Source organism: Desmodus rotundus, chromosome 7 (genome assembly GCF_022682495.2).
Source record: "Desmodus rotundus isolate HL8 chromosome 7, HLdesRot8A.1, whole genome shotgun sequence".
In the NCBI taxonomy this organism is placed as follows: Eukaryota; Metazoa; Chordata; class Mammalia; order Chiroptera; family Phyllostomidae; genus Desmodus; species Desmodus rotundus.
In genome coordinates this window covers 39,579,862-39,857,725 of record NC_071393.1, presented here as the reverse complement: position 1 = coordinate 39,857,725, position 277,864 = coordinate 39,579,862, and the positions used below count along the sequence as shown (strand labels likewise).

At 41.7% G+C, this 277,864-nt stretch overlaps 9 protein-coding genes, 1 long non-coding RNA gene and 1 pseudogene across 20 annotated transcripts; 5 read left to right on the top strand and 6 right to left on the bottom strand.

Moving 5' to 3' along the window:
* Positions 1-41,145: 41,145 nt before the first annotated feature.
* On the bottom strand, positions 41,146-42,958 carry RPS29 (ribosomal protein S29). Its single transcript, XM_024557332.3, has 3 exons — positions 42,799-42,958; positions 42,464-42,563; positions 41,146-41,243 (listed from the first exon to the last, which is right to left on the bottom strand). Exons 1-3 carry the CDS (start codon positions 42,858-42,860, stop codon positions 41,235-41,237), a joined length of 171 nt encoding a protein of 56 aa, XP_024413100.1. The 5' UTR covers positions 42,861-42,958; the 3' UTR covers positions 41,146-41,234.
* Positions 42,959-48,112: 5,154 nt separating this feature from the next.
* Positions 48,113-48,568, top strand: LOC112301885 (small ribosomal subunit protein uS8-like; annotated as a pseudogene).
* Positions 48,569-49,747: 1,179 nt separating this feature from the next.
* Positions 49,748-62,053, top strand: LRR1 (leucine rich repeat protein 1). Of its 5 annotated transcripts, none has more exons than XM_053927509.1 (5): positions 50,584-50,664; positions 53,091-53,293; positions 54,006-54,104; positions 56,363-57,084; positions 61,621-62,053. In XM_053927509.1, exons 2-5 carry the CDS (start codon positions 53,186-53,188, stop codon positions 61,859-61,861), a joined length of 1,170 nt encoding a protein of 389 aa, XP_053783484.1. In that variant the 5' UTR covers positions 50,584-50,664; positions 53,091-53,185; the 3' UTR covers positions 61,862-62,053. The 5 variants fall into 5 exon arrangements, with proteins under 5 accessions (XP_053783482.1, XP_053783481.1, XP_053783485.1 ...); XM_053927508.1 differs by having other exon boundaries at positions 54,003-54,104; XM_053927507.1 differs by lacking the exon at positions 53,091-53,293 and having other exon boundaries at positions 49,748-50,664.
* LOC123479415 (uncharacterized) lies at positions 57,075-60,859 on the bottom strand. 2 transcript variants are annotated; one of them, XR_006655030.2, is made up of 3 exons: positions 60,621-60,859; positions 60,195-60,246; positions 57,075-58,128 (listed from the first exon to the last, which is right to left on the bottom strand). It is a non-coding gene; the product is annotated as an uncharacterized lncRNA (long non-coding RNA). The 2 variants fall into 2 exon arrangements; XR_006655031.2 differs by having other exon boundaries at positions 57,075-57,290.
* A 2,233-nt stretch (positions 62,054-64,286) lies between the features above and the next one.
* On the bottom strand, positions 64,287-65,491 carry RPL36AL (ribosomal protein L36a like). 2 transcript variants are annotated; one of them, XM_024557300.3, is made up of 2 exons: positions 65,388-65,491; positions 64,287-64,729 (listed from the first exon to the last, which is right to left on the bottom strand). In XM_024557300.3, the coding sequence occupies exon 2, from the start codon at positions 64,696-64,698 to the stop codon at positions 64,378-64,380; it is 321 nt and encodes a 106-aa protein (XP_024413068.1). In that variant the 5' UTR covers positions 64,699-64,729; positions 65,388-65,491; the 3' UTR covers positions 64,287-64,377. The 2 variants fall into 2 exon arrangements, with proteins under 2 accessions (XP_024413068.1, XP_024413067.1); XM_024557299.4 differs by having other exon boundaries at positions 64,287-64,715; positions 65,388-65,486.
* Positions 65,492-65,598: 107 nt separating this feature from the next.
* Positions 65,599-67,521, top strand: MGAT2 (alpha-1,6-mannosyl-glycoprotein 2-beta-N-acetylglucosaminyltransferase). The gene has a single exon (XM_053927505.2). The coding sequence runs from the start codon at positions 66,085-66,087 to the stop codon at positions 67,423-67,425; it is 1,341 nt and encodes a 446-aa protein (XP_053783480.1). The 5' UTR covers positions 65,599-66,084; the 3' UTR covers positions 67,426-67,521.
* Positions 67,522-68,446: 925 nt separating this feature from the next.
* On the bottom strand, positions 68,447-76,874 carry DNAAF2 (dynein axonemal assembly factor 2). Its single transcript, XM_024557298.3, has 3 exons — positions 74,916-76,874; positions 71,338-71,481; positions 68,447-70,439 (listed from the first exon to the last, which is right to left on the bottom strand). Exons 1-3 carry the CDS (start codon positions 76,752-76,754, stop codon positions 69,972-69,974), a joined length of 2,451 nt encoding a protein of 816 aa, XP_024413066.3. The 5' UTR covers positions 76,755-76,874; the 3' UTR covers positions 68,447-69,971.
* A 3,816-nt stretch (positions 76,875-80,690) lies between these two features.
* Positions 80,691-109,380, bottom strand: POLE2 (DNA polymerase epsilon 2, accessory subunit). Of its 4 annotated transcripts, none has more exons than XM_024557476.3 (19): positions 109,231-109,380; positions 106,239-106,339; positions 104,671-104,746; positions 102,601-102,678; positions 102,371-102,464; positions 99,077-99,151; positions 96,586-96,669; positions 95,918-95,974; positions 95,420-95,468; positions 94,717-94,789; positions 91,995-92,167; positions 89,268-89,357; positions 89,046-89,100; positions 88,398-88,457; positions 88,233-88,310; positions 86,401-86,509; positions 85,401-85,577; positions 83,599-83,666; positions 80,691-80,816 (listed from the first exon to the last, which is right to left on the bottom strand). In XM_024557476.3, exons 1-19 carry the CDS (start codon positions 109,296-109,298, stop codon positions 80,798-80,800), a joined length of 1,584 nt encoding a protein of 527 aa, XP_024413244.1. In that variant the 5' UTR covers positions 109,299-109,380; the 3' UTR covers positions 80,691-80,797. The 4 variants fall into 4 exon arrangements, with proteins under 4 accessions (XP_024413244.1, XP_045048611.1, XP_045048610.1 ...); XM_045192676.3 differs by lacking the exon at positions 109,231-109,380 and adding an exon at positions 108,739-109,153 and having other exon boundaries at positions 80,709-80,816; XM_045192675.2 differs by lacking the exon at positions 89,268-89,357 and having other exon boundaries at positions 80,709-80,816; positions 109,231-109,331.
* A 7,088-nt stretch (positions 109,381-116,468) lies between these two features.
* Positions 116,469-188,357, top strand: KLHDC1 (kelch domain containing 1). 2 transcript variants are annotated; one of them, XM_053929188.2, is made up of 14 exons: positions 116,469-116,772; positions 120,110-120,250; positions 130,640-130,710; positions 131,172-131,289; positions 131,716-131,834; positions 143,289-143,367; positions 144,304-144,387; positions 152,284-152,367; positions 152,831-152,889; positions 155,941-156,053; positions 165,452-165,524; positions 171,513-171,597; positions 179,100-179,152; positions 187,144-188,357. In XM_053929188.2, the coding sequence occupies exons 1-14, from the start codon at positions 116,677-116,679 to the stop codon at positions 187,328-187,330; spliced, it is 1,362 nt and encodes a 453-aa protein (XP_053785163.1). In that variant the 5' UTR covers positions 116,469-116,676; the 3' UTR covers positions 187,331-188,357. The 2 variants fall into 2 exon arrangements, with proteins under 2 accessions (XP_053785163.1, XP_053785164.1); XM_053929189.2 differs by lacking the exon at positions 120,110-120,250.
* Positions 188,358-190,147: 1,790 nt separating this feature from the next.
* Positions 190,148-200,672, top strand: KLHDC2 (kelch domain containing 2). The gene is made up of 13 exons (XM_053929190.2): positions 190,148-190,617; positions 192,991-193,070; positions 194,379-194,496; positions 196,301-196,416; positions 196,720-196,801; positions 196,979-197,062; positions 197,757-197,837; positions 197,912-197,970; positions 198,368-198,477; positions 198,874-198,946; positions 199,965-200,052; positions 200,149-200,201; positions 200,373-200,672. Exons 1-13 carry the CDS (start codon positions 190,465-190,467, stop codon positions 200,494-200,496), a joined length of 1,221 nt encoding a protein of 406 aa, XP_053785165.1. The 5' UTR covers positions 190,148-190,464; the 3' UTR covers positions 200,497-200,672.
* A 1,214-nt stretch (positions 200,673-201,886) lies between these two features.
* NEMF (nuclear export mediator factor) lies at positions 201,887-244,805 on the bottom strand. The gene is made up of 33 exons (XM_024557146.4): positions 244,680-244,805; positions 243,877-243,945; positions 243,643-243,745; positions 239,838-239,963; positions 236,870-237,018; positions 235,639-235,706; positions 234,608-234,694; positions 233,292-233,365; positions 232,378-232,448; positions 232,222-232,297; positions 231,789-231,851; positions 229,955-230,032; positions 229,661-229,869; positions 229,221-229,412; positions 228,766-228,829; positions 226,638-226,726; positions 224,147-224,250; positions 220,904-220,966; positions 216,117-216,229; positions 214,775-214,832; positions 214,257-214,315; positions 214,041-214,173; positions 212,647-212,926; positions 211,863-211,905; positions 211,689-211,738; positions 209,579-209,732; positions 205,766-205,843; positions 205,413-205,610; positions 203,732-203,764; positions 202,670-202,770; positions 202,530-202,573; positions 202,365-202,444; positions 201,887-202,073 (listed from the first exon to the last, which is right to left on the bottom strand). Exons 1-33 carry the CDS (start codon positions 244,736-244,738, stop codon positions 201,996-201,998), a joined length of 3,246 nt encoding a protein of 1,081 aa, XP_024412914.2. The 5' UTR covers positions 244,739-244,805; the 3' UTR covers positions 201,887-201,995.
* Between the last annotated feature and the right edge of the window lie 33,059 nt (positions 244,806-277,864).

The following is a 277,864-nucleotide window of genomic DNA, read 5'->3' as shown; positions in this document are numbered from 1 at the left end:
CCTGCCCAGAGTCAAGGGGAGGGGACACGGACTCTATCTGAGGGGGAGAAATGTCAAAGGATTTGCAGAGATACTTGTAAACCAGTGATTTCAATTGATGTGTCACACGTATTTTTAAAACCTGCTGTACCTCACTATTTAGTCTGGGGCACTGACCTCTTTTCCCTTAGACTGTCAAGTAAAAAATGACAACAGCCAACACAACAAAAGCCATCTGGTGGGAATGACCTGACTTGAACCATGAATGACCTACAGGTCATATACTAGAGATGCATCTTCCTGGTGATGTCATATAATAAGGTTGTGTCTGACTTCTTAACTCTTGGTACCAGAAATCCTTGTATACAAGTATAGTACCTGATTTTTTTAAAAAGCCACTTTGAGGTCAAAAGAGTAGGTAATTACTAGTATTAGTTTGTTGGGGGGTTTTGTGGGTTTTTTTGTTTTTTTTTTTTTTTTGTAAATCAATGAAAACTATACCTATTTCTGTCAGATCAGCAAAAACAATTTTTTTGGGTTTGCCGCAGAACTTTAGTCATTAGTTTATGTGTGCCATGAGATGAAGCAGGTTAAAAATCACTACTCTAGGCCATTACAAGACATGAAACAAAACTATTAATGAATAAAATTGCAGAGTTGTGTCAAGTGCTATTGTGAGGTAGGTAGTCACGAATTAAAGAGAGACCAGCAGGCCGAGTTGAATGCTTTTGTCCACTGACTTTTGGCTACTTGGTTACAGATCTAGGAGGAAGATCGGCAGGGTTTAACGTGGATTTTGGCAATCCCTGTTATTTCTGTGAGAATGTAGGTCTGTGATGGCAGGGACCTGGCCTGTCCAAGTGACGGCGGGATCTCAGAGATTGGAACTGGGCCTGGTACGATAGGGTCCTTCAGCGTATCTGCATTGGACTTGGCCTGCTTTTTATTCACAGCTTTTGTTCAAGCTGTTCTTTCCAATCAGGATGCCTCCTGCCTCCACTGTCACCAACTTCACCCCACCACTGGGCAGATTCCTTAACGGCGTGAAGCTTCAGTATTCACCCCTATAAAATGAAGATTAGATGTTCTTTAGGTCTCTTTCAGGTATAAAAATCATATCTTGCAATCTTATCCCATTCACCTGATGACTTCTAACAATGATACCAAAATACATCAGCTCAGCTGCAGCACCAACACAGGCGTCCTCGGGTTTGTGCTTCACAACTGATCCGCTTAAGACGCAGCTTCTGGAAACACATTGAATCTAAAAGCAAAGCCTCCTACACTCAATAAAGCCTTGTTGAATTTCAGCATGAGACCACAGAGAGAGAAGTATGTATTGATGCTGGAGCTGTAAAGTACCTAAAATGAGACAGATCTAGCCCATTCTCTGCCCTCTTAGGTGTTCATACCCTTTCTTAGCTATCAGCCAACTCGGCCAGATGGATATCTCTGTTTATCTTTCCACATACGTCAATCCCTTTCTTCCCTGAATCATTTTGGTTGCTGTTCCCTGAACCTCCTCTCTCTCTCTCTCTCTCTCTCTGACTTTCCAATATTTAATGTCAGAGTCACCCACAGGGTAGGAAGTAGGGGCACCACAGAAGCAAGAAAGAGGGGAGCCGACAGAGACGGACAACACTTTGTTAGCAAGGCAACCATACTGACTGAGCATTCACTGGGCCCCCCCAGCAGCAGGACCCCGTGGAGTCAGATCTGCAGAGCTGGAAATTGCTTATGAGGGGGATTTGAGAGCCTGCTTGAAGGTGGCTTGCCTAGGTTCAAACCCCAGCTTCATCACAAATTAAATGTGTGTGTGACCTTGGACAAATTATTCATTAACCATTCCACTCCTCATTTTCCTCACCTAAAAAGGACAATCATACATCTGACTTCACAGAGTTGCTGTGAGGACTCAATGAAATAACACTCATGAAATGCTTTGAACAGCACCTAACACGTGGTAAGTGCTCAATAAATGAGAGCTGACAGCTATTACCTTCCACAGTGCTCCAAATTCCACATTTAAATATGTATGCCTTGGGATTAAGGCAGGGAATCTAGCCTTGCAGTTAGTCCTATTCTATTCCCGTTCCCAGTTTAAGAAGTCCAGCTGTACTCCTGCATTGTATTGTGAAGAGTGAAGTTCCTACCTTGGACCCCTGGAAATGTATCCCTGCCATCATAATCTGCCCAATATTCAATCCCTCTACCACTAACTCCACACCTTTAGTTCTCCTCTTGTGAATAAATTCTAGCTCCTAAAATCCAGACCCACTGAAGGAGTTCTGCCAGATATGAAGTTGCTGTTCGATGAGTATTAGGTGACTGACTGGCCAGCTACCTCCTGCCGGTCTCCTTGATGCTGACTCCAAATAGTGTTCCATGTGCCCTGTCGACCTACACATTCAGTGACTGCTTGCTCCCTGGGCCCTCCCATCACCCTCCATGAGAAAGTAGGTCCGAACTATCAGCCAGGCCACAACTCTTTTTCCACCTTCTTTGTTTGCTGTTGACGCCAGATCATGAAATCTCTGAGGACTCTCCTCCAAAACACACATTCCATGATCCCCTGATCTAAATAAAACTCCACTTCTCCAGGGCAGACAACAAGGATCCATTGGATACAATTGTAACCTGTGCCCAGCTTCCTCCACCTTCTGCACCACCCTCTGCAGTGCTCCATAGGGGTCCCAGAGACAGTCCCCTTCATGCCTGCTCAGTGCCCAGAGTCCCTGCCAAGTGCAAGAGTCAGGAGTATGACAGAGGAGAGCATCTGCCTACAGCAAAGGGCTCAGAACAAGAGGGAGTGTAAAATTAGGCTGGAACAGTAGGATGGAGCCAAATCCAGGAGGGCCACAAACAGAGTCAGGGAAGTCTGTCTGAGAACACAAGAGCCTATAAGACAACAGTGCTTCAGGAGAGGACCGTGGCCCAGGTACACTTAGGAAGAGCTTGGAGGTGAGAAGAGAACCAGTAAGGGGACTACAGATTCTTTGGAAGTCAGCAGAAAGATACACCTTTTGCCCAGGAAAACATACTTGCATATAAATATGTATACACACATATGCAAGTATACATATATATTGAACAATTTGCATAATACTTCAGAGGCTTTAAAGACCATCCATAGGACTCTCCATGGCATCCCTAAACTCTAATATTAAAAAGATCTGGAGTAGAATTTTACAACCGTTCAGCAGCTGGCAAAGTCGCTCAAGTAAGTAATGCTTTGTTCGTTCATTTGTTTGTTTGCTCTTTAGGAAGGAAGCGAGAGAGAGAGAGAAAAACATCAATTTGTTTTCCACTTACTCATGCATTCATTGGTTGCTCCTTGTATGTGCCCGAACCAGAGATCAAACCCTCAACCTTGGCGTATAGGAACGATGCTCTAACCCACTGAGCTACCTAGCCAGGGCCAAATGAGTAGTGTTTAAGAAAAAAAAAAAGTCTACTCAATTCCTGATGAGAGAAGACAGAAACGTGAGTGAGTGTAGTACTAATGGAACGGACAATAGGGAGTGAACTCCAGGTCATTTAAGAAGAAGGAGGGAAAAAAGATTTTTTTACTTCTTGAATTTGGAAAATGAAGAAAAGGGAGGTCTGGGATGGGGACAGGAATATGCGGAAGAGGAACTGTTGGGTCATCAGCAGATGTTCCTTTGTCGCCATAGTTTTCTAATGGGAAAGATTTAAAAGAGTTTTTATTTTGCAGGAAAGAAGCCAATGGAGAGGAAGAGAAAAAATATATAGGAAATAGAAGGGAAAGTCGATGGAGTAAGTTCACAGAGGAGACTGGAGTGGTAGAACTTCAGCTCACAGATGAGCCTCAGATGGGAGGGACTCATCAACAAAGGACAACGATGCAAGAGAAAGGCTGGTGCTGATGCAGACAAATGTGTACATGGGGGCAATCACTGCCTGTCTTTTTCCTGAGAAATATTAAATAGTATCATCCACAGAAAGTGAGGGAACTGGAGTGGAGATGTAAGCCTGGGAAGAGTGGGAAGGGGGTCAGAGGGGTTTACACTTCGTTGACATGGGATGATAAACCTACATCTACACCAGTACCCACGTGTGTTGTGTGATCGCATCCAGCATCTCTCAGAATCTCAAGTTTGGGGGAAGGAGCACCTCAGATACGAAGATAGAAGTTGGGGGTTGCAGAACAGGTGTAGTAGACAGACATGGGGACAAAGGAATTAAAGATGTCAGCAAGAGAGAGAATGAAGGATAAAACACACCATGAAATTTCACCTTAAATGATAAAGAAATGAAGCCAGGAAGGAGCTCGCAGACTTAAGAGGAGAATGAGAGAGGGAGAGACTGGAGATTCCCACAAAGAGAAAGCAGTGGGATTTCAAATCCATATTAAAGGAAATGTGAAAGTGTGGATCTTATGTTTTCATAATAGGGGATGTTACCAAAGTATACTGATTATAATCATTCTGCCTAGGGAAATGACAGATGAGGTAAAGGACAGGTATGTTTATGAACTGCAAATACTACTTTGAAAAAGGAAAAGCAAACTTCTATTTATCTAAAGCTGCTAACTTCAAAAGAAGTGCATAGTTATATAAAAAGCTGGAGCCAATGAGAAATAAGGTCCTGCTTCTGATGTGACAACCTGAGAAAGACATCGGTGAGAAGCAAACCCTCGCTTATGACAATAATTGTAACCCAGGTATTGTCTACAAAGACGGGTCAAGGACTGTGGCTGCAGAGTGCAGAGCTAGATTTTTGAATACCAGGCGGAAAAACATTACTCACTTCATAATTCCCTCAGTAATAGTCAAAGTCATGGTCTGGGAGGAGTGCTCATCACTGCCCAGGTTGGAGTGTGTTCTACTTTGAAACCTCATTCCCCTCCCTTCCTCCCATCTCTCACCTGTGACTCTTATTTGCTCAACCCAATGGGAAGCCAGATAGAAAGGCCATTGAAGCAGAACATACCAGTCAGCCTCCCAAGTCAGAAATGAGGAAGGAGAAGAATAAAGAATGGATCTGGAGGAGGAAACAACTGTCCAGCAAAGTTAACAAGGCTTAAGAAAAGCTGTGGTGATACCCCAGGGTGTGTCCTTAGCTCAAAGAAACTGGTTTAATGAAATGCATGAGACTCAGCCTGCAGCCTGGGACTAGATCAAAAGCCACAAACTGAACCCACAGGAAATTCAGCATGCAGGCAGCTTCTGTTTGGCCCATAGAACATATGTGTGTATATATTTTCAAATCAAAGATAGAGTGTTTCTAAGTGTTTTCAAATCAGGAGCTATCACATAAAAACATACATTTCTGGCTTTTCTTTAAAAATTGGAAGGTCTAGCCACACCAGATGCATTTACTACAGGGCAAGTCTGAGTAACAGCAGCCCGCTTACACAGGCCACACCTTCTCCGATTTTTCTCAGGCCCCACTACCTTCTCCTAACACTTAGGTCAAGGGGATGTTTTCACCTTGAAGTTGTCAATCAGCACTGGGCTTGCAGGGCCAGAAAAGTACTTTACTCTATTTATTTCTCTACCAAAATGGGAAAAGAAAAAATAGACAAAGAGGGCAGAGTTTTTTCCTGAAAAAATGGAAGAGAAGATTATTCTTCTGGAAGGGAAGAGTTCTTCTGCATGTTTTAATATGCACACACAGTGTTTCTGTATCAAAAGACCATTTTTGTTTTACCTAGCCCTCTGTCACCTGCCAGGGACTTTGTAGGGATTGCAGCTTGAGATCCTGGACTAGAGCCATGAAGGTGGAAAGCAAAAAAAAAAATCATCTAAATTACTTACTCCATGTCACCCACAGCAATCTCTGACACTAATGTTAAGTCTCCAACTGTCTCCAAGGAGTTCCCCACCAGCTTGACCCTCTAGGTAATTTTGGAGCATCTAGATCTCAAAGGTTCGCAGCACTACCAAGTGAAGACATCTTCTAGGTAGGCAGAAAAATGGTCATGGGGACAAGGACATTTGAGGCAGAGATGATGATTGAAGGCATGGGAGTAGATGAGTTCACTTAGTTAAAGGAGTGCGGACAGAGAAGTGCAGAGGGCAAGAACTGGTATAACAGACATGTGTATTTAAAAATTGAGGGAGAGCAACTCAATAGAGGGAATTTCATACAGGGAATTGGTTACTCAGGTTTTGAGAAACCAAATGGACAATGAAGCAACCCGGAGATTAACGACACAGCCGCCCCCCCCGTTATCTGGGGTTTCACTCTCTATAGTTCCAGTTACCTGCAGTAACCATGGTTCCAATATTAAGTGGAAAATTCCAGAAATAAACAACTTATAAGTTTTAAATCGCATGCCATTCGGAGTAGCTTCGTGACATTTCTTGCCACCCCCTCCCACTCAGATGAGAACCATCTCTTTGCCCAGCACAAGCTTCCAGCTCATTAGTCATGTAGTAGCCATCTTGGTTTTCAGATTGACTGTTGTGGCATCTCGGTGCTTTTGTTCAAGTTACCCTTATTTCACTGAGCAATGGTCCCAAAGTGTAAGAACAGTGACACTGGAAATTCAGATGTGCCGATGAGAAGCCATAACGTGCTTCCTTTAAGTAACAAGTTGAGGATAATACAATAAGATATTCTAAAAGAAAGACCACATTCACATAATTTTTATTCTAACATATTGTTATAATTGTCTTATTTTATTATTAGCTATCGTTGTTCATCTCTTCCTGTGCCTAATTTAAATTTTATCATAGGTATGTATATATAAGAAAAAACATAGTATAAATTCAGACAACTGTAATTGAACAGCAACTAAAAAAAAGAAAGAAAAGAGAAAACACAGTATATCTAGGGTTCAGCACTATCTGCAGCTTCAGACATCCGCTGGGGGCCTTGACACCTATTCCCCACAGACGAGGGGAAAGGATTGTAAGCCTTTGCCCGGCCTAGGGCTGATGGAACAGAAGAAGGAAGTGGTGATACCAGAGCCCAGAAGCCAGGACTGCAGGCGGGAACTAGAACAGGATGGAGACTGAGCACAACAAGCTAGAACTACAGGGAAAGGGCGTGGTGTCCAGACCCTGAGAGGACAGAGGAGACTGAGCCATTGCCAGAGAAACCAGCTGGAGCTTCTGCCAGCTCCTCCCTTTGGCCGAACCTACTCGGAAATACAGGTTTGATACAGACAGAACGGGGAAAGAGTAAAAAATGAATCTGAGAGCAACTACAAATAACTAGGTGGCAATAATGTTTTAGAGGATTTAAAAGGAATTGGGCGGTAAATGTAGACCACATAGCTCAGCCCTTTGTGCTGTTGCGGTGTTTCAACCCAAACTCTGTCCTGTTTGCATTCTTATCTTCCTGAGACTTTAGGAAAACTAGCTCCAAAAAGCTGACTATTAAAAACTCCACTTCAAGTTATTTTCCCCCCAGATTAAATAGTTTTGTTCCCAAGTTTCTTGTTCCTAATTTTCTGCTGAAATTTATAGCCTCTTCATTAACTTATAATTTATAATTCCTTTCCTTTTTTAACTCTTCAGTGATGAGGGATTCAGTGGCAGAATGTTGTTCTTGTTATTAGTTTGCAATTACAAAGCAGGACATTCATTCATTTGACAGATAGCCAGCCAGTGATGTAAAATAACATCTAGGTGAAAGCTAGGGCCACTCCCCTATTGACGAGATCGGGTTTTCCATTTCTACCATCTGAAGAGCTCCAAGTATAGATTCTCCAAATTCTTCAAGGTATACACTTCTAAATCAAATGATAACTGTTTTAATCAAATGGTCAATAAAACAAACTCTGGTTGATTTAACAAAGCAAGACATTATGGGGAGACAGAACAGGACCAGGACATGGATTTTGTTAACAACCTAGATCTTACTTTTAATTTCCTCATCTGACAAGTTAGAATAACTGGTGCCCCAACTAGCGTTTAGAAGATCAAATGAGATAAGTAGTCTAGTGTTCCTTATAAAATGCAATATAAAAATATATCTATAGAGCCAGAATGCCTGGGTTCCAAACCCAATCCCACCGCTTTCTAGCCATGTGAACTTGAGCAAATTATTCAACTTCTCTGTGCCTTGATGTCTTCATCTGTAAAACGGAAAGACTGGGAGGACCCTCACCCTAGCTTTCATCCAATGACTAGCTGGGCTGGGGAACCAAACCCCGGCTCCCTTCCTCAACAATGAGACAAGGTGCAATTTACATTCCAGAGCTCCCAGCAAATCATCTGAACCCCATCCTCATGCAGCACCTTTCTCTTTCCTGATTCTTCTCCCCTTTCTCCCTTACCAGCTTTTCCTACAAGCATTCTCTTACTAAATCCCATGCACAAAGATCGCTGATGCAAGCTTGCTTTTAATAAACGCCAACTAAGTCCCTACCACTCACACAAGGTTGTTAGTACACGCAGAGCACTTGGAATAGTGCCTGGCATATAGTAGTTGTGCAGTAAGTCTCAGCAGAAAACGGGCCAGAAAAAATATTTATATGGTGATTGCAATGATGATATTACAAATTCCCTGGCTTGCGGTTAGCACGTAAAGAGACTGGAAATCATCCCTCCATCCCAATGGTAAATAAAAAACCCGAACAAACTGAAAAATCAACTCTTCTTAGATCCATCAGAGAAGTGAAGTCACAGGGCACTGCCCTTGAAATTAGAGAGACAGCAGACAGGTACAGAGAATACAACTTTCCAGAGCAGACACCTACAAACAGAAACCTTATGGAAACCTATGCTGGGTAGGAAAATCTGAACTGTAACTGGTGAATCGCTGGAGACTCAGTGTGGACAAGTCTGAGAATTCCAGGTCCTCCCATGAGGGGTGGGATGGGTGAGAAATTTTATGAGTTTTCTCTCCCAGAACTCTACCAGGTCCTCACAGTGAACACTGGAGAAAAATCCCCTGGTGCTTCCCACAGAGGGAAGGGGGAGAAATCAGTTTGAAATACACCAGACACAGGGGTGTTCACCTGAAGCCTGCGGGCCGCAGGCAGCCCAGGATGGCTGTGAATGCAGCCCAACGCAAAATCGTAAATTTACTTAAAGCATTATAAGATTTGTGTGTGTGTGTGTGTGATTACATGTTGCAATGTACTTAATGTGTGGCCCAAGACTCTGTGGACACACTCTTCTTCTTCCAGGGTGGCCCAGAGACACCAAAATGTTGGACACCCCACCACCAGAGCATCCTGTTTTTTAACAAGGCCTGCTTTAGGGGAAACTAGCTAACCTGAGCCTAACCTGCTGGGTACCATCAGAACATAACTGATCCAGCAGAAGGGAAATCCCCAACTCCAGCTCCTTCTAGCCATCCTGTCCCACCTGAGGTGGGAGCGGGGAGGAAGAAAAGGGGAGACGTTGGGGAGCTGAGAAGCACTTGCGAAGTTCACAGCCCAGCAGCACAGGCTCACTAACACCCAGACCTAATCACAGAGCTACAGAATACCTCCTTCTCCCTCTCCCAGCACCTCACCACCACATCAGTTAAGGCCTATTTACCAGAGTCCCTTTTACCCAGTGCACAATGTCCAGCTTTCAACAAAAAAATTACAACATACTAAAAGGCAAAAAACAGTTTGAAGGGACAGTCCAATTTCAGCTATCTTGTGTAGCAATATTTTTGCCAACATATCTCCTAGGACTAGGGAAATAAAGGAAAAAGTAAACAAATGGGACTGTATCAAATTAAAAAGCTTCTGCACAGCTAAAGAAACCATCATCATTAAGATGCAAAGAGAACCAACTGTTTGGGAGAGCATATTGGCCAATGATATTACGGACAAGGGTTTGATCTCCAAAATATATAAAGAGCCCAAATAACTCAACATCAAGAAGACAAACTCTCCAATCAAAAAATGGGCATAGGACCTGAATACACACCCCTCCAAAGAGGACATACAGAGGGCCCAGAGACATATGAAAAGATGCTCTACATCACTAGCCATCAGAGAGATGCAAATGAAAACCACAATGAGATATCACTTCACACCTGTCAGAATGACCGTCATTAATAAATCAACAAACAAGTGCTGGAGAGGATGCAGAGAAAAGGGAACCCTAGTGCCCTGTTGGTGGGAATGCAGACTGGTGCAGCCACTGTGGAAAAAAGTATGGAATTTCCTCAGGAAACTAAAAATGGAACTGTCTTATGACCCAGCAATCCCACTGCTAGGAACACACCTTAAAAATCCCCAAACAACAATCCAAAAGAACCTATGCACTCTGGTGTTTATAGATTTCTAACTTTAGAAAACATTGTTCGGTTTCCCTCCAGCCCGTCTGCTCCAGATTGAATGAAAATATTCAGCTGCTGTGTCAGGCTACTAGCCACCATTATTAGAGAACGAGAGAAGAGCTGAGTTCTGAGATTGGGTCTCAGTGGTGTATTCTTGGGACGAAAGAGAATAGAAAGCACATAGAAAGAATAAAAGAGTTGGACTCCAGACTAAAATTGTCCTGAGATCACACACCCTGTCAGAGCCCTAAAGCCAAGCACACTGTCTAGCTCAGCTATAATACCATCAATAATTATTTCATGTGATAGTTTTAAATCTATGCCCATAAACTCTTTGATACTCCTCCCTCCCCCCTCATTTAAGAGGTAAAACTTAATTTCCCTCTGGTTGAGTGTGGACTTACCGAACCAATCAATTAAATAGAATAAGGCAGAAATGATAAAATGTCACTTCAGAGAATAAGTTATAAAGGCTAGAGTTTCCACCTGAGTGTTCTCACTCCCACCCTCTCCCTCCTAGATCGTTCCTACGGGGGAAGCCCTGTGAAACGGCTTACATGACAAGAACTGAGGCCTCCTACCAACAGCCCCTGAGAGATGTCAGAAGTGGAGCCTCCAGCCCTTCAGAGGGCGGCTGCCCTGGCCAACCACTTAACTGCAAACTCACGAGAGTCCCCGAGCCAGGGTCTGCCTTCCTGACCCACGGAAAGGGACATAACACACGTTTGCTGTTTTAAGCTGCCAAATCTCGGGTGATTGGTTACACAGCAGTAAATAACTAATGATGTGGAGAGACAATAAAATTCCAGACATCAGTGGTTTGATTGAAGAACACGGGAGAAACACCAGGACTACACAAGAAGGGACACACTAGCAGGGGAGTTAGAGACCTGTGTGTGTGAAGGGCGTCTGGAGAAGCACACTGGAGGACGCAAATGTCAGCAGGCCGAGATGGAAAACGCAGAAATCAATACCACAGAGTACAACACACTCTGGTGAAAGGGGATCCCTAAGCTCACGGAGGTGGCCCTGTGACTGCAGGGAGCACTACCATAGGTAGAAGCTCAGTCACTTTCAGCAAATGCGGAGTGCTCTTATTAAGGAGAGAGTCGAAAGAGCAAGTCTTTTCCTTGGGGAAGAGAGCAAGGGCCAATAATCAGGCTGTTTTAAAATCAAGAATGATGCTTAACTCTTCTACTGCTAGACCAAGGGGTATCAATTACTTCCAGTTCTTTGTATTCACAGTTGCTTTTTCTGGTCTCCTGAATTTAAATTAATAAGGTGTTTCTGTGAATTCAGCCTTAACTGGAAGGATTTCAAGAAACTTCCCAAATTCATTATATGAGCCCCCAGAAATTTTCTGTGGAGCTCAAATTCTCCAAGGCAGCCCTGTGGCTTCTTTCCCAAAGCTTTTATCACTTTGTGCTGCCCCTGCTGGTCCTCCAGGCAGTAGGATGAGACCAAAGGTTAGCAGGGCAAAGACTCAAGCTCTGGACTCAGCTCTAACAAGCCAGAGGACCTCTAATAAGAACGCCCCCTTCTGAAGCTCACTTCCTTACTTGTCACGCGGTGTTGATAATGCTACGCTTCACAGCGCTGATGTCAAGGCAGATTATGGATGAAAAAGTATTTGGCAGACTGACGTGCTGCACCAATAGAAGCGGGATGCTGTTAGCAGCCCATGCTTTCCAAAGAAGACGGCCTCTCAGCTACTGCCAACCCCTCCGTTATCTCAGACCTTTTATTAGTAAGAAATGCTTCCCACCAACACTTGCTCGCTCTTTGATTACAGAACAACACCCCCACCCCCACCCCCACCCCCGTTGGTGTCAATGCGCCTGCGCACCTCGACCTTGACTGGGGCTCACTGTGTTACTTCTGCCTTCTCTGAGGCTGCTCTGGGAGTTTCCTTGGACTCCCTCATACCTCCCTGTACCTGGGAGGTATTCCCCTCCAGTAAATGCTTCAGCCTTGTCCTTGAGGAAACCACAGTGGAGTCTTTCTGTTCTCATTCTCCAGGGAAGGGCGCTGCCGAGTGAGGCCTCCTTTTCCACTGTTCTGCAGCCTGAATGTTGGCTCTGAATCACCTGGGCCAGTGCAGACCAGGAGTACCTGTGGACCAAGGATGCTGAAATTCTGAACACCTTCTAGTTTTCCTAAGGCACTGAATTCCCTAGCGTTCTGAATTCCAGGATGTCCTGTCTCCTGCCAGCCTGGCCTACACATTTCTTTTCCACACAGAGATCGTTGGTGGCTCAGACCACGGGTTTCAGAACCAGCTGAGTCACCTGAGCAAGTGACCTAACCTCCTTGTGCCTCATCTCTCATGAGGATGATGTTAACGATCCCCCAAGGTCACAGCATTTTTTTTTCAAGAAGTAAGTTCTTTTTTAAAAACAAATTGTTGTTCAAGTACAGTTTTCTGGCTTTTCCCCCCACCCCGCCCCACCACCCCAGCCCTCCCAACCTCCCTCCCCTGTTTTCAGCCCCTACCCTTGTAATTGTCCACGTGTCCTTTATAATTGTTCCTGCAAACCCTTCACCCTTTTCCCCTGAAATTCCCTCCCCTCTCCCCTCTGGTCACTGTCAGCCTGTTCTCAATTTCAGTGACTTTGGTTCTATTTTGCTTGCTTGTTCATTCTGTTGATTAGGTTCCTGTTAAAGGTGAGATCATACAGTATTTGTCTTTCACTGCCTGGCTTATTTCACTTGGCATAATGCTCTCCAGTTCCATCCATGCTGTTGCAAAGGGTATAAGCTCCTTCCTTCTCTCTGCTGCATAGAATTCCATTGTGTAAATGTACCATAGATTTTGGATCCACTCATTTGCTGATGGGCACTTAGGTTGCTTCCAGTACTTGGCTATTGTAAATCGTGCTGCTATGAACATTGGGGTGCATAGGTTCTTTTGGATTGATGTTTCAGGGTTCTTAGGGTATAATCCCAGCAGCGGAATTGCTGGGTCAAAAGGCAGATCCCTTTTTAGTTTTCTGAGGAAATTCCATACTGTTTTCCATAGTGGATGCACCAGTCTGCATTCCCACCAACAGTGCACTAGGGTTCCCTTTTCTCCACATCCTCGCCAGCACTTGTTGTTTGTTGATTTGTTTGTGGTGGCCATTCTGACCAGTGTGAAGTGGTACCTCATTGTGGTTTTCATTTGCATCTCTCCGATGGCTAGTGATGCTGAGCATCCTTTCATATGTCTCTGGGCCCTCTGAATGTCCTCCGTGGAGAAGTGCCTGTTCAAGTCCTTTGACCATTTTTTAATTGGGTTGCTTGTCTTCTTAGAGTGGAGTCGTGTGAGTTCTTTATATATTTTGGAGATCAGGCCCTTGTCTGAGGTATCATTGGCAAAGATGTTTTCCCATACGGTTGGTTCTCTTTTCATTTTAATGCTGTTTTCTTTAGCCATGCAGAAGCCTTTTATTTTGATGTAGTCCCATTTGTTTATTCTTTCCTTTATGTCCCTTGCTCTAGGGGACAAATCAGTGAAAATATTGCTGCATGAAAGAAATATCTGAGATTTTCCTGCCTATGTTCTCCACTAGGAATTTAATGGTGTCACGACTTATATGTAAATCTTTTATCCACCTTGAATTTATTTTTGTGTATGGTGTAAGTTGGTGCTCAACTTCTTTTTTTTTTTTTTTTTGCATGTAGCTGTCCAGCTCTCCCAACACCATTTGTTGAAGAGGCTGTTTTTCCTCCATTTGATGCTGCTGCCCCCTTTGTCGAATACTAATTGACCATAGAGACTTGGGTTTATTTCTGGGCTCTCTGTTGGCCACAGCATTAAATAAGACTATTATAGAGTACTTTAAAATGTGCCAGGCACAGAGAAAGGCTCCATAAATGCAAACTAGTAAACTAGCACTACTTTTCACAAGGTTTCAATTCCTCTCTCAAGCTACCCTCGCCCCTGCCCCACATCCCCTTCTGCTCCTCATCCCCATTCCCTTCCTTCCTGCAGGTCCCAATAGGCCCCAGCAGGGCCCACCTCCTCCACAAAGCCATTCTTGCTACACCGCCCTGTGGTGTGTCTTCCTCATCAGAACTCTCGTAACCTTTGTCTGTATCACTCATGGAGAAGTCGTCCTATTCTTTCTTGTGCTGTTTGTTATCTCTCTCTCTGTGGTGTCATTTAGCCCAAGAAGGCTTTATTTGCTGAGATGTGATTTGTTGTAAGTATTTTACCAAATAGACCTATATCATGCCTAGCAATGTGGATGCTGCATTTTAAACCAATGTAAGTAGATACCAGTAAATAACACCGAAGAGAGAAATTTTGGCCACTTTTAGGGTCCAACAGCAAGCCTGGTTTTCCTTGCAGCTAACTCCCTTTGCACTTTCCAGAGATGCTCCTATCAGTAAAGAGGTACAGTTCCAACACTACATCAGTAAGTGCTCGGAAATGGAAAAAACAAGAGACATAGACTTCTAGTGTTCTAGAAGAGTAGGAAAATAATCCTAGAGTGAAAAGGTAATTAAAGTCATAGATTCTAATTAAAGTCAGGCCAACCTGCAGGAAATTGCAAAGCGTGTACCGGGGAGCCCTGATCTTTAAAGGGAGAGAAAGGTTGAGGTAAAGGTGGAAAGGGGGACTGGCTCTAGAAAGCAGCCAGGCCCCACCAGATCTGGGCCATGACGAGGCTCCCCGGGACGCAGGAAGGGACTTCCACCAGCCCTCACAAACTGGGGGTGCTCTCTAGAGGGGAGACATATCCCTTGGTCCCTCTTCCTGGTGGTGTGCAAAGAGACTAAAGAAGAGGTATTCTCCAGGCCAACACTAAAAGGAGGCTTAGGATGATTTCAAGGGTCCTACCCAAAGAAATCTCTCCCCACTAGTTTGCTGATTCCTGAAATCTTTTCTTCTGTAATTAAAGATTTGGGCTTTAGAGGCTACTGCCATTCCACACATGGACTGAACAAATGCAAATGTTACTAAGCCATCCTTTCTGGGTTTATTGGGTAGGATGAAATGAAAAAGACCAGCAAGGGATAAAACCCCAGAAATGAGTCAACTCACCTTGAAGTTCAAACAAAGCAAGAGAATTTGGGTTCCAGGAAAGCTTTCTCCAGCTACACCTGTGTGGTTGCAGGCGGCTCTGCTGGTTAGGATACTCTGTGACATTAGTAAAGCTGTGGAACCCGCGGGCCAGCCCTGGAACTGTGTCAAAGAAGTACATCATTTAATAGTAAAAATAATTTTGAAGAGACTTCCTCTACCTTCCTCCATTAGTATGTTATGAACGGAACTGTGTGCCCCCCAAAATATGTACATGTGAAACCCTAACCCCCAATGGAAGGAGATAGGGCCTTTAAGGAGGTAATTAAGGTTAATGAGGTTATAAGGGCGGGGCCCCAATCCCAATGACTGGTATCCTCTTGAGAAGCGAGATGCCAGGGGTGCATGTGCACAAAGCAGAGGCCGTGTGAGAGCAGCCAGACACCGGTCTACAAGCCGGGAAGAGAGGCCTCACCGGAAATCAGCCCTGCTGGCAACTGGTGCGGACTCCAGAACTGTGAAAAAATAAATTTCTGTTGCTTAAGCCACCCAGTCTGTGGTATTCTGTGATGGCAGCCCAAGCAGACTAATATAGGGTCTAACTTATAGCCAACTCACACACACACACACACTCACACACAAACATCTCCCAGGAGAGAGGAGGATAAAGAACCCAGGTTGGTCCCAGATTTCTTCTGACTGGCTCCAGGGTGGGCCACATATTCTCTTACATTAGTAATTTTTATCCCATTCTTACACATTCATTATAACAGAAAGATTTTTTTCCCCTAGGCTATTAATATATACAGGTCCACAAACACTTATTAGGCACCCACTGTACACACCAAGACAAGGATGGAGAAGATGTGTGCCTTCAAAGATCTCGCAGCACGGTGACCATGCCCCAGGATGAGGGCATTGGAGATGGCTGCTCCCTTCCTGGTCCCCCTCTATCTACGCCATCGGGGAGATGCGGACTGCACACCTGAACTCCGGGTGTACCTGAATCCTATTGGTCCCCAGCTCTCTGGATGGATTAGGGATAGGCAACTTTTCCATCTCATCGAGCCTTAAGATGTTTTTACCTCCAGGGGTGTTTAGATTTGCCTACATTTTAACAAGATCCCAAGGCTCCTCACTTGCAGCTGGGTTTGTTTTTAGACAGCAGAATGGCGACTGAAAAGAGCCCTGAGCACAGAGCTGGGACCGGATCAGTCCCAGACTCCACTTCAATGACTTCATCCTGTCCAGTCTCCATTGCAGGTACATGGAGACGACAATGCGTGCCTCACAATTTTAAAGAAATATGTGTACTTAGCTGCAAAGCTATATAAATAAAAGGCAGTAGTAATAATAACTATCATGTATGAACTGTTTGCTATGTACCAGGGACAATGGTCAATCCTCACAATAACAATGACCAATAGCAACTCTGCGATGCGGATACTATTATAATCTCTATCTTTACTAATAAGAGAAGCAAGGCTTAAAGGAGCTTCACAACTAGGCCAACTTTGAAATTTGGTGAGTCCAGAGTTCTACGTACCTATTATCCGGAGATATTCTCTCATGATGACATAAACTCTTAATTATCTCAGGAACTTTAAAGTCATTGGCATTTGTGATGCAGCACTATAATTTAAAAGAGTTAACACTCACTTTACAGATGAAACCATGAGAAACAGGAAGAAATACAGAGATTAGAAGCATAAGTAACGGGCTAATCATCATGGGGCTTAGACAACACTCCTCGTCCAGGCTTCTGTCAGGCCCATGTCTTCGACACACCCCACCACTCTGTAAATAACCCTAATGCGTGGAGTTGGTTACGATGATCAAATCTCTGGCATACAGGAAATTTTCCAGATTTTTTTAACCTTAAAAATTGTTCCTTGGCTTCTAATAAAGATGGTGATATAGGTAAACGCAGTACCTGCATCCTCCCACAACCACATCAAAATTACAACTAAACTGCAGAATAACCATCATTCTGTTTAGATGAAATCTAGCTAAACAGAAGTCCTACAACTAAGGACGTAAAGAAGAAGCCACATCGAGACTGGTAGGAGGGACAGAGACACAACAGGCTGGTCTCACACCCACATGTGGTGGAGAAAAATTGGAGAGATATCTCAGCAGCAGAGGTCGCCCCTGAGGAACCAGGGTCTCAGCCCCACACCAGGCCCCCCAGCCCAGGGTCCCAGTGCCAGGAAGAGAAGTTCCCACAACTTCTGGCTATGAAAACCAGTGGGCATGTTGAGGCACAGGGGGACTTCTGGGGTCCCAGGCATTCCTCTTAAAGGCCCAGCACACAGACTTATTTGGACTCACTTGCTATAAGCTCCAGCACTGGGGCAGCAGCTTGAAAGGCACCAGGGACATATGGAGAGGAACTGAGTTGTCTGCAATGAGGGTGAGGGCTATAGGGGCAGCTTTTTCCCAGACAGAAGGGCCAGCATAGGACACTGTTCCCTGCTGAGCCCTCCCCTCACAGAGCCAGCGGGCAGGTGCCTTAGCTTAGTCTCCATGAACCTGGATAACACCATTTGCCTCACTCTGGTGACTCCCTGAGACCCACCCCACCTACCTTCAGACCCACCCAAGCTGTCTCCAGTGACTTCTTCATATGAACATCCTGTCCTGGCTCATGCTTCAGACTTTCCTGAAATCTCTTAAACAAGCAGCATGTGGCCTCAGTGAGCCTCATACTGCCCACTACGGGCCCCAGACTCAGCACTGGCAGCAGCCAGCCTTGGCTGGCAGCTTGGCCTCCCCTGGGCACCTGCAAACCCAGCACAAATAGCAACCATCTGAAGATTGCTTTGTAGCTCATGCTGGGAGGCCCTGGGCAGAACACAGGCAGAGTGGCTGACCTTGGCCTCTACCTCCTGGGAGACCCCGGAGCCACAGCACCTGGTGGACAGCTTCAGACCATGCCAGAATACCACCCAACAACCTCCACAAGAAACATACTCAAGGGATGGATTAAGTGGGCACCAGAGCCCTGCTATCAGCCTGGTGGCAAATCCCTCCCATTCATGTGTCAGCAGTAATCAAGGCCCAACTATAACAGGAGGATGCACACAGCCCACTTGGGGGCGGGAACACCTGGAGTGCCCAACTCAGGTGAATGGGGAGGGTGAGCCACTGGGCCTCAAAGGACACCTACTACATTAGACCACCATACCAAGACATGGAGTCATAGCAGCTCTGCCTAATACACAGAAACAAACACAGGGAGGCTGCCAGAACCAAGAGACAAAGAAACATGGCCCAAATTAAAGAATAGAATAAAACTCCAGAAAAAAAAAACGGAGACAAGCAAGCTACCAGATGCAGAGTTCAAAACACTGGTTATAAGGATGCTCAGTGAGCTTAAGGAAAGAGTAGGTGAACTTAGTGAGAACTTCAACAAAGAGGGAACATAAAAATGAAATTAGAGAACATAAACAAGAACCAGTCAGAAATGAAGAATACATTAACTGTAATGAAGAATACATTATAGGAAATCAACAGTGGACTAGATGAAGCAGAGGATCAAATCAGAGATTTGGAAAATAAGAAAACAGAAAACCCCAAACAGATCAGCAAAAAGAGAAAAGAATCCCCCAAAAATGAAGACAGCATAAGAAGCCTCTAGGACAACTTCAAGCCTACCAACATTTGCACCATGGGGGTGCCAAAAGAGAGAGAGAGAGAGAGAGAGAGAGAGAGCAAGGAATGGAAAACCTATTTGAAAAAACAATGACAGAAAACTTCCCTAACCCTGGTGAAGGAAATAGACATATGAGTTCAGGAATTGCAGAAAGACCCAAACAGGCCCACACTAAGACACATCATAATTAAAATGCAAAAGGTTAAACACAAAGAGAGAACCTTAAAATCAACAAGAGAAAAGCAGTTAGTTACCCACAAGGGAGTTCCCATAGACTGTCAGCTGATTTCTCAACATAAACGTTGCAGACCAGAAGGGATTGGCAAGAAATATTCCAAGTGATGAGAAGCAAGGACCTACAACCAAGATTACTTTACCCAGCAAAGCAGACAAGAAAAATCTAAAGAAGCGCATTACCATCAAATCAATATTACATGAAATTTTAAAGGTCTTCTTTTAAAAAAAGAAAAAAATCAAAAATATGAACAATACAATGGTAATGAATTTGTATGTATCAACAATTGAGTCTACGAAACCAAAATAAATGAACAAGCAGAACAGAAACAGACTCACAGATACAGAGAAGAAATTGATGGTGGCCAGATGGGAGGGGGTGGGGGATGAGTGAAAAAGATGAAGTAGTTACAGAATGCTAATGGGGATGTAGAGTACAGCATAGAGAATAGAGTCGGTAGTATTCTAATAACTACATATGGTGTCAGATGGGCACGCCATGTATTAGTATGATTACTTGGTCATTTATATAATGTCTAGCTACTGGGTCGTACACCTGCAACTAACATTGTAATTGAAAAATAAAAAATATTTAAAGTCAAAAAAATTTTTAAAAGCCTCCCCTTAGAAACAGAGTAGAGTAGTGGTTGTCAGGAGGCAGGGGTAGGGGACACAGAGAGATATCAGACAAAGGATGCAAACTTTCAGTTATAAAATTAGCAAGTTCTGTAAAACTGACGTACAGCATGGTGATTCTAGCTAATAATACTGTAGCGTATACTTGAATGTTGCTAAAAGAGTGGATCATAAATGTTCTCACCATAAAAAAGCAGTGGTAACTACGTGACATAATGGCGGTGGTAATTCTTCTGCAATACATAACTACATCAAATCAACGCGTTGCAAACCTTAAAGTACACAATGTTATATGTCAATTATATGTCCAAAAAAAGCTGAAAAAAAATTGTAACTCTGAAACCATCCAATTAAATTAGCTCTCTTCACCCTGGCTGGTGTGGTTCAGTGGACTGAGCACCGACCTGCGAACCAAGGGGTTGCTGGTTCAATTTCTGGTGAGAGCACATGCCTGGGTTGCAGGCCAGGTCTGGATGTGGATGTGCAAGAGGCAACCACACATTGATGTTTCTCTCTCACATTAGTTTCTCTCCCTCTCTTTCTTCCTCCCTCCCCCTCTCTCTAAAAATAAATAAAATCTTTTTTTTAATTATCTCTTTTCTACCATTCAGACAGCTAAGCAGCAATTTCTTTTTTTTTTTAAATTTGAAAATGGCTCAGCTTCTCTCTAATTCGGTATAAAGCCTTTTAACTGTGTGATTACTCTGCCATCTAGCTTCCTAAGCCTATATAGCTGTTCATGAGACTCTCCTGGGTCATATTAGGGGTAAGCACTGCTTCGGTTTAAAATAAACTGTTTTATATCACTTAATTAATGTTCGATGATGCTACATACACACACACATTCATGATAATAACAGGAAGCAAGATGCCTTCTCCTTGACAGAAAGAAGTCCTTATTTGTAAGGTCAGTCTTCCAGGTTGTGAGAGAGCCCTGAGCTAGTTGAGATTTCTTCTTGTTAAAAGAGAAAAAAGAATAAAAAAGAAAAAGAAAGAAAGGAAAAAGTCAATAAAATAGCATTTTTTCTTTTCAAAAATCTGGAATGCAGGTTTTAGGCTTGTGCTTGTTTCAGCTGCACATATAGTAAACTTGGAAAGATTTTAGATTTCAAGTAAGTGAGCTTAACAAGAAAGACCAAGAGACAAAACACTTATATTACTAAATCTCTTGTTTGACTAATCTTGTTTATTTAGTTGAAAACGAAAGTTTCCTCTGATAGTCTGTTTATGCTCTATAACAGCAGTTTCTTAAACCTTGCTAGCCCTAGGTTACCAAGAATGTTATCTATTACAGAAATATTATTGTTCCTAGAAAATGGTAACATACACCTCGGGAAATGAGGGAAAATCTCTGTTTTGGCCTGTACCTGAGTTTGAGATCATTTTAAAATGGTGTTCTTTGGTAAAGTCACCAATCTCAGAAAATAAATGTGCTCGTTTCTTTCAGGCTAGACGACCCCGTTGCCAGCAGAGTGTGAGCACATGAGTAGAGACAGCGTATTCTCAGAACACGCAGGACCAGAATCTATTCCTATGAATGTGCTCCTTTGTATTAATGGATATGCACTCCGTTGCACCTGAGGCCCTCATGTTCTGCTGTGTTTGGCCCCACCACACACGCACACACACACACATACACACCCCACTTAAACATATTTCTTCCTATTGAGGCATCTAGTTCTAAAATGTTTCAAGTTTAGAATGAGTTGGAAAGAAAAGTACATGTCTCATTCCATAATCAGTGTTCAATGATCGATTATAATGGAAGAGATAAGTATAAAATGATCAGAAATGCAATGTGACCTGACAGGAAAAATTGGGGAAGACTTTGAAATGGACCAAAAATATTGTCGGGGGGGGAGATTGCTGGGTGATTTCAATGGAAAATACATGCTGTTTACAGCATTCCTTTCTGGGTTATCCGATACTGTGGGGTTTTAATGCCTTTGCTCTATTCCTAAGTCTGTAATAACTGATAGCAGTGCAAAGAATTCTTGTCTATAGACATGCAAATCGATTCTGCCTACTGCAGGCACAAAGATTTCCTCCCACCCGTGGAAAAAGCCAGTGAGTTTACATCCATTCGTGAACTTAGTGCATGGCCTGTTTGTGCCTCCGCATTTTGAACAGATTATATTATTTCACTTTTCCTCTCATTAATTAATTAGTTACACCTTATAAGAGAGTCACGACTTACCTTTTTTAAAGAAAAAATTATCCTATAAGAGAACTTAGTTTCCTTCCAGGAGTCTGGGAGAAGAATGGAAATCAGGTGGCATGGATGTCTCCAAACTTTGAGACTCAGTACAAGAGAGAGGCAGTAGAGCTTCCCAGCCAGGGTCTCAGCCTCAGGTCTGAGCTACATGCCCGAGAGTCGCCGAAGGGCGGGGCATGTAGGCCCAGGGACCCCTCTGATCTCCTAATTCTCTGATTGAAGCAGCTGGCATGCACCGAGCCTTTTTCTAGCATGGTCTGCAGCCTTAGAGACCATATTACAGACAAATTGCTAAGGACAATGATTACTTCTCTTTTCCTTAAATAAAAGTATGTCAAAAACATACTCTTTCATAATATAGACATGGGAATTTGTACAACCGGTTTTTGGAATTTCCCTAAAACAAAGACAACTCTGGGGGAAAAAACACCTCAATTTATTTAACACATTTTGTGCTTTGTCTGAGGGGCAGTTTAATTAAGAGGTTAAACCTGGAATCAAGACAGCCTGAATTCAAATCCCAACTCTACTACTAGGTGTTGACCTGACTTCTCTGAGTCTTAAATTTCCTTATGTGTAAAATGGAAAAATAAGCTATTTCCTCACAGAGCTTCTGTGAGGATTTAAAAGGTGTTGGCAGAGACAGATGGGTACTAACCCCTTAACGAATATTATTATTATTACTATTGTCAACATAAGAACCGTCCAAACCTGTAGAGAATTTTTATTTGAGCCAAACTGACAATTGCTGGGAAGCAAAATCTCAATGGGGTGAAAAAAAATGCTTCGGAGAACGGCATATTTGCAGCCTATTTTATACATTAGAATCAAAGTTGCAAGGGGGTTACGTGAAATCCACTGGTTATATTGGTTTGGCCAAAAAGCCCATTTAGTTTTTTCCATAAAACAAAAGACACATTTTTCGTTTCACAAATAACTTTATTGATTTGGATATTTTGAGAATGTCAGCAATCTCCCACATGGTATAACGTTGACCGTCCTCAATTAATGTCTCCATTTGGTTGCTATCAACTCCAACTGGTCTACCCGACCGTGGAGCATCGTCCAGCGAGAAATCTCCAGCATGAAACTTCGAAAACCACTTTTGACACATTCTATCAGTCACAGTGCTTTCTCCATACACTACACAAGTCATTTTTTGTGTGTTTCAGTTGAGCTTTTACCTTTTTTAAAATAACAAGGCATAATATACTGAAAATGTTGCATATTTTCATCCACCTTCAATATTAAAAGGGCGATACAAAAATTCACAAGTTTTTGTAAGTTTTTTTTAATGCACGCTTATATGACAGCTGTCTAACAAAATTGTTTCAAATGAAGTTGGAGACAATGACGTGCTATTAGAGCCTTTGTACGGGAAAAACTAAATGAATTCTTTGGTCAACCCATAGATTAGGGAGGTGGCAGAAAGCAAAGCAGGGAAATCTCTTGGATTCGATAAAAAGTAAAATGAAGAAACACATCCCTCTGCTACATTGGTGGGTACAGCAGAGTTAACAATGAGCACTTAGGGCACATAGAGATGGTATTGGGAGGGAAAAGATATCAATGAGGGCTCTGGGTCTCTGCTCTGGGGCCAGCAGTTATGCCATGGAGTCTGGAAAGGGAGATTACTCCGCCAGTTCAAAGGCAGGGTATGTTAGATGTGAAAAGACCAGAGACAGGTTCAGCGAGGGTAAAGATTGACCTTTGTCAGGAAGCTGCCAGCTAGGACAGTGCTACCCACCATGACCTACTTTTCGTTAGGAATTTTTATGGCTGGCTTTGGTAGGAATTTTTATGTTCAGACCATCTGACGTGGTTACTTTCAGTCTCTGGGTGTGTAGGGCCCACTGTGCTGGCCTCCCCTGAGCTTGCGATTTAGTATGTGGCCCCTTTTCCATTATTACTATCATTTTCTACATTTCTTTTAGGTAAACTATAATACTTTACAATAATAACTAGGGTAAGAACTGAGCCTGGAGACTATGATCAAAGATACAAAAAAAGTAAAAAAGCCCTGGCTGGTGTGGCTCAGTGGATTGAGTGCCGGCCTGCAAACCAAAGGGTCTCAGGTTCGATTCCCAGTCAGGGCACATGCCTGGGTTGCAGGCCAGGTCCTCAGGAGGAGGCACGTGAGAGGCAACCACACACCGATGTTTTTCTCCTTCTCTTTCTCCCTCCCTTCTCTCTAAAAATAAATAAATAAAATATTTTTTAAAAAAGAAAAAAAAAACTTTTATTATATTTGAGACCCACCCCTGTTCCTATTCCTGAGGTCTCCTCCAAGGTCTCAACACTACTGCCTATTGTTGGTATTCTCAAGAGTGTTGCGACCTTGTTCTCAAGAGCACTGAAAGAACAAATTAATACCAGAGTTCCTGCTCTGACCAGTGTGGCTTAGTTGGTTGGGCGTCATATTGCTACAGCAAAAGGTGGCTGGTTCAATCCCCAATCAGGGCACATGCCCAGGTTGTGGGTTCCTTCCCCGGTCGGGGAACATGCAAGAGGCAAAAACTGATGTTCTCTCTCACACTGATGTTTCTCTCACTCTTTTTCTCCCTCCCTTCCCCTCTCTCTAAAAATAAATAAATAAAACCTTTTTTTTAAAAAAAGAAAAGAATACCAAGATATTGAATTCACAAGGACTTCTGGCTCCCAAATCAACTCTGGAGGAACTATAAAGAGAAAACATCAAAATATAGATAATACTTTGAGAAACATTTGGGGAGTTTATTTAAATGGACGGGACTTTGAACTGAAAGCATGAAGGTGGAAGGAGATGTTTTATCTGGAGGAAGGAAGTAGTCCTATTCAGCTGCAGGGACAACAGAGAGAAAGAGCCCTTGGAACTGTAGGAGAAAAAAGAACTCTTCTACACTCCCAAGTTCGATGGCTGGAGGCTGCAAATCAAACAAAATAGCAGATTTAATTATGTCCATCCACACAGGAGTTCACAAAGAAATACGTGGCTCAAGGAAGTGGCCAACATTAGGGGTTTATACACCATCTTCAGCTAGACAACATAAAAGGCATTCTTCAGCTTTGGGTAGGGGGAGGTAAGAGGTTAAGTTATGGGAAAGTGACCAGGAAATGTATGTTAACCAAAGGGTTTTTTAAGTAAAATTTGTGTTAAGCAAAAACAAAACAAAACAAAACAAAAAACCAACTCTCATGACTGAAAGTTTCTCTTAAAGAAATGGTTTATTGAGCCATGTGCTAGCCAGAAAAAGGACCAGGTCCTAGGAAATACAGTCTAAACCACCGGCAACATTGGTAGATGGAGAAGACAAAAATGCTTGCCATCCCAGAATCGACACGCTCTTTTATACCTTCTGTTTTGGGGAAGAAAGATGGAAGGTGTTTTGAAAAGATGTACACTGGCTACAAATAAGGGGGTCGGGAAAAGGTGAAGCAGGGGCAGTTCTGGGGTGGGGGCCTAGTCCACAGGAAGAAACATCTACTACTTTTGATGGGTTGTAGGCAAATGTACAGAAAGTTCAGGCATAAGCAGGGTGCAAAGGCTTCTGACGGTGGGCTATTCTTTTCAGATAGCCACCTGGAAGTTGACTCAAAGCTCCAACGCGCATCCAGGAACATGAGCAGTCTTTAATTAATTGGTCCACAGCTATTAACTGGTTACTCTCGTCCCTTTCACTCTCTGACTGCTGTAATTTAATGTAGCATGTCTCTGAGTTTTTCCTCTTGTCATTCGTTATGAAGATTTAAGTCGGCGCCTCCTCCACCAATGAGCTGTTTGAGAGCACAGGCGGCAAACACAAGGCCCGTGGGCCGAATCCAGCCCTGCACCTTGCTTTATGCAGCCTGGGACCTTGTTTCTACCCGGCAGCAGCAATGAGCTCCTTGCCCCTAGTTAAGGAGTAGTTACACTTGTATGGTCCTAAAATTACATTCGGCCCTTTGAAGGCAACTGCGAGGCTGATGTGGCCCCAAGTGAAAATGAGTTTGACACCCCTGGTTTAGAATCTTCCGCCTCCATCTGTTACCAGACAGGGACCTGGCCCTGAGTGGGTCTGCCCAGGGCCCGCTGGTAGTGTGTGGGTTCTTGACTTCATTCAGGAAAGACATCACTACATGAGCCCAGGTGATTTTGAGGGTGCGTTTATTAAAGATGGGGTCGAGGAAACAAGGAAGGACTTAGCATAGAAGAAGCAACAAGAAAGCCTAGGAGGGGCTGCTTTGGTTCCCTAGAAACGTTACAGGAAAGAAATGACCCAGGGTGGGCCTGCTTTAGCTCACTGGGAATTCAGAGAACAAAGGACCTTGGGGAAAGGTTCAGGGGGTTAGCCTGGAATGTGTTGCGGCTGCCCATTGGCCCCCTGGTTGCAAGTCTCATGGGGTCCCTTAGAGTTTAGGAGATGCCTGTGGGAGGAAGAAGAGGGAGGAAGGAAAAGGCACAGGTGTGCTCCTAGGAGAGCAAGCACCTTGAGCTGGGTCTTTTGTTTTGAAGGATTCTCTCTCTCTCTCTCTCTCTCTCTCTGGCAGAAATCTTCAGGGAGGTTTGAGTGGGGCAGTCAGCAGAATATTCATCAGTTCTCCAGGCATGCCCTTTCAGGGTCCTGGTCTCCACTGATTGGTCAGTGCCGGGGGTCTTTAGTCATTGCAGCTGGTCCTGGCATCGCCCACCTGGTTTTGCTGCCTCTCTGGGCCTGGAGCTGAAATACAGCTGAAGCCTAGACGTCCTCTCTAGGGAGGTGACCTTCTTACCTGGGTGTAAACTACTCAGCCAGTTTGTACAGCTGTCTGTATCAGTTTCCCCATTCTACTTGCTAAGGAATTTTCCCAGCTTCTTAGTACCTGCCTCACTTCCTGATGTGGGAAAGGGAGACACCTTTACAAATAGAAATTTTCTTTATAAAAGTAAATGTCCCTCATGAAAGAGAAACGTGTGCTCTCTTCTTAGAGCTTGTAGGGTAAACAGAGGCAGTCTGGCTCTCTCACCCAGATGTCTGGGCAACCAAGGGAAGCAGTTTCCCATTACCTTGAGAATGGGCCTGATAAGTAGTGTTCCCATAGCCTTGAGCGGGCTTGCATGCGCGGAATCATGCTGTGTTATGCAATATCCTGGCTTTCTGCCAGCTGTGATTGAATGTAGCATAAAAGGGGGTAGGGGCTTCCGACTGGACACACGCAGCCTGCAGCATGCGTGGATCGCCCACCCTTGAATAAAGGCATGTCAGGCTCCACGCATTTTCTTCCGTCTGCCCAAATCCAGAGTGGACCTGCCAGGTCTTGACCGGCTGCAAGACAGGGCTTCTCCTGTGCCTGGCGTTTTCCAAGATAGTCAACTCAAAATAATCCTTATGCCAAAGATACATATTCTGGGGTGGCATATTCTGGTTCCTTCCGAGTCCTATTCTTGCTTTTCCCTCCTCATTGTCTTGGGACATGTCATAAATGCTCTGTGGAGTCAGGATTAGCTCGGACCAGGATGCAGATATCCCCAGAATTAGAATTAGGTGATACACAAGTCCTGCATAGCTAAGAAAAACGATTGTGGAGACTCACCAGCCTTAGTGATTTTGTATATATATGTATGTATATTACACATACTGTAATATGGTGGTATGTTAACCACATAACTCTAATGTAAAGGTTAACGGACAAGAGTATCAAAATAACCATAGCTGCAATGATTTGTTATGAGTATGAAGCCAGAAAAGTCGGCGTTTGTGCTACCTGTCACAGCCAGAACCAATAAGTAGAAACAAGGATTGAGTCTTTATGGGCACTTTATTGAGATGCCAGCAATCTGAGAAGATGGCAGCTTTTGCACCCTCAAAAAAACATCTTAACATCTTATCTCAAGCCCATCTTTTTATAAGAAGGGGTAGGTAAGGAGTTTAGAGAGAAGGTTCATTGGGTAAGAGTTGCACTCCAGGGCGATTTTCCTAGTACTTCTTTATCTGTCGGTCAAGGGCTCGGACACCATCTCAGACCCCTGGGGCACGAAGGTTGAATTGCTCTTGGACCTCCCCAGCTTTCCGTGTACATTAACCCCTGAAGCCTAGCAGCTGAGGCTAAAATCTTTACCTCTTGAGTTTCCCTAACAAACACACAATATAAAAAGAGGTACATTGTGACATCAAAAACATAAAAGGGAGAGTAAAAAAGCAGAAGATTTTGTATGGAACTGTGGTCGTTATCAGCTTAAAATAGACTGTGATATCTACACTATTGTTAGTGTAGGTAGCTGGATATTAATAAAGGAAGGGAGAAAAGGAAATCAGACATTATTAAGCATAACAAATCAGGGAGTAGAAGCCTGCTTGCTTCCCTAGGAAGTTACATCTTCACAGCCCAGGGAATCACAGGTCCATTCCCTGCACATCACTGCGAGAAGGGGTAGAAATGGGGGAGGTAAGTACATATGCAGTAGGAGCCAAAAAGGCAACCACAGAGGCCTGTCAGTCTAGCCTGGGAAGAAAATAGATTTATTAGGAGGTGAACCCATCAGAAGCCAATGAAAGACTGGGAATTTGATTGGTTATTTTGAAAAAGTTCCTGGTCTGTCCCCAGCCCAAGATAATATAATCAGCTTAACATAGAACAACTCCCTCTCTCTCTCTTCCTCTCTACCCACCTGCTCACCCCATTCACTCACTCACTCTCTCTGTAGCTGCCATGAAGTCTTAGCAGCTGCCTCGGGCCCATGGCAGACTGAAGGGGCTCCAAGTGTGGGCCTGGATGCAGCGCCAGCTGAAGCACAGCCAGAAATACAAACTAAGACAGCCAGATGGTGACAAAGGCTGGACTGGACGAAGCTTTAGAACCGATGGCACAAAATGCCTGGACACTGGCCCTATTTTGGGGCCTGAAGAAGGCAAGATTGAACTTTTTCCATGGTGAAATGGACAGAGATAAGACATTGAGAACCCAGGGCAACTCCTTTGAATTTGCACCTGGCACCACAAATAAGTCTCATCAGACCTCATCCTCCATGCAACAAGGCAAGAACCCCACTCTGCACCAGCGACAGCATGTCGTATGTAAGCTCATGGTAACTACAAAGCAAACCCTGCAGTACCGGCGCCAAACCCACTTTCGGCAGGGGCCACATCAGCCTCACGGTTGCCTTCAAAGGGCCGGATGTAATTTTAGGACTGTATAAATGTAACAACTCCTTAACTAGGGGCAAGGGGCTTGGCGCTGCCGCTGGGTAGAAACAAGGTGCCAGGCCGGATAAAACAAGGTGAAGGACTGGATTCGGCCTGCGGGCCTTATGTTTGCCACCTGTACACTACAGTAAATTCAAAAAGATAAAGAGAAGGAAATCAAAGCAGACCACATTATCAGTTCACATAGGAAGGTAGCAAGGGAGGCTGAGAGGAACAAGGGAACTGCAAAACAGGCAGAAACAACGAAGATGGCATTAGTAAGTCCTTACTTACCAAAAATTACTCTTAGTGTAAATGAGACAGGCCAGTAAGCCAGGACAAGGGGAATGGGGAAACTGAGACAGACAGCTGTACAAACTGGCCGAGTAATCTGCAGCCAGATAAAGGTCACCTCCCTAGAGATGACATCTAGGCATCAGTTGTATTTCAGCTCCAGGCCCAGAGAGGCAGCAAATCCAGGTGGGCAAAGCCAGGGCCAGCTGCAATGACTAATGAGTCCCTGCCCTGATGCTGACCAATCAGCAGGGACCAGAACCCTTAAAGGGCACACCTGGAGAACTAATGCCTATTCTGCTGAAACCACCCCCTGCCCCCAAACCTCCCCTAAGATTTCTGCCTTCAAGAGATAAAAACCTTCAAATCAAAAGACCCAGCTCAAGCTGCTCCCTCTCCTGGGAGCACACCTGTGCCTTTTCCTTTCCCCGCTTCCTCCCCCACAGGACACATCTCCTAAACTATCTAAGGGACCCCATGAGACTTGCAACCAGGAGAACAATGGGCAGTGGCATTTCATCCCAGGCTTACCCCTTGACCCTGTCTCCAAGGTCCCCATTTTTGTGACTTCTCAGTAAGCCAAAGCAGCTGCTGCCTGGCTCATTTGTTTCCTATAACATTCCTAAGGAACCACGGCAGCCCCCCCTAGGCATTCCTGTTGCTTCTTCTATGCTAAGTCCTTCCTCGTTTCATTGACCCCATCTTTAATAAACATACCACACCCTCAAAATCACCTGGGCTCATGTTGTGACGTCTCTCCTACACAGTGTCAAGAATCCACACACCACCGGCTGGCCCTGGGCAGACCCCTCAGGGCCAGGCCCACCTCTGGTAACATAAATGAACTGACTTCTATCAAAAGGCATAGAGTGGCTAAGTCATTTTAAAAAGACAGACCCAGCTATATGCTGCCTGCAAGAGGTTTAAAGTCACACTTAGGCTCAAAGTAAAGAAATGGAAAAAGATACTCCATGCAAGTGGAAATCAAAAGAGAGCAGGGATGTGTGTGTGTGTATATATGTGTGTATATACACACACACACACACAAAATCATATGTATTTATATATTATATATATCTTTATATATATAAAATCAGACAAAATTGACTTGAAGCCAAACACGGTAACAAGACCGAGAGGTTCGGACTGGGGAGAGCTCTGCCAGTCCCCAGGTTCCTGTGGGAACATTCCCTCAGGGCCACGAAGAGGAACTGGCTTTTTCTCTTCAGCTCTTGCCCTCCTAGGTAGCCTGCCACTATGACAACATGGATGGACCTTGAGGAAATTATGCTAAGTGAGGTACGTCAGACGGAGGAATACAAATACTGTATGGTTATCACTTATATGTGGAAACTGACACGAAGCAGAGTTCTGCTCCCACAAAATAGGCCTTTTGGAAGATATTGATTACTTTAAACTGGTTATTTACAAGAAAGGAACGACTTAGGAAAAGCCCTAGATCTTATCCCTAACTGCCTAAAAAAGTTTAGATAGAGTACCTGCTCCAGACAGGGAGATATCATCATAGATAACAACAGTTTAATGTAAACCAGTGTGTGATAGACCGGGAGGAACCGAGCAAAGTCCTTTCTGTCTTCCATTGTTAAAAATGGCTCATCGAACATTTACTTACCAAACACTCGCTTGCCACCTCCACAGGAACTGCCTCCCTCCCCTTTGAAGTCCCAAACAGAAACTCAGTGCCCTTCTCCTTACCTTCCTGGGCCCCAGATTCTTACGGAAGCCTCCTATGTATGTAACATAATAAATTTGGTCATTTCCTCCTGTTAATCTGTCTCATGTTAATTGGATTTTTGAATCAGCCAGATGAACTTAGAAGGGTAAAAGAAATTTATATATATTTTTCCATCCCCACAAAACTAAAAAAGCTAAACTTGTAGAAAGAGAAAACAGAATGATGTTTATCAGGGGCTGGGGGTAGAGGAATTGGGGAGATTTAGGTTGGAGGGTACAAACTTACAGTTAGAAGATGAGTTAGGTTCTGAGGAGCCAATGCACAGCACTGTGATTGCAGTTAAAAATACTGTAGTGCACGAGGCCTGTCCCCAAGGTAGCCAGCCATGTGGTATGAAACACAGAAACATTTACTGAGGAAGATACAAGATACAACAAACATTGTGCATAGGAAAACGACCCCTCAGTCCCCTTCAAAGCAGGCACCTTAGAACCTCACACAGTTCTCCCAATCGCCTTCCGCTGCTCCGTCATATTTTCCTGAATCTCATCAATGGTCTAAAACCTCTTCTCTTTCAAACACGATTTTAGTTTTGGAAAAAGCCAGAAGTCACAGGGCACAAAATCTGGGCTGTAGAGGGGCTGAGTCTCACCTGGGTGATTTGATGTTTCGCTAAAACACTCGGCACAAGATGTGATGCATGAGCGGGCACGTTGTCCTGATGAAGCTGCCCATCACCAGTTGCCTGTAGCTGTGGCCTTCTAAATCATCTGAATAGTTTTCACAGAGGAATGTTCAAGCCTAATGCAAAATTTGATGCAGATTCATTGCTCTACTGGCTTAGTCATTTTGAATGCAACAACCACACAGTACACATGCTCACTTAACAGCAACTACCATCCCCATTGACTAGTACAGTGAAGTCATCACTGTTCATGCATGCACATTCCAGTCCACTCTCCTTGGCTGCCAGGTTACATCAACGTTGTGCAAACCATTCTTGTTATATTAACAATGGCTGGACTTTTTCCTGACAAACCTCACATCAAAGTTGTTAAGAAACCAGATCGTGAAAGTTCTCATCACAAAATGAAATGAGGATTACGTGAAGTACTAGAGGTGGCAGCTAACGCTCTCAGGTGGTACTCATACTGCAATATAAAAATGTATCAGATCAACATGTTGTATACCTTGTATTTACATCATATGTTGAATATACCTCAATTTCTAAAAAAACTTAGAACGACTTGCAAGGATAAATGTTAATAAAAGGCAATACATGACAAATACACACACAAAAAATTCTTGTCAACAGTTCTCTCCATAAATAACGTTTTCAACTCTGACTCCTTGACCATTTCACTTTGTTCGCTTTTGTTTTTCCTCAGTCTGCTGTCCCAAGATTGAGGGGTCAGTCATCTCTGTTTATTAGTCTAAGAAACGCTATACCCCTCTATTCGTAGGCATAACACTCCTGGGTCAACAGCCTAGACGTTGCGAGGACCTTCATGCAGGAGTAAGTGCAATGAAAACTGGACATTGGTCTCCATAAAAAGCATGATTTCCTGGGACGCCCAAGGCAATTATTCCAAAGTGCATTAAGACCGTGCCCCTTGGGCCCGGGCCCACGTGGCTGGGCATCTTCCTGCAAAGCAGAAGTTCCCCGATTCACTTCCCAGTCAGGGCACGTGCCTACGGTGCAGGCTCATCCCCAGTCAGGCACTTACGACAGCAACCAATGGATGTTTTTCTCTCACATTAAAGTTTCTCTCCCTCTTTTTCTCCCTCCCTTCCCCTCTCTCTAAAAAAAAAAAAAAAGTAGAAAGAAAAGAAAACTGTGCTCCTTGGAACAGCAGTGCCCGGACAGCAAAGACTCTTCAGGTCCCTAAAGGTGTGGTCGTTCCCACTCTGAGTGACTACCTGTCACAACAGCACAGGTGAAATACGTGCGCCTGGCATGTCCAGCCTCCTCTTGGGTCTTCAGTCACCTGGAAGACGAGTCTTTTTTTTTTAATTTTAGAGACAGCAAGGGGGAGAGAGAGAATCAATTTGTTGTTCCACTTACGTATGCATTCATTGCTTGCTTCTTGTCTGTGCCCGGACTGGAGATCAAATCTACAACCTTAGCCTATGGAGACAAGGCTCTAACCGACTGAACTGCCCAGCTAGGATGAAGGATGAGTTGTTCATCAAGTCCCCAGCCTTCGAGTCCTTGCACCATCCAGAACCACCCACAGTCACCTATCTGTGCCCTTTTACACAGTAGCTCATTTGACACAACACTTCAATAAAGTACTATAATCATTAAATTTAATAGAGGAGGTTATTGTCTTCTAGAATGATCTTTTCATTGATATTTTATTATGAAAACAGCTATCCAATTCACGTGTTTAAATATAAGAGAATGAACTTTTCATGAGGACAGTAAGGGTTATTTCCGGCGATTAAATATCAGTGTAAACAAGCTATTCTCCACATATATATATAGATCAGAGAAAGAGAAGTTGAACCTCTAACACCAAGCAAGGAAAGATCCTGAGGAGTATTCTTGCCTGGAGGATGCCACAGCTGGATTAGATGCTGCTCTCAAGAAATGAATTGTACCTTCCGACTCCTTCATCTTCTGGGAGGGGTTAGCCCCAGTCCTGACCAGTAGGAAGAATTATATCACCTGCTAATTGCAGGCAAGTCTGAGGATTCTCTTCTTGGCTCGGGCATCAACATGGTGCCATTTGGCTTAGGTTAAGGCCTCAAAAGCTAGTGTCCCATGCAATTATAAAAAGGCAGAGGCTATGCACTTAAGGGCCTATTTCTCTCAAGAAACTTTATAGATGCTGGCACCTCTTCCCACGGAGCGCTGCCTTGACAGAGGGGAAAACTAGATGTCCTGCAGGTGGCCTGAGGACTCCCCAAGTGTGGCTAGTGTCCCAGCGAGGGCAGCCTCATTGTGGACCACGCCCTCTAGCTTGTGGGTCTGTGCTAACGCCAGCAGTTAGTGCCAGGACTGAACTTCAGCCCACCAGGTGGTGTCAGAAGACTGTCGAATTACAGGGCTGGCGTGAGTAAGGTTTGCATGAGTGTGGTTGGGAGGGAACGTGAAGGTCTCGTAGGAGACGGGCAGCAATCTGAACATCTCCCCTAAAATGTCGTATGGTGTGCTTGAGTGTGACATTGTTATGTTACAGAACGACAGGCTTATGATTTTCTAACAAAAGATTTTGTAATAAAAAGGGGGTGTTATGTGAGCCAGCCCCTGTATTATGAATTCTATAAGCTTTATTTTCCACTATTTAATTAGTATATTTTTCCATTCGTGAGAATTACTTGAGGATCTTGTGGGGCAATAATACACATTATAATTTTTTCCAAGCAAAATTCATGCAAGTTTTCCTTTCACTTAACAGCTTTTAACTTAGTGGCAGGGCTTTCAGGAAAAAAATTAAAGTCATTAAGAAGGGGTAGAATTACTCAGAAAACCTATAAAGAAGAACCCCAGTGAGCAGCCGTCATTGCTCTGACTTGCTCCCTTGCTAACAAAGAAGCTAGAACACTCAGAGAGCAGGTCACGAAGACTCCCAGCCACGTAGGGTACTTTAAAAGAAATTGTACTTAAGGAGATCACTGACCAAAAAACTCCCCCAGAAGTTCCAAATATGAATTCATTTTCATAAACCCTTTTCTGCTCCGACTGAATCCTATGCTGTATGTGTCCACGCTCAATCTTCATGAATGGTTAACAGGACTTAATGCGCATCAAAGGAAGAACAGATGCACAGGGGTCAAAATAAAGTGGGATTTATGTGCATGCGAAGAGAACGCCAAGGTAAGCCACACTCAGTCTATGAAATAAAACTAGCTAGATTGCCAAGAAACAGGCTCCATTTCTTACTTTGCAGGTTTATGGATTTGTCTATGCTTCCATACATGTTTATCACTCCATCAACTGGTCCTTTAATATATTTTTTTTATTATGTAGGGAATAAACCTGCTTTGGCATTAATGTAACACTATTCTTTATGGGCAATTGTTAGTTTTAGTAACCTACATATCTGGTTCCCTGGGTAAAGGCTTATTGATTTTTCTAGCCCCTGCTGTTAATGCTTGGTGTTTGGCAACAGCAGCTCAGAAAGTCTACACAGGGGAGTGTTTACGCGTTCAACGTAATTGTTATTAGGTTTATAATGTGCAGGAGGTGACTGGTGCTTACACTTTCACAGCTTTATTGAAGTTGTTCTGACTTCTGGTCAAGATGGAGGTGGTAGGTAAGTATGTTCTGCCTCTTCATATAACTATAGAAAAAATTACTAGACTACAAAACAAGTATCACCAAGAATCGTCATAAATTGAGCTGTGCAGAAGTCTGAAAATCAAGGATTTAAAGAAGCCACATTCATCCAGATGGGTAGAAGGGGTGGAGATGTGGATATGGGCTGAGAGGCACAGAAGTGTGGAGGGGCATGCAGGGGTGGCAGAACGGGCAGTCCCACATTCACACGTGGTGAATAAAATCAGGAGGGATAAAATCAGGACCTCAAGAGCAAGGGATCCCAGCCCCAGACCACAAAGCCCAGGGTTCCAGCACCAGGAAGGTAAGTCCCCATAACTTCTGGCTGTGAAAACCAGTGGCGGTTGGGGCAGCAAAACAAATTGCCAGATCCTCAGCAGACTCCTCCTAAAGAGCTCACATGGACTTAGGACTTCCTCTGACTCACCCCCACTGGGATTCAGCACCTAGGCAACAGCTGGATGGGCACAAGTAGCATACGGGAAGGAAGTGAAGCAACAGAAAACAGGGCAAATAGTGGGTAACAGCTTCCTCCCAGGCAAATCTCCAGAAGCCAGGTAGAGGCATTGCCCCTATCCAAGCCCTCCCTCCACACAGAGCCACAAACTAGTGAAACAGTTGCCCAGTCATGGCCAGCACCTAAGGCTCCACCACACAAAGTTTACAGGTGCCTTTCCTACACTAGGCCTGCCTACTGAGACAGAGAGTCAAAGCAGCTCTACCTAATACACAGAAACAAACAGAGGGAGGCTGCCAAATAGAACAAAGAAATATGGCCCAAATGAAAGAACAGATCAAAACTCCAGAAAAAGAACTAGCCAATGAGGAGATAGACAACCTACCTGATGCAGAGTTCAAAACACTGGTAATCAGGATGCTCACAGAATTGATTGAGCTCGGTCACAAAATGAAAGAAGAAATGAAAGATACACAAAGTAAAATAAAGGAAAATAGAACCAACAGTGAACGGAAGGAAACCAGGACTCAAATCAATGATTTGGAACAAAAGGAATAAGCAAGCATCCAACCAGAACAGAATGAAGAAACAAAAATCCAAAAAAATGAGGAGAGGCTTTGGAACCTCTGGGACAACTATTAATGTTCCTACATCCAAATCATGGAGGTGCTGGAAGACGAGGAAGAACAAGAAGTTGAAAACTTATTTGAACAAATAATGAAGGAGAACTTTCCCAATCTGGCAAAGGAAATAGACTTCCAGGAAGTCCAGGAAGCCCAGAGAATCCCAAGAAGTTGGACCCAAGGAGGAACACACCAAGACACATCATAATTAAGTTACCCAAGATTAAAGATAAGAATAGAATCTTAAAAGTAGCAAGACAAAAGGAGACAGTTCCCTACAAAGGAGTTCTCATAAGACTGTCAGCTGATTTCTCAAAAGAAACCTTTCAGGCAAGAAGGGGCTGGAAAGAAGAATTCCAAATCATGAAAGGAAAGGACCTACATCCAAGATGACTCTATCCAGCAAAGCTATCATTTAGAATAAAAAGGCAGATAAAGTGCTTCCCAGGTAAGGTCAAGTTAAAGGAGTTCATCATTACCAAGCCCTTATTATATGAAATGTTAAAGGGACTTATCTAAGAAAAAGATCAAAAATGTGAACAATAAAATGACAAACTCACAACTATCAACAACTGTTCCTAAAAAACAAAAACAAAAACTAAGCAAACAACTAGAAAAGGAACAGAATCACAGAAATGGAGATCACATGGAGGGTTATTAGTGGGGGGTGGGAGAATGGGGGAAAATGTACAGGGAATAAGAAGCATAAATGGTGGGTAGAAAATAGACAGGGGGAAGTTAAGAATAGTATAGGAAATGTAGAAGCCAAAGAACTTATATGTATGACCCATGGACATGAACTAAGTTGGGGGGAAGCTGGAGGGTCGGGTGGGTAGTGCGGGGAGGAGAAGAAAGGGAAGAAAAATATTGGGACAACTGTGATGGCACAATCAATAAAATACACTAAAAAAAAAGTTACAAAGGCAGCGCTTGGATCCGTATTGACCGGTTGTATAACGTGTTCAGAACCATCAGTGGGACCTGCGATACTGGTGCCAGAACCACTGCAATACACAAGCAGAATAAAGGCATGTTTTTTCTCCTAACAGTAGCCTCTTTCCTCCCTTCTCCAGACACTTCTTCACTCTCTTCCCTTCCCTTCCCTTCAGACCTCAGCAACTCTCATCAGTTTCTGTCAATGGGAACTCACTCGTCTCTTTGTTAATGCTGTTATGTTACTATTTAAGGTTATCAGAATTAACACAGGTTTTATAATAGAACAGCTGAGTGGCAGCCTCCTCGGCTAAGAGAGCTAAGGACCTCAAGAACACTAGTCAGGAGGAGTCACCCACGGAGAAATGGAGGGCCTGAGGAAAGGAGTCCAAAAAAGTAACCAGATGGTACACATGCTAAGGTGACCCAGCGCACAGCTTCCTGAAATGTGTGTCCTTTGGACTCTTGGGATGGGGTCCACTAGAGATCCACACCAGCCACTTCCAGAGCCAGAAACATTGCAGTCATTTCCCCCAAATCAGTGGTTCAGACTTTACAGGAGGGCAGAGATGCCTCTGTAAGCAGACGGGTGTCCGGGGGATAAAGGGGCTCAGAGGAACAACGGAGCAGGGAGGTGGTGATGAAGGGATGGCAAGGGCATTGTGGCTCTACAACCCTTCAGTACGTCTCTGAGGGAATCCAGCATTTCTCTCTTTACGTCACAAGGTCCCATCTCAAATCAGCTCGAGGAGGTGGTCACCACTGACAAACACGATAGGCTGAATTTAACAAAAAGATCTTTAATAAAAAGAGAAAGCCAGTCCTGACTTCTTTATTTCCTGGTTAACCAAACGTAAGTTGATTGCATCTAGATTAAGTTGTCACTTCCTGTCTCAGTTCTTTTAAAGTTCTGACGGGACAGATAATAATCTGGTCTAATTTTTGGCCCTATCTAGTTTTGATCCTACACACAAATATACTGTGACATCAACAAACTGAACCTTTTTTTTTTTTAAACTTTTTGTCCATGTGTCTGTTATAGTAGCTCCTAAAACTTTTTTAAGGATTTATTTTTAGACGGAGGTGAAGGGAGAGAAAGAGAGGAAGAGAAACATCGTGTTTGCCTCTCACATGCCCCCCACTGGGGACCTGGCCTGCGACCCAGGCATGTGCTCTGCCTGGGAATTGAACCAGCGACCCTTTGGTTTGCTGGACGGCGCTCAATCCACTAAGCCACGCCAGTCAGGGTTGAACCTCTAATTTTCTAGAGTAACCCTTGTAAAACACTAATAGCTCAGCCTTCTCTTCCTTTTCCCTTTCTGCAACTCTTGTGGATACTGAGGAAATACACTTTTTTACACCCTTCATCATACCGCTGGAAGAGTTTTGCTCTGCCCACCCAAAACCCCAAATCTCTAAGGCACCAACTATTAAACATAGTTTTCTACAAGAACCAGCTCCTAGGCCGAAGTCATGCAAAGCAGGCAGCTTTAAAACTCTCAAGCGCTTTGGCCATGCAGGTCGCTGTCCAAGGCCAGTCTCTGGTTTTTCTGTAAGGTTGAAAGGGGGCCCATAAAAAATGAAGAAGTAACGATACCCAACCAAATTAGGTCATTACCAAATCTGCTCATTTATTCACTCAACAAACCTTTACTGCATGCCTGCCCTGTGAAACATTCTGTCAGGCACTCTAAGGACCCAGGTGTAGTGGCACAAATTCAGAGGTCACTACAGATGGCTCTAAATCACATCCTGTGAGGAACAGTTGAAATAATCAAAAATGGTTAGCCTGAAATGGTTAGCTTGAAAAAATTAATACACATAGAGCACTTAGCATAATGTCTGGCATGTAAATTTTACAAGTCTCAATCAGCAAGTTACTCAACCCCTAGCAGAAAATCCAGACCACCTCTCCACACCAGCCCCCACCACCACGTACAAAGGACAAGTAAAGGACTTTGCCCATCCACGTTCCCTCAGGTGATGCAAAATTCCTTACAGCATTTACATGAGGCCATCCTAGGCCAACTGACCCAAGACTCTCATGCCCAATCAAAACAACTCACAACCTCCATTACCTAAATCACTACGAGTGTAAACCTCAAGAATATTTCACAGAACTTTTCCATTTGCCCAGCTAACCAGCTTCTCACCTCCCATCTGGAAGACCAGCTCCATTCCAACTTTACCCTCTCCTCCCAATATTCCTTCCACCTCCTTAACCTGACTGAACGCTGGCCCTTCCCTAAACACTCCCCAGGAGCAATGGCAGCTTACCACCATCTATTCCTGGGACGCAGGGCAAGGAGCAGAGACGGATTTACCATGACGCTCTTAAAACTTAAGCTTCAGCATCCCTAACTTTCATGAGCTCCTTCTAAGGACTCAGGAGGTACATTAGCAATGTGTTCAGACTTTTTTTTAATTTTGCAGATGTCAGTTAAGGTTGTTTTTCCACTCGTTTTCCCCTTTCAGATGACACTGCAGTGATGAATTGTATGAGATTCACTTACAGTTGACCACTTCCTGCTTGGCTTCCAGCATGCTATTTTCTTGGTCCTCCTTTGGTCTACTTTGCAGAATCCCACCTGTTCTTGGGGTAATCCAGGAACAATCCTCTTTTCCATGTTATTTACCCCCTAGATTTTAGGACTCGGATCTCCCTCAGTCACAGGATGAGATCCCAATACCTGAGACTAACTCATACTGAGAGCAAAGTTTTATCTCCAGTCCCAAGTTCCCATGGATTCCAGATGAGTTTACATGAAGGCCTAGCTGAGAGCTCCACATAGATGTCTAATCAAGACTTCTGAACTTAATGTGTCCCCAGCTTAACTATTACTCTTCCTCAAACCGCATTTTCAGTTTTAGCTCAATAGCAATTCTAGCCTTCCAGATGCTCAGGCACCCAAACCCTTGGAGCCACCCTTTTTACCTCCCACACCCAACCCTTCAACAAACCCTGCCTGTCTCCGTCTTCACCAGTCAGTCACAACCACAGCAACCGCTCCCTTTGTGCTAGTCCAAGATCACCCGCCTGGACTATTCCGGCAGCTGCTTCCCAGCTTCCTCCCTTGTCCCACTAAAATCTGTTTTGCCACAAGATCTAGTGAACCTTTATAAAAACGTTTATAGCACTCTATAATGTCCTCTGAATAAAGCTCAATCAGTTCCTAACTTTTAGCTTCTTGCTGTTCCTAGAAGGATCCAAGAATTCTCCCCGACAGGACACACTCACCTCTGTCTAATAAACTCCTAACCTAGATATAGGCATGGCTTCTCAGCAAATGGCTTTCTAGATTGCAATTTAATCTTACACAACCCCCACCTTCAGCCCTCCATATGCTAAGAAGTTACTGCTTTTCTCAGGAATTACAAATCTAACAAATGTGTATAGTTAATCACTGCTCCCTTCTGCATACAACTATTTGAGAAACTTACAAGCTTTCTTGTGTGAATTATCCCAAAAGCCAGGACTGCCACCTCTGGGCAAATGCCCAGGGCTGATTTTAGTGATAACCTGTCTCTCAAAATCATTTTTCAAGTTTTACTGCCCCTGCCCCAACCCATGAGACAGTCTGTCTTCGGTTATACGCTGGATGTTCTTAAATATAGCAGGCATTTTACAAAGCAAATGTGTTTTTAAGCATAAAAACAAAACTGGCATTTACCTGAGTGAAGGATGAATACTTTATATAACGAAAGGAAAATAAGCCACAGATTTCAAAGATGAATCCACTGAGAATAGTAATTTTTAAAAAGGAGAGTTCTATTATTGTGTGACTGTTCCATTCACATTGAAACACTCATAATTGAATTTTTAAATTTTATTTTATGTACAAAGAGCTAGCCATTCTGCAATAAGGTAGATGTCTTGAATGACCCATTCAAAGGTGTTCACTTAGTCCAACTGGAAAAAAAAAAAAAGAAATGAATTAATTCAAATGCTTTAAATACCCATTTTAAAAAACATATCCATTTTACTCACAAAAACAAGTTTATGAGAACAAGCTTTCAAACTGGAAATGTAACCTGCCCAAACTAGCTGTGAAGACCTAAGCAGTTTAAAGTATTTCCTGAACGACTACTACAAGCCGTCCCACAAACCTCAGCAATTATACTTTTGACTTAATTTTAGTATTGGGATTGTTACTTCTTCCCTCAAAGAAACTTCCCACTAGAGAACACGACATTGTAGGATGATCTTTACAAAAAGCTCAAGATGGTAATTACACAGCTAGTATTTGGTACTCGATGTGTGCCAGACACTATACTAAGAGCTCGTCACCTTAGCCTCTGAGAAAGTGAAGGCACAAAGCCAGGGAATGGGCCTGAGTTCATTACCTCATCTGTGATACCCTACCTCCCAGTGAGTCATTTGAACTTCACATTAACACCAAGAATATACTTAAGTATTTGGGCAACGGTAAAAGCCTAAGCATAAGACATTTTCTCTCTGCCACAGAGTTCTCACATTAACAATTCATATTTACCATTAATACATCAGCACAAAGACATCTATTTTTAACAAGTAGGTTCTACTCAATATTTAAACAGATTATGAATCAAGCCAGTGACTGCAACTCAAAGAGCCACTAAGGAATTAGTTTTCATCCAAAACAATAAAGTCAACTCCTAGGAACTATTAGGAATTCAGAAAGCTTCGCATATACGTTAACTATGTTTCGTAACACTCTTTCATTCCTCTTCCACAGGTGGAAACTGAGCTTTAAGTGAATTGACCTTTGCCTGAATCTTCACAAGGTCTATCTGGCCCCAAACCTCAAGCTCGTTCCAGTACATGACACTATCCAGTATTTCAGGGCAGGGGTCAGCACACACATATACTATGTCTAGGCACGATTAAAGGTACCTACAAGTCCACTGTAGTGGTTCTGAAAAGTGAATTTTATCCATCACAGTACACAGCACCTTGAACTGGCAGAGCTGGGCAACAAGGGGTTGGGGCCGCCACCCTCCCTTTTCTATTGACCTGACTGCCAGAACTCTCCAAGTGTCACCCGCTAGCCTGCTAACTGACGCAGGAAAAAGGTGCTAGCCGACCGCTCGCACTGAAGACCGATCCGCACTCACCGCCCACAGAGACGGAAGAGCAAGGCGCCCGCATACCTTAATGAAGCCTATATCCTTCGCGTACTGACGGAAACACTGGCGGCACATATTAAGGCCATACTTCCGGATCAGGCCGTGCCGGTTCGAGCAGACGCGGCTACAAGAAAGAGACGGCATTACTACAGATCGCAGAGAGAGGAAAAGATCCCGCACTCGGGAGGCCACCATCCGCACCGTGGCCTTCACGGACCCATCGGAGATCTCAAATGGCGCCACTCCCGACTTGGAGTCGGCCTCCCCCCATATGCCGCCTACGAGTTCCTCTACACTAGATTTCAAGCAACGTCCCGCCCCGGAGAAACCCTTCCCTAAAACCACATTCTCCTTCTCACCAAGAACGAGAACCCTGGCCGAATTTTCTCGGATGGCTCCAGTACAGCTGCTGGTGACCCATCTTGCTCTTTCGGCTGCAACGAGGCAAAAGGAAAGAACTGGCGCACGCATGCGTTCTTGAAATTTTGGGGACAGTTTACCCACAATGCAGTGCTGACAAACGACGCGTGCGCGAAGGGGCTACGAGTTTCACAGGAGTCCATAGAGAGCTTGGGAAATGTTCTAGGCCGGCGCAGATGATGACGTCACGAGGGCTAAGCCTCTAATGCAGTCTCGCGCCCCCGCCCGTCGCCGGGCGCGGTGGCGCGCGCCTGTAGTCCCAGCTACTCGGGAGGCTGAGGCAGGAGGATCGCTTGAGCCCAGGAGTTCTGGGCTGTAGTGCGCTATGCCGATCGGGTGTCCGCACTAAGTTCGGCATCAATATGGTGACTTCCCGGGAGCGGGGGGCCACCAGGTTGCCTAAGGAGGGGTGAACCGGCCCAGGTCGGAAACGGAGCAGGTCAAAACTCCCGTGCTGATCAGTAGTGGGATCGCGCCTGTGAATAGCCACTGCACTCCAGCCTGGGCAACATAGCGAGACCCCGTCTCTTTTGAACCCTGAACGAATACCCTTTAACCCTCAAGAAACAAATGATCTAGTGATACTAATTCCTTTACGTCGGCTCGAATCTTTCAATTAAAATTACATTTGCAAAAAAGGAGGACTTTGCCTTAACTCAACACTGACACCTACTGGGACAAGTTTATAAAATAACAAAATCAGCTGTAATGACTAGGACTCAACGGTAGGAGTTTCTAAACAGTACATTTTCAAAATTGTTTTTTCTAATTGACGCCCTCCTCTTAGAAATGCACCTACCCTATGCCAGAAAACTGATGCGAGACTTAGCTTGTTTGGTATTTAAATAGAGTGGATTGAGTTTAAACTGAGAAAAAAGTTAACATGCAATATTAACTGGCTTTGACCAGATGATTTGGAGGCAAAACAACTAGTGAAAAACAAATGTCGTCTGATAATCTGGTAAAAAATGTCTATATCCACATGATCACTTATAATGTGTCTAGATAAACAAAGCTGTATATGGCTCTGAAGTCAAAGCTTTAACTATAGCTAGATCTATAAAAGATACCACATTGTGTAATAATCTAGAACTGAAATACACACTTAAAGGTTGTATTTCTTTAGGGTTCTGGTGGGATGCCCTTCCCAATCATTAAATTGGGCACTTTATAACACAATAAAGAAGGAGACAAACCAGGGATTTAAAAACCTGATATGAGTTGATATGACTTCATGCCTGCTCTTAAAGCTTTCAAATGTGATGGAAACAGGATTGTCTCAAAGTCCTTCCATTTTCAACTTTTGTGACTCAGTGACAGCTAAGTAAACAACATTCTGTATTCACTAACGCCTGTGCTCACGGAGCGCAAGAGGAGCAATGGGGAGAGAAGTTAACCCTAGCTTGGCGCATTTAATGGGCCTCTGAGGTAAACCTTGAAGAGTGGGACTTCTACAGGCAGCACTTGAAGGAAATGCCTACCGAGATGAAGTGTGAGCTGAAGAATGGAGCTGGAAAATGACGCAGGATAGTAAGAAGCTAGACAAATTCCTTGACAAATAGAATAACGGGAACTGAGACGGAATAATTAAACAAGGCCAAACAATTTGAGCAATTTGCAGCCAGCTAATGAATCGTAACCTTCTGTACTCCCTAACCAAGGACACCTAGGAGAAAATGGTTTACACATTCCAGATTGTCCTGGGGCAGACTGGCTCAGTGGATTGGGCATGAGACTGTGAACCAAAAGGTTGCCAGTTTGATTTCCAGTCAGGGTACATGCCTGGGTTGCAGGCCACATCCTTGGTAGGGGGTGTGTGAGAGGCAACCACACAGTGATGTTTCCTTTTCTTTCTCCCTCCTTTTCCTTCTAAAAATAAAAAAAAATGTTTTAAAAATATGTAATTAACTAAATAGTATATAAGCCTCCCTTCCAGGAGACAGAGCTTTAGATGTGAAGCCCTTGTCTCCTTTACTTGCTACAAGTAAATAAAACTACCGAATGACAACCATGTCTCATTCTTGAATAGAATACCCCAAGTGGCGAACCCCTTGAGTTCAGTAACAAACACAATCACAGATTCTTATTCTCTTCATTCTTTTCTATTTTTTAAATAAAGGACACTATTGGCACAATTGCTTTTCATATGTGCTTTGACTGGAGGTTGAACCTACAACCTTGGTGTATTGGGATGATGCTCTAACCCAGGCAGGGCAGATTCTTCTTTGTTTCTGCTATATTCTTTCATATAAAACATTTAAATTTTATATATGAAAATCTATCAATTTGTTACGCCTTTTAGGTTTGTGTCAAAATTCTTTAAAATTTCTGTTTCTTATAGTACTTTTACATTTTCATTTTAAATCTTGAATCCATCTCAAATTTATTTCACTGTCCGCAGGAGTAGTGAAGAAATCAAGCCTTCTTCCCTTCTGAGTGGCTGGCTACTTACTCCAACACAAGCAATATTAATTGAATATGCACTCCTCTGTAAGCTTGCTGTATTCTAACACATAGCAGGCTCTCATGAGTATTTGTTAAATAAACAGCATATATTCATATTACTCATGCTTTCTACAAATATCCATGAAGTATCTAGTAAATGTGAACACTACACTATGCCTTGAATATAACAGTAGTTACTCAAAATCCGTCCCCAGGAAGTTTGCAGTGTAGAGGTGAAGACAGGTATTAAATAAGTAATCATAGAGCAATATTTGGATAATGTAAGTTTCTCCTTGCCATGAGCATCCAAAAGTGCTAGATGAAATATCATGTATTTTAAAATGTAGAGTGGAGCTCTAGGGAACCGTAAGGAGTAGGTGCTAAGCAGGAACTGAAAACCACAAAGGCTGCCCTGGGGAGATTTGTCCAGCTATGTAATGGAAGCTGGATTCCCAAGGAATAAGAGACAAATCTTAGGGCAACTGCATTTAATTAAATTGCAAAGAGTGGAAATCCATGAAAGTGTTTAGGAAGGATTAAGTACAGCATAGGAGACATGAGTTCTAGCACTATTTGTTTTAACACTATCTTTGAGGTTATGGGCAAATCCCTTTACTCTTTTCAGCCTCTATTCCCCTTGTGTAAATTGAGAGAATTGAATTAGAATATCTGTAAACTACCGTATTTTTTGGACTATAAGATGCACTTCCCCCCTCCAAATTTGGGAGGAAAACGGGTACATCTTATAGTCCAAATGCAGCGTGCCTGGCTAGCTTGGCAGGGAGGTGGGGGATGGGGGTCGCAGCAGTGGAGCAGGGCTTTTTTTCCCCCTATTTTCCTTCTCTAAAACCTAGGAGCGCCTTATGGTCCAGTGCGTCTTATAGTCCAAAAAATACGGTATCTTTCAGCTCCAAAAGTTTAGGGTTCTATCAGGGGACCTCTTTAAAAATTTATTTTGGCAGCAGTGTAGATGGTGGATTATTGCACTAGCTACCTGATAACTGCCTCTGGGCTCCCTCCACCTCCAAAGTAATCTCTTTACTGACCACAGTAACCTTTTGTAAACAGGTCTGAATTTTATCCCCTGCTTGAAAATTTTGCTATCGATGGTTTTCAGAGGCCTAGGTTTAACAAACAAATTATTTTCATCATCTGGCTACTTTATACTAATGTCCCCATCTAACATTGATCCACTTTTGTAAAATTTTTGGTTTGCTTGTCTCTCCTAAACACTGTCAACTCATCTTTGCCACCTAAACATTTATCATAAGTGCTGTCACATAGCAAGAATAGCATAAATATTGAATGACTAAATGCACTGAAATAAGAAGACCTGGCAAGTAGAACAGCTCTTAAGGTAAGTAATGCAGCTCTGAACTGACGTGACCGTACTAAGAACGGAAAGGTGGGTATTAATTAGGAAATCATAGTGGAGACACAACCTATAAAATAGGATCAAGGAGTGTCAACAGACCCGAGACAGCTCTATAGAAGTCTAATGCTTAGGTACATATTTGTTAACTATTTTAGCTTTATTTTAGATGAAGTTTACCATTTAAAAAAGTCAACTCCATGATCTAATCCAAATGTGGTAGGGCAGACAAGTTGACCATATAATATGTCCATAGATTGCGACCTTGCTTTTTTAAGAATATGACGTGACTATGATTTTACTAGCTTAAACCTGAATGAGCCACGAACCTAAGTGAGTAGAGTTTCTTATGGGCACAAATTAAAGGAAAAGTCAGTCAATTAATTATTTGTTGAATGCCTGGTATGCACCCCAAACCTAAGGAAATAAAAGGAATGAAAGGTCATTTTAAGTGCAATTGTATCTCCCCACTCCAAAAAGGAAGATCAAGATGTTAAAGAAAGCTTAGTGGAAAATGAATAATGAACTGGGTTTTGAAAGATTAATAGGGTTAATTAGTGTGAACAAAACAGAAAAAAGGAAACGAGGTTAGTATGTAGGCCAGGAAAAACAGGAACCGACTGGACATGAGGAAAACAGATCTAGATGGTCTTTGGTTCTTTTTGTCAAACCTGTAGCCCAATTTAACATTCCTTGTGTATTTCCTGTCCTAGCTGGTGTGGCTCAGTGGATTGAGCACCGGACTGGGAAGTAAAGGGTTGTCAATTCGATTCCCAGTCAGGGCACATACCTGGGTTGCAGGCCAGGTCCCTGGTAGGGGGCGTGTGAGAGGCAACCACACATTGACGTTTCTCTCCCTCTCTTTCTCCCTCCCTTCCCCTCTCTCTAAAAATAAGTAAAATCTTTCTTAAAAATTTCTTGAGTATTTCCATGTCCAGTCATTCCACAATGCCAGCTAGTGTCCTTGGTTTCAACACCATCAGGAATCCTCAATTTGAGGTGTAGTGAAAAAGGGAGCTTTACTCAGTGCAAACAGCTCAATTGTGATACTGCTGAAGTGTGAAATAGCACAGCTGTTAGAAATCCCCGGGGTGAGGCCCCAGGGTAAGGCAGCCCTGGGGCCAGGTCCCTCTTGGGGTAGACAGCTCTGTTCTTCTCTGCTTTGCTCTGGTGAGACATCTCGGGTGTTTCAGCTCCAGAAGGGGAGATGCAGTCTCCAGTGGAAAAGGGAGAGTGTGTGCTGCCCAGCCAGAGGGGAGCTGGCTTATATAGATGGAGGCCCCATCCCTGACCCTTGATTGGTCCAATCTTATGTAAAATGAGGACTCCAAATCCTAACAGATTCATTGGTCCAAAAGGCAATCTGTCCTGATTGGTCAAAGAGAAGCCACTTTGATTGGCTTATGAAGATACTGATGGGGCTCTTTCTGCCATCTTTCCGTGCCACCATAATGGTGCACATGAATGTCCTGGCTGATGCTCTCAAGAGTAACAACGCTGAAAAAGAGAGGCAAACGCCAGGTTCTTATCAGGCCGTGCTCCAAAGTCATCGTCTGGTTTCTGACTGTGATGATGAAGCATGGCTACATTGGCGAATTTGAAATTATCGATGACTACACAGCTGGGAAAATTGTTGTAAACCTCACGGGCAGGTTGAACAAGTGTGGAGTAATCAGCCCCAGATTTGACATGCAACTCAAAGATCTAGAGAAATGGCAGAACAACCTGCTTCCGTCCCATCAGTTTGGTTTCATTGTACTGACAACCTCAGCGGGCATCATGGACCATGAAGAAGCAAGACGAAAACACACAGGAGGGAAAATCCTGGGATTCTTTTTCTAGGGATGTAATACATAAGTGCAAATAAAATGCCTCAGTGGAAAAAAAAAAAAGATACTGATGGGGATGTAGCAGCTCTGATTGGATAGGGTAAGTCTCAGTCCTTTTGGTTGAAATAGGATTGCAGTAATTCCTTTGTAAGGGCTGGCTCAGACTGCAGAAACACAGTGCAGGCAGGCAGGTCAATGTAGGAGGAAGGCAGCTTAGTGCAGGCTTCTCCCTAAAGTGGGCTTTGTGTGAGAAGCCCCGTGTAGAAATGGCTGCTAGACAGCCAGCTAATAACAAGACCCTATCCTCCTTAACCAGAGACACTCAGGAGCAGATGGTTTGCATCTCTCCTCCCCAGCCAGGGAGGAGCTTAAATCACCCTGGTCAAGGAGGTAGATAACAGAGAGCCAGTTAGTGCCATCAGTGCCAGCCAAACCTAAAAGTGGATAAAGTGAGGGGAATAAATAACAAACAGACAAACAAAAAAGTAAAGCTAGACAAATCCAAAATAGAGACGAAGCTGACCAGAAAATGATCCCAAACCCCACTCTACGCTCATTTTGATGCATCACATTGAAAACACACCTGAAAAGCCGATGAATATTCTGGTTGAGATCTCCCCTAAAATTCCCCAGCTACAGAAAGCAGGAAAAGAACCCTCAAGGCAAAGGACGTGGCACAAGCTCTCCCTTGAGCATGCTCACACCCCCATTTCCTCAGGCATATAATTTACTTAACTTTCTCCTAAACTTCTGAGGGTTCTGCTGCTGCCTAACTTTTCAGTGGGCCTAAAGCAGCCTCATTCTGGCTCACTACTGTCACTGTGACTTTCACTTCTTAGTGACACTAGGCAGCCCAGCCTAAGTTTCCTCCTCCTCCTCCTTCAGAGACAGAGAGACAGACAGGCAGACGTGGACTTTTTGATGCATTGATTGATTGATTCTTGTATGTGCCCTGACCAGAGATGGAGCCCGAGACCTTGGCACATGGGTATGAGGTTCTAACCAACTGAGCTACCCGCCCAGTGCTAGGCTCGTTTTTGTTACTATGACCTTCCTTCTATCCTAAGTCCTTCCTTCGTTTCACTGTCCCAAGCTTAATAAACACACTTTCAAAATCACCTGGGCTTCCGTCTTGAATCCTTTCCTGCAGGAAGTAAAGAGCCCACGCATCCCAAGCCTTGCTGGGGGCGGATCCGCCTCCACTAGGTCCCTTTCCGGTGACAAAATAAAGACTCCGAAGAGCATCTGGGGTGGACTGTCGGCCTTTCCAAGTCGCACACGCATTTAAGCCAGTCAATCCATCCAAAGCCCTCACAGTTGCAAAGTGGGGATTTGTTCGACAGAACCTGCAAAGTCAAATACGCTCTGGCGTGAGAGGCGTTCCCTCCGGAACGAGGGGAGCCACGAGAAACAAAACTGACCAGCGGCCCAAAAGGGTCAGGAAATGCAGCGCCCTCGGCAGCGCGGGGCGACTGGTAATATCCCAAGCGCCGAAGCTACGTGAGAAAGGAGAGTCCCTCCAACAGAGGAATACGTGCCTTCCCCAGGGAAACTCAGGGCCCGAAGTGTGCATGTAACGGCTGAGGCGCAGCCAGCGGGCACGAGCTCCGCCCCGCGCAGGAACCAACCCCCCGGCCGGCGGCGCGCGGACCGCGGGAAGGACCTCGCGCCCGCGTCAGTCTCCGGTTGCGCGCGGCGTTCCGGGGCCCTGGGGCGGTCGGCGTCCGCGGTTCGCGGCTCGCAGTCCCAGGGGAGACTCGACCCCGCCCCGCAGGGGACCGCGCGCCGCCGCCGCAGGGCTCGCTGAACCAGTGCGCGGAGGAAGCCCGCGGGGTCGGCCGGCGGGGCGTGCAGGCAGATCCGCAGACGGCCCGCGGGCCGAGGACCCCGGGGCGGCGGCGCGGCAGCGCGGGACCCGGGCACTTTCAAAGCGCCGCTCCAGCGGGATGAAGCTGCACTGCGAGGCCGAGGTGGTGAGCCGGCGCTTGCCGGCCCTGGGGCTGAGGAGCCGGGGCAGGGGCGTCCGCGCCGTGGTGAGCCTGTGCCGGCCGGCTCCCCACGGTCAGCCGCGGCCTCGGGCCGCGGACCCGCGCGGCGGCCGGGGCCCCGCCTGCTTGCTCGTCTCCACGCTGAAGGACCGGCGCGGGACCCGCTACGAGGTGCGTGGAACCCGCGGGCGCCCGGTCCCCGGGTCCCACCGCGACACCGGCTTCCGGGGCTTCTCCCACGGGCCCGGAGGGGGAGCGCGTGTGACAGCGCGCGGCTGCCTGTTTTCCTTGGTCGCTTCTGCGCCCGCGGACGGATGGCAGCCGTCTGGTTGGGGGGGGGCAGTACAGTAACCGCGCGTTCGTTCTATAAATTCTGCCCCCCCACGGAGTTTCCGGTAGCTTTTCTTTCTTTCTATTTTTCTTTTTAAAGGCTTTTAGGGATGATGACTAGTATCTAAGGTCGCTAGACCGGATTAGTACCGTGAAGCGGGAACGCGTGGGTCTGCATCTTGATATTTTTATTCACGTTATTGGTTACTGCATCTCCTTTTCTGTTTGCCGAGATGGGTAATTTCCTAAGAGCTGGTTTCTTAAATCTAGGACTTTTTCTTACTTGTGTGGCAGCAGTAAGTAGTAAACTCTCTAGAAACACTTGGAAGTTGAAATAGGATTTTTATTTTTTAATTGTGCTTTTTTTCCCATTTGAAATCGAATTTTTAAAGCACGGGTTTTATAAGATCTTGCCCCCTTCATTACCAGACACTGTTACATTGTCAAAATGACTGGACTATATCTGTAAATACAGGTGAGTGGGCACCTTGCCCACCCTTGCGCGTGACTCGTGCCTGGATCTTACCCAATCTCTGGCATTGTTTCGCTCACAGTGTAGTATTCCTCAGTGAATACAGTACTTAGTTGGGAAAAGGGGGCATTACCATCTCTTTCAGAGACACTTAGTGTTTCATGCAACTACTTGGAAGTCTGAATAATTTTCTTCTGTTGATGGAATCAGTTCATATAGTTTTTCAAATGGAAATGACTCACCATCGCAAAGGTTACAAAAGTACTAGGCGACAAAAGCAAGCTCGTAACTAGAATTGGATTTCCCTTTTATCCCCTCTTGCCTTACCCGCAAACCTGTCTCTTTAATGCCCAGCTCAGGTCCTGCCTGTTTGAAAAGTCTCTAACGGTAGCCCTCCTAAAACTCCTGCTGCACTCGTAGCCAATCGCATGTGGTGATCCGCATCAAAATTTCATAGTAAACTGTTGGCTGAAGACGCACCTGTGCACGAGGTGCAGTGCTGGAAACTGGGAGGTGAAGTTGGCTTAGTCACTGTCCGTCTGAGGCCAGAAAAGGGGAAGCAGAAACCACTACTTAGAATACAGGACGGGCTATGACAAGTGCCATAATAAACGTGCAAGTGAAGGACAGTATCGACCGCGAGGAGAATTCTGATTCCAGGGCCTTGAGAAAGTTTGGTAGACGGGGTGGTGCCCCAGGGCTTGGAAAGTCGTAGAGGCTACGTGAACATTTGTTGCATGAATTAAGCTGGGCCTTGAAGAGTAGATGTTAGTGCCATGTGTGGGAAGTGCCTTGTGCCTCTCTCACGCCTACTTTTCTGTCACGTGACTTCAGCTCTCATCTGACCCATTTCCATTCTGTATCTTTAGCCAGTGTTCTCCCTTTTTTAATCTCTTGCTGTTCCTGACTGAGAATTTAAACTTTATCATAGGTATGTATGCACAGGAAAAAACACAGTGTATATGTAGAGTTTGCCATTCTCGGTGGTTCCAGGCTTCCACCGGGCGTCTGGGGCTGTGTCTGTCCTATGGATGAGGGAGAACAACTGTATCTTCGAGCTGGGTGTGTGATGTCTCATGTCACTGCCACACTTTTTTCATACCACTTCTTTCTTCACTTTAGAAAATGCTGAACCACAGTTCACTCTCCCCACCCCCGAAATAGTCATGACTCGCATCTGGCTTTCTAAATCTGCATGATGTATTGGTGGAGGGCAGCGAGTTGGTGGTCATCAGAGGGAACAGATCTTAGAAGAGCCGTGAGAAACACTTCTCATCTGATAAATGTGTAAATCCCTTCTCATTTGAATTTGCTATCTACTGGAAATCTCCACTTGGATGTGTCGCAGCATTTCAACCTAAAAATGCATTGTCTTTGTCACCCCTGAACCTGCTTTTCTGACAGTGCGCAACTCATTAAGTAGTGGTCTGCCCTGCCCGGAAGCCTTAAAGCCTTTGCCTCCACACATCTGATACGTTATTGGATCCTTTAAATTCTACATCCTAGGCATCTTTCAGATTTCCGTCCATCCCAGCGGTAGTCTAAACCATCATTGTTCCTTGCCTGGAGAGTTTCTTAAAGGACCCCTCTACTGTTGTCCTCCCCCATCCTATGCTCCCCTCCCCCAAAGTTCATTCTTACACTGTGGTTAAAGGGAACTTGTAAAAAAGTAGATCTAACTGTGTCCCCCGGCTTAAAGTCATTCAGTGGATGTCATTGTTCTTAGGATAAAATCCAAAATTCTTAACCCCGTTTGCAGACTGTTTCACCATCCCATCTTTGTTTACCTCTGCAGGCTCACTTACCTCTTTTCACGGGATCCTTCAGCCATACTGCACTTCTTTCAGCTCCTCGCAGCTGCCAAGCTCTGTTGCTTTCAAGGCTTTGCACATGGTGTTCCCTTTTATTAGTAGGCTGCCTTGTAATTTCTTCACTTGGCGAATATGTCCTAATCCTTTAGTTCTCACCTTTAAGGTCACCTTCATATCTCAAGACCAGGTAAGATTTCCTTGCTATATAAGGTTTTATAGCAGCCTGTACTTCTTGTCTTAATAGTTATGCTCATAAGTACTTTTATAACTGTCTCTAATCAGATTGGCAACCATGTACCATACTGGTCTTATTTACCACTATTGTCCCGAACCCCCTATCATAGTTGACCTGGTACATAATGGCTTCTCGATACATTGTTGAAGTCTAAAGCAGAAACAACATCAGTCATTAAAATTTTTTGAGCCCCTGTTACATGTCAGTCACTGTCTGGCCCTAGAGGCACAAGAATGACAAAGGAGACAAGATGACTGCTTTCGTGCAGTTTGTAGTCTTGCGGGAGGCATGCCCAACCCAGACTGATGGACTGAAATGGAAAAGGCAAGTAACTACTACTGACAGCTCACTACAGCCACATAGATGGAATGGGAGAAGAGGAAAATTCTCCCAAAACAGGAAATTCTGTTCTCAGAAGCAGAAAGTGTTAACTGGGCAGGTAGGAAAATAGTATCTGCCACAAGGTACATAAGAAATGTCGCTGCCCAACTGCTAAGAACAAACCCAACCAAACAGAAAACTTTAAAACTTAAAACCATGAAACACACAGCCTTAAGGACTAATAGACAAACCAACACCTGGCAAAGTGACTGGCACATTGTAGTTGTAATTAAGTACTAAATAATACTTGGTTTTGTTCTTTTTTCTCATTGGTTTTAAGCAGCTAAAGGAGAACATTGAGCAGCTCTTCACCAAATTTGTGGATGAGGGGAAAGCCACTGTTCAGTTAAAGGAGCCTCCTGTGGACATCTGTCTAAGTAAGGTATGACATTAAAAACATGAATGGGTAGGTTGGCTCTATTTTTTTAAATAGGCCATTTGAGTATCCTGATATCTCATGTAGTTGAATAAGGAGAGATGTGTTTGAGGAAGTGATGGCAACCACAAGACACATCATTATTAAAATGACAAAGGTTAAAGATAAAGAGAGAATCTTAAAACAGCAAGAGAAAAGCAGAGAGTCACCTACAAAAGATTCCCCATGAGACTATCAGCTGATTTCTCAGAAGAAACCTTGCAGGCTAGAAGGGACTGGCAAGAAGTATCCAAAGGGATGAAAAGCAGGGAGCTACAACCTAGATTACCCTAATTGGAAAGCAAAGTTATCATTTAGAATTGAAGGGCAGATAAAGTGCTTCCCAAAGTAACACTAAAGGGGTTTAAAAAAAAAAAAAAAAGACGACGACGTGATAGCAGCTTCTCAGGTGTGCTTGTATAGCTCCAAAAGGGCAGAGTCAGCCTCGGTGGAACTGCCCAGGATGGGGAGGGAAGCCGGGTTTGCTTCTGGGCCCGAAATGGAGCCTCAGGCTGTTCTTGCACTGGAACTCTAAGGCACGTGGCCCAAGTCTGCATTTTGCCAACTGAATTACATGTTACAAATTAAGTTTAGTGTAAAAAAAGGATAAAATGCAATTAGAACCTTGTTTAGGAGTATTTTATTTACTATAATTATTTAAAAACCATTATAATAAGAAAAAATTTTTTTGCCCTATCTCCCCTTACTTGTTTTCCCCCTTCCTAGAGGGTAGGAGTAATGTCTTCTTCAGCCTTGCATTACCCTTAACCCCAAGCAAGGTGTTTTGCAAAAATTAAAAGTTTAATAACTTGTTGAAGTATTTGTATTGAACGGAATCATTTAGTCACACTTCCTCCTGTTCTTGTGATTTTTCATTTCTCTTGATGTTTAGCCTATCCTTCCACTAACTCCTTCCTTCTACCTAAAAACAAGCTGAGGTCTTAACAATTAAAAAGGTAGGAAAAACAAATTTCTGGAAAGACAGGCTAAGTCCAGGGCCTCCACTTTATGACCTTTACTTTCACTGGTGTATTCAAAACACTGCCTGAAAGGCCAGTGATTTCCTTTATATTTGCCAATCACATTACCATTTTATTCTCATCTTTTTTTGAGCTCTGTGGAATTTGACACTGGTGACCACTCTCTTCTTAATAAAACTTTCCTTTCTTGGCATCTATGACAGGGCACTATCCTGACTTACCTTTGCTTTTTGCAGCCATTCCTTTGTCTCCTATCTCTGGCAACCTTTTTTCTGTCCCCCAAATAAAGGCTTTATTCCGGTTCTCTGCCATACCTACCTTCCATTCCCGTAGCTCAACCCTTACTGGGTGTAACTCCCAAGTTGGTACGCTCTTTTGGACCTACTTGATCCAGGGCTCCAGATTTCCCTTACTCCACTTCACTGTATATACTGCTGCCAAAATAATACTTAGCTCTTACGTAATTCTCATCCTCAGAATTCTTCAGTGATTTCCCTCAGCCTGATCATTCTGTCTTCCTTACCTTAACATGAAGCTTATATATAATCTATCCCCAACCTGTATTTCTAATCTTTTATTCTGCAAAGCTCCCACATTCCAACCAAATAGGATCACATACTTCATTTCCCACACTTGCTTAATGTTCACTATTTTTTCACATGTGAACTTTAGGAAACTCCTAAAGTATCCCGCCAAGTATTGGTAATTTTTATCGATGACTTAGTTCACATACCACTTGATTAGTGATTTCTCCGTTCAGCTGGAAGCAAAATCACTTTTGATGTTTTCTGGCACTGTTGACAGTGCCATTTAGCCCTGCTTTTGACAGACAGGCCATGGATTTCCCAATTCCTAATCTTCATGAATGGCACCCCTGGACATTTCACAATGCACAGGGCTGTCTCAGCCTCTCTCAGGGGCCTTGGAGGTTTGGGTGCGTTCATCTTAAACCCAAATCTCAAGTGGAATCTTTTCATGCCTTCCTATCTTATTTTATATTCTTATGGTCCCTCCTTTGAACAATTTTATTTAGACCGTATCAACATTTTTTTAAAAAACTTAATATTTTTTGTATCTATTATTTAGTCGTAATAGAATACAAAAAAATTTATTTTTTACAGCCATTTTCAACAAATGACGCATCATTTGCATATATAACTCCTTACAGAATTTGTTATAGGATGAATTAACATGCATACATTATCTAAAATAGAATTTGTAATTGTACAACTTTTATTTATTTAGGCCAATTCCAGCAGTTTAAAGAGTTTCCTTTCAGCCGTGAGACTGGCTCATAGAGGCTGTGATGTCGAGGCACCACTTTCACCCCTTGCACCAGTGAAGACTTCAGAATTTGAAAAATTCAAAACTAAAATGGTTATCACTTCCAAAAAGGACTATCCTTTAAGCAAGAACTTCCCGTATTACCTGGAACATCTTCAGGCTTCTTATTGTGGTCTTGTCCGAGTTGATATGCGTATGCTTTGCTTAAAAAACCTTAAGAAATTAGACTTGAGTCACAACCATATAAAAAAGCTTCCAGCTACAATTGGAGACCTCATGCACCTACAAGAACTTAACCTGAATGACAATCACTTGGAGTCATTTAGTGTAGCATTGTGTCAGTCTGCACTCCAGAAGTCACTGCGGAGTTTGGACCTCAGCAAGAACAAACTTAAGGCACTCCCTGTGCAGTTTTGTCAGCTTCGGGAACTTACAGATTTAAAACTTGATGATAATGAATTGATTCGATTGCCTTTCAAGATAGGACAATTGACAAACCTGCGATATTTGTCAGCAGCTCAAAATAAGCTTCCATTTTTGCCTTGTGAATTTAAAAATTTATCTCTTGAGTACTTGGATCTTTATGGAAATACTTTTGAACAACCAGAAGTTCTTCCAGTTATAATGCTGCAAACACCATTAACTTTATTGGAATCTTCTGCACGAACCGTATTATATAATAGGTAAGACTTAAATAGTCATAGAATGTGGTACTTTTGATAGCATCCTAGTGTTCTAATCATTCTCAGTATAAGTCTTTAACCATAGCTTACGATGCTGTGCACAATCTGACCCCTTGCCATCGTGGCCTTTTTGCTGGTCCTCACCGCTGCTCGGAATGCTTTTCCTCCAGAAAGTCTCAGCTCACTTTTCACTTCATTTGAGTTTCCTGCCCAAGAGACACCCACAAAGGTCTTTCCTGAATACCTATTTAAAGTTTTTAGACTCCCCCCGCCCTCTTACATTGCTTTTTTTTTTTTTTCTTTTGGTCATAGGATGTGTTACCTGGCATTACATTTTTTTTCAACATTTGTTTTTCTGTCAATTTTCCCACTAGACTGTAAGATCCATGAAGGCATGGACTTTGTCTTATTCTCCACTAGTGTCTAAAGTGTGGAGTCCCCGGCTCTTGCCATTTTTAGGCATTATTAAATACTGGAGTGAAAGAATGGCATTGTTTTTCAAACTATGGTCTCCTGACCAGAAGCATCAGGATCATTCAGGAACTTGCTCGAGATGCAAGTTCGTGAACTCCACCCCTGAGCTACTGAATCAGAAACTCTGAGGGTGGGGACAGTTATCCATGTGTTGATAAGTCCTCTGGGTAGTTCTGAGGCGCTTTAAATTTTGAGAACTCCTATCTGGCATAGTGTGGTTAAGAATAGTCTTTGGAGTCAGACTTGGGCTTGATTCCTGGCTTCACCCCTTAATATAGCTTTAGCAAGTTATTTAACCTCTTTGATTCAGTGTTTTCATCTGTGAAACAGAGTTGTGAAGATACGGAGCTAATGTAATACCAAAGCATTTGGCACATAGTAGGACTCAGTAGCTGTTGGTTCCCTTTCCTTTGTCTTTGTGCACTAACTGCAGCTGATTTCATGAGACACTGAACTCCAGGTATTCATCTTTGTTCATGCTTCTTTCATTATTGAGTGCACGTAAAATAGTAGCAAGGTCGTATTTCAAAGAAGAGATTCTTAACTCTTTTTTTTGATGGGACAGAAGCTCTTTAAAAATAAAAACAACTGATCAAAATTATGGTCCTAGAAAAATGCACACATGAGTACACACACAGAATTTCCCATACAACTTTATAATGTTCACAGACCACACTGAAATCCAATCCAGTCCTCCCTCGTCACTATCCATAGCTTAAGAATTCTTATTTTAAAGCAGTGGTTCTCAAACTTTACTTCACATTTGGAATTACCTGAAGAACTTTTAAAAATGTGATGATTAGTTCCCACCCTAGACTTATTAAATCAGAATGGCTGAGAGTAGGATCCAGTATTTAAACCCCAGGTGATTCTGTAGAGCTAGCTATGATTAAGAACCACTAATTCACACTAGTGCTTCTCAAATTTAATAAGCATTCAAATCACCTGGGAGTCTTGTTAGCAGATTGTGTCAGAGGTCTAGGGTGGGGATCCTGCATTTCAAACAAGCTTTCTGATGAGGCTGAGGCTACTAATCCTGAATCACGCTTTGATTAGTAAGGCTCTAAAAGTAACTAAGGACTCATACTATTCTTAAGACAGTGATTCTTGAAATTTGAGAGTGCATCAGAATCACGCTTATTGAAATAAGTGGTTATTAAAGCAGATTGCTGGATTCTTTTTCACTACATTTGGAGTGGGGCTGAAGAAACTGCATCTCTTAACTAGTAGTTCTAAAGCAGGGGTGTCAAACTCATTTTCACTGGGGGCCACATCAGCCTCTCCATTGCCTTCAAAGGGCCAAATAATGTTAGGACTGTATAAATGTAACTACTCCTGAACTGTTAAGGAGTTGAAATTACATTTGGCCCTTTGAAGGCAACTGCGAGGCTGATGTGGCCCCCTGGTGAAAATGAGTTTTGACACCCTTGTTCTAAGGAGATGCTGATATGGCTGTTCAGAGACCATACTTTGAGAACCACTGGTTTAAGGCATTGACTCTCTTAATTAAGAATTAAAAATCACCAGCTAAATGACAGTACATGTAAGTGCCTAGAACAGTGCCTGGCTCATAATAGTTCTCAGTAAATATTTAACATTTACATATATGTATTCTAATAAATACATGTAATTTACTCACCTGGCAGTTAAAAATCAGTGTTATCATTAGCTGTGGAAGGGCTTTTAAATAGTATAGATGAGAAATACAGATGCTTAGTTTCTACCTCAGACTAACTAGGTCAAAGTTGCCAGAGATGGGCCCCTATTGTATGTTACATACTTTTTAATTTCCAGAGGTGATACTGATGATTCAGGGTTAAGACCACTGATTTGAGGGAACTCTAAATGGTGTCTTTTGCTAATGAGTTGCTCCTGAGCTCGTTCTAGGCTGTCTCTGAAATATTCAAGTTTGAAAATGATGTTCAGGTCCTGGCTGGTGTAGCTCAGTGGATTGAGTGCTGGCCTGCGAACCAAAAGGTCCTAGTTTGATTCCCAGTCAGGGCACACGCCTGGGTTGTGGGCCAGGTCCCCAGTTGGGGGTGTGCAGGAGACAAGCAATTTATCTCTCACACATCCATGTTTCTCTACCTCTCTTTCTTCTCCCTCCCTTCCTCTCTCTAAAAATAAATAAATAAAATCTTTAAAAAAAAAGAAATTAATTTATGTCCAACTGAGAAATATTACATATGATTTCCAATTTTTTAAAAGACCATAACCAGCTGGCTAGATGTTTAAAAAATATATATATAGACTTAACATCCACCATGGAAAAGTGCACAGTTGGAAGGAAAAAAATAAATGATCAAAATGGAATGTAGACTTCTGGTCAGAGAGTTCATCATCACCAAACCAGTATTACATGAAATGTTCAAGGGTCTTCTTTAAAAAGAAGAACAAGATAAAAAATGTGAACAATAAAATGGCAATAAATACATATCTATCAATAATTGAATCTAAAAAACGAACAAGCAGAACACAATCATAGATACAGAGAACATTTTGGTGGTTGCTACATGGGATGGAGGTAGGGTAGATGGGTGAAAAAGGGGACAGTTTTAAGAGGTACATATTGGTAGTTACAGAACAGTCGTGGGGATGTACACTGCAGAATAGGAAACAGTGGCCAGAGAACTTACCTGCTAGACCTGTGGGCGTGGCCAGTGGTGTGGAGAGTGCCTGTGGGAGTTGCTGGGGGGCAGGGGGGGGACAAAGAAAAATTAGGACAGCTGTAATAGCATAAACAAAGTATAATTTAAAAAACAAAACATGATGTAATAGGCATAACAAAAATAATTTATTAGTGCTGAATGATTGAGCATTGTGGTATTTTTTTAACTTGATCTCTATTAATATCCTTACTAAAATATAATTTTGCATGTTTCACTAGCCTTTACTAAAGTACAATTTTTGCATGTTTTCAGCCCTCTTTTAAAAAGGATATAAACCAAAGCCATGAGAGTAATAACCTATTATCTGTCTGTTGGTAAATTGTTTTAACTACTGGTTACAAAGTTCTGGTCTATTAGAAAAATATGTGGAAATTTAAATTATGTCACAGTTACCTGTTTCCTTAGACTGTAACAGATAGCTGGAAGAGATTAATGTAAATATGGAGTGGACACTTGTGGCACAGTTTGCACAGGTAATGAATTAGTACCTGTGGAAAAAATGAAAAATTGTAAGCAAGGCCAATTGCAAATGCCTTACAAAAAGTAAACCACTATTTCTGATTTGATGTGTATCTTTTCAGACTTTTAAAAAAGGGTTTTAAACTCCGAGTTGGTTTTATTTGCTTGCTGGAAAAGATCTAAACACCTATTATGTGCCAGCCTGGGCGAGGAACGATGGAAACAGCTGTGTAAGGGGGAGACTAAGTGCCCGGAGCATGGTTGTGTCTAGGGGGAAGGAGTTGGGCAGTGGGCAGGCCATCTCAAGAGACTGTCCCTTAGTTTTGTGTAGATGAGGGCGAGCACTTAGACGTGGTTTTAATTGCATTGGACACCACTCAAGTTTTATGCAGGAGGGTGAATGATTAAAAGCAAGGTAGGCAGCCTTACTTGCTTTTACTAAGGAAAGTAAAACTAAGGCCCCAAACAACGTGTTTTAAATGCTTTACACAGTTTAAAATTCCCTTTTGAGTAATTGATGCCTAGGAGAGTATATGGATTTATTGAAATGTTTCTTCACAGGTAGAACTCCCTAGTGCTCCCATTACCATCATGAGAATTGTATGACAGCTGTAGATTTTACTCACCGTGTTACACTGGTCATGCAGTATAATTACATGAAGGACAGATAACTCATCCTATTCAATGGGTTATGCTATTAAGTGGCAGTGCTGAAAGATACTGTATGGAGTGGTATAGATCCTCTTCGGTTTACAATAAATCATAGTTTGGAATATCATGTTTTTTGGACTATTTTCCCCATTAACCAGTTTGTAAGATAAAACAATATACTGAGTCATTTAATTAATAATCTTTTTCATGGTTATAATTTAGTGCTCAATAATTCATATCCGAATACATTTTTAAAATATTTTTTAAACTTTTTCTCCAATAGGATTCCATATGGCTCTCATATCATTCCTTTCCACCTTTGCCAAGATTTGGATACTGCAAAAACCTGTGTGTGTGGACGATTTTGTCTCAGCTGTTTTATTCAGGGAACGACGACCATGAATCTACACTCAGTTGCTCACACTGTAGTCTTAGTAGATAATATGGGTGGCACTGAAGCACCCGTTCTCTCTTACTTCTGTTCTCTGTCCTGTTACGTAAATTCCTGCGATATGTTCAAATAATAGATGACACCGCAAAAAGGAACTCTGTTACAGATCAGTTTGGGATTCATTTATGGTTTAACAGAGTTGGAGAAAGTTGCAGAAAGGGAAGCTTTTTTGTATATATGCTTGACGGCAAGAATGTGTTGCACTTAAATGTTTTCAATAATGTAATTGTAAAGTCTTGATTTCATTAAAACCTAATTAATTTTATTGTGGGGTGAGCTCTATCAGTTTATTGCATTTTGTGTTGATTTTAGCTTAGTGTTTCCAGAATGGGTTGTGGGGTTATCTTTTAATGTTAAGCAGATAGTGATCCCAATCACTTCAGTCAATAGAATTTTCCTACCAACTTATTTTCCATTTTAAGTAAAGAAATTGAGATTATGAATGCAGAATATATTCCTTGGAGAACTCATGTGGTCTTAGTTATAGGGAAAACCTTTTGGTATGAAACTGCGTGTAAGTTTTTAAGCATAACTACCTTTTGTGCTTTTCAGCTGTATTAGTCTACAGATGGAATTTTATATCCACCCAGCATAAAGTAGGAGTTGCTTTGGGAAACACTTAGGCTTTTGTAAGTTTTATAATGTCAATCACACTATCTTTGTATTTCTAAGGTTTTTTTTGGGGGGTGGCAGTTGAACAAGGTTTTAGTTGGGTGGGAGGAGGAGAAAATGGTTACATTTTACTGACATTCTGTATTATGAGGATTCTTTTTCTATTAAATTTTTTAATTTAAAAAGTGGTGGCAATACACCAACGAAGGATGAAGAGAGTTTGAACTAGGGCAGAGGAAGTAGAAAAGTAACAAACTTGAAAGCCATGTAAGGTGGAATCAGTAACTGTTCCTTCCCACTGCCCTTCAAACCAGCCTCTCCCATAGCTCACTCACTGCAAGACTCACAACTGGTTCCTCAGATCAAAGGAGGGTAGAAAGTTCCTGGAGAAAACCTCCTCCAGCATTTATTTATTATTGCCGCTTTGGGCTTGTAATTAGAGGTGGATTCTGAGGGGAGAACCCCTAAAAAAACCCGGAATTATCTTCTGGGGGGCAGGCCCCTTGTAATCCAGGCTTCCCCCACTAGGTTAAGTTCTGGGAACCCATCTGTGCCAGTGTGCCAGCTGGTGTGGTTGTGATGGGCTGCATTCAGCTTCAGTGAATTTTTTTTTTGAAGACTCAACCTGTCTACCCATTTCATGATGTGTGACTTACGGGGACACCAAGATGAATATTCAGCAGTTTTTGACCAAAAATGGCATGACCCCCGTGCCCTACCCTTTCTATTCACCCCATCTCGCCCCAGGCAACTTGTTTCCCTGGATGAAAAAAGTCCTCCATAGGAAACATTTTGCCAGTGTGGAAGAGGTAAAACAAAAAATGGCAGAAGCACTAAAATACATCAAAATTGGTGAGTTCAGAGACTTTTGAGCAGTGGAAAAAACATCCTGATAGGTACATTGCATCAAATGGATAGTACTTTGAAGGTAGCTGAAGTTTAAACGTGAAAATACTGAATTTTTAATAAATTCTGGGTTTGGGGGGAATCCCCCTCATATGTAAGACTATTTCTTACAACTGAAATAACCCGTCTTCCTAAGGTATTTATTTGGGGCTTTTCTGAAAATACAAATATTCTTGAACAGATACTGTTTTAAATTTTTACTAAAACTTTATGTATATGAGCTCCAAAACAGTTTCTTCTCCAAGGTGATCGAGACAAGCCATTGGTCCAAAGGAATGATTCTTTGGATATTAAATTTATATTGCTAGTGATTAAATTCTTCCTGCAAAATCCTTCTATTATTTCTAGATTTTTATTTTAAGAAATTATATATAATGCAAACATGCCTTAAAAGAGCCGTGATTTATCTGGTACCTACTTTGTTCCAGGTGTTTATTCAGAGTATTTTACTCAATAGTTACAAATCACCCTGTGAGGGTTACCACGAACCGTATCAGAGGTTTTAGGTCTAGGGGTCACACTACCTTCTAGAGTTCATTCACTTTGGTCTCTAAAACCAAGAATTCTGTAATTAAGTATCTTAGGGTTTTCTAAACAAATTGGTGAGGGATTGCCTGTAAATATAAAATTACATTAAAATATGGTTCTTTAAATTGACATTTTATGGCATATTAAAAAAATTTGTACATATCTGATTTTTATGTTCTTTTTCTAAAATGCAATTACAATATAAACGTTGGGAATAAGTGCTAAACATCCGTTATTCCTACACCCTAGCCCTTTACCTGTCTTATTCATCTACAAGCCATCCCCATGTAAACACCATAGCTGACCTAAAATTCATATATAAAAGCAAAATTCTCTTGTGGAACTAAGTTTAATAATTCGAGGAGATTCACTTACAATTTACTCATTCCTTAATTTCAAACCACTTTAAGCACACAGTTCTACTTAAATTTCAAAAAAAAGCACAAAAGGTATGAGTAAGAATTGTCACTGCATTTATTTTCATACGGATAGTTTTTCTACTGCTTCAACGTTTTCCTTTCGAAAATAAAAGAATGCCAAAGCTTAGAACTGGATCACTTGGCCCTTTCTCTTCTTATCGCCTCCCAGTTCAAAATGCTTGCATCTTTTAATGGCCAGCATCCTCTTGGATCTGCAGTTGGGCTCAACACATTCAAGCCGCAGCACAATCTTCTTTGTGGTTTTGGCCTTCTTCCGGAAAATCGGCTTCGTCTGCCCGCCGTAGCCGCTCTGCTTCCGGTCGTAGCGCCGCTTCCCCTGGGCGTACAGGGAGTCCTTGCCCTTCTTATACTGGGTCACTTTGTGAGGCTGATGTTTTCCACACTTCTTACAGAAAGTCCTTCGGGTTTTAGGCACATTGACCATCTTTGCAGTAGAGCTGTCTACACAAGGAAAACTGTGGTAAGATATTTAAACTACAGTTACACATTTTGAAAAGCAGTAGTAGTTGGCAAGTACTCGTAGGAAAATAACACTGATCGGTAATGTACAAATCCACCAACAATTTTCCATGAGTAAACGCGCACACACGTACACACCTTTTTGGAATGCTTAAATCACTGCATTGCTACAATGAGACGAAAAACAGCAAGAGCAGCACAGAGGTCCCTGTACAAAGTGGGGGCTTTATTAACGGTGGCTCTTAAAAGCGTAGTGACGCTTAATTTCCTTTCGCAGAGAGGGCCAAGGGTCGAGTTCCATTTCAACTGTTCTCCGCACCCACGTCCTCGATGTTCTAGATCCTGGACTGCCACCGCCCGCCCCCATTCCTTCAGCGAGAACCGCAAGAGTCTGGTTTCACTCCCCCCCCCCCCACCCCCAAGCACCGTTCACCGTCACCGCTCCGCCGCCCAGAAGGCTGACGTGTCCTTAACAAGCCCCTCCCGGCCTAGCTGCGCCACGCGTTGAGTCCCTTTCCTGAGGCAGAAGCCCGTTCTTGAACTCCACCCAGCCAAAGCAGCGGGTCTCGCCTTCCCTTTCCCACCGGGGCCTGGTCCCTCCCCGGGTCTGAACACTGGAGGCTCCGCCGGGGTACCCTACAGCCCCAATCTTACCTCCCCAAGATATCCGACGTCTACACTCCCTGCCTCGCTCCGCTCGCGCCTAACAGGAAAAGGTGGCAGCGAGCGGAAGTCGGATCCGAGCTTTGAGCGACAGTGCCACGGGCCAATAGGCAGCGGGCAGCCGCGGACGGGCACCTCCGCACGTGCCGTGGAAGCGCCAACCAACGGCCCAAGGGGCGGGCCGGAGGGGTGTGGGCCGGAGGGCCGCGGCGCTCGGCGGGCCAGTAGCGGGTTGTCAGGGTGGCCGCCGCCGGAGTGGGGCGAGGCTGCGTCGCCCGGTCTTGGCCGTCTGGGGCCGGCGGAAGGATGAAAGCGCAGAGGACGCAGGGCCGCAGGAGGCGCAGGTAACCAAGCTGGGGTTCGGCGCGGCCGCGGCGGAGCGTCTTCCGAGACTCGTGCTGCATGGAGACAACCGCGGCGACTGCGAGCCCCGGCTCCTAGCGGCGGGGCTGCTGCCCGACCTGCAGCTGCCGGGAGAAGATGTGTGGAGCTCCGGCAGCACGGTGAAGCTGAGAGCCTTCGGGCCCCAGGACTTCTGGGGCCCGGGATGAGTTAGCGAGGGCAGCCGCCGGGGCCAGTTCCGACTGCTACAGGCCGAGGCGACAACAGCTGCCCGCCCGCCTCTTCCGTGCAGAAGCCGCTAGCTGCTTTCCGCACCCTCCTGCCAGCTTTCCCGGCTCAGGAGACCATGAGGTTCCGCATCTACAAGCGGAAGGTGCTGATCCTGACGATCGTGGTGGCCGCCTGCGGCTTCGTTCTCTGGAGCAGCAATGGGCGACAAAGGAAGAACGAGGCCCTCGCCCCGCCGCTGCTGGACGCCGAGCCCGCGCGTGCTGCCGGTGGCCGGGGTGGGGACCATCCCCCAGTGTCCATGGGCATCCGTCGGGTCTCCAACGAGTCGGCGGCCCCGCTGGTCGCGGCGGCCCCGCAGCCCGAGGCGGACAACTTGACGCTGCGGTACCGGTCCCTGGTGTACCAGCTGAACTTTGACCAGACCCTGAGGAATGTAGATAAGCCTGGCCCCTGGGCCCCCCAAGAGCTGGTGCTGGTGGTCCAGGTACATAACCGGCCCGATTACCTCAAACTGCTTCTGGACTCACTTCGGAAAGCCCAGGGCATTGACAACGTCCTCGTCATCTTTAGCCATGACTTCTGGTCCACTGAGATCAATCAGCTGATCGCTGCTGTGGATTTCTGTCCGGTTCTGCAGGTGTTCTTTCCTTTCAGCATTCAGTTGTACCCCAACGAGTTTCCGGGCAGTGACCCTAGAGATTGCCCGAGAGATCTGGAGAAGAATGCAGCTTTGAAGATGGGATGCATTAATGCTGAGTATCCTGACTCCTTTGGCCATTACAGAGAGGCCAAGTTCTCCCAAACCAAACACCATTGGTGGTGGAAGCTGCATTTTGTATGGGAAAGGGTCAAAGTTCTTCGAGACTATGCTGGCCTCATACTTTTCCTAGAGGAGGATCACTACCTAGCCCCAGACTTTTACCATGTTTTCAAAAAGATGTGGGAATTAAAGCAACAAGAGTGTCCGGAGTGTGACGTTCTTTCCCTGGGAACCTACAGTGCCAGTCGAAGTTTCTCTGGCATTGCTGACAAGGTGGATGTGAAAACTTGGAAATCCACAGAGCACAATATGGGTCTAGCCTTGACCCGGGATGCATATCAGAAACTGATCGACTGCACAGACACTTTCTGTACTTACGATGATTATAACTGGGACTGGACTCTTCAATATTTGACTGTATCTTGTCTTCCAAAATTCTGGAAAGTGCTAGTTCCTCAGGTACCTAGGATTTTTCACGCTGGAGACTGTGGTATGCACCACAAGAAAACCTGTAGACCTTCAACCCAGAGTGCCCAAATTGAGTCACTCTTAAATAGTAACAAACAGTACATGTTTCCAGAAACTCTAAGTATCAGTGAGAAGTTCATGGCAGCCATTTCCCCACCTAGGAAAAATGGAGGGTGGGGAGATATTAGAGACCATGAACTCTGTAAAAGTTATAGAAGACTGCAGTGAAAAAAAAAAACACAATTACAAAGGCAAAAGTGACAGTCTTCTATTTTTGATATTTGTCCCAACAGGACAGACAGTTGAATAAAAGAGTTTAAGGTTCGGGTTTCTGCTTTAATACAAAAAAATTCTTGTAAAAGGTGTCCAATTCTAGTAATCTTTTTCCTTTGATTAAGATTTAAAACACAAGTTTTAATTTTTGGAGTTGGATTTTAAAGCTTAGTCTGTGTATCTGCTAATCATTACTCTGAGAGAAGAGGAGGAATTTTATTTAAATTGCATCTATTAATCTTTTCACCTGGAACTTTGTATATGTTTCCATTTTCAAATTTATTTAAAGTTGTCATAGTAATAAAAAGTATTACCAAGAAATTGTTAAGTATTAATGGAACAAGACCAGTTGCACTCTCCACACAGTTACTAGAAAAGGATTGCTTCACTGGTTCTATAATTCAAAAGTTATGTTTGTTAAACACCCTGTCAGAACAGAGTCAATATAAGTATTACAGATTCCTGTATTATTGTGTTAAGATTTGCCTGTGCTTTGGAACCTTCATAGAACACACTTTCTTTTGGAATGTATTTGATAAGAAAATTTTAACACTTTTCACCTCAATGTAGAAATACAGTGGTTTTGTTTTTTTTTTTTCTTTTAGTGCTGCCAAAATAAAATAATCATTTTTGCATAAAGAGGTTCCTAATCGTTTCACAGAATAAATTTTGTGTACTCTTTACACCAAAATTCAGTAAAAGCATTTTAGAAGTTTTAAAGTTTGTATTACATCTTCCTATTTACTCTTTGTACATTATATAACTGAGTCTGAACTAAAGAAAACCCAGCTCTTGACAATGCATTCCCTTTGGAAGAAACTGGCTTTCAGATGAGCCAGACATAGATAGTGAACAATGAAAAGCTGCTGTGTAAGTGAAGTACAGCCAGGAATAATACAAAGTGCAGTCATGCCAAAGTGAAACATGTTCTAGTGCCAGCTTTAACTGAAATACTGCTTAAAAAGACACAGTAGGAAACAGGCTTAAAATTTATTCCACATTTAACGTAGACATTTCTCTTAACAGTGTACAATTCCATTCAACCAAAAATTACTCAGACTAATTTCTGTGTAGATGTTACAATCAGTCATTTCAATCTAAGAAAACTGTGTATTAAGTAGCTTCAAAATTACTGCAGCAAATTAAGCATCATATTATGGTTGAAAATGCATTTGGTCATCTAAGGTAGTTCCCTTGTTTTATGAGCTAGCTACATTTATACTGCCCTCAATCCAGTCTAGTTCCAGATTTTTCCAGGATTATACATGCAAATCAGGATGAGTAGCCAGGCTTTGTACCAGCTTTTGGTGCTCTGATAGGACCTCTCCAGTTTAAAGAATTAAAGATATTAGGTAATTTCCAGAGCTAAGGTAAGGCCAGATGTTTGAATTGGTAGCTGTTTTTGGAATAAATACCTCAGCTCATGGTCTTTAGGGTTAGAGATTGGGTCAACAGATACCTTTCTTTCTACATTTTATTTCATGCTGTTCTAAACATATCTGTGAAGAAAAAATCAAGTAGGATATTCTTCTGGCCTCAAATAAAAACACTATTCCATAAAATAACAGCCATAGATACATTATCTGCTGCTGCCTTCTTTTAGGTGTTATAAAGGAAATTGGTTAGAAAACACTGTCGTTTTCATTAATAATAATATGATAATTTTCCCATGGGAGCAAATTCTCAGATTTTTTAGTTTTCCTGTTCTAAAATTCAACTATGTACTCTAAAACCAAGGAATGTTTTAATATGTAACGGTAACTTCTAAAAAAACTCTTAAAAATATTAAATTTTCAAAGTCATTACTAAATAACCTGTATTATATGTGTGTGCACATATATAGTGTGTGTGTGTGTGTGTGTGTGTGTGTGTGTGAGACAGATAGAAAAGTAAAATACAGTGCGGAAGCAAAAATACTAAATTTCATTCAGTGCATTTGTATTATAATCGTTCAAATTATTATTACTGGTTAGTAAAGTTCTTTTACCTCTAATATTTCAAGCATAAAAACACATTCTATTTAGTGAAACTTTGAAACAGTTTTGAGATTCTACACCCCCCACACTTATATTTCTAGTTACGTTCTTCAGAATTATTTTTTGTGACAGCCACAACTTAGTGAATATTTTGAAACTAATGATAAACGAAGCCAAAAACAACACAGAAGTAAATATATACAGGTTGTAATAAAACTAAATGTTTCTCATTTAGGAAGAATATACGTCTATCAGAGGAATCACAAAACTTAAGGAAATTGTATATAAACTCTATGCGTGCAAAAAAATATCTCCAGTTTTCCCATTAGAATCAAAATTGCGAATTTTAATTTCTTGAATATCTTCAGCTGTAACCGAGTGAACAGGTAATGAATTTAAAACTGAAAATATACTTTCTTGAATTATCTTTGGTTTTAAATTAAGATAGTGGTTAACAGAAATAGAATTTATATTACGTCCAAAATTTTTTAACTCTTAACCTGTAAATTCTAAAATTACATAGAATTAATCCAGGTCATATAGCAAAGAATTCTGAAAACTGAATGCACAATGAGTCACATGATCCTTAATAATCTGCACGCTCCCATCCTGCGTATTGGTTTCTTTTATGTTGTCAAAACCAGGTACATTGTGAATTAATTCTTTCTCTTCAGTCATTACTGGTTCTTTTAAATGATCTTTCCCTCCATTTGAGGAAACAGCACTTTTTTCTTCTATAAATTCAGGTTCCATTTGTGACTCAGGCTGCTGAGTCTTTCCAAATAGCATTTGGGAAACACCGAGAGACTCCTGTTGCGAGTGTTCAGCGGAACCACAGCCGTCTATTTCTAGCACTTGCACTGCTACAGACGAATCTGAATCTGCTGTTGAGGCGGTAGGATGTTCTACTTTTTCGTTTTCAGTTAGATGACTTCCTTCATTGGCTCTTTCTTCCTTTTCCTGAAGCTGCTCAGAGTTACTACACTTTTGCAACTATGTCAAGAGAAACAAGACATTAATAATCCTTTGAAACAAACGGAAAATTAAATTTCAGTATCTGGAAAAAATGTAAGTTGTGAGGAAATACCCAATCCTTGTAGACCTGCAGACAGACTTCCCCCTCAAAGTCACCCTCCAAATGCTGCCATTTATTGACAATGCAAACAATGCAAACTGGCATTAATTCTCTGATTAAATTCTTTCAGTGACTTACCTACCTCAGGATAAAAAAATCCTGGCCTACAAACCCTCTGTTTGTTTGTTTATGTATATATTTATTTACTTGAGAGGAAGGGCAAGAGAGCGAGAGAAAGATCAATTTGCTGTTCCACTTATTTATCATTAATTGGCTGACTCTTGTACGTGCCCTGACAGGGGACTGAATCCACGACGTTGCTGAACCCAGACATGCTCTAACCAACTGAGTCACCCAGTCAGGCTTAGCAGTCATTCTTACAAGGGTATTCTTGAATTTCTTGAATCACTCTGATTCTTCAGAGCCACTCTCCATTTGTGTTACATTATTTCTGCATCCAATAATGAAGTCTGTAAAAATAACCAAACTTAAGATTCAACTAGAAAGAATGAACTAACTGTATGACATGGCCTGAGAGGCAAAAAGCCTTTTTTGTCCCTGGACTAACGTCCCAAATGTCAGTTTTTCTCTATTCCTCACTTGACAGCTATTTTGGAGTTAAATGAGATAATATATACGAAAATGAATTGCAGGGTCTTTAGCACATAGTACAATGCATGTAAAAAAGTCTTTATTCCTCTTTCCGGCCATTATGTACCATTTAGCTTAAAATTGTAACATCAAGAATTAAGTTATTCATTAGGCTTTAACTTTGTTCTAAGTCACTAATTCTATAAAGCCCACTGAAATTCTTACCTTTGCCTGAATATGAATCTTGCTATCAGTAACCTGAAGGACTTCAATTAAAGGTGGGGTTAGGGGCGTTGTCTGTTCGAATGGAGAGCTCAGAACCTCTTCAAGAAATTCATTAACGTTTTCTTCATTTACAAATAACCTTTCCTAAAATAAGAAAAAATTATTCTGCTTTACAGGTCATATTTCAGTTTATATAAAAACAGCTCATAAAATTTCTCACATAGTTCAGGATTACACTTTTAAAATGTTGCATGTTATTCCTATATCTTGGCAAAAGATGACAGTTTTGAACACAGCAATAAGAATAGTAAGAGTACATACACATACAGCAAAAGACCCTAAAAGAAAAAGTTTAGTTCCTCTTCCTGGTCTCTGTTAAATCTGAGGTGTTTTCTCGCCTAGATAATCTTACTTCCAAATGATATTTTCTTTTCCTTTTCTTCTCTTAGTATTTTATAAGAACACCACCACCTCTAGAGCTATAAATGCAGCCCCAGCTATGAAATGTACTTCAGTTTTAGAATACGTCCTAATGAGTCAGCTAAGAAATATACATGAGAGGGTCTATTCAAATTTTGTCTTTTGGTTCTTGGTCGGGTAAGAGCCAAGTGTAATGTCTTTATTTAAAAGAAGTTTAGTTTATTTTTAAGCAATGCGACAATCCAGTGTGACACCAGCATATAGCTATTTATAACAATGAGGCAGATTTCCAAACCACTAGGAGATGCAAAAACCACATTCACAAAAACCCCAAACGCAAAAGCAGTTTGTCCATATTCACATCGAGTGAATACAGGTGTACAGTTAGGGCATTGAAGGGGTAACCATATTCGTGAAATCAGTTCATTTTTGTGCAAAATGAAAGTATTTTCCTCTGTACTTTCATATAAATAGATTTTATAATTACAAATAAAAAGTTCATTACTTAGTCAAAATAGGGGAAGGAAATCAGAAAAAGACAAATTTTGAGTTTTCTTCTATTAAACAGTGTTTGAACTTGGGAACACCTAAGAAACAAGTTGAACCTTAGGAACAGAAAAATTTTACTTTTGGAGTAATTTGCCTTGCTATTATTTGAAGATCCAGAATAACACTATATTATAAAAACACAACCATCAAAAGCATTTCTAAGATTCCTTTCTCTTGAAAAGAGTTTTGTATTAATTATATAAGAAAAAAGAAGAAAATACACCAGCCCTGGCTGGTGTGGCTCAGTGGATTGAGAGCTGCCCTGGGAACCAAGGGGCGAACAGTTGGGATTCCCAGTCAGGACACAGGCCTGGGTTGTGGGCCAGGTCCCCAGTAGGGGGCACATGAGAGGCAACCACACATTGATGTTTCCCTCTCCTTCCCTTCCCCTCTCTCTAAAAATAAATACATAAAAATTAAAAAATAAATAAAACTATTTAAAAAAGAAAATACACCAAATAGTTTAGTTTTTAGCTAACCCAAGGAAAAATAATATGTATTTATAATGGAAATGGTTATGATTAAAATACAATTTGCATAAAATTGTCTTCACAATGTAATGACTGATTTTACTATAAAAGATACTGCCCTAGATTAGTTGGTGGGAGCATCCTCCCAAAGACCAAAAGGTTGCAGGTTCAATCCCGAGTCAGAGCACATAAGGGAAGCAATCAATCAATGTTTTTTATTCTCTCTCTCCCTCTTCCTCTCTCTCTAAAATTATTAAAAATATCCTCAGATGAGGATTAAAAAAAAAAGATGCTGTATTCAGTGGTTGTAAAGCATTAAGAAAATTCCCGGTGAATATTTAAGGCTTATGTAAATACATTTTACACTTATGCGTAAAGCAACAATTCTGAACTTGACCGCCACAGATCAGTCTCTTCACATTCTAATTGTTTTCATATAATGCATGTAATAATATAGTCATGATATCTAACTATGCACCCGCTACTCTTTTGTGATTTTTTTTTTTAATTTAATATTTAGAGCCTGGTCCAGTGACAGTGAAATGCAAAGCAAAAAACAACATTATGATTCATCAGCCTTAGCAAATGTGATGAGTAATAAGTACTAAATCTATTTCAAGCTTCAAAGAGGTAAAACTCAGTAGCCATAATCCCATTTTTGTCTGGTTTCTTTGCTAAAATAATGTTAGCATACTAGTAAATCAGATTAAAATGAATTCTCTAGTATTTTCTCTACTGCTTGTCCACAAAGCTTTCTTCCCACAGTGTGACTTACCTTCTCATTTATTAAGACAATTACAGGAAAACGACTGCCCGTTCCTAAATTTCCCCCTTCTGCCGACAGCAACAGTCAATTTCCTGTTATCACCAAGTATTTTACCCAGCCCTGGCTACTTATTTTACCATTTTGCAGTCTTTCAAATCAACCTCTGCTCACAGAAGACACCCCTCATAAAATAAATGTAACTTATTGGCAAATTTCTAGAAAAACAATGGGGAAGAAGTGAACATTTCTGGCAGGTGAAAGCCCAAGGCCCAACACTTAACTTTTAATATATAATCCGTGCCATTTGTGTTGTTTCTGGGAATTAAACCCAGTTTTAAAAATTTACATGTAACACTGATACAAAACTCAGCCAAAACCACTAATTAATTGTTCACTTATGAGTTTACAAAAGTTCTTTACAACTTCAAATTTTAAGGGTTTTTTTTTTCAATATTTGCCCATAGTATTGTAGTACTGAATCTGAGATTCAAGAACCTCAAAAAACCCAAAAGGTATAACAACAACTACAACAGGCATACTGAATTATCAAAATTATATCCTAAATAAACTAGGTAATGCCCAGCCCAGTTCTAGAGTATATGCCCAAAAGACGTGTAGCTAATGGTGCCGTACAGTTTAAAACAAGTTTACATCACCCTTTGTTAAATGCCAGCCATTGTGCCAAATACTAGTAGGGATGTAAAGATGATTAAAACAGACGCAAAAAGATGTAATTTCAATGCAACCAAATGCCCACTTAAGGACAACCCCACCAATATCAGCGACTAAAATGAAGCAGCACTATATGGTCAAAAGGGCAGGGGATTTATTTAGATTGACACCTGGTTCTGAGTTCGCTTCCCTACGTAAGAAATGTGGCTAAGTGACATTTGCTCTCTGGAAGTAAATTGATACTTTCTATAGTCGCACAATGTTATTTACCAACTTCAAATACGGCCCTGACAAGAGTGCCTCTCAAACCTATGTGGGCCGTCATCAACCTCTTTCAGAATATGACTAAAGTTTCTTCTCTGCAGAAGAAACCATCCTCAACTTTTTGCACAGTTTTAGAGGGTTATGGACCCTCGGAATCAATTCATGTCCTCCTCAGTCAACGGACTCCAGGGAAGCAAATGCACTCAGGACAATTTCGAAGATTTGAAACTCATCCATCAGAGGGAATGCATGCTGTTTCTTACTTTGGGGTATTTTGTTTTGTTTTTCAACATTCGTTTAACAAGCACTGACATCTCTCATCACGTGCATCAATTTCAAGACATTTCGAGGGAAGTCCCAATAGAAAATACTTTGGGAGAAACTCAAAAAGTAGAATGGAATATTTCAAATATTAAGACTCGAAAAAGAACTGTTACCTCTAAAGAATCGCTGTTTAAACCATAATACCACTCTCTCCAACATCCATAGCACCCTGCAGCTTTGGCCAGTTCTATTACTGCATTGTTTGAAGAAATGCTAACCACTGGTTCTTTGCTACTCAATTTATTTTCTGGAGCAAACTGCAAGAGGAAGGAATAATAAACTAAGTCTTGGGTGGAAAAGCACAATTTGTACCGGAGGGGGCTCACATCCCCTTGAAGACTTTGGGGCTGGATCCGAGGAACGTGAATTAGCAGAGTCAGGGATTCTTCATCCTGTTTACAATGCAAAGGAGGACACAGAGGTCCCCCGCTGTCTGTCCCGGGACCATCCATGGCTGGATCAAAAGACTCCCTGCCCGTGTCTTCCCGGGCCACGCGGGTCTCAACGTTGAGACCTCCACACGCACTCCCTCTTCCTGCAGAAGACCCTCCATCTAGGTGCCCGGCTGCAACACAAGGAGCGCCTCCGCCATCGTCCCCAGGTGAGCTCCCTGTTTCGGGAAGTGGCTTTTCCCCGAAGTCGGTAGCCGAGACCACTTGCTCGCCCAAGTCCCGTTCCTCCAGTTCGGAAACAAGCTCCTCCCCGGCGACGTCCGGAGTGGCGATGCCGGCGTCTGCAGCCCCAGCTTGGCTGGGACCCGCGTCCCGGTCCCCCGCTCGATCCCCCGCCGGACCCGTCCGGGCCTCGCCAGCGGAAGTGCAGGCCGCGCCATCAGTTCCGGGTGGGCCGGCGCTCTCTTCCGGCCCCGCAGCGGGCTCCCGGCGCGCCGCGCGCTGCGCCACGGGCAGCGTGACCACCAGCTGTCGCCGGGCCTTGTTGAACTGCGCCTTCCCGTGGCTGTCGTCCACCGGGTACGGCAGCGAGAGCCGCAGCTGGTAGTCGGGTTTCTTGGAGTCCAGACACAGCAGCTTTCCCGTCACCTCCAGCGCCGCCTGCTCGGCGGAGCGCAGCAGTGGCAGCTCGATGGTGACCACCAGCTCCTGGGGCACGGGGCTGGGGGCCGAGTCCCGGGAACAGCGGTAATCCTGGAGGTCCACGTGGTGGCGCTGCACCACACTGTAGCGCGGTTCGGTGGGGGCAGGCCGCGGGACCGCCTCCGGAGAGCCGGGAGCCGGGCGCTCGGGCCCCTCAAAGTTCCCGGTGGATGCCAGGCCCCGGTAAGGGTAGGGGAAATCGGGGAGAGGGCTCTCCAGCTCCCCCTCGGGCCGGGCCGGGACACCCCCGGGCAGGGGTGTGCGCAGCACGGCGGCTTCCGGGGTCCCCTTGTATTTGATCTTCAGCATCTTGGCATTTCTGTGGTCCAGCTTCACGCCGAACTGCTTCTCGACGGCCTCCAGGGCCGTGGCGTCCAGCATCTGGCGGAAGCGCTCGTGGCGCCGGGCCAGCGCCAGCGCGCCTGGGTGGAAGACCACGTCGTAGACCATGTAGCGGGTGCCGCGGCGCCCCGCGTACTCGCGGCCGGGCGCCAGGCTATAGGGCAGGGACCACTGGCTACCGGCCGCCGCGCTCCCGGAGCCTGGCCGGCTGGTGGGCGCGCGTACCAGCGCGTTGCTGCACACGTTCACGAAGCAGCGCCGCGCCCCATCCAGGCTGGTGCGCAGCACGTGGCCAGGCTCGGGGTGCACGAACCGCACCTCCACTCCGCGCTCGCGCTCCAGTGCGGTGATCTCCGCTTCGTAGCGCCGTCGGTTCTCGGGGTCGGTGAGCTCCTCGGCGTACTGGGAAAACATACGCCGGAACTCCGGGTCCTGAAAGGCGGAGGTCAGCCGCTGGACCTCCTCTCCGCTCAGGTCCAAGTCCTCTAGCGGCGAAGAGGCTGCCGCTTTGGCCATGCTGCCGCTCGGCCCCTAGCCCTAAGGCCAAGGGAGGTCTTCTCTGGCGCCGGGCGGAGTCCCTGGGCAGCGGAAAGTGAGGCGGCGGAGGTCCCCAACCGCCGCAGAACTTTGCCTAGGGCAGCGCGTGCTTGCTGCCATGGCGACGCCAACACCAGGGAGGAGGGGCAGGAATCGGAGTAGGATGGTGGAAGTGACAGAAATGGCATCTTAGTTTCTTCAACTAAACTGCCCTACAGTCTGTTTTTTAGATAACTGCCATGGCGCAGTTACTTTTACGCTAGGATAGCTATCATCATAATGTCATAATTCCCAGTATTTTGTACATCACTTCGTTGTTCACCACACTTCAAGGAAGAACTGATCCCCACTGCCCATACGAGAAGATGGAACCTGAGAAGTTACCTGACCAGGGACACACGGCCAGTGTATTCACAAGCCGTGATTCATCCCTATGTTTCTGCTTTTTGCGCTGCACTAAATCAGTATTTCAGTCTTCTGGGTATTTAACATACGAGTTTGCCTGTAACAACTCTCATTTGGGGTAAGAGATATAGTCACACTATTAACAAGTAACGATCAACAAACATATGACTTCATTAATAAAAGTGTAATTATAAGATACCACCTATCAAAATGGCAAAAACTTTTTTTTTAAACAATTATATTTCTGTGGGGTGGTGGTAGAATTTAATAAAGCCCTTTTAGAGAGTATTTTGGCAGCTGTATAAAAAGCTTTCAAGATGTGTATACTTTCTTAATCCAGCAATTTCAACTCTTAAGAGCATGCTCAAGGCAACTTTATGATTCTGATGGTTTGGGAAGAATCTAAGAATTCAACAGTGGGACTGATTGAGATTTTGGTACGCCATACAGTGGGACGTTTTGCAGCCAGCCAGAGTGATGTTACAGATGTGATTATAGATGCCATAATTATTAATTAGTAGTTAAGTCCAGTGATGATTTTTCTGTTCTCATTTTGTTGAAATTCATCAACATTTAACACAGTTGATGTTGTCGTTACTTGACGTTACAGGCGCTTCCCAGGCTCCTCTCCTACCTTACCGTACACTTAACCACACACGTGGTCTGCTTCGCAGGTGTTTACCTCTGTTCACCTTCTCAGTGGGACTGCCTCAAGGCTGGGTCCCCATCTGTTCTCCATGTACACTCTCTCTTTCACAAATAAATTTATACTCATAAATACCAGACTTACATATCAGGTTCTAAACTCCAGGCTTCCACATCCAGCTGTGCATTTGAGGTCTCCATCTGAATGATTCAAAGCTTAAGCCCTTCAGACTTGAAATCTTTAGACCAAAAACAGAACTCCTGACTCTTCCCCCACTCTGCCCTATTTTGCGATCTCTTGGCAGCATTCAAGTGGTTAACTGCACCCCCTTACAACACCCATTTCTTTTGGTTTGCAGAATCCCATGGGCTCCCATTTTCTTCTCTACTTGCTCCTCTTCTGCCAGTTCTCTACGTGTAGGGGTCACTGAAGGCTTAGTCATCAGCCCTCTTATCTAATCTTACTTCCTCCAAGATGATCTTCATTCAAGCCCACAGCTTGCAATGCCATCTATGTTCCGATTGGTTCCTTAAACAGAACTGATCGCACACTCGTCGCCCCTTCCGGGTGGGTACGTGCCGGCGGCACTGTTCTCGGCGCTGGAAGGAAACAAAATCACTGTGCTCCCAGGATGCCAAGCAGCTGGCCCTTGTATCCTGCAAATGTCTATTGGGTAATTTCTTTGGAAAATTGCTGTTGAGTAGAATGTACATCTTAGGACTAAGAAATTCTATTTCTATTAAAGACATAGACTATATTTTGTATAGTCATAACATCACTGTAATAGACAAATATTGGAAATTACCCATATTCCCCTCAATAGCAGAATGGATAAGTAAAATGTATATATTCACAATAAATATGAATAAACAATGGGTGAATATTGCTAACATAAGGTGTGAAAGAAATCATATGTAAAAGAATAAATACTGTATGATTCCATTACATACAGGCAAAACTTGGGAAAATGAATCTGTTAAGCCCTGACTGGTGATCAGTGGGTTGGGCCTTGTACCACAAACCGAGAGGTCGCCGGTTCCAGTCCCAGTCAGCAGGGCACTTGCCTGGGTTGCTGGCCAGGTCCCCAGTTGGGGGCATGTGAGAGGCAATCAACTGATGTTTCTTTCCCCCTCCCTTGCCCTCTCTCTAAAAAAAATAAAATCTTTAAAAAATAAATATTAAGTCAGGCTAGTGATTGTCTTTCCAAGGGGGAGTGCGGTGTTGTGACTGGGGGTGGGCAGCAGGAGTTAGCTTCTGGGTTGAAAGTAATGTTCCATTTCCTAAACTTGGTATTGGTACCAGGACTTGCAGTTTGAAAATTCATATAGCTGAATGTACCCAGACAACAGGGGGCTTTTATGTATCTCATACTTCAATTTAAATGTTTTCAAATGCTTTTTAAAAACATCTTTGCCCTCATGGATCTCATGTGGAATGAGACCAATGACTCCAAAATTTTATCTCCAGTCCCACCTGACCACTGAGCTCTACGTTCACGCCACTGCCTACCAGATACCTCCACCAGGATGTTCGATAGGCATCTCAAAATAGAATCCTGATTTCCCCTCAAACCTGTTCTTCCCATCTGCTCAACTGCTCAAGCTTAAAACCCAAGGGTAAGCCTTGATTCCTCTTTCCCCGACTCTGCACTGCTTTCATTTACCTAATCTTATTGTCTCCTCGTATACACCCGGAAAGTATCCACTTTGCATTTCTGGTCTGTGCCTCCCTCTTCTCCCTTGCAGACTTACACAATAGCTTTCTGATGTCTCCCCTCCACCTCTTCCTTTCTTAGGATCTCTTCTCCACAGAGAACCAAGCTCACAGAGCTCCTCAGCCTTTTGAAACTAGAAGTGGGGGTAGGCTCATGCCGATTTTTCTGAGTAGAGGGCCCTTAGTTTTCATTAGATTCCCTAAGAGTCATCCATGCTCTCCACCTCGCCAAATTTCTCACTAGTTGGCAGTCCCTTTCCCAACAGCTCCTTGGAGAAAAAATGTGTGGTTGAAAAGCTCCCATTTCCCAAACAAGTGATCTTTTGACTAACATTCATCCCTTGAGGAAAGGCTATTCTTATTAAAATATGAATGCCTTTTGAGGGAGCTGGACCCCTTAGTGCAAACTGCTTTATCTTACTCTTCCACAAATAGACACAGTAGAGGTCCAGAATAGAGGGTCTGAGAGCTACCGACAAGCTACTGGGTGCCCCGCTTTCTGTGGTCCCAGGAACGTCCTGTGGTTTCCCCACACGGGGATCAAGTGTTACTTTTCTCAGAGAAATCTTACCCATTCACATCTTGTGTGATCTACCTGACCCTGCTCTGAGCACACCGTCACCATTGGCACCCTTGCTGCCATTACTGCAACACTATAAACTGAAAGAATGGTGTTGAGTGATTACAGCCAAAATGTGCTGCTTCACAGTAAACACGTCTTCTAAATGCGTACACCACGGGGACTGTGTTTTTAAATTTCCAGTGCCAAATATAATTATGTAACAAGTATCAAAGTGATACCCTGTAACAAAGGTTTTCACTAGAATAAATGTTGTGACTTGAAATTTAAACAGGTTGAAACTGTCAGGTGTACTGTTAGAGGACTATTACAGTGATTAAAAACCTAAGTCAGACTAAAATAATGATTCAAAAATTGTAAATATCTGTTTTTCTTAAAATGAACTTTAGTGTATGACCAGTATAGAATAATGAAACTTCAGTTTTTAAGTACAAATGTATAATTAGATTACATCTTTATACACATTTCATATTTTTAAGAGATTAGAAAATATCTTCCCTATAAAACTGTACAAAGTATACCATCTTGCTTATTGTAACAGTATGTTTCATAAAATACAAAATTAAACACTCTAAAGTTTATCATAATTTTATTGTAACTTAATATCAAAATTACATAAAATATAAAATTAAGCAAAATATTGATGAATTCTGTTTCTTCAGATGGTCTTCAAGAATTTCAAAACCCTTGAAGTTTGCTGAAAATAGAAAATATTCACAAAATGAAACACTTTGGAAATCTAAATTATTATATATTTCTTAATATTTAGTTTTAGTTCACTGATTTTAAAAATGCATTCATATTGTTCCAAATTGAAAAGGTGATGGAAAAATATGCCAGTCTCACACTGTTTTTGCTCCTTAGAAACAAGTATATATCCTTATAAAGCACATCCTTATAAAGACCGTCTAATCATATATATTAATGTGTTTTTATAGCACATACCCCCCCCCACTCAAGTGGTAGAATACTATGAACACTATTCTATACCTTTTTTCAATCAGATAATGTTTATAATTTAATCACTTTCATGCTTTAAAATCTAAATAAGTGAGAACTTATTTACCCTGAGGGTAAAGCAAAAACACAGGTGAGGAAAGGAGATGATACTACGGCTGCACCCAACTTTCATGCTTGTAATTGCTCTGCGGCCTCAGGTGGGCTGCACGTTTGGCTGAGCTTCCTAGCAGCTGAAGGGAAGGGAGTCTGTCAGAAGATTTACGGGCTCCCTAAGATGAATCCAAGCAGTTGCTTGGGACAGACAGATGTCTCTTGTTCTGGGACCTGTTTAAAGATCTCAATACTGGTTTTCATAGAAGGACAAGTTTTATACTCAATCTCAGTTCAGTAAGTCAGTGACAAGGTGGGACAAATATGTTCCAGGTAGACCGCCCTCAGAGGTGACTTAATCCTGGGGTCACAAAATCAAATGCCCTCAGAGGCATCCACCTCTTGACAACAAGAACTGGTGAGATTGGAGTAGATGGCTTCCTTTACCTGAAGGCATTCCAAATCATTTTTTTAAATCATTGACTTGAGAGAGAGACCAATTTGTTGTTCCCCTCATTTATGCATTCATTGGTTGATTTCTTGTATGTGCCCTGACTGGGATTGAACCCACACCCTAGGAATGTCGGAACAACATATTAACCAGTTAAGCTACCCAACCAGGGCCCAAATCAATTCTTACTTTTTGGATTCAAAGTGGGCTAGGTAAAGCTAAACACATGTAAGGCTTATTATGGGTTAAAGACCTTTATAAGAGTATCTGGTTATATTCCAAAAAGTAAGCAATGCCTGGAATACATTAAGCAAATAGCCCACACCAAGTGACTTAGCTGGTTGGAGCATCATGTCACGCACCAAAAGGTTGCAATTTCGATCCCTGGTCAGGATACATACCTGGGTTGTGGGTTCTGTCCCTGATCGGGGTGCACACAGGAGGTAACCAATCAATGTATCACTCCCATATTGATGTTTCTTGCTCTCTCCCTTCTTCTCTAAAATTAATAAATGTATCTTTGGGTGCAGATTAAAAAAAATGAATCGCCCTGGCTGGTGTGGCTCAGTGCACTGAGTGCCAGCCTGTGAACCAAAGGGTCGCCGGTTCAATTCCCAGACAGGGCACATGCCTTGGTTGCAGGCCGGGTCCCAAGTAGGGGGTGCTCGAGAGGCAACCACAGAATGATGCTTCTCTCTGTCTCTCCCTCCCTTCCCCTCTCTAAAAATAAATCTTTAAAAAAAAAAAACAATCAAATATATGTCAAAAAAATGAATCAAGTAATAAAACAGACTATCTCATAAAGTGAATGGACTTCAATCCTCTGTAAGTATATTGAGCAGCAAGAATGCTGCATAACTGTTTTTTCAAGAAATATATACAAGCCCTGGCTGCTGGTGTTGCTCAGTGGTTTGAGCGCCGGACTTCGAAGCAAAGGGTTGCCAGTTCAATTCCCAGTCAGGGCACATGCCTGGGTTGCAAGCCAGGTCCCCAGTAGGGGGAGCATGACAGACAACCACACATTGATGTTTCTCTTCCTCTCTCACTCCCTTCCCCTGTCTCTAAATATAAAATCTTTAAAAAAAAAAAATACATACAAGAAACTGTTTATCATGGATTCAGGGTTAGGAAGCAGAGGTATTATTCTTTTGAATTGTACACTTTTAGGCATTGTTTGAATATTTTATCATGTGATTGTGTTGATTTTTATTTTAATTAATTTAATTATAAATAAAAGACAATTGGGCTGTGTTCGAGCTTATATTCTCTAACAAAAAAATTGAGGGCAGTTATCTGGTTATTCGTTCTTAACTGAAGCTTTTAAAAATATCTTTGATCAACTGACATTGCATGTGAGGATGTCTGAATCCAAGGAATATAGTGTCAAAATGCATATTTATGGGCTCTAGAACTACAGAGCGAGCCACTTGCTAAATCTGGGGTAGGATCCTGGAACTTAACATTTTCAACAAGGACCTCACAGGATTCTGATGCAGGTGGATCTATGGCTTTGAAACCCACGACCCACCAGGTGATTGTTCTCGTATTTCTTCCATGACCTTCCCCCAACCCCAGCACCTCCCTGTCACCACACTTGCACCCAGCTCTTTCCAACTTCTCTGCTGCCAATTTAAGGCAGATTACCTAGGCTTTGAGACTCAACCATGTGGAGGGCAGGGCTGACCTCTGACAATACAAAACCATTAGGAGTCAGCCTATGAGAGAACTAGCCCACCTCCAGAGCTGTTCTGAGATTTCCCTCAGAAAACAGTGCCTGATCTATTCCATCACAAACATGCCATCAAGTACATATGATTCTATGTCACACAGCATGGCCACAATAACGTCAGCCTAGAACACTGCCCATGGGTCACTGCAGACATTTTTAAAAACCTCAGCACACCTACGGAACATACGACCTTTAGCAATATAGTACCAAGAAACAGTTTCTTCTACCTGTTTCTGTGGACACACTTACCTATCTTCTACTGTCTTATTGGAAGGATAATAAACTTTGAATGAAAATCCACTTCTTGGAAAAGAGCCCTTTGGGGAGAAAAATGCCTGTAAATAAACACTCAACTTCTACAGAAGAATTCATATCTTTAAAATCAAATTTCTTGGTCATGACTTTAAAGTTACAAGATGTGACTATAAAGTGATGAGGCAGATTTTTGCTTGATCTTTTCAGAGGTGTTACTGTATCTCCATTTGATGCAGCAGTCTTTCAAGCTGGCCAGACCAGTGCTAGCAGACGTGATTAGAAATGTAAGTAGGAGTGGCTCTACTTAGAGTAAGAGCTAAGCAGGACTGTGCAATGCTAAAGATGCACATGAGACACAGCCATCTTTAAGAAACCTCTCCTGCCCCTCTCCGCAGTGAAAATCTGGGTTTGATGGCCCTCCTATGCGTCCTCAAAGCCACTGAACACACACACACAACTTGCGTCCACTACTAAGCTCTAGAGCAGAGACTCTGTCCCTTCAATCTGCATGTCCCCAGCACTAACACAATGCCTCGTTCACTGCAGGCAACCATTAATGTGAACGAGTATCAAGAAGGGCTGAAGCAATGTAAGAGGCAAGTTTGGGGCCCAAAAGGTATAAATAAGGTAAAAAGATGTAATGATGGTGTAGGAAGTGGTTTACTCACCTACAAGATGAAAAGGTGGAAAAATCAGAAATAAGATGTTTTCAAAAAAAGCATTCACTATGAGAATACCCAAACTGTTCGGTTTAAATACGGATATAGCCTCACTGTGAAAGAATATTGGAATGTGAATAGAGTCTACAAAAATGAGGCCACAAATTTCAAACAATAAAATGAAATCAGTTGACTATGCTCATCCTTAGAGTAGTTCTCAGCCAAGGACCATTCTGTCCCCCAGGCACATTTGTCAACTATCCTCAGACATCTTTGATTGTTCAAATTGGGGGCTGCCTCTCGCATCCAGTGGGGGAAGCCAGGGATTCTGCTAAATACCTTACAATGCACAGCACGGTGCTCCACAATAAGGATGGGGCCCAACATGCCGATAGTTCTGTGGTTGAGAAACCCCGTCTTAGAGGAAGCAGGACATAATACGTGTGTGTTTGAAGAAGCAGTAAGCAAGAGTTAGGATGTTTCTAGAAATGACCCAGATGAAACAAAAAAGTATTAAGGTCTAAAATTCACGAGAATCCAGGAAGCACAGAGTACAAAACCTCTGGTGAAGGCATCTTGACATCAGCGGCAATGTTCATGCCGTGTTCCTTCCCTAACTTTGAAAGTCGATCATACTTCTGTAGAAATTCTGAAGCCACTTCAAGATTCTGAAGCAATTTCAAAGTTCTGGATAAAAATGAACTTTAAAATGTATCCCAATAAGAATTTCCACATTTACCAGGTTTAGATTTTGGAGGACTTGGGCAATTTCTAAAAATCAAAAGCCTTCTCAAAGGACAAGTACCATTAATATGTTTAAAGAGAATGGACACAGCGTCTTCAAGTTATTCCCAGAAAGAATCCCAAGGCAAGTTACTTTGAAGGGCAAAAATATTCATTTGGATTTATAAACTTTGGTGTATTTTTTTTTTTTTTTTTAGAAAAAGTCACATTACTTTATAGTCACATGCCATACTAAAAGTTTAAGAACTTTCTGGATATATCAAATTACTTCAGTGTTCCATTAAGAGCATTTTTCCTCCAACAGTAATTTTATTAAATGCATATTTTAAATTTAAAGAAATAACACTCTAATCATGACAAACGCTGAGGGTACAGTGTTAACTACATCCTTACTGGGTTTACGCAGAGACATTCGGTGTTGGTCAGAGTGAAAGGATCGTATTTGTCCGCGATGACAAGCAGATCAGGCACAGGGTACACTCTCAAAGCAAAATCATAAGCCCAGTACACTGGGCAGACATAGAGGGGTAGAGGAGTCAGGTGTCCTTGGGATAAGATAGTCTTTACAAACTAAAAAGAATGATACAAAACAAGCTTTAGTTCATTTGGAAAAGTTAAAACAATTAACAATTTCAAGTTAAAAATTAATTACCAAAAAGGAACTAGAAAATATAAGAAACATTAGGAGAACTTTGAATCACAGAGCTTTGGGAAACATATGAAATGAGATTAACTATGCTGTAGTTTAGGAAAAATTGACAAGTTTTCATTTAATACCATATTCCGTAAAAGCTATTTCCCCAATATTCATATTGGGGCAACTATACTTACAGCTATATAATAAACTCATACGAATTCTGTTCATCTGAAAATAATTCCATAGCTTGAATAATGCCAAGAGTAGATATGTAACCTATGTAAGCTTTAAATATTATAAAATATAGAAAATGCTCTGTACGGTCTATGGTCACACTTCTGAAAAGGGCCGCATTGAACCAGGTACTGATAATTACACATCTTGGAACCTTGAAGCTCCCAGGTAAACACTACGCATCTTCCTGATGTGGACATATCACAGAAATATTTCATAAACATGAATATCTCTTTAAAACAAATATATTTTGAAATACAATATAAGATTTATGAGTTTAAAAGCTTAACAAGAAGCTTCAATGAAATTTCCTGCTTGTTCTGGGTCTTCTTCCACCCATTAGGGGATACTTCAGTGAGAGATGAGAAACACTAACTTAGTAACAAATATTAACTTACTGACAAAAGCATGTTCAAGTTATTTTGAACCATAATATACATAAGAGAGTAAATAATCAAGTGGCTTAAAATTTTATGTAATGCGACATGTAAGATAGTTTCATAAAGAAAACTCTGAACTTACATGACTAGGAATATCCAAATTACAACTGGGAAAACGGACACAGTTTCTGCACATTTTATTCACTAAGTCTTCCCGAAAGACAATAATTTCTTGTGTACAATACTGAATTCTGAAATGAAAACAGTAGTTGAATTTGACTTCATCAGAAAAAAATAAGGTAATTTAAAAGGCAAAATATTTTATAACACAAAACCATTCCCACTGTCCATTGTTTACCACAGCAAAAATTCAATAATAATTTTTCCATTCACTCATTAGACAGTAATTCACTGAGCTCTTCAGACGTGGCTGGCACTCTAGGAATGAGCGGTCAGAACAAAAAGATCCCAGTCCTCATGAAGTTTACATTCTAATGAGAGAAGGGTGGTCAGAGAAAATAAACAATAAACACGATAATTATAAAGTATGATTACGTGTATGGGAAAATAAAACGGTTAACTGGGAACATCTGTGGGAAGAGAAGGTCTAGAAGGCTGGAGGAGACAGAAGGACCGGAACAGGTAGGGCTCACAATGAAGTCTGATTTGAGGACAGACTTGGAGGAGGTGCAAGGCGGACAGAGGAAGAACACTGCAGGCAGAGGGAACAAGTAGAGCAGAGGCTCTAAGACAGAGCATGCCTGGCACGTCCAGGGGACAGAAAAAAAGCTGTGGTAGTGACTGGACTAAGTGAGGAGGCAAAGTAGGAGGAGAGATCAGAGAGGACACGAGAGGCGTACCACGCAGGGCTCTGACTTCCACTGCAAGGATACCGGATGTTATTGAATGACATGAGGGGGGTCCCATCTTTCAGGGTCAGTAAGGGGCCTTACATTTCAAAGGATCACTCTGGCACAGTGTTAAGAATAGACTACAGAAGGTGGTAGAAGCTAGAGACCAACCAAGAGGCCCTCACAGTAACCCAGGCTAGAAGATGACAGAGGGTCACAGACATAGAGGCAGCCAGATTCTACACATATTTTGAAGTCTTCCTTAAAATTCTTGAAGGACTTCCTGAAAAACTGCATGTGAGAGAAACCCAAAGTTTTGGGCCTGAGTGACTAAAAGGATAAAGATCCTATGAACTCTGATGAAGAAGGCTACAGAGCAGGTTGGGGGCTGACAGAGGAGGAGGAAGACCAGAGGTTCAGTCCGGAGTTGTCTACTGGACACCCAGTGGAAAATGATGAGTAGGCGACTGGATACGTGAGGCTGGAGTCTGGGAGAAGGTGCGAGCTGGATACGTAAATGTGGGAGTTGTCAAACACACATGGTATTTAAAGCCATGGGGCTGGAAAGGTCCCAGCAGGAATGGATGTGGGCACAGAAGAGAAGCAAGGACTGAGGGTGTATACCCTCGGGAGAGCCTCTGATCACAGTAAGCAGCACACACAGTAAATGTGTAATCCTTTCACATTCTGCCATTGTCACTTTTCTTAAAGGATGTGTAATAAGAATATTTTATTTCTAAAAATTTTTTTATTGATTGATTTTAGAAGAAGGGGGAGAGAGAGAGGTAGAGACAGACCTTGATTTGTTGTTCCACTTTGTTATGCATTCATTGGTCGATTCTTGCATGTGCCCTGACCAGAGATCGAACCCAGAACCTTGGTGCATGGGGATTATGCGCTAACCAACTGAGATACCTGGCCCCGCTCGAAAATATCTACTTTAAAATCTCTATTAGTCAAGCTTCTAAATTCATTATTAGTGAATTATTTAAGCATAGTTAAAGTATTTTGAGAAAGCTGAAATAAAGAGAAATTTTATATTTACCTCCTAACAGTAAAAACTCAGAGACAAATTTTAAGAACTAATTTTTAAATGAAAGAAACACAAAATTGTAACATTTACCTGCAAGGATTGGTAGTAAAAACCGAAAAGGGCACTCTTTTTTTGAATTCTTTAGTAATGCTTTCAGCTAGTGGAGGCCTAAAAAAACAATTCATGTGATACAGTATATATTTTTACATTCTATAAAATTTTCCTTATTGGTACAAAAATCTGAATAAAACTTACCTTGGTAAGATGGAACCAAATCCAGGATCCTCTGGACCAGGTACAAACACAAAACGACTACTGTAGCAAAATTCAACAGAATTCATTTTTTTAAAATCTTGTAACTCTATCCAATTTTCTAAAAACACCTTATTGCCTTTAGGTAATAAATTTTAGGACATTTAAAAAACTCCATGCATTTTAATAAACGAACTACTGACAGTGTCTAGACCGCCACTGTGCAGCAGACCTCCTGCAGGGACAGGAATGTTCTGTATCTGCACCGTTCACTCACTGCGTGCTTGGCCTGTGGCCAGTGCAGCTAAATCCTACATTTTACTCAACTTTAAATTTAAAAAGACGCGTGTGGCCAGTGTCTAACTATCCTATTGAAGAATGCAGCTCTAGACTTAGAGTAAAATTACCAAGAAATTCAAAATACGTCTGAAATTGTCACTCATCCTTTTCATAGTTCTCACTCTACGCATCTAGTGCAGTGTTACACATGTTATCATGGGGTGAGGGTAATTTTACCTCTTAGCTGTACTAATTTCTTCAACATGTTCTTCTATTCCTTTTTTAATAATCACTGACATCAAACTTGAGATTCATTTTTTGTTTTTTAAAACAAAATCGTTTAAATAAAAATATAGCAGTAGAAACCATTACCTTTGGTGAATATTGGGATATTCACATATTATGTCTGCCAAAGCTTTTAGGGAATCTAAAATTTTAAAGAGATACTAAATTTAATTTGCAAATAATGCACATAAAAATCAAATTATATTTCATTAGTTACAACCTTACATCTTTTGAATAAAATTAAAACATAGATTATTGCTTATTAGTTTATACAAATGTAGAAACACTTATTCAGTAGTCCCTTAATACCTTCCAAAGCTTGAACTTGATTTTTTCCATATGGTGCAGATGAAAAATTGCCACACAGAATAAAGCAGGTTGGAGGGGCTGGTGAATAACCTAAAAATATGTGAATAAATGTGATCATTACTGGACTTCCAGCCAAGATGGAGGCACAGGTAGACATGCACAACCACTAAAAGAATTACAACTAACCTCAAAACAAAAAACACCCAGAACTGCCAGAAAATCAAAATGTATACAAGTCCAACAACCAAGGATTTAAAGAAGTCACATTCACCCAGATGTGTAGGAAGGGCACAGATGGGCGCTGGGGTGATAAGGACGCGGTACTGCGTGGACAGGCACAAAGATGCCTGGAGAGTTGACAGCAGCAGACTGGGGTGGTCCCACATTTATGTGTGGTGGGTAAAAATCGAGAGGGATACCCTGGGGAGTAAGAGATCCAGGCCCCAGGCTACACAGCGCAGCCCAGAGTTCCAGCGCTGGGAAGATAAAGCCTCACAACTTCTGGCTGTAAAAATCAGTGGGGGTTGGGGTGTCAGAAGAAACTGCCAGTTTCTCTGGAGTGTCCATTCAAAGGGCCCACACGGTCCTAGCACAAACCCACCCACTCTGGGAGTCATCACCAGGGCAGCAGCTAGAAGGGCATCAGTTTCATGCGGGAACTGGGTGAAGTGACTGGAATCAGGGCAAGTGCCCAACAAACTTTCAGAGGCCAGGCAGCAGCATTGTCCCCTCTCGACCCCTCCCACTGACACAGCACCACAAAGCGGTGAAGCAGGTTGCCCCACCCTGGTGCACACCTAATGCTCTGCCCCTTACAACTGAACAGGTGCGCTAAGACAGGGAGTCAAAGCAGCTCTACCTAGTAGACAGAAGCAAACACAGGGAGGCTGCCAACTCTAGGAGACAAAGAAACATGGCCCAAGTGAAAGAACAGAATAAAACCCCAGAAAAAGAACTAAGTGAAACAGAGATAGCCAACTTATCAGATGCAGAGTTCAAAACACTGGTGGTGATCAGGATGCTCAGAGAACTCACTGAGTACAGCAAAAACAAGGGAAGAAAAGAAGGCTACACTAAGTGAAATAAAGAAAAATCTACAGGGAACCAACAGTGGAGGGAAGGAAGCCCGAATTCAAATCAATGATTTGGAACATAAGGAAGAAATAAACATTCAACCAGAACAGAAGGAAGAAACAAGAATTCAAGAAAACAAAAAACAAAAAAAATGAGGAGAGTATATTAAGACTCTGGGACATCTCCAAAAATGCCAATATCTGAATCATAGAGAAGAGAAAGAGCAAGAAACTGAAAATTTATTTGAAAAAATAATGAAAGAAAACTTCCCTAATTTGGTGAAGGAAATAGACATACAAGTCCAGGAAGCACAGACACTCCCAAACAAGCTGGACCCAAAGAGGCCCACACCAGGACTCATCACAGTTAAAATGCCAAAGGCTAAAGATAAGGAAAGAATCTTAAAAGCAGCAAGAGAAAAGGAGACAGTTCCCTACAAAGGAGTTCTCATAAGACTATCAGCTGATTTCTCAAAAGAAACTTTGCAGGCTAGAAGAAACTGGCAAGAAGTATTCAAAGTGATGAAAACCGAGGACCTACATCCAAGATGATTCTATCCAGTAAAGCCATCATTTAGAATGGAAGGGCAGATAAAGTGCTTCCCATTGTAAAGGTCAAGTTAAAGGAGTTCATCATCACCAAGCCCTTATTATATGAAATGTTAAAGGGACTTATTTAAGAAAACGAAGATCAAAAACTATGAACAATAAAATGACAACAAACTCACAATTATCAACAACTGGACCTAAAAAACAGAAAAAAAAAACTAAGCAAACATCTAGAACAGGAACAGAATCACAGAAAGGGAGATCACATGGAGGGTTATCAGCAAGGAGTGGGTTGGGGGGAGATCGGTGGAAAAGGTATAGGGAATAAGAAGCATAAATGGTAGATACAAAATAGACAGGGGGAGATTAAGAATAGTATAAGAAATGGAGAAGCCAAAGAACTTATATGTTAAGACCCATGGACATGAACTATGGAGGGGGGAATGCTGGTTGGAGGGGGGTGCAAGGCAGAGGGCAATAAAAGGGGAGAAAAAAATGGGAAAACTAATAACATAATTAATATACTTTTTAAAAAATTGCTTTTTTTAAAGTTGCCAATATAAAAGGTGAAAATAATGCACTGTTTAAATTTGCATTTTTATTTGAATTTATGATTAAGCATCTTCTCATATGCTTGATCATTTATAAATATATTTTCTTAAGTAAATTCCTTTTCCTTACCAGGGAAAAAAATTTTAAAAATACAAGTAATAATAATAATAGGTCCATTCAGTACTTATTATGTATGTGCCTGGCCCTGCAATGTGTTGATTAATCCTCAAAGCATCCCTAGAAGCTGGAGAGATTAAGCAATCTGCCCCAGGTATTAGGCTGCAACTTAAACCCAGCTCTGTCAAACTCCACAGCCCAAGCTCTTATCCACTTTTACACTAATTCTTATATACCGTGAACACACACACATACACAGTTATTTTTCAAATGTAAAAATGTAAGTCTTTAAGATGAACTCATTTAAAGTATCTCAGTGCTGAATCAACATTTAAAAAAACCAGATTACTGTTTAAAAAGAATTTTTTTTAAGAATTTAATTTTAAAACATGACCTCTCACAATAGTTCAAAAGGAATTTAAAAAATGAAACCTACCAGAAAACATGGTGTGAAATTTTTCCAGCACCTCTGCTTGGTCTAACCAAACATCAGATATAAACACAAACATGGCATCTTTATTCTCATCCTCTAGTTGTTTCAGTTTTGCAGAAGTCTTCACAGATGTATTAGAAGGCCCTCCAAAAAAATTAATATTTCCATAGTATGCCCTAAGTAATTATAACATAATTATTATCTTCTATATTCTGTTGGAAATATTTTTATAATTTTACAAATTAACCTTCTTTCTATCTAATGAGATTTTTTTCTCCATCAATGTATATAGTACCATGAAAATGTATTATTTGTAGCAAACAACTTTATTTAAATGTTCTAAAATGAGAAAAGGAGCAATAGAACAGTAAATAAAATTCTTAATAGGCTGTATCTGTGCCTTTTAAACCTGACAAAAGCAAATACTAAAATAAATCATAATGTCCCATGTAGTTGAAAGTAAGAGAAATGGGTACTCAGTTTGAACAATATCCAATTAAAGTGCTCGCTACCTTAAATCCTAGAATTGTGAAAATTTGGAGGTATGTTAGGTCTAGCTCTTAGGGTTCAGGGCTTAGTACCTTGTGAGCACTCCAACATGGCAGCTGTTATTGTAACTGTATCTGGCATTTTCCAAAGTATGCTATTACAGTACTAATCTTGCAGTTACAGAGGAATATAGTAAGTTGATACAATTGTATGGTGACTTCAAGTAAATATATCCCCAAGCACACACCAGAGTATCACAGACAGAAGTGCCCATTAAACTGACTTCCGAATTAAGCCCAGAAGAGCCCCGATAACCCCTGCTGTCATGGTTCATGGGACATCAGTGCAAACACAGACCTGACAGCACTCTTTCTCCTAAGTTGTCAAATCTGAAAAGAAATAAATATTCAAGAAATTCTGGAAATTCTACCACCACCTTGGACTCAGAAAACATGAGTCACATGCCCTGTACCAGTGAAAGTCTGATGAAGATAGCAGTGAAGTTCTGGCAAATCTGTATTCCAAAAAGTTACAGACAAACTGTCCATAGTGGGGAGGCATTAGGCTGGTGTAAATCCCTCTGGGATGGGACCATGCTGTAGACTTAAGTGTACTTATTTATATCCCTAAAACAGTATTTTACACATAAAAATTACTTAATAAAATGTCTGTTGTTGAATCCACTCACTACCAGCAGAAAACAGCCCTTTGAATTTTATTTGGAAGGTAGCTTAAGAGAAAAGTAATTTACAATTCTAACAGGAATAAAACGATTATTTTATTTTAATGTACTTTATGATACCTCATACCAGTCTTTGGTGTACTAAACACATGCAAAACAGTTCAATTTAGAGAAAATGGCATAATTTAAGTTGAACATTATTTGGGACATTATACTGACAATCTCTTTGGTAAATTGAAGCAAATGGTAACACTCTTTGCCAGCTTCCTCAACTATACCTCTCATTCCCAAGTAGTAATTGAATCTAAAGCACTAGGAGAACAATTTTGACTGAAAAGTAAAAAGCCACAAACTAGCATTGAAAACACTCACTTAAATTCGAGCTGGCTGGATGAGGGCTTGTGTTCTCCTTAGTGTGACCAGCACTGTCCCCAAATTACTTCAAAGGAGGGGGAGCTGCGCCATAAAGGTTGCCCTGCCCGTGACCCCCAGGCGGGAAACCTGGCCTCCGCACCTGAACTGATAAAGGTATGCAGAACTAACATCTTAATCCTTACACGTGTTGAAACCTGCACCTTCACAATAGAATCTCAAGTTAGAAAGCAACTTAACCTCCCAGAGGAGCAAACTCAAATGCGAACAGGCTTCAGGAAGGAAACACAGATATCAAAGCAGTTGCCAGCTGGGGCTGACTAGATATGAGCTGGGGTGCACACACATAACCTGCCCCAAATGGGTGGTCACTGCAGTAGGGTTGTAGCCAGGTGAGAATTCAGGCATCATGTCCCCAGATCAATGGCTCAAGAGAGCTCAGAAATACAGAGTTTATGAGAAATCTCCTATTTTTAAATGTTGGAACTAACTCAAAATGTGTCTTAACACCTCAAAGGTGAAGGAAGGAAGGAAGGAAGGAAGGGAGGGAGGAAGGGAGGGAGGGAGGGAGAAAGAAAGAAAAGGAAAGAAGGAAGGAAGGAGGGAAGTGAGTGAGTGAGTGAGGGTGGGAGGAAAGAAAGAATCTGTAGACTAAATTCAACCCTTAGCCTACCAGCTACCACTTTTATTCCACCATTCAGCCTCTGCTCAGTTAGCTCAAGAGACAGGAACTCACTCCTCTCAGAGAAGGCCCTCTTGGAAATGTCTAATATTATGATACTTTCATTTATATTAATGAGCTATAGAATCTGCTTCTTTTAACTTTCACTCATTAGTTGAATACAAAAATAAGAACTTTATATTAACATGGCAATTAATTTCTCCTAAGTCTTTTCTTCTCTCTTATCTCATCAACCCTACAGACAAGTAAGACAGGCCAACTGGAATTCTTTCCCAGTTAAAAAGTACAGAGATGCTTTTGCAACTAATTGGAGTCAATCCAGTAGTTTTCAGTTGCATACAATGCCCAGTGTTCGGACTCCAATTCTCCATTGCTCTTTGCATTCTACCACAAGTCTAAGGCCTTGTAATAACTGAGGTATGATATATATACACTACCGTACATTCCTTCCTGCCAGTATTACAAAATTCCTGCAGGGTTTAAGTCAAACATGTTTGTACCTGGTAGTGCTAGAGGGTTCAGTGGGTGGAAATCCAAAGGCATTGACATGAAACACTTGATCTTCAAACCAACCTGAAAAAACATATGTAAAAAAGTCACTTTCATCTGTTCAATTCTCCTTCTTGTGTGAAAGGACAAAAGCATAAAACACACAGCAGTGAGGCCAGGCTCTCACCTCATCCCCTGCCAACTAACTACAGAAGTTGCCGTTCCCGCTGAGCTGGAGAACAACTTTAGATCCAGAGACAATCTCAGTTCCATTTAAAGAAAAAAATTAAAAAACATGAACTAGAAATAGATTCAGAATTAAAACTTCTCATTTTATTCAAAATATATGTGTCAGTAAAGAGATAAGGTACACAGAGTAGGAAATGTTTCATTTTATGACCCTATGTAAAATCTGTTTTCAACTTTATTGAGATATAATTCACATACCGTATAATCCACCTTTAAAAGTATCTAATTCAGTGGTTTTTAAATATATAACAAGTTGTACAAACATCATCACTGATTTCAGAATATTTTCATCAACCCAAAATGAAACTTGTGCCAATTAGCAGCCTGAAGAGTTATTTAAAGCTGTCGAAAGTATGCTCTCATAATGCATGTTCTCCCAATTATACCCTATTAACGCATTTTAACCAATGCAGAAATGGTTTTGCTGGAGAATGACGAGGACAGGAGAAGAGCACACTGACTTACCTTCTGCTAAGACAAAGCATGACTCTGTGTATAAACCACTGTGAAACTGGTACACCTGGTTGAGGAAAATAGTTTTATTTCTATGCTTGAGGTGGTGATAAAGTCAACATACATTCTGGGTCCACCAGAACTTCTAAATGATAAATTCAAAGACTTCCCATTTGAAAATGTGAATAGATGACACCTTAAAAAATTTTAGGTTTAAATGTCCGTATATGTGGTTCTGGGATATAACCTGGTAACTAACAGTGTAAATCATGCTCAGCATGTTATAAACTCCCTCAGTGATTTGTCTGAGTTCTCCAAATAAGAGGGAATTAAAGTATTTTTGTCAGTATTTAGGATTATGTCTCTAAATTCCAACTCCACCACCATATGAAAGTTACACTGGGAAACCAAATAGCTAAATTTGAGAATGACATATAACCAATTTCCGTAATTCACAGATTGAAAAAAAAGTAAAGGATATAGATTTTAAAAAATAAAAGTGAAGGATATAGCTTTACTGAGATCCAGTTGTACTGTTCCCGTCGGATCTTCCAGAAAAAATTTTCCCTAAAAACAAATTAAAAGACATATGTTCACGATTACATAAAAATGAATACTATGTTTAAATAATTAAAGCACTGACAATTTTGACAAAACAATATAGTAATGAGTACAGTATACCTCAAAACTCAACAATTCCTCGTCCAGGCTTTTCCATTTACTAGCCTGGTAACTTCAGACTAATCACTTCATTGAGATTCAGACTCCCAGGTACCTAAAGAATGACCACTGAAGATCAAGAGACCGCTAGAGAGACGCTTCCTGGCTGCGGTAAGAATCTCACCAGGTGGCTTCACCTAAGAGAGTCAGCAGTGTCTCCAAGGGACCAGGATGTGGTCTGAAGCTTTGCTTTTTCAGAAACTCAGTACTCTCAGTTCAACCAGAGGTCAGTAGGGGACTAATTTCAGATTATTGCGATCTGGTGGCCGGTATAAGACACTCCTTCCTGATGTCTACCAGGAAAGCAAACACAGATGGGAAGGTTACTTGTGACTGAGGTAAGAGCTTTCAGTGAGGACCAGGCTCCTCTCCTCTCTGCAGAAATGCTATATGTAACCGACATTTCATCAGTCTGAAGGGTGCACATAAAAATTTGATGCTTATTAAGTTTAACTTACCTCTTTTAACTGTGTTATCATTCCAAGAACAATTACATCTCCAATTTTTGTTGTACTGCCCAATAGGGTTTCTATTGTTTTAAGCTAAAATAAAACAAAATAAATCCTTAAAGATTAAAAATATATATTCTGGCCCTGGCCGGGTAGCTCAGTTGGTTAGAGCATCATCCTGATACACTAAGGTTGTGGGTTCAATCCTTGCTCAGGGCAAATACAAGAATCCACCAACAAATGCAACAATAAGTAGAACAACAAATCTTTGTTTCTCTTTCTCAAGATATATACATTAAAAATACATATATATATTCTTTTAAGAAACTAATCTTTTTATAAATAATTTTGTGTACATTTCAATGTTTATACCTACTTTATAGTAGAAAATCAAATAAAACTTACAAAATATAATTTCAACCTACAAAAAGCTAAACAGAATTGCTGGATGAATGGGTACATAACTTCTTATTTTTATAGAAACTGCCAGGTAGAGCTTCCTTCATCTTTACCACATAATGATATATATTGCAAAGAATGGATGTGTACTAAAGGAGAGAAGTTTTAAATATTGAGAATAAAGGCATATGTACCGGTGATCCCATCATCCCAAAACAATAACTGTTAAATTTCATACTGAAGTTCCTCTTTAAAAGCAGGAACCTAGCCCTGGCTGGTGCGGATCAGTGGACTGACCGCCTGCCTGCAAACCAGAGGGTCACCAGTTTGATTCCCCACCAGGGCACATGCCTTGGTTGCGGGGGGGCCAGGTCCCCAGGGGGGGACATGCAAGACGCAACCGCATATTGACGCTTCTCTCCCTTTCTTTCTCCCTCCCTAAAAATAAATAAATAAAAATCTTCAAAAAAATAAAATAAATAAGAAATAAATAAAAACATGAACCTAAAGCAACACAGGAGTTTAATGTACATTTAAAATAGTTTTTTACAAAATGAAATACTTAAGGATAAATATGAAAAAAATATATACTAGACCTGTGTTCTAAAACTGGGTTAGGTAAAGATTTCTTAAAAACAATGCCAAAAATATTATCCAAAAAAATAATTGTTAGTTGGACTTCAACAAATTAAGAACTTAGGTTCTTCAAAAAGACAATTAAGAGAATAAAAATACAATTTAAAGACTGGGGAAAATATTGAAATTCACATAAAACCAATCAAGCAAGCAAGCAACACAGGAGTCTAAAACTACAAGTAAGGGTTTCCCAGGACACCATTTTTGCATTCCATACAGTGAGATCACCATAGAGGTATTATAAGGGGCAGTTCAGGTACGGAAGGTGTCATCAGGGATATATAGTTAAACAGCTTAGAAAGGTTGAAAAGAACAAAATACTTAGTTAAGCCTTAAAGTCACTTTCGCAAAGAGGAGAGGAGAAATATTGCTTCCATACTATGGGTATCTGAGTTGCCATAGGAAACCTTGTGTGAGTGTGAGTGTGTGTGTGTGTGTGTGTGTGTGTGTGTGTGTGAGAGAGAGAGAGAGAGAGAGAGAGAAATAAGTAATATCAATTTCCAAAACATACTATATTTTTTTCTTGGTAGAAGTTAAAAGCAGAAAGTGTCAAATACTATAAATGTCTTGTCCTTATGGAGTCATCAAACATTAATTTGAGCATTATCTGGTATCACTGTTTTAGAATCTATCAGTTTACTCATCATGATGATTTGATCTAACTTGGTGGAGAACTGAACCTTAGAAGAGACTGGGCCTCTTCAGAACCTACTTGGAACCTTGCCGAAATGGTGGGGCCCCAACACAAGCAGCTGAGGACTATCCCCCCGTGGGTTCTGAGTGCTGGAGAAGGAAACAGCTACAGATGGACCAACAGTGATTAGGTGTGTTTCTGGGACAAGAGCGACAGTGCTGGTTGGTAATCACTTTCCGAGGTATAAGAGTATGAAGTGGAAGGCCCACAGACAGAAGAAATTGTCCCTCTCACCTCTGTTCCTCGGGTCCCCACAGCCCTGTGGCCTGTCTCATTCATTTGATGAACGCTGTTTCTTTAGTGCCCATGTAAACTTATCACTCCGACTGATACAGTCCACTGTAGCTGAACAAGTGTGTGGTGGTCACTAGAGGGAAGGGCTGGACAAGGACCAGTATTTTGGAGTAAGAGTGAGGCTGAAGGGTAATGTTGAGGGTTGGACACAAAGCCAGTACAGTATCTAACAAATGGCTCAGGAGAACCATTCGCTAGATACTAAGGAGACAGAACTAGGGATCTGTCTTGTGGCCAGAGACCATCTGGGGGTTACCACAGCCTCAGGGCCTGCCCCCAAAGGAAACTGTTGCTTTTACTGGAGGTTTGTAGGACCTAGGACACAGGGCATGGACTTTATCAACAGGCACAGGTCAGTTAGCTAGTTAAACAGTTACTAGTGGTTCATTTTCATTTAAAATTCAATAAATTAGAACAAGCAATAAATATTAAACTTATACACTTACACCCCCTAAATAACTAGGACAAGGTTCTGACCTGGAACTTGCTTCCGCTTTCATCAGGGTGAGAACCTATCACTGGAGGAGTAAACAGTTCGTGTCTGTGGGTCCTCTGTAAGAAAGAAAGATTCACATGAATTACTGAAGCACACGTTTGAAACTCAGATTCATGAAAATAGTACCCTGACAAAACACAGTCCTTAAATTTAATGTTTCTATTATCTATTCTCAAACTTGAAAATCCACATAACTGAATGTAGAAATCTAGAAATATAATTTAAAAAATGAAAATAAAATCATTTAAAACACCTTAAGTCTCTCGCGTGCCCAGTAGCAGCACACTCTGGCCTGCGGACAGGAAGACAACAAACCACGCTGCCATCCTCAGAGCAGGGCAGCCAGTGAGAGCGAGCACCGGGAGGTCACAATACAAAATAAAAAGGGGCCTTGGCAGAAGGGGCCACTTAATGAGACTCTAAATGATAAAAGACTTTGCTAGTAGGAAAGAAAAGGAGCCCGAGACAAGACACTCCGGGCAGAGGAAGGGATGTGTCACATTAAAGAGTTGTAAGAATAGAGGAGTATTTAGGAACCGTTGCAACAGGAGGTATGTGAGGCAGAATGTCAGACAAGGCAAGAGGTAAGCTGGAGCCTCTGTTTGGAAAACCCTCCCCACCCTACTGTGGGTCCGTGCAGTTTAGGTAGAGTTGGTGCCCTTTCCCCCTTCCGTAGATAGGCCGTCAAGGCCTAATGAATCTAGGTACTCCTTTGATCAGTGATTGGTTCAGGACTGAGCAAGGGCCTCAAGCTGAGCCAATAAGAAACCATGGCTAAGGTTACTAGTGCCATCTCTGTCACCTCACAACTTGTTGAAAGTAAAATGTATCTTAGAGTTGCTGGGAGACAGAAAGAGGTAGATGCCTCATGATGTTGTGCAGGCACCCGGGTCAACCCATGCCTGAAACAGGGGACCTCCAGACTTCTTTCTGTTCCAGTCAATCTGAGTTTCTGTAACCTCCAATAAAGAGCCCTGGCAGCACAGACTTTGCATGCCAAGCAAAGGAGTTTGCCTTACAGACAATGGAAAACAAAGATTTTGAAGTAGAGTAACAATAAAATCAGATTTCTTTCAGGAAGACAATTGTGATGAAAATATGAATGGACTAAAATAAAATGTAACCCTTTCATTTATTTCACAGATGAGAAGAAATGAGGCTCAGGGGGTTAAATGACACACTCAAAATAATGGACTTTAAAACATAACTTTTAAAAAGAAAAGAAATGTGGCATTTACCGAGCATCCTCCCTGAAAAGCACTGCGCCAAATGGGGCAGAGGAAACGAACAAGGAGCCTGCAGTTGACAACAGGGATAAGCACCAATGCAAGGCAGGGCCAACTCCAGCAAGTCCCGCAGGGGAACTAATGAGTAGTCAGTGGTTTGAACAGGAAGAAATTGCAACAAACTGGAGATCAAGAAGGGCCTCAGAAAAGAAGAGGAATTCGAGAAGAGCCTCCCATGATGAGGAGGGTTTTAACAATAGAGGTAAGAGGGAAGAGCTGTCCAGAGAGTGAACAGTCTGAGCCGAGTCACAGAACAGTGAAAGAAACAAACAATAATTCCACACATCAGTTCTGGCTCCAGCACGGTATGATTAGAGGAAAGGTAGAGATTAGGCCAAAAATGTGTGACCTCTCAGATATTAAGTATAATTTCTATTTAATTCAATAGGCAGTAGACTTCCTGGCAAGAGTTCTGTGCAAAGCCATGCCATAATCAGAGCTCCATCTCTGGAAGGCCAACCTGGCAGCATTATGCAGGCGAAGGAAGGACAGAACAGGTACCCTGGTGCTCACTCTCTCCAGCCTTTTCACTGCTTTTGCCTGTTGTCAATCCTCTCCTCCTCGAACCTTTTTGTTTCTGCCATGTGACACCATTCTAGCCTGGCCCCCACATTCTACCCTCTCCCTTTTCTATTGTATCTTCCTCTCAGGCTCCCACCTCTGAATAGTTCCATCTATTACTGCAGGCAGATGCACCCTAAATTTCTCTACCCGGATGGGTTTCTTTGGTCCAGACAAACCTTTTACCTGATAGCCTACTATAAACTTAACTCAAATGTTTTGAATAGAACCTGTCGTCATCTTCCTCAAATGTTCTCTTGCTCCTATGCTAACATTTTACCACTATTCTATTGTTGTACTCTTTCAGATTCAAACCCTAACCATCTCTGAGTCTCCCCCTTCTCCTCCACTTCCAGCCGGTCACCGTGAACTACAGCTTCCACGGGCCCAGCGCTGTCCCCTTGTCTACATTTGCCATATCCTTCGTCCTGGCTATCATCTATGCCGGGACTAATACCACAGACTCTTGTGAGTCGCCTCTCACACTCTAACTCACCCTAAAAATCTTCTGGTAGAAAAACCCTAAAAAACCCAGCTTCAACTGAGTCTCTCGGGTATTCCAAGGCTCATTGTACCAAGAGAACAGAGGCACAGAGGCCCAACTCTCAAGAAGGCCCTCCAAGTTTGGCTTCATCCGAGCACACGCACAGTTTGGCTCCCACTTGCCTTTCCAAGGTATCCCATAGTGCCCCCCTTCATGAGCCTTCCTCTCCACAAAAAGTGGACTGATCATTCATTATGTCCTAAACAGAGCCCACTTTTCCCTTTTGCTGCATCTATGTTCACACCACACTCTCCCCACTGCCACGAGAGCACAGCGATCAATGCCCTCGTCAAGTGCCATTATTTCCTCGACGACTTCCCTGATTTTTCCATTGAATGAACGTTTGTATCTCTTATAGCGCATGTATAAAATTCTACCTTATATTTTATTTGTGCAAATGTCTTTAACTTCTTTGACGATAAGCTGCCTGAAGGTAGTCTAGAGTAGTAGGCAAAGGCTGGGCTCCAGAGTCAGACAGACTGGATTAAAACCCTGCCTCTACTTACTAGATATGATCTTTGGGCAAGTTACTAAACTTCTCTAGATCTCAGTTTCCTCATCTGTAAAATGGAAATAACGGCGTTTATACTTATATTGATATTATGATGATTAAATAAGGTAAATAATGTTCGTAAAGTGATAAACAATGCTTGGCATATCGAAAGCATGGAATAAATGTTAGCTACTATTTTTATCATCATCATGATTGCTAAGGGGAAAATAACTTTTTATTTCTGTACCCCTTACATTGGGCTCTCACACAGAGAGAGCCCAATAACAGTCTATTGAACGACAAACTTTAGATGACAAAATTCCATCCTTTAATTATCCTCAAGTCTTACCTAAGTGGAAATGGTCTCTTCCCCCCCTCCCCCACAACTTACCTGGTGCAAAATGGTGTATCGTTCACGAAACAGCTCTGCTTTATCTCTTGCTGTTCCAAATAAATTTGGTGCAGGGTGGTTGGTCATTAATAGACTAGAAAAAAAGGAATGCCTATTTATGACTATCAGAATACACAGAGGTAGGACAAAAATGAAATATGAGACTATGTACCTTCTGAAAAAAATGTGCACTTGGAAATTAGCTTAAAATCAACACATGGAATACTTACGGAAGAAATTTTTTTCTTTCTGAATTGTACACAAAGCGTGGAATATCAAATGCTCCTATGATATTAAAAACATGTTCTCTGAAAAACATCCCAAAAAACATAGATCTGATTTATTAAAACGTAAGTATACTAGATGAAAAACATGCATTATAATCTTATGTCATACGTGCATACTATTTTTTACAGGTCGCATACACAATTTCTTATACTGTCAAAAGTAATATGGCCCTGGCTGGTGTGGTTCAGTGGGTTGGGTGCCAACCTGTGAACCACAGGGTCGCTGGTTCAATTCCCAGTCAGGGCATGTGCCTGGGTTGCGGGCCAGGTCCCCAGTAAGGGACATGAGAGAGGCGGCCACACCGTTGATGTTTCTCCCTCTCTCTCTCCCTCCCTTCCCCTCTGTCTAAAAATAAAATAAATAAAATCTAAAAAATATATATATATACATGTGACTCAAAGGTTTATCTTGTGCATTTTCCTCCATAAGCACAAGAAAGCATTGCTGATATTCCAACCAAACAAAAATAGTCAAGTTAATTTCTAATGAGGAATGTCATGGGTTGAAAAAGAACATTTATATGTAAAAAGTCATATTTGAATAAAACTTCTCCCCATATGTAGTACTTTTTTGAACTACAATATTATTAAATGATGATCCATTTTCAACAATTTTTTATTCCAAAATATTATGCAAAAATGTCCCAGAAAAAGATGTAAAATAGAAAAATAACCCCCCAAATTTTGGTCACATCCTAGACACTTACAGTCAAAGCAGGAAAATCAACAAATAATTTTACTTTCAGATACTGTTAATAACATAACCTTGTTTGAAAGAGGTTTAAAAAAATTCACAGCACTAGCATAAATATTCCAACCAAAAAAAACTTCCGAAAAATTATATGTTTATCTCCGAAACTGGAAACAGTCAAAAACGTTCCTGCCACCGTGGTGGAAGCACTAAGTAGAGAAGAGAATCCCAGGCTTGAAGGAAACCTAGAATGCGTGCACAGCTCCACCGTTTCCTAGTGGATCAATCCTGGCAAGTTATTGAACTCATTATGGCATTTCTTCATCTATAAAAATGAGACTTTCTAACAACTGAAGTTGCAAACATTGTTTACTGTTCAGTACCTACTAGGCCTCTACACTGGCTGACTGGAATGTATAAGTAAATATCAATAGCTAGACAAAAACTACTGGGAACTTGAATGCCTATTTTATGATTATCATCTTTACATCTTGATACAATCACTTTAAATTTTTGTCGATGGCTTCAAGGGTACGTCGCTGTACTCTAGTATCTTCAGTAGCGAGTTTCCAATGACAAAGTGAAAACTCCACGCTTCCTTTATTGTTTTAGCAGCTCTCAGTTCTGACAGGGAACTAAAACTACTGATCGAAATGACAGTAATGGCTCCTTTGAATTATCTCCACTTCCCCAAATAGGGAAGATTTTCCCAGATGTTTTTCCCAGTTAAACTCTGTGAATTTTCAAAGAAGCAAAATACCATGTGCCATCTTAACTTTACAAATACTAACTTTGTAAATTTTCAACTACAAAGGAACTTCTATATTTGAAAAGGAGGAGAAAGGGGGACACTTAGAGAAATAAAACCCAGGAAAATGATTGGCACGTAAACTCCTAAGCTCTAATAGCACAAAATGGGGGAAAAGTCATAAAACTGAGGTTCTACTCCCTTTGCCATTTACCACGTGACCCAAGTTAAGCCTCTGAACTTCTCTGGGCTCAGCACTTTCCTTAAAGCAATAAAAGTCAATTATATTTCTGAATATTCAATTCATTTATCACCTACAGAATATAATGTTGGGCAAGAGGTAAAAAGTAGTCATGGCACGAACTACACAATTGTCTCAAATCCTAGCAGAAAACAGTAGAGAGGAGTCAACTGATCATGAGGTTTATAATGCAGGCTATCACTTTAAAGGAAACACTAAGATATAACCACGACAGCAATGTTGACCACTAATTAATTCCCCCATGAAAATAATTTAAAGTAAGCACTCTGTAACACCTCCAACATGGGGGGAAAGTTCATTTTTCCCACGTACATGGTTTCATCGACCGACTGACTGCATTCCTGGACGGCTGCTTCCACCACACATCGTTCAATCATGCTGGATGGCACTGAAGAGAGAATTTCAAAGTCAAATTCTAAACACAAGTGTAAAAATCAGTTCTTCCCACAGATAGCTTTTTTCCTACAAATAATCTGAAGACACACCTGGAGGTTCTTATTACATAGTTTTTAGGAGGGGAAAAAAAATTAACAAAAGCCACACTTTAAATACCTTAATTTTCCACCTTCAAATATACTTATACTACCTTAATACACAGTCAAATGCCCTCCTGTTCTAAATAGTGTTTAGTAACATTATGAGCTCCTACACTTAATAAGTTTACATTAGTATAACTTTTTTATCACACGTGCTGTGTTTCAGTAGCCATGACAATAACAATAGTAACGCTAGCAGCTACCACCTGTCAAGCCCTTAGTAAACGTGTGTGCGGCACCGTGCTCAGTACTTCACAAGCACTCTCCCATTGGAGAGACAGTCTGCGACTGGTGTTCACACGCCCGTACCTTACAGACGGGCAAAGTGCAACTTTGAGAGGTTGAACAGCCTGAGCAAGAGCACAGCCAGCAGGACTGGAGAGCAACACAAACACAAGCCTGATTCCAGGCCGGCGCCCTTATCCACTTTGGTATGTTCTCAGGCAAAATACCATGTGCCATCTTAATTTTACAAATATTAATTTTCTAAATTTAATCATTTCCTAAATTTTCAACTATAAAGGAATTTTTGAAAGCAAAGTTATATTTAAAATTCTGCCTTCAGAAGTGAACGTGAGATGTAACAGCAATTTTCCCTATGTCATAGAACAGATTTCTTTCTATATAATTGAAGAAACTAACATCTATCCATCATATGAGAGCAAGCTGCACCCACTCTAGAAACAGTGGACTTTTTTTTTTTTTGGTGGAAGAGCATTCCTCCTTTGTAGGCCCAAAATTATGGCAAAAGGCTAAGTACTTAACAAAGAGATCCCTGAAGAAAGGCTGGAGCGAGAAGGGAGTTAGTCCTGCTCCCTCACTGCCCCCCCCCCTCCTTTTAGGAGTACCTAAGTTAAGGGAGACAAAGTTACAGCACACGCAGCAAGACAAAAGTGAGCACAAAGGGCCAGATCAAGATCAGAAGGTGAGCGCAGGGACGCAGCGGTGACAGCTCCATGAGGGGAAGAACTGTAAAAGGGTCTCTGAGGTCCCAAAGGAACAAGAAGTTACCCCTTGGAAAGACCTGCTACCAGGGGTATGTCCCACAAGGCTGGGACATCTTAATACTGAATCATCGCCCCAACAAGCGTGGTTTGGTTGGTTGGGCGTCATCCTGCAAAGAGAAAGGTCGCAGTTCGATTCCAGGTCAGGGTGTGCGCCAGAGGCAACCGATTGATGTTTCTCTCCCTCTCTTTCTCCCTCCTTTCCCCTCTCTCTAAAAACAAACAAACAAACAAACCTTTAAAAAAAATACTGATTCCTCAACTTCCACTTAAATCTATAAGTCTAATGGAGGCCGTAGAAGTATATCAACAGTTTAAGAGCTATGAGAATGTTACTTACGGGGCTGCTTTTCAACTGCATCGATGATTTTTTCCAGTGCATCTTCAAGCTCTGCTTCACTGACAGACTGAAGAGCTTCTGTGAGGTATTTAATAGCTTCGCTGAAAAGAGACAGTAAGAAAAGATGAGGCAGGTGATTTGGCAATTAAGGCTAAAAGTTTTATGACAAAAGCTGGCAAACACTCATCCATCTAGCATGGAAATCAAGATCCGTTCACTCCTGCCTGCCAGCAGTACCCGCCTTTCCAGCACTGAACAAGTTCTCCCTTCTGTGCCCTGTCAACATAACTGTTCTTAAAGCCCCAAATCACATCCTTCTTTTAAGAAGCCCTACCTGCTGCAGTCTCCCCTTCCTTCTCGAAATTGTGAAGTCTCACTTGTATATCTTAGATCTGACACATTACAGTAGCCTCGTGGAATTTACTACCTTACATTCAAGGCAGAACTACCTCTGCTTCAATGTCCTGAACATAACAGACGCTTAAGCAACGCTCATATTAAATTGCATGAATCTCCCAACAACAACAACAAAATAACCTCAATAAAGCTGAAATTTAAAAAAAAACCACTACATGATTCCCTAATTTAAATAGCAGTAGTGCTCAGAATGAGCACTGTGCACTGTGTAGCTAATTACATGCCATTCTGTATGTAGCACACAACTTTACACTTATGTCAATATTATACTCATCACACAATTGTTCTGTATCTCAGGCTGCTTATGGTTTCATGTGGGGGTGTCAGATACCTCCAATTTAGTGTGTCAATAGCTGATACTCCTTGAGAAACGGAACTGTGTCATCCCTTGGCAGAGTGCTAAGCACACCAAAGGTGGCCCGTAAGTATTTGATGTTGAGTCCCTCAGATCACATGCATTTTGGGTGACTCTTGGGACAGCTCTTAGGACAGATAAAGCCCATAAAGCTATACAGGATGTGGCCCTGCCAAGTCTCTTTAGGCTCATCCAGAGTCTCTTGATTTTTCTGGTGCTCTCCTGACTCAGGATCTTAAATGGTCATTTCCCCCCACTCTTGTCTTCGCCTAGTTAAATCCTGCTCATCCTTTAACACTCAGCTCAAACCGATCTTCAACAAAGCCCTTCCTTGGCTTTAGAGCTATTTATACACCCGAGTACACGCTATACTAGCACTTCTTTCCTCGAATACTTTCCACAATCAAAGTTAAATAATTGTGAATTATTTAATATCCATGATAGATAGAGACTTCTAAGACAACCTCTAATACTGCATGCCTCCTGGTTCACATCCACGTGCGATCCTTGAGTGCAGGCTGAACCTAGTGACTTGCCTCTAATGATAGCATATAGCAAAAGTGAGAGAATATTTTACTGTATTATATTGTAATTTTAAAAGTAAAATTTTACAAGTGACAAGATGTCACTTCCATGACTAGTTTGCAAAAGACTAACTTCCATCTTGAGAGCAGACTGTTTTGCTGGGTTTGATGAAACAAGCTGCCAGGCTGGGGGAGCACAAATAGCAAGGAACTAAGGGTGGCCTCCAACCAACAGCCAGCAAGGACTGAGGCCCTCGGCCCAACCACCCTGGAGGAACTGAGTATTACCAAGCACCAAAAAGCTTGGAGGTGAATCCTATCCCACTGACATTTGAGATGACCCCCACCTGACCTTAGCCTTGTGAGAGACCTGGAAGCTGAGCAGCCAGCTAAGCCTGCTTATTACTGACTGACGGGAAATGTGAGAAAATATAAAGTATGTGCTGTTTCAAACTAATAAGCTTTGGGATAGTTTGTTATGCAGCAATAAAAAACTAATGCACTGTCTGCCTCCCAAGCTCCACAGTGTCTTACTCTCTCCTACTGTCTTACCCCAGCACAGTGCTTTTCAGCTAACAGATTTCAGTATATTTCTCACAATTAATTAATGAATGATAGCTTAATATTAGGTCAAATTCTAAATGAAAAGAAAAATTTACCAACTGCTTATATTTTCAAAAGGTCAAGGATCGAGTAAATAAAATTCATTATTTTCTCCCAGAGTATATCCATTCTTGCCCTGGTTAACTACTAACCCAAAGGCAAAGTTGAAAGTCCCATAAAACTCATCATTATAAAAACAAACAAAAAAACAAAAAAAAAACCCTTCACACACAAGAGCAATGAAAACCTGCTACAGGAAAGTATATCCCATCTGGCAGGCATTCAAAGATGTAAATACTGTATTCTTTTTCTTTTGAAGCAGATTTAATAAGAAAAATCTTGGAAAGGTTCATTCTGTAGGTCCTAGAAAACACAGATATGGCCAGGAAACCTATCAGAGAAGTTCTAGAGAGAAGGAAGGAAAGAAGGAAGGAAGGGAGGAAGGGAGGGAGGGAGGGATGGAGGGAGGAGGAAGGGAGGGAGGAAAGGAGGAAGGAAGGAAGGAAGTTAGGAAGAAAAAGAAATGACCCAGGAGGAGACCTAGGAACATGCATCAATCTACCCACTTTTTGCTCTCCAGGAATCCTCTCTGGAATAATACCTGATCCAAACTTGGGAAGGCTGGCAGGGCCTACAACTTCTGCAACAACCGAAGCTGACAGCTACTGACGTGCAGAAGGGCTTTCCCAGGCCTTTCCTTCGACGTCTCAGTCAGTGACCGCGCTCTGCAGCGCTGCCCTCATTCCCACTGTGCGCAGGCAGACTTCATGGGCTGACAGGCGCCAAAGTCACAATGCTAACAAACCGCTGCTGCGACACAGACCGCCACTTCTCCGGCTTGGTCTGGCACCGCTAGGAGGGGAGCCTCGGCCCGCCTGGGTGAAGCTTTCCGACCCTGAGCCAACGGCGGAGAAACCTAGGAAGGCATCGCAGCCTGACCATAGCACCAAAAGCGCTTAGCTTCTCAGAACTTTTTAAGGGTCTCTGTCATTTAAAGTCAAACCTCTCCCAGTACGCGGAGAGCCCCGCTGCCCCTCCGGTGGCTTGGCCCTGGCTCTCCCCTCCGGTCCCGCAAACTACCCACCCCACTCACCCCCGGAGCAGCAAGCCGCGCAGCTTGAAAGCAGAGAGCGCCCGGCTCCTCAACCTCTCCGGCGCCATGCTAGCGTTTTGGCGCCACCGCCACGGCCCCGCCCCTTCCTTCGTGCGCTCCGCCCCTCCCCTCGCGTGCTCCGCCCCTGCCCTGGCCGACGCGCTACCTGCACGGACTACACCCTGCTTCCGGGGCGCAGCGGAAGCGGTGAGTGCAGTTAGCCCTGTGATTCGGGAGGCTCCTTTGGCCTGGCGGCTGCAGTCCCAAACAATATAGACTGGAGGAGGACAGGACCCTGAGCACCATTTTTGCCCTAGACAGAAGGACGAGAGCGTCCTTCCCTGTGTGTGGTTGGAAATGTGCTTACGTTATCCCGGGTGCGTCACTGAGTCACTCCCATCGCTGCCCTTCACCCTTCCTTACTTCAGTCGAACTCGCCCGGGACCCGGGGGTCCTGTGTACTCATGCTTTCTTTATTACAAGACCCTGGAAGTACTCGGTGTCGCCACTTGGTTTTCCCTGACATTCCCTTGAAATGGCTAAAAATCAACATTTCCACACACACCCCCGGTTTTTTATTTAATAGTTGAGGGTTTCCTATGTGCCATACATTGTCATAAGTGTTGTAAGTGTATTAATTGCTGTATGCTCATAAATCCTAATGAATTGTGTGCTACTTTCCCAACATCCTTACTTTACAGATGTGAAAACAGATACAAAGACGGTAGATGGCTGGCTCAAAATGAAAGTTCCGGAAGTTGGTGGAGCTAGGACTTGAACTCAATCTGATTCCAGCAAGTAGACTTTCAATCTGCCGCACTTCAAAAGGCTTGTTCCAATAAGTTAAATAAAACCAAGGAATGCTTATAGGTGAGCACACGGCCTTATAAAACATGAGGACGATTATGAAGTACTGTTGTACATTAACTTCCAGGGTATATGGTTAACTTAAACACACACACGCACACAGGCAAAGTATGGTAAAGGAGGGGAAGTGTGTGTATACATATACTTACTTTCGCATTAAAAAAAAAAACGACCCTCTGGCCCGGGCCTTTGTGCCAGTGTGGCTCGGTTTGTTGGAGGGTCATCCTATGGACCACAAGGTCACAGGTTAATCCCCAGCCAGGGCACACACTAGGTTTCCAGTAGGATCCGGGGTGGGGCACTCTGGAGGCAGCGGAGATGGATGTTTCCTTCTCACATCCATGTTCTCTGTCTCTCTGTCTTTCTCTCCCCGCCCCCCCCCCCCCGCACCCCTTCTCTCTCATCAATAAATGTATCCTAGAGTGAGGATTAAAAAAAGAAAAAACTGGTAGGCTACACTAGACACTAAAACATGATTAACCTTAAAGGGCAGGAAGGGATAAGGATGACAATGAGAACTCTCTTCCTAGTGAGAGGTTTAAACGTCAGCCCATGATGTTTAACCTGTTCAAAAAATATACAAGAAAAAAACAAAATTGAAAGCATATCAAAACCAAAATACCTAACTGTATACTAAATTGGTAACATAATATCACAGGGAAAAGTGATTTTTTTACCTAGTTTTCTGTATATTTTCAGTGAAATTTAAAGACAAAATTTTTATGTAAGAATGATGGGGTCTCAAAAGTTGGAAAATTTTTAGTTTCCGTTAATAACTAATAAGCTTAGAAATTGGTGTATGTAAAAAGCTACTGTTTTAGGAACTGAAGGTATGACCCACCTTGACTCCAGAAGTCCATAAGCAGTCCCACCTTTGTGCCTCAGGAAGACTGTGAGCCATCAAGATGGTATCTGAGCCATTGTGCTCCAACCCCCTTAACTACACTTTTCTTCTCCTTATAAAAGGTGTTGGTTGAAAATGGGATTTGAGACAGTCTGTTAGGGTACAGACCTACCATCTTGTCAGATTGCAGGCCATGTGAATAAAGCGCCCATAAAGATTCAATCCCACCCAGGTCTGTGTGGCTCAGTGGATTGAGTGCTGGCCTGTGAACTGGGGGGTCGCTGGTTCGATTCCTAGTCAGGGCACATGCCTGGGTGCAGGCCAGGTCCCCAATGGGGGACGCATGAGATGCTACCACACATTGGTGTTTCTCTCATTTCTCCCTCTCTTCCCCTCTCTAAAAATAAATAAATAAAATCTTTAAAAAAAAAACAAAAAAAGATTCAATCCCTGTCCCTGCTTCTTGGGTCTGGTAGGTGACAGGCAGCACAACTGCCAGCTTTTCTGGTTTCAAGAAAGGAGAGAAAATAAAAATAGATAATCAAACTTCTGGCAAAGATAGTAGCATAGGTAATCACGGCTTGCCTTCTCACACTATCACATCAAAATTACAACTAAATTGTAGAACAACCATCACTGAGAACCATCAGAAATCAAGTCAAATGGAAATCTGACAACTACGGAATTAAGAAACCACATCCATCCAGACTGGGAGGAGGGGTGGGGATGCAGAACAGCCTGTCCCACAGCGACATGTAGTGGATAAAAACTTGGGAGGGATATCTCAGGAGCGAGGAGTCCCAGACCCACACCAGGCCCCCCAGCCCAGGGGTCCAGTGCCAGGAAGATAAGTCCACATAACTTCTGGCTGCAAAACCCAGCAGGGATTGAGTCAGTGGAAGAAACTTGTGGAGTCCCGGGGAGTTCCTCTTAAAGAACCCACACACAGACTTACTCAGGCTCTCTCCCTCTGAGTTCCGGCACTGGGGTAGCAGCTTGAAAGGCACCAGTGGTACACAGGGAGAAACTGAAATGTCTGGCATCAGAGCCAGAGCTGGGGGACTGCTTTCTCCCGGACAGAAAGGTGGGCAGAGGCCATTGATCCTCTGTCCACACAGCCATAGTGCCGGCTGGTTGGTGCCATATCTGGACTCTTAACAATCTGGCTAATACTGTTTGCCCTTCTCTGGAGGTCCCCTTAGACTCTGCCCCACCCAACTTAAAGCTGTTGACAGCAACTTTTCCATATGAATGGTGGGTCTTAGCTCATGCTTCACAACTTCCTAAACCCTTTCCCATGAGCAACTGCAGCCCTCAGTGAGCCCCCACCCCCCATACTTCTTGCTAAGTGGCCCCAACCCCATACTAGCAGGAGCCAGCCTGGATTCACAGCTTGTCTTCACAGGAGGTTCCTAAGCTGCTCATTTTTTTGAATTCTTGTTTCTTCATTCTTTTCTGGTTGGATGTTTCTTTCTTCCTTCTGGTCCACACCATTGATTTGAGTTCTAGTTTCCTTCCCATCACTATTGGTACCCTGTACATTTTCCTTTGTTTCTCTTAGCATAGCCTTCATTTTTTTCATCTAATTTGCAACCTAATTCAAACAATTCTGTGAGCTTCCTGATTACCAGTGTTTTAAACTGTGCATCTGATAGGTTGGCTATCTCTTCATGGCTTGGTTGTATTTTTCCTGGAGCTTTGATCTGTTCTTTCCTGTGGGCCTTTTTTTTTTTTTTTTTTTTTTTTTTTTGGCGCAACATGTTATGTAGTAAGGGGCAGAGCCTTAGGTGTTCACCAGGGCGGGGTAACGCTGGTCACTGCGTATGTGGCGCTGTGACGCTGTGACACTGTGACGCTGTATGTGGATGAGGGGCCGAGAGGGATCAATGGTGCTTGCTCCACTTTGTGCCAGATTTGAGTCACTTCCTCCGCTACCCACAATCAAATTGGGCCCTTCTGGTGCTGATTCCCGAGTGGGTGGGCTTGTGCACGCTCTAGGCTCCCGTGGGTCTCCCCAACGAACTCTTCTGTGAGGCTGGGAGTTTCTCCCACTGCCGCCTCAACCCCCACGGGTGTTTTCAATCAGAGGTTTGAGGCATTACTTCCCCCTGGAACTCTGGGTTGTGCAGTCTGTCACCAGGTCCACCAGCTACTGCCTCGCTGGCCAGCTGTAGCCTTGCCCACCCTGCTCCAAAATCTGCCACCTCGCTGGGTCCGCCAGCTGCCGCCTTGCCTGGAGTCCTCTCCACCCAGCTGCCCGTCTCTGCCCCTCCTACCAGCCTGGATGAATGTTTCTTCTTTATCTCCTTGGTTGTCAGACTTCCATACAGTTCAATTTTCTGTCAGTTCTGGTTGTTTTTTGTTTTTAAATTGTTGTTGTCCTTTTAGTTGGACAAGGAGGCACAGGGTGTTTACCTATGCCTCCATCTTGGCCGGAGGTCCCAAACTTTTTAAAAAAAAATAGTATAAGATAAATGAGAAAGCAGAATGTCACCTTGTTCAAATTCACCTGGGAACATGTATGATGGGCAACAGTTTTTTCAGTGTTCTGCAAATGTTCACGAATGACTCTGAAATCCCCCAATATTGATTTGGGTGTTATAAGTAAATTTTAGTAAATAGGTGAATTTGCAAATATGGAATGCAAAAATAATGCAGATTAACTGTAGCTGTTTAACTACCTGAACGATAAACAAGAAACAAGTGGTTATTATGGGCAGAAAAGTGGAGAGAATAAGAATATAAAATGCTAAAACCCTTCAGTAAAAGGAAACAGGATATTTCCATGGTCCCAATTATCATTCTACAGACTACTAGCTAATAACACACAGACAAAACTTACTTTTAAAACCAAGCATCTTCATAGGTTACCACCCTAACCAAGCATCAAACTTGCATCACAAATAGTGGGCTAATTTGACATTGTTACTATTATAATGCAATATAACATACACAACATCACTTCTGAAGTATTCTTGCCCAAAATTTAATCTCAACTTAATTAAATCTTGATCTAACTTCTGGTTTAAGGGAATCACTTTTAAGTATCTCTCAAACCTAAAACCACATTTTTCTCCATGTCTGGGACCTTTACTAGGACACCAATTTTGCCATCAGAATAAACTTTCTAAAACGTAATTCTTATTATGTCACTTCCCTACTGAAAATGCTCCAGATCTCCTCATATCAGGATAAAGTAAATAACTCATCTCTTTCTCTCTCCCCTATTCCATCTGCCAAAAACACTTTCCTCCCTCTTCACCTCTGTTTGCCTAGACAACTTCCACTCATCTTTCAATTCTTAGCTTAGACTTTACTTTCTCTCGGGAACCTTCCCTGACTCTCCCAAATCTGAGTTGGGGACCCTGTGAGTTTCATGTCTGGTGTAATGCATCAGAGAAGAAAATTAGCTTGCTTCATGGGGAGAACATGCATAAATCTGTAAATAGAATTATTCCAGTAGCAGTAGGAGTTTAAAGCCAGAGGGGACTATGAGATTATAAGCTTTCTAAGAATTCACAAAACTCTTGGTGAGGGCTTTGGAATTCCAGTACAGGTAGAAAGGGGATTCCTGGCACAGAGGTCACATATGTTAATAACAGCAATGACTACTACCACTGTTACTACCATTCACTGAGCACCTAGCTGCGTGCTTACACCAGAGCAATGCTGTGTGCTCCTCACCTTTCTGCATAAGTCCTGACTGCCCAACCATCCAAAGTGAATGTTCTAATGATCAACTTACATTATTCACTCCCTGCTTAAGATCCTTTGGCCTTACAGTTAAAGTGCCGACTGAGCATGACAACAAGGCTGTGTGACTAGCTATTCCAGCTTCATCCTTGCCTGCACCCCACAGTCATCCGCTAGTCATACTGAACTATTTACAGCAGGGGTGTCAAGCTCATTTCCACAGGGGGCCACATCTGCCTCGAGGTTGCCTTGCAAGGGCTGAATGTAATTTCAACTCATTAACAGTTAAGGAGTAGTTACATTTATACAGTCCTAAAATTATTTCAGCCCTTTGAAGGCACCGCAAGGCTGATGTGGCCCCCTGTGAAAATGAGCTTGACACCCCTGATTCAGTTTGTCAAAAAACTCATATCTCCCTTTGTAAACCTCCTTTCCCAAAAAATCACAACTTTCCTTCCTGTTACTCTGCTATATTTTGTCCAATTTTCTACTATATTTCTCATTCTATACAGCACGAATTTCTTTACGTATCTGCCCCTGACTGGACTTTGAAGCCTCTGTAGTACAACTATGTCTTAGGCATCTTAAAATTCACTTTTTTTTTCATTCATTTAGTCAACAAACTTTCTAGTCTAATACAGCACAGAACCAACTATCTACAGCAAGCAGGCACTTAATAAATGCATAGTGAATAACTGAATGAATTAACCTGTTCTGCATGATGGGCAGCCACAATCTCTTTGAAGAGTGGCTTTGGACAAGTGCGTTTACAGGCACTGGCAGAAATATGATCTTCCCTCCTGGCCTTAGTTTTTCTTCTGTAACATCACTTTATAACAAGGGTTAGCCCAGAGGAACTGTTTTCAGCAGTGTGGGCTATGATCTTTGTTGTGCCTCCTCAGCTCTGCCTACTCAACTCAGTCCTCCTGGTGTGAAAGCAGCCACAGATAATACATAAGAGAATCAGGGTGGCTGTGTACCAATAAAACTTTATGTACAGATGCTAAAATTTTTTTGAAAGATTTTTAAGATTTATTTTGAGAGAGAGGGGAAGGGAAGGAGAAAGGGAAAAACAGCAATGTGTGGTTGCCTCTGGCGCGCCCCCTAGTGGGTACCTGGCCCACAGCCCAGGCAAGTGCCCTGACTGGGAATCCAACCTGAGACCCTTCGCTTGGCAGCTACCCGTGCAATCCACTGAGCTACACCAGCCAGGGCCAGATGCTAAAATTTGAACTCATTATCATTTTCATGAGTTACACAATATCATTCTTTTGGTTTTTTTTTCAATCATTCAAACGTTCTAGGCTTGTGAGCCCTACAAAATTAGGTGGACAGGATTTGACCTCCAGGCCTAGCTTGCTGGTATGTTTCAGAAAAGTCCTAAAAACAAAAAGGTCCGTGAAGTACACATACACTTTTTTTTTGGTATTTTTAAAAAAATGTATTGATTTGAGAGAGAGAGAGAAAAAAACACCGATTCGTTGCTCCACTTATTCATGCATTCATTGGCTGCTTCTTGCATGTGCCCTGACACGAGATGGAAGCTGCAAGGTTGGACCATGCTCTTATCAGCTGAGCTACCCGGCCAGGGCTCACACACACACCATTCCTGTGGATGACCATCTCTGCTAGACGTTGAGTGGAAAAGGTAAACACAAAATATTTTATTAATATGCTGACTTATGTCACTGCTACATCAGCCCCCGTGGACCAGAAGCCCATTTATCCAGTGAATAAGATACAGTTAGGCTGTGCTAACAAAACAACACAACCCCAGGGACACGAAATCAGCGGGCGCCAGGGCTCCTTAGAGCCCCCGGCACCTCCCTTACTACTCAGACCCCAGGCATCCATCCCTCCCTGGCGCCGCCGCCCTGGGCTCGGCCTCTCTGGCGGCTGCAAGACGCGCAGACGCACTGCTTCCGCCTTCCTCCAATCTCGACCCTCGACGCGTTCCGTTCGTGCGTGGAGGCACCGGGCGGGAGCAGAAGCATCTCCGTGGGCCGGGGCGTGTGGAGCGGCGGGGCGCAGCGACGGCGCGGATGGAGGACTCGCAGGTGTTCTGCGTGGCCGAGGAGCGCAGCGGCCACTGCGCCGTGGTGGACGGAAACTTCCTCTACGTGTGGGGGGGCTACGTGGTAAGGGGAAGGGGCGGGGCGGGGCGGACTCGCGCCGGGGGCGCTCCCGGCCTCTCGGCCCGAGCGGACGCCGAGCGCCCGCCCACTCGCGGCCCCCGGGCGGGGTGGTTGGCGGGGCGGGCCAGCCACCCGCGCCCGCCCCTCCACCGTGGGCCGCTCTTCCGACTGCGCAGGGGCTTCGGCTGGGGAAGCCTGCAAACCCGGTTCCGGAGCTCTTCCCCGGCCTCGCTGCGCTCCACTGACCCGGGTTTGCCCAACACCAAATCAGTTACTGCGCGGTTGAAGGTCTTTAAATGCTTGCGGAGACTCAAAAGTACACCGAGGACGCCGCGCTGCATTGTTTTGTAAATATTTCTTTATCGCCACGGCGCAATGAGACATTTAAAAAATTGGAGATCACCGAAGCATTTAAATATTCCTAAGCAATTTTTAGTGTCATTCCTTTACCAAGGGCATGCACACTCTCTAGGGCATATATTCCAAGGAATGGAATGTTGGGTCACTTGGCACTACATCTTCAAATTTGCTTGGAAATTTCACTGTTGCCAAATGGATAATTACGATTTTTTCAAATTTCAAAATAGACTCATTCATATTAGCGACCATGTACTGAAGAACATGCTTAAAAGTTCTTATTACAATGGAGGGTTGAATGTATTTGCTTTGTTTCTATAGTCATTGGATTTAGAATCAAGGGTTCTAAAGCTGGAAAACAGGTCAGGAGCATATGCCAGCCCTTTAGTTTACAGATTTTTTTTTTTTTAAGTGAGTCATTTGGAACTTCTACTGGAAGTAGAACCTACGTTTTCTGACTGTCTCAATACTATTATGTGACAGATGTAACGTGACTGAATCACTCGCTGAAATAAAGTACATACTACCTATGTTAAATGGTCCTCAGATCCAAGGTGGTTTTTGCTGTTTTGTGTTTCTATTTTTAATTTGGTGCAGTGTCAGGATAAGAAAATTAGAACTAACCTTTGAGTGACTACTATATCTGGTATGTGCCAAGAATTCTCATATCCCTAATCATATGTAATTTTTACCATACCTTATAAGGTAAGTAGTATTTCATTTAAAAATAATAATGATGACTCAATGGGAATGAATAACTTGAATGACCACTTGACCTCAAGGGTAGGAAATTCCAACTAGATATATTGGATTCCCAAACGCTATTTTTTCTATGATAAGTGAACATAAATTAGGTGAGTGTGGTTTCTTAATGTCTAATATTTCCACCATTTGTTCTTGATGAAAAAGTAGTCTAGACATGATGGTTTTATGCAAAGAAATATTTTGATTGTTTTTGAGCTCTGCTGTTTGAAGATGTAGAGGTGTCGATCTTCATCTGCTATTTTGATTCTTAATATTGTAAAAGTTAAGTGAAAAAATGTTCACTTAAAATAATAGTTTGTATTATACTTGGTGACAGTATAGATTTCTTTTAGGCCCATAAATGAAATGTCTGAATTTTTTACATCTCATTTAATCTTGAAAATTGTATAATTGATAAAATTCCAGGTCTCTTGGTGTCAGTCGGTGAATAAAAATACTTCTTTCCCTACTACTTACTGACGCAGTGAGTAGTGTGCTGTAAGAACCACCCTGGAAAGTGCCACACAGGTTTAGTCCAAGACTGTTACTCTTCAAATTCCAGTGATTGTCAGCAGTTAAAATATGTCTAAGGCATAAGCGAAAGGAAAGACAGTGGGAGGCAAAAAGAAGAGGTGACATATCATGGGGAGAAGAATTCTTCCAACAATTGTTTTATTCAGATCCTTTTCAAGGGAAGATAGCTAAAAGGCCCCCGAATCTGAAAGTAACCCAAACCGATAGTCAGTAGTTAAGAATAATGATCAGATGATTCCAGACTGTATGTTCCAATCACAATTTTTCATATTTATTAAAATTGCTGAACATATATCCTAAGATTTTTGAATGGCTAAATTACTTATTACTTTGTTGTCAAACATATTCTATAGGACATTGTGTCCGAGAACAGCCCTACCTTTAAACATAAGAGTGCCAGTGTTAGAAAAAGTGGCAAGTTTTAATTGGTGTCAAAATATTCTTTTCTCTTAGTTCTGCATATCCTTTCCACATTACTGAAATTCATACAAACATTAGTGGTACTACTAGGAACATTTAAAATTTGTGAGTAGTTTTCCCAAATTTGGGAGGAAAAGCAGTGTTTCGGCATGTTTGCAGATGACATACTTTCCTTTTAAGGTTTAATCATATGAACAGTTTTATTTCCAAATACAGTTGGCATTAATACATTTTGCTGTAAACTTTTGCTTACAGTAAATAATATGTTTCAATACATATTCCTATTTTGGATATGGACTTAAAGGCAAGAGAGGTCAATTCAGGAAATATTTGAAAAGAATGAAAGTGGGAGGTTTATAGTGCCAGATATGAAATTATATCACAATGCTATAATAATTAAATCAGTGGTCCTGATGCAAGTTGAGAGACCATGAGGGAAGGGAAAACAAATTACATAAGCAACCAAGCATACAGATTATTCTGTAGTTAAAAGGTAGCATTTCAAATCTAGAAAAACAATCCCTTATTCAATAAACGGTCCAGGAATAGCTGGAGGAAAATTATATTAGGGCCTTAGGACTGAAGACTTACATGTAGAAAAATTAGGCTATACTAAACCAGAAAATAAGATGTGACTCTTGTAAAAACCTTGAGTTGGGAAAAGAAAAACTGAATTGGGAAACACTATACAAGAAAAGCATTGATAGATCAAACTTAAAAGAAATTATTTGTACTTTTTAAATAGTAACTTTTGAATGCAGCAACTCTGTAAAGTGAGAAGGCAAATGACAAACTGGGGAAAGTGTTCGCAACATATGATAGGTAAAGTTCCAGTGAAAATAAAGATTAATATCTCCATTGAAAAGTGAGCAATGAATACGCACAACTTATAAAGGAAGGAATACAAATATAATGTGAATCAAAGCAACCCAGTTGAAAATAAAGATTTTTCTTCTTCAATTTGCAAATATTAAAAAGAATTTTTGAGAAGAGCTTGGGGAAATGAATTACTCCTACACTGGTAATGGGAATATAAATTTGTGTAACCTTTTTGAGTAGAAATTTAGCAAGGTGTAGCAAAAGCTTTGAGTGTGTATTCTCTTTAATGTAAAAGTTCCACTTTATATGTTCACAGGTGGTCACATACACCATCTATGTCACATGGAAGACATTTATTCTTTTCAGATACCCAGTATTTGAGCCTCCTTCCTCTATTTGGTTTTGGAGTCATAGCACGTGTTTCCTTTGGCGACTTAATTCTTTTAGATTGCATTATATGTTTCAGAGTCAGACGTTGCTGTATTCAGCTGGTGTGCACTTGTACCGCTGTACCAGTTTTTATTTGGCGTCCATTCTGGTTGGTCAGTGTCTGTGCTGCCCAGTGTTTAAATATTTTGAAAATCATCACTGGATTCATTCGTTTGTTGTATGTACCTGTATAATCTTCTATTGTGTGAATTGACTGCAATTTATGTATCCATTCCACTGTTGATGAATATTTGAATGTTTCTGTTTTTTGTAGTATTATAAAGAAAGCTACACTGAACACTCTTAATAACATGTCTCTTATTATACAGGCAGTAGGCCACATACACTGTCTAGGGCATATACCGAGGAATGGTTGTCACTAGGTACACACAGCTCTGGATTTACTCAGAAATGTCACTGTTGCCAAAATATTTGCTTCGATTTACACTCCCACCAGCATCCTCCTGCTCCGAATCCTTGACAGCATCTGGTACCGTCGCGCATATTTCACTATGGGTTTTGTTTGCTTTTCCTTGATTACTAATAAAGTTGAGTATCTTTTCATAACTTCATGGACTATTTGTGTTTCCTCTCCGGTAAAAATGCCGCTTCATACCTTTTGCTCATTTGTCTATTGGGTTGTCTTTTCTTGCCAATTTATAGGAATTCTTTAAATATATAGTTGTATGAGTTCAGTCTGTCTTCTCAGTTGTAGCTTGTTTTTGTACTTTCTTGATTGGCTTTTGTCCAACAGAAGTTCATTTTAATGTAATTTCAATTTTTTCCTTAATGCTTTGTGCATTCCTTAAGAAATCTTTCCCAATGTGGAGATCGTGAAGTTTCCTATGTTGTCTTCTAAACAATTTTTAGTTTTGCTTTTTGTGTTTAAATCTTTTTTTTTAATCTGAATTTTTTGTTTGCTTGACCCCAGCTAGGGATCCAATTTTATTATATTTTTAATAAGTATAACCTGTTTTTATGTTATTTTGATCGGTTGCCTCTTGTGTGTGCCCCAATCAGGAACTGAACCCACAACCTGGGCATGTGCCCTGACCGGGAATTCATCTGGCAACCTTTCACTTTGCGTGATGACGCCCAACCAACTAAGCCACACCAGTCAGGGCTCTTTGTGTTTATTCTTGTGACAGAATCACACTATCTAAATTACAACAGCTTTATTAGAAGTCTAAATATCAGGCAGTAAAAGCCCTAGCCCCACTCTGTCTTGTTCTTTGGGAATATTTTGGTTATTTAGGGCCTTTTGTTCTTTTGTATAAATTTTCTTTACTATTTTTATTGTAGTAAAATATACAAAACATATAATTTACTGTTTTAACCATAGTGTAGTGTGCAACTTAGTGGCATTAATTACATTCACAGTGTTGTACAATTTGACCTTTATCTGATTCCAAAACTCATTACTCCAGACAGACACTCTGTGCCCATTATACAGACTCTCCTCCCTTCCTTGTCCCAGTTCCTGGTAACTTCCAATCTTTTTGTCTATGAATTTCCCTTTTTCTGGATAGTTCATATAAATGGAATCATACAACATATGTCTTTTTAAAAGTCTGGCTTATTTCACTTAGCATCATGTTTTCGAAGTTTACCTATGTTGTAGTATGTACCAACACTTCCTATTTTTTGAATAAGGCTGAATAAGATTACATTGTGTGCATATACCGCCTTTGGTTTATTCAACATTGGGTTGTCGCCACTTCTGTGTGTTGGGCATAATGCTGCTATGCAGACTGGCATACAGGGGTCTGAGCCCCTGTTTTCAATTCTGGGTACCTAGGAGTGGAATTGCTGGGTCAGATGCTTGATTATTCTACATTTAACTTGTAGAGGAACTGCCCATTGTTTTCCACAGTGCTTCCTCATTTGTATAAACTTCAGAGTCACATTGTCAAATAAAATACCCTATTGGGTTTTATGTTCCTGTATTCAATCTTTAGATCATCTGAGGGTGGAAAACCTGTTATGATATTGAGTCTTAATACAATTATGTAGTATATCTCTCCAACTTAGGACTTTTTGATATCTTTCAAGGAAGTTTTTCTTTAACGGTTTTATTTATTTATTTTTAGAGAGAGGGAAAGGGAGGGAGAAAGAGAAGGAGAGAAACATCAATGTGTGGTTGCCTCTCACATGGCCCCCACTAGGGACCTGGCCTGCAACCCAGGTATGTGCCCTGACTGGGAATTGAACTAGCGACCTTTCAGTTTGCAGGTTGGCACTCAGTCCACTGAGCCACACCAGCCGGGGCAAGACTTTAAAAAGTTTTAATTAAGTATGTTAGGCTATATTTTCTTCCTAATATCTTTTTGGTTGTATTCGAGTTTTGGCAAGAATTACTAATATTTTGTCATTTTACAGTTCTGATATTTTATATTTCCCATTATGATTTATTTGACCCATAAGTTGTTTAGGAAAATATTTTCGATTTCTAAACGTATGCTATTTTTATAGTTAGTTTTCTGTTACTAATTTCTAACTTAATTGTTATACTCGGAGAATGTAGTCCGTATCTATTTGACAATAAGTTGAGGCTTGCTTTAAGGACTGGGCTATGTGGCCAATTATCATAAACACATGCTTTGTTTTTACATCATATGAAGTATTTATATACATTCATTTTATCAAATTTGCAAAGTGTGTTGTTTAAATCTCCTATATTGTTTTTGATGGTTTTATTTCCTGTTCTTTCGATTACTGTAACAGGTGTAAAAACTCCCGCTCTAGTGTAGATTTGTTAGTGTCTCCCGATGGTCCTGTCAGTTTTTACTTTATATGTATGTTTAGACTGCCTTTTTGAGTAGATATAAATTCAGGTCTTTTGGGTTAATTGAACATTTTCGTGTTTTGTAATGATCCTCTTTATCTGTAGTAATGACATTCCCTTAAGATCTATTGCCAATATTAACACAGCTACACCATCTTTCTTTCGGCTGGTATTTGCATGGCGTATCTTTTTCTACCTCCTAATGGAAACTGTGTATCTTTATATTTTAGATGTGGCTTATAATCTGAAAAGAGGTGGATCTTATTTTTATCTGGTCTGACATGTGTATTTTACTGGAGAGTTAAGCCTATATTCACTTAATGTAATTCTGATATTTTTTTTTCTTCAGATGTGCTTTATATTTGTGTCTCTCTATTTCACTTCCTCTTAATTTTGAGGATTGCTTGTACTTTTTATTCTCTTCCTATATTTTTCTCTTTCCTTGTATAGAAATTATATGATAAAGTTCTAGCCATGTATTAGTTTACTTATTTCAACATGAATACAGAGTTCAAACTTAATAATTTTCCTTCTTCCTAAAGAGTTCAAGTACTTCAAAAGTTTTAAGTCTTGTCACCCCTTTCCCTAGTTATTCCTGTCCTGTTCCATAACCTCCCCTACCCCAATTAGGCACCAAAAAATGTTTAGCTCTTTTTTCATGTTTAAACTTATCCACATATTTACCAATATCTTGTAATTCTATTCCTTGCTGCACTTCAGATCACTTTCTTTTGCTTAAAGTGGCACAGCTATTACTTTCTTCAGATAAGGGTCTGTTATTCACCAACTGTCTCAACTTCTGTTTGTCTGAAAATTTCTCTATTTCAGCTTGGTTTTTAAAAGTTATTTCACTGGGCGTAGGAGTCTGGGTCAACAGTTGCTTTTGTTAAACACCATTGTTAATATTACTTAGTCTTATGTTCTACTGGTGAGAATTCAGTTGGTCATCAGTTGCCGTTCATCTGAAGGTGATTTGTCTTATTTCTAGCAGGTTTAAAGAATATCTTTTCTCTGATGTTCTGTAGTTTTACTAGGAGGTGTCAGTTAGGGATTTCCAGGACTCTATAGATTTCAAGGATTGATGATTTGGAAAACTCTGAGCCTCGTCTCTTCAAATATTGCCTCGTTCTCATTCTCTCACACCCTAATGTCATGCTGGTTAGATACAGTTTTTCTTTTTTCTTTCTCCTTGTCTCTTAATTTCTTTTCTATATACTCCGTCTATCTGGGCTACATTCCTGGGCAAATCAGTTAACTAAGCCTCTTTTAGCAAAACTTTGACAAGAGTAATTTTAGTGGAGCAATAGGCTCAGAAGCTGGATTAATCTGAAGTGACAAGAGAATGAGAGGTAAAACATCCACCATGGTTAACTCAGTATGAAAGCTTTTTCTGAAGGAAGCCGAGAACTAGAAGCAGTTAAGAGAAAGTTGGGATTTTTTTTTTAATATAGAAAAGAGGGGCTTCCAGCCAAGATGGAGGTGTAGGTAGATATGCTTAGCTTCCTCGCACAACCAAAAGAAGGATAACAACCAATTTAAACACAAAAAAAACCCAACCAAAACTGCCTGAAAGTAAAACTGTATGGAAGTCGACAACCAAGGAGTTAAAGAAAAAACATTCATCCAGAGTGGTAGGAGGCGCAGAAATGGGCAGCTGGGGCAGAGAGGATGTGTGGGAAGGCAGTGACTGGCGGACCAGGTCATCCCACATTCACATGTGGATAAGCTGGGAAGAACAACTGGGGTACAAGACAGACCACACAACCCAAGGTTCTAGTGTCAGAAAATAAAGCCTCAAGACCTCTGGCTATAAAAATCTGTGGGGGTGGCAGTGGCAGGAGAAACTGCCATTCTCACAGGAGAGTCCATTGGAGGGGCCCATGGGGTCCCAGAACGTACACAAGCCCTTCCACCCAGGAATCAGCACCAGGGCAGCACCTGAAAGAGCACAATGCACTTGAAGGAAGTGGGGGAAGTGACTGAAAGTGGGGGGAAAGCAGAGCAAGTGGCATTGTCCCCTCTGTAACCCCTCCCCCACATACAGCAACACAACACAGTGAAGTGGGGTGCCCCACCCTGGTGAATCCCTAAGGCTCTTCCCCTTACAATGGAACAGGTGTGCCAAGACAAAGAGGTGTGGCCCCAATGAGAGAACAGATCAAACTCCAGGAAAAGAACTAAGCAACAAGGAGTTAGCCAACCTATCAGATACAGAGTTCAAAATACTGATAATCAGGATGCTCACCGAAATGATTGAGTACAGCCACAAAATAAAGGAAGAAGTGAAGTCTATGCAAAGTGAAATAAAGAAAAATATACGGGGAACCAACAGTGAAGGGAGGGAAACTGGGACTCAAATCAATGATTTGGAACAAAAGGAAGAAATAAACATCCAATCAGAACAGAATGAAGAAACAAGAATTCAAAAAAAAAAAAAAAAAGAGAGGATTAGGAGCCTCTGGGACAACTTTAAACATTTCAACATCCGAATCATGGGGTGCTGAAAGGAGAAGAGGAAGACCAAGAAGTTGAAAACTTAATTGAAAACATTATGAAGAAGAACTTCCTCAATCTGGCAAAGGAACTAGACATACTAGTCCAGGGAGCTCAGAGAGTCCCAAAGAAGTTGGACCCAAGGAGAAACACACCAATGCACAGCATATTTAAACTACCAAGGTTAAAGATAAGGAGAGAATCTTAAAAGCAGCAAGAGAAGAGTTAGCTACAAAGAATTTCCCATAAGACCATCAGCTGATTTCTCAAAAGAAACCTTGCAGGCAAGAAGGGGCTGGAAAGAATTCCAAGTTATGAAAGGCAAGGACCTACATCCAAGATTACTCTGTCTAGCAAAGCTATCTTTTAGAATGAAAGGGCAGATAAAGTACTTCCCAGATAAGGTCAAGTTAAAGGCATTCATCATCACCAAGCCCTTATTATATGAAATGTTAAAGGGACTTATCCAAGAAAAAGAAGATCAAAGCTATGAACAATAAAATGACAGCAAACACAATTACCAATACCTGAACCAACAGAGACAAAAACAAACTAAACAAACAGAACAGGAACAGAATCACAGAAATAGAAATCACACGGAGGGTTATCAGTGGGGAGGGGGAGAATGGGGGAAAAGATGCAGGGAATAAGAAGCATAAATGGTAGGTACAAAATAGACAGGGGGAGGTTAAGAATAGTATAGGAAATGGAGAAGCCAAAGAACTTATATGTACAACCCACGGACATGAACTAAGGGGGTGAGGGGAAAGCTGCAGGGAATGGGGGCACCAGGCAGAGGGGTATAAGGGGGAGAAAAAGCTTGGGACAACTGTAATGCATTAATCAGTAAAATATACTAAAAAAAAGAAAAAGAAGATGATATCCATAGGAATGATCTAGTAGAAGAGGAAAACTTGATGATGTAGAATATAATAGATAATTTTTGAGCAAAATCTCCAAGAGAAAAGGAACTAAGTCCAATTTTTTCAAGTCCGTGCTTCATTGTGTTTCTGTACCACCCCTTTTATTTTTCAGTTTGATTTGGGTTTTATTTTTTTAATGTTTTTTTCTTTATGCTATTACAGTTGTCCCAATTTTGCCCCCTTCACTTCCCTCCATCCAGCTTGCCCTATACTCCATAGTCAATTCCCACTGTTAACAATGTCAACGGGTCCTTCATATATGTTCCTTGACTAATGCCTTCACCTTCTTCCAAACAGTCCTCACCTCCCTCCTCCCCTCTTATTACAGTTGCCAGTCTGTTCCATGATTCTATTGCCTCTGGTTCTGTTTTGCTCGTTAGTTTATTTTGTTCATTAGGTTCCTCTCATTAGTGAGATCATGTGGTATTTGTCTTTCACCAACTGGCTTATTTCACTTAGCTTAATAGTCTCCAGATCCATCTGTGCTGTCACAAAAGGTAGGAGTTCCTTCTTTCTTTCTGCTGTGCTATACATATTTCCATTGTGTGAACATACCATAGTTTTTTAATTACTTATCTACTGATGGACACTTAGGCTGTTTCCAACTCTTGACTATTGTAAATAATGCTGCTATGAACATAGAGGTGCATAAATTCTTTTGAATTGGTGTTTTGGGTTTCTTAGGGTATATTCCCAGCAGTGGAATTGCCAGGTCAAAAGGTAGTTCCATTTTCAATTCTTTGAGGAAATTTCTTACTGTTTTCCACAGTGGCTGCACCAGGCTGCATTCCCACAAACAATGCACTACGGTTCCTTCCCTATTCACCACAACCTCACCAGCACTTGTTGTTTGTTGATTTTTTAATGATAGCCATTTTGACAAGTGTGAGGTGATATCTCATTGTGGTTTTAATTTTCATCTCTGTAATGGCTAGTGAGATTGAGCATCTTTTCATATGTCCTCCTTGGAGAAGTGTCTGTTCAGGTCTTTTGCCCGTTTTTTTTTTTGGATTGTTTGTCTTTCTGGTGTTGAGTTGTTTGAGTTGAGTTGAGTTGTGTTGTATATTTTGGAGATCAAACCCTGTCTGATGTATCATTGGCAGATATGTTCTCCCATACAGTCAGTTCCTTCTCCTTGTGATGACGGGTTCTTTAGCTGTGCAGAAGCTTTTTAATTTGATATAGTCCCATTTGTTTATTTTTTCCTTTATTTCCCTTGCCGTATGACAGGGTGTCAAACTCATTTTCACTGGGGGCCACATCAGCCTCACGGTTGCCTTCAGAGGGCCAAATGTAATTTTAGGACTGTATAAATGTAACTACTCCTTAACTGTAAAGGAGTTGAAGTTACATTCATTGAAAGTGAAAGCAGTCTCTTCAATAAATGGTGTTCAGAGAACCGACTTGTACATGCAAAAAAACGAACCTAGACCACCAACTTACACCATACACCAGAATAAACTCAAAGTGGATAAAAGACATAAATATAAGTCATAATACCATAAAAATCCTAGTGGAAAACATAGAAAAATTTCCGATATCTCACGTAGCAATGTTTTCACTGCTATATCTCCTAGGGCATTCATTGTGTGCTCATGCCCCCTTTGTCAAATATTAACTGAGCATAGAGCCAGGGGTTTATTTCTGGGCTGTGTCTTCAGTTCCATCGATCCATGTGTCTGTTCTTATACCAGTACCAGACTGTTCGTACACCCCTTTTAAAGGTTAGTGAAAGGGACTTTTCTTTATAATCAGGTCTTGCAGTCAGTTTAACTTAACAGGTATCATTCACTTACCCATTCACTCACTCAATAAATATGCAATCTGCCCTTTATGTATCAGGCATGTGTTAGGCTCTGGGAACTGAATTGTAACAACATAAACATGATCCGTGCACTCACGAAGCTTATAGGTTAGTGGGGGTGGCGGGTGGGTGGATTCAGGCCAAGGACTTTGAAGGAGAAGTACAGGATTGCATGGGAGCATATAATAGGGAACTTAATCTTTTAACCCCATTTTGATATAGTAAAGCAGGGACATTTAAGATGTTCCCAAAGAATGAGTTAGTTAGCCACACAAAGTCTGGGAAGCATTCTTAGAGAGAAAAGCATAGTTGGAGGCCCTATTGCAGCAAGGAACTTACAGAGGCTTAGGAATTGAAAGAAGACTGGAGCATAATGAATGAAAGGGAAGATGAACTTTGGAGGGATAGTAGGTACCAAATAGTACAGAATTGTAAGAATTTTAGACTACCCTGAGAGCACTAGAGAAGTATTGAAGGTACTTAAGCAGAGTAATGATAGATCTGTCTTTGTAATATTTTTGTTGTAAGGGTGTAGACACAAAGCTGGAGCCTGATGTGATGAAACTTTAGAATCATAAAATTAACTCTCCTTTTTCAAACTGTTTATTTACTTAGCCATTAAGCATTAAGCATGGCTTCCTCAGTGAGACATAAGTGGAAGTCGCCTTGGAATTAATAAAATGGTTTTCTGTCGTGTGTGTGTGTGTGTGTGAGAGAGAGAGAGAGAGAGAGAGAGAGAGAGAGATTGGGGGGTGTGGACAGGAGAGATACCTGGTAGTCAAGATACTATTTTTAAATTTTAACATAGTAATGAGGAATTAGCTAAATCTACTTAGAATGTTAATAATTTATGCATCATGCAGTATTAGTAATTCTTAGACTGCTGTCTTTACATTTGACTATTTTTGAATTATTCTAAGAAATTATGACAGATTTATTTAAGGATTTGTTTCAACCCATAAATTCTTTACTTAATGTAAATAAGGTTGTTATTTCTCAACATAACTGTCAGAGCGCACTATTCTATTTATGTTATCAGCTTCTTTAGAGATTGTGCAGAGTTATCATTAGGACTAGTTAAGTTTGTCTTGAGCCTTAGAGTCTATTTGTTTTGGGTCAGCCAAAAAGTCTGTTCAGGTTTTTTTGTAAAAGAAAAGACACATTTTTCATTTTCACCAATAACTATTGATTTGGATATTTGGAGTGCATTGGCTGTCTCCCATGTGGTATAACATTCACCGTTCTCAATTACTGTCTCGATTTGATCACTATCAACTTCAACTGGTCCACCCGACCGTGGAGCATCCATCATCCAGCGAGACATCTCCAGCACAAAACTTCGAAAACCACTTTTGACACGTGCAGTTAGTCACAGCACCTTCTCCACACACTGCACAAGTCTTTTTTGGCATTGCATTTGTGTTTTTACCTTTCTTGAAATAATAAAGCATACTGTGCCAAAAATGTTGCTTATTTTCTTCCATCTTCAATATTAAATTGGCTACACAAATATTCACCAATTTTGATGTTTTTATAAAATGCCCACTGATATGACAGCTGTCACAACACAGTCTAATGTAATTGTTTCAATGAAGGTAAAGACAACTGTTACTAGAGCCATCTTACTGAAAAAATGTAACAAACCTTTTGGCCAGCCCAATAATAAACACCTAACACTATGTCCTGCACATAGTAGGCACTCAAAAATATCTTCAGTGAATCAATATATCTGATACAGTTCTTTTTTACATTTTCTTTTTCAATTAAAGGTCATAATCAGTATTACTTTGTATCAGTGTCAGGTGTGCCGCCTCGTGGTTAGACAGTCACACACTTCACAGAGTGTCCCCCAATATTTTCCCTATCTGTGTTTTACATCCCCATGGCTGTTTTATAACTGCTAATTTGTACTTCCCATCCCTTCACTTTTTTCACTCAGCCTCCCAACCCCACTCCCTCTGGCAACCATCTCTCTGTCTTTTGTATTTTCAATTTTGCTTGTTTGTTTATTTTGTTCATTAGATTCCACATATAAGTGAAATCATGGTATTAGTCTTTCTCTGTCTGACTTATTTCACTTAGCATACCTTTAGATTTATCCACACTGTTGCAAATAGTAAGATTTCACTTTTTTTCTGATACAGTGCTCTTAATTACACCTGATAAAAATTTCCTTCCTGAATTCCTTCCCTTCACACAGAACATATTGCCTTTGTTCGGTATTCATTTTCTCCCTGGCTTGATGGTTTTCAGTGAGTATTATTATTTTGCTGTTTTCCCTTACTCAAAATTTCTTTTTAAGGTTTAATTGTCCTGAGTCTTTCTTGAGATTCGTGTCCTTGCTATTTTGTATTCTAAACCTTTGTTTGCCCATTTTCTCATAGAAAATGTCTTTTTTCCTTTTCTCATTTGATCTAACTTAATTTATATTGAAAACAACTTTTGAGCCTGTTTTTGATTTTGTGTTTTGCAGTATTTTAATTGCAGTTTTTCCCATCCAGAGGAACTACTGAACTGTTACTATGCATTCGATAAACATAATTTTATGTATTCTGTTTTTAGTCTATTGAAGACAATGAAGTCTATTTGCCTAATGATGAAATTTGGACCTACGATATTGATAGTGGGTTGTGGTAAGTAATTTTAAATTGCAGAATGTTGAGTCCTAATACGTGTTATAAATATTTTCATAGATTCGGAATTTACAGCCCTGCTTAGAACATACTGCAACATTTATTTCTCTCTTTCACTTTCTTTGAATGCTTTATTCTCTCTGGCTCTTTGTTTCCCCTACTCCCTTCCTCTCTCCACTATTTGTCCTTTTCCATCCCTCACAATTCTAACGCTGTCTCTGAAGGCTTTGTTCTGCTAATTAATTCCCAATTCTGGTGACACGTGTGAAGATTTTGTAATTTTCCAGTACGTTGAAAAACCTGTATGGTGGATCTTCGAATTTTTGCAGTATTGGCTGCCATTGTACTTTAATTATAATTGTCAGGGACAATTTTCATTTAAAAAGGACTCGTGCAGTTCAAAGGGAATTTTAACCTGCCTTTCGGGAAAGTTATGAAACCCCATGCTGTTCTCGCTGCAGGACGATGCACCTCATGGAAGGAGACCTCCCCGCCTCCATGTCAGGGAGCTGCGGCGCCTGCATTAATGGGAAGCTGTACATTTTTGGAGGCTATGACGACACAGGATACAGCAATCGAGTAATATTTTCCTTCAGTTCAGGGGTGCAGCAAAATGTGTAATGTTCAGTGCATCACTTCATCTCACAAGTGTACACATATTTTAAAAAGAAGATATATGTAGAAAATCTTGTGCTTATGGTTATAAGGTTTTAGAGTGAAAATGAAGTAGTGCTTTCTTTCCATGTCTTTCTGTTACAGAATTAACTACATACCTAATTGATATCTATAGGGCAAGGGAATGATGGGAAAAGATCTGTTTCAGTATGTTTTATATATCATTTTTTGCTTCTAAAACATAGTCTCATTTTCATTAGCTCCACAGTTAAAATTTTACTTGTTAAAAAGGAAAAAGTAATATTATTAATTTTTGGATCACATAATCCTCAGATATAGATTTAATTTTCAAGTGCCCTGTCTGTTAATGGTGTTCTCTTTTTTTTAAAGCTTTATTTTGTTAACTTGCGGACCAGAGATGGAACCTACATTTGGGAAAAAATCACCAAATTTGAAGGAAAACCACCCACACCACGTGATAAACTTTCTTGCTGGGTATATAAAGACAGGTAATGCATCAAAATCATCTCATTAACCACACTTACATGAGAATTATAGCTTGGGGCCAAAATCAAGAAAACTTGAGAGTCTGATTTTTTTCAACATATAATTACAAACTTTTTTTTTTAAATCCTCACCTGAGGATGTGCTGTTTTATTGCTTTAGAGAGTGAAGGGGGATGTGGGGTGGGGGAAGAGGGGAGAGAGAGAGGGAGGGAGGGAGAGAGAAACATTAATGTGAGAGACAAACATTGCCTCTGAACATTGATTGCCTTAGGTGTCTCAACCTACCGAACCCGCAACCTAGATATGTGCCCTGACCAGAATAAAGACCAGAATAAACCCTGCAACCTTTCAGCATCCGGGAGAATGCTCCACCCAACTGAGCCACATGGGCCAGGGCCAAACTTGTTTTGATGTAAATGATAACAGCAGTTTTAAACCCTGGAAAAGCTAAGTAATAAAAATAAACATGTGGAAGCAACTACAAATTAAAAATAAATTATTTTTTTAAAAAACAAATAGTTAATTTATAGTTTAATAGTTTATTATAGTTTTAGATTATAATAAACTATAATAAACTTTATAATGTATAGTTTAATCGTTTATTAAATTATTTATTAATTAAACTTTTTGAATGATACATTCACAGGATTCATACCATCTTTTAAAACATTGCAGTGAAAGCTTTGGCTCCCAATCCTATCCCTGCCCCCCCGTGCACAAATAGCTCCTTCTCTTTATATCTTTTGTATTCTTATGGTAGTGGTTTCCAAAATTGTGTGTCCTTGGAATCACCTGAGGATCTTTTAAAAATTCCAAAGCCCAGGTGATACCCCAGAATAATTAAATTACAGTCTCTGGGAGTATGATTATTTCGAAGTTCCTCAGGTGACCGCAAGATGCAGACAAGTTTGGAAACCACTGCGGTCAGTGTTACTTCACGCAGATAGAAACAGATATGTACGTGTGCATGTGTATTCCTCTTTTTGCCCCTCTCCCTCGCACGAATCTCAGTGTACTCTCTGTACTCTGCACCCTGCTGCTTCTTTTAGTTAAAAGTAAAATGGAGATCTGTCTTCTTTCTGTGTCCCTAGTTAGAAAGCTTGTTCTTTGTGAGGTTTGGTTTTGGGGTGGTTTTTTTTTTTTGTACTTTCGTAGTATTTTCTGTGAATATACATCCATTGTTTGTTTAACCTTTACCCTGTAGGTTGTTTCAAGTCCTTTACTATCACAAATTATGCCTTTGGATATCTGTGTGTGTGTGTGTGTGTGTGTGTGTGTGTGTACATACCAGATAGATCTCCTGAGTAAAATTCCAGAATTAGATGGCTGGGTCAAAAGTAATGCATTTATAATTTTGTAGATGCTTAGTTTGTTATGGCTACTGTAGCAAAGAACCATAGACTGAGTGGCTTCAACAACAGATAGATATTGTCTCACAGTTCTGGAGGCTACAAGTCTGAGATCAAAGTGTCAGCAGGGTTGGCTCCTTCTCTGGGTTTTGAGGAAGAATCTATTGCATGCCTGTCCCCTAGTTTCTGGTGATTATTGGCAGCCTTTGGTGTTCCTTGGCATGTAGGATGCCGCTCCTGTCTGTGCTTCACTTCCGCAGCAGCCTTCTCCCTGTGTGCACTTGTCTGTCTCGTCTTAACTCGACTGCCTCTGTAAAGACCTTATGTTCATATAAGGTCACATTCTGAGATATTGGGGAATAGGACTTCAACATACACATTTTGGGAGGACACAATTCAACCCATAAGAATAAATTTTGCACATTTTTCCTCCATAGAGGTTGTGCTGTTTTATATTCAACAATGGAATGCTTATTTCTCCACAGTCTTGCCAAGAGTTTGCAAACAGATTTAGATTTTTTGTTTGTTTGTTTTGCTCACTGAGAAATGACGTCTCAGTGATATTTCGATTTTCATTAAAAACATATTTTTGTGAGTCTGAATGTATTTTCATATGCTTAAGGGAAGTTTTTATTTCTTTTTCTCTGGACTGTTTGGTCATGCCCTTCACTCATTGTTCTCTGTTGTTGGCACTTATCATCTCAGTTGCTAGGAGTTTCTGTAGTTACGTGTAAAGAGATTAGCGTTTGTGCGATAGGAAATCTTTTTCCAGTTTGTCACCGTCCTTTGACTTGACTTAGAAGTGTGCTCTGTGTACATTAAACAGCTTTTCAAAACTGCGACTTAGATAAATTTATCAATAACTTATTTTGTGGCTTCTTGATTTTGAGCCTTGATTGCAAAGGCTTTTCCCACTCTAAGATTATAATCTCGTTCTCCCACATTTTCTCCTAGTGCTTTTGAAATTTAATTTCTACATTTAAATCATCAATTCATGTGGGGACCTTGCCCTGTGGATGGTGTGAGATATGGATTCAGGTTTATCTTTTTTGAATGACCATCTCATCTCTAACTCGGTTATTTCAGATTCTACTTTTCTTGTGTATTTCCTAATTGGTTTTGATATTTGGATCTACTTTTAGGTTTTATTCTATTTTGTTTATCTTCTCTCTGTTAATGCACAAATATTTCACTAGTGTAGAGAGTGAAGCATTACAGAACATTTTTATAGAACTAGTACACCTTAAATACTTATCACAAAGTGGGCACACTTATATAATTACTGCCCAAATAAACAGAATATTATCAATACTCTAGAAACCCTCCTTATGTCCACCGCTGACCACTTTGCTCAGACTCCTCTCCAGAGGAAACTCGTTATCCTGATGTCGAACATCCTGCATTGTTTATTCTTTTTTATTTTCTGTGTCATACATGGAATCCTACAGAATTTATTCTTCTACTCATAATTTTGTGATTCATCCATGACATTTTGTCTACCTATAGTTTTGTTTCTTTCCTATATGTTATTCTATTAAGTACAATACTACACAGTATATTTATTCATTCTACTATTGACAGATATTTAGGTCATTTTCACTTTTTAATTCTTTGGAGTAATATGAGTATTCTTCTCTGTATTTTGGTACATAAGGGTATACATTTCTATTGGGTATATCTCTCTTCATTCTCTTAATGGTCTAGTCTGATGTTAATATAGTATAATTCACCAATCTTTTCTTTATGATTAGTGCTTTCGTGCCCTAGCAACTTTTCATTCCCCAAGGCCCTGAAGATACTCTTAAGTTATCTTTTAAAATATTAATCATTTTATTTTACCCGTTCCTACCCACAGAACACCTGTGGACTATGGAATTTTTGTGTGTGTGTGTGATATAAGGGTCAGGCTTTTTTTTTTTTTAATCCTTACCTAAGGATATGTCTATTGATTCTAGAGAGAGCAGAAGGGGGTGGAGAGAGAGAGATCAATGTGAGAAACATCAATCAGTTGCCTCCTGTACGCGCGCCCTGACTGGGATTGAACCTACAACCTAGGTGTGTGCCGTGATTGGCAACTGAACCCACAACCTTTTGGTGTAGGGCTGATACTCCAACCAAATGAGCCACCCGGCCGGGGGAAGGTCAGGTTTTATTTCCCATTTGGATGACCCACTGGATAACCGGTCGGTCCAGCAGCATTGACGGCCACGATCACACTTTCTCCTTTGCTCTGCAGCACCACTTTCGCCACAAATTAAGTGTCCATACGTGGAAGGGTGTGTTTACTGACTGGGTATCAAACCCACAACCTTGGCATATCAGGACAAGGCCCTAAGCAACTGAGCTACCAGGCCAGGGCTAATTTGTATTTTTTATATATTTGTATTTCAGATATAAATGTTGCTTGGTTGCAACAAGTATTTCGACATGCTGTTGATTTCCGTTGGCAGACATACAGAATTTTTTAGGGAGAGAAATGGATAACTTTGTCAATTGGTTTCTGGATGTTAATTTTTTGTCACAACAGTTTGAAAGAAGCATTATAGGGACTGAAGCTTAAAATAAAACTGAACTCTGAGCTTTGGGTAGGCTTGCATGAAGGAAATATCTTTGTGAATGATTAGGAGAAATGAAGTGTGTTTCTGTAAGCTACTAGGCCAGGGTTTTCTACTTCTGTTTTTCCAGGACTTAATTGACCCCAAATCTACAAAGTATTTTTGGTTCCTTAAAGTTTTTCTACTTTGTGTATACAAGAAACTGGTAACAGTGGTTGCCTAGCAGGACAATTGAGTGAGAGTAGGAGGGAGACTTACTTTTTACTTTACCTTTTAAAAAAAGTTGTGGTAAAATATATTTAATATAAAATTTGCCATTTTAATCATAGTTAAGTGTACAATGCAGTGGCATTAATTTCATTCACAGTCCTGTTCAACCATCCTCATTACCTGGTTCTAAAACTTTTATTACTCTAAATCAGACACTTTACGGTAGTTGTCATCCCTAAGTATCTGTGGCGGGCAAAATCTTCCAGTGCTCAAGTCCCTTATAAAAAACGCTGTGGTATCTGTATATAATAACTTATGCACATCCTTTATATACTTTAAATCATCTGTAGAGTACTTAAAATATCTAGTACAGCGTACATGCTATGTAAATAACTGTTATACTGTGCTGGGTAGGAATAACGGTAAGAAAAAAGTTTGCACTGTCCAGCACTGATGCAGCCGTCGTGGGCCCAACTACACAGCACACGTCAGCAGCAACATCCCTTTTTTTCTTTTCAAATATTTTTGATCCACAGTTGGTTGAATTCACAGACGCAGAACTGACAGATACGGAGGGCCAGCTGCACCCATTAAGCAATACCCTTCCATTTCCCCTTCTCCCTAACCCCTGGTAACTCCTACTTCCCATCTCCATGAATTTGCCTATTACAGATATTTCATATACGTGGAATCATCCAATATTTGTTCCTTGGTATCTGGCTTAATTTTACTTAACAAAATGTTTTCAAAGCTCACTATTCCTGTTCTAAGTGGGAATGCCATTCCATTGCAGACGGCGTTTTGTGTGTTCTGCTCATCAACACTTGGGTCGTGTCCAGGTTTTAGCTATTGTGAATAATGCTGGAATGAACATTGGCTTGCAAGTATCGTTGGAGTCCCTGTTGTGAATTCTTTTCAGTATATCTAAGAGAGTTGCTAGGTCATATGATAATTCTATGTTTAACTTTTTGAGGAAACACCAAACTGTTTTCCATACTTACTATGCTGTTTTATATTCCCTCTGGCAATGAGCAAGCGTTCCAATTTCTTCATAACCTCTCCCATACTTGCAATTTTCTGCTTCTGTTTTTACTTTTGTTCTTTGTTCCATTTTATAACAGATTATCCTAGTGGGTGTGAAGTAATGTTCATGGTGGTTTTGATTTGTATTTCCTCAGTGACTAATGATGTCAACTACCTATTCATGTGCTTATTGCCATTTGTGTATCTTTAAAGAAGTGTCAGTTCTAGTCCTTTGCCCATTAAAAAAAAATGAGTTGTTTCTCTTTTTCGTTGGTGATTTGTAATTCTTTACATATTTTGGGTATTAATCTCTTATCAGAGATGTGTAGTGTTTTTGTTGTATCACCATTGTCTGGCTGGCCTCATCAAATGACTTTAGGGAGTGTTCATTGCTCTTCAATTTTTGGGAGAGTTTCAGAGGATTGGTATTACTTCTTCTTCAAATATTTAGTAGAATTCACAAGTGAAGCCATCTGGTTCTGGTATTTTCTTTGTTGGGAGGTTTTTGATTACTGATTCAATCTCCTTATTTGTTATATCAGTTTATTCAGATTTTCTATTTTTTCATGAACCGTTTTTGTAGCACTCTCCCCAGGAATGTTTCTAGTTTATTCAGTCTGCGGGCATGCACTTTCCCATAGTATTCGCTTACAGTCCTTTTTATTTCTGTGATGTTGGTAGTAATGTCTTCTCTGTCATTTCTTTTTCCTTAGCTTAGCTAAAGCCTTTTCAACTTTGATCTTTTCAAAGAACTAACTTTAGTTTTTGTTTTTTTCTACTGTTTTTCTATTACCTTTAATTTTTATTATTTCCTTCCTTCTGTTATCTATGGATCTAGTTCTTTCTGGCTTTCTTGCTTGCTTGCTTTCTATTTCCTTAATGTATTCAATTATATTATTACTTTGAGATCTTTCTTTTTAAAAAATTCATAGGCATTTACACCTATAGACTTTGCAGCACTGCCTTCACTGTATCCCATAAGTTTTGTTTTATTATATTTTCTTTTTTATTCTTGTTTATGCTCTTGCAGTTGTACCAATTTTCCCCCTTCGCCCTCCTCTGCCCAGCCCATCCCCTGCTCCCACAGTCCATCCTCACACTGTTGTCCATGTCCATGGGTCATTCATACATGTTCTTTGACTAGTCCCTTCCCCTTCTTTCTACCATTCCCTCTCCCCCCTCCGCTCTGGCAGCTGTCAGTCTGTTCCCTGTTTTTCCATGTCTCTGGTTCTGTTTTGCTCATTAGTTCATTAGATGCCTCTTATAGGTGGTATTGTTTGGTATTTGTCCCTCACGGCCTGGCTTATTTCACTTAGCATAATAGTCTCCAGTTCCATCCATGCTGTCACAGAGGGTAGTAGTTCCTTCTTCTCTCTTCCTGCTGCATAGTATTCCATTGTAGAGATGAACTGCAGATTTTCAATCCATTCATCTACTGAGGGGCACTTAGGCTGTTTCCAACACTTGGCTATTGTAAATAGTGCTGCTGTAAACATCGTGGTGCATAACTTCCTTTGAATTGGCGTTTTGGGATTCTTTGGGTATATTCCCAGCAGGAATCACTGTCATAAGGCAGTTCCATTTTTAATTTTTTGAGGAAATTCCATACTGTCTTCCACAGTGGCACCAGTCTACCTTCCTATCAACAGTGCAGTAAGCTTCTCTTTTTTCCACATTCTCACCAGCACTTGTTGTTTGTTGATTTATTAATCATGGCCATTCTGACAGGTGTGAGTTGATATCTCATTGTTTTAATTTGCATCTCTCTGATGGCTAGTGATGTTGACCATTTTTCATGTGTCTGTAGGCCCTCTGTATGTCCTCCTTGGAGAAGTGTCTGTTCAGGTCCTTTGCCCATTTTTTGATTGGATTGTTTGACATCCTGGTGTTGAGTTGTGTGAGTTCTTTACATATTTTGGAGATCAAACCCCTATCCAATGTATCATTGGCTAACGTGTTCTTCCATACAGTCGGTTCTCTTTTCATTTTGATGATGGTTTCTTTGGCTGTACAGAAGCTTTTTAGTTGGATATAGTCCCATTAGTTTATTTTTTCCTTTATTTCCCATGCTCCAGGAGATATATTGTCAAAAATATTGCTATATGAGATATCTGAAATTTTCCTGCCTATGTTTTCCTCTAGGACTTTTATGGTATCGTGACTTATATTGAAGTCTTTTATCCATTTTGAGTTTGTTCTGGTGTATGGTGTAAGTTGGTGGTCGAGTTTCATTTTTTTGCATGTACCAGTGTAGTTCTCCCAACACCATTTATTGAAGAGGCTATTTTTTCTCCATTGTATATTTGTACCCCCTTTGTTAAATATTAATTGACCATAGAGACATGGGTTTATTTCTGGACTCTCTATTCTGTTCCATGATCTATATGTCTGTTTTTATGCCAGTATCAGACTGTTTGAAGTCAGGTATTGTAATCCCTCCAACTTTGTCCTTTCTCAAGATTGCTGTGGCTATTCAGGGTAGTTTTGCTTCCATATAAATTTGTGAAGTATTTGTTCTAGATCTAAGAAATATGCCATTGGTATTTTAGTAGGAATTGCACTGAATCTATAGATGGCTTTGGGTAGCATGGACATTTTAATGATGTTAAGTCTTCCAATCCATGAGCATGGTATGTGCTTCCATTTATTTGTATCTTCCTCAATTTCTTTTTTCAGTGTTCTATAGTTTCCAGAGTACAAGTCATTTTACCTACTTGGTTAATTTATTCCTTGACACTTTATTTTTCTTGTTGCTATAGTAAGTGGGATTTTTTTCGGATAGTTCATTGTTGGTGTACAATGCCATCAATTTCTGAATATTGACTTTGTATCCCACTACTTGGCCAAATTCATTTACTAGGTCAAGTAGTTTTTTGGGGGGGTCTTCTGTGTACACTCAGCATAATAGTCTCCATAGTCTCCAATAGTCTCCATGTTGTTTGCAAATAATGACAATTTTACTTCCTCTTTTCCAGTTTGCATGCCTTTTATTTCTTCTTCTTGTTTCATCGCTGTGGCTAGAACTTCCAGTACTCTGTTGAATACGAGTGGTGAAAGCAGACAATCTTGTGTTGTTCCTGATCTTAAGGGAAACACTTTTAGTTTTTGCCCATTGAGTATGATGTTGGCATAGGTTTTTCATGTATGGCCTTTATTAGATTGAGGTATGCTCCCTCTAGTCCCACTTCACCGAGTGTTTTTGTCATAAATGGGTGCTGGATTTTGTCAAATGCTTTTTCTGCATCTATTGATATGATCATGTGATTTTTGTCTTTCATTTCATTCATGTGATGTATCACATTTATTGATTTGCAAATATTGTACCATCCTTGCATCCCTGGACTAAATCCCACTTAATCATAGTGTATGGTCTTTTTAAAGTATTGTTGGATCTGGTTTGCTAGTATTTTGTTGAGGATTTTTGCATCTATGTTCATCAGAGATATTGGCCTGTAGTTTTCTTTCTTCATCGTGTCTTTGCTTGGTTTGGGGATTAGGATAGTACTGGCCTTGTAACAAGAGTATGGCGTCTTCCCTCTTGTTGAATTTTTTGGAATAGTTTTTGAAGGATTGGTGTTAGTTCTTCTTTGAATGTTTGGAAAAATTCCCTGTGAAACCATGTGGTCCAGGGCTTTTCTGTGTCAGTAGTTTTTTGATTACTGCTTCAATTTGCTAGATGTTAGTGGTCTAGTCAGGTTTTCTGCTTCTTCCTGATTCAGTTTTGGAAGATTGTGTGTTTCCGGAAACATTCATTTCACCCAGGTTGTCCAATTTTTTGACATATAGTCGTTCATAGTAATTTCTTACAGTCATTTGTATTACTGTAGTATCAGTTGTTACTGCTCTTTCATTTCTGATTTTATTTATTTGGGTCCTTAGTCTCTTTTTAAAAAAATGTTTTATTGATTATGCTACTACAGTCATCCCATTTTTTCCTACCCTTCCTTCACCTCTGCCCTGTACCACCCCTCCCACCATCATCCCCCTCCCCTTTAGTTCATGTCCATGGGTCATACACATAAGTTCTTTGGCTTTTTCATTTCCCATACTATTAATGTCCCCCTGTCTGTTTTGTACCTACCATTTATGCTTCTTATTCCATGTACCTTTTCCTACATTCTCACCCTACCCCCTCGCTGCTGATAATCTTCCATGTGATCTCCATTTCTGTCAATCTCTTCCTGTTCTAGTTATTTGCTTAGTTCATTCTTGGTTTTTTAGGTTCAGTTGTTGATAGTTGTGAGTTCATTGTCATTTTACTGTTCATATTTTTGATCTTTTTCTTAGATAAGTCTCTTTAACATTTCATATAACAAGGGCTTGGTGATGATGAACTCCTTTAACTTGACCTTATCTGGGAAGCACTTTATCTGCCTTTTCATTCTAAATGATAGCTTTGCTGGATAGAGTAATCTTGGATGTAGGTCCTAGCCTTTCATGACTTGGAATACTTCTTTCCAGCTCCTTCTTGCCTGCAAGGTTTCTTTTGAAATCAGCTGATCATCTTATGGGAACTCCTTTGTATGTAACTGTCTCCTTTTCTCTTGCTGCTTTTAAGGTTCTCTCCTCTTTAATCTTGGCTAATACAATTATGATGTTCCTTGGTGTGTGCTTCCTTGGGTCCAACTTCTTTGGGACTCTCTGAGCATCCTGGACTCCCTGAAAGTCTATTTCCTTTGCCAGATATGGGAAGTTCTCCTTTATTATTTGTTCAAATAAGTTTTCAATTTCTTGCTCTTCCTCTTTCCCTTCTGGACCCCTATTATTCGGATGTTGGAATGTTTGAAGTTGTCCTGGAGGTTCCTAAGCCTCTCCTCATTTTTTTGAATTCTTGTTTCTTCATTCTGTTCTGGTTGAATGTTTCTTTCTTCCTTCTGTTCCAAACCATTGATTTGAGTCCTGGTTTCCATCCCATCACTGTTGGTTCCCTGTAGATTTTTCTTTATTTCACATAATGTGACCTTCATTGCTGTATGGGTCCTTTTTATGCTGTTGAAGTACCCAGAGAGTTCCTGGAGCATCCTGATAACCAGTGTTTTGAACTGTGCATCTGATAGATTGGCTATCTCTTCATCGCTTAGTTGTATTTTTTCTGGAGCTTTGATCTGTTCTTTCATTTGGACCATTTTTTTGTCTCTGAGCACCTATTAAGTATAAGGGGCGGAGCCTTAGGTGTTCACCAGGGCGGGGCAAGACGGCACTGCGTTGTGACGCTGTATATGGGGGAGGGTCCAAGATGGAACAATGCCACTTGCTGAGCTATCTGCCAGTTTTCAGTCACTTCCCCCACTACCCACAAGCAAATTGGGCCCTTCTGGTGCTGATTCCCAGGTGGGTGGGCTTGTATATGTTCTAGGACCCTGTGGGTCTCTCCAACAAACTCTCCTGTGAGGCTGGGAGTTTCTCCTGCTGCCACCTCAACCCCCACAGGTGCTTTCAGTCAGAGGTTTGAGACTTTATTTCCCTGCTGGAACCTGGGGTTGCGTGGTCTGTCTCACTCCCCAGTTGTTCCTCCCAGTTTATCTGCATGCGAATGTGGGACCGCCCCGTCCCCCGGCCATCGCCTTGCCATGAGTCCTCTCCACCTGGTTGACTGTCTCCACCCCTCCTACCTGTCTGGATGAATGTTTCTTCTTTAACTCCTTGGTTGTCGGACTTCCACACAGTTCAATTTTCTGTCAGTTCTGGTTGCTTTTTGTTTTTAAATTGTTGTCCTTCTTTTGGTTGTGCGAGGAGGCACAGTGTGTCTACCTATGCCTCCATCTTGGCCAGAAGTCCTGATACAATTAACAAAGTAGATAAACACAAGATATATGAAGCTGCTGCTGGCATAAATCGGCAGACCATTTTATAGCAAACTTATTTTTAATAATTAGAGTATATTCTAAAATAATGATAGAAAGTATAGTATAGTGCATATGTAAACCATTAACATAGTCATTTATTGTCATGATTAAGTATTGAGTACCATACTTATCACGTGTTATATACTATAATTATACTTGCTATACTTTTGTACGACTGGCAGCACAGTAGGTTTGTTTACCAGCATTGCCACAAACGTGAGCAATGCACTGCATGGCATTACAATGGCTGTGACATCACTAGGCGATAGACATTTTTTTAGCTCCACTGTAAGCCTATGGGGCCACCATCATATATGTGGTTCATCATTGACCAAACTGTCTTTGTGCAGCACATGACTGTATCTAGCTTGTTTAGGTTGTTAGGGTGAGAGAAATGATCTCATTCAACTTTCTGTGAACAGCGCAGAAGTAGAACTTCTAAAGGGTGTTCTTGTCTTTGTATTTGCTTTTCAGATTAATATATTTCGGGGGCTATGGGTGCAGGAGACACAATGAACTCCAAGACTGTTTTGATGTTCATGATGCATCTTGGGTAAGAGTAATCACTGCCAACATTTCCTCTAGTTTATTATTGCCGTAAAGTTTTTAGAAATAATGAGCTCACTCTTTCTCATTTTAATTTGCTACCCGTTTTGTACTACCCGTTTTGAAGCGTCCTCTGCTCACTTTGGCTTCAGACTTTGTATCAGCTAAGAATCTGTTGGCTGTTCACTTTGTTTTTCAGAAGATCAGCCAAGTGTCCCAGTTGGGTGCATGAGCAAGTGGACTCAGCCCCCACCTACTTCCCTGCCATCTTCAGACTCCGGGTGTACAGTGGATTTTTATTGTTTAGATTCTGAACTGAGTAGTTTTTTTACTTTGACAAGTCCTGACAAAAGCGCTGTAGTTCTGACATAAAACATAAATCTGGCACAGAAGGAAGCCGTGACAGAGGGTTGCAGCAGGCTAGAAGGTGCTAAATACAGCATGACTGCTGAATCTTTGCCTTGCCAACAATTCTGTGTCTTAGAAGACAAAGAAGAAAGTATAACTGACCTCTAAGAGCAAATTGCTTGGTTAAGTAGAAGTGATTGGAACTTTTTTGAAGAAGGAGCCATAGTCCCCTAAAGTTTATAATAGCAAAGACTAGGGTTTCTGAGCATGTACTTTAGAGAAACAGATTTCAAAATGTAAATATCATTCTGCCCTCTGCAATTTTAAAAGAGACAATCCTTTGAGGGAATTGGAAAATCGTTAACAAGTAAATTATTATATACTGCAAGCAATAGTATGAGAAGAAAAGTCGCCAGGTGGCTCTGGTCTGGGGACCACACTTTGAGAGCCCCTGGTGCATGCATTTGCTTTATGGATATGGTAACGACTCCATTTTTGTAAGGGTGCCTATTATCTCACCAGTAAATATGCAATGAAACTATAACAATCTAAAAGTTATAAAATCTTCTAAATATTTGAAAAAATTTTGTCTTAGGAAGAGCAGATATTCTGGGGATGGCATAATGATGTACATGTATTTGACACAAAGACAAAGAGCTGGCTTCAACCGGAAATTAAAGTAAGTATTGTAAATCACCACCTTTACATTTACGTATTTGTTGATACATTTAAAATATATTTTTACTAAGTTATTTGGATTTTAATAATTGAGTTTGTAATCACATACACAGAGGTTTTCTTGAGTACTGTCGTTAATCGTGTTTTTCTCCAGGTTAGCTAAGGGTTTTCTAGAAAAATCTTGGAAAGAGGTGCTGTCATCATTGTTTACCCACTACTATGATGCCCTGATTTAAGGAAGGTTCTTTTAGAACATCCTTTTATAGCCAAATTCAGAATTTTTAAAAGTCCATGTTTCAGAAACCTTTGAGATCGGGGCTACATGCAGTTGTAGCTTGGTAGAAATACATTATTAACGCTTTCATGTGCTAGTGAACCAACAGGAATCAGATTAGTTTAAGCAGCAGTGAATTCTCACGTAGCTGTAAAGTGTATTGTGGAGGAGCTCACACAGTGGAAGGAAGAGCTGCAGGGACCAGGAACTCAGGAACTGGAGCACGGTACTCAACACCCTAACCTTCCACCTTTCTTTGCCTGCTTCTCCCTGTTTCCTGCGGTGTGCTAGTTTCATTCTGTGCTGCAGGCTGGTTGGCTCATTTAGGTGTGAATATGGTCCTGGCTACCCAAGCAGTTCTTCCTATTGGTGCTGTGTTATTTCAGTGCTTACATATTAGTTCTAGAAAAGGACTCTGGCTCTACGCGAGCATGTTCCCACTCTTCACATCTGTTCCTGTTGCCAAGAGGAAGATTGGCCAGGCCTACCCCTTGGAAAGCAGGGTACTGTGACTGATAAACTCATCAGAACTGTGCAGAATTGAGTGTTGAACAGGAAAGAACAAAACTGTCCACTAATGTGCATACATGACTAAAATTCCTTGTAGTCCAACTACCGCTGATGGAAGTGATAGGAGGTTCTCCGTAACTAGTGTTACAAGGGAAGACCCTTCTTAGCCTCCTCTTTGTCCAAGCCGTGGATTTCAGGTTTCCATTGCCCTTCTGTCTTCTCCTCCCCATGTCTACTTTTAGAACTGATCAACTCTCAGCCATTTATATTTGTTCAGTAAATTTTCCTTTAGTCAGCATTTGAATTTTAAGATTTGTATCTTTTATTTATTTTTTAAGTTATATTTTATTGATTATTCTATTACAGTTGTCCTGATTTTTCCTCCTTTGCCCCAGTCCATACTGCACCCCCCACTCCCTCAGGCAATTCCCCCACCACTGTTCATTTCCATGGGTCATACGTATAAGTTCTTTGGCTACTCCATTTCCTATACTGTGCTTTACATCCCCATGGCTATTCTGTAACTACCTATTTATACTTCCTAGTCCCCTCACCTCTTCACCCATTCCCCCACACCCCTCTCCCATTTGGCAACCATCAAAATTGTATCCATGATTCTGTCTTTGTTCTTGTTTGCTTAGTTTGTTTTTTAACTTCAATTGTTGTTACATATGTATTTTGGCCATTTATTGTTCAAAATTTTGATCTTCTTTTTCTTAAATAAGTCCCTTTAACATTTCACATAATAATGGTTTGGTGATATTGGACCCCTTTAGTTTTTTCTTGTCTGAGAAGCTCTTTATCTGCCCTTCGATTCTAAGTGATAGCTTTGCTGGGTAGAGCAATCTTGGCTGTAGGTCCCTGCTTTTCATGACTTGGAATATTTCTTGCCAATCCCTTCTAGCCTGCAAAGTTTCTTTTAAGAAATCAGCTGAAAGTCTTATGGGAACTCCCCTGTAAGTAACTAACTTCTTTTCTCTTGCTACTTTTAAAATTCTCTCTTTATCTTTAACCATTGACATTTTAAATATGATGTGTCTTGGAGGAGGCCTCTTTGCATCCATCTTGTTTGGGACTCTGAGCTTCCTGGACTTGCATGTCTATTTCCTTCACCAAATTAGGGAAGTTTTCTTTCATTACTTTTTCAAATAGATTTCCAAATTCTTGCTCCTTCTCTTCTTCTGGCACCTGTATGAGGTGAATGTTGGACCTCTTCAAGTTGTCCCAGAGGCTGCTTACACTATACTCATTTAAAAAATTTTTTTTCTTCTTGTTCTGATTGTTTGTTTTCTGCTTCCTTATATTCCAAATCATTGATTTGATTGTTGGCTTCATCCAACAATCTACAGGTTTTTCTCTGTAAATTGTTCTTTATCTCAATTAGTGTATCCTTCATTTCTGACTGGATCTTTTTTATGTTGTTGAGGTCCTTACTAAGTTCCTTGAGCATCCTTATAATCAGTGTTTTGAACTCTGCATCTGATAGATTGCTTACCTTCCTTTTGTTTCTTTTTCTGGAGTGTTGAACTGTTCCTTCATTTGGGCCGTGTTTCTTTGTCTCCTCATTTTGGCAGCCTCCCTGTGTTTGTATCTATGAATTAGGTAGAGCTGCTTTGACTCCGTGTCTTGGTAGTGTGGCCTAATGTAGTAGGTGTCCTGTAGGATCTGGTGGCACAGCCTCCCCTATCACCCAAGCTGGGTACTCAAGGTGCACCCTTTATGTGGGCTGAGTACACCCTCCTCTTATAGTTAAGCCTTGGTTGCTGTTGGCAGATCAACGGGAGGGATTTATTTATTTTACCCAGGTCAGTCAGCTGCTAGGACTGTCTGTGACCATGGACCACCAACCTCTTGCCCTCTGTGAAGGATCAGCTGTGCAGGGGCAGGGTGGTGGTGCTCTGCCTTGGTCTGTAGCTGTCCACTGGGTGTGTTGGCTCTAGGGTTTCCCAGCTGGTACAGGCCAAGGTCTGCCCCCAAGTGTGTTTTGCCCAGGGTACCCTGCCTGAGCTATAAAGCAATTTGAGATGGCTGCTACTTATGCTGGGCTTGGAGATTCCCCTGTGAATGCACGCTGTGAATCTAGACTGGCTGCTGCATTGAAGCCAAGAGGTGTTGCTTGTTTGAGAGGATTTAGGAAGTTGTGAAGCTTAAGCTAAGACCGGCTATTCTTATGGGAAAGCAGCTAGGGTGGCCCATAAATTGGGTGGGGCAGAGCCTCTGGGGATCTCCAAGGCAGGTCAAACAGTGTTATCCTGGTTGATGGAGTCCCAATATTGTACCAGTTTGCCAGCCTGGTGGGGAGAGGGTTTAGAAAAGGGACAATGGCCTCTGCTTGCCTTGATGCCCAGTAGTTCAGTTGCTCCCAGTATTCCAGTGGTGCCTTTCAACCTGCTACCCTAGAGGGAGTGAATCTGACTAGGTGAGTTAGGTTAGAACGTGTGTAGGTTCTTTAAGAGGAACTGATTGGGGCTCCAGAAGTTTCCTCTACCATTTAATCCCCACTGGTTTTTGCAGCCAGAAGTTGTGGGGTCTTATCTTCCTGGCTCTGGAACCCTGGGCTGGGAGGCCTGGTGTGGGGCTGGGACTCCTCGCTCCTGAGGTATCCCTCCAGAATTTTTATCCACCACACCTGGGTGAGGCCACTGAGGTTACTTATAATTAGTTCTTTGACTTTAAGTCTTTCTCTGACTCCTCTGACCCCTCTCCCTCTTTACCTTAATCCATCTCCCTCCCCTCCTTCTGTTCCAACAGAAGCACGTGACTTCTGCACAGGACATCCGCAGATAATGCAATTTTAGGTAATCCTTGACAGTATTTTCACTGTAATTTCCTTGATAGTGTCTTCAAACAAATTCTTACATTATTCACATTGTACCTGAAAGTTTTTCCGACATGGTTAGAGCTGAAATCTGTTCCCTTAATTTTTTTAGAGACATTCTTAAATTACTTCATTATTTCCAAATATCTGCATCAAAAGGACAAGCAGCATGGTAGAGGGGAACGGTTATCAATGTTGGAGTTGAAAAAACTAAATTTGCATTCTGATTGTGTCAGGAAAGACCAGTACACTTTAGACAAGCCATTTAGTGTGTCCTCTGTAAAATGGAAGGTTGGACATGGTTTCCTACATGAGATTTTTGCCTCTGTAAGAGCAGTATAGTAGTAACAGGGGTCTTTGAGTGATTTTCAGCATTTCAAACTACCTAATAGACATTGAGCGTACTTACACAGTTAGGCACGCAGACTAACACAGATGTCATTTTTTTTGGTTTTGTTTGAAAATGTATGGATACAGTTTATTCAGAAACATTGGTTGACTAATAGATATGTTATATAAGTTAAAGGAGAAATGATATTTATTTCATAATAAATGTGTTTATAGTAGAAGAATTATTCCAAATTTCAGATCAGAGATGGGGTAATAATGAAAATTTTGTTTTTCTGGAAAGGCTGGGAACCACAGCTCAAATAATTCTCTCTCATTTATTTAAGTATTATATAGGTAATATCTGAATTATTTCTTACCATATAGACATCAGCACAGTAACTCAAGTAAACCTGAGAAGTCTAGGGAATTATGATGTTGGAGGTAGGGCTTAAGTTTCTTATGCCCACATTTAGTAGTCACTGAGCCGAAAATGTTGGGTTCTTTCAGAACTTGGAGTGAAATACATACACAAATATATACCCACCATGAACACATGGAAATTATGCAGAAAATTTTTCCTTCAAGTCTTATTCATCTACTCCATTATACTCTCTTTTCCCACCAATACAAAACTTCCCTGAAGAAAGATCTGCTATATTTATCCAAAGTCATGTATAGAGAAGTGTTATCAGTTAATGTGAAGAGTTTTAGTAAGCAATAAAGCACTGTTTGGCTTAAGCCAGAACATGAAGTTCTTATTGTGGAATTTGAAGCACCAAGAGTTCTGTAGGACATACTTATTATTTTACGGTCTTTGAAAGCATCACACCGTGTTCTGCCTACTTCCAATTTTAACTCTGAGTGTGTGTGTGAGAGGGAGCGAGAGAGAGAGACAAAGGGAGGGAGGGAAGGAGGAGGGGAGAAAGAGAATCTTTTTGAATCCTTATATTTTAAGCTAAAATTTACATAAAGTCTTGTTTTGCTAAATGGTGTCAAGCATTTAAGAAAAACGCTTAAAGTAAAGATCAGGGAGAATAAACTTCATCCTTGAGGAGCATAGTCATACCTCAGAGGTGATGCAGGCTTGGTTTCAGACCTCTGCAGTAAAGTGAGTATCACAATAAAGTGAGCCACACAAAGTTTTTGGTTTTCTGGAACAAATAACATTATGTTTACACTATATGGTTGTGTATTAAGTGTACAATAACATTATGTCTAGAAACACTTCATATCCAAAAATACCTTGATTAAAACTCCTTTACTGCTAAAAAAGCTAACTTCTTGGGAGCTTTCCAGAAGTCATACTCTTTTGCTGGTGGAAGGGCTTGCCTGGATACTGGTGACTGCCCACTGACCAGGGCAGTGGTCGCGGTAGGTTGGGCGGCTGTGGCAGGTTGTTAAAGTAAGACAACAGTGAAGTTTGTCTCATCAATCGACTCTTCCTTTTATGCACACGTTCTCCGTAGCACAGAATGCTGTTTGACTTCGTTTCACCCAGAGCAGAACTTCTTTCAAACTTGGAGTCAGTCCTCTCCAACCTTGCCGCTCCTTTATCAACTAAGTTTCTGTAATAGTCTAAATCCTTGTTGTCATTTCAACGATCTTCACAGCATCTTCACCAGGAGATTTCACCCCAAGAAACCACTTTGTTTGCTCATCCATAAGAAGGAACTTTAAAAAAAAATTTTTAATTAATTAATTAATTTTATAAGAAGCAACGGCTCATCGTTCAAGTTTGACCATGAGACTGCAGCAGTTCAGTCACATCTTCAGGCCCCACTTCTCGTTCTCGTTCTCTTGCTGTTTCCACTGCAGCTGCAGTCGCTTCCACCACTGAAGTCTTGAACCCCGCAGAGTCATCCATGCATGTGGAATCAGATTCCTCCAAACTCTTGTTAGTGTTGATATTTTGACCTTTTCTCATAAATTATGAAGGTTCTTAACAGTATCTAACGGTGAATTCTTTCCAGAAAGTTTTCAATTTACTTTGCCCAGATCCATCAGAGGGATCACAATCTATGGCAGCTATAGCCTTCTGAAATGTACTTCTTAAACAATTATTCCTTGACTCCTGGGATGCAGAGTGTATGCTCTGTTGGCGAGCATGGAAACAATGACATTGATCTCACCACACCTCTCCATCAGAGCTCCTGGGTGACCAGGTGCACTGTCAATGAGCAGTAATGTTTTGAAAGGACTCTTTCTGAGCAGTAGGTTTTGACAGTTAAATTGGGCTTAAAATATTCAGTAAACAATGTTGTAAACATATTTGTTGTCATCCAGGCTTCGTTGTTCCCTTTATGGGGCACAGATAGAGTAGATTTAGCATAATTCTTAGGGGTCTTAGGATTTTCGGATAGCAAATGAGCATCGTCACCAGTTTCATTAGCCAATAACAAGAGAATCAGCCTCTCCTTTGAAGCTCTGACACCAGGCGTTCTTTCTAGCTAGGAAAGTCCTGGATTGCATCTCCTTCCAATCTAAGGCTGTTTTGTCTACATTGAAAGATCTGCTGTTTGTGTAGCCACCTTCATTAGTTATGTTACCTAGCCATTCTGGATAACTTGCTGCAACTTCTACATCAGCACTTACTGCTACATCCTGTACTTTTATGACTCGGAGATGGAGTCTTTCCTTAAACGGCATGAACCAGCCACTACCAGCTGCAAACTTTTCCTGTGTAGCTTCCTCACTTCGCTCAGCCTTTACAGACTTGAAGAGAGTTGGGGCCTTGCTCTGGGGTAGGCTTTGGCTTAAGGAATATTTGGTCTGGCTCGATCCTCTATCCAGACCACCAAAACTTCCTGCGTATTAGCGATAATAGAAATAATAGAAATGTTTCACTTTCTTATCGTCGGTGTGTTTACTGGAGTAGCTCTTTTAATTTCCTTCAAGAACTTTTCCTTTGCATTCACATCTTGGTTTATTGTTTGGTGCAAGAAGCCTAGCTTTTATCTTCCCTCTGCTTTTGATCTGTCTCAGCTTTTGACATGCTTTCCTCACTAAGCTGAATCATTTCTAGCCTTTGTTTTAAAGTGAGAGAGTGTGATTCTTCCTTCCACTTGAACATTTCGAGGCTATTGTGTAGTTACCAATTGGCCTAATTTCAGTGTTGTTTGCCTTAGAGAATAGGGAGGCCTCAGGACAGGGACAGGATGGGGAATGGCTGGTTGGCGGAGCAGCTGGAACACACACAGTGTTAATCTGTTAAGTTTACTGTGTTATGTGGGTGCGTTTCATGGCACCCCCGAACCATTACAATAGTAACATCAAAGATCACTGGTCACAGATCGCCATACCAAACACAATAATAGTGAAAGGGTTGGAAGTACTGTGAGACTTACCAAAATGTGACACAAATGCTGTCACCAATGCAAAGGTGAGCCAATGCTGTTGGAAAAATGGCACCGATAGGCTTGCTTGGGGCAGGGCTGCTACAGACCTTCAAGTTGTAAAGCATGCAGGACCTGCACAGCGCAGTAAAGTGAAACTCAGCAAAACGAGGTGTGCCTGTGGTGTTTGTCTGTGCTTATTACTATTTAGAGCAGCGATAGGCAACCTCTTTCATCGCATGGCACGCAAACTAATTACTAAGATTTGGCAGCACGCCAAAAAATGTTATATTTTTTGCCTGTCTGACAAAAAAATAGGTATAGTTTTGATTCATTCACACTGGATGGCTATTGTTGTGAGCTGGTTGTTGTGAGCTTTTTATTTCACAACCTAAGGGAAAAGAAGTCAGTGCCCCTGACTAAACAGTCACGTATTTCATGCTTTAAAAATTCTTGCAGCACACAGATTGAAAATTGCTCATTTAGAGTGAATTTTTACATTAGGCTTTCTAATGGAGTTACACAGATACTAGTAATTTCACAGTCCTGTATTTCTCATACTAAGCATAAGCATGCGAATTCACTTCACATGTTTCAAATCTTTGTACTCTATTTTCTCACCTCTGCTTCTAGGGTGGAATTCCACCACAGCCACGGGCCGCGCATACGTGTGCAGTTCTTGGAAATAAGGGCTATATCTTCGGTGGACGTGTTTTGGTTAGTATTTTTAATGGAAATAACCTTTTATGTGTGATGCTTCTTATAAAACTTACCCTCTGAATTTATAGAACAATGGAACGTTCAAATAATCTAGAGATTATGGTGCTATTCAATAACTTTTATCTTCTATTCCCAACCAGGCCACACATGAATAATCATAGATGATTATAAATGATATTTGAATGAGGAGAATCCTTTACTTTAGTGTATTATTAGGAAAGTTTGATTTGTTATCATCTAAATCCTGGTGGTTTAAACTTATTTACATGTTTCCCCCTTGACACATTAATTTGGTAGCTCTATGTTAATTTTATTAATGCTTAATATTGTTCCCCAATATATAAACTTACGATGTTAAGTAAAATAGAAATAATCTATTTATAATATAAACTTATGTAAACAAAATTTTCCCTTTTGCAAGTTGTAAAACACTGACCAATTGAACACCCTTTTATTGTAGCAAACTAGGATGAACGACTTGCACTATCTGAACTTAGATGCCTGGACTTGGTCTGGAAGGTAGTATGTGATTCGTTTGTTTTTACCTACCGGCATTTCTCTGTGTGTGTACGGGTGCACGAAAATCCAAAGTTTGGTCTCTAAAACTGAACTATTATTTTTCCCCCTTCAGATTATATGTCTAAGCAAGGGATATATAGATTTAAATGCAGTTTGTTCTTTAACCAAAGCACATAAAACATGAGAATAGTAGCTGTTGAAAATTGATTATGTGAAAGTACTGGTTTCATACTATGTATCTAGGAGATTGGTCAGTAGAAGGAGTGAAGTAACTGTTTAATGCGGTCATCACAGGTGAGCAGATACGGAGTGCATAAAAATCAGATTTTATTTATGGCTCATAATTTATGAGTATATTTAGCAGTAGAATACATGTATTTAGCTATCAGTTCAGCTGTTCATGTAATAAGATGAACTCAGAACTATATATGATTCCAAAGTATAAATGCTATTAAAAATAAAGCCACAAAAGTGCAAGAAGAAAATATAGCAGATTATCTTTTTTTTAAAAGCTAAGAAGTTCCTCTCCTTATTTTTTTAAAAGACTTTATTTATTTACTTATTTTTAGAGAGAGGGGAAGGGAGAGAGAAAGAGAGGAAGAGAAACATCTCTGTGTGGTTGCCTCTTACACACCCCGCACCTGGGGACCTGGCCCGCAACCCAGGCATGTGCCCTGACTGGGAATCAAACCAACAACCCTTTGGTTCACAGGCTGGTGTTCAATACACTGAGCCACACCAGCCAGGGTGCAGATTATCTTCAAAATCTCAGTATTCTGGAAAAGGCTTTTCTAAAAATGATTGAAACCCAAAATTCACAAATTAAAAGATAGATTGATAAAACTACTTAAGAATTAATTATTTCTATGTAGAAAAATATACCACAAAAAGTTAAAAGGCAAATTGGAAAATGTAAACAAAAAATATAAACTAGAAGTAGTATTTATGGTATTTCTTTTTTTAATGTTTGTTTGACCTACACAGTATTTTTAAATTTTATTTTGCATTTTTCTTAATTATTTTTACTTTTTAATTACAGCTTACATTTAATATTATTTTGTATTAGTTTCAGGTGGTCCACATAGTGGTTAGACAATGACGTACATTACACAATATTTATAGTATTTCTAGTAAAGAGGGCTAAGAGCCATGAGAAGTAAGTCAGTAAGAAAAAGACAAATAGTCCAATAGGAAAGTGGACAAAGAACATGTATGAGCAACTCATAGAAGAAATACAAATAGACAAAATGATTGTATTAAAATGTTCAACTTCATAGATTATTAAAGAAATAGAAATAAAACTAGTTTTCACTTATCAGATAAAAGCAGTTACAAATGACCAGTGCTTGCTAGGTTGCAACAACATAATTAGTGGAAGAATTGTACAAACTTTCTGAAAGGTATTCTGGTAATATGTTTAAAATATAAAACAGAATTTCTACACTGAAGAAATCCAGAATTTCTCCAAAAACAAGAATTGGACAAGTATATCTGTGTGTGTGTATACACAAAGATGTTTGTTGCAACATTATTCATAAAAACAAAAACTTGAGGTCAGCCTTCATGGCCTCAAGTAGGGTTTGCTTAAATCACAGTACATTTGCCCAAAAGGCTGAGATGCTTCCATTACCAAAGGAAACTACTTCATGGAAATATTCTACAACATACCAGTTGAATGAAAAAAAGTTACAGAATGGAATATATGATTCCATTGATATATTTTAATATTTCTGTGTATATTAAAGTCTGGAAAGATATATACCAAGTTCTTATTTCTTATTGCTTGAGGACAGGATTATATAACTCTCATTAAAATATTTTTGTGGCCGTGGCTGGTGTGGCTCAGTGGATTGAACGCCTGCCTGTGAACCAAAAGGTGGCTGGTTTGATTCCCAGTCAGCGCACATGCCTGGGTTGCAGGCCAGGCTTCTTACTTGGGAGCCCGCGAGAGGCAACTGATCGATGTACCTTTCACACATCGATGTTTCTCTCCCTCTCTTTCTCTCTCCCTTTCCCCTCCCTAAAAATAAATAAATTAAATTAAAAAATATTTTTGTGGCTGTTGAATGTCTTCTAACCAAAATGTTTTTTATAGTCAATAAAAATATTTCCAGTTTGGAAAAAAATTGTATTTTCTACAAATGGCCCGTGCCATTCTGCAGCATTCCAGAATGCTGGGGAATGGTGCCTCCTCACCCTCTAAGTTAGTTAAAGCACTTTTGTGCTTATGCTTTTACTTGTGTTTCTGTCTTTTAAGGAATAAAAACAGCATTCGTTTGAACTTTTTAGAGTTTTTTTTTTTTTTCCTGGCTCTGAAATGGCTTTTACTTTGAAGCTAGAGTAGTTAGAATTTTCAGATGAAGATAATGCTTTGGGAAATTCTACAATAAATTGACCAAAGTACAAACAACAGCAAAATCCCATACTATCATTGAGGAAATCTGCTAAAAACACAAAATTAAACATGAAACAACAGCTAAGAGTTATAGACATGAAAATAATTATGTTGAAAAACTTATAGTTTTACTGATTACCAACAAGAATGATGCTGAGTATGCATTGTGAATTAACTGGGAATTAATTTTTAATCTGTGTTCTGTGACCAGATAGAATAGACACTAAGTGGAAAGATTGTTTAAACTCAACTCAGAATTTAAGAATGTTTTGTTTATTTTTAAAAAATATTTTATTTATTTTTAGATAGGGGAAGGGTGAGAGAAAGAGAGGGAGAGAAAGAAACATCAATGTGTGGTTGCCTCTCCCATGCCCCCTAGTGGGGACCTGGCCTGCGACCCAGGCATGTGCCCTGACTGGGAATCGAGCCAGCAACCCCTTGGTTTGCAGGCCAGTGCTCAATCCATTGAGCCACACTAGCCAGGGTGCATTTAAGAAAGTTTTATAAATCTTACATAGGTGGGGTTACTAAAATTCCACCTACATGAAATTTTAAACTATTGAGAGCAATTTTTCCCTTTAAGAGCTGAAGTGATTGAAAACCTTTTATTTTAACTAACGCAGGACCTAGATTTTTATATTTTTCCTTTGCCACAGGATATCAATTAATGGAGAAAACCCTAAACATCGATCATGGCATACTTTAACACCAATAGCTGATGATAAGCTTTTCCTGTTTGGTGGACTAAGTGCGGACAATATTCCATTAAGTAAGTAAATTCATATTCAGCCTACAGTTATTACCTCACTTTTTTCTTTTTTAAACTTTTTTCCAAAACATTATTCTTTATTCTTTATTTACATCTTTTTTATTGAATTTATTGGGGTGACTGATTCACAAAACCATACAGGTTGCAATTGTACAACTCAATAAAACATCATCTGAGACGGCATCCTGAGCCCATTCCCCCAAGCAAAGTTTCTTTCCTTCCACATTTTCTCGCTCTTTTCCTTCCCCAACCTAGCCCCTCAACCTCTATCACTACACTGCTGACTGCGTCTATGTGTTACATCTGTTTTTTGCCTAATCTCTTCACCTTCTTTCACCTTCTTTCTTTGATTGGGACCCTCTGTGCTTCCTGAACTTGCATGGCTTTTCCCCTGTCCAAGGTAGGGAAGTTTTCTGTCATTATTTTTTCAAGGAAGTTTTCTATCCCTTGCTCCTTTTCTTCTCCTTCTGGTATTCCTATGATTCAAATGTTTTAGGTTTCATGTGGTCCTAAAGTTCCCTTAAGCTTTCCTCATACATTTGGAGTCTTTTTTCATTTTGTTGCTCTACCTGGATATTTATTTGTACCTCGTCTTCCAGCCCACTGATATGGTCCTCCCCTTCATTCAGCCTGGTTGTCATTTCTTCTAGTGTTTTTCAGTTCAGATAATGTATTCTTCGTTTCTTCCTGGTCCTTGTTCATAGTTTCTACTTCCTTTCATGTTGTTGTAGTTCCCACTCAGTTCCTTGTAGTTGTCACTGAGTTCCTTGAGCATCTTTATCACCATTTTTTTGAATTCTGTGTCTGATTGGTTGCTTTCCTCAAATTCACTTACTCTTTAACTGGGGATTCTTCCATTCCTTTTGATTGGGGGGCTCTTTCTTTGTCTCCTCATTTTAGGTGACTCTTTTTGTTTGCTTCTGCATCTCAGGGTGCTCTGTTCTGCCTGCCTGTGTTCATGGGGTGGCCTTCTGTGATAGGCGTTCTATGGGAGTCATTGGTGCGGTCTCTTTGATCTCCTTGTCTGGATCCTCTAGGTTTGCCCTTTCTTCCATTTGTGTGGGCTCTCCTGTTGTACTTGGGTTGTACTTATCGGTGGCTTCTTTGTTGGTTGGTTCTCCCCTCCAGCGGGCTCACTGGTGGTCACAATCCCACCTTGTTGTGTGTGCTGTTGTAGAGGTGTTGGTTAACAAAGCAATGTTACCAGGCCACCAGACCTACGCCAGCAAAAAGAACCCCCTCCCACATCAGCAATCTCAACTGCACATGAGCAAAGATTAATAAAGCTGAAGAGAGAATATGGATATTGTAAGATGTGAATGACAAAGGGAATATGAGATGACTAAGAGAAAGAAGGGTACTGAGTGGTAAGAGGGAGGAGAATTGATAAGAGTAGGGATAGATCTGAGGTGAGGAAAGGGAGAGAACAAAACTTAAAACATGAGTAAAACATGAAAGGGCGGTGGGAACAATGGGGTAAGAAAAGGGAAGAGTATAATATGAAGTTTGATGTATAGTTGAAAATGTATTAGGCCAACAGGATAAAAATTGCATAAAAACCACAACGGGGTCGATAGCAATGACCACTGAAGGAAGTTTAATAAAGGTGGAATGGGGATAAGAATATTGTACAAGAGCAAAAAGTGAAATGGGTTGTCTACTATAAGGAAAGTTGATTTGGTGAGGATGGGAGAAGCAAACTAATAAGAGGAAGGAGTTAAAACTCAGGTTGAGAGAGCAAATAAAAATGAAATAAAATTTGTTACCCAACTGATGAGGGGCAGGAGGGAGGTGAAATGGAGTGACACGGGGGAGAGTGTTCTGTGGGATTTAAAGTACAAACAAATAGTGAACAAGTAGGAGCCCTGTTGGAGAAGTACAGCAATGACCGTGTATTTCACCCAACTGGCCACTGTCTATAAAGGTGGAGAAGAAATGAAACTCTTATAAGAAGGGAAAAGGACGTGAGCTGCCTTAAGAAAGCAGGGCGCTTATGCGAGGTTAGATGGAGGAGAAATAGTGAGGGTAAGGGATGGGAACGTGGCGTACTGTGAGAGAAAATAAAGTTCACCACACCAGTAAGGAAGCTCAGGAAGATGGCGAATGGATTAAGACCAGGGGAGGGTTCTGTGTGGGATTTGGAATAACAGTAACATGATAAAAAATATATGATCTGAGTAAAAGGCCAAGAATAGTGAGGTATTTGGAAGATTAGTAAAATGAAAGAAGAAAAATTAAAATGCAGTATGAAAGCTAAAATGAACAAACAAAAAAAATTAAAAAAAAAAACAAAGAGAAAGAAAACATGCTAGTTCTGATGAAAGGCAAGGTGAAATTGGTCTCAACTGTTGGTGTTCTCCTGACTTCTTTCTTCATCTGTCTCTGGCCTTCTCTCAGCTTCAGGTCATAATGTCTTCTTCTTGAAAAACAAAAGCCTCCTGCTGGTTGATTTTGCAGGTCTTCCTGGCTCCTGCAGTCGGTGGGGGATTGGGCTCCGTTTTCCTTTTCCAATTGTTTGGCAAGGAAGGGGGCTCGGTCTGGGCTACAGTAACCACAGTTGCCCAGTTTCCAGCCCAAGCCCTCAGAGCAGTGTGCGCTGCGCACTCTCTGCACAGTTATGCTGGGCTGGTGCTGATAAACCACCTTGCTTTGCATCCCTTTGATCAATCCTAAGGTGGGCTGAGTGGGGCCAAATCGCGCCCACAATCCTCCTTCCTTGTTGGCTGGGCAGCTGCACACGAGGTATGTGCCCAGCATCATAAATTCAAATTTTGAAAACAGTATCTGTCGGCGCTGTGGGCTAGGACCCCCAGCACTGTGTTGAGTAAGAGTGGTGCAAGCACACATCCCTGTCTTGTTCCTGATCATTGGGGAAACCAATTAGTTTTTGCCCTTTGAGTATGATATTACCTATGGGTTTGTATACATGGCCTCTGTTATGTTGAGGCATCATCCCTCTATTCCCACTCTGCTGAGAGTTTTTACCTTAAATGGGTGCTGGATTTTATCAAATGCTTTTTCTGCATCTTTGTATATGATTATGTGATTTTTATCCTTCATTTTGTTTATGTGATATATCACACATATTGGTTTGTACTGTTGTACTACCCTTGCATCTCTAGAATAAATTCCTCTTGATCATGGTGTGTGATCCTATTACTGTATTGCTGAGTCTAGTTTGCTAGTATTTGGTTGAGAATTTGAGCATCTATGTTCATCAGGGATTTGGCCTATAATCTTCTTTCTTTGTAACATCTTTCTCTGGTTCTGGAATTACCATAATGCTGTCCTCGTAAAGAGAGCTTGGAAGTGTTCCCTCTTGTTGAATTTTTGGAATAGTTCGAGATGGATAGTGTCATTTCTTCTTTGAATGTTTGTTAAATCTCCCCTATGATGTCATCTGGTTCAGGACTTTTGTTTGCTGGCAGTTTTCCAATTACCGCTTCAATTTCATTAGTTGCAATTAGTCTTTTCACATTTTCCGATTCTTTCTGATTCAGTTTTGGAAGACTGTGTTTCTCGTAAATTATCCATTTTTCCCAGGTTGTCCAGTTCATTAGCATATATTTGTTCATAGTATTTTCTTACAATCCTTTTTATTTCTGTGATGTCAGTTGCTACTTCACCTCTTTCATTTCTGATTTTATTTTGGGGGTCCTCTCTCATTTATTCTTGATGAGTCTGGTTAAAGTTTCATCAATATTGTTTATCTTTTCAAAGAACAAGCTCTTGGTTTCATTGATCTTTTGTTTTTTTTTTTGTCTCTATGTCATTTATTTCTGCTCTGATCTTTATTATATCCTTCCTTCTATTTGCTCTGGGCTTTATTTGTTGTTGTTTTTCTAGTTCTTTTAGGTGAAGAGTTAGATTGTTTATTTGAAAATTTTCTCGCTTATTCAGGTAGGGCTACAATGCTGTGTACTTCTTTCTCAGGACTGTTCTCTCTGTGTCCCATAGATTTTGGGTTGTGTGTTTATTTTCATTTGTTTCCAGGTAATTTTTCGTTTCCTCCTTGATCTCATTGTTAATCCATTCGTTGGTTAATAACATGCTATGTAGCCTCCAGAAATCAACTCCATAGCATGGAGTTGATTTCTAGTTTCATACCATTGTGGTCTGAAAAGATGTTTGACATGATTCAAATCTCCTTGAACTTGTTAAGACTCATTTTGTATCCTGACATGCGGTCTGTCTTTGCAGATGTTGTGTGGGCACTTGGAAGAATGGATACTCTGCTGCTTTGGGATGAAATGTTCCATAAATATCAATGAAACCTATCCGATCCAGTGTGTTGTTTAAGGTCACTGTTGCCCTGTTGATTTTGGTCTGGAAGATCTGTCTACTGGTGACAGTGGGGTGTTAAAATCCCCTACTATGACTGAATTGCTGTGAACCTCTCCCTTAATGTCCACCAAGATTTTCTTTACACGTTTAGGGGCTTCTGTATTCGGTGCATAGATGTTTACAGGCGTTCTATCCTCTTGTTCGATTGATCCCCTTAGTGTTCTGTAGTGACCTTCTTCGTCACTCATTGTGGCTTCTGTTTTGAAGTCTATTTTGTCAGATGTAACTATTGCTGCCCCAGCTGTTTTTTATATTTGCTTCCATTTGCATGGAATATTTTTTCCATCCTCTGCTTTCAGTATGTGTGTATCTTTTGTTCTGAGGAGGGTCTCTTGCAGGCAGCTTATGTGTGGATCTTGTTTACTTATCCATCCAGCTACCTTACGTCTTTTGACAGGACCATATAATCCATTTACATATAAGGCTATTATTGATAGATACTTATGAAAATTTATTGCCATTTTATTCTGTATAACTACATTCCTCTCTCTCTCAATTTCTTATTTTCTTTCTTCTTCTTAAAGCAGGCCCTTTAACATTTCTTGAAATGCTGATTTGGTGGTAATGAACTCCTTTAGGTTGTTTTCGTTCATTTGTTTTTTGTTTTTCTATCTAGGGAGCTCTTTATTTTTCCCTCAGTTATAAATGATAGCCTTATTGGCTATCATTTATTGGGTTGAACAGTCTTGGTTGTAGGTCCTTGCTTCTCATCACCCTGACTGTTTTGTGCCAGTCCCTTCTGGAGTGAAATTTTTCTGTTGAGAAACCAGCTGACGGCCTTATGGGAGCGCCTTTGTAGGTTACTAATTGCTTTTCTCTTGCTGCTTTTAAGATTCTCTGTTTGTTTTTAACCTTTGGCATTTTAATTATGATGTGTGTTGGTGTGGGCCACTTTGTGTTCTTGATTGGCACTCTCTGGTGCTTCCTGAACTTGTGTGACTTTTTCCTTCACCAGCTTAGGGAAGTTTTTAGTCATTATTTCTTCCAACAGATTCTCTATCCCTTGCTCACTTTCTTCTCCTTCTGGTAGCCCTGTGATGTGGATGTTGTTATGCTTGATGTCCCAGAGGTTTCTTAGACTTTCTCCATTGTTTAAAATCCTCTTTTCTTGTTGATGCTGTGCTTGAACGCGTACTGTTGTCTTGTCCTCAACGTTGCTGATTTGGTACTGTTCTTCATCTAACCTGCCGTCGATTCCTTCCAATGTAGTCTTCACTTTACATATTGTACTGTACTTCTGATTGGTTCTTTTTATGGTTTCTGTGTCCTTTTTAATGCTTATTATCTCTTTATTTCTCTCTAGGATCACCCATCTTCCTCTAAGGTCCTTGAACACCCTTATTACCATTGTTTTAAACTCTACATCTGGCATTTTAGTGGCTTCCATTTCATTTCATTCTTTTTCTGGGGATTTCTCTTGCTGTTTCATTTGGGTCATATTTCTTCTCTTCATTTTGTCTCTGTGTATTTGGTAGATCTCTTAGACTCCCAGACTTGTTATGATGGCTTTGTGATGAAGGCATCTTGTTGGGCTCAGTGGCCCAATCTTCTAGGTCACCTGATCTCCACACTCCAGGAATGTTCCTTGTGGGTTATGCGCACCTTCCTGTTGTGGTTGAGTCTTGAATGCTGTTGGCCCTTTCATGGGTGGAGTTAACCCTTCAGGATAGTTTAGTGGAAAGATCAGCCTTGATCACCACATATGAGGTGATGTCCAGGGGCCACCCCACCAAGGCAGAGTTGTTCCTAGCAGAATCTGGTGCCTGCCGAAATCCCCCTTTGGGTGTGCCTCTTGTGTGACTAGTGGGGTCTAGCTCTGGTGTGGTCTAAAACCCACTGCTGGTTGTGTTGCTTCTGGGTCCACTTGGACAGGGTTCAGGGATAGATCAATGTCAGACATTGTATGTAATTGGCCTAGGGCTACCTTTCTGGAGATACCACACTGTTCTGTTCACTCTTTCTGTCTGCATCTGCTAGTCTTTGGTGTGCATGCAAGGGCCCAATTTGTATATATGACTGGATTTTTCCTGCTTAGCACTTGGGGCAGATCTGTAAAAGGACCTAGGCCCCCTGAGGTCTGCCTGCACTTGTCGGCTTCTCCACCTCCTGCTGAGGTTGCCTGGTCCTTCAGAGCTTTCAGAAGAAAGACTATAGAGTAGGCTCAGGCTGGACGTGATCCACAGACCCTTCCACAGTTTGCGAGCTTGGCCTGGCAGGGCAACAGACAGGGCTAGTTGGTCCCCTGCTTGGGGGGGTCACACACTCAGGCACTCAATGAGGGGAAAGTGGCCTAAACCACTCAGTCTCTGCCAGAGTCTCCAACTCTAGTTCCCTCCCCCCGCCGATGGGCTATAGGTTCAGGTTGGGTGCAGCCAGCCATCCACTCACCTGGGAAGAGCCACCAGGCTCAGGAGAACAGATCAAAAGTCTCCCATTGGGGGTGATACCGGCCCAGCCCACAGGAGGGGGCTAAGCACCTAGTCCCGGTCCCAGACTGTAGCCTCCAAAGGGCTCTCACACTCTGAATGTCCCAGCTCTTAGCCACTCTACCTTTCCCTTCTTGGAACTGAGCCCAGCAGGGCAGGGTATGCCGGATTTGGCAGGGCTGATCCAAAGAGTCTCTTGTTGGGGGTGGTGCCTGCAAAACTGGAAGAGGGGGCAGGGCACTTCTTCCCCTTCCCAGGATAGCATGGGCTGAGCTCACAGGTGAGATAGCAGTGGCCCCCCGCCCCTCACCATGTAGCCACACACCCCAGGATTCACCTGTCTGGTTCCTGGAGAAAAGCTTCCCTGGAAGAGACGCTCCGAAAATCCGAGCTCTGTGTGGCACTCTGAATCCCTTGCTCAGCTGAACTCAGCAGAACAGGACTAGCCAAGTGATTCATTCGACAGGAGGGAGATGGGCACTGCCAGTGCACTTGAGGTGGGTGAGACAGGCCCTCTTCCAAAGCCCTCTTACTCACTCTCTGAGTCTCTGCCAAGAGCCTCCCCAGAAAAAGAAGGCCCCAAAAGTCATTGCTGGGTATAGCCCAAATCCCCCCCTGCAGTACCCCAGTATGGCAGAGTGGCCTCGCCAGCAGTTAGGCAGCAGGCAGTGCTGTAACGATAGGAGTGCTTATCCCCGGGAAGGTGGCATGTAGGTCTCCCGGGTGGACACAATCCCCACGGATTTTTCACTACCAGATGCTACTCGGGCTCCTCTTCATGTCTCTGTTGCTCTGGGTTGAGGATTCCTGTGTAGGGTTGAGATCCCACTCCTCTGCAGGGAGTGAGTTTTGTAGCTGCAACATCCCTCTGGCTTCTCAGCCACTGCACCTGGGTGTAGGGGCGAGCCCTTTTCATGTCTCCGCCCTTCTTACCAGTCAGTCTCTGTGTGGCTTCTCTGAATCCTCGGTTATATTTCAGTTCAGCTAGCCTTTGGTTGCTTATTCGGACTGACTCTGTAATTTAGCTGTAAATCTGGTTTTGGCCGGGAGCAGGTGAATGTAGCTTCCACTACTCCGCTGCCATCTTTAAATGCCTCGTTTTTTTCTTAGTTGTATTTTATACTTCAAGTGTCTTCCTTTATTTCGATTTTATGGTTTACCTTTATTTTATCCCCAACTATATGCTTGCATGGAAAATTAGAAGTGGAAGACCCCTATGCTTCTGTTCTCCTTGGTTCTCCTTGTTTTCCTGTTTCCTAGGTGTAGAAGGAAGGAAGGGTGGTAGAACCTAGGTGAGTTAAAGCCCCTTCCTATGATTCCACATCCTCCAGACTTTTGATCCAGATGCTTATACTGTAGGCTGGAATGGGGGTTAGAAGAGCAGCCTTTTCCAGAATGCTCTGGAAATATAAGGTGGGAAGACCTGTTGCTCCTCTTTGTGTTCCCAAACTATAAAGGAAAGTGCTTAGCTAGAATTTTTTTTAACTCCTGTCATTGCTGATCCCAATGGCTATGGGCTTTGAAATGCAGTTTTTCTTTTAGAATTAAAATTATACCATTAGGATACACAAATGACCAAGAATATTTGCTTCTTAGTTTGACATACTAAATGTTTTATATTTTCTTAACTCAAAAGTTTTCTATGGCTAGAGATGTTTTCATTAAGAGAACTTTTACAGCATTAAGGCCATTTCTAAAATCTTATATAGGATCTGGAAAAAATTATTCTTTTCAACAAAAATTTATCGAGCATCAGCTGGTGTACCTGGCAGCTTGCTGGCCAACAAATGCCAGAGGCTGGTTGGAAACAGCAATCCTAGTGGGGGAATTAATTATTGCAGGATATTATGCTTCAATTTCTGGGGCTTTTAATGAAAAGGATTTGGAGTCCAATAAAAAACTAGCATTCACCCATTTTACTAGGGCTTAATATATCTTCATGAGCACTACTGTTTTTAATTCCTATTTGCTGATTTTGGTCATTGACCCATGGAGAATTAAATGTCCTAACTCTTAAAGTTTTTTTTAATTTTTAATTTTAAATGTACTTATTTTCAGTTACAGTTGATGTACAAGACTATGCTAGTTTCAGGTGTACAGAAAGTGATCACCATGATAAGGGTAGCGCCCGTCTGCGAATGTCCTAACTCTCAGTCCCGTCAGTTTCGTCCCTGGTAGCCTCTGCTTAGGGTGTGGTCGCGTGTGTTCTAGATAATACTAAGAAATAATGTTTAGTCTTGTTCACAGTGATAATGGCGTTGTGGTTATGTAGCACCAGTGTCGTAGTTATATAAAAATTTTCCTTTTTTTAAAGCAGTGCTTACTGAAGTATGCATGGGCAAAATGATTGGAGATTTAGGATTTGCTTTAAAGTAACTCAGCAACAACAATCATAAACAGAGATAAATGGAGCATATGTGACGAAATCTTTATAGTTGTTGAATCTGGGATGTGTATGGGTTCAGTGTCATGTTCACTCTACTTTTACGTATCTCTGAAAGTGTTATGAGAAAACATGCACGCACACAAAAGATTGTTGTGTAAATGTAACATGATGAATTTGGAAAAAAAGTAAAATTTTATCCCAAAGAACCTAATCTTAATTTTTGAACTGGCATAATATTGCAGGTGACGGCTGGATTCATAATGTCAGAACAAACTGTTGGAGACAACTGACACACTTACCTAAAACAAGACCCAGGTAAGTCTAGAGGTTAACCAACGATAGTAAAATCGTTCAGAATTTTTTAAATATTAAAATATAGCACTTAATTTATAGTGTTTGCCATTAAAACCATAAATCACCAGGAAACATGTTTTTTCAAGTAAGCTTGATGTTACTTACATAATTTGATGATCATTTAAATGATATCTGATTGTTAGAAATGATCTATTCAGTTTCTACCCATATTTGCATCTTTGAAACTATTATTCTTTTAAGTAAATGCATAATATTGCCTGATAAAAATGAAAAGGCTAAGAAATTGATAGTAACATATAATTTTACTATTTTTAATAAGTAGACATGAATGGTGTTGGCTTTAGTAGTAGTAATTTGTTTATGGAAGAGGTTTACAGCATTTTAATGGGGAAATTGCTTTCATGTCAATCAAATAGATGGCAGATTATTATTTTTCTTTATTACTTATATTCATTTATGTGAATTTTTTGAAAAAGAAAACATATTAATTATTTGTGGTATTTATAGAGTACAATTTTCTACAAGAATTATAGAAACAATGTACCATTATTAAGCTACAAAGAAAACCACAGTAGTGCTGTAAATCTTATTTCTTCTAATTTGATTGAATTGTGTAATAAAGATATATTCAAAGGAAATTCAGATTTGGCACATTAAATTATTATAATTAGTAATAGATTTTATTCTTTTTCATGCCATGTATTTTAGATTTTTTACTATAGATTATTTATTCTAATGTGAATCAACTTAATGACATGCATTTCAGTAATTTAATATATGACAAGTTACTTGAGAAAAAGACCTAAAAAATATATATGTATATATATCATTGTGTATACCTATATTAATATGAATAATATAGTTAGAGTTTATCATAGTTGTATGTGTGATTCTTATAATTTCATGTATAAAAATTCATTTGAATGTTTTATTTTAGTAATTCTGGATCTTTTCTAATATATATTTTAATTTAAAGAGTTTTATATTAAGATATAGGAGCCCAGAGTTCTAGTCCTTGCTCAGCTACTACTTAGCATTTTGGCTTTGGGAAAGTTACTTGTGAAGCTGAGCATCATTTTCTTCATCTGCGAAATGAGAGAGCGGGACTAGATAAGCTCTTCGTTCTCTTCCAGTCGTTTGATTGTATGAATGCATTAATTATGGACCAAAGTGGTCGTAAGAATGTTTAATTTTTTAATTGCTATTTTATATTTAGACCCTTAATGAGTAATTAAAGCAGCACAACTATGATCAATAATATACTAGTTGGAACTGAGTTATGTAAAGAGATTTTTTTCAATTCAACTAATGTGCCGTCTAAATAATGTGCTTTATTAGAACGTTTAGGTGCTAAGTTTAGAGCAGCTGTGAGAGGACGTAAACTATCAGTCTGTAGAGAAAACATCAGGTTGCAAACTAGATGTCTCCAAAATCAAGGCAGGAAAGGCTTTCCAGAGCTCTTCGAAGAGGAAGTCCAGGCCAGAGTTTCCGTAAGGCAGACAAGACAGAGGCAGGTCTATCTTCAGGTGTGAGGTGAGGAGGAGAACCTGTGGGATACAGTTTAGTGTAAGGAGAACATACATGTGTGCATATATACTAATTTTTTCATGAGAGTGAGAATTTACTTACATCTAAATGAATTTTGTGCCAACTTTTCCAAGCTATAATTTGAAATGTATGCTGCCCAATTCTCCTCTTGTAACTCTACAGCAGGTTTCTCAACCTCAGCTCTATTGACATTTTGGAGTAAATTATTGAATGTGAGGGGCGTCCTGTGTGTTGGAGGATGTTTGGTAACACCTCTGGCCTCTACCCACTAGATGCCAGCGGTACTGCCCCCCGTCACACTGGAGTTATGGCCATCAAGAATACCTCCAGATACTGTCAGATGTCCCCTTGGGGACAGAAATGGCCCTGGTTGAGAACCACTGTTCTACAGTGCTGTGTCCTCTTCTAAAGGCCTCACTCGATAAAACGAGGCTCGGTGGAAAAGCCGTCTGTATAGCCATATCTGATCATCCGTATAGGTGGCTGTCAGCACGGAACTATCTTAAATATTTGCACAAGGTGTCAATACGGAGTTGGTCTACAGAGCCTTGGGCACTGGTGGACCCCATGAGCACTGCCAAGGTTACCTGACCTTCTCTCCAATAAGTGAAGCTATTGCTTCCCATACATGAGGACTCCATCATATTCTATCTCTTTGGCCCAGCCCCTCTTCTTGTCCCCAACTCCAACCCCAAAACGTGATCTGGGTGTTCCTGAAGATGTATATCACGTTATGGTCTAACCTACAAGTTGGAAAATTGGGCAGAGTGTTTCCCAAACAGAGTCTCTAATGGCTCAGTTCTGTCCTGGGTCCCAAGTGCATTTGTCATTGAATGGGCCGTGATTGAGGGAAGGCTTTAACAGGTTGTACCTAATCTCACTGTTTGCACTTAAGGAAGTTAAGTAAAAATAAGTTATGTGGTAATAAAAAGCGGTAACATGTAATTATTTGGGGAGTTTGTTGCTTCAGCAATTTGGTCTGTTAAGAGAAATAAAGTACTTTCAGAATCAAAGCAATGACTTTGTAAACCCTCAGTTTATCTTTTAAAATTGAGAAATTTGTGTGTATTTTTCACTCAGATAGTTTGAGCCCTCGGAAATATTGAACTTTTTAAAACCATAAAAGTATTCTTGGTAAACAGTGTGAAACTGGAGAGGTTATGTGCTAACAGACCATTTTCAAAAGACTGTTAGATGCTCTGTTCCTTTATGAAATAATTTGCTTATTTGATCACTGAATAAATTATGATGGCATTTTGTGCTTGCTTTTGTTAATCGGGAGTTTTTGATCACCTGCTGGATACAGAACACCATAATAGGCATTTTTAAAGAGAAGCATATAATTAGATTACCGAAGCTCCAGTAATGTGCTGGTAAACAGTTAATACTGCCGTCCAGGAAAAACAAAATTTTTAAAAAGCCGCAATATGTAGCATTTGCTGATTTCCACCATGGCTGGTTCCAAGCTAACAGCATGGTGTCACTGCACATGGACTTGGACGGAGACACACAGTCAGCTTTAACTGGCCGGTTAACCGGTTCCAGCACACCAGCGCAGCAGGTTTCACCTTGAGGACCTTTTCGTGGGGACCTAAAGACACACCGAACAATTAAAGCAGTATGTAGAACAGTTTCTCGTCAAATGTAAGCTAGATTATAAAATGAGCACAAAAATGTTGAAAGGTGCTGAACAGAGAGGGTGACAGCCAGTTTGGGCAACATTTGGGGATTTTTAAAAAATTATATTTTATTGATTATGTTATTACAGTTGTCCCTCTTTGCTCCCCTCCACCCAGCACCCCCTACCTCCTCAGGCAATCCCCCCACCATTCTTGATGTCCATGGGTCATGCATGTAAGTTCTTTGGCTACTCCATTTCCTGTACTGTACTGTACATCCCCATGGCTATTCTGTAAACAGAATGGCTATTCTATTTGTACTTCTTAATCCCCTCACTTCATCACCCATTCTCCCCCTTCCCTCCCATCTGGCAAACTTCCAGTAACTAACTTCATTTCTCTTGCTGCTTTTGAGAGTCTACCTTTGTCTTTAACCTTTGGCCTTTTAATAATGATGTGTCTTGGAGTGGGCCTCTTTGCATCCATCATAATTGGGTCTCTCTGTGCTTCCTGGACTTGCATGTCTACTTCCTTCACCAAATTAGGGAAGTTGTCTTGCACTATTTTTTCAGATAGATTTCTAATTTCTTGCTCTTTTCTATTCTCCTTCTGCCACCCCTATGAGGTGAATGTTGGACCGCTTAAAGTTGTCCCAGAGGTTTATACTATCCTCATATTTTTGGATTCTTTTTTCTTCTTCTTCTGCATGGTTGGGTTTTTTTGCCTACTTATGTTCCGTATCATTGATTTGATTCTTGGCTTCATCCATTCTACTGTTGTTTCCCTGTAAATTGTTCTTTATTTCGATTAGTGTATCCTTTGTTTTTGACTGGGTCTTTTTGATGTTGCTGAGGTCCTTGCTAAATTCCTTGAGCATCCTTATAACCAGTGTTTTGAACTCTACATCTGATAGACTGCTTATCTCCATTTTGTTTAGTTTTCTTTCTGGAGTTTTGATCTGTTCTTTCATTTGGGCCATTTTTCTTTGTATCCTCATTTTGGCAGCCTCCCTGTGTTTGTTTCTATGTATTAGGTAGAGGCCCTTTGAGTCTGTGTCTTGGTAGTGTGGCCTAAAGTGGTAGGTGTCTTGTAGGGCCCAGTGGCACAGCCTCCCCTATCACCAAGCTGGGTACTAGAGGTGCACTCTGCATGTGGGCTGAGTACACCCTCCTCCTGTAGTTGAGCCTTGGTTGCTGTTGGCAGATCAATGGGAGGGATTTACCCAGGCCAGTCAGCTTCTAGGACTGGCTGTGACCTCTGACCACCGACCTCCAACCTCTGTGGAGGATCAGCTGTGCCGGGGCAAGGTGGTTCTCCGACTTGGTCTATAGCTGTCCACTGGGTTCATTGTTCCCAGGGTTTCCCGGGTGGTGCAGGACAAGGTCTGACCCCACCCGTGTTTTGCCCAGGGCACCCTGCCTAAGCTATAAAGCAATCTGAGATGACTGCTGCTTATGCTGGGCGTGGAGATTCCCAGGTGAAGCCAAGCTGTGACTCTAATCTGGCTGCTGCTAGGGCTCACTGAAGCCAGCTGTTGCTTGTTTGATAGGATTTAGGAGCCAAGAACAGCCATTCTTATGGCAAAGCAGTTTGTGTGGGCCCCTAAATAGGATGGACCTCCAGGGTGGGTCACACAGTGTTAGCCAAGTTGAAACAGTCTCAAATATAGGGAACCAGCCTACTGGCTTTGTGAGGGGAGGGCTCAGTAGAGGGACAATGGGCTGTGCTTGCCCTGATGCCAGACACTTCAGTCTCTCCCTGTATGCCACTGGTGCCCTTCAAGCTGCCACCCCGGTGCTGGAGCTCAGAGGGAGCGAGTCTGAGTAGGTGAATCCATGTATGGGTTCCCCAAGAGGAACGGCTTAGGGCTCCAGCAGCCGCCTCCACAGACTGAATCCCCACTGGTTTTCACAACCAGAAGTTGTGGGGTTATCTTCCTGGCACTGGAATCCTGGGCTGGGGGCCTGGTGTGGGTCTAGGACTCCTTGCTCCATTTGGGTTTTGAATTTGGTGGGATTTTTTTGTTTGTTTGTTTTGTTTTTTTAAGGCCCTGGGAGAATGACTTCTCATTCTAAGACTTGGAAACTGGGTGAACAGTCAAATGGAAACTTTACTCTTAGGAAAAGCAAGTAAATGAAGTTGGCTGAAGTAGAGGGTTCATTTGGGGAGAAGGGAGAGTTAATTTGAGTTTTATGGGAAACAGAAATAGTTCTTGGTCATAAATATAAGTGGCACAGTGCTTCTCGATCAGGAAATGTCCATGGTTAAAAACAGTATTTGACAAATATTCATCAACATGTAGCTGAGAGCCATTACAGACAGAAAGGTGAGGAACATGTGTGGTGTTCTGTACCCAGAGCGATAAGCAGTGTGACGATGTAAACAAAGAGAAAATGCCAAATTGGATTTGTCAGCTGATGGGGGAAGAGGGAACAGGAGTCAAAAATGATGAGGACAGTAGCGTGGCAGTAATAAGAAAAATGGGAAAGGTCCATTTCTGCCGATCAGTTCTTTAAGTGTTTTTGTGATAAATAATTTTAGTATCTGAGTTAGAGATTAGAAAAAGTTGTGGGATAAAATGGCAAAGTTATTGGGGATCATCTGCTTAACTGAAATGATGTGACTTAATGAACTCCAAAATCCAATTCTCTGGTGATCCTAGAAGGGTCTTTAAAATCTGCCCTCTCTGAGAATGTGCCAAAGTTTGGAGTTCAATGTGCCCTTTGAAATAGATTACGTTTTAGAGTGTGCAGTTGAAGATTTATATGTGATCTAGTTTCTTCCTTTATAGTATTTCACTGTTTATACTTTTCCATCATAGGTTATGGCACACTGCCTGTTTGGGAAAAGAAAATGAAATAATGGTATTTGGTGGGAGCAAAGATGATTTACTTTCCTTGGATACAGTAAGAAAATTTCTTATCTAAATATTTCCTCTAATTGTGTTATTCAGCCTAAATGGTTGTTCAGTAAGAATGTTAGTATTCCCACAGTGCAAAATACAGAAGGGCATGAGATGTTACTCTGTGGTGTGACTACTCTTCAGAGAAAGTGGCTTTTGTGAAGTATTTCAGAATCTTAAGTTTGCAAATCAAAATAGGTCCATTAACTTCATTAGTCAAGTTATCAAGAAAAGGTTTCAAAGGATGGTTTTTTACTTTTTCTCTGAGCTTTCCCTTGGTATGGGTGTTTATAATCTTTATTGAAATATTTGATACATAAAAAGAATATATGACACATATGTAAACTACTTAGTGTAAAATGTGCTTATGAAATTTGCCACCTAACAATAACTAGAACATCATTAATGCTAGTTTTTTTTAAAGAGGAAGCTATGTTGAAATGCTTAGTGTATTTTCCTTTTATTATTTGCATCTTTTGCCACTGCTTTACCCATTTTACATTTGCATCGAAAGCATTCGTTTTAAAATCTCATAAAACTAAGGTCAAAGGAATAAATGGGTAGCATTTGGAAGGTGTTGTTCTTTCACTCCTAGCACCTTGGGAAATTCAGAGCAGAGTGGCCACCCTCCTTTTTGGCATGTGGTGGGAGAGGTTTCAGGATTGGCTGCTCTGGTTTGGATGAACACGTAGGCAGAGCAGGACTGAGGCTCCACGGAGGGGGTGGGTACAACAAGCCAGGGTCCAGCCCAGGCGGGGCCCATTCCCTCTCATCTCCTCAGGTGTGGTTATTTCCAGGGCTGCTACTGTGGAATAGCCTGGCAAACCCTGAAATAGGTAGCTTCTCACCAGGGAACTGGTTTATTTCATAGTCCTGAGGCCTTAAATGTAAAAGTTATATATACTGAAAGGTTCAGAACTTTCTTTGACTGAGAATGCAGTGCTTCAGTAAAAGAGGAAAACCACAACTTTGCATTTAATTAAAAAGCAAATTTAGTGGTTCATCTTTTTCTGGGCACTAGAAGTCTTAACTTAGGACACAAATTTTATCATTGAAATAGGAATTCTGATTAAAATCATGATCATAAATTATGAAATTCTAAAGACCTATTTGAAAGGATTAGGGAAATTTTCTGCTGATTCTTCCACATTAATTTTCAAATGAGAAAATCATACTCAAAAATCTTTTTCATCTGTGATTTTCAAATTAAGAATTCCCAGGAAGTCCTGGTGTTACAGAACAGACCTGGGTGGGGGGGACACAAAATACTATTACCGAATGGACACCCCTCCTCCCAGGGTCTCTCTGTACTAGGTTCACCTTGCCTGGTGCCAGAGAATTATAGCTCTCAATACCAGAGATTGGTGAAAAGGAAAGGACTTATTTATTCAAAAGTTATACAGACTTAGGAGTAATGACTTAATGTCTTCCTTAAGATCCCCAAGTCCCTTAAAACACCCACAAATACACATAGTCCTTCCTTCCCCTTTACCCACTCCTGGGTACCGTATCTCAGGAACAGAAATAGAATTCTGTGGCTCAGGTAGCCCCCAGTTCTTCCCAGTAATCTGAGCCCAGCTGGCAGGCCTCCCTCAGTTCCCAGCACCATCAGCCGTGTCACCGGGATCTCCAGTTCTTAATCCAAACCCACATGGCGCCTTCTCATGGCCCACCAGCAAGAGTCCTTTCACCCCTTTCCTTCCCGCAGCGTCTCTCCTGCGTTCTTCCAAACTGCTAAGAGAGAGCTCTGCCTCGCTGCTACATCTTGCCTCCCAGCTCCCTCAGCCACGTGGTTCTCTTCTAGCATGGCTGCCATGCCTGGGTTTAAATCCCAGCGCCAATCTTCCTCTGCAGCCCCATTTCCAATTCCTCCCACAGTCGGCTACACCTGCCAGCATTCCCGTATTTTTCCAGCTTTTCTGGGCTGTCATAATAAGTCTGGGCAGGTGTGACCTTGTGGCGTGGAGCCAATCATCTCCAAGCTCTCATGTAGGTACTGTAACCAGGGGAAGCTGCCTCCCAGTTATATCCTGGGTGGAAGTCACTTCCATCTCCCTGGCTCAGAGCATGGCCACGGCTATTTAACATATCCATGAAACCAGTTAAAACTCATAGATAGCCCTGGCTGGTATAGCTCAGTGGATTGAGCCTGGGCCTTTGAACCAAAGGGTCATGATTCGATTCCCAGTCAGGGCACATGCCTGGTGCAGGCCAGGTCCCCAGTAGAGGGGGCATGAGAGGCAACCACAACTGATGTTTCTCTCCCACTCTTTCTCCTTCCCTTCTCCTCTCTCCATAAATAAATACATCTTAAAAAAAAAACCTTATACATATGTTAAATGCCCATGCCTGGGGTTAGTTGCAAAACTGTTGCTATGCAGAACAGCTCTCAATGGTCTTGCTCCATGTGTCCCATCCCCCAGTTCAGACTCGTGGGGGTGAGGACATCGTGTATTTTTTTAGTATTTTCTAGACCCCATTACAAATCCCTATCTAGAGGGCCCCCTGGCTGCACCCTATTACAACCCCCCCTTTCAGATATACACCCCCTCTGTAATCATATGAAGGACAATGGGTGAAGGTCTCATCTTCTTGTAGCTACTTCCAGCTGGACATGGATGTCGTCCTGTCAACCCTTGGGTCAGGGGTACCCTGAAAGAGTTGGGGGCGGGCATCAGAGAGGGTGTCCTTCCCATAAGGAGGAGCGCCTTACAGAATCCAGGTCACTTGGCTGCTGCCAGGAAGTTGCCAGCACGATGTCCAAAGGCTGGCATTACTGGACAGTTGGCATCATTGTCGTGTTCTGGGGTGACAGATTTGGCAAGAGAGCTGGAAGCACAATGAAATCATAACCACTAAATAACAAAGGCAGGAACTTAGGTAAAGAATGGCTCATCTGGAGGAGTGTGTACAAGGCATGCAACACCTAGCCAAAGCCCTTGTGGCCAACTATAATTAGCTCAGGCTGAGGGGGGATATTCTAGGATTGCCCCCCTTTCAGATTTCTAGGCCCTTTCTGTCCAAGCCATTAGGACAGCAAAGGGAAAATCGGTTCTAAAGTGAAGCCCTCAGACCACCCCAACCCTTCACCAACCCAACCACTTAGTTCAGCCAAACCATAGAGTCTCAGGGGGCGATGATGATGGTGGGCTCCTTAGGTGAGGCCTATATTGCAACCATTCGCTCAGGTAATGAGGCCATAGGCCCACGCCCTATGAAAACAGGAGGAGGAACACAGGTTAATTCACACAACCACTCCCAAGCCAGTCTCTGTGCCTGTGAGACTGTCTTTTGGGAAGAGATTCAGTTGCAAGGCCCTTGCTACAATGACATCTAACAGTGGCAATTTGACACGTCCTTCATGCCTGTAAATTGAACATCTTTGGTGATATTACAAACCCAATTTCAACTTTCAAATGAAAACAGACTTTCAAGACAGCTGCACCATTCCAATGTCCAATACTGTGCATTGTGATTTTCCTCGAATGATATTTCTCCTTAAGATCACCCTTATTGTTATTAAAGCGACTACTTTTGAGCTCAGCTTTTAGTTTTGCCTGTTTGTATAAACACACCAAGAGCAGCCTGGGTCACCTATGATCTTTAAGTCCGCTTTGCTGGAACTCACACAGGGAGCCTTTAGCTGACTTTTTAGTCCGCCCCTCGGGGCACAGAAGCAGAGCCAGACATCTGCCGTGTGGCTTCGCCTGTACCAGTTGTTTCCCTCAAGTCCTTGAGGCTTCCATGGTGCCTGCAGGCTCCTTTTTAGCCATCTTTCAGGAAAGCAACCTTCGTTCCTTCCCTGGAAAGACTGCCACGAACCGCACAACCAACCAAGGTACCAGGCTTCTTCTCGTGGGCTTTTGCTAGCTTCGCAAGTCAATCCCAGTTCCTCAGGGCTTCCTGGTGACAACCAGAACCCAGACATGCCTCCTTCAGGCTTGACCGTCCAGTCAAAATCTTGGTTAACAAACCACCATTAACAACTGGTCTTATTGGATTTATGCAAAGAAACCTTATGCCATCACTCACTCCTTCGGAATGCCAAGTTACTGGAGGGATCAGGTAGGGAGAAAAATACAAAGTGTAAAGGAAAATCCTTTTCCTTCTGATATCCACCAAGATTGCATCTCCATGCCTTATACCTTCCATTACCAACACCACATAACTTCTTTCCAATCCACATTTCCATTTATCTTTACAGCTTCCCACAGACCTGCTGCAACATTAACAAACCCTCTATATCCTTTCATACACCTTCTTCATTTACATATCTTACACTTTCCCTTGTTCACTTTCCTACAGAGTGTGAAGTTTTAGCCTTCCCTGGGGAGCCTTAATTTCCTTTTCAGAGCAGGTACAGAGCAAAATCCAACACACACACAGGGTTCCAGAAGAACAGCACACAGGTAGAGGCATCCTCTTGCACCAGTGCGTCCACAGGTGCCTCGGCAGAGACTTGCCCTTTCAGGTCTGGTCTCTTGGCAGAGACATGCTCCTTTGCCTCAGGCTGAAACACTCATCAGCCCCAAATGACCCTCCCTGGGTCCCGAGTGGCAAGGGCATTCTCTCCCCAGCTGGTGACAAGCAACCTTTCCTAGGTCTTCAGCTACAGAGGATTTCGGATCAGAAACAGAACCAATGGCAGAGACTTGCTCCTTTCCCATAAAACCAGAAAATGAGTGGTTGAGGTTTGCATTCCTCCAGCTTTAAAACTTTCACAACCTTTATACATATTTCTACCCATCCAGACTTAACCATAATTCACTTTTAATCCCTGTTCCTTTCCCACTCTGGGAAGGACTGTACTTAAAACTCAACACTTAAACTCAGTATCTGGCAGCTAAAAGTCTCTAGCACTCCAGGCACCTTCCACTAAAACCCCCCAAATCAACAGGGACATCCTGCAGCTTTCTGAAGCTTAGACCTTGCAAACACCCTGTAAACCAGGTGGTCACCCTTGGACGCCAGTCCATGACCTTCAGAACCAGAGCCCTCCCTACAGAACCAGTTGCACAGAGAACCTGACTGGTGCAGTGCGCAGTCAGCCATAATCTGAAGAGAATCCATAGCCCTGCCCAGTTCCAAGATAGCAGACCTCTCACGTGACCATCATCCAAGATGACACCCATGCACGCTGCGTCGTCCAGTACAGTGGTGCCCATTCATGACCCGTCCTCCCTGGTGGAGCACTCACGTGTCATCCTACATGATACCCAAAATGGCGGCGCACCCACATGGCTTGGTGTCCAATCCCCAACATACTTGCGAGCTCGGCTTACAAAGCCTGGGTCACTGGTGGCAAACACAAGGCCCGCGGCCCGAATCCGGCCCTCCACCTTGTTTCATCTGGCCCGGCACCTTGTTTCTACCTGGCAGCAGCACCGAGCTCCTGGCCCCTAGGTAAGGAGCAGTTACATTTATCCAGTCCTAAGTCACATTCGGCCCTTTGAAGGCAACCACGAGGCTGACATGCCCCCTGTGAAAATGAGTTTGACAGCCCTGGCCTAGGGGTCCCCTTCTTCCCCAAATATTAGTGCCACCTGGGCTCCCCCAAACTGCAAGTGAGCAGACAGGGGCAACCTGGAAGCACCATACTAACCAAACCATCATCCACAACTCCATTATTCCAAAGCAGTGTTCAGAAACAGGTTTTCAACCAAACCATTTCATATCTCTGCTCCGTTCCCCAGTTCCATTTCCTTTTCATCTTTCCAGGCCTGATTAGGCAGCCAAAGCCCCCAGGAGGAGTGCAAGGGAATTATCAGAGACTGGGACAATCCCAAAGTCTCACTCTCCCACCCCTGAGGGGGTCAGTCTGCCATGGGCAATTCTCGTCCCGGTGGAGTCACCAAAAGGTGTTACAGAAACAGACCTGTTGAGGGGGACAAAATACTATTACTGAATGGACACCCCTCCTCCCAGGGTCGCCCTGTACTAGGTTCACTTGCCTGGTGCCAGAGAATTATAGCTCTCAATACCAGAGATTGGTGAAAAGGAAAGGACTTATTTATTCAAAAGTTATACAGACTTAGGAGTAATGACTTAATGTCTTCCTTAAGATCCCCAAGTCCCTTAAAACACCCACAAATACACATAGTCCTTCCTTCCCCTTTACCCACTCCTGGGTACCGTATCTCAGGAACAGAAATAGAATTCTGTGGCTCAGGTAGCCCCCAGTTCTTCCCAGTAATCTGAGCCCAGCTGGAAGGCCTCCCTCAATTCCCAGTACCGTCAGCCATGTCACGGGGATCTCCAGTTCTTAATCCAAACCCACATGGTGCCTTCTCATGGCCCACCAGCAAGAGTCCTTTCACCCCTTTCCTTCCCGCAGCGTCTCTCCTGCGTTCTTCCAAACTGCTAAGAGAGAGCTCTGCCTCGCTGCTACATCTTGCCTCCCAGCTCCCTCAGCCACGTGGTTCTCTTCTAGCATGGCTGCCATGCCTGGGTTTAAATCCCAGCGCCAATCTTCCTCTGCAGCCCCATTTCCAATTCCTCCCACAGTCGGCTACACCTGCCAGCATTCCCGTATTTTTCCAGCTTTTCTGGGCTGTCATAATAAGTCTGGGCAGGTGTGGCCTTGTGGTGTGGAGCCAATCATCTCCAAGCTCTTGCACAGGTGCTATAACCAGGGGGAGTTGCTTCCCAATTACATCCTGGGTGGAAGTCACTCCCATCTCCCTGGCTCGAAGCACAGCCACAGCTATTTAACATATCCATGAAATAAGTTAAAGGTTATAGATATGTTAAATGACCATGCCTGAGGTTATTTGCAAAACTGTTGCTATGCAGAACAACTCTCAATGGCCCTGCTCCAGGGGTCCCATCCCCTAGTTCAGACTTGTGGGGGTGAGGACATCATGTATTTTTTTAATATTTCCTGGACACCCTGAGTTCTGGACCCCATTACAAATCCTTATTTGGGGGGGCCCCTGGCTGTACCCTTTTACACTGGGAACACTTGGAAAAGGGAGATGGGGTAAAGAGACGATTTAAAAATAAGAGTAATTTGGATGAAAAAAGTTCTGCTTAAAAAACAAAAAAATTTGAAAACCATTACATTGTCATTTTAAACTTACTGCTCTAAGAGAAGAACATGTTTCTGATTTTTAAATTTGCGGTTACATAGACTGTGGTTAGGTAAAAATGGGGTCACTGAAAATATGGTAACCACGTTTCTGAACTGTGTGTGGACATAGATATGTGCATGTATGTGCATGTTTGTACGTGCGTGTGTATGTGTGTGTCCATAGCCAGAGAGAGAGTTATTTGCAGCTTTATATGATGTCTTTTACATTTATAAAATAAAAATATTCAATTAATGCAGTTATTTTTATTTAAAAAAATTTTTATTGTTCAATTACCGTTGTCTCCATTTTTCCCCCATTGCTCTCCCGTGCCCCACCCACCCCCAACCTCCCACAATCAATCCTCCCCCCCCACCCTTTTTCTTTGGCATTGTTACTTTTATAAAAAATGTTGATAACTCCTTTTTGTGTTGATTAGGGTCACTGTAATGATTTATTGATCTTTCAAACACAACCTTATTCACTAGTCAGGTAAGTAAATTAATTATTTCTTTTTAAAAATTATTTATTATTTATTTTTAGAAAGAGGGGAAGGGAGGGAGAAGGAGGGAGAGAAACATCAATGTGTGGTTGCCTCTCACATGCCCCTTACTGGGAACTTGGCCTGCGCCCCAGGCATGTGCCCTGACTGGGAGTCAAATCAGCAACCTTTTGGTTCACAGGCCCACGCTCAATCCACTCAGCTAACCAGCCAGGGCTGAAATTCATTATTTTTAATATACATGCTATTAATATATGATATTTTCTTTCTGCCTGACTTTTTGGAAGCTTTGTAATATTTTTCAGGTAGTTTATAACTTGAAATTTTTTTAATGTTTAAATCATCCTAAGAATATAATCAAATTTGTAATGGTGAAACATACACTAATGTTATTTGCATTTTTTAAAAGATTTTATTTATTTATTTTTAGAGAGGGGACGGGTGGGAGAGAGGGAGAGAAACATCAATGTGTAATTGCCTCTCATGTGCCCCTTACTGGGACCTGGTCTGAAATCCAGACATGTACCCTGACTGGGAATCAAACCGGCAACACTTTGGTTCGCAGGCCGGCACTCAGTCCACTGAGCCACACCAGCCAGGGCCAATGTTGTTTTTAAAACAAAATATACAGTGTAGTCACATTTTTGCTCTGATTGTAAAATTGCATCTCGTTCCTTTGGGAATATTAAACATACTGTATTTCCTTGATTCTAAGTTTTGTCCCCTATTTTAACTTTTCTGAAGTCAGAGTATAAACACATGTACATGTTTCTAATTTAGTACAATTTCTTTTTTTTATAACCTCAAAGCAGTTATTAAATTGGTGGTGTGACTTACAGAGACTTAGCTCCCATACTCTTGCTTTAAAAGGAACGTACGCAACATTTGGTGGGAGGGTGTGGAAGACGCCCCTGTTTCCGCTGGTGAAAGTTCGGAGGAGGGGTTGGAGTGAAGTAGAAGTTGCCCAGTGAAGAAGTGTGGGCACTTTATGCAGTAGGAATGGCATGGGTGAAGGCACCAGAGACAGAGAGACAGGGAGACAGAGAGAGGTGACACGCTGTAGGTCAGGGAGTATGCTACAACTTCCAGACATCTTACAGCTTGAACCACCTGAAAAGCAATGAGCCCGCTCACACCGGACCTCCCTGAAGTCTTTCTTCACTGCCTCTCTGTCAGCGCAGTGCTTCCTACACTTGCTGCACATTAGCATCCCCCGTGGAACTTTCAAGAAAACATATTGGTGCCTGGGTTCCATCACCACAGATTGTGGTTTAACTGGTCTGGGGTATAGTGTGGACTGTGGAATTTTCGAATGCTCCCCAGGTGATTCTAATGTGCAGGCAAAGTTTAAGAATTGCCCCTCTAGTGACTTATACTGCAGTGTACTGTTACTTAACTTTTGCTGTGAACAACGTAAGTGCTCTCCCTAAGTAGACGGCACGTTCCTCATATCCAAGGATCGAGAAATACAGTATTCGAGTGACCACCATGGGGAGGCACGCTGCTGTGAAATTAAAAATCGCAACCTTTCCCCTAAATTGCCAATAATATAGAAGGCAGGCATTCAAACCACTATAGTAGAAAATGAAAAATTGCTTTAAGAGGCACATATAGACAGCTGATGAGAATACTGGAGAGGAAGGCCCTCTGCCCACATGGTTAAGACTGTGAAGGCCAGGGAAGTCTTTCAGAAGAAGAGTTTGAAACAAGACCTTCCTGTGAACAGGCAGTGCAGAGATGTTAGTACTATATATGATGCGCCTTGGAAACCGAGTTCTTGAGTATTCCGGAGACAAGGATGAGGGGGGACTGGTAAGAGATGAGGTTGCACAAGAAGTCAGAACCCATCTAGAAAATGGCAGTCGAGCTGGAGAAGGGAGGGAGGTGGGGATCTTAGAAAAGAAACATGGGCGATAGTTGAATGGGTGCCAAGGGAAAGAGGAGGGAAGAATTAGTGGTAGAGAGAACAGGGAGAAGGCAGTGGAGTTCAAGGTGGGATGGGGTAGAAATGATAAATTTGGTTTTGGACATATTAAGTTGAAGCCCTTAGGGGACCTCTAAGTGGAGCTATCCATCAAATAGGTAATATATGGACAGAGGTCTGGTCTAGACATAGGATTTAAAGGTTGTTGGAATATAAATGATGTGGGTTAGCTTTGCCCAGGAAGAGTTCATCCTTACTATCATAAGGATGAAGCCAACGACTGAGCAGGAGCAGGTAGAGGAAAAAGAGGCACAGAGAGTGACCAGAAGCGTCAACGGTGAACCAGGAGATAATGGGAACACAAAACCTGCAGGAGGAGAGAATTCAAGATGGAGAGACCACTTACTGTACAAATATCACAGAATATCTGGGTTGGAAAGTGCTTAGGAGGTCTTGGCTGGGTAGCTCAGTCCTGATATGCCAAGAATGTCATCCTCATACGCTAAGGTTGCAGGTTCAGTCCCCAGTCAGGGCACATACAAGAATCAACCAATGAATTCATAGATAAGTGGAACAACAAATCAGTGTTTCTCTCTCTCTCTCTCTCTCTCTCTCTCTCTCTCTCTCTCTCCCTCTCCCTCTCTTTTACTGTCAAATCAATTAAAAGAAAGAAGGGAGGGAGGGAGGGAGGGAGGAAGGAAAGAAAGGAAGGAAGGAAGAAAGGAAGGAAGGAAGGAAGGAAGGAATTAAGAAACGTGCCTTGGAGTTTGGCAATACTAGGAAGTTGTTGGTAAGGTGAAGGTGGAAGCCAAGGTGACCTCCAGGGATGGACACCAGGGCCAAGGGAGGACTGAGCATATTTGTTCACATGCTGAGGGGAAGAAACCAATGGGAGTAAGTTGTTGGAAACACAGGAAGTGAAAGCAAATTAGCAGAGCATGTTCTTAAGGAAGTGTATTTTAGTGAACAGGTAAATTGAATTGCCCCTTCACTGGAGCAAGAATACTTTTAAAATTGAGGGCAAAGAAGGAAGTATAAGGAAAAAATAATTTGTTGGTTGGGGGAGGGCATTGAGGTAGTTTGGGCTGGTAGTGAGGTTGTCTGATAGGAAAGAAGAGAGGTGAGGATGTGAATTTAAGAAGAGTGGTGAAATTTGAAATAGCTGCCGAGGGGCTTAGGAGATGCAGACTTGGGGTCCGTGACAGCAGCGCTGAGCTCTGAAGAGGGCACAGCCGGGGCCGACTCGAGTCAGTGAGCAGTGGGCTGTGCGGGCAGGCACACAGTCCTCTCCAGTGGCACTGAGCAGCTGGGGTGCAGGTGCAGAAAGGAGGTAGTCACTGAAGTTACCCGTGGTCTGAATTTAGTCAGGATGTTGTGACAAGAGGGACAGTGGAGAGAGGGATTAAGATTTTTGGCAAGAGAATGAAGTGCATACGGACTAGGCTGGATAGGAAAGAAAGTTAAAACTGGAGTCGTCTTGTTAATTTGGTGAACCAGGAAGAGTCAAAAGATGAAGGAGTGTAAAAATTAAAAGGATGCAAGGATTATGGTCCAAGAGGAGAATATGGAAGTTTAAGATTTCAGAGGTTGAACTGTCCTGAGTGAGGTCATAAAGAATAAAAAGGTTTTTGCCCTGGCTGGTGCGACTCAATGGATTGAGTGCCGGCCTGTGAGCCAAAGGGTCACTGGTTGGATTCCTGGCCAGGGCACATGCCAGGGTTGTGGGCCAGACCCCCAGTAGGGGGCGTGCGAGAGACAATGATCAATGTATCTCTCACACATTGCGTTCCTCTCCTCTTTCTCCCACTCTTCCCCTTTCTCCAATAGTAAATAAATAAAATCTTTTAATAATAAAAAAATAATAAAAAGGTTTTCCACACAGATGCTAAAATCAGTCAAGAGACAAGATTGTGGTAGCCAGGATCAAAGCCCTCACCGTGGGCGGGATGGGGACGGGGAGCGATGAACCGGATGAGGTTAGTAGATGGCAGTGCCTGACAGTGAAATGAGAGCAGGCCGGAGGCAGAATATTAACACTGGCTCCTTGACGTGAAAGCGGAGGTGAGGGAAAATTTCTGCTCTTTTCTCAGGAAGGCTACACACAAAGCAATTTTCTTAAATCTCAATTAAAGCTAGGACAGAAAGTCAGAAGCAGCAGGGGTGTTTGTAGACACCCCTGAAGCACAAAGGAGAGACTCGGAAGGGAATATTGTCGTACACACAGACCCAGGGAAAAGGTCACAGGACTTTTCTCTGCGAGCAGAGGGCAGGGAAAGACTGAAGAAAGGCTGGCCACTCCAGTCTCGTAATTAATGGAAGTTATCGAGGGAAACTCACGTAGGAGGCACATCTTGGTGGTCATAAAATGAAATGGATCCCCACACCACTTGACAGGCACCAAAGAATTATATGGGATAAAGGGGCGGACAGTAATGGGTACTCAAATGAGAATGCTACTACTCACGGTGAATTACTTTACACGTTTGTCCAGCTCAAGACAATGGCCTTGTTCTAGGAACCAGCAGTGCAAAGTAGGGGAAGGGTCCTGGTTTATGACGTAATAAACCAGGATCGATCAGGATGAGACAGTCTCCAAGGCCGGTGGGAGGGTTGCGAGAAACACTCCCATTCTGGCCCAGGTCCCGCTCACTGGTCAGGCAAGGTCACATCCTGGCACAGTCTGTCCTCCCCAAAGATAAACAATGATGGGAAGATGAACTGGCATAGAAATGAGAGAAGGCAGGAGCTCACACTGGATGGGCCTGTACTTGAGGCTGGGACTAAGGGTGACCTTAGTCAGGTGTCTCGGTGTCACCCTCTGCAGCTGTAGAGCGCTTCTGTCAGTGGCTAAGGCCCTTTGGGTACCAAGCACATCAAAACTCAAATATGTCAGCGTAGCTGTGTTGGCTTTGAGAAGCAGGCGAACCACAATTGGTTGTCCACAGTGCACCAGGTGTGATCATTTCGTTTTAAATTGGAGTCAGAAGGCATTTAGTACTCACTGGGAAACAACAAAGGTCCCTCTGTGATAAATCGTAGTTCACCTCTCTGGGGTTTTGTAGGTGGGGTTTGTCTACCAGGAACCACGTACTGAGACTCCCATGGTCTCAGCGTGCACCTCCCATCCGGAAACTTTCCCTGGCTTCCGAAGGCTGGCTTGGTTACTCTTCTATCTGATTTCCACAGGACCTGTGCCTGTCGTGGGAGTTTCATTTTATCCCAGGCACAACATTTATTAATTTTTTTTCACTAAATTGTCATCTCGAAGGTTGAAATAGAGTTCTTCTCAGTGTTGGGTTTCCTACTCCTAAGCCAATGCTAATAGGTAGTGCACACTAATAAATACTTGTTGAATCGGTGAATGGAAGGTCATGAGAGAGCCCGTCTCCTCGTCTGGCTCTCCCCTTCCCGCCTTGTGGAAGGGGCACAGGAGCTACGCTGTTTCCATAGCAGCAGAGTTAAATCTGCATCAGATATAAGACTTACTTCATCTTCTTGTACTCCTGTATCGATGTGGGACATTTTCACTCTTCTTATTGAGCATTTTCAGAGTAGAGAGAAAAGGCTTCATGAAAGTGTGGAAGAAGTGTAAATCCTTACAGCTGAGATTAACCACAGCAGAATCCAATGAATCTATTATGTTTAAAGCATTTTTTTTTTTAAAGAGAGAGAGTGGAAGGAAGGGAGAAAGAGAGGGAGAGAAACCCTGATGTGTGAGAGATACAACAGTTGCCTGATGTATCGGTTGCCATGATCAGTTGCCCCGCGCAGGACCCCAGCCGAGGACTCGTGCTGCAACCCAGGCCTGCGCCCTGACCGGGATCGAACTGGCGGCCTTTTAGTTTGCAGGATAACACCCAACCCACTGGGCCACACCAGTCAGGGCTATTTCTACAACTTTTATAAAATATTTACTATTTTGAATTAAAGTGTATTGGTTGAAGGATGTTTTGATGGTTCTTAACTTAATCTAGTTTCTTTTGATTTTAAAGTACAAAACCCTCTTACAGGTAGCCTGAGAGAAAAAGGGAATTGTATTTGTGAAACCAGATAAGCCGGCAGTCGTGCTGCCTGTCCCCTCCCAGACCCAGTAAGAGGAGACAGGGATTGAATGAATCTCTGTGGGCGCTTTATTCAGAGGGCCGGTGATCTAAGAAGACGGTGGGTTTGTGCCCTAACAGACCTCAAATTCCGTTTTAAACCGACCCTTTTTATAAGGAGAAGAAAAGTGTAGGTAAGCGTTTTGGAATTCAAGAAAGAGGTTAATCAGATAAAAACTGCAGTCTCGTAATTTCTTCATCTGTGTCCTGGGGGGCAGACTGTCTCTCCCGGGAACACAGTGGCTGGGATACCACCTTGGCTGCTTATGGTCCCTCCTGGAGCACAAAGGTTAATCGCCTGTGGTCTCCGTTGTTCCTCCTGTGCTTGCTTTACTCTGGTGTGATGGATCCAAGGTTTTATTCCTGCCAACTTCACCACGGCGGGCGTGGTGAGGAGTATGTCCCAAGGTCCAGTCCACTTTTCTTCTAGTTGGCTTTCTGGAGATGCTGTCATCTGAGTCTTGAGTAGCACCTTATCTCCAAGCTGAAAGGAATGTAGCCCAACCTGCCAGGGGAGAGGTCGGTAATACAAGCAAGGTCATTAATTACAGCCAACATCTGACTTAAATGTACACACTTCTTTATTTTCACTTCTTGATCTCTGTACGTATCTCCCACCCCAGTCGTATCCTGAAATGGTTGCCCATGGTTTCATAGGGACGTAACTGAATCCCACTTCGAAGAACCACCCTTACCCTGAGCAGGGCAATAGGCAAAGCTTGATCCCGATGATGATGATCCCGATGGAGATGAGTTTCCTGACACAGCTTGGCTCTATTTTTCTTTAAGGTGTGATTCATCTTCTCTAGCTTCCAAGAAGCCTGGGGTCTCCATGCCGGGTGGAGTCTCCACTTGATTCCTAAAAATTTACTAACCTTCTGTGTAATTTCTGAAACAAAAGCAGCTCCATAATTGTTCTGGACGCTGCCGGGTAGGCCAAAGTGAGAAACATGTAAACTGATTATGTAAACTCATGAAAGTTTCTAATTGAGGCATTTTGTCCCACTTCCCTGATCTTTGACAAAACAACTCTAGTTACAGTATGTTACAGTAACTTAAAGACCCATTCAGTGGTCAGCACTCTCCTGGGTCTATATTATGTAACACATAAGCCAAACAATATTACAATAAACTCCGCTTTCTTTTTAGTCATAGGTTTATAAGCATAGGTCGACCAATCGGCCAAAACTTGCCCCAAAGTGCTGTTTCCCAAAATGGAGGCTTTCCCCCCCATTCAGCCAGACAGCTCTGTAATGTCACAATAACCAGAAGGCACTTTTACCATACAGAACTCTGTAAACCAGAAGGTACCTTACTTCCTGATGAACTAAGTTGTGACCCGGGACTGTAACCTCAACCAGAAAGCCAGTGATTCAGTCACATGTGTAAGATGACAGGAGGTGCTGAGAGTCAGAGGCACAGAGTCCCCAAGTTAAGTCACTGGGCAGCTGCTGGAGAGCCTCCAGGTCTGCACCCTGGGCCCCCGAGTCCAGGCAGCCGATGGGACTCCCTGCCAAATACCCAGACTTACAGAGTCCCAAAGTCAGGGAGGACCCTTGTATGTAAGCATGGATGTCAGATGCGTCATCTTGGAGTGATGGAAGAAAAAAGCCAGAGTAAGTGGGTACTGGGCTGCAAGGACAGGTGAGAAAGGGTCTGCTACAGACTAACCTGCTTTGAAATTAAGTCTGAAACCTTTTTGCTTATAGAATATCATGCATGCTAAATCGTCATCTCTGCCTCCGCGGGGTCTTGGTCAGATGCAGTGTCCGCGCTATGAAAGCGTGCAGTTAGCGGTGCTCTGGAAGGCTCACAGTGTCCTAACGTGCTCCAAACGACACGCAGGAGGCGTGTTATTATGGACAAACTTTAATGATTTTTATTTTTAAGGAACTTACCCACACATACTTTATTTCATCACTTAAAAATGAGTAATTCTGCTGTGTTTTGTTTACAGGTCATGCCTTGACTGCATTGGCAAAAATGCTATACTTTTAGAAAGTCAAATATCTTTATTGCCTCCTAAACTTCTGCAACAAGTACTCAAAAAAATCACATTTTGGACTGCAGCTAAGCACCGAGATGAACAAAGAGCCCAAAAAGAAGAAACAGAAAATAAGCATCAGCGGATCAGTAGGAATTAAGTTGTTATATACTCTCTGTATTTAGTGTGTTTAAACATTTAAATCAGACTGTATATTTATACCCCAAATTGGAGGCTTCCTGTAGGAGATAAGATTCGAAGCAAAAATGCTACGTTAAAGTGATTACATGGCATGGGATATATGGAAATGAGGTGTTAATGGCAGATTAATTTATATTTCTACAATAAATTCCTTATAAACTGCAGAAAAAATATACTTTCTGACAATAAGTACAATTGTAGGAGATGTAACTCATTGTGTATTCATTACTGGAAAGATTGTACAAATTTGAGGAGAATAAGAAATTACTCAAGGACTTTAGAAATCAAAGTGATACATAATGATAATGATACATGAAAACACGACATACCAACTTTTAGAAAGAATGGATCTTCTCAGGTCACTTTAAAATTACCTAAATCTTCTCATTAAATGACTCGGTTATTTGAGTAACATCTCCGTAAGTAACATCTCCTGCGGCAGCTGGCCCAGGTATGAAACAGGCAGACACCCGCGCGGTCCGGAGCCGGTGCCCGCCCGCGTGGCGCTCGTCTGGGAAAGCCGTCTGAGGCATTAGTGCAGCTTTCCCTTTTCCTTTCTGTAGGTTTTCCTCGACCTTTATTCGAGTAGGGAAATAAATGTACTCAATTGCTTTCCGTTACCCCTAATTTATCAGTTTGTCCAAACTCACATATATAGACAGACAGATGGATATATACCTATCTGTCTCTCTATATGTTTATAAAGATTAATAGGCTATATATGTCTATAGTCTATATATTACTCTCTCTATATAAAGACCATGTTTCAAAGTTTCTACAATGGAGGTTTATTTGTCATACAGGCTTTGAGTTATTGAGAGGCAGTGTATTTATTAACTGTTGAGACACATTAAAATATATTTTGCCTTGGAAGAGCGCTTCTACAGAACTTTTCATAAATAGCGAAAGGGAATGGCGATGCAGTAATTTGCCTTTGTTGAGGCCCCGCAGTTTGGCCCACCCCACTCTGCAAAGTTGATGCGTAAGGACATTGAAAATACATTATGTTCCTACTTATTTTCAGCACTAACTGCCTGTGTGGAAATAAAACACTGTATCTTTATGTTCTTTAAGAGAGTAATTTTGCCATAATTAAGAAATTGTGCATACTATCAGTCATATCCTTCCACTGAATAACAATGTGTTACTAAAAGGCTTGGTATATAAAACTACTCTCCACAATACCACTATGCAAATTATCTCTGAAATTTAAAATGTGAGAGCAAATATTGAAATGTATGTGTAATTTATAATGAAAATTATAGTAGTTTGTAGTTTCTCATTACATTTTAGAGAAATATTTTATATATATGTACTGTATTTTGGATGTGTAAAGCTTCTATTTATGTACTGAAATATTTTGTTTACATTTTATTTATTATACAAACTATGTAGATTTACTATTTTCCCAGTTTTGTTAGTGTGAACCAGTCATTAGAGTTGATTGTATACACAATATTTCAGTGTAAATTTTCATTTTTCTTACTATTTTTAGGCTGAATAAAAGATTTAGAAAGTGAATCTCACAGGTAATATGCATCATACAAGTAATGTTGTATTACAATGAGCTTCAGTATCAGCCTTTCCTATTTAAGGGGAAAACACCAAAACCTACTGCACGGGTGACCCTGAGTGGAATGAACACTTCAAATGGCTTCTGGATTATATGGATGCCTTTTCTAGCCTCTTAGAAAAGCACTTCTATTTTTAAACGGTTTACTTAGAACGTTAAAAATTGGATTAGCCCCTCAAGTACACAGCAACATTTGGGCTTCGAGAGAATGAAAGTCTGTATATTGTATTATCTACGGTACAGGTAACTGGTACTGTACTCATTTGACCTAATATACTGGGCTGCTCCAAAAATTATGCCTTGAGATAGCCCCGTAGTGGGAGTGGCAGGGAATTCTGATGTTCACCTTCCGTTTCCATAACGTGGCTTACCCCAGGGCTCTCCTGCTATTAGGAGATGGTGAAGTTTGATACACAAGAAGTATTCATTCCTCACTTCGCAGCAGCTGATGGTTCAGCGCCAGCTTCTGTGTTGTTGACCCCACGGTATCTGCACACGGGAGCCCCAGGCAATGACAGCCTCGTAGCATTGGCTCTGAATTCTCCCTCATAGCGAGTTTGAAAGGTCATTCTTGGTTTTGTTCTGGTGGCTCACAGAATAGGTCTCCAGTCTGGTTCTTAAGGACAAAGAATTTCAGACCACGTCTATTACGTCTCTCGGGATATTCTGCCAGTTGTCAGGGAGGGTTCTTTTTTGCTATTATCATTTTTGGTATGCTATGCTAAAAATAGCACATGAGAATAAGTGTACATTTTTTCAGATAGTATTTCTGCACAACTTTTAAAAAGTATTAACCTTCTGACAGAAGCTGAAAACACTCTCTAGCGCGTCGTACGGCCAGCACGGGCACCGGGCGCTCTCCGCAGCGGCACGTCATCTATACGCGCGCGGGTGCGGGACGCCAGCGAAAGCTCGCTGGGACCGCAGCTTTCGGGGTGCTGGGTCCCGTCCGGTGTCGGGCGCACTAAATCACGGGCTCCGCCGAACGGACGAGCCGGGCCGGGCGGGGGGCGGCGCTGACCGCCCGTCCACAGGGCACCGGGGCCGGGCCGTTCCGGCGCCGCTGTGGCTGCAGCCCAGCGCGCACAGCAGAGCCCCCGGGCGCGGAGCCCCGGCCGCGCGCGGAGCCCGCCGTTCCGGACCCCGGGGAGGGCGCGGGCGGGGCGGCGCGGCCGAGCTTCCGGAGCCCAGCAGGCGGCGCGCGCGGGCCGGCGGTTCCGGGGACGCGGCGTAAACACGAGCGGGCGGCGGCGCGAGGCGGGCGGGGGGCGGGGCGGACGGCGACGCGCTGGCGCCGGGCCTCCGCGGACCCTCGCCGGCCGCGGCCCTAGCTGCCCCGCCTGCCACCCGGGCCGCCGAGCGGCCGTCCTCCGCGGGGGCCGGGCGGGCGCACGCGCCCGCGCCGAGGGAGTGGCCTCTCCCGGCCGCTCCCGCAGCCGTTCGCCTGTCTGCCCCTCTCCTTTGTCTGTCCCCTCCCGGGCGGCCGCGGGGCTGCCGGTGGACGGCGGCACGGCCTCAAGATGGCTGATGGGAACGAGGACCTGCGGGCGGACGACCTGCCGGGGCCCGCCTACGACGGCTTCGAGGCCTTGGAGCCCGCCTGCCCCGCCGAGCGCAGCGGCCACGTAGCGGTCAGCGACGGGCGCCACATGTTCGTGTGGGGCGGCTACAAGGTCAGCGGGGGGGCCCGGGCCGGCGGGCGCCGCTTCGTGTCTCCCGGCTTCTGGGGGCGGGCGGGCGGGCCGGCCGCCCCCCGCGCCCCGATCCCGCGCGGCGCCGTCCTCTCTGAGCGGGCGAAGCCCTCACGAGCCCCCCGGCCCGTCCGAGGCCCCCGGCGGCCGTGGCCCGAACGCCCTGCCCCGCGGCGCGCTCGGCCGCGCGCAGCCCCCGGGCCCCGCGGCTCCAGGCGCCGCGAACGCTCCGTGGCCTCGGAGCGGTGTGGGGGGAGCGCCCGTCGGGCGTGCCCGACAGCTGGCCGTGTTTTCATTTAAAAAGTTGGGGGAGTGCGTGAGCGGTGACGCGAGCGCTGTCACCGTCGCTCCGCGCGGGGTCCACCTGGGAGCCGAGGCCGCGGCCCCACCCGCCCGCCCCGGAGGCCGGCGCCGCCCTGCGGGGAGAGGTGGCGCTGCTCCGGGCGCCAGGGTTTCCAGGCTGCTTTCCCTTCGCTTTCAGCTGAGAGAGGGCGGGACGTTTCGGACGACGCCCCTGTTACAAAGTGAATGGAAACCAGGTAACCTGGTTAATGGTAACCAGGACACCAGCAGCTGCTCGGCCCCCGTGACGACCGGTTACTTACCCTCCAGGGCAGCTGCGCTTCTTCCCGCCCGCGCGTGGGGCTCATGCGTGGGGCCGCCCCCGAGGGTCTGCTGTCTAAGCCCGTGCTCCAGCCTCCTGACACTCCACATTCTAGAACCGTCTTATTTCACTGGTTCTAATCCGTTCCTACCGAAAATATTCTTTCCAGTCCCTGGCCCTCTTAAAAGTAACCCGCTCCCGCCAGGGTCCGCGCGCGTCTTTGACGCCTTGCTCTGCGACGTGACTCTGGGAAGACAGACGGGACGAAGTGCCTTAATCAGCTGTCCTGACGACTTCATGCAGCTGAACCACAGAAGTGTGTGTGTGTGTGTGTGTGTGTTTTGTCTTGTTTTGCTAATCCTAATTTGTGTTTTTCTCGGCCTCCGATGAGCCGAGGGTATTTGTTCAGGGGAAGAGGGTAGGTGTGTGGCGGTCCCTACGGAAATGTAAATAATTCACAAGGAGAAAAGTAATCCTGGTGGCCAATCATACTTGAGTCTGAACTACTTTATTCAAAATTCTGTTCGTAAAAGTCAGCAGCACTGAGGGGGTGGGGCGTTTCTCTGGGCACCGGGAGCCGGAGGGGGTGGGGGGAAGATTTCTGGTGGAGGTTTCGAAGGCCTGGATGCTGAGCGGGCGGTTCAAAGACCCGCTACCCACACTGGGGTTAGAACGCAGAGAGTAGGCACGGGAGCCCTTGGAGACAGTTTTGAAGGCAGTGAACCGTAGCTTCGTGTACAGGGGTCAGTTGTCCTCCCCGGGCCAGGCTGATCTTCTCGGGTTTAGCCTGCTGTCTTCTAGCCTTTCCCTTCAAACGTGGTGGAGTGGAAAGCGCAGTGTTTACACGTAAACACTGCTCTACTGCAGGTGCTCTATTCCCGTGCGATACACAAGCCTATTAGACTCTGACACCCATGCGCAGAGAACTGCAGTCGTTTACTGCACGCTGACGTTATTCGGAAGTGGCCAGAGAGGTCCAAAGGTCGGAGAGGCTGAGCAGCAGTTGAAGCTGCAAATTCAGGGAAAGGAGGCCGAAATCCTGGTTCTACCATTACTAACTAGCAAAGTAACCTGGCAAATTGCTTACCTCTCTGGAAAGCCTGTTTTCTTGAAATACCAACTACTTCTAAGGATCGTTGTGAGGGTTAACCAAAGCAGTCCATGGGTAGCTGTAGGCTAGTTCTAGTACATGGTACCTTTAGTCTAAGATTTATTACCTGAAGGGAAATGGAGCAGAACAGGGAACTTACAGTTTTGCAAAAGGACTTACATATTTTCTACATACATATCTGCAGCGCCACCCTCTCTGCATCTTGGTAGAGAATGGATGGGTCAAAGGAAAGAATGGCTAGAAAAACTATACCTCACGTGTCAGAGTGAGGAATTAAAGGGCAGACCTTTTTTTAGTCTGCTCACCATGGCGCAGGTGACCTCTCCTGAAGTCATGCAGCTGACATTTGGTGCATGGTCTGTGCAGGATCGAGTGGCCTTGGAGATTTCCCGGTGGTCTCTTAACTTCTCGCACCATCGCGACTGTTCTCTCAAAAATCTGAAGTAAGAGCTGTCTATAGTAAGCATTACCTCGAGTTTGTGGCATGGGGTAGGGAGGACTGTGCATTTGATGGACTTATTGGACCTATTTTACATATCTCTCAGCATCTCAAATAAGATGGATGTGAAAAAAATACTGTAGTGCCTCTTTAGAATACCAATTATTTTTTTATATTTGCAATTTTCTTTTTGGTTCCTAGAGTAACCAAGTCAGAGGATTGTATGACTTCTATCTGCCGAGAGAAGAACTGTGGGTCTACAACATGGAGACTGGAAGATGGTAACTGGATTTACAAGGGGAAACACTCAAACAATGTTGCAAACAAAAAGAAAACAGTTCTGCCGGTTTGGCCTAGCATCTCTTTAGAAGCATCACATATGTATCTTTTTAAGATGTTGCATCTTTTGTTACATGGTGTCTTGAATGAGAAAAGTGACAGATTGTATCTACTAGAAATCAAGGTGGTATTCTATTTTAATGAGCTCTAACATTAAATTTTCTATGTAATTCTCATTGAAATAGTGTTTCATTTAAAAAACAAAACTAGCTTAAATTTACCTTCCATTCAAACTGGGGCTATTCTGAAAGGATCTTTTGCTGGTCTCTTTAACAGCGGTACTCAGGAGTCTGTCCTTGGCAGAGTTAATGTGATTCTCAGAAAGCTGGGTTAACCAGGTTTGAGGCTTTCTAAAGGAGTCTTCCCCCATGGGGGGTTTTCACTGTGAGAACCCTGCGCTGTACAAATACCACACATATTCTAGATCTCAGAATTGGAATAGTACTCCCACTTGATTTGAGTTAAACTAAAAATGGGATTATTTCTGTACATAGCTAATCAGTGTTTTCTGAGCTGTTTACCCATATTTTTTTCTGGAAAATTGGAAATTTATAATAGTATTCCTTTAATACAGAATTCTACATATTTTTTAAAAAGAGAATCAGTTCTCTAATTTTTTAAAAGCCTACTAAAACTTAAAACCTTAATATAACATGATATTGTGAACAGAAGACCTTGAATGACGTATTAATATTTAGAGTCTTCTGTTTCTTAATTACTTTTGATTCAGCTTCATTTTACAATTCAGAATGTGTTAAAACATGCAGAGCACTCAGAGGAGTGCCTGGCCTACAGTAAGTACTACCTAAGTGTTTGTAGTGTTACATGAGGCCTGAATCAGATTCATCTGCATGGCTAGTGGTGACTGAATACAGCTATTGGATTAATCTGTCAGGACTGGGACAGTGAAGTTTTCCTGCCTCACTCAGAAACAAAAACAAAACCAACTTTTGGACATAAAGTGCCAAGCAGTTCAGTCTGAGAAAACATGCAACACCATGCTCCCAGAATAAAGTGACCTGGAGGCTTTTCAGTGCGCGTTCTGCCTCCGTGCGGGGCCAGCCAGCGCGGCCCGTGGGACTCAGAGGGAAGAGCTCCTCCTCTGAATTGATTGTAGAGCCAGATGAGACCCTAGACATGATGGAGTCAGCCTGTTCCTTTTTTATCTTTTGTTGTGGGAGTGCATGAAAAATGAAGTATTTTCGCAGCTCCCTTTTGAGAGGCTTATTTGCCTTATTGTCTGCCCTCAGGAGAAAAATTAACACTGAAGGTGATGTCCCTCCTTCCATGTCAGGAAGCTGTGCTGTGTGCGTAGACAGGGTGCTGTACCTGTTTGGAGGACACCATTCACGAGGCAATACGAATAAGGTTAGTGTTGCTACGGGTTCCGGTTCAAGGTTTCATTCTTTCTCGGACCACCTCAGACTGTGAAGGCCAGCCCATAGTTATCCCTGCCCCAGTTAAGAAACACGTTTACGTGATTACAATGTGAGTGTGCATGTCAGTCTGCCGGTCTGTGTTTGCCTGAGGCCTCTTAGTTTCCGCCTTTGCTTGGTAACCTGTGCGCAGTAACTTCCGAGGTGGTTTTTGTGTTCTTTGCAGCTACTTGTTCTTTTGGAAACCTGGAGTGTTAGATGAGTAACAGTAAATTCGATGTACATGAGGCGATCCTGGGCAGCAGGGTAGAACTGAACAGGCCGCCCCGCAGAAAGCCGTAAGGGTCAGTTAACACCGACATTTTATACACTAGCATTCCCATGACCTGGCACCATGAGATGCTGTTGTTCAGACTTTGTTCATGTTTTTCCCAAAATAGGAGAAAGGTATCGGTTGTTCTCTCAGGCCGGTAAGAGAGGTGAAGCCAGAAAGGTGCATGTGATATAGGTAAACTCTTCTAAATTCGCTTATTTGGCAACGTAGTGGGCACCTCATTTGCTGCGCACTCGGGTAGACATGGGAGACAGAGACGATTGGTACTCAGTCTGCGCCTCTCGGAACTCCCATCCTAGAGGGACACACGCAATCAGTAAGTGACCTCAGTGGCATAGGGTGCGGACTTACACAGAGCCTGGCTTATAGTAGTAGCTCAGAAAATGTTTCTGAGGCTGAAAAAGAACCCTTGACGTTGTGTTTGGTTAAATGGAGGAACAGAAAAAGTCAAGTTTTCACCCAAGATGTGAGGCTTGAAAGGAATACAACTGAAGGGATAGCCAAGCTGCAGGTACCCAGACGCAGGTGTGCTCATGGAAATGCCCAGTGGTCCCGTAGGGATGGAGCACAAGGCTGAGGCGCTTTAAATGGACCTCCTGGGAAAGCTAGAGCCCCCGTGGGAGGCTCATGATGGTGTTGGGGGCTCCGGACCAGCCCTTCCACCACCATTTAACAAGTGTAGCTCCATTTTTCCTTTTCTGTTAGGCTCTTAAAGATTTTGTGTGAAGAAAGGGTTCTGTGCCTGAAAGGTTTGCTGAGGCACTGCAGTGGGCCGTGGTTGAGCACGTGTCAGTGTCTGTCAGGGCTGAGGGGAGAAAGATAATTCTGACACAACGTGGGGGAGCTCGGGGAAGAGAAGCTGCGGCTCTCGGGCGGTCAGAGAAATGGCGGTCATTAGTGTGCCAGATGGCTGGGGCTGAGTGTGTTGAGTGTGATCACAGGGAAGTGTAGGGATGGTCACATTTATTCCAGCCCCTAGATGTGAATGTACCCGTAATGATAGGCCGGTACTTAATATTTTAAGATTTGTCCTTAGCTCCTAGAGTTAAAACACGTCTTAAGACGTGTTTGTTAAATTGAACTTGGAGGTGAACTGCTGAGTCTGACTTTTTGGTAATACTCCCCTGATGCCCACACACTAGATCAGTGCAGCTCCCAGTGCCTGTCCATCTAAGGGCACGGAATGTAAGCCAGCACCGTCCTACTGCTTCGCCAAAAAGCGTGACTGTGCAGAAAGGTAGCTGAACTCACCGGGACGCTTAGTGACGTAGGCAGTTTCTCCCGTGGCTCAAGTTCCTGGTCTAGACTCAGGGAGTTTTGCGGATGGGCAGCCAGTCTGCAGTCACACTTTGCATAGTACTGAATTAGACGACATGCTTATTATAAGTCACAGCAAAAGTAAATGCCGAGGCTGGAATTTCTTTCACATAACCAAATCTAACTGAACTCACTGCTTTGGCAGTTCTACATGCTGGATTTAAGGTCTGCCGACAGAGCGCTGCAGTGGGAAAGGGTCGATTGCCAAGGAATGCCTCCGTCGTCGAAGGACAAGCTCGGCGTCTGGGTGTACAAAAACAAGTGAGTCAGCAGCACGACAGGCCTGGGTTTGTACGGGGAAGGTGGTTTGCCGGTCAAGTACCCTTAGCTAGTAACTGAACTGTTGGAACCGTAGTGCGTAGGAGATCAGTGTATGAATACATCAGAGCACTTACATCATAAGAGCTATTATATCATAGCTCCTGGGGCACATTAGCCATCACTACTTGAGTATTTTCGTACAATCGTGTGCCTTTCAACTCACCTAACATAGTGAATAGAAAAATCTCTTGTATCTTAACCTGTGGATATTTGAATTTTTGTGTCTTTTTTAAAATAAAATAGGTTAATATTTTTTGGAGGGTATGGATATTTACCTGAAGATAAAGTACTGGGAACTTTTGAATTCGATGAAACATCCTTTTGGGTGAGTGAAGTTTCATATTTGCGTATGGCCTTAGTGTGTTGAAGTAATACATTTTGTTCGGTAGTAGTTTCATCCATTTTGCTTTGTCAATAAATCAGACCAAGGCTGTGTAATTTTGTCAGTGTCATTTGTAAAGTAATTGTAAAATACCTCAGAGATTCTTACTACTTTCTGTAGAATTCAAGTCATCCAAGAGGGTGGAATGATCACGTACACATTCTCGACACTGAAACATTCATCTGGAGCCAGCCTCTAACTACTGTGAGTTCCTGCAGAGTAACGGGCTCGGTACTAAAGCGAGCCTGCTCAGAGGGGGGTTGGGGGGTGGTGTACGATTGACAGTTCCCGCTTCCCGTTTTCTGGAGAAGAGCCAGACCTGTCTTATTGTCCAAGGAGCCCACAACTCAGAGACGTTTAAGGAATGTATAGACCAAACCAGCCTCTATTTCCTAATTGATGTTGAGTGGTATTGTCTGTAATCGAATAAATGACCTCGCACTGTATGGGAATTTAACTCACTCAATGTCAAGTTTCTTTCTCCCCTGATGCAGACCTCATATAATGTGCTAGCTTTTATTTTAAAATATAAAAATAAAGCAAGCATTCTATTTATTTACTAGCCCATTCAGTAAGTAATACACCTCAAAAATACAAAATTAAAATTTCCGGTTGTGGGAGTCAGCTTTTAGTACTGCTGTTGACTAGAAGGCTGCAGTTTAGCTTAAAAGCTCCAGTGTCTTGTACAGTCTTCTGTGGAAAGTGGTTTGCCACTCAAGTGCCGTTAGTTAATGACCATTGTGGCCACAGAGCGTAGGAGATTGTGTGAATTAATACGTCAAAGCACGTGACACAGCACCATCACCGTGTAAGTATTTCCATACACAGACGTGTGAAGAGTGTCTGGCACTTCCCGGAAGTGCACGCACTTGCTGAACTGCTTACCTGACCCTGACAGGGCACAGCACCCTCGCCTCGCGCTGCCCACGCCTGTGCGACTGTTGGCAACAAAGGCTTCGTGTTTGGCGGCAGATACCGAGTGAGTACGGGCACTGTTGCAGTGGCTGCCTCTGAAGTGCTCAAAGGGGTGACTGCGTGATTGTCCTTTTTCAGGATGCCAGAATGAATGACCTTCACTACCTCGATCTGGATGCATGGGAGTGGATTGAATTGTAGGTATCACATTAGAGAATTCTTTAGAAAAGTTGTCCAAAACATTTTCAATGGCTTTTTCCCTTATTCTGTTGTTAGTATATAATATACTTACCGAAATTTTCTGTAACTGCAAATTTAAACGAACACGGCCCTGAGACCCTTAGGGAGGGGTTTTACTGTTCTAATTCCTGTCCCCATTAACCGTGTGCCGGCACAGTGTGCTCAGTGTTTGTTGGAATGGTCGAACACTGACCATCAGAGCAAACAGTCCCTTCTAAACAGAGCGTGCCGTTAATACCAAAAAGCCTTGTTAAACTTGAAGTCTTTTTCTTTAATTCCATGTAAGTCTTAAAGAACAACTCAGTGTTTCTCTGCTTTTAGACGTTGGTATTGTAACATTGCTATTACTCGCAGGATCCCACAAGGCACGTGCCCAGTTGGCCGGTCTTGGCACTCACTCACGCCAGTCTCTTCCGACCATCTCTTTCTCTTCGGAGGATTTACCACCGATAAACAGCCACTAAGTAAGTCCTTTAAAAACGTAGGCAGGCACTGTATACCACTCACATATAGTGATGCATACACAGTTCGGGAAAGTCTATTTTATTAGATGCATCAGGCTGCAGGGTGTGTTGGAGGGTTTGCCGTTAATTCTGACCCTGTCAGGTGTCCCCGCGGTCTTCATGCTGGGCTGCGCACCCGCTCCGTTAAGAGAGGGCCCGGGACACTGCAAGCCCTGCCGAAGGGCTGTACCATGCAGAGGGTTTACTTGGTTAATTGCAGAGGAAAGAAAGGAAATACACTTTCTGTATCTACGCACAATCTGATTTATTACCTCTCTTGCTAAAGCTGTGCCCTTTAAATATCAATGTTACATTGATAGAATAACATACTTCATAGTGTTTTTCTGTTTCAACCAGGTGATGCCTGGATTTTCTGCATCAGTAAAAACGAATGGATACAGTTTAACCATCCCTATACTGACAGACCAAGGTATGAACTATTTAAAAAGGTAATTCTTATACTAAAGTAATTAAGTCCATAAGGTGTACAAGACACAGTGAGGAAGCTTTGGCTGCATTAAATCCATCATTCTTCTAATAAATACCCGAGCATTCACTGAGGTTTACTACACCTTTGTAAGAACAAAATGTTACCCTAGTACCAGGTGCTCTCTTTTCCATCATCTCTGTGTAGAAAATACAGCAGGATTTTCATTCTTTAACTTTTTCCTTTATCAACAAATTACTGATGCAATGAACATTTATAATCAAGCTCTTTACCCAAGTGAATTGAACTGCATTTGAATTTGTCATTAAAAAAGAAAAAGGAACTGGAAAAGAGAGAATTTCAAAACCTGAAAGAGTGTATATGGACACAAATCAGTTAAGTGCAGATTTTCAGTAGCTCTGCAGAACAGAGAGTAAGAAGTAACACCATCAAAAAAGAAGAGACTGTTAAACAGTTATTTGTTATTAATCTCAAAGAACTGTTAAAAAGACTGAAAAGGAAATGGTAGTCGAAGTAGGTGTTCAGAGAGCATCTTTAGATGTATCAGCCTGCATTTTCCCCTAAGCCTCTAACCTAAGTCTGGTCAGGCCACTAAGACTTCATGTGGCAAAATGCTCTTTGCATTGAGTTACCAGGCCTTCAGAAACATTGTTTACTCAGGCAGACTCAGCGTCTTTCCGATGTTTTGTGTGAGGCCCATTGGCCCAGCCTATGAAAAGAGGAAGAGGCCGTGTATCACTCATGTCCCTTAAGATTTTTATCGCTAACAAAGACCTAGAGAATTGTTCAGTTCAAACCCTTCACTGGACCAGAGAGAAAATGCTAACCACCACTGAATCAAAACAGACATTGATTCTTGTACCTTTGACTACTTTTCCTTAAGAAAATTGTGTCTCACCTTGATGTTGGTCTGAACTGAAGAGCTCTAGTCTCTACTGAATCAGTTCTGTTCTGTGGTGTTTTGGGTGACTTCAAACTCAAACTCTTGTTTTACATGTAGATTATGGCACACAGCTTGTGCCAGCGATGAAGGAGAAGTGATTGTTTTTGGTGGGTGCGCCAATAACCTCCTCGTCCACCACAGAGCTGTAAGTATAGGCCTTCTGCGAAAGGACACCTCACAACATTGCTGAAATGTATTGATGAAGTACTTGCTTTTTAATATGTTCTTACCTATTTTTCAGGCACACAGTAATGAAGTACTAATATTTTCAGTTCAGCCAAAATCTCTTGTAAGGCAAGTAATTTTTTGAGAGCACTAACAAGCCTTCATCGATATAACTAACCAGTTATATTTTCCTATGAAAATCTTTAAAGAAAACGGTTTCTTTCTTCTTTTAATAGTTCAAGTGAATGTACTTCTAAACAGTAAAGTGAAATGATTTTTCTCTTCCTTGTTCACTCTCAGGCTAAGTTTGGAAGCAGTCATTTGCTTTAAAGAAATGTTAGCCAACTCGTGGAACTGCCTTCCCAAACACTTACTGCACAGTGTGAATCAGAGGTTTGGCAGTAACAACACTTCTGGATCCTAAGGCCTCACAGATGACGCCTCTGACCTCCGGGCACGGGCAGCGGTTCTGGAAACGTCAGAGTGGCATCATTTGTAAAGTTAATGCATTGTTGTAGTTTTGCAGCCTTTTGATTTTAATGTGCATGTGAATGGCCTAGAGAACCTATTTTTGTGTCGAAATAAATGTATTTAACACCAGTAACTGTCCTCTGTCAGAGCAAAGGGTGGTTAATACTTGGGCTTTTTACTCTAAGGATATGGTTCCTTTTTGGTAACTTTAGGATATGTATCTGTAGGGACATTATTACTAGTTATTCTTACCACTTAAAATGGCGAAGCTGTTTTTTTCCTTTTTAATCGCACTTTTGGGGTGACACTGGTTAGCACAATTGTACAGGTTTCAGGCACACAGCTCCATAACACAGCATCTTACACTGCCCTGTGAGTTCACCACCCTGAGTGCAAGTTATTTTTTTAAATGGCAAGAATAGTCTATCGTGTTGTATTTACAACACGGGATTACGTAACTCTAGAGTTTACTTAAACGATGGTTTCAAGTGGAAAAATACTCTCAGCAGGAGGACTGAGAGACTGGCAAAAGGCAGGCAGGCCCAGCAGCTGTTCAGTCCTTTGACCTTCGGTACAGGGTCTGGGGGCAGTGGTCATGTTGACTACAGGCGGCTGTCGTCTGATCGCTTAAAGAGTAACCGTTCTGTAGCTCACAGAAGCATGGAAGTAAGGTGTGACTATTCTCCACTCTGTTAGGCGGCACAGGAAAGCTGGGCTGCAGTCGTTCGTGGCTCCTGGTAAGCCCGGAAGTACACTGCTGACATTACAGGTTAGGGTACGTCAAACACGCTACTGACTCCGAGTAGAGGGGACAATTAAATGGTACAGAACTGAAGGAGACTGCAAGAAAGAAATTCAGGTGAAAAGTGAGGGTATATAAAGGCAATTACTTCCGGGTATTATTCCTTAAGCTGAGTCACGGCAATTATTTGTATTTTAAATGTGGTCTAATGTACTTTTTGACAAATATAAGATGAAAGAAAACTAACTCCTTCAATATCTAGGGTTTTCAAGACTTAATCCAAAAGGTTTAAACCACCCACCACCACCACCAGGAAAAGAGAGCAAACGAGCGAGCCCCTGGGGACCGGCCTGTAACGGGTGTATGAGCTCACGCCGCAGACCGGCACGTGAGGGGTCTGAGCGCCCGCGCCGGTTCACCGTCCACGTCCAGCCCCTTTACAATATGGAACGAACACTTAACATTAACTCCCAGATTCCAAGAGTATGTGGAATAACTACAGATGTGTACAATTAGCATTTAGCTGTCCCCAAATACTTTAGGAAATCCTACCATAGACAGTGTCCCCTCTCTATAAAATTGGAATAAAACACTTAAGTCCTTTTGGTGAATATAGCAAGGCAATATTTAGTTCATTTTTAAAAGCGGAAGTCTTGTTACATGGTGTTTTCATTTTTGTCCAGAAGGCTGTAAAATTGGCTTTATCTCAGCTATTTCCTTTTTACATTCAGAAGGTTGGGTGCAGACACTTTCACTTTGCCAGGAATGTTTCTTGATAAATCTGTGTCCTAAAAAAAAAAAAAAAGGAACTGCTGAATATCTTCACATTCTGTGTGGTCAATCATACTTCGTTGTATGCTGGTTATGTGTCCTCTGCTAGCAACAGAAAAGCATTTCTAAAATTACTAGCTGAAGTGGTTTCACTTATTTTATACTGCTTCTAGGAAGACAGCATTTCCTACCAAAATAGTGGCTGCACTTGCATCTACTAAATAAAGGCAGAACAAAAAATAGCAAGTGACTGCTGACATTTTTAGCTGTACCACAAATCTTCAGAAAGCTCTGGAGAAGTATTTTACCTTCACGCTGCGGAATAAGTCTTTTTCTCTTGCTGTTGCTTCTTTGGAATGCATGAAACTGTTCAAGGCTGTTTTTGCAGCTGTAAATATAAAACAGAAGAATGTACTTCTCTTCGGTCAAGAAATGTTTAAAATTGTGATTCATAAAAAAAAGAATTTAAATACCTTTTCCCTTTTTCTGAACTCCAGGAGTAAGTTTCACTCTGTATCTTTAAGAAGGAATTGTATATGTTACTATGTAGATTACAAACCAATTCGCGAATCACAACTATGCCGCTGTTCTGGGTACACCGAGGAGGACTTACTTATAGTTTGCCATGCTGGTGTACGGGGCACACACGGGAACGGCGAACAGCAGCACGTCGTCAGGATGCGGCTGCCCGGTCAGAGAGTCAAAGAGGTTTTCCTAAAAAGGGGAACGAACAACAGTGATCTACATCAGTTCTAAAAAGGAAAACTCTAAAACCTGTCAAATTAGTATTTCAACATATTTTTATCCTTTTCTGACAAATAGTCTTAAGCTCTGCTTTATAGCTCCGAAACGTTTGAGATCAATGGTGTTTTTTTGCCTAGCATAGTAAGAAATGAGAATAATGACTTTCAAAAAGGCAACTGTAATCCATTTCAGAGAAAGGAGAAAAAACTTGTTGCAGAAAATGCCTATGGATTAAAGGAAGCACAACGATGACCACAAATACATTTAAACTCATTGCGTGGAAACGGGACTGAGACTTTGGACCAGTGGATCTCGACCCCCAGTTTTGGGTTTTGCCCCCGGAACACACTGGGCAGCATCTGCAGACGTTTTTGGCCGTCAGGACTGGAGGAGGGGAGTGTGTGGGGAGGATGGGGGAGTGGGTGTGGCGTGCTACTGGCATCTGTCCAGCAGTAGGCAGAGACGGAGGATGGGACAGCTACCCACACAAGAGAATTATCCACCCCGAAACATTCATAGGGCTGCAGCTGAGAAATTCTGGTCTAGAATGGCCTTCCCTCTCACCTTAAGGAGGACTCCCAGGGCCTAGAGTTTCCCATTTGGGGGGCTGCCAACAAGGTTGCCCATATTTTTTAACAACAGGAATGAGTTTGGAGACAAAATGCTTGGTGCTGAAGTAGTGTTAATACGTGCCATGAACTTTTACGTAAGTTCTCAAAACTCCTCTCTCCCAGCAGGGACAACTATTACCCCCATTCTTCAAATGAGGGAGCAGACACAAGCAAAGTTGGGATTCAAACCCCGAAAGCTTGACTCCAGAGCTTTTTCTTAGCCTTTTGGTTTTAATTAGTTAGGAGTTGTGCCAAGCGTGTTCTGGGAGCTGAAGTGCCGTCTGAACGTGTGGGAGGTGGGGGCCCGACCGAAATCATACCTCGTTTCCCTGCTGATCCAGGTCTTGCTCTTCCTGCTCCAAACATAAAACGTTACAAGTCAGCTATGACTTACACTGACATTCTACACGGTTAAACACCATGAAAAAGAAACAGTGATTTAATGAGACTGTCCCATCTTACCCGTAGGGTAAGGACTCCAAGGCCGTGTCTAGTATTTCAGAATGCAGGGCCATTCGGACAGAAAAGGGACTGTTCTCTGAGGTTAAAAAAACCCTTTCCCATAGAGCAGCGATTTTCAACCATTTCTGTCTCGTGGCACACAAACTGATTACTGAGATTCTGTGGCACACCAAAAAATTAGCCGGTGGGCATTGGGAGAACTGTGTGAGGTCCCCAGGTACCTACTTTGAAGGGGACTGAGGCGTCACAGTCCTATGTACATTTCTTATATTTTCTTAACAAATGTCTCTACTTTTCACACGAGACACTGTACACAGGACAATGATGCCTCCGTCCCCTTCAAAGAGGCATTTTAGGACCTCACACAGTTCTCCCGGCATCATCAGCAAGTGCAGCACGATGTTCCTTCTGCTCTGGTAGCAGAAGCCACGGAACAAATTTTGCCACGACACGCTTCATGCCAAGAGCCTGTGCCAAAATCTCAGACACAGTAGTGTTTGGAACCCCCATGTCAGCTTCTAGTTCTCGCCCTGTCAGTCACTGATCTTCGGTTGATTGCAGCCCCTACACAGTCAACAATCTCAGGTGTTCTGCTTGTTGCAGGCCTTCCAGAACGTGGATCACTTTCAACAGATTCTCGACCCCCTTTGAAGCATCTGTGCCACACTTTTACTTGTGTTGCACTCACTGCATCATCCATGAAAGCCTTCTGAACTATCTGAATAATTTCTGTGGAGGAGTGTTCAAGCTTAATGCAAAATCTGATGTAGATTTGTTGCTCTCCTCACTCTTTTGAATGCAGTGGCTACACAATACACATGCTCACTCCATGGTATCTACCCCACCCTAATGACCAGTACAGTGAAGTCGTCATTGTTCACACATGCGCATTCCAGTCCACTCTCCTTGGGTGCCAGGTTACATCAGTGTCACGCAAACCATTCTTGTTACATTAACAAAGGCTGGACTCGTTCCCCGACAGACCTTGTATTACATGGCTGGATACCTTCTGGACAGACCTCATATATATTCATGCAAGAAGATATACTCAGGGCTGGGCTTATATTCGGTTGATAGAGCAATCAGGCAACCGTCTTAACTAGAAAAATGTTAACTTCTCACTGGGTTTGCAACCAGGGCACTTGGCACTTTAACTTGTAACCACTCTCAATGTGATCTAGGATAATGCAGCACCTATTCCTGCAGAGAAACCTCGAGAAATGCAAATTTATTTTACACTCATCTTCACGACAATCCCAATTATGTCTTACTTTAAACTTAAGTTCCTAACAGAATCAAATAAATTCTGTCCAGGAAACTGATTTTCTAAAGACCTGTGATGAATTTTATCAGCTATCAACACTACCATTTTTACACTGGTGCCTGGAATTTTAGCCTTACAGGCTGTATTTCTAGGGTGACTTTCCATCAAGAATAGGGTTGCTACTCATTCTGGTTTTAGCCCTGGTCAGTCCCAGGCCCTGGGAACCCAAGGATGACCGGTCGAAGAAGAAGTCCACACGTGTGTGGTGGCCTTACCTTGTCATCATGCGCATCATCTACCGCCAAGTCCTGTATCTCCTGAGTTACAACCTGAAGGGGCGGAGCTTCTTTCTTTATGCTGTCTGAGACCCGCAATCCACCTCTAGATTTTGGGGGCTGTTTCTTCACTGGTTCATCCTTCGTTTTTCCTTTCTTACCCTTCTTCCCTTTTTCTTCTTTGTTTGAACCTGCAGACTTCAATTCATAGAGTAAAAAAGAGTGAATGTCAATATGTTCAATACTGTCACTACTGTAACAAAAACGTGTGGAACGCCTAGCATATATAAAAAGGCAGGGGTCTGGATGCCCCGTGAGAAGCAAAGGCAGAGAACGTTTTAGATATTACTTACCCCTAGCAACTTCATAATGAGTTCACGATCTTCTTCATCTTGATCTTTGTATTTTTCCTTCATTTTCTTCATTTTACTCTACGAAATCAAGATTTTGGTTAAGAAAATTCAGCAGTAAAAAAGTGACAACGTATGTTTGTAAAGAAAAGGTGTTTCTTTAGTTCTCTGTCAAAAACACTTATTGAGTAAGGCAGGATGCCAAACATAGATAAATGGTATTTATCATCCCTCAAGGAATGTACTATCTGGTGGGAAAAGAAGATACATGTAAGAGTAAGGATAAATTAATGCAACACAGTCTAAATGCTACAGGAGAGGTACAAATTATTTCTAAGATAATTTTGAGAAAGACATTTCTTTCTGCTTAAGCAAGAACTGTGGGGAAGAAATAAAGCAAAACTTGAAAGCCTTAAGGAAATGCACCCTACAGTGTCTGGGAACACAGGAAAGGCGAGATTGTAAGGCAAAGACAGGACGGAGCAAACAGCAAGTCCCTGCATTTGGCTGGAGTCAGCGCACACACACACAGAGAAGAGGAAAAGCAGAAAGCAGGCTGGGCACTTAGTGTCGACACTCTTAAGACTGAATTCCATCCGCTGAACTGGTGGGTTCTTTACTCAGGTCACACACCGAAGAATGCTAGTGGTTTTTAAAACTGGAGACACCTAAGACTCACCTCCAAAGGTTTTTGTCTTGATAAGTCTAAGCTGGGCCCAAATAACAAATATTTAAAATTGCAAAGACTTTTTTTAAATGGGGCACACAAACATACACAAAATACTAACTATAAAAGATTGATAAGTCAAACTTCGTTAAAGTAATATGCTGCTCATCAAAAAACTCTTATGAAGAGTAAAAAAAAAGTGTCAAAATGTGGTAAGTATTTGTAATATACGTGCATCAAGAAAAGACTTGTATTCTGGATTTCAAAGAACTCAAAGTGCTCAGTATCATTAGTCATCAGGGATATGCAAATTAAAGCCAAAATAAGATTTCAGTATATACACACTGGAATGGTCAGAAATAACCTGACAATACCAAATGTTAGGATATGGAGCAAATGAATTCTGATGCGCTGCTGCTGAGAAGCTAGTACACAGTCTCTGGAACACGGGCATTACCCACTAAAGCCAAACATGTACAGTGTAACCCAGAAATTCTATTCCTCACTGTAACTCAACAGAAACGCATGCTTTGGACCTAAAGGACACAGATGAGAATGTCTATTAGCAACAGCATGGACAGATAAATTGTGGCGGTCACACAATGGCACGCTACTAGGCAACACACATGAATGACTTACATACAACATGCATGACACAATGCATTATTAAATGATGCATTAATAAATATTTTTAAAAGGAAGTAATTTTGGGGGGGTAGGATGCTATTTAGAAAGGGGCAAGAGTGAGCTCATTGAGCTAAAACCTTAAGATTTGTGCATTTTATAGTACCTCAAAAACACCTTAAGAATAAAATGAACAATATTACCAATAAATTGAACCAAGAAATGGAAAACAGTTTCTTGGAAAACACAGCTTAGGAAAGCTGAAGACTTGTGATAAACTGTATCAGCTATCAACACTACCGTTTTTATGCTTATGTGTAAAACAGGAAACCTGCATGGACCTATAATCGTAAGAGAATTTGATTAGTACTAAAAACCTACCTGCAAAGCCCTAAATATCAGGCCCAGTTTTAGAAACAAATATTACTAAATTTCAGGGAACAAACCACCTCCATTTTCTACAAAGTTCTAGAGAGCAGACAAGAGGGAAAAGTCCCACACTTATTTTATGAAGCTGGCATAGCCATAGCAAAACCAGACAAAGACAGTGTGAGAAATCAGAGGACAATTTAATAGATTTTCGCAAGTAATTTACCACATTAACTGATTAAGAAAATATAATACATGCAGAAAAAGCATTCAGTAAAATTTAACTCCTCATTATTAAAAATAACTCTTCACAAAGAACATCTACCAACAACTCACGGCACCCATTCCGCAATGACAGAGACCTCGACTAGAGTCCCCCAATGTAATTAACAAGGGTGCACCCTACGTTACCTCCATGCAACACTGTATACGGATGTTTTGAGCCAGTGCAAAACACATGACCAAAGTAGTAACAAATAGTAAGATTGGAAAAGAAACAAAAGCCATTAATACACATGAAATATTTTACAAGTTCAGTAAGATTGCCTATTACTACAATATGAAGATTATCCTTCCACATACCAGCAATAACAACTAGGAAGTGGAAGTTAAAAAAACATAGCATTTACAAAGAGAAAGAAAAAGTGTAAGTAGGAATAGATAAGATGGGTAAGACTCTACAGGAAAATATATCTTTATAGAAGAATATAAAGTATTCTTACATAATTATAGCCCATATTCAAGGACAGGAAGACTCAGTGTATTAAAGATGATAGTTCTCCACAAAATTATCTAAAAATTTAATATAATTTCATAAAAATGTCATCAGAATTTGCCTTGGAACTTAATCTATCTACAGAATATTTTTGTATAAATACACAATATTGTTAATTGTTGTTTTCTATTGTTGGGCATTTAAGATTATTTTCCCTTTTCTTGCTATTATAAATATCAGTTTAACGAACATCCTTAGTAAACACATGCTTTTTTCCCAGTGCATATTCCTAAGAGCAGACTTGCTGAGTCAGTAAGTAAACGCACTGTTGGCCTCTTCACGGGAATTCCTATGATGTGCTCGCAAACATTTACCGAATGAGACTGAACACACATCATCTATCAATCTGATGGGTGAAAAAAAGAATCCTCTTTTTTACATAAGCATGTTTTTTTTTAATCAGATTTGTTGTTTGTCTTTCAGTTTTATGGATGGGTTCTTTTCTCCACCTGGAATTTACTTTTTTCTTTCAAACATGACTAGCCACTGATTTTTAATATTTCACACCTTCCCAAACAATCTATATTATTTTATCACATACTGAATTTTAAAATATATAATTAGTGGTCCCATGTGCAGATTTTATTCTGTTTCACTAGTCTGTCTGCCGTTCCTGTGTTAAGACAATGCTGTTTTATAATTCTAACACTAAAGGTTTTCAACCTAGCAGGGAAACCCCCTCGTCAGTCTTCTTTTTCCAGATTTCCTCATTCTCTAGTATTTACTCTTACAACTGCTTCGCCGAGTTAACTGAAATCTCAATTCTGACTAAAGTGAGGGTGAACTTGTGGAGAACTGGCATTCTTCCCCTCCCCATGTGCAGCATGTCCTTCGATTTATTTGAGGCCCACTGAGAACACCCAGGAAATTCCGATACCATGGATGAAGACCATTAAACATGATATTAAGATTTCGAAGGAATTTCTGAAAAAGATACACTGATACATTAGCTGACAATCCCTTCTTCGTACTGCTGTAGCATTTAAAAAGTATATTCTAATGCACGACTTCTTCCCCCACCACCCACCTTTAAATAAAATGCACGAGATCTCTAACCAAAATTGCATTAGTAATTGAAAAAGAATCTACTGATCTAAATTATCGATAAATACACGCCTACCACTTTATTACCTGAGTGTCTGCAAATCACAATCTCCCACTTCTACATTCAATGGGACCTTCTGCCTAGATGCTCTCAAAGGATCCCTCAATGTATAGCATCTTTTCAACTAATTTTCAGTCAAAGGATGCCACACAGGATTATTTTTTGCCTACATCGTGTTTCACTTAAACTTTAAAACATTAAGAGGAGCCTCACAACTTTCCTCGGGAACCACACAGGGCCACCTCTAAACATTCGCCCCGGAGTTTGGTTGGTTACCTTTTGCCCTCGCTTCACGGGCTGCGCAGCGGGGACGCTCCTGCTTGTGACCTGGAGAGCTTCGACGGGGGGAGCACCTTCTTTTTCTTTGTCCTTTCCCTCCGTCACCTCTAAATCCCCCGCGTCACTTGGAAGCCTTTTCTTCTTCAGTTCCCTAAGAATATGTGAAAAGGAAACATCCGATTTTTAGAATGTCGAATTCTCAGTGTCCTAAGAAAATTACATGGGGAAGGGAACGCGTACAACATGTAAAAGACCATGGATTCTGTTTAACTCGATTATCGCCAGGCTACGCTATGCAGAAACGTGCAAATCATCACTCGGGGGAAAATCTTTAATTTTGTTCTCTCACGGATTTATCATTCTTTTTGTCACCCAGGCTCAACACTGTCACCCTTGACTTACCCTAATTCGGTGGCTACATTCAGTCCCTCCCACCTGGACAGCCAGGCACTGGGATTTGCAGTCTTTTTAATCAGTGTGGCCCTGTCAGACCGTAGCCAGTCAACAAAATATTTGTTGATTGGTTGGCTGAATAAATGGATAAAAAGTAAGCAGACTATGAAGGAAAGGAAAATTCTATTACCGTGGTGTTTGTCATGTGCGATCTCTATTCCCAATGCCGCAGCCCTAAGCCAGGTGCTCACCACTTCCCAACCCTGACTGCCTCCAGTGATTTCCCCAACAATTTGTTCTACGGGAACTTCTAGATTAATCTTCCTTAAATGTTTACCTATGTCACATTTCCGTTCAAAATCTTCCAAAAGTACTCCTCACATAACGCTCAGGATAAAATCCAAAATACTTAGCCTGTCATCCTAAGTTCTCCACACATGGTCCAAATTCACTTTGCCAATCTTACCCACCTGTGATAAACATGAACTCTCTGTGCCTTTTACCTCAGTCTTTTTAATTTTAAAAAATTTATTCATTTTTAGAGAGAGGGAAAGGGAGGAAGAAGGAGAGGGAGAGAAACATCAGTGTGTGATTGCCTCTCAGGCACCCTAACTGGGGACCTGGCCGGCAACCCAGACATGTGCCCTAACTGGGAATCGAACCTGCAACCCTTTGGTTCGCAAGCCAACACTCAATCCACTGAGCCACACCAGCCAGCGTGCAGTCTATTTTTACCATCTCTTCAAAGCATTATGCTTACTGCTTCCAATTTCCTGCTCCCCTTTGTTCATGGTAATTCTCTTTGATGTCTCCAAGTCCTGCCTTACCATCTTCATTTACCTAAATGCTAATACGTTTTTAAGGAACACTTCTGATGGGATTTCCCAAAACACCTGAATTCAGAGCAATTTCTTACTCCTCAACAACTGTATCACTTTCAGACAACACTACAGCTGACCCTTGAACAACACAGGTTTGCACTTACATGCCCTGGAGAAGTGGACCCACGCACTCCGTGGGTTCAAAGCCAGGTTGTTCAAGAGCCAACTGTGTTTGCAGTCCACGGTGAGGAGCCCACAGATGCTGAAGCCCGACTGTAGTTAGGTGAGGACTTGCGATTGCGTGGGGGTCAGCACCCCCTCAGCCCTTGTGTTGTTCATGGGTCAAATGTATTTATAAATTTATGGCCATTTCCTGGGTCCAGGCCTCACAAGCTTCTTCATGACATGAACTTCTACTGTACGTCTCTGCATACTAGTGTGAGCCTCTTTCACCCACGGCAGGTGCCTCAGGGGCCCCATTTCTCCTGCCTCTACCTTTCCACTTGCCCCCCGAGGCCTGCTACTTTTAAAGAGAAGACCAAAAGTCTTCCCTCTTATACACAACTTCCCAGTTTATTTCAAGTATTCTTACTTATTCCTGTCAACACTATCCCAAAATTAGCCTATTTAACACACTGTAACTACTATTGTACACATTTATGCAATAAAAGGTCTGTCTTGTGTTATATGACCTATCTCAGCGATTACAGTGACGGATTAGGGTCTAAAATAGAAAAACCTCATGGAGCTCAATACTATCAACTAAGTAAGATTTATGCTGAACCCTGGTAACTTTAATAAGATCTTTAGAACAGCCAGGTGACCCATCGTAACTGAACTGTCAACATAAAATAATTACGTGCTTTTCAGTCAGACAACACATATACGTTTACCTTCTTTCCTTGGCTGACAGATGTCTCCGGCTCTGTAATTTACCGTCACTCTATTAAACAAAAAATAAGTAAATACGAACAATGTCATTACTATTAATTTTTCAGAAAGTAGAAACTTACTCTGCTCATTGAGAAGGCTATGATGCCCTTCAGAAAACTCTGGAAACAGCTTACCATATTAGAAGAGTCCGGCCTCGCAGCCAGTTTCTGGAAGGACCTACGGAAAGAGGCATCCACTGGCCTACAGAAGGCCTTCACCTACTAGGTCCCAAACACTCCCACATCGCACTCTTAATTACTGACAATCCCACAAATTTTCAAATTTGGTAAAATTAAAAAAAATCATCAACTTGTTCATTTTCTCACACTTTCTAGTTTATTCTTAAACAGCTAACATGTACTGAATGCTCACAACGTGCCGGGCACGGCTAGATGCTTTATGTGCACAAAGTCTTCACCACAATCCGAGGAATGGGGCAGCGCTCCATTCTCACCGAGAGGGGGACTGAAGCTCAGGCATGAAGGGACTCGCCCGAGGACGCGCCCTAAGACTCACGTCTGGCCCATCTGACTCCGGAGCCATTCTCCACTACTCCAGTGATGGTGCGTTTGCAACTATGGTGGTGTTTATTTGGTGACCAGTCAGACACTGAAGACTGAAACACCGTATTTTTTGGATGGAACTGCCGTTCTTATATTATCAGCATTTATAACTATTGTTTCATTTTTGACCAAGTTTGGCCACTTTTACATTTATTGTATTTTTCTACCCTGGGTCTTGGGAATTTGTTTAGAGAGATCTACCCCCTCCCCGATGGAACTGTGAAAAGATAAAAGGACCAAAGAACAACGGCAGGTAAACATACTAAGGTCAAGCTTGGTATTATCTTTTTAAGGATTGACTCTTCATCATTCACAGCTTACAAAGTAAAACTTAGAACTATAGTTTCCAAATTACCTTTGGGACTGAAGGTGGGACAAGTCGATGGCAGTGTCGGGATAATGTATCATCTCTTCCCCTTTGTCTTCCATTTCCCCAACAGACTCCTGACCTTTTACCGCCTCTTCTGATTCTCCTTCATCTTCAGAGCTTTCCTCCTGCAGCAGTTCCTCATTTAGCTCCTCCCCACCAGTTGGAAAGGTACCATCCTCCTGGGCAGCCTGAGTCACGAGTTCCACTTCCAGGGGAGTTTCCTGTGACTCCTCTTTGTCTTCTTCACTGCTACTGTCACCTCCGTCTGCAGGACAACCGTCAGGAAAGTCAGAGTGCTGCCCTCACAACTCAAGGCGAGACGGCTTCCTTGACAACTTCAAAAAATGCTGCACTGACTCTGTTTCTCCAAGAGATCACCAGAAAATGCCTTGACCACCCCCAAAAGGTGCTCTGATTTACACAGAAGGATGCTCTGTGTCATAAACTGGGTGGAATACAGGATCTCCAAAACGCTTTACTGTGATACATTTATTGCACAGTGCAAGCATTTCTAAAATAAAAACTCTAACTTGTCTTCGTTAGATATTTCCAAAAAGGAGGACGACAGAAGTAAGTCTATAAACTGTGCTGCTTTTATAATTAGCACGTGAGAAGCGAAACGGGATTATACATGTTACATGGCTGGCACACAGCAGCTGTTCACGCTCTGGCAGAAGGAACACTGTCTCGCAGTTATGATATGGTCTGGCTGTCTCGCGCGCGACATGAGGTCCCACCACACATCCGACAAGGATGGTTGGGAGAATTCAACAAAAAATAACGTAGATAAAGCACTTTATCTAGTATCAGGAACAGGGGGAGAATTTTAAAAGCAAACCTTGTAGTACAACAGCAGTCATAAATGAAACAATGCAGTATTATCCCTAAAAAAGAATGATCTTAGGAGAAAGACTAACTATAAAAACAAGTTAGATATTTTCCTTACTTGCTTCTGGTAGATAGGTAAATTTAGTTTAGAAACCATAGCTGCTCTCTACTAGAAGCATATATGTTATTAAATCAAGCTGAATTACCATAAAGGAAATCGTACTTGTTATAAACTCATCTTTCTGTCACTTTTAATTCGTAAACCCAAAAGTAAAGGCTCATTCACATTTACATACTACCCATTAAATACTGAAGTTTTACTATATAAACATATATGCAAGTATATTAGTTATGGATCCAATTACTGTATAATTTACTAGAATTGTAAGCATATTTACCATTTCCGAAAACAAAGTCACTAAAATTGATAGCAAGTGTGCTTTTGAAATTTTGGTTACCCCTAAGAAGACACGACTTTCTAGCAGCAACTGGGAAGCACAACGAGGCAACAGAGACCACGACAAGCCACTGCGCCGCAGCCTGTGAACTACCTAGCGGCCCCATCTCCTCGGGTGCGAGGTCACGTGCGCAGCCGGCCAGCGCATCCGCATCGGCGTCCGCGTCCTCGTCCTGCACCCTGACTCTTCGCTCCCCGCGGTGTCTCCAGGCACAAGACTCCTCGACCTATGGAAACAGTTCTTTTCACGGATGGGCCTGTAGGTGCGGCTAATGAAAACCAGAAACAAAATAATGAAGGTGAAGAGTACCTTAAAGAGGAAGCTAAACCCCATCATCAGATACGACGGAGGAAGAAAATTCTTTTTTCCTACAAAAGACAATACATGTAAATATTTTATAAATCTGCTTCTCTAGGCTTGCAAGGTATCTGACACCAACAGTCACATTTGTTTTGTCTTTTCTCTGTCATGAAGGGACAGTCCCCATTCACAGAAATCGGCATTATGTAAGAAACAGGAATCAAGACAGAAAAATATGACTGCCCTTATTCTTTGGGTTAGCCAGACCCTGAATAATCAGTTTTTAGAAAAACGGTCATGTTATATTTTCTTACCCTTACAACTTTAAACTAAGTGAAAGTACATTCTCATCAATAAGAAAATATGGAGACGACATGGCAAATGTTAAATTTGTCACAGCAGAGGAAAGGTTTCCTATTTCGTAACAGACTTCAAATGTGTGCAGGCAGAATGTGCCAGTCCTGAGCCTATCAGCAGACGGCCCCAAGCCTGCCTTCCTGCCTTCGTAACCCACCGACAGGCGTTACCTCTTATCATGAAGCTTCCCGTCGTCAAATATTCTCCGGTTGGAGCTGTTTTAGACACCTGAGGAGCAGAGTAATGCATTAGAGCACTCTTGTCTTCAGAAATACTTGTGAAACTTTTTTTGTCTTGAGAAAGTAAAGTCATATTCAAATTAGCAGCATTGCAAAGTTTGTAAGTTAGTGAAAATTCCCAACGCTGATGGAATAGATACTCTCTTCAATGATATACTTTGCTGTAACACAGGGGAAAATATGTAATAAAAAATACACTACATCGATAGTTTTTAAATGCCTTGGATTAAAGCCAGAACTGGTCCACATGTTTCTTCTGGTGTAAGATATGATGAGAAGAAACAGTTTAACAGATTTACTATAAAACTATACTTACTAAAATTCAACTATATTTATTAAATAAAATCCTTTTCTGAGATACGTTTTTGGTAATAAAATAACCTTTCATTTTAGGAAATAAAAATGATTATCAGATTTTTAAAAATATATTCTAGTTTGTCAAAATATCCAATTTAAAAAAATTTTAGACATCTGTGAAATTCCCAAATCTGAGATCTGTTAGCCATAGTTATGCAGGGGATTAAAAGCTTACTGAAAAACCTATTCATAAAAGAATTAAAGTCACTTTTACAACAAGACTGAGGCAGAAAATCTGATCTCAGACGTGATACCAATTTCCTAAAAACCCAGTATCACAGCATAGCAGAAAATAACAGATATAAAAATGAAACTAAATCTAGGGAAGGGCAATGGTATTGAACTCTGTTTACCATAAGCTTCTGACCCTTATAAAAGTGTATCATTATTAATTATAATTCTTGAAAATGTGTATTAGTAACAGTGTGAAGTCAAATATGGAATGAAGTATCATCCAGTAAAATAGCATTAACCACAAAGAGGGACAACTACTAAAATTAACTGACTACAAAACCACTGGACATACCTGGTTTTCTGGAAGGGCCAAAGAGAATTCAGAAAATGCCAACAAATACGAGAAGAAGAAAGGCCTTGTAGGTCAGCACAGCAGCTGTAGCCAGAACCCTCCCTACCCTGTGCATGCACGGGCCTCCCCTCATTCAGTCCTCTGCTGCTCAAATCATACGCTCCCGGATGCTTTACTCAAAATGGTAGCCTGTATCACTCCACATCCCCTTACTCTGCTTAAAAAAATCTTTACAGCAATTGCTGCCTGACATTACGTATTTTTCTCCACCACCAAAACATCAGCTCCATCAAGGTAGGTAGGTACTTAACCTTGTTCACTTCTATGCCCTTAAAATTTGGTACCCGGTAGTTCATGACACATTTTAAAAAAGACCACAGCCATTATTACCTGGTGATGGTACACCCACCAAGCACTAGTGATAATTCGGGCATCCCAAGCAGCACTGTAGCAAAGTGCCATTGTGCCAGCTTCAGTCAGGGTCCGAGGGGGGATCGGTTCTCCTGTAACAACACGCTACAGTGCTTCAGCACCCAAGTACAGACTTTGCGCAGAGCAAGACATGAAAACCACATGCATGACAGGTTCAACCTTTTTATCTCTCCAATACTAATACACACTTTTAGTTCAATGCTAGAAAAAGTCACTTTTTACTAAGAATGTGTTTACACAGGCTTTTAAATGTTTAATAAAACAAGTTGGAGAATATCCTCTCACATCAATAATTCTAACTTCATTCCAAAAAAGATAATTTTTAAAATCTGTTTAAAATTTGAAGACTTCCAGAGTTACTACAGATTGCCTAAATCATTACAATGAAGAGCATATTAATAACATATCTCTAATTAGATTTCAAGTCTTTTAAAATTGGGATATAATTCACATACCATAAAATTCAGCCTTTAAAAATGTACAGGGTGGGGCAAAAGCAGGCTTACAGTGGCGAGTACGCAAACACAGAGCTCATTCTTGTATTATTTGCCCCCCAAACCCTGTATCCATTAACAGTCCGTCACTCTCCATTCTCTCGGCCCCTAGCAGTCACTTACTTTGTATGGATTTGGCAACTTTGGAATTTCATATATAGTTGATCCCTGAATAACACGGGTTGGAACTGTGTGGGCCCACTTATACGCAGATTTTTTTCAATAAATACTTTAAATGTATTTTCTCTTCTTTATGATTTTCATTTTTTTCTTTTAAAGATTAAATTTATTTTATTTTTTAGAGAGGGGAAGGGAGGGAGAAAAAGAGGGGGAGAAACATCAATGTGTGGTTGCCTCTCATGTGCCCCTCACTGGGGACTCGGCCCATAACCCAGGCATGTGCCCTGACTGGGAATCAAACCAGTGACCCTTTGGTTCGCAGGCCAGCACTCAATCCACTGAGCCACACCAGCCAGGGCTTCCTTATGGTTTTCTTAATAACATTTTCTTTTCTTTAGCATACTTTATTGTAAGAATACAGTATATAATACACATAACATACAAAATAGGTGTTAACCAACTGTTTATGTTATTGATAAGGCTTCTGGTCAAGAGTAGGCTATTAGTGAAGTTTTGGGGGAGTCAAAAGCTATACATGGGTTTTCGACTGCATGGGGGGGATAGGCAGGGGAGTAGGACAGGTCGGTGCCCCTAACCTTCCCCCTCCACTAGTTCTAGCATCAACTGTAAATGGAATCGTGTCTGGCTTCTTTCAGTTAGCATGTTGTCAAGGTTCATCCATGTTAGAGCATGTTTCAGGAATTTGTTTCTCTTTAAGTATGAATAATATGCCATTATATGAATATACATTTTATTGATTCATCAATTGATGGACGTATGGGTTGTTTCCATATCTCAGCTATTAGAAATAATTCTGCTATGAATTTCTACAGGTAAGTTCTGTGTGGATATGTGTTTTCAATTATCTAGGTTATATACGTAGGAGGAGGATTGGTTGAGTCTACGTTTAACTTTTTGGAGAAAAGTCAAATTCTTTTCTATAGCAGCTGCATCATTTTCCATCCCCCAGCAGTGCATAAAGGCTCCACTCTCTCCACAGCCTCATCAACACTTGTCTCATTGTGGTTTTGAAAAGCACTTCCCTAATGATGAATGATGCTGAGCATCTCAGTGTTTGTTAGCTATTTATGTGTATATTTGGAGAAATGTCTATTTGATCTGTTGCTCATTTTTAAATTGGGTTTTCTGTCTTTCTACTGCCAGAGTTCTTCGGACACTGGGGCTATTAGATAAGTGATTGGCAAATATTTTCCCCTGGTCTGCAGGTTGTCGCTTTCACTAACTTGATAGTGTTCTTTAAATTAAGATCTTAAATTGTGATGAAGTCCAATTTATGTGGGCTTTCCCTGCTTCGGTTGTTTATGCTCTCGGTGTCGTATCTAAGCAATAACTTTCTGATGGCGAAGATTTATGCTTATTTTCCTGAAATGGCTTTATAGTTTTAGCTTTTAAGTTTAGGTCTTTGATACATTTGAATGAGCTGTTATAAATGATGTGCAGGAGGGGATCTACCTTCATTCTTTTGCACACGGATATCAGTCGTCCCGGCACCATTTCTTGAAATGGTTACTCTATCCCCATTGAATGGCCTTGTCACCTTTGCTGAAAATCATCAGCTAAGGAATATCAACTCTTTTTATTGATCTGTCTGCCCGTCCTTAAGCCAGTACCATACTGTTATAATTGCTCTTGATTTGTAGGAGGATTTAAAATCAGGAAGTGTGAGTTCTCCAATTTTATTCTTCACTTTCCAGAAGGATTTGACTCATCTGCATCCTCTGCATTTCCCCATGCATTTTAAGATCAGCTTGTCCACCTTTTTTAAAAAAGGCAGCTGCAATCTGAGAGCAATCGCACTGAATCTATAGATTGACGTGGGCAGTTCCGCCATCAGAACACTGACACTTTCAGCCCATAAACACTTCCTTCCAATTATTTGGGTCTCCTTTCATTTCATTCAGTGGTTTTTTTATAGTTCGGGGTATGTCTTACATTTATTTTTGGCAAATCTACTCCTAAGTATTTTACTCTTTTTAATACTATTATTAAACTTCTTTTAGAGCCTGGCTGGTGTGGCTCAGTGGATTGAGTGCCACCTGCGAACCAGGGGGTCACCAGTTCAATTAAAAGTTGGGGCACATGCCTGCATTGCAGGCCAGGTCCCCAGTTGGGGACGTGCAAGAGGCAACCACACACTGATGTTTTGCTCTCTCTCTTCCTTCCCCCCTCTCTAGAAATAAATAAATAAAATATTTTAAAAATTCCTTTTAGTACTGTTGATTGCTATAGCATAGAAATAAACTGACTTTTGTAAATGTTCTTATATCCTAAACATTGCTGAACTAGTTTATTAATAATTTTTGGTGGATTCCTTAAGGTTTTAAGATCAACTGGGCATTTTTATTTCTCTTTATTGCCTAATGGCCTAATTAGAGCCTCCATAAAATGTTGAACAGAAGCGGCGGAACAGGCATGCACATCTCGTTTGTGACCTTAGGGGAAAGTTCTCAGTCTTTCAGCATTAAGTATGATTGTTAGCTGTGGGTTTTTCCTAGATGTTCTTTACCAAGTTGAGGAAATTCCCTCCTATTCCTAGTTTGTTGACTGTGTTTATCACAAGTGGGAGTCAGAGTGTTGCCAAAGGCTTTTGCTTACCAACTGAGATGGTTATGTAATTTTTATCCTTTATTCTATTAATATATTTTACTACATTCATTAATTTTCAATCGTAAGACAAACCTTGCATGCCTGGATAAACCCCACTTTGCCATGGTGTATAATGCTTTAGTATGCTGCTAGATTCAGCTCCTCACTGTTTTGTTGAGGATTTGTGTCTACATTCCTAAACGATACTGATCTGTAGTTTCTTCTTGTGATGTCTGTCTGGTTGTGTTATTAGGGTAAAATAGCCTTATATGAGTTAGAAAGTGTTCCCACTTCTATTTTTTTTGAAAGACTTTGTAAAGGACTGATGTTTAGTCATCTTTAAAAGTTTGGGAGAATTACCCAGTGAAGCACGAAGGCCTGGGATTTCTTTTGTGAGTGGGTTTTTTTAAATGACTAATTCAATCTTTAGTCATAGGTGTTTTGCTTTGCCACTTCACCTTGGGTCAGCTTGGTCGTTTGTGTCCTTCTAAGATGTTGTCCCATTTCATCAAAGTTATCTAATTTGCTGCTGTACAACTATACATGGAACGCCCTCAAAATCCTTCTGATTTCTGTTAAGTCCCCTCTTTTATTTCTGCTTTTAGGAATTTGAATCTTCTCTCTTATTTTTTTGGTTAAGTCTAGGTTTATAAATTTTGTTGATCTTTTCAAAGAACCAACTATAGTTCCAATGATTTTCTCTATTATTTTTCTAGTCTCTGTTTCAGTCATTTCCACTCCATTATTTCCTTCCTCTTCTTACTATGGGTTATTTGCTTTTGTTTTTCTAGATTTTAATGATTATAATTTTGTTATTGAGATCTTTCCTCTTTTTTTTTATAGGTATTACCACCATAACCTTCTAAGCACTGCTTCAGCTGTATCACATAAATTTTGATATATTGTTTTTGTTTCATTCTCTCAAAGTATTTTCTCACACACCCCTGGTAATTTTCTCTTTGATCCACTGTTTATTTATGAGTGTGTCGTATAATTTCCATACATTTGTGCACTTTCCAAATTTTTTTTCTATTAGTGGTTTCTAATTTCACTCCATTATGGTTAGAAAACTTACTTTGAAGGACTTTAACAGTTTTGACCTTGTTGAGATGTGTTTTACAGACTGTCACATGGTCTGTCCCGGAGAATGTCCCATGCGCACTTGAGAAGAATGAGAATCCCCTGGTGTTAGGTGGAGCGCAGGAGAGACGTATCAGGCCTAGTTACCTCAGTGTTGTTCAAATCTTCAACTCCCTCGTTAACTGTTCAAGTACTGAAGTCTTCGTGAACTGTTGCGGCATCATCTCTCTCTCCCTCCAATGTTGTCAGGTGTTCCTTCACGTATTCTAGGGCTCTTGTTGTTGAGTCCACATGTTTATAATTTGTTATATCTTACTGACAGATTGACCCTCTTTTCGTTTAAAGTTTCTTCCTTCATTTTTATTCACAATTTTATAGTCTTATAGTTACGCTAAAATATTTTAACAAACGGGATGAAAGTTGAGAATAGAAGAAATATATTACCTGTTGGATTTTTAATTACACAGCTAGTAGCTCCATGCAGATCAGCATGCACATAAATGTCCCCTTAAAAACAAGAAATGATACTCTGAATCCTGTTGTTTTTTCTCAGTTAAAACTATTTATTTACTGTTTAATGGGTTCAAAATTGAAATGGGATTAAGAAGACACATAAATTCCATCTCCTACCCCTGGGAGATTTCTCATAGGCCACCTTATAGGAAAGCAATGATAACATGGTAGGGTACAAAAATGGTCACAATTCCTCTCCCTTCCTCTATCCACACCTCTTTGCTCTGTGACCGTGAACCTATTCCCATCAGGAGGTACAGTCCACTTCCCCATCCCTTATATCTGGGCCTACCCCATGATTCGCCTTGGCCAGTCGAATGTGGCAGATGTGACCAAGTGCCAGACCCCAGCCCACACCTTGAGAGGTCTTGTGTGCTTCCTGTCTCAGAAACTTGCTGAGCTACCACGTAAGAAAGGCCAGGCTAGCCTGCTGGACGGCTGAGACACATGGAGCTGATGAGCCATCTCAACAAGTGCAAAGGTCCTGAGGACTTAGGGATGTTTGACATGCAGGGAGAGCAGGCAGGAGGCCAGACCAAGGGGAGAGGGGTAAGAATGGAGGCAGAAGAAGCCGGGATCCTTGGAAGCTAAGACTTCCAGTGTTACTCTAAGTGCGTGACAGCAATGAATGAACAAAGGAACAAACAGATGAGTGCAGGAGTAAACGGTCAACCGGAGAGAAGGAAAATGCACTGCTCCTAGCAGATGAAATGAGCAGTCACTGATTGCTGTGCACAGGTCATGGTCATCTGGGATTTGAAACTCAAAGAAAAGCAAAACCCAAACTGCCCCGTGACAGGCACAACTCTCAATAAACAGAGCTAGAGAAGACAGAGACAAGCCCTGGGCACCACGTAACCTGATCCCTGTTGCTTTCTCTCCTGGGTCAGGATCCTCAGTGGACATCAGATTGGTTCTAGTATTGATTATTGATTCCTGATCCCTATGCTAATGGTTTAGCCACAGAAAATAAAAATACATATATCAGAAAATAAAAATAAAGGACAGGAGAGTTCCAGCCAAGATGGAGGCACAGGTAGAAACGGTTTGCTTCCTCACACAACCAAAGAAGGATACAACCAACTGAAAACAAAAACCAGCCAGAACTGCCAATCAAATTCCATGAAGTCCAACAACCAAGGAGTTAAAGAAAAATTCAACCAGACAGACAGCGCCACAACACAGCAAAGTGAGGTGCCCCACCCTGGTGAATACCTAAAGCTCTGCTCCTTACAACGTAACAGGTGCACCAAGACAAAGAAACATGGCCCGATGAAAGAACAGAGTAAAACTCCAGAGAAAGAACTGAGCGATGAGGAGAGAGACAACCTATCAGATGCAGAGTTCAAAACACCAGTAATCAGGATGCTCACAGAAATGATTCAGTTTAGTTGCAAAATGAAGGAAGAAATGAAGGCTACAGAAAGTGAAATAAAGAAAAATATACAGGGAACCAACAGTGAAGGGAAGGAAACCAGGACTCAAATCAGCGATATGGAACAAAAGGAAGAAATAAAACTCAACCCAAACAGAATGAAGAAACAAGAATTCAAAAAATTGGAGAGGCTGAGGAATCTCTGGGACAACCTGAAACATTCCAATATCCGAATTACAGGGGTGCCAGAAAGGAGAAGAATAAGAGCAAGAAATTGAAAACTTATTTGAACAAATAATGAAGGAGAACTTCCCCGATCTGGCAGAGGAAATAGACTTCTAGGAAGTCCAGGAAGCCCAGAAAGTCCCAAATAAGTTGGACCCAAAGAGGAACACACCAAGGCACATCATAATTACATTACCCAAGATTAAAGGTAAGGAGAGAATCTTAAAAGCAGCAAGAAAAAAGGACACAGTTTCCTACAAAGGAGTGCCTATAAGACTGTCAGCTGATTTCTCAAAACAGACCTTATAGGCAAGAAGGGGCTGGAGAGAAGTATTTGAAGTCATGAAAGACAAGGACCTACATCCAACATTACTCTATCCAGCAAAGCTATCATTTAGAATGGAAGGGCAGATAAAGTGCTTCCCAGATAAGCTCAAGTTAAAGGAGTTCACCATTACCAAGCCCTTACTGTATGAAATGTTAAAGGGACTTATCTAAAAAAAAGAAGATGATCAAAACTATGAACAGTAAAATGACAACAAACTCACAACTATCAACAAATGAACCTAAAAGAAAAGAAAAACAATGAAAACAAAAACTAAGTGAACAAGTAGAACAGGAACAGAATGAGAGAAATGGAGATCACATGGAGCGTTTTCAGTGGGGAAGGGGAAGGGAGGTATGGGGGGAAGGTACAGGGAAGAAGAAGCATAATTAAATAGATAGGCATTAATAGGTAGGCATTAAATAGATGGGGAGAGGTAAAAAATGGTATAGGAAACAGAGAACTCAAAGAACTTATATGTACAACCCATGGATATGAACTAAGGATGGGGGAATGCTAGATAGTTGGGGGTAGAGGGGGGATAAAGGGAAAAAAATTGGGAAAACTGTAATGGCATAATCAATAAAATATGCTTAAAATAAATAAAAGTTAAAATTAAAATAATCCTAACCAATGCCAAAAAAAAGAAGCACAATTGTCTATTTTGTCTACAAAATAGACAGGGGGAGGTTAAGAATACTATAGGAAATGGAGAAGCCAAGAACTTGTATGACCCATGAACATGAACTAAGGTGGGGGAAATGCTGGAGGGTGAGGCAGTACAGGGCAGAGGGGGAGGAAAAAAATGGGACAAATGTAATAGCATAATCAATAAAATACACTTAAAAATAAATAGATAATTAAAAACTTGAAAGAAAATGAACGAGAGGGCCTTACACCACAGGGCTCAAGTCCCATTTCTAAATGTTAAAAAACATTACAAAGTTCAGCACTGAGAAATTAAGCTTTTAAAAATTTGATCTTCGATGACTTTGGAGGGTTGAAAGCCATTAGTATTTGTTAATGTAGTAGAGAATCAAAAGTCCAATTGCAGTTAAGCTCAACATTGCTACTTTAGGAACATTACCTAAAATGAGAATTAGGTTTAAACCACAAAGCAACCATCAAACTCTTTCTACCAACTGAATCTGCCAAACCAAGAAGTTGAAAATGAAGACTCTACACCTAGTATAGAGACAACTGATCAAACACTTCACAGGAAATTCTTTAGAATCTTAATCTTACCTACCTGGTGTCAGGTACCGTTTCACGATCACTTCATTCTGCTGCTGATCTCGTCCTCCTATAATCAGATAGTTCTCTGAGCTAATGAACCACAGAAATTTCTCAAACCTACCAAATTGAAAGAACAGAAGTTAACATTTCTTTTCCTTCGTAGTTGCCTAAATTCACATCCTTTTTATAAAGAAGACAAGACAGGAAGCTATCCTGTGTAGGTTAAGACAACTGGTTTGAGTTTTCCTAAGGCATGAGGTTTAATTTTACTGAAAGCTTGTAACACAAGTTGCCCTACAATAGTCTTAAGAGAATCTGAGAAGAAAGCACCTAAATTTTATGTTTAAAAAAATGTATGTTCTCTGCTTACCTCCCTTTCATACTGACAGCATTCTTAAAACAGGATGACTTACAACAATGAATTAGTCAGAGCTAAAGGATAAAGCGTCTCATGGTCCCCGGGTCCAGCTGTCTGTCCCTGGGGACTGGACAGGCCGTGGGACCACTGGTAGGAGAAAAAGTTCTACCTAAAGTTTCTCATTCTGTCCCCAATTAATCAAATGAGTGTCTACATATGTGATATTCTTTACATTTATTTTTATATGAAAGACCAAATACTGCCTTTAAAAGTGTAAAATTTTAACTTCTCTCACAAGACAAAGTCATCTGGGTTTTTCATGATTAACATGTACCATCACAATAACAAGTACTGGTGTGTGTTTGTGTGACATTTAGAAAATGGCATGCAAGAGCAATGAACATATCCCCTTATGTTACATATGGCAACCAAGATAATCTTTTTTATGACTTAATCTAGAATTTAGAAACTTCTGATTAAAGATGATGAAGGTTGAGCACAGGCATTAAACTGAAATAAAATATGATAGCAAAAATGTTTTATTCCAATTTTCTAAGCTGATTTTTGACTGAATAAAACATACACTTGGTTGGAAAATCCTTTAAATTGCACAAAAAGCTGTGATGAGAGACCCTGCCTCGTTTCAGTTCCCACCACCACAGCCAAACAGGGAGCCGCTGTCATCAGCTTCCTGCACCCCCTCTCCAGAGTCTTTTTTACACATACAAAGTTAAAATAAAATGCTTATTCTAAACCCTTTTTTCCAGACACAACACACACTTTCTGTATTGTTTTTTCACTTAAAAACATACTTTCCTCATTGCTGAGTGGATATACTAAATTTAACTGAACCGCTCCGCTATTGATGATAAACAAGTCTGTACAACCCACAAGGCTGAAGAAAATGAAACAGATAAATCAAGGATGCATTTTGTAATCACCCTAGTAAAAGAATGTATAATTAACAGCCGCCCCCCCATCACCAGCTCCTACCCCATCACCACCCTATCTGAGTTGGCCTTATGTCTGCTAAGACTTTGAATCTAAAATTTTAAAAACCAACTTTCCCATTAAGAAAACTCCAGGGCTGCGCAGCTTCACAGGTGAATTCCATTAAACATTTAAGAGCAACTGATAAAGGAGCGCGTCCCAATTTCCCTTCTGAAGCAGTAAAACCTTGACACCACTGTGAACATGAACACGGTGAGATATGAAATGACAGGTCAATCCTCTTTATCAACAGAGGTGTCAGAGGGGAAGGAGGAAATCGCAGCAACATGTTGATCAAACTCAAGAAACTGAAGCCTGAGCTGACAGTGGCGTCTCAATATCAAACCTGGAAGTTAACCCAATGTATAATACCTTTAAAGTCCGAGGAGAACACATTTTTTCAAACTAGGACTTTATACACAAACTATGAATTAGGTGTAAGAGTAAAATCATTTTTATCATTGGATACCTCAAAAAATTTACCTTCTGGTTATGCTTCTATAGCTCATAACTCCATCAGCAGAGAAAGAGGAAGTATGAGATCCAGGACAGACTCCAACACGGAGAGAGGGGTAAAGGGGACTTTCAGGACAACAACAAAAGGAGGTTTCAGGATGCTGAGAGTAACCAACCTAGAACAGCGGTCTAAAAGCTCCAGAGGAGACTTCTGCAAGAAGATTTCTAACGGAGTTCCAATGTGAGCACACTCAGAAGAGCGGAGGTGAATGAGTAAGAACAAAACCAGAAAGCAAGCCGTGACTGCAAGTTAAACATTCACAAGGACGTCAATGCTCCAGGTGCTACAACCGTAACGGAGCACAGGGTGCAGTCTGGTCTACGTAATGTAGGGTGGGAGGGTAAGATCTGCACTGCGCCAGTGGGAAGTCATTAGTAGGGTGTAAAACAGAACAATTAAGAAGCAGCAATATAAGCATATTACTTAGAGAAATGAAGGTATATACCAAAAGAATCAAGTAAAAGAGTTAAAAGTATAAAAGTAATTTCTTTGGGAGAGGAGGCAATATGAGCAAGGGTAAAAAATTGCAGGGCTATTGGTTTTTTTAACAGGCTTTGTAACTGCTTCATTTTTCTAAGCAATGTGCAAGTATAATTTTGAAAAAACGAAAACTGTATTTTAAAAAGGTAGAACACTTACCAATACACTTTTCTTGCTTTTTGAATCGAGGTGACTGTTTGGACTTCTTTTAAGGTTTGCTTTGTCTTCTTTTCTGCTGATTTGAATGCCTACATATAACAAAAAAGGTTTAAAATAATTTGTTGAGAATTTATTTAAATAGCACCAAGCAAACAATAGGGTAAAAAAGTTTATTAAATATAATAAAATGGCATTATCTACACACACACACACACACACCACATGAAAGTAAATGAAGATTTTTGCCTTTAAAAAATTTTATTTATTAACTTGAGAGAGAGAAACACTGGTTCGTCGTTCTACTTATTCATGCATTTATCGGATGATTCTTGTACATGCCCTGACTGGGGATTGAACCCACAGCCTTGGAGTACTGGGACAGCGCTCTAACCAACTGACTACCCGGCCAGGGCAATTTTTGCCTTTCATATTAAAATAACTTAAGTCAAAGCCTTACTGTACACATACATCTCCCCAACCTAGGAGTTTTAAGAGTGTCATTCATTTACAAGATACTAAGTACCTTCCATAACAGGTCTGGACTACAAGGCTATGGACAAACGCGAACGAGCGGAGTAAGCTCCCACCCCAAAGGGGTATAGGAGAAGAGACAAATATAAAACATAGTTACTCAAATAAACACATGGCAAGTGCTTCCAGGGATGCCATAACAAGGAATTGTAACAAGTGAACCTCATTTATAATTGACTATGACCAAGAAGGTATTTCTGAAGAAATGGTGTACAGACTGAAGCCTGAAGGATTGATGTAATTATCGAGGAAAAGAATAAAAAGAAGAGCACCATAAGCAAAAAGGCCAGCTTAACCAGCACGTAGCGATCACAGGGTAAAATGTCAAGAAATGAGATTGGAGGGGTAGACAGAGGGGCTAAGTCACGAGGGCCAATCATTTAACAGGTAAAGTGTGACTATGTTGCAGGCAATAGTCTAGGGGCTGGCGCAGCAATGAGCAAAACAGACAACACACTACTTTGATGCAATCCACATTTAAGAGGGAAGACAGACAAATGTATTGGAAAGGGTGGTTTTTAAGAAGAAAAACAGAGTAAAGACAAAGGATTGAAGATACTATTTTTAGTGAAAGGCCTCTCTGAAGTCTCATATAAGCAGACACGTGAACGAAGCGAGGGATCAAACCACGGAAACTTTTAGGGAACAGCATTCTTGGTGGAAAGAACAGCAAGTGCAAGCCCTGAGAAGGCAGCATGGAGCCCCGTTGCAGGAACAGCTGAAATCCCAGCGTTGCCAGAAAGACTGGGTAACAGGAGGAACGCAGATGATGTGATCAGAGGGAAGCAAATCGTCTGGGACCTTACAGACCAGGAGAAGAGCTCTGGATTGGCTTGAATAACATGGAAAGCTACGGAAAGATTCTGAACAGACAGAAATGACTTCATTTATTTTTTATTTAAAAGTATCACTATGGCAGATGCATGAAGAACAGACTGTAGCAGGGAAAGGGTAGCAGAGTAGCACGCACCCCTCCTCCGTAAGAGGCTACTGTTATAGTCCATGAGTACACCTGATGGAGACCTGGATCAGTAAGAAGTGACCAGACTGTGGTTACACTTAAAGGAAGAGCCAAAAGGAATTGCTGGTTGTTATTTCTACTTTTACAGACTCTCAAATCATACAGAACAAATTTTGTGCATTATGCAACTTCGCTTTTTATGTTCCATATGAAAACCAAATTGTAGAACACACAAGATTTTGAAAAGGATTTGCTCTTTGAAGTTTCCAGGAGAATTACTATTTTGAAAAATAGTATAGTAATTTCTGTGTACTTTCTTACAATGAATATAATTTTAAGACACACCAAAAAAAAAGTATTTTCACCCCAGGATAATATATGGTTTCTGAGAGAAGTCCAGGATGACTCCAACATTTTTAATCTAAGCAAAGGGAAAAATAAAGGTGCTATTCCCTGAGATGGCACAGAGGGGGGGAGGAGCAGGTTTGGGAAGAAAAAGAATACTGGTGATACATTGAAAGCAAAATTAACTGTGAAAGGTTACTTCTGAATTAGAAAACCTCACTTAAGCAGGAGAAATAATGAGGACCATTAAGTTAGAGGAAAACAGCAGTCACGCTAAGAAGTACTAAGTACCTTCTCGGCAGCTTCAACAGTCTTCTGCGTTTTCTTAGCAGCGTATCTCTTGTGGTCATAGTACCTGGAAAAACACGGTTCTCTTAAAATTTAAGTAAAATCCCTATTCTTTAGTTTTCTGTTTGTCATTTCTAATTTCACAGACACTCAAAGCACACAGAACAAGTTTTGTGCATTGTGCAACTTCGTTTTTTATGTTCCATATGAAAACCAAGTTGTAGAACACACACAAGTTTTAAAAAGGATTTGCTATTTGCAGTTTCCAGGAGAATTACTGTTTTGAGAAATAGTAATTTCTGTGTACTTTCTCACAATAAATATAATTTTAAGACACACCAAAAAAAGTACTTTCACCCCTAAGTATAGATAGGCAAAATAAAATCTTTCTTATCCTTTCATCCCTGAGTTATTTCAGGCAATATTTTACCTAAAATTTACACAAGTTTGAGACTCACTTTTTGGCGTTTGCGTATGCTGATAAGCTGAGATCAACATCAACAAGTAACGGCCTATTTTTCTGAGGCCTCTGCAGCTGTTTATTCTTTTGCTTTTTCTTTTTTCCTTTTGGTGGTTCAGTTTCACTTTTCTCAACATTGATCTCACCATCAACATCGTCATCTTCCTCCTCTGACAATAAGTATGGATTTCTATTAAAAATATTCAATAGTATTTCACTAATGTCAATGACATCACATTTTTATTTTCAGTATTTTACTAAATGAACTCATAAATGGTTTACAGTATTTAAAGAGTTTGTATTATTTTACTCTGAATTAACTTTTTCTGTATTGTCAAGGATAAATTTCCAAATAAACCAAAAATTTTAAGTACAGTGAACGATTAAACAACAAAATAAAGGCAAGCACTAACTGCTTTAACTAAAAATCACACTTACCTGAGCAGCATTGTGACATGATTGGTCTGTAATTTTAATTCTTTGATTGCGTTTGCAACGGGGTCTCCTTGAGCTTGGGCCTCTTTCACAATTAGCCCGATCTCTGTCCAATCGATCTGGTTGGCTAGAGCGCTTCGCACGACCTGAATGGCTCTGTCAACTACCGGCAGATTCATTTCTATGAGCTCCCCTTTAAGTTTATCTATTTCCTTAAGAAATAAACCAGAACATTTCCTATGATCCCAGTTACACGTTCCCATTTTTGAAAAAGCATCTAAAGAAGCGAAACAATACCTGAGCTTGCTGAAGAGCTTCTAATCTGTTTTCGTGATCCTTTCGGAAATTATCTAATTTCTTCAATGCTTGCTTTTCCTTTTGTTGACAAAACAGATTTTTTAAAAGTTAGGTTTCTCCTATCTACTGCACCTTCTCTTTTACCTCCTGAACCTCATTATCCTACCCCCACTTTTGCCCTTCAATGTCCTTCCTACCTAGCTAAAGTGCCCCAGCGCCCACCTCCCCAGCTTCATCCTCCTCCAAAGTGTTTCATGCTCCAAAACTAACTCCAGTCTACCTACCTCCCAGCCCCTATACAGAAAGGTATTTTGATTACAGGTTACACTGCAAGTAAGATATGCTCCTAAAGCCTTTGCATTATTCAAGCAGGCAGAATTCAAGACATTTTTTTTCCCCCTAACACAGAAAAGTAAAATTTGGGGGAATCATTCATAGCATAAATTACTCACTGTTGCCTTTAATTTTCTTAGCATTGTTTCTAGTATTTTACAGAATGTCTCCCAAATTAATAATACAAAGGGTCGTAGTAGTTATTTGACTTTCTATATAGCATTTTATCATATGTAATTTACATTTAAAGATTATTGATTTTGGTGTAAATTTTCATTAATTGGCAACAGCATTACCAATTAATGAATGTCTGAATGCTAGCTGTAGTATTAAAAGATTTAAATTATAAAGATGGTGACTATTAAAAGAACGCAGAATGATTACTAAAATAACTCACAGGTATTCTGATGCACATAAAAAGCGTAGGGCTCAACGTCACTGCCAAGCACCCGTTTACTAGCTCAAGTGCTGCCATCACGTGGCAGTCACACTAATTTGACCCATCTGCTTCGAAATGGTGCTTTATTAGTTACTTGTGTTAAAACTGAAGGGGGGGAGGATACAGGGATTCACACAATTACAAATCCTGCACACACATTTTAATACTTTATTAATATCTTTGAAAAATCACATCCCCTTGAAATCAAGAGTAACTGTGGCCAATTTCTGAAACTTTCTTCAGCAAATGTTTCCAAAACATGGTCACACGTGCTGGGAAAACACAGTACATTAAAACGTCCTTGTGGAGTCACACTACACGAAAAACATGTATCTTTTTTTAATTGATCTTTAAATTTTTCAATTACAGTTTACTTCCAACATTATTCTGTATCGATTTCAGGTGTACAGCATAGCGATTAGACATCACAGTCACTTTACAAGGTGGCGCCCCTGATCCTTCCGTACCCATGTGGCACCACACAGAGTTACTGCAATAGTACTGACTGTATTTCCTACGCTGCACTGACACCCGTGACTGACGTGTAACTGCCACCTGTGCTTCCTCCCTTCACCTCTTTCACTCAGTCCCCAACCCCCTCCCGTCTGGCAACCACCGGGCCAGTCTCTACACAAAGCATGTTAAAGGCCTAGTTAAAAGTTCGCTTTAAAAAAAACAGCTTACTGATAAACAAAAATACTTATTTGTATAGAAAAAACTTTTCCCTCTTCTTTGGACAACTTAAAAATATTCTCGGAACAGTATTCCCTTAACAGCAAAATTTAAGAAGCTTTGGGATGCTGTAATAAAGCAAAGCGTACTAGGGTATAAAAGCCCTCATCTTCCCACTGCATTTTCCATTTTAGAGACTGTCCAATACACTGTAGGAACAAATGAAGTTTCTTTTCAACCTTGAGACCTGCCCTGGGCCTTTATCAACTGGCCAAGAGATCAGGGCATTCCCATATACTTTGAAAGGCTGCCCATTCCTATATGAGAGCATCCTAGCAAACCACATTAAGGCTAGTTGGTTTAATATAAATGTTTTAAATAATACCATACCTGCTGTAAAGCTTTTAAATCTATTTTCTGACCTTCTATCTTGGAATAAAATTCATCCACGGCCTTATTAAAACAAAAAAAAATAATCAAACAAAAAATAACTAGTTGAAAAAATATATGATCTCTATTTCAACTTGCATACACAAAATTTGAATCCATTTTGTTTTTAACACCACTCAACAGATCCCCAATAAATGTACTCTACAGCTAAATAACCAAGAGTCAAATTCAGTTCACACTTCTTATCCTTTATCTTGAAATAAAGTAGCAACCAATGTTTCTAACAGTTTGCATCTATGACTACACTGTCCCATCATGCCCAGATTCAGTGATTATAAAGCAAAAAGTATTTCCAATTTCTCAAAGCAAGTTGATATTAATTTAATAACTCATATCATGTTAACTGGTCAAAAAAACAGAATCTAAAACCCACCTTGTCAAATGATTCAAACTCTATATATGGACATTGTGAATGTTGAGAAAACAAGAAAGGATGAAATTCTTCATACCTGTAAAACATATTTATTTCATTACATTCAAGAACATTAATAAACATCGAAAAAAAACTGACCCGTGCCTACATGCTTACGTGAGTATCTCTTCAGCTGGTTTATCTACTTCCAGGCTTGGTTTTACTTCTCTTTTCTGAATGATATATCCCTATAAAAACCCAACAAAAAACTCATTTCTATCCATAATTAACAAAGACTTACTTTTCATGACTGATACTAACTTATGTAATTTTCTAGTTATAATTGATCAACTGCACTTGTCTACTGATTATATCACTGCTCAAAATGATGCTTTGTTTAGACTCAAAGCATTATTGGAAAATAACTGGTTTATTCATATGCACCAGAATAAGAACAGGTAATAAAGAAAGTGAAAACTCCTGTATTGATAAAATGATGGAATTATACACGTGCATTTTGCTTTCTTTCCATTTTTAGATATTGTGCAATTTTAAAAAGCCAAAAACACTGCCAGCAGAGAAACTCTTAAATTCACTTTGTTGGTAGATTGTAATTCATTTTAAAATCTGGGCAGGTACATTTGGACTGAATTTAGCTATAATTAATCAGAACTGTCTCTGAATTTTTTTGGTAAGTAAAGTTCTATTTTGAATAGGGAAGAAAACATAGGATATGAGGTAATTCAGAAGGTGTTTAGCTATTACGGGATGTAAGTCACCAAATTTCTGAAAAGTGCTGGCAAATTAAAATGTGCTTCTCTATCTGAAATTAACCTGAGAAAAAAATATTTACAAACTCCTCATCTTTTCTGGACTTGACCTAATACTTTCTATAAAAGGGAAAAAGCAAAACAAAAATTACAAACCAATAGCAATTGAAGAAAAAAATCTACCCTAGAATAAGCATGTTACAAATGTCGAATTTCCAAACTAAAACAAAAAATTTACATACACTGATGTTTAATGAATATCTGAATTCTAAAACTCTGAATGATAAAACCACAACAATATACAAGTATACGTGGGGCTACCTTTCCACTGAAGTTGGACGCTGTTTTCATATAGTCTTCTGCTTTCTGCAGACAAACAAGTACTTTTTCAATATCTAATAGGAGAATAAAAAAGGAAAAAAATGAGCGGCAATCAAGTATCAATTAAATATTATTAAACAACTATGCAGAAAACAAGATGGAGCTTATGAAATAAGAAGTGTTCAAGAAAATTAAATACAAACATTTCATGTTTGTTATCAGCTCTGTAAATAAGGGTGTTTTCGCCAGCTTGTTGTTTTAATAGCTTTTATTGATTACATCTTGCCTCTCATGATCTGAAAGACATTTTGTTCATATACTAAATTCCCATATGTGTATTTTGTCCTGTTTCTAAATTCTTTATTTTCTCTATTCTTTTCCCCAAAACTGTTTTAATTACTATAGCTTCATAATATATTTTAATCTATGGAAAGGTTATTCTCCATCGTTACTATTATTGTCCAGTTTTCCTGAACATTTTCACATGCTTTAATTCCACATGAATATGAGATTCATTTTATTAAAAAAATTAAAAAATTAAAAAAACAAAAAACTACTGCAACAGCAAAAACAATACCACTTGTTGGCATTTTGATCAGGACTGCACAGAATTAGTGTATTTCAGAAAAGAAGTCATTCACTAAAAACATTCCATTTGTATTTTTAAACATGCAAAAAATTTCAGCATAAAAGTTACCCCTAAACCTTAAAAACATGTAACCCTCAAAACATAAACATCAAGAATGATTTTTCTAACTGTACATGAGACTAAAGATAAAGACTTGTGAAAGACCAAATATTCCATTTTCCTTACATTTCCTCTCATTTTTATTATCCTAATCTGGCAGTTAAGTTAGGTTCCCTTAAATAATTACAAAAGTCTAACTTATATAACCACACTATAGGACTTACAAAATGAAAATGGATGAATGCTGCTATTTCCAAACACACTCCAGGTTCTGAGTCAGAAGGTGAATAATTCAACTCCTTGTACCAAAGACTGTACTCCTTGTACAAGCCTTGTACCAAAGATTGTCTCAAGGCCAGTAACCACTTCAGAAATTTAGAAGGAGGGAGGGAGAATAGTCTTCAGTCGAAAGGTAGTAAGGTAGGTCAAAGGACTGAACAGACGTTACTAGGGATAAAAGCGCCGCCCTGCAGTATGAAGCCAGCAATACCATGTGGACAGAACGCTCACAGGTCTAATGCTTTTAAGTCTAGAACTACCTGGTCACTTATTACTTTCCCAGAAGCAATTTCAGTTTTAAAAAAGGAAATAAATGAAAATGGACTAAACTTGTACCATGCAGACCTACCTTTACTTTCAAATTTTTCATCCACTTTGACATTGCCAGAAAATCCATTTTCTATAAGACAGTGTTCAATGAGAGCTGGTCCATAAGCTATAAAAACAGAGAGTATTATTTTCCAGTGTTTTCCTATGAAATTTAACAGTCAAAATACAATACAAATTTATATTCAATATAAATGATCTACTCAATAACAGTAGCCAGTGAAAATAACAACTAAGTCACTTATTTTGAAATGTTATTAGAAATGATAATTCAAGTACTTAATTAAAATTTGAGAAAATAAAAATGTAGATGTTAATACAAAAGTTATAGGAATTTAATGAAATTTAGCCACATACAAAAAAGATTATAAACTAGGAATGCAAGGTTGGTTTAGCATCCAAAAGTTGGTTAATGTTATGCCATATTAATAAAGAAAAAATAGCACAATCCAAACTTACAAACTTTATGTATGCTATTCTAATAGCTGGAAAGTTCTAAAGGTAACTCTGTAACGCATTCTAATTTCATAGGAGAGAAATAACTCTCTAATGCTCGGTAATTAAGGGCACTGGCCTGCTCACACGTCCTTTTCAGATCCCTTATTATAGGGATAAGCAATGATTTTCTCAAGCATAAAAGTTTATTGAATTTTATTTACCCTGGTTAGTAAGAGTACCTGACATCATGGATGCCCTGAGACTCACTAATAAGAAGAAGAAAAAAAAAAACTAAGCATTTATTAAACCAAAGATGCATGTTCAGGGAAAAAAAAAAAAGATCTCTTAGAATACTACAGTGGTCCCTAAAGTGCTAAGTAATATTCTATTAGTTAACACAACTATTATTTTTAAATAAAATCTAGCAGATAAAGGTCAAACTTCATATGATGTTTTCCTTAAAAATAAACTATTTACTTAAAAGATCATTTTAAACTCCTTTGTACAGTTATCACGAAGTTCTAATTTTCTACTAGAAGTATAAAAGATTTAAATATATTCCTGAAAACTATACTATCTTGCAAACATTTCCTTGTTCTACATGGGGTTACTCACGAAGCAGGGGGTTCAGAGCTCTCTTCAGCAGTTCACCCTCGGCTGCACTGGTTATGACTTCAGTCAGTCTGTAAAACAAAATTGACATCCTTCTTTCTATCCACTATTTAATAAATCTTATGGCAGTATTTATATTCATAATACTTTCATACACATCAATTTGCCTGATCTTTAACTATTTTAAAATAAAAGAGGAATTAATTCATTTTGTAAGTAAAAAAATGTAGGGTCATGCCCTGGCTGGTGTAGCTCAGTGGACTGAACGTGGGCTGTGAACAAAGGGTCGCTGGTTCGATTCCCAGTCAGGGCACATGCCTGGGTTGCAGGCCAGGTCCCCAGTAGGGGGCACGAGAGGGGCAACCACACACTGGTGTTTCTCTTACTCTCTTTCTCCTTCCCTTCCCCTCTGTCTAAAAAACTAATTTAATAAAATCTTTTATGAAAATGCAGGGTCATAAAATTAATTTATTCAAGTTAATAAGTTCTTAAAACAGCACAGTGGAACCTAAAACCAGGTTTCCTAAGGAAAATCAATACTTTTTCAACCAAGTCACATTGCTCATCATCAACTGCCATATAAAATATGAGAGAAACATTTTTATATAACAGTTAAATGTTGTTTGTCAAGCCTGGAGATATATCTTAATACCTGAACTGGCTTTACCTAGTTAAGGTTTTACTACTTAAATACCGAGTTCTTCCGAATGCCATGGGCCTTTGTAGGCCCCAGATTGACAGCACCAAGAACACCTGGGAGCCCTACACCAGAGCTACTCATTCAGAAACCTGTTTTACCAAGCCCTCCAGTGATGCCAATGAATGCTAAACTTTGAAATCACTGCTATAGCTTACTCGTCAGCAAAGCCTTCAGCCAGAGCACAGCTACAGTTAGCACCATATCCTACCCTGCTCCCTTTCCTTAGATAAAGCAGAACTCCTGTCTTTCTGTACTCTGCCCAAGACATCCATGTGTCTTCTCACAGAAGACCTGACCAGTCCTCTCACTTTACCAAGGAATCATAAACATCTAGAATAACACCGAATTTAGATGAAAAAGACATTTGCTACTCCCAAATAAGGCTTGACTGCTTACATGCACACTTACGTAGTTCAAGGAGTACAAATTTATTTATCCAAGTAAACTGAGTATTTTCTATGACAGTTCTTTCATATGTGACCTACTTTACCTTTTAAAACACCATGGAATGAGTTTATAAACGAAACACGGTACCTTTCCAAGGTAGGCAAAGGCTCAACAGCCCTCGCGTGGCCAACTGGGTAGCGTTCACGAACAGCAAACTTAACATCATCTGACTCATCAGTTCGAAATCTCAGGATGTTTAAAATGAGATACTCATAATCTGTAAGAACAATGTTCCCCTGTAATGGAATAAAGTGTAATTTAATGCTTTTCCCAAATCATTCTTGAAACTTCAAAATTAAGAAAAATGTAGGCTCTTAAGAACCTCACCGGGGTCACAGAAAGGAGGTCACAGAGAGGATCTGACTTGATGCCCCCAGCTGAACTTACCGCTGCACTTCCATGAGGCAAGTCTGAACACTGTGTCTTATTACGGAAAACATAACAGACACACTGTACGCTTCAGAAGCCAAACAGTATCGGAGATATTGCTGATTCCAACCCAGACCACTACAGTGAAGTATCACAATAAAGCGAATTGTAGTCTGTTTGCTGATGGAAGGTCTTGCTTTCAAGGTGCAAAAAATGTAACATTTATGAAGCACAATGAAGCAAAGTGGAATAAAGCGAGGTGCAATAAAATGAGGTATGCTGTATACCTTCACCTGCACTGTGTGTTTCAACAGCACTAGTTATGTGGCCAAAATCATAAAGATGTGGTACCCTTCGTCCAAGTAACTCCACACTTGGTAATGTAGCCTGATGTAATAACTCAGTAAAACCCAAAACTATATGCTTAAAGGTATTTCTATTTACAATAGGAAAAAAAAAGAAACAGCCTAAATGTAAAAATTGAGAAAACTGTTAAATTATGATACACAACATAACATACTTGAAAGCTGTTAACTTACGAAGACTATGTAAAAAGTAGGAGACTGTTTATAATGTTAGGTAAAAAATAGCAAGGCAAAAATTTTCTGTATCTTAGGAAGACAAATATAGGGAAAAATGAAAGTATTCATTAAAGAGTAGGATCAAAAAGACTTTTTAAAATGTCATATTGTTACATAATCTTTTCAACAAAAAAGGGGAAGAATCTAATGGAAACAACGCTGCACAAAGAATACAGCCTTTCCCATTTGTTACAGTGAAGACAGGGGGTGGTATATAATGAGTGAAAAGCACCATGAAAAGTCACAAATGCCTTAGCAACTACTTAGAAGTTGGTCATAGGAGATGATAAATGCAGCCCCAATCTCTTAGGAATTACAGGATGCAGATAAATGGCTTCAGTAATGGGGACACCATTCATCTTAAGATAAAAGTAACTGGAATTTACTAGGTGTTGAAAGGTGCTAAAGGATCTGACTTCAAACCAACCGTGCACTTATTTAACTTAAAAAAGTTAACTGGAGAAGGAAAGCAGAGGGATGGGATGGAAGTCCACACAGTGTCTTGTTCGGGAAGACGTGACTTGAAAAACACCTGGCCATAGGGGCTGGCAAGTAGAATATGCTCCATACCATGTCCTGGGTCAAACTGTGCAGTTATCCAGAACATCTGGAAGATTCCAGTGAGGCAGTCATCTCCCTGAGAGGGCTTTCCTTAAACCAAGGCTTCCCAAAAGTATTCTGTAAGTGGCTCCCCTTACTCACATTTAAAAGAAAAGAAAAAAGAATTCTGCACTAAGTCCGAGAGTGAAATTTTTACCTTATTATCAAAGTTCCACAAACTTTTATGACTAAGGGACTCATTTTTCCAGGCACACCTATTATCGTATGGAAGTGGTGTCCAAGGAACATATTTTGGGAAATACTGTGCTTGGCTCTGATGTACACAGTAAAATACTTTCTGATCTTAACTTTTTCTCTAGAGTCTTTCCTACTGGAACCTTCTTACCATAAATTAATAAACTGCCTTTCTTAAGTGAGTTTGAGTAACGACAGCCTGTTTACCCAAAGCCTGGTCGAATCTAGATAAACCATACATCACCATTCCAGACCTGAAAGCCAGGAGATCAATCCTGGTGCAGACAGAGGAAGGAGCAATCTTCCAGATCTACTCCAGGGGCCAACCGACCGACCGCTCTCGAAATCACAGTGAACACCGAGAATTCCCAAGCACATACTGTCATATATAAGTCCTTAATGTCCACCCCAAACTCATCACTAACTGGATCCCATCACTAAATGTGTGCATGCCAGCTGCTCAGAGTCTTCGAAATACCAAGGGCCTAAATGCAATGGGCTATCCTGGATTCAACTCTGGAACAGAAAAAGGATAGGAGTAGAAAAACTGGTGAAGTCCAAATAAGGTCTACAGTGTAGTTAACAGTAAGGTACCAATGTTAATTTCTCAGTTTTGACAAAGGTACCATGGTTATGTAAGATGTTAACACTAAGAAAAACTAAGTGAAGGGTATATAGGAACTTTCTGTATTAGCTTTGCAACTTTTCTATAAACCTAAAATTATTACAAAATAAAAAGGTAGTTTAGATTTTTAAAATAATAAAGATTACACAAATTCATTCATGTTATGGAAAGAATTTTTAGATACCATTAACTGCTAAGTTTAAATTGAAAAAGGAAACCCCCCAGAAAGGCCCATGCCTGATATACAAACCTAAATTTAGCATGCAAGCATAGAGCAGTGCCCCCTTATCTTTGGGGGTAAGTTCCAAGACCTTCAGAGGACGCCTGGAACTTCGGATAGTACTGTACCTTACATATATACTATTTCTACACCCTTTCACTTTAAAGGAAGCACTTTTGAGACTCCCCTTTGGCATATCTGAATGGTCAGCATCAGTAGTACTGTGCGTTGGAGCCATTATTAAGTAAAATAAGGTTCCTGAACACAAGCTCTGCAAAACGGGACAGTCGTTATGACGACAGAGATGGCCACACATTCAGCACTGGCACTCGGGACAAAGGACGATTCACACCGGGAGGGAGGAGATGACGGAGTGGGACAGCGCGCGAGATTTCATCATGCTACCCAGAATGGCAGTGCATAATGATGACTTCTCCTTCACCCCAGCCCCCAGATTTAACTTACCCTATCATAGAGCTCGATGATTAAGTGATAAGCAGCTTCATCACTTCCAAATTGAAAATCTACAATTCTATCCACACCAAGCTGTTTTGCACTGACTAATCTCCGACTCTTCAAATGTTTTCGGCACTAGCGAGAAAAAGAAGAAAAATGCATTTATATAGTCAAAGTAAATTCCTAATCACTTGGTATTGGTTTATAAATAACTTTTTCTTTCATTATCATCAGGAATAATAATTTAAAAGTAGCAAATAAAAGAGTATAAAATAAAAGCTTTCAGATAATCAGCGGAGAACATTTTGGTTCAGACAACTCTGACTGCTAACTCTGAAACAGTATTTTACTGGGTTGGCCAAAAAGTCCGTCATGGTTTTTTCCATACTATGGCTCTGGCAGTGCCTTAACTTCATTCAAAACAATTTGTTAGAGATGGTATTGTGACAGCTGTCATATCAGCGTGCATTTGAAAACATCACAATTAGTAATTTTTTTATGCAGCCATTTCAATATTGAAGATGGAAGAATATGCAACATTTTCAGCATATTATACTTTCTCATTTCAAGAAAGGTAAAAATGCAACTGAAACAAAAAAAAGATTTGTGCAGTGTATGGAGAAGGTGCTGTGATTGATCGAACATGTCAAAAGCGGTTTGTGATGTTTATTGGTACCACTGACATTCTGGCCAAATAAGTCTTTGCTCTGTGGCTGTCTGATGCATTGGAAGATGATTATTTAGCAGCATCCCTGGCCACTACCCACTAGAAGCCACTAGTGGGAGATAGCTGACATACTCAAAATATCCAGATCAATAATACTGTTGGTAAAAATGAAAAAGGCGTTTTTATTTTACAGAAAAAACTACAGAGACTTTTTGGCCAACCCAATGTTCAATTATTAAGTAGACAAGGCTAGACCCATTGTGAAATTTACTTTGTTGCTTTTTACCACTGCTAAATCCCTTGTTCTTGCTCTGACGGTCTCTCTCAAAGCTGTACCTTATTTGTCTCTTTCTATTTCAATCTTTTAAGCATCGCGAATTTCCTCTTGTGTTAATTGTACTCAAAATTAATTAATAGTTTCCACTAATCTTCCACTTCAGATACAAATTCTGAACCATAAGCTTTTTGGTATTTTGTAAATTAGACTTCCATCTTACTCCCACCCAATCACTACCCTCTGTTGCCACACACTTTATTGACATAGCCCAAGCAGAATTTTCCTGGTACTATCTCCAAGCTTTTGATCAACCTAGCTCAAATCTAAATGTAATAACTCCTATTCATTACCAAATATCATTCTCCGTATCCCTAGTCATAAGGCTCTTGTTTTTATTAGCAATCAAAAGGAAATTAGCATGTTAAACCCGAATACAATTACTTGGTAAATACCTTTTGTTTTAGATTACTTGTATCATCCTTTAGTACAAATATTTAAGAATGACATGGAATTGAGACAAGACTACTCTGTGGTCCCTAAAAAAAACGATCTTACAATTGTTTCTAATTTTTTAATTTGAAAGATCCTTTAGTTAGTCAAGAGCAGTAAGAAAAAAAAAATGCTTTCTTTTCTTCAAGACTCAAGTTCAACACAAATTTTAGAGAAGTTAAGCTGAAACCACCCTTAAAAAATATAGTCATTCTTAGAATTAATGGTTCTTTCATAACTAAGAAAAGTTATTCTTCAGATCTTGTAGTTCAAATTAACTAAAATTCTCATTTTATGTACTTATATATTCAGGTAGCTATAAGAAGACTTTTCAAATTTCATAGAATAAACCACCCCCCCCCCCAATTCAACAGTTCTGACTTAAGAGTAATCTATATATATTTTGATTTAAACAATGACCTACAAATAAGACTATCTTTAAATCCCCAGGAGAAAATCATAATCAAGCCTTCCAGAGTCCCCCAGTAATCTGTTTATTTAAGAAATGTAGAGTTAAGCCCTGGCTGGTGTGGCTCAGTGGATTGAGTGCTGGCCTGAGAACCAAAGGGTGGCTGGTTTGATTCCCAGTCAGGGCACATGCCTGGGTTTCGGGCCAGGTCCCCAGTAGGGGGCATGCGAGAGGCAACCACACATTGATGTTTCTCTCCCTCTTTCTCCCTCCCCTCCCCTCTGTCTAAAAAAATAAATAAATAAAATCTTTAAAAAAAAAGAAATATAGTGCTAAAATTAACATAAAGGGCATCCTTGAGAGGAAGAGAAGTCCTCACCCTGGAGTGGAGAGAAATGGAAGATTCTTTACCACAAGTACATGGACATATAGTACACATGGAAACCCTGTGCGGTTTTTGCTTGTTTCTCTACTAGCAGCTCAGTGAAAACCTTCCACCCACTGAACTATAGATGGCATCCCCAATGTGAGAACGAGGAACACCGTGACTTACCACATACTGTTCATGGTCCTGCCTGTACCATACAACAGTAACAGCTCTTTAAGTCGTTTATAAAGTGCTTAACATTGCCTGCTCCACTAGAGGGAATCCTTCTGTACATTTAGACTGATACGTACACCTAGCTCACAAAATTCTAGGTTTTTTAAACAAGTGTTTGACCTCCCATTGATACTATAGCCTAATTTGGGGCTGTTTACACTATCCCAGTATCATATATCCTATTGCTTATTACATCATTTGTAAAACTGAAATGATAGTATTTGTTCCTCATATCACTGAGGCGTTCAATAAAATATGCATTACCCGTCTACTTTGAAAAGTGCTATACATGTATAAAGTGTCATTACTACAAAGGAAACCTCCAAAAGAACCATTTGGGGTTGCTAGTAAATAAGCGTTTAAGAATTTGATAATTTTATGACAGCCCTTGCGATTTGGGAAGCACTTACCTAACTTGCAATCCAAAACAGATTCTAAGTTGCTGGGGATAAGGCTCTTCTCTGTAAAGCCTCTAATGAAATAACACAATGCCAAAACAAATAAATTTCTGAAGGAAAGTGAGGAGGAGAGGAAGAAGGAAATTAATATATATGGATTCCTAATACGTGTCAGGCATTGTGTTAGATGCTTTACATGTTACGTCAATTCATCCTCACCAATAATCCCATGAGGGAGACATTATCCACATTTTACAATTAAACAAACTAAGTTCCATGAGGTTAAATAACTTTTCCAGGTTATAAAGGGGGTGGCAAAACCATCAATTAAAAGTCAGGCATATCTGACTCAACCCTCTTTCCTCTGTAGCAAATGAAGTGTTCAGTGCACCTGTTCCGTCAAAAAGCAACTGAGTAACATGCCCGCAAGTGCAGAATCTGCTTTAGTAGTAACAACAAAAGCAAGAAGAGAGGTAAAAAGATATAATAACTGCTAACATACTGATGTCACTGCATCTTCGCCAAAATACAGATTGGTTGCACAAAAGTGAGCTGTGGAAAATAAGATTAGGAAAACGGGGGTGGGGGCAGGTGAGAAACCGATCATAGAAAGCCAAGAACTCGAGGATGTGGGATATTGAAAAATTAGGGAATCATAAAACATGAGCTAACTAGTGAAAATGATGCTTTAGGAAAAATTAATGTTGGTCTAATAACAGAACTGTTTTGATACGTAAAGTGGACTGTAGTTAATGGACTACAGGTAAATGCTTGAACTAGAATACTGACTGTGGGAAGCACAAGGAGAAGTTAACAAACATCTACTGTATTCATTCCAGTGTCCACCAGCTACTCTATTTTATCTCACTTTATTAATAACAGTAAAGGAAAACCAAGTAGCTTGAAATTTCATTGTTAGTGACCAATCTCAGGGCCTTAAAATTTATTTTCAAGTATATGAGTTAAAATTTACCTTCATGGCAAAACTGGACGGCATCATATTCTTAGGCCACTCAAACTCTGTTGTGTGAATTCGTATGCCAGATTCAAGTAAAAGTGTGGCTTTAAAGTCTGGTCTGTAGAAGAGAAAAAGTTGTTTTTTTCTTTAGACCATTGCCAACGCTAACTTAGTGAAATGGACTGAAAGTGTAGGTAAAAAAAAAAATCAACAATCTCATTTAATTACCAAAGATAAAAGAAGCCTTACTTTTGAAGACGAATAAGATATGTCTTATTATCCACATCGTAAACATTGTTTACCCTCATTCCTAGCAAGCTGCAAAGAGAAAGGAAACATGTAACAAATCACACCATTTGAAACAAAACGTAACACAATTTAAAGCTCAATCAGAACCTGTGAAAGAGGGGAACTTCGGGGATCTTCGACTGCAGTGATAAGGAGTCGACCAAGGAGCAGAATCCGAAGGACATCAGACACTCAGTCCAAAACTTAACAACTATTTAAGAACAATGTGGTCCATCAGCCCTGGGAACACCACAAAATGCCTTGCGTCTTTGAAATAACCCAATGTTTTTGTCTGTCTGTTTTGGGGGGGAAGAACGTCTAATCCACTTAATTTACTCCAAGAGGAAAGAAGAAGGTAAACAAGGCCCTGAGAAATATGACAAGACTCACACAGCTAAGTAATAAAACACCCAGACCAGAATCCAGATCTGTCACCTCCCTCCGTTTGGGGCGAGGAGTGTCAAAGTGAACAGGCCTCCAGTCTGGACACCTCCGGAGCAAATGACTACTCTGGCGTCCACCCGGCGTCTCGCTTTTCCTAAACACCAGCTACCAAATCCAGGCGACTCAGGCCAGCAAAGCCAGAGGCCCCGCGTGCCAAGGAAGGATGCAAACGCGCCCGCCCACCCAGGCCTAGCCAGGTCCGCAGAGAAGAGCACGGGGGGAGTAAGGGGAAACACCACGCTGGTGTTGAATTTATCCCTGGGGCCTCGGCCTCTGGCTCCTGCACTCCCCGCAGGAGTCAGGCACCTGTCGCCCAGTACCTGGCATTCAACTCCGCAAGTACCGCGCGGAGATCAATGGTGCTAAAGCGGGTCTTCATGGCGATGTTTGGGGTCGCTAGTGCACTTTTCACCACTGCCGGGCTCGGCGCCGCTACTCTTCTACGCAGGCGCACCGGGCGGGGCTCTACGGCCGCGCAAAGGACCCAATATTGCTAAAGCGAATGTGTTTCTGTCACTTTCAAGAAGAATTCATTCATCGAGTGGCCTTCACCATGCATTTTGTTGTCCCAGAACAGCTTAAAATAGATCCAAACTATCCTACTAAAGCCACATTGCTTCCTGGAAAACTTACGATTATTTCGGTTACTTTGCCCCCTTGTGTTTGGGAACTGGAACCAGACTCCACAGTGCCTCCTGCTGGTCGCCACAGTTTATGAGGGACAATGTGGAAGATTTTCCCAGATGGGCCCTAACCTAAGGTTCTGGGTCTAAGAGCAACGGTTCCTTTCCCTTCGGCTGCTTGGAAGGCCCCAAATGTAAAAAGTAGAACTGTTTTATTCGCCCTATAATTACTGGAGCGAATGGCTGAGACCCTTCAAAGCAAAACACCAAAATATAAAAGATAGAACTAATAGATTTGAATGCACAAAACTTTTCAGTCTCTGCACGTCAAAAATATTCCATCGTTAACATGATTAAAAGCTTAAAAAGATACAGTCAACCTCATGATATACTGAGCTTTTTTCGTGAAAGTTGTAGGAAATTATAAAGTATAACCGAGTATTGAGTGGGTGGTTGAAATAGGTGTTTTTCAATGATATTGAGTAAATGCCAAACAGTGCATTTGTAACAACGGCTTTCTGAAAATCACGCTTTAACCTAAGAGACTTTTGGTTGTTATAGATTTCGGGCATTCAGGCAGGCAAAAGAAACACACATAGCAGGGCATCACGAAAAACCTAGCTCACACTTTACATGGCTCATTTCAGAATAATTGTTGCTCCCTCTCCACAATAGACTGGAAGCTATACAAATGCAATGATTTGTCTATATTATGTCTGCTTGTTTAGTATCAACATAGGATCTGATAAATATTTGGCACTTAAATATTTTTTACTTTATTTTTATTATTTATCTTATATATTACAGTTGTCCCATTTGCCCCCTTCACTCCACTCCATCCTGCACACCCCCTCCCTCTCACATTCCCCCCCTATAGTTCATGTCCATGGGTCGTACATATTAAGTTCTTAGGCTTCTACATTTCCTACACTATTCTTACCCTCCCGCTCAACCCCGTCTATTTTCTACCTACCATTTATGCTACTTATTCTCTGTACCTTTCTCCCCCTCTCCCCCTCCCACTCCCCTGTTGATAACCCTCCATGTGATCTCCATTTCTGTGGTTCTGTCCCTGTTCTAGTTGTTTGCTTAGTTTGCTTTTGTTTTTGTTTTAGGTGTGGTTGTTATTAACTGTGAGTTTGTTGTCATTTTACTGTCCATATTTTTTATCTTCCTTTTCTTAGATAAATCCCTTTAACATTTAATATAATAAGGGCTTGGTGATGATGAACTCCTTTAACTTGACCTGATCTGAGAAGCACTTTATCTGCCCTTCCATTCTAAATGAAAGCTTTGCTGGATACAGTAATCTTGGATGTAGGTCCTTGCCTTTCATGACTTGGAATACTTCTTGCCAGCCCCTTCTTGCCAGCCCCTTCTTGCCTGTAAGGTCTCTTTGGAGAAATCAGCTGACAGTCTTATGGGAAGTCCTTTGTAGGTAACTGTGTGCTTTTCTCTTGCTGCTTCTAAGATTCTCTCCTTATCTTTAATCTTGGGTAATGTAATTATGATGTGCTTTGGTGTGTGCTTCCTTGGGTCCAGCTTCTTTGGGACTCTCTGAGCTTCCTGGACTTCCTGGAAGTCTATTTCCTGTGCCAGATTAGGGAAGTTCTCCTTCATTATTTGTTCAAATAAGTGTTTGATTTTTTGTTCTTCCTCTTCCCCTTCTGGCACCCCTATAATTCGGATGTTGGAACGTTTCAAGATGTCCTGGAGGTTCCTAAGTCTCTTCTCATTTTTCTGAATTCTTGTTTCTTCATTCTTTTCTGGTTGGATGTTTCTTTCTTCCTTCTGGTCCACACCGTTGATTTGAGTGCCAGTTTCCTTCCCATCACTACTGGTTCCCTGTACATTTTCCTTTGTTTCTCTTAGCATAGCCTTCATTTTTTCATCTAATTTGTGACCAAAATTCAACCAATTCTATGTGTTTCCTATTACCAGTGTTTTGAACTGTGCATCTGATAAGTTGGCTATCTCTTCGTTGCTTAGCTGTATTATTTCTGGAGCTTCAATCTGTTCTTTCATTTGGGCCATTTTTTTTTTTTTTTTTTGTCTTGGTATGCCTGTTGCGTAAAGGGGCAGGGCCTTAGGTGTTCACCAGGGTGGGGTAATGCTGGTCGCTGCACTGTGATGCTGTACATGGGGGAGGAGCTGAGAGGGAGCAATGGCGCTTGCTGCACTCTCTGCCGGATTTCAGTCACTCCCTCCGCTACCCACAATCAAACTGGGCCCGTCTAGTGCTGATTCCTGGGTGGGTGGGCTTGTGCAGGTTCTAGGCCCCTGTGGGTCTCTCCAACGAACTCTCCCGTGAGGCTGGGAGTTTCTCCCGCTGCTGCCCCAACCCCCATGGTTGTTTTCAATCAGAGGTTTGAGGCTTTATTTTCCCACGCTGGAGCCCTGGGTTGCGTGGTCTGCTTTGCTCCCCTGCCGTTCCTCCCGGTTTATCTGTGCGCAAATGTGGGGTGAAGGGTCTGCCAGCTGCCACACTGCCTGCCCTGTTCCACAATCCGCCGCCTCGCTGGGTCCACCAGCTGCGGCCTTGCCGGAAGGGTCTCTCCTCCCAGCTGCCTGGCTCCACCCCTCCCACCGCCTGGGTGAATGTTTCTTTTTTATCTCCTTGGTTGTCGGACTTCCACACAGTTCGATTTTCTGTCAGTTCTGGTTGTTTTTTATTTTTAAATTGTTGTTGTCCTTCTTTTGGTTGTGTGAGGAGGTACGGTGTGTCTACCTACGCCTCCATCTTGGCCGGAACTTGGCATTTAAATATTTTTAAATGTACAGATGACCAGATGAATGGAGAGATGAATGGATAAACTGCTAAAATATGATGGGTTAAGGAAAGATACACATTCACACTCTACAACGGGAGAGTAGTGACCCTGAAAACTTGTACGATATGAAAAGTTTTTTAAAAAGGTACAAGCATGTTAAAGAAGACAGTTTCTGACCTCACCAAGTTCTTTCAGGTATAGACTAACCTTGACACTTCCTGTATACTTATTTTCTACTAGTATATCGAATTACTACAAATTCAGAGGCTCCAACAGCACAAAGGCACTGCCTTCCACTTCTGAAGTCCATGAATTTCCAAATGGGGCAGCAGGACCACATTCTTTCTGGAGGCTCTGAGGGAGAATATGTTTCCTTGACTTTTCCAGCTTCCAGAAGCTGTCCACAGTCCTTAGTTCGTGACTCTGCATGATTCCGATTGTTTTCCAGGACACATCGAATTCTCTGACCCTGACCCTCTTACTTGCCTCTTATAAGGATCTTTGTCAATTACATTATCAAAGGGTAATTACCGATAGGGTAATCTCCCACCTCCAAATCCTTAACTTACATCTGTAAATCCCTTTTACCATGGAAAGTAAGGTACCACAGGTTCCAGACATTAAGACATGAACATCTTTAGGGGAGGGAGGCTTTTCTGCCCAGCACACCTCCCCAAAGGTGGGAAAATACTTAAGGCGGGTTGGAATCCCAGGGCTAACGGAGGCGGCCCCTTTTATGCAGCCCTCACGTCCATAGCTAAGTCATTCCGGGCCAAGTTCAGAGCTTTGTTTAGTAGAAATCATATGAGGCATGCCAAAAACATTTTGCCTCCTATTTTTAGGGGTGGAATGGGGTAATGATGAAAAAAGTAAGAATCATCTCTATGTACTTCCACTTGGTGAAAAATACAGAGATTAGGGGGTGATTTTAAATTCCTGAAAAGTTTCCCTGAAGAATTGGAATAAGACTTGCTCCATATAGTGGTGGAGGGTAGACCCAGAAGCAACCATGAGGAAGATATCTATTCAGTTCAAGGAGGGCCTTTTTAAGAATAGCTAATGTCACCTCAAAGAAACTGAATACAGTTAGCTTTATGAAAAGCTTACTACATTGTCCCTTTTCTCTTCATTTTACAAGTAGTGAAAAATCTGAGCTTGGAGTCTTTATTTTTTTTAATTATATTTTATTGATTATGCTATTACAGTTGTCCCAAATTTCCCTCCTTTGTCCCCCTGCACCCCCTACCCCCTCAGGCAATCCCCACACCATTGTCCATGTCCGTGGGTCATGTTATAGGTTCTTTCGCTACTCCATTTCCTAGAATGTACTTTACATTCCCATGGCTATTCTGTAACTACCTGTTTGTACTTCTTAATCCTCTCACCTCTTCACTCATTCTCCCCCACCCCCCTCTCACCTGGCAACCATGAAAACCCTCTCCGTATCCATGCTTCTGTCTCTGTTCTTCTTGTTTGCTTACTTTGTTTTTCAGACTTAATTGTTGATAGACATGAATTTTTTTTCTTGCCATTTTATTGTTCGTAGTGTTGATCTGTTTTTTAAGTAAGTCCCTTTAACATTTCGTATAATAATGGTTTGGTGATGATGAAGTCCTTTAGGGTTTTGGGGGGGTTTTTTCCTTTTTTTTTTTTTTTTGTTCTAGGAAGCTCTTTATCTGCCCTTTGATTCTAAATAATAGCTTTTCTGGGCAGAGCAATCTTGGCTGTAGGTCCATGTGTTTCATGATTTTGAATATTTCTTGCTAATACCTCCTAGCCTGCAAAGTTTCTTTTGAGAAATCAGCTGATAGTCTTATGGAAACCCCTTTGTACTTAACTCTCTGCTTTTCTCTTGCTACTTTTAAGATTCTCTCCTTATCTGCAACCTGTGGCATTTTAATTATGATGTGTCGTAGAGTGGGCCTCTTTGGGTCCATCTTGTTTGGAACTCTGTGCTTCCTGAGCTTGTATGTCCATTTTGTTCACCAAATTAGGGAAGTTTTCTTTTATTATTTTTTTCAAACAGATTTTCAGTTTCCTTCCCTTTCTCTTCTTCTGGCATGCTATGATGTGAATGTTGGATTGCTTGAAGTTTTCCCACAAGCTGCTTATACTATCCTCATTTCTTCAGATTCTTTTTTTTTCTTGTTGTTCTGATGGCTTGTTTTTTTTTTTTGCTTCCTTATTTTCCGCGTGATTGATTTGATTCTCAGCTTCATCCACTCTCCTGTTGTTTCCTGTAAGTTGTTCTTATTTCAATTAGTGAATCCTTCGTTTCTGAGTGATTCTTTGTTATGCTGTTGAGGTCCTAACTAAGTTCCCTGAACGTCCTTATAACTAGTGTTTTAAACTCTGCATCTGGTAGTTTGCTCATCTCCATTTCATTTAGCTCTTTTTCTGGAGTTTTGATCTCTTCTTTCATTTGGGCCATGTTTCTTTGTGTCCTCATTTTGGCAGCCTCTGTGTTTTTATTTCTATGTATTGCACAGAGCTGCTATGACTCCCTGTCTTGGTAGCATGGCCTAGTGTAGTAGGTGTCCTGTAGGACCCAGTGGCACAGCCGCCCCTATCACCCAAGCTGGGGCTGAGCCCTGTGGTTGAGCCTTGATTGCTGCTGGTAGATCAATGGGAGGGATTTACCCAGACCAGTCACACACAAGGACTTGCTGTGACCACTGACAGCCAAACTCCACCCTCTGTGAAGGATCAGTTGTGTGGAGGCAGGGTGGAGGTGCTCTAACATGGTCCATTGGGAGCATAGGCTCTGGGTTTTTCCAGGTGGTATAGGTCAAGGTCAGCCTTCACCTGTGTTCTGCCCAGGGCCATCCTGCATGAGCTAGCTATAAAGCAATCTGATATGGCTGCTACTTGTGCTGGGCTTGGAGATTCCCAGGTGAAGCCCATCTATGAATCTAGGCTGGTTGCTGCTAGTGCTGGGCCTGGGGCTCATTGAAACTAGCTGTTGCTTGATGAGAGGATTTAGGAAGTTGTGACGCATGACCCAAGACCAGTCATTCATATGGAAAAGCAGCTTAGGTGGGCCCATGATTTGGGTGAGACAGAGTCTCTGGGAACCTCCAGGGTGGGACAAACAGTGTTGGCCAGGTTGATGGAGTCTCAGATATTGCACCAGCCTGCCTGCTCTGTGGCTCTGTGAGGTGAGGGTTCAGAAAAGAGACAATGGCCTCTGCTGGGCTTTCTGTCTGGGAGAAAGCTGTCTGCTGGCTCTTGCCTTGATGCCAGACACTTCAGTGTCTCCCTGTATGCCACTGGTGCACTTCAAGCTGCTACCCTGGTGCTGGAACTCAGAGGAAATGAGTAAGTCTGTGTGTGGATTCTTTAAGAGGAGTGGCTTGAGAGTCCAGAAGTTTCTTCCACTGACTCAATCCCTGCTGACATTTGCAGCCAGAAGTTATAAAGACTTATCCTCCTAGCACTGGAACCCTGGGCTGGGGGTCCTGGTGTGCAATTAGGACTCCTTTCTCTGGAGATATCCCTGCCATATTTTTATCTACCCCATGTGGATGTGGGACCAGCCATTCCACATCCTTGCTCCTCCTACCAGACTGGTTTCTTTAATTTCCTAGTTGTCAGACTTCCGTTCAACTAGATTTCTGGCAGATCTGAGCGATGATATTTTAGTTGTAACTTTGATGTGGTAGTGCAAGCAGGTGTGCTGTGTTTACCTATTTGCCATCTTGACCGGAAGTGATATGCTTGGAGTTTTTTTTTTTTTTAAGATTTCATTTATTTATTTTTCAAGAATAAAATAAATTCTATTTATTTAGGGGGAAGGGGGAAGAAAGAGAGGGAGGGAAACATCAATGTGTGGTTCCCTCATGTGTGCCCCCTCACTGGGAACTTGGCCAGCAACCCAGGCATGTGCCCTAGACCAGGAGTCGAACCAGCAACCCCTTGGCTTGCAAGCTGGCACCCAATCCACTGAGCCACACCAGCCAGGGCTGGAGTCTTTAAATTATCAGATAAATGTCAAGATTGATGTGAACATGTGATTAATTTCCACTGCCCGTACAAGGCATACATTTACAAGGGAACCTTCTAAGATAGTTCTTTCATAAAGATGGAATTACTATCACAGACCACAAGAACTGACCATTCAAAAGATTGTCTTCTTTTACTCATTATTCGCCTATTTATTTTAAAAACAAGATATGGTCACAATACTTGCTCAATATGGCTCACAGAAGGTAATGAAGTTTCCCTCTCATCAATCCTTGGCTCAAAACCCATCCCCAAGGTCTGCACTTCGATACTTTTACGTTAGCTTTTCGCATGCAGAGTGACAAAGGTGACGCAGTCTGCTACTCTAGCCCCTCATCTCTGCTGTGGCAATGGATATCTGGGCTTCCTTAAGTTGTTTTCTTATTCTCTTATCAGGGGAGAGAACAGGAGGCCCCGTCCGAAGGTCAGCACCGTCACCAACGGATAGAATTTAAGGATTCTGGAGAAAAACTTGTTTAGCCAGACAGATCTTGACATCTTCAGCATTTAAAAGCAAAAACTTTGGACGGCCAGTGGTGAAAGAATGTGACATCCCGTGGCAGGAGGTGGGGAGAGCAGGTCGGGTCAGGTTACTGAGCAGCAAACTGGGTGGCTGCAGAAAAACTTGGTAATTTTGGAGTCACAGGTGCACTTTTGCTTAGTCATTCTACAGGTTGTGAGTACACGAGCATCCCCTGTTGGCGCCGAGGGTGATAACAGCTTTTTGCCGAGACGTTTTAAAGATGTTCCAGTAGGGGTCAGCAATGAGGCGGTTGAGAAATGTGTAGCGGGAAGACAGGCAGTAATGGAAGTAGGTACACAGCGTACGTAAAAGTATGATTCTGGATGGGGCCAACCTTACTGTTTCACTGAAAAGTGTATAAAATATTTAGGGTTAGACAGGAAGGGGCAAAAGAGACGGGGTCTCGCTGTGTTGCCCAGGCTGGAGTGCAGTGGCTATTCACAGGCGCGATCCCACTACTGATCAGCACGGGAGTTTTGACCTGCTCCGTTTCCGACCTGGGCCGGTTCACCCCTCCTTAGGCAACCTGGTGGCCCCCCGCTCCCGGGAAGTCACCATATTGATGCCGAACTTAGTGCGGACACCCGATCGGCATAGCGCACTACAGCCCAGAACTCCTGGGCTCAAGCGATCCTCCTGCCTCAGCCTCCCGAGTAGCTGGGACTACAGGCGCGCGCCACCGCGCCCGGCGACGGGCGGGGGCGCGAGACTGCATTAGAGGCTCAGCTCTCGTGACGTCATTCAGGAGCGCAGCGAGTCCACTGGCGTCGCAGGAATAGCACGCCCAGCAGGAGATGGTCAGGAAGCCGTGTCCAAGCAACGCGTCGGTAGGGTGGGTGCGAGGCTGCTTTCCCTGTTTCCGCCTGATTTCCTGGTATTTTGCTCTGAAATCCGTGTTCTTGTGTGATAGAAATGGGCCAGCGTACGCTTAATGCGCGTAGCGGACGTACGGACACTTATCGAGCGCAACAGGATACGCAGTATCCTGGTACTTCAGCATTGCCTTCCATCAGCAAGCCTTAAATACATGCCGCGTCTTTGGGGGGGGTACTTTATTTACGAGGGGACCACCTGTCCCCAAGTCTCTCATTGTCCCCAGCAAGCATTTAGGAGGTGCCTTCGCTGTATGAAGGAGTATAACACGTGGTAGCGAAGGTCGAATGTTCACACAAGTGGTTGGAGGCCCGCTCAGTGTTCACTATTGTAAAGAAGAGGGCCGTCTGCTTTCACCGCTGTCGCACGTTTGTTACCCCTTTATAGTTGGAGAAAAATCTTTTATCTGGGTATACTGGTGCAAGAATTAGGGTTTGGCGGCCTGAAGTCATTTTTGTTACAGCCTTGGGTTAGGAAGAAGGAGACGGGAAGAAGGAAAAAACAATTTCCAACCAAAGTAGATCTGCGGCCAGCAGACCTTTTTTGTTGTTGTTGTTGTTGTTGTCCCCAATCAGCAACCTTTCCTGCCCCCTCCTTGCTCCTAAAAACTATTCCAAACTTTCCCGGCCACCTCCTCTCTTGCAGCAGATAAATTTTGCTGCCTTCTTAAATTAAAGTTGAAAAAATTCTTTCAACTCCTTGACACTCTTCCTTTTCTAAATTTATCTTTACATCTTCAAGGAAAGGCAGCTCTTGTCCCTTCCTATCTCAAACCCACTAGGTCAGAATTTCTCCAGCAATCATTTCCACACCCATTCATTCTCTCCCCCTTTCCCCGCCCCCCTTTGTAATTCCCTCCTAAACCTCTCTTCTCTTGCTATGCTCTTAGTGAATGTTCTCATCAATTCTGAAGGTTCTCCAATCTGTAGCTCTAATATGGTGCTTTTTCCAAAGCTCCAGATCCCAATTTCAACCTTGAAATTACTCAAAACTTTAATAGGTGCAAGCAACATTAACCAGATGATCACTTCCTCCAGGTTTGCCCAACTCCCTGTATTTTCACTCTCTACCTATATATTAGTTGGTGCTTCAGAACTCTGAGACATCCTTGACCCCTGTTTATCTAAGCCACATACGTGTTTTGTGCCTATACAATGCCGGGCACCATGCTAGGTGATAAAGATGTAATGAAGAAGAGAGGTGGCAAGGGGGACAAAACCAGAAAAATTTATAATTGCAAATCTGTGATAAGTTTCACAAAGGAAACAAAGTGCCAGAATAGAAACAATGGTGGCAAGGGAGGGTAGGGGGAAGCTGGGGAGGAGACCACCTTCAGATAAGAAGTCCTTGAGGAGGTGTCATTTCAACTGGGATCTCGAGAACTCGGCATCCCATCCATCAGGATACTTGGATTGCAAGCAACAAAGACTGCCTGTGAATTGACAAACTCCTTTTAAGAAGGAGTTAATAGGAAGAAAACGGGGACTAGTCACCGAAGGATAGTTGCTCTCCAAGTCTGTTTTCTTTAACTAAAGAAGCCCCAGTTAAAGACCACATTTCCCAATTTCTCTTACAGCCACGTTTGGTCAAGCCGTCACCAGGGGCATGTGAGTGAAAGTGATAGGTACAACCTCTGCATCATTCGCTTAGAAATAAATCAGCTGCCTTCCAGTTCTTCTCTTTGGCCTCTTCTCAGATATAGATGGTGCCAGGACAGACCCACAGCAGTGCCTCAGCTTCTGCCGTGCAAGTGAGGAAAATATTCTAAGGTGTGGCAGACATCAAGAGAAATGAAGCCAGGGTCCCTAGAACTGAGGCACCCTGCCAGCCTGGGCCACTCCTACTTCTGCACTATTACATGAGAAATAAGCATCTATCTCATTTAAATCACTATATTTGGGTGACTCTTTGTTGTTGCAACAAACTTTGTACTCTAACCGATATAGGGAAGCTAATAGAGGAAGACCCTGGCTAACCAGAACTCAGGGTATTAATGGATGAGAACCAGGCCTGGCTGGCCAGTAGTATGTGGCTTTTTGACTTCCTGAAGGAAATATTTCACAACATGGGTCCATATGAGTCCACGTGATTTTGCGCGTAAGCACGTTAAAGCTGGAGGCGGTGAGACAAGGAAGGGCTTAGGATAGAAGAAGCAAGAGAGACCTAGGCAGGGCTGCTTTGGTTCTCTAGAAATGTTATAGGAAAGAAATGAGCCAAGGTGAGTTTTCTATTGAAAAGTCGGAAAAAAGGGGCCTTGGAGACAGGCTCAGGGGATTTGCTTCCCACTGTTCCCCTGGTTTTAAGTCCCATGGGAGCTCCCAGAGGTTTGTTGCTTTGTTTTTTAAGTACCCACCTGAGCAAAGGGCATGCTACTCCAAAGAGGGCGGGCATCCACATCCTTTTGTTCTGAGAGCATTTATCTGTCTTTTGCAGGCAGGAATCCTAGGGGAAGTCTCACGGGAGGGTCTTAGCAGAATATTCCTCAGCTGTCCGGGTGAGTTCTTTAATACTGATGTACAAAAGTGAGTGCATAGAGGGATTGGGGTAATTTTCTGATGAATTTCATCTTCAAGGAATGTCCCTGTGGAGTCCCAGCGTGGTCTGGAATGTGTAAACTGTTCCTAAGAACCCTCATGTAGGGAAGATAAGACCTTGGGTTTATTACCTGGTTGTAAACTGCTTAACCGGTTTGTTCAGCTGTTTGTCTCAGTTTCTCTGTTCCTCTTACCAAAGAATTTTCCTAGCTTCTTGCTAACCTGCCTCAAAGGCAGGAATCAAAAGCTCCAGCCACCTCCAGGGCATCCCAAAGGGATGATGAGTCAGCCTTAACCTCCCCTAAGAGGAATCCAGTTATCTAGGTTGAGTCCTGTATCCTTCTACAGTCTCTATTTGTATGCATATCCATTTTTATTACAACTTATTACAATTTATAAATAAAACTTTTATGTTCTGCTTTTCTCATTTGTCACTATGCTTTTGGTGATAGTATATGTTAGGGTGGTCAGTGATGCGGGCTGTGAAAGGATTCATAAGGAGAAGAAAGTATAGAGAATAAAGTTTTAATCACTCTCTGAGAAGACAGGGGCATGGTGTGGAGGGAAACAGCAGCCTTGAGGGGTGGGGCCTTTGAGCTTTTATTGGAATGTAATTGGATTAAAAAAGGGTCGGGGGTCACTGCTGTGAGGCCCCTGGCCTGTTGGGGCGTTGTAACACGAGGCTGCAGTTTGTTCCAATGTTATCTTCTGCCTGTGGCTGTAGGGAGCGGTCAGTTCTGTTCTTGCTTCCAGTAGTTTCCAGTCCTGGGGACAAACTCAGAAGAGTAAAATGGCAGTCATGTTCAACAGGTCACAGGCCTGCTCAACAAATGGTGCCACGATAGCAAATGGGGCTGGCTTTGTCCTTTCATTCCCCCTCTGGTTGTAAAATGGATTTATTCTTGACCTGGCCCAGTTCTGGTTCTGGGGAGTAGAGATGAAGGCCTTTGTTTTCTGTAACTACTTCAGGTGGGCTGGGGTGTAGAGCTGTTCCTGCCTGTGGGTCCAGGTGTGGGCCATGCAGGAGAAGAGGGTGGAATCGGAGAGCCGGAAAAATGAGAGCTGTGGCCGGAGGCTGTTTAATTTTCCGAGCCTGGATGCTTTATTCAAGGATATAAGATATTTGAGGAGATATGGCCTAAAAACAGGAACAGAGAAAAAGCCTGCTATAGGTCCTAAGAAGGGAATTGGCCAGGAAAAACCAAGACCTAGTAATTGAACTTAAAATCCCAAAAAGGGAGAGTTAGAGTAGTAGGTGAATTCTGTGTGGCTGACAGTGTATTAGTAGTTCTCAACAATTCCAGGTCAAAGGATGAAAAAAAAAAAATCAAACATTAACTTGGAAGAAAACTAGACGACAATTGGATATCATGATTTCCATTGAAACACAATTTCTCTTTCTAAGATTACCCTTAATTTTTTAAAGAGACTGCATATAAGTCCAGTTTCAATTTGGCCTGATTATTTGCATGAACACAACAAGAATAGTAATTAATTGTATGGGCCCTTTGAAATTTGTTTGGCTGGAATTTTACAAGGAACCTTTAGTCAGCCTCTTATGGCAAAAAAGCTAACCCACCCGGCTGGCATCTGGCTTCACTTGTACCAGAGCTTCACTCAAGTGTTTGAGGCTTTTGCTGTGTCTTAGGGTCTTCTAACCATCTTTCAGAAAAGCGACCTTTGCTTGTCACCTGGAAAGACTGACAGACTGTCATGTGACTGAAGCAGCGTACTAGGCCATTTCTTCAAGGGGCTTCTATTGGCCTCGAAAGTCAACCTGAGAGGGAATTCTGGCCAGGATGGAGGCGTAGGTAGAAACCCTTTGCTTCCTCGCACAACCAAAAGGAGGATAACAACCAATCTGAAATCAATAAACAACCCAAAGTGCCAGAAAATCAAACCATGGAACTCCGACAACCAAGGAATTAAAGAAAAAGAATCAACCAGAACAACCAGACCCATAGGGGAGACCACTAAGTGGGGAGAATAGGGGAAAGGGTACGGGGAATAAGAAGCACAACTGGTAGGTACAAAATAGACAGGGGGAGGTGAAGAACAGTGTGGGAAATGGAGAAGCTGAAGAACTTAAACGTACGACCCACGGACATGAACTAGGGTGGTTAGAGGATGCTGGTGGGAGGGGGGTGCAGGGCAGAGGGGAATAAAGGGGGGGAAATGGGACAACTGTAACAGTAGAAACCTACGGTTCTAAAGGTCATGAATGTGTTCATAGAAGTCAATCTATTAATGCCAGTTGCTTACTATTTAATCACTATGGGAAACCTAGGTTTCTACAAGTTAAATTCAAATTAAGTTTGGAAAAAACTGTATGGTTTTAATCATAGCAGGCATAAGGCATGGAGATGCAATTTTGAGGGACAGGGATTGAAAGTGAGTTATTCTAAGATGGTCATTTCTAAAGGAATAAGAAAGTTTGTGAAAGTTAGAGAAAGGTTTGTGAAGGTTGTGGAAGTTTTAATTTACAAGGAAAGAAACCTCAGGCTCCAGTACTCCTTCCCCCACCTAATTTCTCTCTGGTGACCTTCTTAGGTGACTCTGGTGGTACCTGGCATCGTTTTCGGTACACTTTCTCTTGTCCTCGTTGGTGTGGATAATAAATACTGTCACCTGTGAATAAATCCTTCATCAAAATGCATCTTGTCAACGCTAAAACAGAAGGTAAGGCTGCCCTCTAGACATGGAGTCACCCTACACGACCGTCCCCAGGTGACACCTGGGGCGTGGGATCCAGTGAGTCAGGAACCGATCTCTCCTGCTGTTCAAAGGGGCCATTTCTTCCCCTTTGGTGCCCTCCTCACTGGTCAGGTCACCCTCAGGGCACAAGGTAAACTCGTCCACCCCTTTGTATTTCTCTGCTGGTGTGGACCAGAACTCCCGGTCATCCATCTGCAGCATTTGTCTTCTGTCCCCAGGTTTCTCACCTTGCAGGGGCCAAAGCAGCCCCACCCAGGTCTTCCCTGCTGCTAGACTCTGTGGGCAGAGGCTGTTTCCACCACCACTCATTGGCAGTCCTGAAAGCTTCTACTGAGAGTCTCAGCAGGTCTTGCTTGGTATTTAGGACCTTCCATCCCTTTTCCGGTCTTCTTGAAAGTTGTCAAAAGCAAATAAGAGAAATCTTAAACTTTCTCTACAAAAATTAGTCATTCAAATTACATGTGTGGTCTTTATGTAATATATGTTCATCTGTGTATTACATGTGGTATGTTTTCTGCCTCTGAATGGAAAAGCTAGTAATAAATACTCTTATTGGCCCCAAAATATTAAGTACTTCTATAAATTAAGCAGAATCCTATGTTCTGGACAAAATATTTAATATTAAAACTGGTTTTAAGTTTGATTAATGTCTTTTAGGGTTATTACCAAAAATGTGTTGTTTTACAAAAAGTTTATGTTATAACCTGTTGGTTAAATATGACAACCTTCCCAAAGGTTAAGTTTTAAAAACTAAGAAATAACTTTAAGTCATTCCAATGGTCCTCTGGAATACCTCAAGAATTTGTTCTCTCCTCACAAAAGAAAAGTTTTTGAACTAATTAGGCCAATTTAATACACTTGAAATTACATGGGAAGTTTTGCCAAACAGAATAATAATATTTTATTTGTATACATATATTTCTATCAAAATTAATTTTCTAGAAATTTCATCCTGCCCCAGGGAGGAACTTACAACAATTCAGAACCAAGTTCAAAGAGGAAGCTCTCGGGAGTAACAGGTGTCCTGTCAGGGACACTGGACAAGCCGAGAGTGGTGTTCCCTGTGGGGACAGTGAGTGGTGGTGCTCCGGGCGTCTGTGCCCCACATGCTGGGCTGTGTGAGTTGTTCCCAGTGTTCAGTGCTCACTCCGGTACGTCCCGTACAGCGCTTTATCACCTCTCGTACTGCTTAATCTTAATACATATGTTAAAGTTCCGTGCGAAATCTAAAAATATTGGCTTTATATTGTTCTTTTATGCCATTTCATAATAATTATTACTTATCAAGAAATTATTATCTTGAAATAATTATATTTTACAGAAAAGCAAAGTTCTTCATCAATTACATTTTAATCAAACCTACAACAATATCATTTTTAATTTGGTCATATATAAACAGTCACTGTTTCACTCTAATGCATTTGCAAATGTATCTTTGAATAGGTTCAGGAAAAAGACCCTGACTTACTCTACATTACAGGTATCTATATAGTTCATGGAAATACTGGCAAATAATCAGGACTAACAAAATGGTTTATATGGGACTAAATAAACTAAAAATAACTGTTATTCTTATGATTTTGTTCAGAATATTGCTAATTTTAAATCTTTTTGTTTTCTAAATATAAGAAAACTTGGTTTTTTCCTAGAACAATTTGTAAGTTACACCCTCATAAGCAATATTGAAACATTAAAGTTTTTCTCCCTACCGAATCCCTCCAGAATTTGGAAACTCTTAGTGAGTATTATTTTCATGGCAATTTGTTTGTTTGCATAAACCCACTAAGAATCTGTTCTCTTCATAATATAACACCGGTTTCCGAAAGTGCTTTTATTAACCAAGCCTTGGCTAAAATGTCATACTTGAAAAAGCCATGCCTGGACCTGGATGTCACCGGAAAGCCTTAAGGAATTAAGACTGGCTTTTTTTAAAAGTATTTTTTTATTGATTATGCTATTACAGTTTTTCCATTTTCCTCCCTTTGCCCCCATCCACCCTGCCCCCCAGTCCTCCAGCAACACCCCCCCTTAGCTCATGTCCATGGGTTGTACATATAAGTTCTTTGAGTTCTCTGTTTACTATGCCATTTTTTATCTCTCCCCGTCTATTTTACACCTAATAATTATGCTTCTTCCCTGTACCTTTCCCCCCCTATTCCTCCCTTCCCCCTCCTCACTGAAATCCCTCCATGGGATGCCCATTTCTCTGATTCTGTTCCTGTTCTGGTTGTTTGCTTAGTTTGTTTTTGTTTTTGTTTTCTTTTTTGGTTCAGTTGTTGATAGTTGTGAGTTTGTTGTCATTTTACTGTTCATAGTTTTGATCATCTTCTTTTTCTTAGATAAGTTCTTTTAACATGTCATAGAATAAGGGCTTGGTGATGATGAACTCCTTTAACTTGACCTTATCTGGGAAACACTTTATCTGCCCTTCCATTCTAAAGGATAGCTTTTCTGGATACAGTAATCTTGGATGTAGGTCCTTGCCTTTCATGACTTCAAATACTTCTCTCCAGCCCCTTCTTGCCTGCAAGGTTTCTTTTGAGAAATCAGCTGACAGTCTTATGGGAACTCCTTTGTAGGTAACTGTCTCCTTTTATCTTGCTGCTTTTAAGATTCTCTCTTTATCTTTAATCTTGGATAATGTAATTATGATGTTCCTTGGTGTTTGCTTCCTTGGCCCCAACTTCTTTGAGATTCTCTGAGCTTCCTGGACTTCCTGGAAGTCTGTTTCCTTTGCCAGATTAGGGAAGTTCTTCATTATGTTTTCAAATAACTTTTCAATTTCTTGCTCTTCCTCTTCTCCTTCTGGCACCCCTAGGATTCAGATGTTGGAACATTTTAAGTTGTCCCAAAGGTTCCAACTCTCTCCTCGTTTTTTTTTTTTGAATTCTTGTTTCTTCATTCAGTTCTGGTTGAATATTTATTACTTCCTTCTCCAAAGCATTGATTTGAGTCCCAGTTTCCTTCCCTTCAATGTTGGTTCCCTGTACATTTCTCTTCATTTCACTTTATATAACCTTCACTTTTTCCTCTATTTTGTGACCATACTCAACCATTTCTGTGAGCATCCTGATTACCAGTGTTTTGAACTCTGCATCTGATAGGTTAGCTATCTATTCATCACTTAGTTCTATTTTTGGAGCTTTGATCTGTTCTTTCATTTGGGAGATATATATATATATATGTATATATATATATATATATATATATATATATATATATATATATATATATGTATATATATGTTTTGTCTCAGCACAACTGTTACACTGTAAGGGGTGCATCATTAAGTATTTGCCAGGGTGGGACAACCCACATTGCTGTGTTGTGGTGCTGTATGTGAGGGAGGTGTCTGAGAGAGAACAATGTCACTTGCTTGGCTCTCTGCCGGCTTTCAGTCACTTCCCCCACTACCCACAAGCAAATTGGGCCCTTCTGGTGCTGATTTCTGGGGGTGGGTGGGTTTGTGTCTGTTCTAGGACCTTGTGGGTCTCTCTCCTGTGAGGCTGGGAATTTCTCCTGCTGCTTCAACTGCCTCCTGCTCCAGGTTTTTACAGCCAGAGGTTTTGAGGCTTCATTTCCTCATGCTGGAACCCTGGGTTGCACAGTCTGTCTTGCTCCCCAGTTGTTCCTCCCATTTATCTGCACACAAATGTAGGACCATGTGGTCCACCAGCCGCCAGCTTGCCTGCCCCCATCCTTCAGCTACAGCCTCGCCCCAGGGGCTGCCTTGTCATATGTCCTCTCCACCCTGGCTACCCATTTCCACCTCTCCTACCAGTATGGATGAATGCTTCTTCTTTAACTCCTTGGTTGTTGGACCTCCATACAGTTTGATTTTTCTGGCCGTTCTGATTATTTTTTGTTTTAAAATTTGTTACTTTCCTTCTTTTGGTTGTACAAGGAGGCACAGTATTCTACTTAGACCTCCATCTTTGCTGGAAGTGCTTTTCTTGATATTTTTAAAGTCTTTTGGTAGGTCTGTAGTGCTATGAACTTTACCCTCAGGACTGCCTTTGCTGTGCCCCATAGGTTTTGGGCTGTTGTGTATTCATTTTCATTTGTTTCTAGATACTTTTTGATTTATTTCTTGATCTTATTGTTAACTCATTTATTATTTAATAACATGTTATTAAGTCTCCATGTATTTGAATGTCTTTGAGTTTTTTTCCTAGAGGTTGGTATCTAGTTTCAAACCATTGTGATCCTAGAAGATGCTTGATACAGTTTCAGTTTTTTTGATTTGTTAAGGCTTGTTTTGTGTGCTACTTTGGGGTTATCTTTGAAAATGATCCATGTGTGTTTGAAAAGAATGTATACTTTGTTTCTTTGGAGTGAAATGTTCTGTAAATATTATTAAGTCCATTTGATCAAGAGTGTTGTTCAATACCACAATGTCCTTGCAGATTCTTTGTTTGGAAGATCTATCCATTTTTGACAGTGGGGTGTTAAAATACCCTACCCTGACTGTATTGCTGTTGATCTCCTTCTTAATGTCATCCAAGATTTCTCTTATAATTTAGGTGCTCCTATGTTGGGTTCATATATGTTTACAAGGGTCATAGCCTCTTGTTGGACCTCTCTCTTTAGTATTATGTAGTGGCCTTCTTTGTCCTTGTTATGGCCTTTGTTTTGAAGTCTATGTTGTCTGATATAAGTATTTCTACCCCATTTTTTTCATGTCCATTTGTTTGGAATATTTTTTTTCATCCCTTCACTTTCACCCTGTGTACATCTTTTGTTCTGAAGTGGGTCTCTTCAGACAGCATATATGTGGATCCTGTTTTCTTATCCACTCAGCTACCGTATGCCTTTTGATTGGAGCATTTAATTCACTTACATTAAGGTTATTATTGATAGGTACTTGTTCATTGCCATTTTTCCCTTTGTACCTGTGTTCCTCCCCCCCCCCAATTCTTCTTCTTCTTCATCTTCATCTTTCTTCTTTCTTTTTTCTTTTTTCTTCTTTCTTCTTCTTCAACAGTCCCTTTAGCACCTCTTGCAGTGCTGTCTTGATGGAGATGTACTCCTTGTCTTGGAAGCATTTTATTTTGCATTCCATTTTATTTATTTTTTCTTTTTAAAAAAGATTTATGTATTTTTAGAGAAAGGGGAAGAGAGGGAGATAGAGAAGGAGAGAAACATCGATGTGCAAGGAAAACATTGATTAGTTGCTGCTCGTTGCTGCTCATACACTCCCAACTGGGGACCTGGTCTGCAATTCATGCATGTGCCCTGACTGGTAATCGAACCAGTGACTTTCCGGTTCACAGGGTGGTGCTCAGTCCACCGAGCCACACCAGCCAGGGCTAGCCTTCCATTTTAAATGAAAGCCTTGTTGAATATGGTAGTCTTGGTTGCAGTTCTGTGCTTTTCATTTCTTGGAATATTTTGGGCCAGTTCCTTTTGGCTTGTAGTGTTTCTGTTGAGTAATCAGCTGAGAGCCTTATTGGAGCTCCCTTGTATGTTACTAGCTGTTTCTCCCTTGCTGCTTTTAAGATTGTCTCTTTGTCTTTAAATTTTTCCATTTTAATTATGATGTGTCTTGGAGTGGGCCTCTTGGGGTTCACCTTATTGGGGACCCTCTGTGTTTCATGAACTTGTATGACCTTTTTGGTCACTAAGTTAAGGAAGTTTTCTGTCATTATTATTTCTTTTTCTTTTTAATTATATTTTTATTGATTATGTTATTACAGCTGTCCTGAATTTCCCCCCTTTCTCACCCTCCACCCAGCACCCCCCACTCCTCAGGCAATTCCCCCACTATTTTTATGTCCATGGCTCATGCATATAAGTTCTTTAGCTACTTCAGCTACTCCATTTTCTATACTGTACTTTACATTCTCATGGCTATTCTGTAACTACCTATTTGTACTTCTTTTTTAAAAAAGATTTTAATTTTTTTTAGAGAGGAAAGGGGACGGAGAAAGAGGTAGAGAAACATCAATGTGTGGTTGCTTCTCATGTGTCCCCTGCTGGGGGACATGGCCCACAACCAGGCACGTGCCCTGGCTGGGAATCGAACCAGCAACCCTTTGGTTTACAAGCCGGCACTCAATCCAACGAGCCACCAGCTAGGGCACTATTTGTGCTTCTTAATCCCCACATTTCTTCAACCATTTCCCACCACACGCATCCCATCTGGCAACCCTCAATACACTCTCTGTATCCATGATTCTGTCTCCGTTCTTCTTGTTTGTTCAGTTTGTTTTTTAGGTTCAATTGTTGATAGATATGTATTTTTTGACATTTCATTGTTCATAGTTTTGATCTTTTTCTTAAGTAGGTCCCTTAAACATTTCATATAATAATGGTTTGGTGATGATGAAATCCTTTGGGTTTTTCTTATCTGGGAAACTCTTTATCTGCCCTTCAATTCTAACTGATATCTTTGCTGGGTAGAGCAATCTTGGCTGTAGGTCCCTGCTTTTCATGACTTTGAATATTTCTTGCCAATGCCTTCTAGCCTGCCAAGTTTCTTCTGAGAAATCAGCTGATAGTCTTATGGGAACCCCTTTGTGCTTAACTATCTGCTTTTCTCTTCTTTTAAGATTCTCTCTTTATCTTTAACCTTTGGCATTTTAATTATGATGTGCCATGGTGTGGACCCCTTTGGGTCCAACTTGTTTGGGAATCTCTGTGCTTCCTGGACTTGTATGTCTATTTCCTTCACCAAATTAGGGAAATTTTCTTTCACTATTTTTCAAGTAGATATCCAATTTTTTGTTCTTTCTCTTCCCCTTCTTTCCCCTTCCCTTTCTCTTCCCCTATGATGTGAATGTTGAACCTCTTCAAGTTGTCCCAGAGGCTGTTTACACTATCCTCATTTTTTAAATTCTTTTTTCTTCTTCCTTCTTCTTCTGGTTGGTTGTCTTTTTCTTCATTGATTTGCTTTGTGGGTTCATCCACTCTACTATTGTTTCCCTGTAAATTTTTCTTTATTCAGTTAGTGTATCCTTCACTTCTGACTGGGTATTTTTTATGCTGCTGATGTCCTCACTAAGTTCCTTGAGCATCCTTATAACCAGTGTTTTGAACTCTGCATCTGATAGATTGCTTATCTCCATTTTATTTAGCTTTTTTTCCTGGAGTTTTGATCTGTTCTTTCATTTGGGCCATGTATGTTTCTTTTTCTCCTCATTTTGGCAGCCTCTCTGTGTTTGTTTCTATGTATTAGGTAGAGCTGCTATGACTCACTATCTTGGTAGTGTGAGATAATGTAGTAGGTGTCCTATAGGATCCAGTGGCATATACTCCCCTATCACCCAAGCTGTGTACTGAGGTGCATGCTTTGTGTGGGCTGAGTACACTCTCCTCTTGTAGTTGAGCCTTGGTTGCTGTTGGGAGATCAATGGGAGTGATTTAGCCAGGCCAGTAAGCTACAAGGACTGGCTGTGACACCTTACCACCAATCTCTGCCCTTCTTGGAGGATCAGCAGTGCAGGGTGCAGGGTTGTGGTGCTCTGACCTGGCTTGTAGCTGCCCACTCAGTGCACAGGCTCTGGAGTTTCCCAGATGGTGCAGGCCAAGGTCAGCCCCCATCTGTGTTTTTCCCGGGGCCACCTTGCTTGAGCTATAAAGCAATCTGAGATGGCCACTTGTACTTGTGCTGAGCTTGGAGATTCCCAGGTGAAGCCAAGCTGTGAATCTGGGTTAGCTGCTGCTAATCCTGGGCCTGGGGCTCACTGAGGCCAGCTGTTGCTTGTTTGAGAGGGTTGGTGGTATCCTACCTTTTGGCATCTCTGGGTACACTGGAAGAAGAAGAGTTATCTTGGGCCACACATTAAATAGATTGGAACATGTAATCAAAAAAAATCTCATAATATTTTAAGTAAATTTATGATTTTGTATTGGGCTGCATTCATAGTCATCCTGGGCCAGATGCAGCCCAAGGGCTGCTGGGTTGACATCCCTGATTAGGAAGTTTAAAGGATGAGCCAAGACCAGCCATTCATATGGAAAAGGAGTTTGGGTGGGCCCATAAATTGGGTGGTGTGCAGTCTTTGGGGATCTCCAAGGCAGGGAAACAGAGTTAGCCAGGTTGATGGAGTTTCAGTTATGGTGCTAGTTTTGTGGCTCTTTGTGTAGAGTGTTCAGAATAGGGACCATGGCCTCTGCTTGCCTTTGATGCCAGACACTTCAGTTTCTCCCACTATGCCACTGGTGCCTTTTAAGCTGCTATTCCAGTGCTGGAGCTCAGTGGGTATGAGTCTGAATAGGTGAGTCCAAGTGTGGGTTCTTTAAGAGGAACTGAGTGGTGCTCTAGCAGTTTCTTCTACCGATTCAATCCCTGCTGGGATTTTTGCAGCCAGAAGTTGTGGGGACTTATCTTTCTGGCACTGGAACTCTGGGTCCATGGGCCTGGTATGGGGCTAAGACTCCTTGCTCCTGAGATATCTTTTTTGAATTTTTATCTACTACACATGGGTGTGGGACCAGCCCATTCCATGTCTACACCCTTCCTACCAGTCTGGATGGATGTGGTTGCTTTAATTCTGCTGAATGTCAGACTTACATTCAACTCAATTTCTGATAATTCTGTGTGATGGTTGTTCTATATTTTAGTTGTAATTTTGATGTGGTTGTGGGAGGTGAGTCAAGTGTGACTATGCTGCCATCTTATTGGAAGTCCATTATTTTTTCAAACAGGTTTTCTATCCCTTTCTTCTTTTCTTCTCCTTCTAATATTCCTGTGATGTGAGTGTTATTACATTTCATGTTGTTCTGAAGCTCCCTTAAAATATCCCCATTCTTTTTTAGTCTTTTTTCATTTTATTGCTCTGACTGGGTGCTTTTTGCTATCTTGTCTTCCAGCTTGCTCTTTTGGTCCTCTGCTTCATCTAATCTGCTTTTATTGTATTTTACCATGTATAATGTGCACTTTTTTGCCCACATTTTTGAGGGAAAAATAAGGATGTGCATTATACATGGGTAGTACTAATTTGTTACTGGTACCTAAAATTTCTTGTACATTGTATGTATTCTTATATTTTGTAGTTATTTGTTACATAAAATTTCTTGTACCATAATATGTGAAAAACTAAATACTAAAATCCCTTTATAATACAAAAAACCAAGTATCTAAATACAAATAAATAAATAAATAATTGGATTAAAAAATTAAAATGAAAACATTTTTCCTGAATGTTTGGGCCAAAAACATGGGTGTGCCTAAAATGCAGTAATTCCTTTTAGTGTATTCTTCATTTCCTCCTGGTTTTTATTCATAGTTTCTATGTCCTTTTCCCTGCTGCTGTAGTTCCCACTAAGTTCCTTGTAGCTCCCATGAAACTTCTTGTTGTTCTCACTGAGTTTCTTGAGCACCCTTATAACCATTATTTTGAATTCTGTGTCTGATAGATTGCTTGTCTCAAATTCATTTAGCTCTTTTACTGGGGATTCTTCCCTTCCTTTCAGTTGGGGGTAATTTCTTTGCCTCCTCATTTTAGGTGTCTCTTTTTGTTTGTTTCTATGTCTTAGATTATTTTGCTTTGACTGCCTGTATTCATGGGGTGGCCTTCTATGGTAGGAGTTCTGTGGGACTCAGTGGTGCATCTCTTTGATCTCCTGACCTTGATGCTCTAGGGGGCTGCCCTTTATTCAGTTTACAAGGTTTTTTTTGTTGTCCTTGGGCTCTGATTGTTGATGGCTCATTTGTTGGTGGGCTCTCCCCTCTGGCTGGCTGACTGAGAGTCATAACCATCACAATATCTTGTGTGCTGTTGTGCAGGTGCTGGCAGAACAGAGCAAAACCACCCAGAAAACCAGACCCACACCAGCAAAAATGCCCCTCTCCCACATCAGCAATATCAACAGCAACTGAGCAAAGACTAGTAAAGGTGGAAAGAGATTGAGAATATTGTGAGAAAGGAAAAAAGAATATGAGATGACTAAAGGAGATAAAAATGATTTTGAGAGGGAAGAGGGAGGAGAAATGATAAGATTAGGGATAGGAACAAGGCAAAAAAATGAGAAAATATAATTTAAAAAGTAACTAAAAAGGGGAAGAGCAGTGGTAAAATGTGAGTAAAAAAAAAGAAGAGTATAACATGATCTTTGAAATGAAATTAAAACAATTAGTGAAACAATAGGCATAAAATTGAAGAAAAACTAAAACTGCATCAATAATAACAGATGAGTAACGATTAATAAAGGTGGAAATAGAATATTATAAGAAAAAGAGAATATGAGATGTCTATCATAAAGAAAAATGCTTTTGAGAGGATAGAGGGAGGAGAAAGAATAAGAGTAAGGAATAGAATCCAGGCTAAGAGAGGGAAAAAATAAAATTCCAAACTCAAATAAGCCAGGGCAGAAGGAAGGCAAAATGTAGTAAGACAGGAGGAGAGTAACCTATGAAATTTGAAATAAAAATAAATAGTGAACTAATAGGAATAAAATTGAAGAAAACCAGCAATAACCTCAATTTCCATACCAAACAAGCAATGATTTTAAAGGTGGAATGAAAATAAGAATATTGTAAGGAAGGGGAAAAAGTATGGGAACTAACTAAAGGAAAGGAAAATGATTTTGAGAGGATAAAGGGAGGAGAAATAGTAAGGGTAAGGAGTAGGAATAAGGTGTAGATAGGGGGAAAATGAAATTTAAAATGAAAATAAGAAAGGGTAGGAAGAAGGTAAAGTGGAATAAGACAAGGGGAGGGTACAATGTGAGATTTGAAATAAAAAATAAAAAAATAATCTAAAAAAAATAAAAGACATGGTGAATTAGTTGGAATACAATTGAAGAAAAAGAAGAAATGTTAAAAGGCTATGCAAGAGAAAAAACTAACACAAATTCTGAAGAAGAAGGAGGTGGAATTCATCTCAGCCGAGTTTGGTGTTTGCCTTCTGTCTTCTTCTGCATCTGCCTCTGGCTTTTATCAGCTCAAGGTTCAAGGGTGGATCATCCAACTTCTGGCAGCACTGCATGTACCTTCACCTGCCTCTAGAGGGGGCTTCTATTGTGATTTGGGAGGGATCCCAGGTCTCCCTGGTGAGGCACTGTTCAGACTTCTTGCGAAAATTGTGGGTGTGCTCCCCTTGCCCCTGTGCCACCCATCTTGGTCCGTCCCAGCTTATCTAATAATGTATAGTTCCTGATGAACCAGCTGTCTGTTTCAAGGGAGGAGCCAATGTGTGTAACAGGGTCAGCTGTTTCCTGCTTGGTGCTGATGGCAGCTCTGTGCGTGAGCTGAGGCTGGGCAGAGCCCTGATTCCCCCTTGCTGCACGGATTTCTGATCTCCCTGCCTTTCTGGACTCAGTGGAGTAGGCCCCTAGGTACTGGTATATTTTGTCTCCCTGAGAAAGGTACAAAGTGTGTTCTTTTGGTGTTTCTCTTCCTGTCTTTCTCCTGTGGATATGCACCCTGCAGGGGGTTTTTGAGCCTCCCTGCCTGTTCTGTAGAGCCTCCCTGTTGGATGCAGTATTTGCAGTCCTGCAGGAGGTGGGGGCTGGGTATGTCCTTCGCTTCCCAGAGGTATGAACTCTGCTGAAGAAGGGGCTCTGCTTGGCTGTAAATAATCTCAGGTGCTCAACTCTTGGCTGTCCGGTTCCCAGCCCACTGCCCTTGCAGCAGACACAGTCCTAGACTCTCTGCTGGGTTGGGGCACAGAAATCCTCTTGCTGTATAGCTTTCTCATCTCCCTGCCCAGCTGTATTCAGTGGGAGCAATCCACACTTTCAGTCTTGTCCCTTTGCTGGCAGTGCAGCTTTATGCCGGGTCCCTGCCCAGCACACTTCAGCTCCCCTTTTAAAAAGTCTCTCTGGACACACCTGCTGCAGTACCGAGTCACTGTCTGGTTTTCCACACACACCACCTCTCCAAAAAGCCAAAGCCTCTCACAGTCACAGCTGACTGCAGCCTGCTTCTGCCCACCCCAGTGCAGACGGAGTCCCTCTCTCTCTCTCTGGCACTCTCCCGGTTGGTGTTTGCTGCTGCAGCAATGGCCATGCTGCTCTGTGTGTGTGTGTGTGTGTGTGTGTGTGTGTGTGTGTAGCCTGGATCTCCCCGACTTCAAATACCCTCTCAAGTCACTCCCAGTCTGGGTCTGGGGGTTCTCTTCCCTGGGAGGGGAGGGAGCCACAAAACTCTGATTTCTGACTAGTTTCTCCATGGTTGCAGGTGGCTGCATGGGGTCTTCCCCCTTCAACCTATAAAATCTAACTGCCCATTGTGAAGTGTCTTCTGTACTCCTTGACTTCCAAACTTCCTATCAGCCAAGATTCCGCTGATTGTTCAGGTTGTTTGTTGGAAGATCAGCCAAGAATCTCAGTTGGGGGCAAAAGCAAGTAGACTCAGCCTCTACTACTTGGCCACCATCTTCTCTTTTCTAGATGAAAAATTTTAACAGTTTTATCCAAAAATCGAGAGAGTAAAACTTAAATAAACTGCATTTGGCCTCCTTGGTCATTATTTGCCATGTCCATGACAGAAACCTGAGGTTCTGGCAGCAGAATTGGCACTGAGAAGCAGATTGCTACTGGACCATGGCAGTCAAGACTTCTCACCACTCCTTGGGGGGGTCCCAATCTCTCATCTTTTTTTTTTTTAAAAGACTTTATTTATTTATTTTTAGAGAGAGGGGAGAAGAGGGAGAAAGAGAGGGAGAGAAACATCCTTGTGAGAGAAACATTGATCAGTTGCCTCTTGTACATGCCCCAACCTGGGACCGAACCTGTAACTCAGGCATGTGCCCTGACAGGGAATCGAACCCGCGACCTCTCGCTTTCCGGGATGATGACCAACCAACTGGACTACACTGGCCAGGGCATATGCCACCATCTTGACCCCAGTCTTTGGGGAGATTTCTGATGATTGTTTCAGTTTCCTTACTGCTGATCAGTCTATTTAGATTTTCCAGTTCCTGGTGATCCAGTCAAATAAGATTATATATTTCTAAGAGTTTGTCCATTTCTTCTAGGTTATTGTATTTGGTGGCATATAACCTTTCATAGTATTCTTGTATGGTCCTTTGTATATCTAAGGAATCAGTTGTAAGTTCTCTTTCATTTCTAATTTTTTTTACTTGAGTCTTTTCTTGTTTAGTGAGTCTACCCAAAGTTTTGTCAATTTTATTTACTTTCTCAAAGAACCATCTTTGTTGCATTTTTTCCTATCATCTTTTTTATTTTCTATTTCATTTAATTTTTATATAATTTTTATTCTTTCTTTCTTTCTACTGACTTTGGGCTTCATTTATTCTTTTCCTAGTTCTTTAAGGTGAAAAGTTAGATTGTTTATTTGAGATTTCTCTTGTTTCTTGAGGTAGGCCTGTAATGTTACAAACTTGCCTTTTGCTGCAATCTTCAAATTTTGATATGTTGTATTATTATTCTTATTTGGCTCTATGTGTTTTTGTCTCCTTTTATTTCTTCTTTGACCTAGTAGCATGTTTTTTAAATCTCCTATATATCTATGAATTTTCCAGCTTTCTTTTTGCAGTTGACTTCCAGTTTTAAACTGTTGTGGTCAGAAAATATACTTGGTATGATTTCAGTGTCCTTATATTTGTTCAGACTAGTTTTGTGCCCCAACACAGGCTCTGTCCTTGAGAATGTTCCATGTGCACTGGAGAAGAATGTATATTTCGGTGTTCTGGGATAAAATCCTCTGTAAATATTGATTTTGTCCATTTGTTATACTGTGTCAATTAAGGCTGATATGTCCTTATTGATTTTCTGTTTGGATGACCTATCTATTTCTGTCAATGGGGTAGTTAGTTCCCCTAAAATAACTGTATTCTGCCAATTTCTCTCTTAGGTCTGTTACTAATTGCTTTATATGTTTTGGTGCTCCCAGGTTAGATGCATATGTATATTGAAAAATGTTGTCTTTTTGATATATCATTCCTTTTATCATTATAAAATGTCTGTATTTGTCTCTTACTACCTTTTTTAAAATCCCTGAATCTATTTTGTCTGATATGAGTCTGGCTACAACTCCTTTTCTCTGGATACACTTTGAGTCTATGTTTCTTTTCACAGTTGAGATGTGTCTCCCGAAGGCAGCAAACATGTGGGTTTTGGATTTTGATCCATCCCTCTACTCTGCCTTTTAATTGGTGAATTCAGTCCATTTTATATTTAGGGTGATTATTGGTCTATGAGGACTTCTATAGCCATTTTTCCTTGTTTTCTGGTTGCTCTGTGTATCTGTTGTTGCTTTTCTGTTATGTTCCTGTATGCTATTTTAGTTTGGTGGTGGTGTATAATTTTTCCCTCTGTTTTCTCTCTCTTTTTTTAATTTTACATGTATGAGTTCCAGATTTTTGTTTCGTGGTTACCGTTGGGTCTATGCAAAGAAGGTTTCGTGTGTATGATAACCTTTCCCCTTCTCATTGCATGTTATCTCCATTCACTCCTTCTCCCCTTGCCCTTTATGTTCGTGTGGTCACAGGTCACCCCTGTTTGTGCTGTGCCTTCATTTCCAAATTGCACTAGCTATTGTCTTTTTTTTAGTGCTTTTACCCCTTTAACCTTTATGTTTATTCAAGTGTTTAATACCCTATTCTGAGCAAGAACTGCAGTTTCCTAGTTCTGTTTATTTTTGTCATCTTAGTCATAGTTTTGTGTTCTTCTGTTTGTTGTTTCAGGTTGTGGAGCTTCTTTTAGCATTTCTTGTAATGCAGGTCTTCTGGTGATAAACTTCCACAGCTTCTGTTTGTCTGGAATAGCCTTTCTTTTTCCATCACATCTAAAGGATAACTTTGGTGGGTATATTATTCCGGCTGGTGGTTTCTCTTTCAATATTTTGAATATTTAATTTTCCTCGCTCTTAGCTTACTGGGTTTCTGCTGAAAAATCTGATGATAATCCAGTGGACTTTCCATCTTCCTTTCCCTGGCTGCCTTGAGAATTCTATCTTTGTCATTAACTTTTGAGAGCTTTAATATCATGTGCCTTGGAGAATGTAATTTCGCATTGAAATAATTAGGGGTTAGCTTTTTGGATTTGAGGATCCAGCTCTTTTCATAGGTTTGGGAAGCTCTCATTGATTTTTTGTTTAACTAGCCTCTCTGTTTCCTTCTCTCTCTCTCTTTCCTTTCTGGTGTACTCATTATTCTTATATTGCTCTCTCTAATCATGTTAAATCTCATAGAGTTCTTCCATGTTTGTTTGTTTTTTTTTTACTCTCAATTTGCTCTCTTCCACCTGAGTCACTTCTAGATTTCTGTTTTCACTGTCACTAATTTTTATCTCCATCTGGTCTGATTTATTTCTTAAGCTCTCAAATCTATTCTCATTTATTGAGTTCTTCAGCTCCAGAATTTCTGTTTGGTTCTTTTTATAGTTTCAGTTTGTTTGGTGAAGTACGTCTTTTGTTTGTTGATTTTACTTATTTATTTCCTTTTTATTGTTTGTTGATTTTATTTCTGAGCTCATTGAACTGCTTTTCTGAGTTTTCTTGTATCTTGTTGTTTTTTCAAAATTGCATTCACCGTTACTTAAATCACAGTCTTTACTGTCTTTACGTTTATTTTCTGGAGATTTAAAGTTTTCTTTCTGACGCACTTTGTTTATTAATCGTACTGTATAGATTATGTCTTTGCCTGAGCACTTGGGTGCCCAGCCCGTGGCTCCATGCTGCATGTGGCCCAGGATGGCTATGAATGTGGCCCAGCACGAAACTGTAAATTTATCTAAAACCTTTCTTTTTTGCTCATCAGCTTTCGTTAATGTTTGTGTATTTAACGTGTGGCTGGGAGATGCCAAAAGATTGGACACCCCTGGCAGGTTGATGAGCAGAGATCTTTCTTTTGTTTTCCAATAGGTGGCGCTGTAGCTCAAGCTTTTGCTTTCTCTCACCTACACTATGTGGACTTCAGTCTCTGTGGGTCCTGTCACCTCAGAGCGGAAAATCTGTACTTCCTGCAGTGGTGAGTGTTCTCTTTACCACCCAGGCGCCCCTATCTCAAGGCAGCACCCCCATGGTGAGGCATGAGGGACTGTGGGTCTCCTGGCTTGTGTGCACTGTGCTACTTTCCTGCAGCCAGAAGCCACCAGTGCACCAGGGTTCCTGTTTGGGGCTCTGTTATTCCCAGTGGGTTTAACTCCAGAGTATAGACCACTTTCACTGGAAAGTCGCCTCTGCCCTTTCACGATCTGCTGAGTTAGGATTGTAATGCTAGGTGGGCTACAAGATGCTGTCTGTTGCAGGAGTAGGGGGTGGTGGGGGCATGCAGAGGGGCAATTCCAGCCGTGGTGATGGTGACTTGCTGGACTCTGCCACCCTTTGCAGCGCTTCTCTGCCCCTGACCCTAGGCACAGCCTCTATAGGTACCAGCCCCTCAGGCTGAATAGCGGTGGGGGCTGCAGCCTGAGCCTTCACAGCTCTCGGGTGGACTGGGGCCTTGGGGAGTGCTGACTGCATCTGCACACCTGGCTCTGTCTTTCCTTCCATCACGCCTGCGCCCTCTGCTCGCTCGATTCACCCACCTGCAGCTCTCTGCAAGTGTGGCTTTCTCAGACGCGTTCATTGAGTTGAGCAGGGAATTCTTTGCTGAATTGTAGCTGTTCAACTTGTAACTTCACGGGTAGAGACCTAGAGGTCTTTTCACACTGCCACGATGCTTCACTTACTTTTTAAACGGCCATACTTATGTAAACACAGTTGAAATTTTTCACTGTCTGTATTTATTTTCTGCCATTACTGTTTCATGGTTATTACTTTAAGTAACAGTAATTTTTGTGTAATTTATTGTCTGATGAGCCACTCTAGATATCCAGTACTTCAAGATACACCACTGTATGAAAAACCTGTCAACTAGCCTATTCATTCAAACCCCCAGATAAAAACAGCATGTGCCATGCCTTCTTTGTTTTGTCTTATCCATCCTCCTCCCAGTTCCTTTGTGTGTGAAATATTAACACTCACTAGCTCATACAGTGGCCATGCAGATCAAAACAAAATATTTTAAGTATTCAGTGCAGACTATGACATAACAAATTCTCAATAAACGGTGACTGTTTTCATTAGTGATGATACCATTCTTCACCTGGTTTTACAGATAAAGAAAAACGAAGTTACAAAGGTTAAGACTTCAGGACTCATGGCTATAAAACGGAGGGGCAACCCTCTGAACGCCAGACTTCTGCCTCGATTTTCTAATTCTCCTTCCTGTATTGCTGAGATAATTGAGCGAGGCGATGCAGGCGAAGGCCAGCTACCCGACACACGTAAGCAGATGAGGAAAGTCAGGCTCAGGACGAGAGGGGCTCGCTGAGTTCTTGTTGTACATTGGACTCCAGATGTCCCCTGCAGAGAGGAAGCACTTTTGTCTCCTGGTAGCAGATGAGGGAACCGAGATGATGTCACACCTGTGTGCACTGTTAGGAAGACCTGGAGTGGGGTGGCTGACCCTCAGTGTCTGACATGAAGTCCAGAGCTCCTGCTTTGTGACAGGAGGGTAGGAAGATGAGGAGTTTGGGGGCCTTTAGGTACAGACCTCATAGCCCAGAAATAAACATTCTCACTTTCCTCTCTGCTTTGCTCCAAACCCCAGGAGACTTTCAGGAGGATAAGGTGTTACTGGGAGCTCTCATTTGGGCAACCCCCAGAGTGTTAATAGGCAGCCCCTTGCTGTTAAATGATCTTGAGGAAGAGAGTGGAAGTGAGCAGCAGGGGTCGCTATGACACCACAGGAGAGTGGCACCTTCCCTGGGGAACAGACCCAGGGCTCTAACTGCTCCTGATAGAAGCTCAGCCCCATTAGGTGGGCAACAGGCCAGCAGCCCACCCAGGGACACTTTACCCAAGAGCTGAGAACTAGAGGGCGCTCCAGAAATCAGTCGGTATGGGTTAAATTAGGGAGGACTGACCTTGGAGTCGGCGAACTTGGATTTGAAAGCCTGCTTAGCTTTCTCCCATTGCATGATCCTGGGCAAGTGACTTATGCTCGTGGAGCCTCAGTGGCCTCGTTGCGAAAGGTTAACATTCATCTCATGAGGCTGTTGGGAGGAACAAGGCAATGATGCATGTGTGCTGCTTAGCGTGGCGGCTGGCACTTAGTGAGGGCTCCGTGAATGGCAGCTATTACTATTGAGACATAAGTGATTTACGACACAGTCCCAGAGAGATTCGGCCCCTGCCCCCCGAGGTATACAGCCCTTGTGCTGCTCTGCCCCTGCTATGGCCCTTCAGTGACCATACCCTTGGGGACGTCAACCTGTCTGTGCCTCTTTCCGCCCAAGCAAATGGCCCATGCCTCAAGGGTCCTGCCTGTAGAATCCCATTCAGGCCAACACGCTTGCTGGAGGGCAGTGTGGACCCTGCCCTGCTATGGCCTTGCTATTAAGTCCCTTGTCCTCTCTGGGCCTTGACTTCTCCATGTCTGACTAGAGGGCTTGCAGGAGATTAGCATTGAGGCTCCTCTTAGTCTAGCATCAGCCACAGGAATGTGTCCCCATCCTGTAAACACATTTATGCTTTATCAGGGACTTTTGTGACAAAGCCTGAAAGTATAGCCTGAGGAAGGGAATGTATAGGCAGGCTCCCAGCTAAGACCAAAGGGGAGGACACAGCTTATGGTGACTTCCCTCAGCAAAGAAGTAACCTTGGCCTTCCTCACTGCCCAGCTTGCCCCCCACCATGGTGCCCACCTGGGGTCCAGGGTGCCTACACTCTCTGCATACCCCTGGCATGATCTGCTCTTAGAAAAATGTCCAGTCGAGTAGTTTTCCCTCAGGGATGAATGACCGGTAGGTCTGGTGCTACCGATTCTGAGGGCATTTGAACTTGGCAGGCCTAGACATTCTATCCAGAGAAATTAAACTCTATTTATGGAATCTCAATAAGAGGCTTTGAAGCTAGAGGTTGCCTTCATTCAGGTGACAGCAGCCTCTGTTACCTGGCCTTGCTCTGTGAGGTTAGGGCTGCTGAGACAACTGTGCATGGTACACAGCAACCAAAGAAAAATAAATTGGATTTCATCAGAACAGACAGTTTTCGTGCTTCAAAGGACATCACCAAGAAAATACAAAGACAGTTGACAGAATGGGAGAAAATTTGAAAATCATATATCTGATAAGTGACTTGTATCCAGAATATATAAAGAACTCTTACAATTCAACAAAAGAAGAACAAATGACCCAATTAAAAATGGGCAAATGACTTGAATAGACATTTTTCTAGAGAAGCTATACAAATGGCCAATAACATGTGAAAAGATGCTCTACATCATTAGTCTTTAGGGAACCGAAAATCAGAACCACAGCGAGATACCATCTCACACCCTCTAGGATGGCTGTTATCAGAAAGATGGTAAAAAGTCTTGGCAAGGATATGGAGGAATTGGAGCTTTCATCCATTGCTGGTGGGAGTTTGAAATGGTGCAGTCAGTTTGGAAAAGGAGTTTGGCAGTTCCACGAAAAGGTAAGCATAGAGTTCCCGTTGGCTCAGCAAGAACTCATTATACACCCAAGGAAACTGAAAACATACGCCCACATAAAAACCTGTACACAAAT

What these genes read in the sequence shown, in the direction of transcription:
- RPS29 (XM_024557332.3), bottom strand. Translation starts at nt 42,860, where the DNA reads ATGGGTCACCAGCAGCTGTACTGGAGCCATCCGAGAAAATTCGGCCAG. An exon ending in GGCCAGGGTTCTCGTTCTTG is followed by an intron (nt 42,564 to 42,798) that starts GTGAGAAGGAGA and finishes TCTTTCTTGTAG; the next exon opens with CCGCGTCTGCTCGAACCGGC.
- LRR1 (XM_053927506.1), top strand. Translation starts at nt 50,452, where the DNA reads ATGAAGCTGCACTGCGAGGCCGAGGTGGTGAGCCGGCGCTTGCCGGCC. An exon ending in GGCGCGGGACCCGCTACGAG is followed by an intron (nt 50,665 to 54,002) that starts GTGCGTGGAACC and finishes ATTGGTTTTAAG; the next exon opens with CAGCTAAAGGAGAACATTGA. An exon ending in TGGACATCTGTCTAAGTAAG is followed by an intron (nt 54,105 to 56,362) that starts GTATGACATTAA and finishes TTATTTATTTAG; the next exon opens with GCCAATTCCAGCAGTTTAAA.
- RPL36AL (XM_024557300.3), bottom strand. Translation starts at nt 64,698, where the DNA reads ATGGTCAATGTGCCTAAAACCCGAAGGACTTTCTGTAAGAAGTGTGGA.
- MGAT2 (XM_053927505.2), top strand. Translation starts at nt 66,085, where the DNA reads ATGAGGTTCCGCATCTACAAGCGGAAGGTGCTGATCCTGACGATCGTG.
- DNAAF2 (XM_024557298.3), bottom strand. Translation starts at nt 76,754, where the DNA reads ATGGCCAAAGCGGCAGCCTCTTCGCCGCTAGAGGACTTGGACCTGAGC. An exon ending in TAAACAGCGATTCTTTAGAG is followed by an intron (nt 71,482 to 74,915) that starts GTAACAGTTCTT and finishes TTCTTATTTTAG; the next exon opens with GAAAGGTTATTTGTAAATGA. An exon ending in AGATTCATATTCAGGCAAAG is followed by an intron (nt 70,440 to 71,337) that starts GTAAGAATTTCA and finishes CTCTTGACATAG; the next exon opens with TTGCAAAAGTGTAGTAACTC.
- POLE2 (XM_024557476.3), bottom strand. Translation starts at nt 109,298, where the DNA reads ATGGCGCCGGAGAGGTTGAGGAGCCGGGCGCTCTCTGCTTTCAAGCTG. An exon ending in GAACCCTCTAGCACTACCAG is followed by an intron (nt 92,168 to 94,716) that starts GTACAAACATGT and finishes ATAATTACTTAG; the next exon opens with GGCATACTATGGAAATATTA. An exon ending in AATGTCTCTGCGTAAACCCA is followed by an intron (nt 83,667 to 85,400) that starts GTAAGGATGTAG and finishes TTCTCCCCAAAG; the next exon opens with GGCTCTTTTCCAAGAAGTGG.
- KLHDC1 (XM_053929188.2), top strand. Translation starts at nt 116,677, where the DNA reads ATGGAGGACTCGCAGGTGTTCTGCGTGGCCGAGGAGCGCAGCGGCCAC. An exon ending in TGCGGACAATATTCCATTAA is followed by an intron (nt 156,054 to 165,451) that starts GTAAGTAAATTC and finishes ATAATATTGCAG; the next exon opens with GTGACGGCTGGATTCATAAT. An exon ending in ATTTACTTTCCTTGGATACA is followed by an intron (nt 171,598 to 179,099) that starts GTAAGAAAATTT and finishes TGTGTTGATTAG; the next exon opens with GGTCACTGTAATGATTTATT.
- KLHDC2 (XM_053929190.2), top strand. Translation starts at nt 190,465, where the DNA reads ATGGCTGATGGGAACGAGGACCTGCGGGCGGACGACCTGCCGGGGCCC. An exon ending in TCGTGTGGGGCGGCTACAAG is followed by an intron (nt 190,618 to 192,990) that starts GTCAGCGGGGGG and finishes TTTGGTTCCTAG; the next exon opens with AGTAACCAAGTCAGAGGATT. An exon ending in CAGCCAAAATCTCTTGTAAG is followed by an intron (nt 200,202 to 200,372) that starts GCAAGTAATTTT and finishes GTTCACTCTCAG; the next exon opens with GCTAAGTTTGGAAGCAGTCA.
- NEMF (XM_024557146.4), bottom strand. Translation starts at nt 244,738, where the DNA reads ATGAAGACCCGCTTTAGCACCATTGATCTCCGCGCGGTACTTGCGGAG. An exon ending in CCGTGAAGCGAGGGCAAAAG is followed by an intron (nt 205,844 to 209,578) that starts GTAACCAACCAA and finishes TTGATTTCGTAG; the next exon opens with AGTAAAATGAAGAAAATGAA. An exon ending in TGGATCAGCAGGGAAACGAG is followed by an intron (nt 202,771 to 203,731) that starts GTATGATTTCGG and finishes TCCCCTTTTTAG; the next exon opens with GAAAACCTCTTTGACTCTCT.